We start from the raw sequence: 276761 nt of genomic DNA on the forward strand, positions 1-276761 counted from the left end.
TAAAAAGACCTTTGACGTTTACAAAAAATGGCATGACGTACCCTCAATTCATTGAGGTTTCGAAATTGGCACCGAGACCACTTTACGTAACCTACTACATTTGAGTGGACTGGACTTGGCCTTCACTCTCTCGCCTGCAGCCCGACAGTATGAGAGCACCTGACTCTCAGCAGCGTAATGTACTTTTGCTCATTCTTCCTGGGAAAAAAAGGCCACTAAGTCCACAAAGAATGCTATTGATTTTTAAGCCGAGCCTTCCCTTGTGCCTTTGAACTGCTCAGAAACATGACTCCTCCCCTTTTTTTCTTATCAAGGTGGGAGTACGAGCACACGCTGGGAATGGGCGGGCCGGGAGGCTTCTTACAGTCATACACAGAGCAAAGAATGTGTAGCAAGTCATCCATGCACGAGGGGTCTTAAGACGATCTCCATAACATCGCTTCTCCACCCCAGAGGAGCGAGTAATTGCGGGAGATTGCTTTCAATCACTACAAACTTCGTGACAACCTTTGCAGCACCTAAGGCAACTCAAAAGAAATAAAGAAAGTACGCTTTCTGTTGAATACATGGCACAGTCATATTTTATTCTGTATATTTATTTATTTACACACATTCAATGGGGAGACACTGTGATGACGGACACTTCAGTAGACCGGCGTCTGAGCAACAACAATATTTTTTTAAAACAATTATTCATTTCCAGAGAGAGAGAGGAAAAAAAAAAGGGCAGCTACTGTTCATCCACTTCTATTTACAGACTAAAGTCGTCATTACAATATAAATAAAAACGCAACAATCACGGGATGGCTCTTCTTCTAAGCTCTTAATGCTTCACAGCTGGTTGCACACACGCACACACACATACTCACACACAGATGAGTGCGTCTAACCTGCAGGAATGTGAGCATTAAAAAAAAAAAAAAAAAAAAATTCCACCTGGACCCGCCTTCCCACTAACCCTGCAGGAGGTCAGTGCCCGGTGAGGTAGTCCTGGGTGGAGTCCGAGGCGAATGAGTCGGCGTCCTCGTTGTCCGAGTCGTCGCTGCTGTCGTCGGCGGCCGGCTCGCCCGAAAGGGCGATTCGGGCGTAGTCGTCCGTGTCGATGGACTTGCAGAAATGGATGGCGTACTTGAGCTTCTCCTGCAGCACCTGCTTGCACGAGTAGCGCGGCAACTTGAGCAGGAAGAAGCACGTGTACGACTCGGGGAGGAAGTGGTCGGGAGGGTTGTACTTGTCTAGCACCTGAAATGTATATTTATTTAAAAAAAAAAAAAAAAAAAAAGTGATGTGGTATTTCAACCTGCAAGTGAGCCTTGAAGACTTACACGTTTTTCCAAGATACATGTCGTCGCTGGGCAGATTATATTACCATTATTACTTACCATTGTCAGATCCATGTTATTTCTGTGACTACTGAGTTTTTTTTTTTTCTTATTTTACAACTTGTTTAAATAGTGTATCTTTTATCATTTTAAGTGTGTTGTTAGGGTTATCTTAAATGTGCTTAAAATTGTTCTTTTTTTATACAGTGTCCTTGTACCACAAATGATCATGTCTTCCTACCTGGACGACAAAGTCGCGTCCGCGGAAGTCCGCGATGGTGCGCGGCAGCCGCGTGCGCCCCCAGACGAAGCGCAGGAAGAGGGAGCGCTCCGTGTTGGAGAAGGACTCCATCACCTCCCAGAACCACTGCACCAGCGGGGCCGTGGGCTCCACGCCTTTGTAGGTGGCCACGGACTTGAGCAGGTGCAGCGGGATGTCGGGGCTCCCACACACCTGCACGCAGATAATGTATTCGTATTTATAGTGCGGTAAAGGCATTGTTCACCTTTGAGGAACTACTAGAAAAATCACACCTAAAATGGCTGCTTCAAATCAAAATGGCAGACTGTGTGTTTCTGAGTATGGCTTCTTGAAACTCTTTGTAGGTCTCCTCATGATAAACATGTCTACCAAATTTCATGTTGCCAAGTAAAACTGTCTTTGGGAGCAGATTTTTTTTTTTTTTTATGGGGGCTGGGGAGTGCTTAACTCAAGTCAAAGTGACTATCAAGCTAAAATGGCTGACTTCCTGTCTTTCCAAGTACGGCTTCTTGAGACTTTTTTTTGTGGGTCTACTCATGCTAGTCATTTCTACCAAATTTCATGTTAAGTGAAACCAGCTTTGGGGGCTGAAGTTTCAAAGATTTGTCATATTGCGGCTTGAACTTGATTTCCGTGCCAATCAGACCCCAAATTGACTCTTTAAAAAAATTAAATAAATAAATTTTAAAAAAAGCATCCGTCACCATGGTTTCCAGTTCGTATCCGGTGAAAAGTGACAGCACAGGAACGGGAACGACGCGGGCCATGCCCTCCCGCACAGCTGACACCTGCTCATCAAACTCGTGCAGCCTGTCCGGAAACAACAGCAGCAGCACAAAGTGAATATGAAGACAGTGGACGTTTCGTTTGATGACAAGGGAGGCTGTTCCACTGCATTCCTGTAGGTGGCGCTACTGCGCATTACGAGTTCTTGTACTGGCCTGTAATTGATGGCGAGTCGCACATATTCCGCGCGGTTGTCCAGCGTGATGTGCGAGTACTTGGAGCTGAGCTGGATGTCCTGCCCACTGGCATTGGGCACGGTGAAGGGCAGAGTCATGGCCTCAAACTCCTCAGATGTCGCCTCATTGTCGCGGATGTACATCAGGCCAGGAATGAAGTCCTTGTCCACCTGGAGACAGGACAGTCGACAGTCAGGTAATGTGTGCGCAAATCGGGAAAACCGGTCTTTGTTCCGGGTCTGCCACAGCAACGTGTTCTGCAGAGTGGGAATTTGTCATATTCTCAACTAAATAGACATTTTTTTTTCTGTGAAGCACATCGAGTTGGGAATGAAATGTGCTCTATAAATAAAATTGCCTCGCTTTTTCATGTGCGGTGGAATAATTCCCTGCGCTCCTGCCAGTTTGATAGCTCGTGCTAAAAAGTTGGTCGTAATCCCGGCTTTTTTTCCCCCCCCATTTCCTGGTTCTCCCTCATCAAATTAATTCATTCAGAAAGCACAATCATCTGTTGCTGCTACCTCCAAAACACGTTATGAGCGACTAGTCGATGCCACGCTCTAAAAATCATTGCAGTGTAGAATAGTTCCCTAGCTTGTACAACCTCGACAAGATGGACCAAAACAAACGAACACAGACACAGCAAGGCATGCAGCACTCACGTTGCTAGGTCTTTGTGCTTTTTCCAAGTATTGAATATTTCAGACCTAACCTTTGTGATATCTCAAGGGCAGAGCATGTGAACGAGAGTATGTGAGAGTGTCTGTGTGTGCGTGTGTACAAGACGACGGAAAAGAAAAAGAAGGAAGCTCATGATCGCAGCGTGAGGCCACTAGTGCATTACTACTACGTCGGCCCAAGACCGACTAGTACGCTCCCATTCCCGACGGGGATTACCAAGGTTTTAATGAGAGCAGGAATGTAGAGGAATGTGCTCCTATTATAGTAGAAAAAGCTCTCCATGAGGGACGTAATTACATCAGAACTGCTAATTGTGAGAGATGTTTCTGTGGCCTCGTAAATGCAACATAGCCTGATTCAACATTTTGGAGCAGTTTTATGAGTCTCCACTGATTGGCTGAGAGACATTTAGACCAACCCAATAAGTTGCCCTGTGATTTGATGTGCAAATATTTGATGCGTTTACTTTCATATAAGTTTTTTGTTATTATTTTTTCTAATGCAAGTCTTGCTTTTAAAAAAAAATGTTTTCTTGGAGAAGAGATCACTCCCTACCTGTATATAGTTCTATGGAGATAAGTTATTGATGGATAAGTATGTAAATGTGCGGCATAAGGTGATTAGCACAGACTTGTATTGCAGATTTGTATTGTTTCTAGTTTTTTTTTTTCCTTTTTCTTGTTTATTATTCTTTGTTAAAAAACGAAAAAGAAATACCTAATAAAAAGTTAATTAAAAAAAAAAAAAAAAAAAGGTATGCATTACGCATAATATTGCAGAAAATAACCGAAAGCAAGTTGATATCAGCATCGGGCCCAGAAGTGGTCTCACCTCACTGAGATCTGCGATGGTCAAGTTCATCCCGGCCAGCTGTTTCCACACCGGCTCGGCCAGATTGAGACTCAGCGGACTTCCGGAGCGGATGGCTATGCCCAGCAGAACCCCTGAAGATGCGCAAGGGGGAATGAGACCAATAGTGCCAGAATTTCGAGAAACCGTTTTCAAGAAAAACTGTCCAAATCGAGAGAGGAAAAAGTAATCGAGTCATAATTTCCAGATAAGACACATTTTCTAGAAAAAGGTCACATGAGCAGGGTGGTTACCAAGGAAGCGAAACATGCTCATGTGCAGCTGTGACTTGGCGGCGGGGTTAAGCAGGAAGCAGTCTCGGTTGGCCCCCGACTCGTCGCGTCCGTTGGGGGTGACGATGAGCAGCGGCGTCAGGGCATTCTGTAGCTCCTCGCACATCTCGGCGATGGACTCGCTGTAGCCGCCGCCGCAGTCATCCACGGACTCCCCTGCAGGACGAACAAACGAAATAACGCTCACGTAACAAATAATGATTACAGTATGTTCAATTTCCATTTTTTTTTGTTGTGTTTCTTTTTCTCTCTCTAAATGTAGGAACATGACAAGATTTCGCCAAAATGACTGATTGGAATGGCAACTTCAACCTGAAACTCGCTACAGCTCTCAAAGGAGTCTGCATGGGCACTCCCAGACCATTGTGAGAGTGAAGAGTCGAGTGTACTGTATCCCCGTCTTCTCACTTTGGAGTATGTCCAAGTCACTTGTTCTTTTAAATGTGAGGCATATTTTATTCAGCAACCCCAGAAGATAGCTCGTATAACATCATTGGTTTTATTTCTGGCTCGTTTGCCGGAAAGCTGCGTCACTAATGGCCATGTGCATCAGTATCACATTTCACAAAATAAAGGGAGAGAATGTTGTGCAAAAAGTGGTCACTGTAACACAATTTTGCAATAATCAATATATTTGTGGGGGCTACTCATTTTTGATGAACAAAATGGGCAGGAGTCCGCGAGTTGCTTCATGTTCTAATTAATTTACTCTTAATTTGAAAAGAAAAATGTGATGTTACCGTCAATCACGTCCGACATGAAACGCTAATGCCATCTAGTGAAATAATTTTCTCAACATAAATCTATAAATCAATGTTTTACAGTCCTTTTAAAGTGGAAAATCAACCCAGACATTTTTTTCAACAATTTATTCTATGTAGGCCCACTAGTTGAAACAAGGCATTCTGATTAATATTGCATTTGTGGAATGTGACTTAAGCATCAAAATCCAGCCGTGTTTAGCCATCTCAGCGACGGCCATTTTGTCACTTGTCGACTGAAAATGACATCACAGTTGCTCAGGGCTCAGATAACCACCAATCAACTCAGCTTCAGAAAACAGGTGAGCTGTGATTGGTCGTTACCTGAGAAACTGAACAACTGTGATGTCATTTTCAGTCGACAGAAGTGACAAAATGGCCGGAACCTGAGATGGCTAAAAACGGGTGCATTTTGCTGCTTAACGCATATTCCACAAACGCAATATTAATCCGAAGGCCGCGTTTAGACTAGTGGGTTTGCATAGAACAAATTCTTGAAAAAAAAAATGTTTGGGTTGACTTCCCCTTCAACTGTATCGTAACATATCTTTTTAACTTCAAACAATGAATCGCAATAAAATCACTGTATCAATGAACAAACAATACAACAATATTTGTATGAGGCAAAAATACTGTATGTGTCCATGTATGTTAATTGACAAGCGTATGAAAAACATGTGAACATTTTTTGTGGTGTAAATTTAGAACAGATAAAATGTTAACTACGGAAATCAATCAATTGCAACTAAAAAATATAATCAACTAACAGCTCTAATATGTTACACAACACAAAATGTATGCATTCATACTGTCTGGAATATGTGCAGCTGTAGAACAGGAAAAATGTATATCAAAGTACATATATGTTCCAAAAGCAGCCACATCATGTATGTTATTGTTCAAAGAAATATAAATTGAGTTTAAAAAAAAATCCTTAATTGATTTCATCTTTCTGACACCCACCTACAAATTTGACCTTCCACACCCGATGGGGGAGCAGCAACGAGTCGGGACTAAACGAGCTCATTTTGGCACACATCTGACCGAACACCGATTTCGTTCCGTCGGGACCCGCCAGGCCTCCTTTGCTTCGAGAGCGCTTGACCTGCAAACAAAGAGGACACTTGTCGGTGCTTTGGTGCTCAACAATACAAATTGTTAGTGTTACTCTTTCATCTTTCGAGTTAAATTCCCAGATGAACCGAAAATGTACAAGTGGTCGGCCACATTTTGGTGGTCGTTTTTTTTTTTTTATAACTGGAAATGTCACCTCAAAGCCTAATATCCGTGACTTTTGGAAGTGGTGTATGACAAGCACATTAAAAGACCTGGCAATACACGGTCGATTGATCGTGTGTGTGTGTGTTGTGGCCCAAATCGAGGCACTTTGTGTAACTCTCTGAACAGGAAGCCCTACAGATACTCTAGTGTGCAGATCACGCACACACTCTGATAGAAAAATCCCTTTATAAAAAGACATCACATGTAATCATCAGGAGCCTGTCTGGCCTCACAGTGAGGGGGCGTGCGCGTGCGGGCATGTGTGTGTGTGTGGGTGTAGGGCAGCCAGCTAAAGCAGATCAAGGTTACAGATAAGAGAGCTAAAATTCAATGAAAATAGTAATACATACACTGAGTGAACGTCACACGTTCAAAACTGAACGTTTACCAAAGAAAGTACAGTAAACGCTTGTTTATTGTGCGAGTGCCTGTGCGTGGGCTGTGGCTGACAACAGCTGCTGTGTCAGTGCATTCATTACCTTTGTGTGTTTTACCATTCATCCTCCACTATTTCACATTCTATTTGAGAAAAAAAGTGGGCTATTTTGTACAAAAAAATCTAGATTTGACGAAAAGAAATACGGTTTTTGAGAAAAAAATTGTGCAGTCTTGTATCAGAGCTACATTGCATATTTAAAAAAAATACATTGAAAAAAGTGCATATTTGAGAGAAAAAGTTCCAAATATATATAAAAAAGCAAAAAAAAACCCTACATATTTTCAAAGAGAAAAAACATTGTAGATTGAAGTCTCAATACTTTCAAGGAAAGAAAAAGTATAATAGCATAATTGCCAAAGTCATCTTTTACTTAATGTCACTATACCAATAAAAAATAGCAGTGTGCTTGCTTTTTTTTTTCTTGATGTCTGTGTAAATTCTAAGTCAGCCAGGTCATGCCAATTTACAAATGTTGAATCAAGGCAACTGGACTCTTCTTGTTTTTGGAATTTGCTGTGTTTTTCTGGTTTTCCAAAAATGTTTAGAAAGGACTTGGGCAAATATGGTATTAGTCTATTCAACAATCAAGTTGTACTGCTCAAAAAAAGGGAAACGAAAATTGCTACCTGTATTCTGTTGAGCTCCACCACAGGTCCGTGCTGTCTGTCCCGCACCATGGTGGCCTGGACCACCTTCCTGAAAGCCGCTTCCTGTTCAAAGAAAACACAATGTGTACCATGTGTACCACCGCCACCGCCGCCGCCTCCTCACCTTGCCCTGCGAGATGAGGATGCCGCGGAGGGTGTCGAATCCCAGCGAGGGTCCCTGGCCCGTCTGGCCCAAGCGCCCCTCCAGGTCAAACATGGGAATGCAGGGGCAGAAGAGCTCGGAGATGTGATGCAGCAGGAGCAGCCGGTTCCTCAGCGCCATGATGGGGATCTCCTGAAGGTGGTTGTACTCCATAGGGACCTGAAGTAAACAATAAAATAACCACAAGCTGTGAACAGCCTCGCCACCAGAGCAAAGGGCTCTCTTGCATACAAATTACCATTCAATGACGGCACAAAACTGCTGAACAGCAAACCAACATTAAGTACATGAGCTTTTCCCACAAATCAACTCGCTCAAAATTCACCTTTGTGAATCAATGACCTCTAGCTCCGAGTCGCCGTACCTGGGCGGGAAGCTTGCCGGCGTTTGTGGGCTTGCTAGTGGACCAGGCGAGCGTGTGGGCCGAGCCGCAGGCGACCCGATTGATCTTCTTGCCCTGCAGCGCCGCCACCAGTCGCGGCCTCTGGATGGCGTTGGTGGTGCCGTCGCCCAATTGGCCCTCGTCGTTGTCGCCCCACGTGAACACTTCTCCTGAGCCCAACACCACAGCACCGACGTCAGCAATGGACTTCCTCCAAAGCCAAATTAGGCCAAACATGTCTGTCTGACTCACTTGTGACAAACTTTTATTACAATCATTTTCAGGCAAGACACCCAAAGTATGGACAGGGGGTCATGCTCAAGAAAGATTCACTAAACAAAATTGCATCCATTTTTCTAGGTCGGAGTAGTGATTTGATTGGCGGTTGGCAGCTGAGCAGGGTGTGGCTCCACCTACCATCCTCCGTGCAGCACACACAGTGCAGTGATCCAGTCGCGATGGCGATGACCTTCTTCCCTTGGAGGCCTTGAACCTGCCGCGGCCGCCTTACGTGGTCGTCGGACCCGTGTCCCAGTCGATGGTAGTCTCCTTTGCCCCTAAAAGACACACCCACACACGTATGAGTCCGGTGATTTCCGATCACGATGACGGGGGCTGTGATGCGGACCATACCAGGTGTAGACGGCTCCCGACTTTGTGAGCGCCACGGAAAACTGTGAGCCGCACTCTACTTTGACCACGCCCACCCCAGTCAGTGAATCAATCTAAAGGGGAAAAAATGAGAAGATAGATTTTATTGACGAGGGGTTATCAATTTTTCTACGTGAAGTATTACATAAAAAAAAATTTTTTTTTTAAATCAGCTCTTACTTTCATAGGTATTTTGCAGCCATCGCTGCCTCCCCGGCCAAGTTTTCCGTAATCGCCGTCGCCCCAGGACCAGACCATGTCATCGTCGGTCAGGCACAAGGTCTGGGCGTCGCCACTTCCGCAGGCCACGTCGATCACCCTGTGCCCCTGCAGTGCGTCCACCTGCACAGAACATTACACTAAGCTCCGATGGCATCCAACAGTATAGCTAGACCACCATCTGCTGGGTCTAATGGGTCACTGCCCACCAACGGCCAAAATGTTTTATCATGCGCAACGTTATCCAGATCCGGAGCAAAATGTAAACGGAGCCACTGTTTTTGTTTGTGTTTTTTTGCTGAATTCTGCATAAAAGGACAGCCACTGGAGTGAATTTCCTCGACTACAGTAATTAAATGACTGCTATTTATTTCATTGATTTTAAATTTCAGGACAAATTTAGGGAAGTGTGTTTTTCTCCAGTGCGTTTTTCTACAGATCTTGATTATGCTTCATTATGATGAATAATTATCTAATGATTGATTAAAAAAAAAAAAAAAACCAAAAACTTTCCATTTTACTTTGCTATATTGTATTAGAATTATATCAACTGCTATGTTAGCAGCACAATTCATATGACAACATTACCAAATAAGCAATTAATTTCCTGATTTATACTTTGTAATTATCATTAAATGCTAGGTACCACAGCATATTTGAACACAATGAAACTAATACATTCACTAATTGGAAAATTACATTTTTGTATAATTACAACAATTATACTACATCACTTTTTCTTTAGTATTATTTGATTATCCTTTTATTTTTACTAATTTTATTATTTAGTTAATACTTTTGTGAACTGTCTAACCTTTTATTTTTTATGAATTATTTTAAAAAATTATAATAATTCAAACTACTATTATTATTATTACTGTTATTCTTATTATTATTATCATTATTAAATTGGCTATAGCATACTGTAATTGACATGAGCCCACAATCAATCGTACCAGCTTTGGCTTCAACTGGTCCTCGCTGTCCCCGTGGCCCAGGCGGCCGTAGCGGCCCTTCCCCCAAGTGAAGAGCTCCCCGCTGGCCGTGATGCAAGCGCTGTGCGCCCCTCCCGCAGCGATATCCACCACTTCCACTCCTCTCAGGGACTCGATTACACGAGGACGATCACAGGGGCTGGAAAAAAAAAAAAGGAGAACAATTGCCCCTGTTGTTGGCCGCGTTCATCGTAACTGATAGTGCGGTTCATCCTGCACTATGGTTGCAAAATTCCCCTAGACTAACTTTCCCATGGAAATTTACTTAAAAATTTCCACCGCTTTGTATCTCTATCCAGCATTTTGCCCACCTTCTGTTGCCGTGGCCTAGCTTGCCATCCTCCGCTTCTCCCCATGAGTAGACCTCTCCCTCCGAGGAGAGCGCCAGGCAGTGCTTTCCTCCAGAGTTGACCGCCACTTTTCTGATGAAGACGTGCTGGATGGACTCCAGCAGGGTCGGGGTGGACACCGACTCAGTGCCCCCGATGCCCAGCCGGCCTCCGGCGCCATACCCGGTGGCATACAGCTGCAAAATGTCCGTATTGACAACATCGGGCACTCAGTTGTAGCATATAGTATGTTGCAACAGCATGAATGACGACATCGGTACGATAACGTCGTACCTTCACTTGTGAATCTAGAATAAATTTAAAATGAAATTCCATGTTATCCAAAGTACGCAAGTACATAAATGACGTGCATCTGCTCTTAAGAGTCACGACTAAAACCAAATCACTGTTTTGTTGCTTCGGCTATCAGGATTCTGTGATATTACCAAGAAAGTCGTTTGGTAAATTAGGTTTTTAAGAATGTTAATTTATTTTGAGATTTTAGACTATTTACAATCATAAAATCCTAACAATGTGTTAACATTGTTAAAGACTTTTGGAAGACTGATTTAATTATAATGCCAATTCATGTAATTAACTCATTCACTACCAGACATTTTCAGACCCTGTTTCACCCTAACGTTTGAAAAAATTTCAAAAAAATAGAAAGAAATTCCTGGGATCGAATGGCTGGACTGTGAAAAGCCAAATAAATACGTCAATGGCAGTGAATGAGTTCATTTAAGTTAACTGCCTTTTAAGACTAAGGATCCGCAGGAATCGTCAGTGAGTTTGAAAGCATTGTGACGCACTTTTCAGCAGTATAATGAATTCCAGGAGAAGAGGGGGAAAAAAGATAATCACACAAGTGTCTTTTCAACATCAACACGTAGTAAAAACCCACCTTTCCATCAGCAGTGACGGCGAAGAGAGTCTGCTCCCCTCCAATGAGCTGCACAGGCCGCAGCGTGGCAAGGGCTTCGGTAGGCGTGGGCACCTTGACCTTGGCCCCCTCAATGCCACCGAGCTGCCCGCGGTGGTTGTGCCCCCAGCCGTAGATGGTACCGCTGCCGCCCGCCGACAGGGTCCAGTCGTCGGGCCGCCGGTTCATCCACTGCACCAGCTGCTCGTCGTGCTCGCGCTTAAACAGCTCGTGGCTCTCGTGGAGCACATTGACGCTCTCGTGGTCGGCCATGAGCTCGCGGATCTTCTTGGTCACCTGGAAGGACAAGCGTTTTATTAAAAACATTTTCATGAATATTATTGAGACCGCATTTTATAGTTATGGATGAAGCTGCTTTTGTACTATGGTTGCAAAATTCAAGTCATTTTTCAAGTTGGAAACTTTCCATGGGAATTAACACGAAACAAAACAGAAGAAAAAAAAAAAAAAAAAAAGATGGGTTACACTTGTCATTGTTGACACTCACCTCGTCCAGAAAAGGTCTAGGCAGGGCGGTCCTTTTATCGAGCGCAACGGCCACCCTGGAGGCCGTACAGTACCGGCGGAACCAGGCCCATTTGTGTGTCTCGGCACAACACGGCAACGTGTCCAGCTCCAGGTCGCAGGCGAGAGCCACCAACACCTGACGACGAATAATAAGAACGCATTTTATTTAAATGTTCAACAGGAATTCAATTGTAAAAAAAATGTAAAAACTAATTAACCATTATTTGCTGCAAAAATGTGCCTCAGAGTTTCAAAAATCTGAAAATATACATTGCACGCTCAGACCTTGAAGAAGGGGCTGTGGAGGAGCTGTTTTCCTCCCCGGACGACAGGGTCCTCGTACTCGTACTGCCTCTGCAGAGCCTCGGGAAGGCCCTTGACCAGGGCGGCCAGCGCACTGCCTGTAAAACTCTGAAAGACAAACAAGGCTCAAATGAACTCGGATTCTTTAAGACAAATTGGAGGAACACGGAATTTGGATCAGGGCTCATCCCATCTGCGCGTTGGCTCACCACGGCACGAGCCTCGCCGTCCGTGTCGCCCAACAGCCTGTTTATGTTGATGGATTGCCCAAACTCTGTGGTCAGAAGCTTTCGCAGTCTTTGCAGGGCCCACATTCTGTGTCCGGCAGCTGAGCAAACACAACACAACAACCCTAAAAGTCAGAAATGCATAGTGTGTAGGCCGCAAACATCACCATCTGCTGGACAACTTTGAGAGTTTCGCAAGTGGATGAAAACGCAGTGGCGTTACCCATTTAAGAAAAATACACAACATGGTGAGTGGTACCTTAGCTTACAAGTTTAATTCATGTCAGTCAATTTAACCCTAATCAATTTCCCCTATTCAGACGAATTTAAATTCCATGAATCTGTTTCCAGCCGCAAAACATACCAAATTTGTTTCGGTCTGTACTCTGCATTGGTAAGGCAAGGTATCACCATATACTCAAAGGGGGTTGAGTTCATACCCAATGCGCTGAGTTGAGCACAAGCTGCCAAGGAAGCGGCCAGGCGAGGCACGATGCTCCTGTTGGAGGCAAAGTTGAGCCTGAAGTCGAGGAGACATGTCACCAGGTCCATCGAGGGGCAGGACAAGATGCAGCGATCTGACAGCAAGTCTTTGGGGCCTGCAGACCAGACATCCACATTTAGTATATAATACTTTGTTACTGCACTTGCATAATTTTTTTTTTTTTTTTTTTTAATCTATACAGCGAACGCCCTGCTATCCGTGGGGGATAGCGAATAGCAAAAACATGAGAGGAATTTAATGCCTTTTACACACGTATCTGTACTTATACTTCAGTACAGACTGTGCAAATGTTTACCACCTCTGGTGTGTGTAGGTCAGACATGTCCAATGTCCGGCCCGGGGGCCAAATGCGGCCCGCAGCAGTCTCTGTCATAAAATCAATAACATCTGGCATATTGACAAGTGTATAAAATACACTCTAAATGCAATTCCACATTTACACACAAGAGGGAAGCAGCACTCTGTCCAACTCCATAACCTTGTATGTCCTTTCCGGACAGTGGCACAATAAATAAAAAAAGGAAAGTTGACTGAGCGCCAATAATTTAAGGAAGGGTGGAAATTGGTCTGTTTTCTCACTGAAATATGCAACAACTGTGTCTGCCTCATTTGCACAGAGACTGTTACTTAATTCCCTGTTTTCAAATGTAAAAGTTCAGTGAACATTTATTTTTAACAATATGCCAAATTAACCTTGGCTGATATATATATATATATATATATATATATATATATATATATATATATATATATATATATATATATATATATATATATATATATATATATATATGTCATGTTTCAAATGGGCCAAAAGAAAAGGATCATTAAGTTTCTTGAAATTTAAATAAAGTAAAAAACGAAAGGCGGACTGGTTTGAGAAAATGTATTTGGATTTAATGGTGTTCCATGTAAAAAAAAAAAAAAAAAAAAAAAAAAGAATATCAGGCTAAATGATCGACCCCCCACATTTTCACCTCACCAAATCTGGCGCCCTTTGCAAAAGGTTTGGACACCCCTGGTGTAGGTGAAAGATTTGGCCTACCTGCAGCAGGCATGATAGGGTACACGGTGAAGCGCCAGCCCCAGCCATTGACTGAGCCATCGCTGGTGAATTTCCACTTGAGCTCATCACCCGGGATCCTTAATTCGCTGGACCAGTCCGACCACTCGCGACCTACAATACACAAACGCACACAGTTTTAATGAGCCCAGTGCAGACAACCGTGGAAACTGAATGTTATGTTTTAGGAAGACAAATGACAATGTGTAAAAATAAATTATTTTACAACGTCATTTGTAATTTGATAAAAAAGCCCATGTTTCAAGAAAATTGTCTTCTTACCTGATCTGACTGATACAATCCTGTTGGCTCCATCCATGACGGTCAGAGGATCGTGTCGCCTTTCCGTCGAACACTGCCGGTCAAACTCTATCCGCAAACCTTCTGCGCCTTGAGCACAAAACGAGTTCAGTGCTTGATCCAGCTCGTTGGCATCTCAAAAGTTTTTTTATTGAATTATTGATGAATTTTTACCAGGGATCTTGACGGTACCGCTGGTGGAGGTGTCGTCAGTGTAGGGGTGGCTGCTCTCCACGACGACGGGCTGCGAGGACAGGCGGCCGCTTTGAGAGTCGGTGGCCACGTCTTCCAGCTCGGTGACGCACAGCTCCAGCAGCATGTCAGCCACCTGCTCGCAAAAGACACGCATACAGCGGTAACTTGACTTATCCCTTTCATTTTTTTCCATGACAAATTAAACCAATTCATTGAAATGCCATTATTCCTTTCCTGGGGGTACGCCGTTCCCATGCCGGACAACACGGCCGACAGCACCTCCTTGCCTTTCTCCCCGGAGCGACAAGACACGGCCAGCTTCAGCAGGTCCACCATGACTCGGGTGTCGTCGGGTACGAGCAGGCTGGAGAATTCGTCCAGGTACTGAGGCTCGGGGCCCACCACTTTGCTTTGGCTTTCAGAGTCCTGCTGACAAAAAGTGTACAATTTTATTGAATGAGCAATACACCTCAAATGTACCATATTTACAGCACAGTCAATGTTATCTACATACTTCTTACATCACATTTAATGTTCTATATAATTCTACTGTACCATATTTAAAGATTTATTTGACTCTGATTTACCATACTAATATATTTATGTCAGAGCCATACATCTTTAGTGTATCATATTTATACATGTATTATTAATATTAATGTCCTACGTAATTTGAACGTACCCATGATCAATTTCTAAACACCTGTAATTATTTATAATTAATTGAAGATTCAGCTCTAACGTACCGTAATTACATCATCAATTTTAAGTTGTATACATCTCATGTACCATAAAGGTCTACGCAGATCTAACGGCCGATATTTGCAGCGCATTTAATGTTGTAAAGTCCTCTACCCGCACCATATTTTTTTAATCATATTTCATGTCTATACGTGCCTCTTTGGTCTTTGCCATGGTCTCAGCGATGATGCTGGCTGCTCCCGGGTCGTCTGTGACGGGGATGAAAGGACGCGATGATGCGCCCGAGGCGGAGGGAGTGACGGCAGACGATGGCGTCACGGCGTCTTCTGAAGAGGAAACCTACTCATACGCACACACAAAGTAAGACCAACAAACTTCAATCACTGTCGGTTTTTTTTTGTTTTTTCCTCTTCCCAAAATAACTCTTCAGCATGTCTTTTTTTTTTTTTTTAAAACAGGGACTTTGTGGGTGCTTCTTGCCTATAGATTAGCTTCACACAGGCACTGGTAAGTCGCGCTGTGCTACAATCATTTTGAACACAAATCTATCAATGGGGCCACACGGTGGCTTGCGTACCTCGCCCTTCTTGTCTTGCCAGGGATTGGGGCTGACCGGTGCCTCCGTCTCAGGCATGACGGGAGAGCCTTCGTCATCACTGACGCTGGACGAAGACGAGTCGAACGGTGGTAAGGGGGAGGTAGAAGGACGTTCGGCGGGCACGATCATGCTAGCTGGCATTAGCGCTCCCACCACTGCGTCCCTGGGGTAGCACAGAATTACCACAATCATTTAAAGTATGTAAAGGACAAAGACACTTCACATTTATGAATGCCATCACTTGGAGTGTTGGCATGATTCATCAATTACAGAGAGTTTGTTTTTGTGCGAGTCAAAACTAGATGCAGATAGTCGGGCGACACTACAAAAATCATTGCCACCAATTGAGTTGCCTTTGGTGGTGTCTTAAGATGTTCTTTGGGCGAACATACCTGGCATACATGATCTGGAGGGCTGAGAGCACATGAGACAGGGCTTGCTGCTTGGCCAGGTTGCCGTCCAGACTGAGCAGAATCTTGGCCAGCGACGGCCGATTGGGCTTCACGTTGCTCTGACCGCTCATCTTGTTGCTGGCCGCTGAAGAGTCGCTGTCTGACTGGACGCCTGCCGAGTGGCAAAAAAAAAAAAACATTACCAGCTGACAGCAAGCCGTCCAGTGCACCCTGGTGGTGAGTAACTAATCCTGCATTTGGAGGTGGGGAAAAGCATTTAGAGCATGAGCAGGATAAAGTATGGCCCAAACTTTAATCCAGCACGCCAAGAATTTACATCACCAAGTAATATTGTTGTAATTATTATTATTTTTTCCATTACTTTCGCTGTTTTGTCATAAAATTGGTTCACTAAAAGGTATTTAATTTACAAAAAAATAATACAAATAATCAAAGTTGTTGTAAAAAAAATTGTTAAAATCAGTAAAATGACAACAGTGCGTTTATCATTTTTTGATATAATTGCAATTTTTATCAAGTCTTGTAATGTTGCTTTTATTCATTTTTTCCTGAAATTGAATTGTTGAAAATACACATTCCTCAAAAAAGTTTAATTTAATTATAAATAACTCAAATAAATGAGAACATATTTATTCATTTAAAAAATTGAATGAGAATATAATATTATTTTTAAATTCATCAACAAATAACCTGGCCCATCCGTCCATCTTAAAGATCAAATGTGGCCCTTGAGAGCAAATGTTGACCCAATGCCGATTAACAATATGAAGGTTCACCTAAGTAAGAGGCCCCCAGCGAGTCTCTGGCGGTCTGGAAAAGGACCGGCTCGTGCACGGAGGGCGTGGTCACGTCCACCGTGGTCCAGGCCACGCTGTGCGAGGAGCCGCATGCCACCCTGGTGATCTTCTGACCCTCCAGACCCTGCACCAGCGTGGGCTTCCTGTTAACTGTAGTGGTGCCGTTGCCCTGCTGCCCGTGGTCGTTGTCGCCCCACGCGTACACCTGATGCGTCAGCACACAAGAATAGTGTGGCTAATATACGGCTCATTCCATGTCAAATCAACCTTCAATACAATTTTCTCTTCACCTCAGAGATATTCTTCAAATTTTCAGGCCAGATCACAACACCACTCAAACATTTTTCGTCCAAACCGGTTAATTAGAGATAAAAAAGCCGCCATGTGATCACAAACATACAATTGTTTTTTGCCTATTTTTACATGTATGCCTAATTTATTTTGTACAAGGTGAGGCTCTGTTTGTGTCCTCCTCATAATAACAATTTATAATAATAAATCATATAATATAATTTTTTTTACACAGGACTCGTTTGTATTCAGGATTTGTGTTTTTAAACGTGGCTGCTACCGTCCCGCTCAAATCGAACAGTGAGCCGCCTGGTCATCACAAACATGCAATTGTGTATAGTACACAAAACTTGCATGTTTTTACGAAGGGATGCTCTAGTTTTCTGACTTTGATAGTAGCCGCTGTCCTGCTTATATAACTCATTGCACCCTCTCATGGTCATAAAAATTGTGCTTGTACTAGGTGACTTCTGATTCACACAGCAGCAATTCTCGTGCGTGTACTAAACAATGGTGCTGGTTCATTATCACAAATTCCACATTCTGCATCAACATACAAACCTGTCCTGAATCGGTAACAGCCAAACAATGCAATGCTCCCACTGCGACATGGATAATCTTTTTGCCTCGCAACCCCTCTACCATCTGTGGCTTCCGCACGTGGACATCAGTGCCGTGTCCCAGTCGGAAGTAGTCCCCTTTACCCCTGTGCGTGTGGACAGGAGTACAACCGGTTCAAACCCAGGACAAATGATGGGTTATGCATCAATGTTACGGGTCCGCATTACCAGGTCCACACAACGCCTGATTTGGTGAGAGCCAAGGAGAACTGAGCGCCGCATTCAATCTGGCAGACGCCTTGCCCGTTCAATCTTTCAATGTTCTGGGGAATGTTGCATCCTTCGCTCCCACCGCGGCCCAGCTTCCCAAAGTCCCCGTCACCCCATGAGAACACCAATCCTGAAAGGAAATACAGCGTTTGGCCATCTGGATATCTATTTTAAGTAACGTGTTTTTCAAGTTTTAATGGTGCTACTCTCCTTAACAAAATGAATACATACTTAGGTCAACTGAAAAACAAAAAAAAAAGGATACAGTAAAGTATCTGTCTCTTAATCAAAGATGCTCCAATGCATGCTATACTATAATATACTAAAACACCTTGGGGACAGCTCCTGTGACTAGCACAATGAATATGTTTAAATCTACCAATCTCAAACAGAAAGGGGCTAATCTGCTTTTCATTGTCTCTTTAACAGTGACAGATAAGTTATTCTTTACTTGAGGAATACCTTCATCAGTGAGCGCTAACGTTTGAGCGTCCCTGCTTCCACATGCCACCTGGATCACACGGTGTCCCAGAAGCACTTTCACCTGGACGCCACAGTATAAAACCAAATTACTAATATAATTATGTGAATTCATGTGTGACTAAAGTGGAAACACCAAATTAAGCATACAAGTTTAGGCCTCAGCTGTGTCGTGTTGTCGCCGTGTCCCAGGCGGCCATATTCCCCCAGCCCCCAGCTGTAAAGCTCCCCAGAGGAGGTGATGGCGGCGCTATGGGAGCTGCCGCAGGCGATGTCTCGGATGCGCTTGGTCTTCAGAGCCTCGATCAGCCGAGGCTTGTCGCAGTTCCTGAAATCAAACCAATATGCTAAACGCCAAAATGTTCACCCAGGACTGCGTATGACACCAAATACAAGGCCTGCCACCGGTACTTGTAAAGCAGTAGTTTAAAGAGAAACATACATTCTGCTGAAGTGGCCCAGCTTCCCGTCATCTCCCTCTCCCCAGGAGAACACCTTGCCGTCCACGGTGAGCGCCATGGCGTGGCGTCCGCCCGAATGCACGGCCACCTTCTTCACCACATAGTTGCTGAGGGCGCTGATCTGCCGCGGGATAGGGATGGTGCCGCTCGACAGGCCCAGGCCCAACCTGCCATTGGTGGCCTCACCGCATGCGTAGATCTTGCCCTCCACCGTGACTGCACCAAGTGACACACTTGAGTTACATTAGCTCCAAATGGCAATAAATGTACACATTATTTAACCTACCCGCAAAGAGACTTTTGGAACCACCGGCAACTTGAACCACGTTGAGTGCAGAGAGGGTTTCGGAGAAGGAGGGCACCTTGATCTGTGAAGAGAGAAACAACATTCACTCGGATGAAGATGATATATGAGCAGCTACAAAAAATATATACCGGTAGATATTTTGTTCTCTATCTGGGCAGCCTGGTACCAAATGGCCCACGGGCCGGTAGCGGGACGCGGACATATAGTTGGGGACCGGTGCCTTGGATGTTATTTAATAATTATTATTTTATAGAGCGCACCTTGGATCCCTTGAGTCCACCCAGCTGGTCCTTGTCATTCAGTCCCCAGACAAACACTTTAGTCCTGATGGTAGCGGACGACTCCAACCCAGAAGACTTCTTGCGAGCAAGACTAAAGAAAAAAAAAAGGTCAATTTTTTTAATGCAAAATATAAGGTAACGACCAAAATACAAGTTGGCCTTGGTCACACCTTCCAGTAGCAGTTTTCTCATCTTCCTCTTCCTCATTGTCTGAAGCCAGAAAAGGGACCGTGGCCAAGTCCTCATCTTCTGCTCGGATGCGTCCCACCATGGCAAGTCCGTGAATCTTGCAGTCTATTCCGGAGCTACGGCATTGTTTGATGGCAACTTCGATGTATCTGTGATACTGATGGAAGGGCAAGTGTTGTTTAACTGTTTAAGTACTTGAATAGAAAAAGTACAGTCAACCACTAATACATGGCAATTCGTGTTTTTTTTAATTTTTTTATTTTTTAAACGCAATAACCGGCAGTTCACTCTAAACGACTTTCACGCAACCAACCTCAGTGCAGTCACTCAGTAGCAGGACAGTCGTGTCTGTGGGGTTGATGTTAATGGACTTCAACTCAGTTAAGTTGTTAAGTGAGCTGCCACCTGCAAATAAGACAGGTCTTTTTATAGAATGTCACATTTCATTGCAGGAATACAAGATATATATATATATGTACATTTACACATTTTCCAAACTTAAATGGTCATTTTTACCCGATACCACCACCAGGGAAGGCATGTAGCTGCTGTCCGCTGGGTCCACAACCATCTTTAGCCGATGCACAAGGACGTCTGGGAAGAGCTCCAAACGAATCCAATGCTGCAAGACAAAGTGGCAAGGTTCCAAAACTGTACTAAAGCACATTTTTCCACCATCTTTCTGCATATGGCGGACAGGGTCCGTGACGTAGTCAACTGCCGATTGGAGGAATCTATTAGGGTTGCCCAAACCCCTTGAGGGGCAAGGATATTAAAAGAACAGTAAGGTTATGCAGTCTTGCCTTCCCCTGCGAGCCAGACGACTGCCAGCACTGGTCACCGGCTTCGATGAGGCGGGAAGCCTGGTTGACGGAGGACGAGACGTTGAGGCTCTTGACGGCACGCGACCAGTCGTCAATTAGCATGCCACGCTGGCCGCTGTGGTGCTTCTTCAGCTGCTTCCCCGAGCGTCCGCTGAAGGCCGGTGACTGGCCTGATTTAAATCAGAGGGAGGAAAGTGTATGTGTAAACAAATTCATCTAAAATGAAGGGAGTACGATATAACAAATTAAGTGAAGGCCATAATCAATTTGACATCCTTCAGAAAAAGGAATTGTTGGTTAGGCTTATGATTTTAAATAAAGAAAAAAACAACACTGTGATAACATCAAATATACTAAGAGAATGTAAAGGTATAAACTGGTTTCATCAAGGTTATTACAGCAGCTCCTTGTGAGTGTTCTCATTTTGTATTTGGGTGTTGGACTGCATCAGTAACTGTGGCTCTCCTTGCCCACGTGTGAAGGCATGACAGTACCCTACTTTACTCATTTTTTTCACTTTACCCAAGCAACGGCGCATCTAAAGGTTTCTCATAACCAAAGTTTTAGCTTTCAACACAAAGAAAAATAAAAAAAACTTTTCATTAAAAATTTGTTCAAAAAAACTTTTCAAAAAAAAGTTTGGGCATTCGCATGAAGTTATTTGTATTTGTGAGTTTGACTAACCAGGCTCATTGATTCTGCCAAAGGAATGTCGGATGTTATGCTTGCGTGTTTTGAAGCAGTTTTCACAGAAGTCAAAGTCATCGCAGATTCTGCATTTGAACCGGGCGCCGTTGATTGGGAACATCTGGCAGCCGTCGCACCTGCGAGGAGAAAAGAGAGCGGCCATTTTAGGTGTGAAATTCACATGTTCTCCCTTGAAAGGATCTACACTGACGATTTAGAAGGCGTAGCAAAAAAACAGTCACAAGTAGCGTCACCCATTAGTCCAGGATACCAGCCTCTTATTGGGGCTCATTTGATCTAAGCTTGTGCAGTTCTTAAGCATGAAAAAAGTTCACACAATGGTCTTTAAAGAATGTCTATTCCCCATTTTAAATGTTTTTAAAGTGTGTGCGAGGGAGGGTTTAAATGGTTGCTCAGGATCACCAGTTTCAACATATTGGATATATATATAATATATATGTGGGTCTCAATATATAGCACATGGCTTTAATTCACATGCTGTTGTATCCCAACCTGACGCCAGGGTGCACGCTGGGCACCAGTTCCATCTCGGACAGCAAGCCAGTCCAGTGCGACTGCTGAGGGAAGTCCACAATCACGTCCTTCCCGTTGGCACTGAAAGCTGAATCAGAGCCACAAATGTGTTCCATTAGGGACAATCTTTGTTGTTACAAATCATCATTGGTCAAAATCTAAACGCACACATGCCTTTGACAACGCCAACGCTCCTGTGGGTGACGGAGCCCCATTTGTACTTTGGCGTGGTGATTGAAGGCTTAACCCTCACTTTGTCGCCAATCTTTATATGTGAGGGAGAACTGTGAGGCGGGAACCCTGGAGGAAAAAGTAAACAGAGATGATTCAACCAAATCATCTAAATTGAGTCAGTGAAACCCAATCCAACGGAATCATCCCAGTCTCTAGTGTTCATTAATATTTATCTTACAGTGTTGTTATATGTAAAGCTATAGTTATTTAATATAAAATGTATTTTTTATTCATATTTTTGGGTGTCAGGAACAAATTAATTTACTTAATTTCCTAACTGAAATATTGCTTTGGATTTCTTCATTGTGTCTAATTCGGTTACAGTCAGACTTTCTGAAACAGAATCACAAAAAACAAGGCTCTAACTTCACAAATCACAAATTCATTGGAATCATCTGTTTCCAGTGAGTCCAAAAACTTAATTGAGTAAACCAATGCAACCAAATCATCCATGTTTCTTATGTTCCTGGTGAGTCAGAAAACTGAATTCAGTGAACAGCCATAAGAAGACGTCTCTAAGTGAGCCGTGTTTTTCAGTAAGTCGGCCAACACGCAGCTCACCAAGCAGCTCGATGTGGATGTAGCGGACCCAGTAGGTTCCGCCTTTTTGCTGCCAGTCACACTGCACGTTTAAATCGTGAAGGCCGTCGCGATCCAGCTTGATTACTTTGCCCACGTCGCCATCGTACACTTCCTCGTACGTTCGGCAGCACTTGACCATCATGCCCACCTGAAGGGAAACGTTCACATTATCCACTGCTGTTGATATCGCATTTGGAAACCGTCCTCTTGCCTGAATATTCTCTCGGACGTAAACGGCATAGTCATCGTTGCACTGGAAATCCGAGCGCTTCTTAAACATCTGGCTTTCCGTCACCACTACACCCGGAGGCTGAAAGGGAACACAGTACCAGGTAAGACACGTACTAGTCCATTTTTTTTTCATTTTAAGGACTCGTCTTATGCTGAGTTACTCATTAAAGTGATTCGGTTCACTTGAATTTATGAAAGTGCTGTTGGCCATTAAATCGAGTCAGCCAAATGACAAACAAATCATCCAAGTCTGCAGTGTTACCGGTGAGTCTGAGAACTCTGGTAAGTAAACCGATACAATAGAATTATCTGAGTCTGCAGTGTTTTCAATTCGGCGTCAAACTTGAATTAGTGAACCAATCAACTGAATCGTTCCAGTAGAAAATTATTGTATTGGGAGTGAAGAGGCTGAAGTGATGGCGTACCACGGGAAACATGGGCTCGGCCTCCTCCAGCTCCTCCAACACTTCCTCGTCCGAATCTTCGTCCGACACGGTGTCGGCGTCTGACACCTCCGAGGTGTGAATGTCAGGATGGTCCAGCAGCCAGCCCACCAGAGCCTCGACACCTGAGGAGAGGAGATTAAACTGATGAACAAAGACTCTGCTGCATGCCACTCACAAACATGTGCTGTTGGCAGGTAATGTAAGACCAAGAGAAAAGAATCATCCAAATCTGAAGCATTTCCACAAAGTCCACTAACTCGAACCAATCAAAACAAATTTAGTGCCACCGTCCTATCGCGTACACACACACACTTGGACATGCATACATACTGTATTGCTGTGTCAGTTTGCCCAATAGTCGGCTACCCAATTCATTGGAGTCATTTTTGTTTCTGGATGAGTCAGCCAAATTGGATCAGTATACTGAAACAACCGAATCATGGGCCAGTCCTACCTGGGACACCCGAGGCGCTGCCCGTCGTTCCCGACAGCGACTTCAATGCAAACTCGATGTTCTTCCGCGGGAAGCCCATCTCCATCAGCTGCAGGACGATGGGGAGAGGCGGGACCGGCGAGGTTTTGTGCTTCTTCTGCTTGGGCGGCCGGACATGCTGCTGCACGGTGACGGGCGTGGTGGCCTCGCTGGAGCTGCTCTCCTCAAACAGCGGAGAGGACGGGTGGGCCGACTCCACGGCCAGGTACTGACACACGGCCAGGGCTGCGGCCTACGAAGCAACACAATGGTCAACACCGGCGGTGGGAAATAACCAAGTACTTTTTTATTTATCTATTTTTTTACTGTACTTATGGAGATGTTTCAGGTATCTTTTGTTTACTTGAGTGTTTATTTCCTTCAGCTGTGGTCAAGGCCAGCGTTGCTGAAATGTACTTGACCCTCAGTTCTTCCAACTCACCTCCATCTCCCGCCGGTCAAAAATAGCTTTGATGGGCGCAGGTTGAGTTGCGGCGGATAGGAGCTGCTGCAGGAGGATCATCGGAGGAAGAGGACCCTCAGGAGAAAGTTCTCCAACGTCGGGCGACGACACAACCGCATCCTCTGATGAACAAGAATTTCATTCAGGGATGCTTTGAGGTCCTATTATAAATGCCTTATTTTCCTTTTGTGTCTGTGTGTGTTTTATTTCCTGTTTTACTTACCTACTTTTAATGTTTGACAAAAATAATTCACATTTTTTATTTTATTAATTGCAATAATAATCCATTTTAAACAATAGCCATGTAATTGTACTACAAATGTAATTATACTTTTACAATTCATATTAGATTTTCTTCAATTTCATTTTACAACTTCTCAAACTAAGCATTCATCATCATCCTATTCACAATAATAATAATTATAATAATGATAACTACTCTACAAAGTGCCTTTCAAGGAACCCATCAACATAAATGCATCAGCAAGATAAAAGCATTTATTTGTAATAAGCCCCTTGTGCATTCTGCAACTGCGTAAACTGCACCTAGAATATATTTGAGCAAAGCTATTATTTCTGAATTATCACCAAAACGTAAAATGCAAATTTTCACTTTGACCGCCGGCAATGTTACTTTACCAGAGTCTCTCTTACCGCCGGGATTGGGTCCTATGTCCACCACGGCTGGCTGAGAGAGGATCTGCCGCAGTTTGTCCTGATGCGAGAGCAGTGCCCGTGCGGCCTTGAGGATGTACAGCCTCAGCTGCTGCCAGCGCAGCAAGTGGATATCCACCTGGTCAGCTGAATCACACACACCATTAACTCAGCATGTCAAGTGCTACAAACCTTTTCATAAGGCTTGTAAACAAGAGACGTTGGGGTACTTTCCGGTGGCAGAAAGCAACTGACTGAAATTATGACTTATGGCTGCACCGCAAAATGCACACCAATCAGTTTAGTTGTTTTCGTCATGGCCTGTCAAATTTTTTAAAATATAATTTAAGTCGCACCTGTAAGGCCTCGACTGAGGCACTTCTTCATGCGCTGTTTCTCCAGTTTGCTTCCAGCCAGGCTCACCAGCTGAGCCCAGACTGCCAGCATGGGCTCTGAGAAGGGCAGGTTTTGCACGCTGAAGGATACCGCAGGACACTAGAAGACATTCAAATAAAAACAGAATGGAAAAACTTCAGTCCAAAAAGGACCATGTCCTATTGTGTAGCAGTGACAGCCTAGTTAAAAAGGACGTTAATGTTGCTGTCTTAAGTCTTCCCTACCGGTTTAAGGTGACTGAGGAGGCACACTCGGCTGTTGCGCATTTCATGAAATTGTGCAGTGATGCGTCCTTTCGGCGTGATGCGCGTGACTGTGCCTTCGCCGTATTCCTCGTGGACCACCTGGCCGCCGAGGCGCAGGCGGCCATCAATTCCTCCAATCACGGCCAGTACTGCCATCAGACTGCCAACCCTGGGACCTTCGGCGTCGGGGAAATACTCCTCCAGAAAACTCTAGAATGAGGAGGCAGAAATGAATAGTTTCCCATCCTTTAATGGGCCAAGGCACATATGTAATCGCAAAATGAGTCACAGTGACTCATACTATAGGTTTTGGAAGAGTAAAAAAAAGAGAATAAGGTCATTTTCTAGTATGTATCCAATGCTACTCATTCCATCCGTTGTAAAAGAGTCAAATGTTATGCCTGCAATTCATATTTGTTATTGTAAGCCTTACGGGACCCTCAAAAAAGTTATTTGATTCATTATGTATTTTTTAACAATCAGCTGATTAATCGGTTACCACAACTGTTTTCTATCAAATATTGAAATCTGTGTCGGCCTCAAAAATAAAAGGTCTTCAGTAAAGCCCCTATAATTTCTTTGCATTCTCTTGTACAATGTTTATTTAATAATTGAAACAATATTTTCTGTATAATTGAAACATTTTTGGGGGGGTGTTTTTGGAACAGATTATTTGCAGTTTAATTCATTTCCACAGAGAAAATCGATTTATTATCCAATGGTCCACCAAGCCCTGCCGCAAATAGCATAAATGATAAACACCTACATAATTACCTGCCCACAGAAAAGCAATATTCTTTGTATTCGACAGGGCTTTGGCCGAACACAAAAACTTAGAATAGGTGAATTTGTGAAATGAATACTACAATAAAAATGATCATACCGCTTCTGATTGGCAGTTGGTCATGACATCTCCGATGGAACTCAGCTGAGCGTTGATGTACTCGTTGATGAGACTGTTCCACTGGGTGAGGGAGTGTAGGGTACGCAGGACGCCTACAATCTCCTCAGCCAGCGTGCTGCTGTGAGTGGCTGTCAAAGAGGCTTGAGGACGGGACTTCCTGCGTCGCAGGGAACCCTCTGCCAGGAAGATGGAACAATTTTAAAAAACGGAGCCCTCGCCTGTGCCCTGGCAGTTATGTCAACTTTGAAAACTGCACACCTCTAAGTAGGGGCAGGTCCGAGGAGCAGGTGCTCAGTAAGCTTCCCAAGAAGCCAAACAGCTTCTCCACCAGGAACCTCATGTCTGCCGAGCGCTCCAGCTTGTCCCATGAGGGAAGCACAGCTTGCAGCAGACGCAGTGCAAGGATCTGTAAACACAGACAAGTAAAGACATAAATTATGATTACGAAATAGTCGACCCTATTCGCAGGGGATAGGAACCGGGCCGGCCCGTGATGAGCTAAAATCAAAATGTAATTAACAACAATTGATTTGGGGGTGAGAGGTTTATAAAAGTTAAAAAAAATAAAAAATTGCAAAAAACTGGAGAAAAATAAAATGCGTGAAAGATCCAGAGGGGCAAATGAATTGCGAAAATTGCTAGGGCCATTTATTTGTAAGGGAGAAAACTATATCCCATCTCTGCCACTCACCTGTCTCTGCAAGGTGACGGCGCTGAAGGACTGGTTGCCCTCCACGATGCGGATGAGCAGGCCGATCCATGCTGAGGTGCTCAGCGTGCTGCACATTTGGGGCATAAGTGCGATGCTGCGAATAAAGCCCAGCGTGCACCAGCTCTTGTGCTGCTCCCGGGACACCAGCCTGTGGGTGTGGCAACCTGGTGACGAGCAACGAGAGGCGGTGATAACACCCAACATCGTTTGGTTTGTCAAAAATATTACTCAGCAATGTTTAGCTACCCGTCTTGTCGTTAGCTGCACTTTCCACCAGCATCCTGAGGAGCCCGCAAAGGGTGCGCGTGGCATCCATTTGCAACACGTTGGCGTAGATCCCAGAGGACAGCGCTAAGGTCTTAAGCAGGTTGACGGTGCTCGTTAGCATCATGGCTGTCGGGTGGCTGCTCTTTTCCACTGGCTCGCCTTCTAGAACAATGACAACAAAGTTCTAAATGTGGCCAGTATCACATTAGCTCACTTGATGGAAATTAAATGAATTGGAAAAAATGAAGTCGGAAACACGGACACTCTTGTTTATCACAGAGATTCACTCCAGGTGCAGCACCAGGTGGGTATTAGTGATAGGGCTCTAGAATGGTTTAGATCCTATTTGGCAGGCAGGACCTTTTGTGTTAGCCTTGGTTCGTCTGAGTCCCACTCTCCCCTACTCTTGTATGGTGTTCCACAGAGTTCAATCTTGGGGCCCATGCTGCTTTCATTGTATATGCTTCCCCTGGGTTCAATCTTAAGAAAGCATGATATTTCCTTAGTTCGGCTAAGCAAAAAGAACACTTTCTCCTTCAGGCCACTTTCGTCTTGTCTGGAGAAAAGCAAAGCCTGCATCGCACTAAATTCTGAGCTCTTTCTGTTGCCGCCCCTCCCTTTGGAATGACCTTCAGTTAAATGTTAAGCAAACCCCCTCGCTGTTCATCTTTATAAACATTTTTATTATTTGGCTTTTTAAAATGAGACTTGGCATTGTTTTAGTGTTTTATTGTGTTTGTTGTTTTTATGTGGTCAATTTGTTCTAACATGTAGGTTTTTATATGTATGATTTTTACTTTATTTACAGCACTTAATATGTTGCTGTGATTAGTTTTAAAGCACTAGTTTTATTAGAATGCTGAAGACCAAATATGTGTTGGGTGAGCATGCAATGTCTGTAAAATGAGCGCAGTCATGCGTGTACTGACCCGCGTCATCTTCCGTGTCAGAGTCCTCTGTGGCCGGCTGGGCAGCAGGTGGGGGCTCGGCCAGTTTGAGGTCGTACTTGCCCTCCTTTCCCATCCGATAGGAGTTGGTGCTGCTCGTGTCCCACTGGACTCTGATCCAGCCGTCCTCACCCAGCTCGCCAATGACCCGGCCCAGACCTGGAGCTGGACCGTCCTGGTTGGTCGCAGAAAGTCACACATTAGAAACACATGCAGCGTACAACATTATTGATGACATGATAAATGAACTGAATTAATCACAATTAATGAACTAGTAAGCTAAAATCTCATACCTGATCTCCCCATTTCCAGTCCACCCCCCTCATAACCCGGGTCCCTATTTTCATCATGGCCGCCAGCTCTGGCCCGGAGGCGGGAATGGGCACAGGGGCAGCCTCCTTCCTGGACTCTTCCAGCACGGTGGCCGAGCCACCGTGCGCCGACAAACTCAAGTCCTCATCACTGCTATCGGTGCTGGGTCCTGGTGGACAGATTGTGTTCATCAAAAATTAGGCAGAGATTTTATTCTTAAATGTCTTTTATTATTGTAAGCTACTTTAACATTATGCACAGTTTGAACATGAACACTGTGCCTAAATATAGGAAAACGAATCAAATTGTACTTAATCTTTCAATGAAAATGTATGGCACAAAAGTTCTAAATAAAAAAAAAATTAAAAAAGGAGATACTTTTTGTATCTAAATAAATTTTTAAAAACAAAGTTCTTAAAAGATTAAATACGCATTGAACTTCAAAAAGTTAAATCCACTTGAACTTAGGCAGTGACTGTTTCGCATACAACAAGTTTCGCGTCCGGGTAACACCACAGAATTAGCCTTAGCTTACATGCATACAGCACATGGATGGATGTCACAAATACGGTCTATTCACCTATGAGCCTGAGGATGCTCTGCGTGAGGGCCAATATGCCCGAGTTGAGCAGGAGACTCAGGCTGTTGGCGCCGTGCTTGAGAGACAACATGTGTATCATGGCCAGAAGGAATCGGGCCTGCGGGATGGTGCCTAGGCTTGGTCCTGCCGGGTTCTCGTTAGTGATGGTTTGCAAGGGAACCGGCTGCACCCCTGGTTTTCAGAAAAATACAAGGTACAATTCAGCACGCCGTTTTTAGCGTTTCTATTCTAAAGAGTCACAGGATAACTGATTTGTGTCAAACTTTGGAGGACAGGTCATTTCAAACTATTGACGTTTTACCTTTCAAAAAAGAACAAGCTATTGCTGTGGTAGTATGACGTGCTTACCAAGTTCTTTAAAGCGGGCGCTTGCTTCCAGCAGGATGTTGCGAACGTTGTGAATGGCCCAGGAGTATAACTTGCCAAAAGTCACCTCCAGGAGCATGCGGTTGAATGGAGGGATCAGGTCCACATCCTTCAGGCAATCGGAAAGAGGCTCTCTGAAGAGCCAAAATACCGTTAGAACTTTTTATAATATATCGAAACAGTATGTGATGTCAAGGTGAACAGGTCGCACGCGCACACATAAGTAAGCAAAGAAAAAGCCAAACATGTCTTTTGTAGGCAAGTTACCCAATGTTGGTTCCTTCTGGTATGACCCTCTGCCAACCACACAGCATGGCATACTGTACCGACGGCAGCAGAAAGCTCTTGGAGGCCAACTTCAACATGGTGTCGATGCCCTCCAACCTCACCTCCGCTCTCTCCAGCTATCAACAAAAAATCCATTTAGCTTGGTTTTCATTTGCACTCGGCGACTAAGGTGACATTTTTGATCAGTCACCTGTTTGAGGAGACATTTCCTCATTTTCTCCACATCCAGGGGCTCCTCCTTCAGCGCAAACTCTACGATTTTAGCCATCAGGCTGGATTGGGGGGAGGCGCCGCCGTGCACGCTGTGCTTCAGCCAGCGGTACTTGTGAACACTGTCGACTGTGCTCAGAATGGGCTCCCATTTGTCCTGCTGTGGTGGAAAAATACCATTGTGTCATACTTTAGGAACATGATGAATAATAAATTAAATGTACCTTAGCAGTCTTGCTTGTGGGTGACTTCCTATCAGCCGCTGTTGGGCTGATGTTGACATTTACTTCTTCTTCTATGGTCCCTTCATTCTCCAGTTTTGGCTCTTCTACATCACTTGACTTTTTTGGCACTGGAAGAGAAAAATACAGTTAAAAGCTTTTCAATTATGAACACATAACTGACTGAATTCATATCTTATCCATGCTCCTTATGAGTGTGTTCATTTTGTATGTCTGGTTCGCCATTTGTCCTGTTCAATAAACGGCTGAAAGTGCACCAGTGAGTGTGGCTTTACCAAGTGATGGATTGTAACTCGACAAACTTGGAAAAAATATAATAAAGTAAGGGAAGGTACAAATGAGTTTCATCGCCACACCTACCTCGTTTCTTCCGCCGGTCTCTGATGAGCTTCTGAGCGATCCTGCGCCAACGCGGCTGAGAACTGAGCAGCTTCAGCTTAGACACGATGGACAAGTCGTTGCTCACGGCCGGACGCAACTCGTTGAACAGGAAGCGTAGGCGCTCGATGACCGGGGCGCATACTTCCTTGTAGGAACGGCCCTGCTCCTGATGGGTCTGAAAAGACACGGCGGCTGGCGCTTCAGGAAATGGTACACACGTCTCTGTACTAGCTGCTCAGTAACATATGGCCAAAGGAACAGAGTTATGTACAGTACAAGTATCTCCAATGGGAATTCATGTTTAAAACTATCGAAAATATATGTATTTTTTCCAATCCACAAACTTTTTCATTTTTTACCGGACAGAAAATGACCTGAAAAATTGCTAAAAAGAAAAACGGAAAGTAATTTAAAGTAAAAACAAAGAATACAATATGGATTTTTTTCCAAATATGTAATTTTTTTTATAAAGAAAATCCATGCAAATGCAAATAACAACTGAGGGATGGACTCTAGGTTTTTATTTTCATTTATTCATACATTTTTTTTAAACAAAAACCAAGGAATTTTTGGGGGGGACTCAGGAAAATGTCTCCAAAAATACCACCCAGAACTTCACATCCAGGAAATGTCTTTAAAAAAAAAATCTGGAAAATATATATTTTAAATACTAAAAAAAAAAAAAAAGACATGTTTAAAAAGACAATAAGATTCTTTTTAAACTCAGATTTTTCTTTAATTAAATCAATTATGATTTTTTTTTTTCAACTGAACAGGGAAAAAATGTTTTAGAGAAAAAGCTATGGAAAACTACTTTTACAACAAGGATTTTTTTGTTTATTTAAAATTTTCCAGATGGGGAAGTTGTTTAAAAATACAATAAGATTGCGTTTGACCTCAGATGATCACATTTCGAGTATCAACTTGAAAAAAAAATGTTTTCAATGAACACTCTTCCATCATCCCTACCTTGATTAAAGAACACTTTGCCTGGTAGACCATGCGGCACACATCAATAACAGATTTAGGGAGGGACCTCTGCTTCCCTTGGTCCACCTCCAAGGCACATTGGCTGACAAGCGAGAGAGCAACGTGACCTGAAGAAAACAAAAATATCAGTCATTCTAAAATAGCGCACATAGAAAAGCAGCCTTTTGGAACAACTAGCAGATTGGTCTCGTGTTGCTTAGTTACCAAGGTCCTGATGTTTGAGCAGGCAGCAGAGCAACAGGCGGCCAACTTCCTCCACAGGATGTTCAGGTGGGAAGGTGATGGGTGTGATAAGATGGTACTGCTTACAGCAACGCTCAATTTGGCAAAGGAAGTCCTGCAAGGCAACAAAAAAAAAAAAAATAGTTGCAGAACCGCACACACTACGCAACAGTTCAGTCACCTGGCTTCACCTTCACAGTGTGGTCCTGAGTGTTATTGTCAGCGATGGCCTGCAGGAACGGCTGCGCGTGGTCGCTCAGGGTTATCCGGCGAGAGTACAGTTTGGCTTTATCCGGCGCGGTGGACCCCAGGGAGCTACAGTGGTCCTCATCCTTCTCCTCGTTGTAATTGTAGTGGATCTGGCTGGTCTGCAAGCCGCCGGAGAAGATGGAGGACTGCAGCCAGGCTGTGAAAAGTGTCAGGAGTACATGTTGAAATGCAAAGACGGGGGAAAAGTAGGGCTGAGTGATTTATTGATCAAATCTATTAATTGAGGTTAGGGTTAAGGGCCCACTTTTTTTCCTAGCGGCTTTAGTACAGGCAATATCTTGCAAGGCGATGAAAAAAAAAAAGTGAACCTACTGGCACATTCGATCTCCATGGGTGACAGCGGGGTGCTCTTGGCCAGGTAGGATGCGTGGAGACCCAGCAACAGGCCCAGATTTCTCTCAGTGTCGATGAGAGGGGATGACAGACTGCTGAGGTCCGGAGTGGTGACCATCTCCTGGTTCGGCTGTAAATAGAAAGCCACACCAAGTCATTTTAATCGAACTTAGTCGCAGATTTTTGCTATTCGCGGCAGAGCTTGGTCCCTATCGCGAATAGCAGAGGTTCACTGTAAATAGAAAAATTAGAAATGATTTATAAGTACAATTCCTTAAAAGTATGATGGCATATTAGATAGCCTGGTCTCTTTTAGATAGTCTAGACAGGGATTTAGATATCTGGGTGTAATCTAAGATCGCACAGTTGTTTTCATCAAATTATGTCAAATTGTTTCAGGAAACTGCAGATGAGGATTGTTAATTTTGAAAGACGATGGAGACCAGTCTTGGACGTTGTTAGATGAGATATAGATTTGTTTTTTGTTTTTTTTGTTAGCTTTTTGGGTTTTTTTTCTTCCTTGTTTTGTATGCACATAATGCCAATGGTGTGTGAAGGCCCAATCTCAGGACAATTATTATGATTTTTGTTGTCAGTTAGTTTCGATGATAAAAGTTAAAAAAAAAAAAAAAGTATGATGGCATAGTACATAAACAGTACCTCCATATACTGGCCAACACAGAACGCCTGCATGGACTCCTTGGTGTCCTCAAACTGCAGGGCAGCTTCCAGAGCCACAACCGGGTCTTCTCCCGCAAACTGGGCTGCAAAAAGGGAAACATTTTAGTACACCCACTTCAGGTATGAAAAAACGGTTTAAAATCAACTACCAAGGACGCTGTTTCCCGTGAGCGACTGGCACTGAGCCTGAAAGTCCTTTATGTCGTAGACGCGTCCGTTAATGACCGTCCAGAAGCCGCCATCTTTGTTGTGGTTCTCCAGGTCGGCTTTGCGGATGAGGGACACCTCTTCGTTGTTCTTGGAGCTCTGTCCCGTGAAGAACGACCCTGGCCCGCCACAAACAAAGTTAGCGAGTAGTGATTCCCGTCTGTACTCTAGAAAACATTTTCAAAAACTACAGATCTGAACTGCACCTAATGTACAAGGAGCTTGACATACCCATAATTCCAGGCCACGCCAAATCCTCGTTGTCGTCCTTCTCGTGTCCGGGGGCCAGGTGGTTGAACCGGTCGAGATGCTCCAAGAGTCCGGCCAGGAGAGGGATGGAGCCCGTCTCCTGCATTAGGCCCGCATCGATGGTGAGGAGGAGGACGATGGACACCACCAACTCGGGCAGGAGCACACCTACACCGCGACCACAGATGGCACAATTCACACTTTGTGTAAATCAAACAATGACAGCGTAGCTTCTTACCCGTCAGATCTCCTTCAATGACGTGAGAGACTTCGGCAAAATGGCGGTGTCCAGTGGAGGCGATGCTGGTGGCTACGGGGAGGATGTCGCCGATGTGGGTGCAGAGCAAGGCGATGTACTTTTTGAGCAGCGAGCCGACGCCCAAGAGCTCACGATCTGAGGGAAGTTGTAATTCAAGTTAAATACTCTGGAAGTGGTTCTCAAATTTGAGACCACCCACATCATGACCAACATAAACGTGTGGACGTTTACGTTCTTCAACTGGAATCCGGCCAGTTACTACCACCGACGCATATATTGATCAGATATGTTTTTCAACGCGTAGACATGAAAAAGCATCTCACTTGCTTGTCTGTAAAATTCAGGTGCGTACGTATGTCAAGAGTTAGTTAGCACAAGCTCATTCCACTATGTGTAACTGCTCACCCCTCCCCTCTCTGCTTAGCCGCTACATCATCAAAATTAACATCAAAATTGAATGTTTGGCTTTTTCTTTGACTTTCAAGGTTCCTTTAATATGCCACAAAAAAAAGAAGAAAATCATCACAGCAAAATTAGATAGGTCAGGCATCCATAAAAAGTAGTTGTAGAATCCTGCACAGTGCGCGACAATTTAGTCGTGTTTGGCCGTGTCGCTCAGTGTCCGCCATGCCGAACATAAAGCGCCACTCACTGTATCCGTTGACATTGACCTCATCGTTGACGCCGAGGTAGAGCTTGCTGACCAGCAGCCTCTGGAAGCGTAGCAGCAGGTCCAAAGACGCCGAGCGTTCCTTGCTATCGTGCTCGGCCTCCAAATAGTTGGAGATGCGCAAGTGGGCGATGTCCTTCAGCCTAGCGATGGTCTGCGACGCGATATTCCTGCAACATGATTCGACACGCTGACTACACGTGAGCTTTGGACACTCGACCACTAGACGGTTCATTTAAGATGAGAGTGATTTGAGTTACGAGTATGGTCGTCATGAATTTAACTCGTGAGAAGGTACCACTGAACGAGAATACAGGTTAAAATAAAAATACAGATACCTTAGCAGTTGCTGCACAAGCTGCACCAGAGGCAGTATTTGCTTGCCGGCCGACTCGTAGATGCCGGTGTTGATCAGGTCTTTGTCCAGCATGGCGCGACAACGCTGCATGGTGGAAGCGTTGGCCTCCTGTTCATCTATCTCCTTCTCCTTTTGGGCCTCCTTCTTGGCCTCGATGTCCTATCATTGAAGAGTGAGCCAGAAAAGGGGATTTTCTCATTCATCGTTTTTGGACTAAAGCAGCCATTTGTTACTTAGTAGCAGACACCAGTTTCACAAACGGACACGAAATTGGGTGGACATGTCTAACATAACCGGACGCACAAAGACTCAAGTCACTGGAAGCCTACAAAAGTTAGCCTCCCTGCAAAAGATTTTTCACCATTCAATCTAAAAACTGGTGGTGATGTCTATCATGACAGGATGCATGAAAAAGTGTGAAGAAGCCATGCCGAAATGTATCAGGAAGTTGGCCATTTTGGTTTCAATCAGCCATTTCCCCACACAGAAGTGTAAATTGGAAAAACTTTAGCCCTCTAAAGGCAAGACACCAAACTGCAACTTTTAAAGCCATTGATTATCATTAAATTCAAAGCATTTTAGCTCAAAGACAGGAAACAAAATTTCTAGTAAGTGTCTGCTTTGCTACTATTGTTGCTACTGTGCTTTTTCCAGAAAATACTTTCTTCAGGCTTCCGATTGGCTGAAAATGGCTTCAATGGTCATGGCTCGAGCTCTCACCTGTATCTCGGCAGCAATGGCCGCCTTCAGCGCAGATTCCAAGCCGCCGTCGGCCATCAAGCTGCTGACTAAAAGGTCGATCATAAAGCGGCGGCCGGGGGTCACGCTCCTCTCGTTTCCAGATGCTGTGGTACAAAAAACAGTCATTGTCAATTTATTGTTTTCAATGATACTAACAGTGTTTAACTTGTTTTGTTTTTTTAAATATATATACTTGACTGAGAATGAGCAAAAAATGAGATGTGAATGTATATCAACAACTTAACACGTAACCTTTTAAGACTGTTTTGTTGTTTTTACGTTTACCTGTTTTGTCAGGGAGAAAATAAACTAAACTGTTTGGGATATCGGGTATTTGTTTTGGTCATCATTTTCAGCGGTCATCAACCTTCATGATATTAATTTATGTGAAGAGACTGATCATGATTTCTCACAGTAATTAGGGAACAAATATCAATATGCAACTCTATTTCTAGAAATCTCTGCCAGTGTTTACATTTTCAAAATTTCACCTCAACAACATTCCTAGAAAATCACAATATCCCATCACTGGTGAGAAAATATTTTCAGAACAGGCCTGTGGGCTTCTCGTGTGGTCCTTCGGGGCTACCTGGTGCCCTGGTTTAAGTCAGCAGTGGTCCATAACTTTCCAGCCACCAGGAAGTACGGATATCTACCGTTTACAAAGATTATGAAAATATCACCAGAATGAAAATGCAGTTATGCTCTTACCAGTGTTGGGCAGCAACGAGGACAAGGCCCTCGCCCGCTCCTCGGCGGTGGGCAGCAGCACGGACCACCCGCTCTGCAGGACGGACTGAGCGGCGGCCTGCACCGTGTTGAGCACGCCGGCATTGCTAGCCAGCACAACCACAGTTTGCTTGAGGTTGTACAGCAGGGCGCTGCCGAGCCCCAAGCCCAGCTCCTCCGGGTCCACCTGGTTACTGATGGCAGCGTGAAGCTGGAGCGACAAATACCAGGAGCTTCAACTTTCAGTCAAGAGTCAATGAGCGTATTATTCCTTCTTTCCATTTTCAACTGGCAATCCAAAATTTCAAAAATGATCCCTAGTACACAGTGATTGATGCAGGGATTCGAGCGCTCCATCGGGGAAGCGTGTCGACTACCTGGAGCCTGAGCAGGTTGAGCGCGGCGACCACCATGCACTCCTTCTCCTGCGGGGGAGGCCAGTCCGAGCTGCCGTCCATGCCCTCGCTGACCTGTCGCAGAAGCAGGTCCAGCTGCTCGAAGGTCATGGGGCACACATCCACCACGAAGGGAACGCGGTGGCCAACGGACCACTCGGAGCACGAGGACCACACAAAACTCTGGAAAACAGCAAGAGAGTTTCACCTCTACTTCAGTTGAATTATGAGAATTGACTTTGTAAAGCATTTGCGGATACATCCATTTGCAGATTTTGGGGGGGGGACCTATCCCTCGTCACTTTTGAAGACGCCGCTCATTTACTGTATTTTCCCCCAATCTCCTGCTTATTTGCGTTTTGTTTTTTTACCCAATCTTTATTTATTTTACACTTGGTGTATTTTGACAATGAGAACCTTTATTAGGCCAGGTGGGAACTCTTAAAATGTGGGAAAAAAAAGTAATGTCGTCTTTTGAGTGCGTGTCACCTGTCCTGGGCCGCAGGAGATGCCCACGATGTGTTTGGACTTGAGACCCGGCAGAGCCTTTGGGTGCTTCTTGTTGTAAAAGAGGGTGTCAAAGTGCTGCAGCTTGTCGTTGCTCCCCCAGCTGTGCACCTCGCCGTCGTCAGTCAGGACGAGGCAATGCGACGAGCCCACGGCCACATCCATCACTTTCTTCCCTGAATACAAACACAGCAATCACATCAGAAGTGTTTTCTCATGTTAGATTTTATATTGATGAACCACATGGAATTCATTTTGATAAGTTTTCCTTTACTATCATGCGGACAGGCAGACCACGTGTTAGTTTCGAATTTAGATACTGTTTAAAACTGCGATTGAGGTTGAATGAAGCAAGGGCTAGGATTTTCAAGCAAGGGTTTCAAATTTAGGTTTGGGTTTTCAAAAGGGTTTCAAATTAAGGTTGTCAACAAGGGTCAGGGTAACAAATTATGGTTTCATGCCTGATATATGGGTACAAACCCTATTACGATTTCAAGTACGGGTTTAATGCCTGGGTTAAGATATCGAAGAAAGGCTAGGGCTTCAAATAATTGTTTCAAGAGAGAGTTTGGGGCTTTTAAATGAGGGTTTTAAGCCTGTGTTAGGGTTTGAAGTTAGGATTTTAAACCAGGGTTAGGGTTTCAAACAAAGGTTTGGGATTGAAACTAGGGTTTTGAGCCTGCGTTATGTTTTGAAAGAGAGTAAGGTTTCGGTGTAGGGTTTCAAGGCAGGTTTAGGATTTGAAATTAGGGTTTCAAGTTAGGATTTCATACCGTGTTTGGGCTTCACATGACAATTTCAAGCAAAAGTTAAGGGTTTGAAATTGCAGTTCAGAGTCTTGATTGGGGGTTTAAAAAAGGACAGGGGTTGAAAATATTGTTTCAAGACAGGTTCGGGGTTTCAAATTGGGGTTCATGGCCTGGGTTAGGGTTTTCAAACTAGGGTTAGGGATTCTATCCAGTGTCTCAAATTTGGGTTTGAAGCCTGGTTTACAGTTCAAGTTAGGGTTTCAAGTTTTGGTTTCAACTTTGGCTTTCAAGCCAGTGTTAGGGTTTGAAATGAGGATTTTGAGCAAGGGGTCTGAAATAAGTGTTTCACGTCTCTGTTAGGATTTCAAGGGTCAGGATTTTTAACGAGGACTTCAAGTAAATGTTCCTAATATGATCATTGATTTGTATAAAATGTGTGCAAAACATGGATTGAATTGTCTGACCACTTGGCCCCTGGAGTTTAGAGCAAGCGGCCCGGTGTCTCTCTTCACTCACCCTGCAGACTGTCCAGCACTTTGGGGTAGCGCACGTGCTCGTCCGTGCCGTGGCCCAGGCGCTGGTTGTCGCCCTTGCCCCACGTGTACACTTGTCCGTCCTTGGTGAGCGCCAGCGAGAACTGGCTGCCGCAGCACACCTTGACGATGTCCAGGTCCTGCAACTTCTCAACCAGCTTGGGCGTCTTGCAACCGTCGCTGCCTCCTCGGCCCAGCTTGCCGTAGTCGCCGTCGCCCCAGGACCACACTTGACCTGGACGCAGAAGTAAGAACATCATAGAATGACATTTGAAGCATGACGTTTTATCCAGAGGCATACTGGGACTGAAAAACCCAAAGAAAATTTGTGCAACAGTAAAAAAAAAAAGCACTCTATAACACTGTACTTTATGAAAACATACATTAACGTCATCATTAAATAAAATCATACATTTTTGCCACATTTATGATTAAATTGAATGGAGATTGTGCTGCCAATTCTGAGACGCACACCTTGGCCACATGGGGGCAGTATAATACAGAACTTCGGGTTTACAGTACATTGAGGCGGTCTCAGCTCAGTAAGCCACAGCAATTTTAGTCGTTCTTTGCAGAGGATAAGGAATATATGCCTGTGAGTATTATTATATTATCTGTCTACATGTGTTGCTCCACTGTATGTGCTCAAATATCTGTTGCTTGAAGGATTATAAAGCAATGTCGATGCTAGTTTTGTTAAGCAACACTTTCATTCAGCGCACGTATGCCACTTGCACACCGCGCACATCTTTGCTGGTTCGGCAGTTTGGCAGAGCACCAAACTCACAAAATGCCTTTTTTGGCTTGGAATCTTGTCTTACGTGCTTGTAATTGTGGCACAAATCTAACACCATACATCCCACAGTATGAATTTGCTTTTGGGGATCGTTTTCTTTTTTTAAATCAAAATATTTGTTTTATTGGTATTGATCGCATCTCTCACAATACATATTGATATTGATTCTAACTAATTCCTGCCCTCCTCACCGTTCTCCGTGACAGCGAGCGTTTGCGCGTCGCCGCTGCCACACGCCACGTCCGTCACCTTCATCCCCTTCAGCGCCGTCACCAGCATGGGCGTCATCTGGTCCTCGCTGGAGCCTGCAATCACACGACATCAAATTAACAAGTGAGGCGGAATCGTCTTTGTTTGCGAGCGTGATAGTAGGCGGCGCTTACCGTGGCCCAGGCGACCGTAGTTCCCACGTCCCCACGTGTAGAGCTCGCCATCTGCGGTGATGGCGGCGCTGTACGTACTCCCGCAGGCCACGTGCACCGCCTGCTTTCCCGCCTGCTTCCCGTTGAAGGCGGCGATCATGGTCGGCTCTTCCAGGTACCTGGTCGGATGCGGATGTGTTACACGCATTCGCAAGTTTTGGGAGTTTTTTAAATGTTTGGATTTTCATCTTTAAAGGGGAAGCCAACGCAAACATTTTTTTCAAGATAGCATTTGTGGAATAAGAGTTAATCCACTTGCTTTTAGCCATCTGTGGGTGCCAATTTAAAGTGGAAGTCAAGCCAAACATATTTTTTCAAGAATATTTACTATGCAGGCCCACTAATTGAAACAAGGCATTCTGATAAATATTGCGTTTGCGGCATAAGAGTTAATCCACCTGTTTTTAGCCATCTGTGGGGGCGGCCATTTTGTCACTTCTGTCGACTGAAAATGACATCACAGTTGGTCAGGGCTCAGGTAACGACTCCCTGTTTTCTGAAGCTGAGCCATGATTGGTCGTTATCTGAGCATCTGTGATCGACAGAAGTGACAAAATGGCCACCTCTCATTTCACAAACGCAAAATTGAACAGAATGCCGCATTTCAAATAGTGGGCCTGCATACTACATATGCTTGAAAAAATATGTCTTGACTTCCCCTTTAAATTGGCACTAACTGCATTTAAGCTAATAAATTTTGCATCTGATTGACTAATATGCTCTTTATGGGGCTTAAAACTTGCCTATCCCAAAAAATTAAATAAAAGCGAGTTAAAGTGGTTAAATTAAAAATGCTTAAAATGGTAGCGCATAATATTTTTAAAGATGGAAAAAACGTACGTGGTGTCACCGTGTCCGAGGCGACCGCCATCGCCGCAGCCCCAAGAAAAAACCTCCCCGCTGGAGGACAAGGCCAAGTAGTGTTGCCCTTCCGGGTGGGCCGCCAGCTTGGTGATCTTCCTTGAGCTCAATCCGTAGATGAGCATGGGTGCCTGTTGTGGGGAAAAAATAAATACATCAATCCTGCGGCTAAGCAGAATAATAGCGCCCCACGGACGCTTCCGTAGCGTGTGCCCTCTAACCAGGGTTGTGCTCTTGTAATTCTGGGCGTAAACGGCGCCACTGTTGGACAGGATGAGGAAGCCCTTTTCCGAGCACACCACTTGAGTGACGCCCATGTTGGCGAGGGCTTTGCACTGGATGGGCCCGTTCAAGTTGGCGTAAAGCTTCCAACCCAGGAGACCGCAGGCGATCACCTCCTGCATGTTCCCCTGAAAAGCATGACACATACAGTGGTACCTTGACCTCACAAGTTTCAAGTCAAGCAGGTAGTTAAAGGGGCGTGGCCTAGTGATTGACATCAAGAGCTGGAGTCGGGTTGGCCGATTAGTGTTCGTGTGAGCATCTGGGTGGGAGTAGTGGCCTAAAGCAGCTCCTTGCAAGTGTTGTCATTTTGTATTTGCGTGTGATTGTTCCGAAGACCTGAAAGTGCATTTGGGACTGTGGCTCTCCTTTCCCAAATGTGAGGGCATTACAGTGTCTTAGTTGATGAGCTTTTTTTTTTTTTTTCCTTCATTACAACATCAACAAGCAAAAAGTGAGTGAGTCACCTTGTGCGTGGTGGGTGAGTTGAGTTGCGGAGGGCTGCGGGGGGTGGCCAAGCGGTCCAGGTGGGCCAAAATGACCACGGCCGTCTGTCGCAGGTCAATGGCCAGGTCGTTGTCCTGGGGCAAGGTCAGGTAGCGCAAGAAACTCTCGTTTGGACTTAGCGGTGACGAGAGGATCTGGAAATGGTAAATCAATCATTTCAACAATGAGACTTCATCTTAATGAGCATCTTGTGGACAAAAAAAACGCCACAAGTTTGTGCTTATTCTTTGGCTTTTTGGCACCGCCACAAAGACTAACATTTAGATTATGGTTTCGCACAAGTGTTTGGATTAGGGTTCCAGGTTTAGGGTTCCAAATGTAGATTTCAATCCTGGGTTTGAGTTTCACATGTCAGGACTGCAAATAAGTGTTTTCTACCCAAGATTAGAATTTAAAATAAGGACTTTAAATTAGGCTTCCAAGTAGAGGCGCCTTGATTAAATCGACAACTAATCTATTCAAAAATTAATCGATAAATATTTTGATAAAAATTTGCCCTTTTAAAAATCAAATTAGTCTTTCAAGCCAAGGTTAGTTTTTGAAGTTAGAAGTTTAACAAAGCTAACAGTTAAACTCTGGGAGGGAAAATTTCCATTTCAATAATTTCCTATGGGAAAAAAATTGATTGTAGGTCAACGAGCGTCTCAAAACGCATTCTGTTCCACCTTAGCGCTTCCATTGTAATCCCAAGAAAAAAACACTGACCTCTGGCTCCTCATCCGGGATGGGCTCCTCCTTGCTGCTGTAAATGTTCTTGAAGCGCTGCAGAAGGGGCAGCAGGGGCGCGCTGGTGCCCTGTGTGGAGCGTTCGTTGTCCATCTCACGAGTGCCGCTCTCCCACAGCCGCAGCAGCAGCAGGATGGCGGACAGCAGTTGACTGCAAATAGAAAGTCAGCAGTGATTGAGGAGAAGCGTTCGCCAGTAGGCGAGGTCGACTGTATGGAGGTTTCGTCTCGGGACACGGACGGCTCTAAAATCTATGACGTCACATGTAACGCTTATTTGCATTTTAGAATCATACATGCTTTAAGAAAGAACATTGTGTAGAAAAGTGTAAGTATGAGGATTGGTGAAAAATCTGAAAATGGTCAGAATGGTATCACCGCTGCCTCAGTTTGAGCCAGGAAAAACCCTGGGAGGACAGAGCTACTCGGGGTACCTGAGTGTGCCCCTCTGCACAGCCAGCTCCAGCAGGATGGCCAGTGCCAGGTGTTGGTCCTGAAGTGGAATGTTGGCCTTGGTGCTGGCATTTCCGTGGATGTCGCTGATCCGCGGGAAGACGAGGAAAAAGGTGAGACCCCGCCCGTGCGGATGGGGCGTCGCCAAAGACGCGCGAGCAGCGGGCTCACCTGAGGAACTTGGTGGCCCTCTCCACCACCTCCAGCCACACCGTCGACACGGTGCCCTCGTCGAACAGCGTGGCCTCGGGCAGAGCTCGAAGAGCGTCCAGAGATTCCTGAAGGAGCTCACTGCACAGGTCTGCGTCGTCTCCTGCACCCGAGAACAAAGGCTGACGCTTTAGCTTTGTTAGGTTAGGAGGCACATGCTAAAACTGTCTGTATGACTTGACAGGTGAATATTAAAACGTTTGTTGCCGACAGCGGGCCACTCATGAAAACTTGTAGCAGAACCTCTCACACGGCGGACTCTCTTACCCGACCTCCAGGCCCGACGCAGGAAGGCGAAGGCGAACGAGAGCGCCGCCCTGGAGCCCACCATGGCCAAACCTTCCACACTTTTGCTGTCGGGACGCGGGCTGAGGGAAGAAACATCGCCGATGTTCAGCAGCGAGAAAACGACATTGCGACTGTGTAACGCTGGTGCGGCAGCACCTTTTGTTGTCAGCGGCGGGCCGCGGGGGGGTGACGGGCAACTTCCAGGCGACCGTGTCCTTCTCCACCATGCTGTAGCTTAGCGAGATGTGGTAGCGCTCCAGGATGACCAGACGCTGACAGAGCCGGCGAGCCGACAGCGTGCTCTTGGCCATCTGGACCGACAGCTTCTGCTGGTCGTCCACCAACACCATCAGGCAGTCCTTCAGCTCTTTCGCGTCTGGACACACACAATCCAATTATATATGACACAAAATACTCAAATATGATGGTGGTCGCTGGCAGCTAAAAAGCTTTCTTAACTATTGTAAACAATTCAATCCACTCACGATACTCCCAGCTGGTAAGTGGATGCGCATAGGAAATTAGCGAGCTAATGAGCTTGAAATAAATGTCATGCACGGACGCTATTTTTGGAGGGGGACAACGGCGGTGGCGGGGGGTTCGGACCGACGGAACGTAAGGACGGAAGTCCTTTAAAAGGCCGAGGACGGACGAGGTCGGAGGACGATCGTTTTTATGAATAAGGACGGAGGGACTAGGACGGAAGGGTACCCAGGTCACGGACCGGCAAAAAAGGTCAAGTGCCCAGCTTTGCAAATACGCATTTATTAACAAATATAGTGGTTGTTTTTATGTGTGTCCCCAACTTACAGGTTTCAACATTAACAGTGTTAACCCTCACCAAAAAAAGAAAATTGGCAGATTTTTCTCTCTGTTGTAAAGTTAAACAAATACTAAAGGACAAGTATTATAAAATAGTCAAAAGTTCTGCCGGTAATTCATATATTTATTGTTGAAAGCATTAAGGGACACGCAGATAAGTTATTGTATACATTTTTTTTTTTAAATTAATAGGCCGATTAATCGGTTACTTCTGCCAAATATCGTGATCGGGCTCGGCCTCAAATAATCCATTTTGGTCGGGCCCTACTTCAAACAAAGGGTAGGGTTTTATGTCTGAGTTCGGTTTTCAAATTAGAATTTCAAGACAGGTTTCGGGTTTGAAATCAGTAATGCACCCCAACCTATTATGATGTGAATGAATACTGTACAATTCATTGTTCTTTGTATATAAAACAGCACCAGTGGGTAGACTTCAAATGCATGCTTTACATACAAGAAATGTAGCCGCGGCACAGTTTTTGAGTCAATGCATGTTAAAGCAGCACGCCCTTGTTGTCCTCACCGGGTCACGGCAGCCAGCGCTGAGGGGGCGGACAAGACGGCTAAAATAGCCGCTGGGAAATCCACTTAAGCTTTTATGTAAGACGGACCGGCCAGAGGCTGCGAGAGCAACGCCGCCTCAGCTGTGCGCAGCCGGCGGGATGCAGAGCAAACACACACTCGCCGATACTCGGTCATCCACGTGGCCGCAACGTTGGAAGCAACGAACTTAAGTTGTGGCATGACTCAGCCTTAAAGCAAAGAACACATCATTCATTTGAAGCCTGTGCAATTCATTTGACTAGTTTGCTGCATAAATAGGCTGCGGAAAGAAATCAAATCTAGAAGTAAACAGGAAATGTGGGACATTTGATGCACAATCATTTAGAACAAAAATAACTTCAGCTAAGGGTATAATGTGCTATATATATATATATATATATATATATATATATATATATATATATATATATCTCTCTTAGTTTGAAAACTGCTGACGTGTGAGATTTGAGTGAGTGTGGGTGAGCAGGAAGTGTGCCATTTGAACCCTCCGTCCGGACGGCAGTGCGCTTATCCAAGCAGCAAGCCAGTTACTGATGATGTCATTTCCTCAATCAATAGTAAGAAGCAGTCCTACAGCCCAGTTATGCCCCCCACCAGCGCCCAAAGTGAAGCTTATCTCCCTGCAGCATAAAGACGTTCCCACCCAGTCGCATCAGTAAACACCACCAACAATATATCACCTCCCAGATTGACACTCAGCGGGGGTAAAAATTCCGGCCCGACCGATTAATCGGACGGCTGATTTAATCGGTCGGTATTAGCTCTTTCAAAACATGCCTCTTTTTTTGGCCACATTTTTTTTAACACATTACATCACAAGACAAACATAATAACATTCAAGCATAAAAACAAATTCGTCCGATTTTTGCAGATTTTCACCGTTCTAAAGTAAAATACTAAAAGACAGGTAATATAAAACTGTCAAAAGTTCTGCCTGTAAATCATGACTTTATTGCTGTAAGCGCTAAGGTACCACAAAAAAGGTTTATTATATAGTTATTTTATCCATTAATTAATCAACCGATTAATCGGTTATCGGAATTTGATCCTGCCAAATAACAAAATCGGAATCGTTACCATTTAAGAGCGACCACTTTGCATCCACACAAGCACAAATCAAGTGACATGGCCGAGCGTCTCACCTGGTTGCCGCCCCCAGGCCCAAGTTTCGATGATGGAATGGTGGACGGTAGCAGACGCCACAGCTGCCGCCTCCTCCTCGTCTTTCTTCTCCTTGTCATTGGCTTCATCCTTCTTCTGACCTGTGAAGCAGCCCGGGCAGTCTTCTGCAGGACCGTGAGGACACCGTCAGCGTTAGCTTTGTTAGCATACATTGGCTTTTACAAGGTAGCAACTGCAGCTGTAGTCATTTTAAGGATCGCCATTTTTGTGTGTTAGGGGTGTAATGGTACGCCAAATTAAAAAGGTCATGGTTGGGTTCTCATTCAGTCCAGTAAGGGGGCAAAAATGCTAAACTAATTCAGACCCAACTAGTCTGCCACCTAAATGGGCTACCGTGGGGATCAAAAGAGGAAAAGATCACGTGGTAGTGCGTGACGACCATTTTGACGGGTGAGTTAAGTTAATATATCAAAGCTTTTCCATCACATCAACAAATTCAGACCCAACTAGTCTTCCATCTACAAGCTACTGTACATGTCAAAATGGTACGAGAGCAAAAAATGGTGCAAAAAATTTTGGGAAAAGAGAGCAAAGTTATCACCACAAACTCCTTTGTTGTCTTAACGAAGTATGGTGCAAGACTATTTAAATGGGTGACAAAAGTTAGCATACCATAGCCTATGCGTCTGCATTGCATCAACAAATTCAAACCCAACTATTCTGCTGCTGCTTACTCCTATCAAATTTTTTGTATACTTCAATAGCTTCACTCTTTGCCAGTAATGTATGCAAAACAAGATGTCGTAATAAATGTAACCAATATACACAATGAAACTGGCTCGTTTAACATATTTGCAATGACATAAAAATGGATTTTATTCCCTGTATTTGACACTTTTGAATTATAAAACTTGCCCTGGGTCAAACTGACCCATGGCATTTTTGCTGTTCTTGAGGGGGGAAAAAAATCTGAACGTATCAAGATGGCGTCATACCTGGATGTGTCAATTCCTCGCCGTTGAATGTTATCTCCTCATCTTTTACCATTTCGTTCCACATCTCGCTCAGTCCTTCTGCCGAGAAGGCCCACTGCCAGAGGAAATAAGACATTGGAAAAAAAGAATGCAACAGTCTGTGCATATAATGCGTGTGAGTGCGCGTGGGTGTGTGTGTGTGTGTGTACTGGATATGCATATACATTTACATGGCGATCACTTTCACATGACCAAACATCCTGAGCTAAAGGTAAGCCAATGTGGCCAGCAGGCTTGACTGCCAACAAACAAGGTGAAAAAATGTTGGGCCTGGCTGAGAAATGTGAGTATTATAAGGTAAAAAAAAAAATAACAATAAAAATCAGTGAATGGGGATTTGTTCTTTTGGACACCCTTTGAAGAACTAGTATGAAAATAGACATCCAATTCGAATCAGTTTTTGTTACAGCCCCATTATCTAATCTACGTTTATAAATTCTTGTTAACTCCCATGCAAAGTTCCTAAAGTTTGACAAGTGCCAGATTTTTTCATCCCTTCGGGTCACCTTTGAGGATTATTTTGTCACATACCTGTAAATCTATCTTGAGCCATTTGTCATGAAATCTGCAATGAGCATCGAGGTTAAAAGACGGAGAAGGCATCTTTTCCCTCCTCCCTTGCTCCTCTCTCGGCTGCAAACGCAGCCAACCTGCAAATATCGGGGAGAAAAAAAAAAAGATGACTATGACTATGACTATGTAATACACATCAAAAGACAGTTGAGGTCATCCATGCAACATAACAGAGGCATGGACACAAACTGCATGCTGCCTATAGTGCACTGGTATCAAATGCAAGGTCCCAGGGACAGATCCAGCCTGGCCCATCAAGTTACGGCGTCCTCTAACGCCAATCATGTTTGTGTACTTCATGCGTCATGATAAAATCGGTACAAGAAGTGCAAATTGAGTCCCTGGGAACTAGAGGAGGCCAAGGCACTTATGTCATTTTTAAGTTAAATGCAGACATTAATAAAGAAAAGTCAAATCTTCCAAATGAATATGTTGTGTAATGGTTTGCTGGTAAGCTTTTATTTTGAAGGCCGGGAATAGTAGTAGAACCAAAAGTGTGTGAAAATAAATAAATAACTTGCTGTGAAGCGAACAACTCCTTGCCCCTGTTGAAGTCACATATTTACGGAATACTGGTCTAAATCAAGGTTTGTGGTTTATTTCAAATTTTGATTTATATGAGTTCAGGTCATTATTGCACCAAGCACTTGGCAGCCATGAAACTTAAAAATCACTCTCCTGAAAAAAATTGAGTTTGCCCATTCTGGTTCTCAGTGGCTAATTGTCTTCAATGTTAATAACTGATATACAGAGATGGCAAATCCAGGTCCAGAAAGTAAAACGCTGCCGGTTTGGCTAAAGCCAAACTGTGGCAGTTTTCTTACTTTCTAGACCTAGATTTGCCACTTGTGTTGAGATATTGCAAGCAAACTTCAAATTCCCGGTCTTCGAGGGCTGATTTCACATGTAGTTATCCATCATTTGTTTTGTGTCTATATAAAAATATGAGGCAATATCACAGCCCTCGGAGAAAAAAAAATAACTATATGACCCGTGACAAAAATGAGCTTGACACCCCCACTTACTGAATGCATACACTGTAAGGCAAATAAGACAGTATTAGGCCACTGATCTCTTTCTTCTCATCGCATGATTGCAACACTTTTGGAAATTCAATCATGAGATGTTTACAGGCTGGACCAGAAAAATAGGTTGCTGCTGCATCTAAATTTAGTTGTTTTTATTTTAATCTCGGCAAGAATGTCACACGGTCGCTGTATCGTGAAGCGAATAAGACGTTTAAAATAAACATAACCCAATATATAAAATAATTAGTCGAAGGAGGAATTACAAATGTTTATGTATGTGGTGCTGTGTGTGTGTATTTATCGTGGCATGACGATGGGAGGGTGAGGTACACAATCATCATCGTAGCTTTCAAATTCCAGCCGGGCTGCCACAGTTAACCCTCGACAATGCAGATGCATATAAAAAGCTATCATGTGAGTATTTGAGCTAATTTAAACAAGTAAAGTAGCGAGCCCTTTAGCTCGGAGGCTAATGCTAAATAGCCTACCGCAATGGGAATACGTTAGCCGCAGCTAGCCATGCTAATCCAGCTGTCGTCATCCTAGCACGGGTAGGAACACACCTCCGAAGGAGTGACACCCAAGCGAAACGTTTTTTTGTGGAAGCCAACAATTGAACGGCTTCGTAGTTCTCAAGGAAGACTGAAATTACCTGCGGTCTTCCACTGACGCCTTTGCCGTCCTCTCCTTAGCTCCTATGCTGCATTATTTGGACTTGATTGACAGGTCGCCGACAGGGGCACAAGGCATGGAGACGCATTACGTAGCGCGACAGGGCGCTCTATTGCGTTTGTTTGTGTTGACTTTCTGAGGCCGCCATAGTGTGGGGGTGGAGTGGATGACGGCCACTCTCGCTCGTTTCAAAGTGCCTCTCCGCCCGCTCGACGAAAAATGTTAATAAAACACGCGCTTCTTCTAAATTCAAGGCGGGACGTAAGGGCGGAGCTTGCGGAATGGTTCGGACATCGAGTCGATATACGTTGTCTCGAGGTTACGAACGGCGCTCCACCAAACATGTTTCACAAAGTGTATACTGTACTGCACATTCAAATAATGCCAGGTGGTACTTTACACGCTGTACTTGAATATACGTACGGATTGGCAAAAAATAACAAAAATAAAAATAAAAGAAGAAAAAAAAAGTCCTAATTCGATTCATTGACTAAACCATGATGTTTTGCTATTTGTACAAATTGTTTTGAGAATGCGCATACTGATTTGCACATTTCAACACGCCTTGTCGTTAAGTTTGTTTATTGAATGAAATGTCATTGAATGCGCATGCGCAACATTCCACATCCTGGTCCTGCATCCCGGCGGATAAAGACCATAGAGACCCGGAAAACATTCTCCTGAAGTTCGAGAGAAATAAACTTAGCATAGAAATGTTGTTAGACTCGGACCCGAGTGGTGTCTCGAAGCCAACAGTTGGCATAGCGATAGCGGTTATTTCCAGTTTCATCAACGGCTCGACATTTGTGCTCCAGAAAAAGGGAATATTACGCTCGCGAGAACGAGGTACAGGGGAAGATATTAGACCCCCCACCCCTAAGCTTAACTCAGCGACCAATTCATATTGATTCACGAGCCGAATTCGGACGTATATTCTTTTGTCCCTCAGGTGTTTCGTACTTGAAAGATGTCGTGTGGTGGAGCGGCACGCTATCGAGTGAGTTTGGCGACACCTGCTGTTCAAATGGGGAAAGAGCATTATACTATTCTGTTCAAATGGGGAAAGAGCATTATACTATTGTGTGCTGTACAGTGACAAAAGTACAGATTCACAAACCTAAAACGGCTCACTCACACATAAAAAACATTTTAAAAAAGAAGTTAATGTTAAGAAGTTTTTTTTTGTGACAGTTTCTTTTTCCTAGGCTGAGTTTTTGGTTTGTGATTTTTTAGGGTGTGTGCTTTTTAGGGGGCATGTTGATTTGTGAATGTTGTTTTTTTGCTGTGTTAATTTAGGGGGGTTTGAGTTTGATGTTTTTTGGGTGTTGAGGATTAGTTGGTTTGTGTGAGTTTCCTGCGATTCTGGGTTACTGTGAGTGTGATTTGTGTGTGTGACTTATTTCACAAGTGTGAGTTTTTGGGGAGTGCGAGATCTTGTGAGTGAGAGGTTTTGTGGTGATTTGTGATGTTTGGGTGTTTGTGAGTTTTAGTGTGAGGGGTTTTTGATGAATGTGAGTTTTGTGGGCGCGAATTGTTTTCCTGCGTGTGCTTACTAATCCATTTTCTGTGAAAGCAAAGGAACAACTATTATTAACTATATTTCCTGCATTTTTGTGAATAGTTGACATTGTTAATTAGCTTACTCAAAAAAAAACAGCGACAGTGCTGTGTGTTTGTCACGCTTTCATCGACACACAGCGTCGTCCTTGTCTGTGTCGTGCACGTTGATGTGAAAATGGGCATTTTTGCATGTCATCAAGTGGTCGTAGGTCAAATTGGGAATTTCCTGGCCTACAACGCAGCCCCCGCCATCATAGTCACACCACTGGGAGCATTTGGAGTTCTATTCGGGTACGTAAATGAATCTTTTCTCAAAATGAATTTTGTTCCGGGATAAAATTTAAACAATGACCAATTATACACATATTTATATCAAATTAAATGTAAAAAAATAATACATTTTCAACCATGGATACCAACATTTTCTCAAATTAGGGCACTTTTATGTCTTCCTTCTGCATTCCAGAGCCGTGCTGGCTTCTCGTATCCTGAAGGAGCATTTAAATATCGTGGGCAAGCTGGGCTGCGTGGCGACCTGCTGCGGCTCGGCAGTGCTGGTCCTGCACGCGCCAGCCTCGGAGAGCGTGACGTCAGCGCACCAGCTGGAGGCCAGGTTGGCAGATCCAGGTGCCTCTTCGCCGTTTCACCAACTTGCTCAATTCACTCGCTGGGCAAGCTCAGCATGCAATGATACCTTGACTTAGGAGTGCACCAACCTTCAAGTTTTTCGAGTTACGAGCCGTCGTTTAGTCGACATTTTTTCAGAAATCAATCAATGTATCAGGTACTCATGAAGGCTGCCAATACCAGCCACCGTTAACTTTATGTAATGCAATCTGACATCGAGGAAGTCCTCCATCATCAGTAGTTGGTGCTACACTGCGGTGGCTTGACTGACAACTGTGTGGTCTTCCCAGTGTTTGTGACCTACGTTCTCCTGGTGGCGCTGACGCTGGCGGCACTGATGCTACAGGCGGCCCCCGCCGACGTCCCGTCCAGCATGGGGGCATACGTGGCCATCTGCTCTCTACTGGGAAGCTTCACGGTGCCCTGCAGCAAGGGCCTGGGCCTGGCGGCGCGCGACGTCCTATCCGGCGGCCCCGCCCTCGCCCTGTTCCTGGGCCTGCTGACCACGCTGGGGGCCAGCGTCCTGCTGCAGTTGTTCTACATCAACAAGGCCCTGGAGGCATTCGGCTCCCACGTATTTGAGGCCGTGTACTATGCGGCCTTCACGGCGGCGGCACTGGTGTCGTCGGCGCTGCTTTTCAGGGAGTGGACGGTACTTACGGTGGCCGACTGGCTCGCCGCGCTCTGCGGCTTGGCCACGGTGTGCGTGGGTGTCGCCCTTCTGCAGATATCCCAGGAGGCCTCGCTCACATGGAAGCAAAACAAGAAGACACAGTGATATGGGCTCTTTGACATTTGTACACCACCCTGTGAAAAATTATTTGGAAACTTATTTATCTTTTTTGTCTAAATGCCAAAAGCTATCTTTAATGACTTTGTGTTGTGTTTACTTACTGAATAATAATGTATGTACCATGGGTTCATGATAATGTACATGCTAGATGCATGGTGGTGATGCTTGATGATCCTCTCTGCTTCAAGTGCCATCTTATGGCATCAATGTGCACTTATTAACCCGTTCGTTTATTTTTGTTATTTTGAGCCATGAATCCGCAAACATTACACTGACAAATCTACTCGAGCAATGGAAAAGTGTCAAAAGCAAGTGGAGCCAAATAGGGACCTTGAACTGTATAAGTTCATCTGTTTTGGATGACACAAAAACAAGCCACATTGTAGTACATGAAGCAGTCACTTCCTAAGTAACTAACTTTTAAGTTAAATGCTTTTGCGTTTCATCTTTAATAACTTTTGTTTTAAACATTTAGGTACATTTTTATTTAATTTTTATGTGCCATACATTTTAAATGAATCATTATTTAAGTATGTTTTCCCCTAAATGCAGTGCAGTGTTTATTTTCAAACTATGCATAATGTTACACCAATATATTAAATATACTTTTAGGAACTTCTCACCTCGTAACAAATAACGTAGCAATAGACACGTGATGAGAGGGAACAGGAAGTTTGTTTACATACTGTCACAAAGTGCCAAGCATTCTACTCACAATTGTTGTCTTTGCCACTGTTAATAACTTGTATGTTTTGATAAATCTAAAAATAAAATAAATTAACCTGTTGTATTTGTGAGCACATGACTGGCTGTCAAGTCTCTACTGGTTTCTTTGGCGGTGGTCAAAAATCCAAATCAAGCAAAATGTGACAAACCAAGTATAAATCTCATAAAACCTTGCCGAAAAAATTCCCCCTCCCAAATACAAAAATCGGATAAAAGTACAGCAAAAATTGACAAAGATGACAGGTGATGGTTGGTAGTTGAGTTGAGGAGCTTCATATACTGCTTTACCACCATGTTGTGGCATCTAACAGCAATTACAAACATGTCTCTACACTTACTCGAGGGGGAAATGAACCAAGCCCTACCCTTTATTGTGCTTTCACGGAAAGATATAATTTACTTATCTAACTTTATTACTTTTTGAAATGAATAAAAATATTTTTAAATGTAAAATAAAATGCTGGTTGGGTGGGCTTTACTGACGCTACACAGATTTCTGATGGCGCTATAGCACCCCCTATAGGCCATAGTTGAAATCCCCACCCCGTGTTAAGACCAGAAAAACAATAAAATTTTCTGTTCAAATAGTTTTACTCTCAGTCTCAAGAAAAAAAAATATACAACTAAAAAAGGAACAAAACACTATTATTTGCAGTTGTACTGTTTGAAGTCTCACTAAAGCAAAAAACAACAGGCACCTCTGGGTGAGTGACCAAGCAAGCGAAACAAGAACGAGTGACGGTCCCCTTGGGTGTTTGGTAGAACATAAACTGACCATTAAACAGCCATTAAAGATGAATCAGCTCTTTTCGTATCAACAGATACGTAAACCTGAAAGGAACATTCTTTTTCTTCCACTTATACGCACACGAACCCACGCATCTTCTCTCAGTGGTCCAACTGCTTTCCCTTCAAATGTGATTAAGGCTGGTAGGCATAACAAGAAGATCGAGCCAGGAATCAGGTTCAGACATATATTCCTGAAAAAGGAGACAAAAAGAAAAAAAACACTTAAAAACCTTCTGTATTTTCAATCTTCATAAATTTACATCACATTCTTGAAAGGTCCCCACATTGAACAGCAGAATCTGCTAAAACAATCTTTGTTTAGGGCAGTATTTTAAAGTCCCTGTAAATTGAAAATAAATGTCTTGTAAATGTCCGCTGATAGTGTAGTGGTACACACGCCTGAGTTGTGTGCGGGCAGCGTGGGATCGATTCCCGCTCAGTGACAGTGTCTATGTGTGCCCTGCGACTGGCTGGCGACCAGTTCGGGGTGTAGTCTGCCTTCGCCCATTGACGGCTGGGATAGGCTCCAGCAACTCCCCGCGACCCTATATAGGATAAGCGGTTTGGAAGATGACATGACATGACATGTCTTGTAAATCTGATACAACACAAGAGTGCTGTTAATCATGCCAAATGAAATTGATAAACAAGCGTGAAAAAACAATATAGTCTGTGGCTCCAAAATGCTTATTCTTCCCTACATGTTTCAGCCACAAAAACATGCATAAAGCCTCCCGTGGCACTGGGTCGTCCTGGAGATTTCCACGCCATGGTGAGAACTGCTAGCCACCAACTAGCTCGCAAGCTAACAGACTTCCAGGGCTCCGTAAGGCCGGCGGACAGGTGGCGGGCTGGTCCACAACGTCACCTCCTCACTTGGGAATATTAATAACGACACCAAGCTTTTCTTTGAATGGTGGCAATCGGGGAAGATGCGTTTTTGGGAGCGTAGGCACATCTAGCTAGCTAACTGCACACTGCAGTGGTAAAAATGGTAATAATATTGAAATAACTCACATTCGTGCCAGATAACCACTGATGCGAATGAAGGGACTTCACTTTTTATGTTGGTCAACTCGTGCCGGAGGCCCAAATGTATCACTGGCCCCCATTTTAGCTCTACATGATTGTTAATGCTTAACAGTTTAACACTTTACACAATCCTCAATTCAGTACTGCGTGGTTTGAAACAAGTTAGATGTTACAAAAAAAAAAAAAATCTCTGAATTTACTTTATGGGGTCTTTAATGTTTGTGAACCAAAATGATATAAAATACCTTTTTGGATCACATCTCCCTGCTCGGCTGGCGTTTGTGCCACAGAGTGGACCTCTGAGCTCCTGCTGTGTGAGGGACTCAACCCCTCCATGTGGCAGGCCAGGTCCAGGTGATGCTTTGCCAGCTTCAACTGTCCGTGCAATTTCTCCAGATTGTGAGATGAGCTGCCTTCATTGCCAAAACTTCCCATGCCAGAGTCACCTTTTGGCATGATCCTCAGCTGCCCTTTTGCTCCTTTTTCCACAACAGTATGATACGCTGGTGGCGTAGTGGAAATGGTATACAAGGAAGAGGGCGTACGGGATCCGAGCCTGGCTCGCCTGCAGGTGTCACGGATACTGACGATGCCCAAGTGCATGATTTCGAAGACGGTGAGGATCAGGGAGAGGACGGACACCACGTACATGACCAGCAGGAAGATGGTCTTTTCAGTGGGCCGAGACACAAAGCAGTTGACGGTGTGCGGGCACGGTGAGTGAGCGCACTCGTACAAGGGGATAACCTCAAAGCCAAAGAGGAAGAACTGGCCACAAAGGAAACCGACTTCGAAGGCTGAGCGCCACAGGATCTGGCATACGTAGACTTTCATCAGGCCGTCTCGCAGGATCCTCCGCCTGCCGTCATGCTTCTTCTCCTGCGAGCCTTGAAAAGGTGACAAATCTTCATTATACCTCAGAAAGAGCCTGATTTAAAGTTTGCAAAAACCGGCACAATTGCTGCTTCGTTCATTCGGCACATTCCGAGAGAAGTAGATACGAGTCAATTAAATTTAGCGGGCACAATGTGATGAATGTGACGATGAACCGCGATAACAATCTCACTACACCCACCGACAGGCCAATTTCAGCTGCTCACAGCACCACCCTCCTCACCGGCTCTCCCCGCAGGCGCCTATTAGCATCACCACCACCGGTCAGCTTCCCCATCCAAACTATCACCGGCAGACGCTTCGCTCGCACACACAAAAAACGAGGTCTTAATAATGGAAATCTTGTTTATTTCAACTATTCTTATCCGCGCCACCGTGAACGCTGCGGCACTTGGTGCTGGCCTCCCCGGTTTTAAATGCAATCTTACACAGGATGGGCAGATACATTCAATTCGCAAGCACTTGTGGCTTTTATGCAGTTGCTGCCTCCCTCAGCATTATCAGAGTGATTGATTTTCTTCAAGCATTTTCAAGAATTCCAAGTAACTACTGAGAACCCTCAAAAGAGGTCAGCCTTTAAATTTGCATAATTCATGTCTATGTTGCTCATATACTGTATTGCACTCCACTCCACATCTAAATAAGCTATACAATATGGAACTACTAGCTAATTTCTACCAATGATATATTCTACTTTATAAACACTTTTAAAAGCGCATCTTTTTTTACTAGAGACAGAGAGCCCGAATTTCAAGTCTTCTGTATGTGATCGATATTTTGAACATTGACAATTAAAAATCTTTAAATCCTCTAAAACCCACTGACAATGACAGCCTACTTTTTCCTGCCTTGTCTGGCTTCTCCTGTTCGACCTCCTCAGCGACCACGGGGTCGTCCACATCGTTGTCCTCAGCCTCCTCGCGGTCCCAAACTGCACCATGGCGGATGATGGGCATCTTCTTCTTCTTGTATAGTGGCCGGTAGTCCGAGTCTTCCATGCGCGCGATCTTGTGCATGGCGAATCCCAGGTACATAATACTGGGAGTGGTGACCATAATTATCTGCAGCAGACATTGCTTCACTTGAGTCGCATGTTTGATGCCAGCTAGTTATTACATGTGAGGCAACGCTCACCTGAAAGATCCAGAATCGGACATGTGAGAGCGGCGCAAAGGCGTTATAGCACACATTCTCGCAACCCGGCTGCAGTGTGTTGCAGACGAATTTGCTCTGCTCATCAGAGTAGATCGTCTCCCCGCCGACTACTGTCAGGACAATGCGGAAGATGATGAGCACCGTCAGCCAGATCTTCCCCATGAAGGTAGAGTGGTTTGAGATCTCGTCCAGCAGACACATCAAGAAACTCCAACTCATGGTGTTGAGAGAACACCATGAATCCACCTGGATTAGTTTGGTTAATTCGCATTTAATTCAGTCTTTTCTTGTCATCACCCATCCATCCATATTCTATAAGGTTCATCCTTAATAGGGTCACAGGAGAGCTGGTATCTATTGGAATCCATAGCCATGTTAGTCGCAAACTGACAGTCTCGATATGGCGGAGCACAGAAGCCGTTTTTGACACGGGTGAAGCGGGCACACGGGGGTTCAAAACATCCGCGCCGTGAAGCGAGCATTTGGCGAATGAGTCCAGGGAGAAAATGCAAATTCCAAACAGGAAAGGATACGATCCAACCTTACAACTGGGAGACGTATGTGCAAACCACTAGTCCACTCTGCGACCTTCTTGTCTTTACCACCTGGTAGAAAGATGACTTGATCGGGAAAGTGATCTGTTTATGTCTTCAGAATAGGGTTGATTATTTTTATGGTGAACCATGAATACAAAATACTTGACTGTCAAAGTACAATGGCCAACATACAGTAGCGTATGTGGTAAGTATTCATCAAACATGAGGCAAAGGCTTTACGCCCTGAAAGGTATGTTTAACATCATTGTAAGCCACTATAACATTATGCACAATTTTAACTTGAATCTGAAGATGTTTTACGATGGTTTGTGAATTGTGTTAAGTTTAAGCTCACAGTGGATATCAAAAGGCATGTCTATTAATGACCCACCAATTAGACTATAACACAACAATTATAATTTCATACCTACAGGTTACTTAATATACAAACCAATACATTGGCTACCAATTTTATATATTCAAAAACTCAATAAGTACTGGAAAATTGCGTCGAATTCCATTATGGCGTTTGCCGTGGAGTCCAGTGGTGTGCGACGTCTCAGAAAAGCTATCTATATGAATTGTACTTACTAAACCAAAATGTTGAAGTAAGTGCGTAGTATTTGAGTGTAAGGTTGACTAATTTCTTTGACAAAAAAAAATAACCATGACAACATTCAATTAACCATTTTCAATAACGTTTACTTGCTAACGCATTTCCACCGACACAAACTGCGGTATGTACAGTACAGTATAATGCGTCAGAATCGTAGAAACAGTGGTGCTAATTCGCTCAGCAGAGCAAAAATTATATTAAGACGTAATATAAATCATAAAATAGCATTTGCACTTACCCCTTGCCTCACGTGTAAACGGAGTAACCGTATAAGTTTAACTGCGATATATACCTCTGTAGCATTCGTGACGTCAGCAAATAGCGTTTCACGATTGGTCCATTCTTCAATGGCGGTCACAAGTATTTTTATTTTTTAAAAATGCGACCAGATCAAACATATACAAACACCGTATGTAACACGTGTAGACGTTACAGTATCGCGTAAATAGGAATGTATATTCTTTTCTGAAATTTAGAGTCAACTTAGTTTAAAGGTCACCTGAGCGTGCTAAATGCACGACCGCTAGCATAGCAACAAGCGCTACGCTCTCGCTGCGGTTTCGCTCGTAGCACGCCACAAAAAAGGAAAGTGGAACGTGTTGTTGCAGTCAGAGATGCTAATTTTTCTTCGGCAAAGTAGGAGTCTCCCCAACATCCTAATGTAAAATGATTAAACATTATAGGTTGAAGCTGAAATGCACTACAACTCATACAAGTGGACATACTGACCTTCTCTAAACTGTTCTGCATGTGCTTGTTTAACTGTTCAGTGTTTCATTTTTTTCTTTTCTTTTTTGGTTGTTGTCCTTTTTTGCACAACTTGCTGTTCTATAACAAGGAGCTGAACGACAAAATGAATATATTCTTCAACCTGAAAGAAAACATTACAATTTGAACATGTATTTATACCAATCCAGAACTCAATTGTATTCTTATATTTTAGCATCGTCCATAACATTAGCAACCTATTGTAGCAGTTCATAACTGTATTTTATTTACTATATGTTATCAATGCCATCCATTATCCAATCCGCTTATCCTCACAGGTCGCGGGTGTGCTGGAGCCTATCCCAGCAGTAGGCGGGGTACACCCTGAATTGGTTGCCAGCCAATCGCAGGCCACTATCAATTGCCTGGTCAAATAGAAAACATACTTGAATAAGAAAACAAAAATTACATAATATGGATTACAGTACAACACATTGCATAGGTTAACATCAGTCATGTGCTCTGTTTAAGCCATCCTGTCTTTTGGGATATTTTTCCACAGCCAGTCTGACAAAGTCTTCAGCGCTGTCCAAAGACACCAGGCGGTCCTGAACAAGCCGTGCAAAAGAGAGACATCCCGAGATAAGTCCCGATGCTTCATACATAATCAACCGCATGTAGCATGTAATTCCATTCACTGACCCTTTAGTTAGCTGCTCTTTTATTAAGTTAGTGATAGGGGTGGCGGGGATCTAGACTAGAAGCTTGTGTGTACATGCATGTGTACCATAATATAGAGGTATCTGGTCTGATGTCCAGTTCCTGCAGGAAACAATGAAGTGTGTTCCAACAACTGGGTCAAGAGTTCAGTAGCTCTGGTGAGACCCTCCTGGTCTCGATTGAAGTCACTTTGCTTGTTGACGTACAACAAGGCATCCACCTCAGACTGATAACCTGCAAGGAGAGAACCCACCCATCCAAAGTCACAGCATAGATCAGTAGTTCTAAAACATCTTACACCACATTTCTACATTTCAAGATTTGTAAAATGGAATTAACTTTATTTGATGTTATTGATATCATCTGTGTAGCGCCAACTACTGGCAAGGAGGACCTACTCGATATCAGAGTTGCCTTAAAGCGGAAGTCAACGCAAATGTTTTTTTTTTCAAGAATATGTTCTATGCAAGCCCACTAGTTGAAACAGGGCATTCTGATAAATATTGCGTTTGTGGAATAAGTATTAATCCACTCGTTTTTAGCCATCTCTGGGGGCGGCCATTTTGTCTTTAGTCAACTGAAAATGACGTCACAACCGCTCTTAATGACCAATCACGGCTCAGATTCAGAAATCAGGTCAGCCGTGATTGGTCGTTGTGAACAGTTGTATTGTCATTTTCAGTCGACAGAAGACAAAATGGCCGCTGCCCAGAGATGGCGAAAAGCAAGTGCATTTTGCTGCTTAATTTATATTCCACAAACGCAAAATTAATCAGAATGCCGTGTTTCAACAAGTGGGCCTACCGGGAACATATTCTTGAAAAAAACATGTTTGGGTTGACTTCCGCTTTAAGTATTGGTGGCTGGTATCGGTAGCCTTCATGATTACCCAATACATTGAAATAAAGACGGAATCGGACAGCTATTGTTACTCGCCTATGCCTAACTCTTAGCACAATCGAGGAGTCATTGCAGTCACACTCAGTTGAGGGTTAGGGTTAGCCTTTCAGAATAATCTCTCAAATTTGAGAGGCATGCACTAATCAGATCTGTGCTGAAGGAAGGGGGGGGGAGAAGCTCAAATTTGGCTCCATTGTCAGAATGCTTGTATCCTGCTTTCGAATAAAAACAGTGTCCCACCTAATTGCAGCAGGATTTTCTTCCATCGTGCTCTCACTTCTCGCCTGGCATAGCGTAGCGTATGGATGTCATAATTCAGCTGTTCCCATTCCTTGGGCAAACACATTAGGTGAGATTGGTTAAAAAGTCTGGAATAATGTTATAAATTAGGCATAAAACCAATAGATTAAAATAATGCCTTCAATTTTGTATCTTGTTTAACAGATTGTTGTAAAAAGGTTTATAATTACCTGTAGATGCCACTAGATAGCAGACAAACATCACTTTTCTATTAGATAAGGCTTAGGCCTATATAATAGAAGCTGCTCCATTCAATTCAACGTGGTTCCTCGGCAACAAGATCATGATGCTACAAGATTTATATTACTTTACAGCAAATTATGGAGAATAGGTTCATCCCAAAAAATGGTGCATAAGTGAATTCACAAATATGTGGGGGAACGCTGTATAGCTAAAATATGAAATAGAAGTGCATAAATTAATCAACAACTAATCAATAATAAAATTTATCGACAACTATTTTGATAAGAGATTGATTGTTTTTAGACAAATGTTCAACCTAAAAACAAGAAATAAGCAAGTTTACTGTTTTACTCTAATTTGAAGGTGTTTTTGACCAGGTTTTTGACAGACTGACAGATTTTTACACCAAACCAAAATCAGAAAGTCAAAATGTGTATTCTCTTCCAAACGATACAAAGCGTTTACCAGCTGCCGAGTCCTTTTCTATTTTCAGCCTTGTTTAGTGTCTAATTTAATGTATCAACCCCAGTGTTGGACTGTTGGTCCAATTATCCAAAAGGAACATTATTTAAGTGTTTAATTTGTTCCCATCATCCTTTTCTCTGGAATTTGAAAGTTGACTGATCATGCTCATTCAGCACAGTGTGTTTTTTGGAGCTATAATTTTTTTTTAATGGTCTATTATGAACTGTCTTTGTATATGCCCAATGTTGACCCATAAAACAAGGTTATTGTACTATTTCAAAACAAATGAAATCAAATAACAAAATTTAAGTTGAAAAAGCTTTTTGGAAAACGAATTAAATGCAAACAAAAATATTTTGACAAAAAGTGACAACTGAAATGACATGTTATATTTACAAAACTAATGAAAATGAATTATAATTATAATGAAAAGGTCCTTCGTAAGAGTTTAACGCCAATTTTAAATGTATTTATTTTAGCTCAGCTGGTTTTACTCCAGAATGTGTCTCATTAATGGCTTTGCTGTATATTGTAATGCATCGAATCGAAATTTAGAAGCAGTTTTATGTACTGCACTTGTTGTGCCTTTTTTTGAATCTCACACTCGACAAAAAAACTAAAACTAATACTAAAGCTGATAAAAACTGAACTAAAACAAAGCATTCCAAAAAAAAAAAATTACCACTGGCTCCTACATTATCATGTCTCATTTGGGTAAACTTCCATGAACACCTGTTACCAAACGAAAAGTTGGTGGGCTTTTTGGTGGAAAAGCTCCTCTTATTGAAAGCGACACAAGTGTCTCACCTCCGTGGCCTTGTCAACCTGATTCCTCATGCTGATGAAAGCCTGCAGCTCTCGGTCCGACTCCCTTCTGCCGGACGAGGCAGTGGATTCATTTGTCCTCGGGCTTCGCTGCGTGGCCGACGGAGGCCTGGTCTCGAGCTGCCGCCCAAAGGGAATCTCCCCCTCTGCGTCGCCATCACTGCTCTCGATGCACAGCTGCTCTGGTGCCTTGGAAGCTTTGGCAGTGTGCACGCTGCTCGGAGAAAACGGGTGAAAAGGAACGAGGCTGGATGAGTTTGAATTCATCGACTTCGCCTGCCAGGAGCTTACCGCAAAACCGCATTTTTCTCGTCTCTTTTGTACTTCATAAACAAGTGACAGCAGCACAGAGTCAAGATGGCACCCATTTCCGCCAACGTATTCTCACCAGTCCTCCTCACGTATACGTCTTGAACCGTTAGACTTCCTCCTACAGTCCTCAGTAACTCACAATGTTCCCAACTAAAATCTGTGTGTCGGAGGATGAATACGAGTAGTGTCCTAACTCAAGTCCAGCCCCCTTGCTTGTCCGTGTACTCCAGACCAGAATGAAAGTCATCTGTCAATTAGGGTTAATCCACGTGAGTGGAAACCAGCAGACAACAACGCAGTCAGGGTGGCACGGACAGAATTCCTGAGAAAATTTACTCAGTAATATATACTACAGGGAAGTCCTGTATATGTGTTTGGCATTCGCAAATTTGCATAGTCACTGATTTTTGTTCTCAGGTCAAAGTAAGTATTGTTGTGGTGGCATCTTGTTGGGTTTAATTCATTGGTGGTGTTTTTTTTAAATTCCTAATTTCTTTGTGCAATGTTCAATGACAATCAAGATTCTAATTGCGATCTTGTGCACAACCTTTGTTGCTTCGTTGCTTCTGTACCGATGCAGCTATTATGTATTGTGTAAATGTCAAATGTGTGTCATTATTAGACTTTTAAAAATTAAATCAGTACCCCCTCTTCATGAGTAAGTATTATTATTGTTGTTGTTACTAAATACACAAGACATTTGCATTTTAAACTTTGAATTCAATATGTATTAAATTTTAAGTTTTCTTGCTTATAGACTAGTCGACTAGTCGCAAATAAAATTTTAGACTAGTCGGCGGGCAAATTAGTCAAAGTTCCCATCCCTAGTTATTATTATTATGAGTACGTATCATTATTATTATTATGTTTGGAAATCAGCAAATATCCGGGCAGGCTTTTTCTCCTGCGTAAAGTGCCTGTTATCTGTTTTGTATTTCTTTTACAATCATAATAAAAATAAATTTTGTACAAGATTACCAGTACTTCTGTTGCTCCGCCAGTGTGAGGACTGATACGTCATTGTGAAGGGAAATAAATTACCATGGTGGTTGCAGTCTGGTTAATATGCTTTTTTTTTTTTTATTCCTTTTTAATACCCTTTGCACAGCAAGTCTAATGGGCATTGCTTGACAAATGTATTCATGGGCAATTTTATGAGAACAAACCACTTTGAAAACATGTAATTTTATTATGATGTAAAGCCAGTTCACACACAAAACACGACAGCCTAAAACATTCATTGCCTCCCGGCAGCTTAAGGACCGCCACGCACACTGCACGATGCTGAACCCAGAAAAACAGCGGCGGAGTGTGCAGTGGATGAAGCGGTGGGCCCAAGACATTTCCTTGACCGAATTCTGTACTTTTCTGGCGCACACATTACAAAAAACTTGTACATGCACATTCTGTTTGCATATACACTAAGAAATCAACGCAGGGTTAAAAGTGACGCCGTATGAGTGTTTTTTTTTTTTTTGTGTTGAAGCCAGTAGAGAGTGTAAAGTCAGCATGTGTCTCAGGTGTCAGCAGGAGGAAAAAAGAGATTCTCTCAGGACACAACGGCGGCTTTACCAGGTCTGACTGACACTTTGATGCGGCAGCAGAGAAAGTATATGAGCACGACTCTCAGGCTCTGATCTCTCAGCCCGTAGATGAGAGAACTCAGACATCTGGGCAGTAGAAAAAAGCACACATACAGAATGGTCTGAGTTTGCATGAAGAGTACCCGGCTCGACAAACTAGCGACAAATGCCATTATGGTGGAGAAGAACACTGAAAAGAGGCTGAGGCTGAGCTGCACCAGGTGCAGCATCAGCGTGTTCCGAGCTTTACGGACCGAGTCTTTGTCCGTGGCCGCCGATCTGGCTGACAACACTACGCCGACATAGGAGAAAACGATGGTCAAGCTTGCCAAGATGAACAAGAAATATGTGTAAACGTTGTAGTAAAACACGGCAACCGGCACGAGCAGGATGGAATTGTAGCTGCACAGCTGCGTCATTTGCAGACTCTTCAGCTGCTCGAATGGAAATATGAGAAGCCCGTGAATGAAAACATTTAGAAAACAAAAGAACCACACGGCGAGCACGGCCCACATCGTGTTTCTGACGGTAATGAAGGACGCGTGTCGGAGAGGGTGGCACACAGCCACATATCTCTCCAGCGACATGACCACCAGCATCAGAGGAGATATCCGACTGACGAGACTGGTGAACATGGTGAGCACGCCACACGCCGGGTACGTGAGGATGATACGGCAGGCCATCAGCAAGTACAGCACTTGGCTGATGGTCAGCTGCATCGTGTCTGCGAGCAGAAGGTTATAGAGCAGGATATAGCGCGATGTCTCCCGGAAAAAACATTTACTTCTCAAGGTGAACAACATGACCCCGTTGACAAAGAGGAACATCAAGCAGGAGGAGGTGGTCACGGTGGCGGCTGCCACTCGCTCCACGAGGTTCAGCTTTTCGGTCACGTTGGTCAGCCAAGAGGTTTGCATAAATGTGGAAGACACACACACACACAAAAAAAAAAAAGCACTCCCCCCACACACCCCCCAAAAAAAGGAAGACGCTATAAATGTTGAGTCACATCGCAGCAGACAGCAGGCTTTATATGTTTGCATGCTCCATGTTGACGCATCGGGTCTCCATGCAGCACCACCTCCCGCCAAGCCCCCACCCCTCATCAGTATCACGTGACAGCATAGCAAGTCAATAGACTGGCATTATCAATTCTTAACGCAGTAAATCACATTGACAAGAAAAACACCAAAACACTTGACTCGATGTCGGGGTTGGATTTGGGTTGGCCGGACAATCAAACGACTAGTGCTGTGGACTATCCAAGACCACTGTCCATTTTTAAAACCCGGTTGAAGACACATTTCTTTTCTCTGGCTCTTGATCAGACCTGAAATTTTCGTCTCTTTTCCGGTGTCAATTGTATATAGTGTTTTATGTCAATTTATTGGCTTTATTTATTTATATTTTTATTTATATTTTATATGTTATTTATATCTATATTCATTAATACATGTATCATAGCCCTTTATTGTTTTTGTTCTATTTATTGTATTGTTTGTAAAGTGCTTTGTTACAGCTCTAGCTGTTATGAAATGCGCTACATAAAGAAAATTGTATTGTATTGTGTTGTATCCAAGACCACAGGCCTCTTCGAAAAGTCAAATCTCCTAACCTTTATGTCACCTTTCCTTCACCTTTGTTGGGTTATGTCATAGGGTCAAGGAGAGACGAAAGGTTGCTTCCTTACCAACATAAGCGAGGACAGCACTGGTTTAAATGAATTCGACTCTACTTTTAACTAACTGATGACATCGTGTGCTGAAGAGTACCGCGGACGCAAGTCTCTAGCTTGCGGAATTTACTTGAAAAATATTGTGTTAGTTGAATGTGAGTTAAGTAGTAAGCTGTTTTCTGAAGCTGAGCCGTGATTGGTTGTTATCTGAGCCCTGAGTAACTGTGATGTCATTTTCAGTCGACAGAAGTGACAAAATGGACAAGATGGACAAAAACAGGTGGATTTTGCTGCTTCACATTCCACAAACATCATGTTAATCAGAATGATAATCAGAATTGTCAAGAACAGTTTTGGGTTAACTTTCTCTTTGATAATAAAATGAAAACGATACAGATAATAATAGTTGTTTTTGTGATGGATCACTGATTATGTTTTTCATTGATTTTAGTCTTGCCCATTCTCATGTTGGTGTTTATAATTTTATTTCTGTTTTTGTGGGACCACACCTTTCCTTCCTTTTGCTTTGAACGTATATTTCTTGGCCTCATTGACTATCCACCTGTGAGAAAAAGAAAAAGTCGTATTCCTCTTTTTTAAGTGAGTGGTTTTTTTTTAACAAATGTCTTGAATGTGAAACAAGAGCATCTTCGCGGAGTCTGTCAACTACATCGGTGTCCTGTTGCTTTAAAGTGGAAATCAACCCAAACATATTTGTGATTGGTCGTTACCTGAGCCCTGGGTAGTTGTGATGTCATTTTCAGTCGGCAGAAGTGACAAAATGGCCGCCCCCGGAGATGGCTAAAAAACTAATGGATTAACTCTTATTCCACAAACGCAATATTCATCAGAATGCCTTGTTTCAACTAGTGAGCTTGCATAGAACATATTCTTGAAAAAAATATGTTTGGGTTGACTTGGCCTGTAAATGATGCTGCCGTAAAGAATTGTGGGTCGAATGCCTTGGCTAAGTCCGCAACGCAGACTGGTTGGGCGAACTGCACCCTTCAGAACCCTGCAGGATGAAAACCACATTGCTCCCCCTGAATGTGATATTCATCTTCCCGACGGAACCTTCTTTTCAGCACGCTCGCAATGACCTTACCAGGAATTCTGAGGAGTGTGATCCCCCCGAAGTTGGAACACACCAGCTGCTTGTAACAAAACTACAATATGCATATGACACTGTTTTCAGTAGGCTGCCTGTCCTTTGCAGTCATTGCATGTAAAAGTTTATCTAAATTGTATTATATGCGCTGATATATATTTTATTACATGTGTCTCTGATGGAAAAGTAAACTTTTGACTGAACTGTGCCGATGACATCAGTGTTTGTTGTTGTTTGGACTTTTCTTAATTAACTGCTTGGCTTTGCCTTTTTCTGCCGTGGCCGACCACCTTGTTTTCAACACCTCTGGCCTATTCTGCACTAGACTCATTTCGGCGCATTAATTATTCAAAATGTTTTCACCAAATATTGACTTGATTAATGAGACCTGTGGGTGTTGCGTGTGCGTGTCTGCGGGGGACACCAGTCGAAAAGACCAAACAAGAAAACCTTTTCAACTAACTACACATGACGTCATGGCTGACTTTTCATATTTGTTGCTCGTGTGATGAAGCAAGAGCAAAGCTTAGGCCCTTGGCAAGTTCTGGTCCCGAGTCCTGTGCTGAAAACAAAACCATTCAAACAAACCACATAACTAAGACCCGGAATAGTCGACTGAAAATAACATCACAACTGCTCACAACGACCAATCACGGCTGACCTGTTTTCTGAATCTGAGCCGTGATTGGTCGTTGTGAGCAGTTGTGATGTCATTTTCAGTCGACAGAAGACAAAATGGCCGCCCCCGGAGATGGCTAAAAACGAGTGGATTAACACTTATTCCACAAACGCAATATTTATCAGAATGCCCTGTTTCAACTAGTAGGCTTGCATAGAACATATTAAGAAAAAGAAATGTTTGCGTTGATTTCCGCTTTAAAGGGACACTTGGACGGACGGGATGAACATTGGCACTCATATAATATCACTTCTAAAATCCCCCCCCCCCCCCAAAAAAGACTCTGTAGTGATTTAATGGATTTTTGGGATAAGATTCACACCAAATTGGCTTGCTATTTTTTCCGTCTCAGCTGTCTACTTCACAGCAAGGAGGCCAGTATTGTCATATTGCTTGGTTTGTCAGTTCTGTTGTCTGAAACGGCGACCAATCGCCACCAAAATTCAAATGCACATTACTACTCTTGTCCACTTCAAACTGTGAAAATATAAAAGCGTTCTGCAAAGTATTTTGGCTCCAACGTGAGTTCATATGTACAAAAACCTTGATCACCTCCACAAAACAAAAAATACTTTCCTGTCGTTTCTTCACTTGTTTTCGGACATTTAGCTATGCGAAAGTTTTGTTAAATCTCAGGAGGCAGCCAGGCAGCTGGCAGCCAGGCATGGCATCTCTAAAAGCATGGTGTTTGTGTATCTTGGTGACTTATAAAAGAAAACAGACATGCCATAAACTGCACGTAAGATGCTCATTTGCTCATTCTCTTTTTAGTCAGACAGGGAAAGGCTAATCATTTCGTGATGTTCTCAGAGGTTGAAGTGGGTCGACGTAGAGATGTCCACATACATTTTAGGTACGGTTGTCCCCGTTATTTTGACAATATTCGCAAAGTATTTACAATGACTTTGACTCGACAAATTGTGATCGGTACCTGGCGTGACTCCCACCAAGTCACGGAGCGAGGGGGGCGTGGCCATATTGCACATTTTTTGGGGGGCGGTTCTAAACATGTTATTTTTGTACTGATTTCTCCTAAACAAATTGACAAAATGTTGAATACAAGCTAATATAATTTTCCTGATTACAAAAATACATAAAGTGATCTTGTTATTGGAAAAAATGGACCGTCCCGCCTGGATGATCTCTTTAAGATAAATCGCTCCTTCAGTATGTTCCACTTTGTCCCGTGCTGCCTGCTTTCAACATGCATGGCCGTGTTTGTAGGACAATGTTCCTTGCGTCCCGTTTGCTCGCAACGAATGCGCGAGTGGGGTCAGGCGGCCCATTTGAGCCAGACGAATTGTGACAATTTATCCACTTGTTGTGCTCAGGGCTCACATAAACAACCGGTATTCTCAAATTCTTTCCTGCCCGTCGGGCCGCGGGCTGATGGCGTATCTCTATATCTGGAGGGAAATTGTAATCCTGTGAAATATTGCCCATTTTGAATACAGATCCTGTAATCTGATTACCACCCCGCCCCACACACAAACACACTTTTTTGTATTCTGATAATACGTTAACGCTAGTACATGTACTTGTATTCCGTTACTCCCCGAGCCTGCCCGTTGTCCCGTTTTTTGTTTTTGGGATGGGATCCGGTAGTCTAGAAACGCCCCCTTCTGGGTGAGTGTGTGACTCACGCGTGAACGTTGGAGCGTGGGGCCGCTGGCAGCTGCTCAACACGCGGCACAAGAAACCCAGTCCGCCCGTTCTCCCGGTGTGCCAGCCAGTCGCCGTCGCCTCGCCGGTTGTGATGGACGCTGTAAAGATGGAAGTGGAGGGTGTGATGTTTACAACGTCGCCGTGGATGTGATCTCTACTCGGCTGGCTGTTCTGGAGTGTCTTTAGAAAGGTACTTTATCACCGAATTAATCCAAATAAAAGTAACGTTTTTTTTTTTGTTTATTTTTACGGTGACCGACTTTTGCTAATGAGAGTTAGCTCCTCATGCTAGGGAAGCTAGCATCCCCAACGTGTGTGTAGAGTGAGGTTTACGCGCCGTTTTGTTTGCTTTAACTCAAAACCAATCATTTTTCTCACCTTTTACGTTATTGTTTTTCATGTTTGTGACAAATAAAGTGGAGTCCCACGCGAAAATAAGCCGAACGTGGCCGCTTTACGATGCGAGCGTGCGAGCTAGCTGGGAAGCTAACTGAGCTCACCTGTCGCGGTCACCTGAGTGCCTGACTTTGAACGAAACAAAGAGTAAGGAACAAAAATGGTTCTTCATTGACATAAGACTACGTGGAACGAGTCGTCAAAATACACCGAGCCGGTTAAACGAGATTCTGGAACTCGCCATGGAGTGCAGCTTTGAGGCGGTGAGGTCGTCTTCGGAACCAAATTGGTCTTTTTGTGGTGAAAACGGTGCGTTGATTATTTATAGTAAGAATAGAACGTATTCATATTTGTTTGGGGTTTTAACAGCTACTGCTTCATTGTAGTACCTGGCTTGCCTAGGTACAAATAGAGCAAAAGCAAATTACCTCCGATTTGTATAACAATTACTTTGTACCTGTGCTTAAGTAGATTTTTCAGGTACCTGTACTTGAGTATTTATTTATCTGATTACTTTTTACAGATATGTATTTTCTACTCCTGACTTTGTCAAAATAGGCTTGTTTCATTTTTGACATATGTAAAAAAAATAAATACATAAAAAAAAAAATCAGGGGTGGATAAGGTGGACAAAGCAGAGAGAGTAGTGACTGAAGGAATGTGATGCGGGGAGCATTAACGGTAATTGCGTTAAAAATTCTGAAAAGCACGATATCCCCTGTCCATGGCTTTAGTTATGAGACTTGATTTTTGGCAAATGGGTTATGTTATACCAGCAAAGCCACCAGTTTTCAGAGTTGATCAAATCTGCCAAATATTTAAAGAGAAAATGTGTAGAATTCAGTGCCGTATAGTTAGTGGTCAACGAGCAGTAGTGCAACGACCTAAGATGGAAACACATTGATTTTGAAGCACACAAACTACGGTCCCTCCGAGAGACCACACGTCGCAAGTCAACCAACCGTTTTCTCAGCAGAGGTGTGCAAAAGATGTCATCATAAACGACTTGTAGTATTCCCTCGAGTCATGAAGTAAGTGCATTTTATTTGTCACACATGCAGTAGTCATGATGCTTAGGAACTACATTTGCTAAGTTTGTCTCCTTCGAGTATCCGTAGCACAAAGATGGCAGCCTCCTGGAGGAGAGGCGCTCTATGTAATATAATTAGAGATTACTTCACCTACGATTATATAAAGATATTTACGTTGATGCCGTAGAGCGGTTTTGTTTTTTGTTTTTTTTGCATATTGTTGAAACGAATAGTGGGTTTTTAAAATGATCATTGAAAATTCAAAACATTCTACGCATTGTCCCTTTAAACACATACATGAAACTGAGGTACGGTGTTTTTTTGTTGTTGTTTTTTTTAATTACCTTTTAGCATTTTTTTGTTTTGCTCATGCAGGACATGTCAATTCAATCCTAATTTTCCTGTCAGAATTTAGCCTGTAGCAAGGCTTTGTCTACAATCTACAGATTTCCCCCTCCTTTTCAGTATGAACACTAAGTTAATAAATGCAGTGGTGGAAAGTAAAGTAGATGTGGTGGCCCGCAAGAGAAACATTCACCAACTACCTGCCACAGTGGTCTAAACACGGCATTCTGATAAATATTGCATTTGTGGAATATGAATTAAGCAGCAAAAATCCACCTGTTTTTATCCATCTCGGGATGGCCACTGTGCCACTTGCTGTCGACTGAAAATGACATCACAACTACCCAGGCCTCAGGTAACAACCAATCACATCTTAGCTGCGTCGCATGACCAAACTCGGAAAACAGGAACCATTGGCTTTTGGTGTTAAAAAAAAAAAAAAAAAAATCTGTTTACTCTGAAGAAACACAAATGTAACGTGTGTGGTTTTTTTTGTGTTGTTGCTAATGGCAAGGTTAGCATTTTTTTTTGTGGGCATGTGAGTTCAGTCAACACAGGTGTGGAAGATTGTCAGTTTTGCTTTTTTACTCTTTTTTTTTTTTTTTTTTTTTTTTTTTTATGGCTGATCTTGAATCCAGTTAGAAGAGACTCTTAACTACTTTGTTTGTGTTGTTGTTGTTTTTTCTCCTAAGGCGTGTGGCTCAACTTGAGCTACGCCTCTGGCCAGCAGAGATTTCTTCACTGCCTGGTAGTCAATGTGACACAGGAGAATAACAACAGCAGCAGCAATAGCAGCACATCCGGCTTCGGAATGGCTCAGGACCGCGGCAAGTACGACTTCTACATCGGCCTGGCTCTGGCTGTCAGCTCCAGCATCTTCATCGGAGGCAGCTTCATCCTCAAGAAGAAGGGCCTGCTGCGTTTGGCCAGGAAGGGATCCATGCGAGCCGGTAATAATCTTTCGGCTACATGTACAGTATAGACAAATGGCCAGAGCAAGAAAAATACATGCGTTGAAATTGTCATATCGCGCTGCAAGCATAATTCTTGCCACAGCTACTGTATGACAACGACAAAATCAACAGAGCGCACTGCTCAGAGCGGCGTGGATTTCAGATGTGCGCAAGCAGCCATTTTCAAACATGGGAAGGCTTGTGCCAGCCAGGCTGCCTGCAAACTTGGCTCAGTTATGTTTGACCCAAGCTGCACAGTTTAAAGCAAATACTACTGCAATGTAAAACGTCTGACTTTGAAGACAGTAATGAAAAATTGCCTTAAAGCGGAGGTCAACGCAAGCATATGTTTTTTAAGAATGTGTTCTATGCAGGCCCACTAGTTGAAACGCAGCATTCTGATTAATATTGTGTTTGTGGAATATGAAGGTAAGCAACAAAATGCACCCGTTTTTAGCCACCTCGGGGGGCGGCCATTTTGTCACTTCTGTCGACTGACAATGACATCACAGTTGCTCAGGGCTCGGATAAACGGCCAATCATAGCTCAGCTTCTGAATGCAGGTGAGCCGTGATTGGTCGTTATCTGAGCCCTGAGCAGTTGTGATGTCATTTTCAGTCAACAGAAGTGACAAAATGGCCGCCCCCCGAGGTGGCTAAAAACGGGTGCATTTTGCTGCTTAACTCATATTTCATATTAATCTTCTTGCCTTGTTTCAACAAGTGTGCTTGCATAGAACATATTCTTGAAAACAATATGATTAGGTTGACTTCCGCTTTGAGAAAATCTTTCTCTCGTTACTCTGGCATTCAGCAAATAAAAATAATTTTGTTAATCCTAATTAACCTGAAACAGGAAAGGTCGAGTCTGGTCTCATGTCAAACAAAGAGAGGGGGGAAAAAAGGCTCGACTTTTTATGCAGTGTAAGTAAACTTCTGTTTTCAGCTTTCTATAGATAGATACCGACAGATAGATAACCATCTCCTTATCTATATCTGTCAGCGCAAACTCAAACACAATAAGCTTTTGTTATCATTTTGGTTCAGGTCAGTAGTAGTCACTCACTTTTCTGCCTTTGTTTTCAAACATAACTTTAGCTGGCACGTCCTGTCAGCTCATGATTGTGCAACTTGAAAGCGGCAAACTAATGGAAAAACCAGTGGAGGCACATTGTAGACCGGCCTCCTGCATTGCGGGACGTAGCCACCGGCGACATTGCAACGAAACTGCTGCTCAGTTTTGCACTGAAAGCAATCAGCGCTATCTCAAACAAGTATTTTAAACACTGACGTCATTCAATTTGCAATTTCAGGATGAAACTAAAATGCACCATAAAGCGTTTATTTTTGACATCTCTACATTTGTCTAACCGTTAAACGTTTAAGTACTTTTTTTTGGACTCTTTACCCTTTTGTAACAAGTAGCTTGATAGCAATTTTCATAACAGGGTTTTGATGCACAAATTGAACAATACATTTCCAAGGATGTCCGCTTTTATGCCTTTCTGTGTACTGATGACACTCGAATCTCAATGGCCGCATAATGTTGACTGGCAAAGGTGGAGCAAGACCCCGATGCTGTTGATTTTTCACCGGGGGAATTTTGAATTCCGGAATGTGGCCGTGATGTCACGCTCTCTTTTCAGTAGTCTTTCCTCTCGTTCACTTTTCAGGTCAGGGCGGCCATGCTTATCTCAAGGAGTGGCTTTGGTGGGCCGGTTTACTTTCAAGTAAGTGATTTTGCACCAACAACGGTGCAACCCTGCTTGACTTCCAAGTTGTTCACATTTGGTGTCCTAGTCGCGATGATGTTGAGTGAATTCATCGCACTGTTCATCATCATAAAACCTGCATCCTATTAAGCTCATAGCTTGGGCATGAATCACTTGAGCATTGTTTTTAAGTACCAATTAAAACAGTGTATTTTTAATCGATCACAAATCGCATGATTAAACATCGTTTTTAATTAAAACTATGTATCTTAAGTAATAAAAAATGCAAGTGTTGGTTTCGAAAAAAAATATTTAAAAAATGTTTTTTTTTTTTTTTTTAATAATTATTATTATTAATGAGTGTTGTTTTGTCATTTTCAGTGGGCGCGGGCGAAGCCGCCAACTTTGCAGCATACGCCTTCGCTCCCGCCACTCTGGTCACGCCTCTGGGTGCCCTCAGCGTGCTGGTCAGGTACACACAGAAACGTTCAGCGTTATTCTTACTTTGACTTAAAGGTCAAATGTTAATTTAAAAAAAAAAAAAAAAAACAACAACTTTTTTTGTCCCCCTCAGCGCGGTGCTGTCGTCGTACTTCCTGAGCGAACGCTTGAACCTTCACGGTAAGCTGGGCTGCCTGCTCAGTGTGCTGGGCTCCACCACCATGGTCATACACGCCCCCAAAGAGGAGGAGATCAGCAGCCTGGAGAACATGGCGCGGAAGCTGGTCGACCCAGGTAAACGCGTTTCCCGTACCGGCTAAAGAACAGTGCCGACGTACATAAACGCAGAAATGAACGAAGATGATTCTATTAAGGAAATATGAGGGAACTCTTGGGGCTCTATCATGGTCACTTTTGAACGACTGAAGCTGCATTTTTTTTTTTTTTTAAAAATAAATTCCTTATTACTTACTGGATTGAATTGTAGAGTTTGGGTAAAATGGCTTACATTCTAGACTCGACACTTGAGCATTTCTAGATTAACATAACATTCATCAATTTTGGGAGGATTTCATTTCATACAGTAATCCGTCTTTTATCGCGGTTAATGGGGACCAGAACCTCCCCGCGATAGGTGGAAAAACAGCGAAGTAGCGGTTACTTGTTAGTTTAATTTTATATTTACTTAAAATTTTTATTTTAGGGGATTTACGCCGTTGCGAACCGCCCGACATGGTTCCCAATAAAAATAAAAGTTAAATTTACCGAAATAAAAGTTTAAAAACAGTTCTAAAGGATTACATGAGAATGTTTTGTACTGAACTTAACTATTTAACAAATGTACTTTACTGGATTAAAAAAAAAAAAGGGTACTATTATGCAGTTTAAACATTGAATTCAATAATTAACATACCACTGCGCTGCACTGTGTACTTGCTGTAGTGCATTTTTTTCCTTTTTCCTCCAACTTCTTCCGATCCTTTGCTCTCCGCGTGTCTCGTTGAAGGCTTCTTCATCTTCGCCACGGCGGTGGTGACGACGGTGCTGGTGTTGATCTTGGCAGTGGCGCCGCGCCACGGCCAGACCAACATCCTGGTGTACATCAGCATCTGCTCACTCATCGGCTCGCTGTCGGTGTCGTGCGTCAAGGGCCTGGGCATCGCCATCAAGGAGGCGCTGGGCGGCGTCAACGTGGCGCACGCCCCCCTGGCCTGGCTCCTCCTGCTGGGCCTGGTGGCCTGCGTGGGGACGCAGATCAACTTCCTCAACAAGGCACTGGACATCTTCAACACATCTTTGGTGACGCCCATCTACTACGTGTTTTTCACCACCTCGGTACTCACCTGCTCGGCCGCGCTCTTCAAGGAGTGGCAGCACATGGGCGCGGCCGACGTCATCGGCACGCTGGCCGGCTTCCTCACCATCGTGGTGGGCATCTTCCTGCTGCACGCCTTCAAGGACGTCAGCGTCAGCTTGGCCACGCTCGCCGCCGCCGTGCGCAAGGACCGGAAGCCCGCCAACGGCGCCTACCCCGACTCCAACGGCACGTACCAGCTCCTCCGCAGTGACGTCGACGAGGAGCGCGAGACGCCGTTCGACGCCGTCTCCAGGCGCAACGGGAGCCTGGCGTCGTAGAGACAATCAGGTCCAATGGATTGAACTTGTTTTCCTTTGTCTTACTTTACTTCTCACTTTTCCATGCAGTTGTAGCACTGGGGGGAGGGGGGGGGGGGGTAGTCCGTGTTGGGAATCACTGTCCATGATGGCACAGCTGGCAAACATTTTTTTATCATGGGCCACATATGTATGGAGGAATTTATGAAGTGAAAATCATGAACTTATAATACGTATACTGTATACAATTGCTCCTCCATTTATACAGTGCAGGAAAATATTATTTTTAACAAAATAAAAAAATTCCCGGGTGCCGAACCACAAGTAGGCGGAGTCAGTGGTGCCTTGACACATGAGTTGTTTTTGTTCCGGTCCAATGCTCGTATTTCAAATCACTCTTACTCCAAATCAGCTTTCCCGATTGCATTAATCAATTGTAGTGTCCCAATAACCGGCGAAAAAGAATATTTTTATGTTAAGAAAAGTAGCACTTTACAGTATTGTACTTTATAAAAACAGAATAATATAGTTGAATAAATGTAAAATTTTTGTAATTCTCTAATTTTTGTCTTACTAGAAACATGCTGCAAATTTGTGTTTTTTGGCAGGGTAGGCTGAATAGACTCATGGCATTTTCGTTCATTTCAATGGGGAAAGATGACTTGAGTTTTGAGCGCGTTCAAGGCACCACTGTATTGCAATCCTGAGCATTTACCTGCAGAAAATGAAAAATGGTTAAAACACTATCCAAATCCCTTTTTTTTGGGGGGGGGGGGGGGGGGGGGGGGGTGAATCCTTACTAAGCGAGTGATTACTGACTTTAACCTTCCTATTGCATTCCTGGGTCAACTTGACCTGTGCTATGTATAACCCTCCTGTTATGTTTGTTTTGCTTTACCAAAAATGATCATGGGTCAAATTGGCCTGCTAGATGTTAAGCCAGCAAAAACAATCAATAATAATTGGGGCCTATCTTTTAAATTAGGGGGAAAAAATCAATTGCATTTCCATTCATTTCATTGGGGAAAGCTGATTTGGACAAATTATGAGATCCAAGTGCAGCCATGGAACTACGGTAATTACACTCATACCCACTGACTGTACTTATTTTTTCCCCTCCAAATGTTATACTCATTTCCAATCAATTTTACCTGTGTCATGACCTGCATTATTCATGTGGCGGGTCATATTGACCCATGAACACCTTTAGTGTACCAATCACATGATCGCCAAGTTGAAAGTATGTGAAATGAAGTGTTTTCATCAGTGAAATGAGCAGAAATTGTATACTTTAACATTAAAATGGGTCAATTTGACCCCTGGCATAGACAGGAGGGTTAAACCCCATTTTCATGCACTGGAAATATCATTTATATTTGACATGAGGTTTCACTGTCAATACAAATTGTTCTGATACTTTAAAGAAACTGTTTTTAATTTCTTTAAAAAATGCAGTTGAAACAACAGATTTGTTACATATTTATTGAAATAAAAGAATGATTAAAAGTCAAGGCACAGTCGATAGAAATGCGTTGGCATGCAAAATATGAAAAACAAAAAACAAAAAAAACCTTCACCTCACTTCTAATGTTCCATCATCACCACCAACACCACCTCAAAATCTTTTAAATATTAATCTCTTAGAAAGTCTATCTAGAAGTATAAAACAAATCTATTTTCCCGATAAGGCACGTGTGAATACAAAAAGTTTATTGTGGGAATAAAACTCAGTGGTCTTTGCTAGCCAAGTCCAAAAAAAAGGGAATATTTGTAGTATTTTTGTACTCAGCTGCTGGCCAGCGATTGGTGAATGGGCGGCTGGAAGCAGCGCACGTGCTCCACCGGCATGTTCTCGCCGTCGCCCGACTTGAGGTACTTGTTCAGGATGGCGAAGATTTCATTGTTGAGCACTTGGAACTTGCGGATGCGGTCCACCATTTTCTTCAGCGGCTGGGAAAACAAAAACAGACATAAAATGAATGTCTGAGGATGAGTGCAAGTGCAGCATGGCCAAAGGCAAGGTGCTAGCATGGGAAAACGGAACTTCCCAGGACATTAAAAAAGTGATAGAACAACTTGAATAAAATATTGCATACATAAAAAAAAATTCAGTTACATTTTGCATTACATTTTTACAACCCTCTGACAAAGTCGAAACAAATGGTGATTAGACAACGATGACAAAAGATTACATTTAAAAAAATAGTTTTTGAAGTAAATTTTTTTTGATCATGAGTGTTTTCTTAAACATTTTGTATTTGAAATGATGCATTTTGAAGCAAAACGGTTTGCTTTGAATATTTAAAAGCACTTACACAAAATGTATACATTTTTAAATAAAGCATAAAATGTGTTGAACGTATTGAAAACAGCATTCATTCAAAAAAAGTATTCCATTTCAATTTCATTCAAAACTTTTTTTTTTTGAGTATATTTCACATTTTAATAAGAGTATTTATTTGGTTGACTCCCTTCTTAATTTTGCACTCAATGTTTGTCAGATTACCTGAGGAAAATAACTCCTACCAAAAAAAAAATTCCTATTAACTTCACTGAAGACTAAATTGTTCTGAGGTGTGAGTGTGCAGGCAACCAGTCCAGGGTGCATCCCGCCTCACGGTGACGGTATGGTACTCACTACGCTCTTGATGAGCTCGTCCTTGCCGTCGTGCTTCTGCACCTTGAGCAGGTGGTAGCTGAAGTCCAGGATGTCGAAGCGTCTCTGTTGGCCCAGTAGGCTGATTATCATGCAGCCTGCCCAGTGGAGGCCGTCGCCGAAGCACTGCCTGAAAACCGGACCGCACCGGAACCACATGACGGTCAGAGGTGGCAAACATGCACAAAAAAATTGAAGCGGCAAGACCTGGCAGGGTGGTGTATGACGTTAGGCCATCTGTGGCGTTTCACATTGTATGTTGGCATTAAGCTAGCAGACTTCTGTAAATATGGCATTCGGCTAAACATTTTGATGTTTACGGTAAATATACAATGTTACATTTTCATCAATGCTAACTTCGGTTAGCCCGTCTATAGTGTTTCACATGAATTGTTAGCATTAAGCTAGCAAATGTTGGTAAATGTGGTTTTGTAACTGTACAATGTTTAATTTTCTTAAAAGTACATTTATTTATTTTTTTAAGCTAATGATTACCTTAACCCATCTGTAGCATTTCGCATACAAGCATTAAGCTAGCTGACTTCTATTACTGTTATCTGGTTTGGAGAAAAATTTGGGTGTTAAATTAGTATGAGTTGTTGCGTCGTGTGGTAAAGTCACAATTAATAGAAGGTTTATAATTACTGTCACATCAATGCTAATTTCTGTTAGCCCGTCTACTGCGTTTTGCATTATAAATACGTTTGCATTAAGCTAGCAGTCTTTTATGAATGTTTAGGATGAACATTTTGGTGTTTAAATCATGTTTAATTCTACAGTCGAAAAATGCCTGACGCTTACTCGACGGTGAACTCGTGCGCGCCCACGGGGATGCAGTAGACAAACTGCATGGCGCTCCACAGACGGTGGAACTCCACGCACTCGTCCACGTGCATGACGCCGTTGCTGGGCAGCGGGCCGCGCCAGATGGGGTCGTCCAGGAAGCCGCGCACGCGCGCCAGGATCACTTCAAACATGGACAGGCCGCAGCACAGCCGCTCCTTGGTCAGCAGGTCGCCCTCGCGAGCGATAGCGATTTGCTATGCGGAGGGAAAATGACAAATTCAGTGCTTCTTAACTTTACACATTTACTCAAAAATACTTGGACATTTAATTTATTCCACACAAGTTAAATGTCTTGAAATAACTGTTTAAACCTTTATTCACAATTTTTTTTTTTTGCAATTCCCGTTTAGGGCTGAAAGTGTATCACAGACTGTGGTTACCTATTAAGAGCCATCTGTCAATTTTGCAAATTCCTGGCTTCATTCCCATGTAAAGTTTGGAACGTTGCACGCCGACTCACGGCACACATTAGGGGGCTGGCGTTCTAACGGCGTACCTGCGGCGTGCCGAGACGCTCGATGAGAGGAACCATGTGCAGCGCCGTGTATTTGGCCTCCAGGCGCTTCATCTTGGCGTCCAGGCGCTCGCCCTCTGTCAACACACACGCACCAATCACTTCATTAGGTACACTCGCACACGCACATTTTATTTATTACAAACATAGTAATAATAATGTATACTCTTGAGCTGTTCATTTATTTGCTTGCATTTTTTCCATTAATTTAATCCATATTTACTTAATTTGGTTTTTTTTCATATCAATTTAACAATATTACTGTGCTATAGTAATATATACATGTATTTAATAATTGCTAATCTTTCATATATTCATTCAAGTGCCTCATATTTACATTTTTAATATATAAAAAGTATCTGTAATATTGCAGCAGTGCTTTTATTTATTTTAATAATTGTTCTTATTTTTATCCTCGCATTTAACAATATGCTTCTTACTATATTGAAGTTGATGACAATTCAAGTTAATTAGTGCGCTTGCTGTTTACCTTTGATGTGGACTCTGGGCAGAATGTTCTGGAAAGGCGCTGCATGCAGCAGATCACAAACCTCCTCCTGCGACTACACAACAGCACGACACAAATCAACAACACGGGTTAACGCTCTGGGCTCGATCCGGCCATCCGTGTTCATCTCGATTCCCTTTTTTTATACGCTCTAACTAGCCATTATTTTTCCTTATTAAACACAGTAACGTGCATGTGAGGTGCAGTTATTATTTTTGTCCACTTGGAGTCACCATTCTCGCGTTTTACTGTCATATCTGTGACTTTTGAGTGTGGACAGCTTTAAAAAGCAGGGCTTGACCTGGTGAGTGACTTGGGTGTCAGCAAATGAGAGCCCAGAATTGGCTGGCTGTTCTGTATGTTGAGTGAGTCTGTGTGAACTGTGACTATCTCATGTATGAATGTGTGCTTTATGTCTTTGTTTTCTTACAGTTTGTTCAGTAAAACGACTGAAATTGTCATCGAGTTCGTCGAACGTTGCATCTCTACTATTAAACCCATATCCAGAATAATGGTTTCAGGAGGAGTGGGTTTGGTCGTACCAGACTCTGCTCGCTGAGTAGGCAGAAGAGGAGGGCATTGCCCACCTCCCGCAGGTTCTGGAAGCAAACCGTCTTGAGTTCGGCATACTCCACAATGTCCTTCAGCTGGTGGTGGAAGAACTCCAAGATTCCTGAAAAAAAAAAGATATGAGTCACCAGGTAACTAATAGAATATTGCTTTTTTTTGATGGCAAGCAGGCAAATGAGAGCGCACACAAACCTGGCGAGCCGTACTCATGGCGAGGAAGCCGGCAGATCTTGGGCATCACCTCCATCAGGGTCTTCACGTACTGCATGATGGTGCCCTGGAGCTTCAGTCCAAAAGGCCAGCCAGCAGACACGTCATGAAATACCCCCGCGCCATCCCGATGTCACAATTGCCAGACTCTGAGTCGGACTCACCAGGCTCTTGACCACCTTGAGCAGCTCCTCCATCACCACGGCGATGCCCTGGTAGCCCAGCAGCCGGCACATGACCTTGATGTGTGGCGGGCCCACAAAGTTGCGGTAGCAGCTGAAGATGCTGCTGTACGTCAAGTTCAGCGTCTGCCGCCGCGTTGAGGGAGGAAATGGTCAGGGAGGGGCGGTACCAGGAAGTTGAAAAGCAGAGTGAACCCCGGCCAACCACAATTAGATAAAAATCCTAAATAATTGACCCCGCCTAAAATGTAATTGCTTATACAAGCCACAAGATGGCGGCAAAGCACTTAAAATTGACAGGATCATAAAGCATGAGCACCATGCATCTAGCATGTACACAATCACAAACCCATGTTACCTCAATGACTGTATTCAGTATTTGAATAATAATAATAATATTAGCGAGCATACTAGTCTAAATAAGTTTCAACAAGGAGTTGAAGGGAAAAATTTACAAGGAAGTAAATTTCGATGCCTTTGTTTTGACAAAAGTACTTCTTTGCCACCATATTGTGGCAAACATGGGCAAATTACCAAGCATTTTGGGGGCGTCAATGACTCGCACCTTTTGGCCATTTGCGGCAAGGCTCTGTCCCTATCACTGAATGTGAAAAACGGGGTTCAAAATACAATTTAACTGGGGGACAAATCATGGATATGGCAGCAGAACTTCAGTTTATTTTTTTTTTATTCATTATTTTGGTATTCAAATTTCAGTACAAAATAAATTAAGCCTTCTATGGACGTCAACATCCTTTTAAGAATGATCCTCTTTAAAATCCTTCAAATATCCCATGAAAATCAGCTTGGTTGTTTGCTTTTTAGGACCAGATGGTTGCTTTTCCCTCTATCTCATAATGTCTGTAAATTGTTCTCTTTTCAGTCATTGACGACAGGATATTCATCCTCGGCCCACCCCCCACTGCCTCTCTCCTTCCTCCCAGTCCGTTCGCGATTGCGCACACACGGCGGCTCAAACACGGACGCGCAGACCTGCACTGCATGTCGACAGCGTCATCCCAGATGTGACGGGATGAGACGCGGGAACATCGTAGAGCCCGGAGAGGTAAGTCCCCTGGTGTTTTGCTCTCATTTATTTCGCAAATCACTAAATGTGCATTGAATATTCCATATGGAAGTGCTCGTTTTGTTGCTATGGATTTACAGCTGACAGATAGTTTTGACTTTGGGCGAGAGTAGCAAAAGGCAACATTTTTGATGACATACCAACTGGAATTTAAATGAATGAGTTTTTTTATTGTTTTTTTTTTTGTGGGGGGGGGGAGGGGAGGGGCAGAATTTAATGCCGGTTTTCACATCCAGAACCGTGATTTTTAAAGTACTAGTGGTACACGTGCTCCCGTGATTTTTAAAGTACTAGTGGTACACGTGCTCCCTCTAGTGGTATGCAATATAATCACTTCCTAAGTACAATTCATTTGACTTTTCACATTAAATACAACGGAACTGTACTTGAAAGCATAATGTTAGTGGTTTATAATAAATATACGTTTTAGAAATACAACCCTAGTCTAATTCCTGACAATGATTATGATAATGGTACTTTGCAGTATTTGTTTGAGGTGGTATTTTTGGTGTACTAGGCTTGAGAACCGCTGATCTGGAGAAATCATTGGGATATTCTACAATGAGTCAAATGGTTGGCAGTGACTCAATGACCTCTTGGCAAACCAATGGTCACGATTATGTAATATAATCCCACCAGTGACCAGGATTTATTCCAGACAATCCCCTGCACAGAATGCTTATTATCTTGGCATTGTTACACCCTGTTCCTTAATCCCAATGCGGGGATTGCATGGTGCGACTGACAAGAGTAATTAATCGCAAAAATGATGCATGGTGGCTTACTCTTGTGGCACTCTATATATGATTTCGCTTCGTCCCTCTAAAATCTTGGAGCAAGGGAGAGCTGCATACACAAATACAAATAGTTTGTCATTTCCGGGTTTCCTTCCACATTCCAACAACACGCATGGTAGGTTGACTGGATGCTCAAAATTGCCCGTTGGTGTGATTGTGAGTGTGAATGTTTGTGTGTCTCTGTGTGCCCTGCGATTGGCTGGCAACCGGTTCAGGGGTTACCCCGCGTACTGCCTGAAGACAGCTGGGATAGGCTCCAGCTCGCCCGTGACCCCCGTGAGGATAAATGGTGGATAATGGATGGATGGAAGATGATTTTATATACGAGCATTTCGAGTTCCAAGCGTGGTCATGCAACATATTAAACTTGTATCTCAAGGTAACAGTATTATACGAGAGCCCAAGTGCTACTTGGTGTAAAACGTTAGAGGACGACTGTCCTCCTCTCTTTTCCAGGTCTGTTTTACACCGTGAGTGCCACACACCGGAATTACAAAAAGGAATCACTCTTCCCTCATGGCGATCGCCGTCTACAACGTCTCGGCGACCTCCGCCAAAGTGAGCTGGCCCCCGTCGGCCGGCTGCCTGGACACCTTCTACAGCGTCATGTACAGCCCCAACTGGAACAGCCTGCTCACGGCCTTCAAGCGCAAGAGCTTCATGCACGAGGAACGCATCCCCGTCAGCCACACCGCCGCCCACCTGGCCAACCTGCTCCCGCACACCACCTACTTATTATGCGTCACGTGCCAGGCGGCCAACCCGGTGCGGGACCAGTGCCAGGTGTTCGGGACCCTGAGCGAAGGCGGCGAGGGGCAGGAGCGCGCCGGCTGGGGGCTGGCCACGGGCGCCTGGCTGACCTGCTGCCTTCTGCTGCTGGTCATCGCCGGCGTCCTGCTATGGGGGTGCCTGCACGGCGTCCGCACGGGTCGAGCGAGCGGCGGCGGCGGGAGAGAAGGACGCTCGGTGGTGACCGACGCGGTCCGCTCATCATCTGGGCGGCTCTACACGCCCAGGGGCAGCTGCGACAACGGCGCCCAACGCGGCCTCCATGAGCTCAGGACGCTGGCTCGGTTGTCTGGGAGCGAGCCAGTTTGAGGCAATTGGATTGAGGTCATCAGCATATTGTCCGGCCCAGATGGAATTATGCTGTTCTGTATTATGGATTATTATTGGATCTTATGTGTCAGGAAATACAACACACCCACTTCAAACTGACTGCTTAAATCGTTCTTTTAATCTGTATAAGAGAATCACTTAATCCTAGCAAGGTAAAGTGGGGCAGCTGTGGATGAGTGTCGAGGTTGGATTCCTGTGTCTGGCATGTGCTAATGTGCTAATATTTATTAGTGTGTGGAAATGTCAAAATGTTAATGACTAAATGATGACATGTTTTGGAAAGTGCTAGTGTGCATATTTGTTTGATGTGTGATGTCATGTCAGTTTGCGCAAGTGTGTTATTCAGGATAGTATGCTTGCGAATATTATTAGTGAGACTCACGTGAAAGTGGTTTATGTTCAGTTAATAGTCGTTTATGTACCTCATGATGATGTTGATGCTTTTATGTGCTTTTTTGCGATCTCGTGGCATCGATCGATGCAATTTCAACTCCTTTCCCCCGCGAAGAGAGGGCATCCACTCCATCAAGGGATCCCCTACGATGGAGTTCTATTCATAAAATGGTAACGTAACCAAAATTTGAATGCAAGTTCGAACACTAACCTGTAGCCTATTTTTCAGGGTTGTTTTTTTTTCCTCGCCCGATTGACAGATTTTCAGTTTTTTGGTTTGGGGGGCCAAATATTTGTCCATTTTTGAAGGTATAAATTTGCCTTTTTTTGTAGATTTTGGTCAGATTTTTGTGTTTTTGTTTTGGCAATTTATACCAAATTTGTGTCTGATTTTTGCCCTATTTTTTTTTCTAAATTTTTTCCTTAATTTTTCAGTTTCAGTTCCACTATATAAAACATTCCCACTTAAAATAAACTGCTTAATATTTTTTTTTGTGTTGCTGGCCACAGGGTGAGATGGATCCTTGGTTGACAACGAATCTCTGCTTCCTATGCCGGCGGCGTAACTCAAATACATGTACACAAATGTACATATACTGGCGTTAACTACAGGTGCCACTGACCTTGGATCCGTACAGATACTGGGGTTGAGCGTTGGGCGGCTTGTCCCTCTGGAACTCCTGAGAGAAAGGCAGGACGGTGCGCACGAACCTGAGCATAACATGTCAGAGTTGAGTCGAGATGGGCATCGGATGGCAGCGGGCCGTTCCGGCGCGGCTGCTACCTGTTGGTGGAGCCATTGTAGCAGTAGTTGGGAAGGAAGTCGTAGTTGAGCTCCCAGAAGACGTGAAGGGTGATGCGGCCGTACGGCGCCGACACGTTGTGATTGGCCTCGCGGAACATGGCGTCAAAGCTATCCAGCGTCAAGAACTTGCAGAGGAGCTTGTGCGTCAGGCGGTTGATCTCTATGAGTCCTTCCAGTTCCTTCAGGACACAAGATTAGGATCACGGTCTGATAAATTGATTTGTTGCAGCATGCGGTAGTTTTTTAAAAAATTTATGGTAAAGTTCTTTGTTAGTTCAACGTTGAACTTTTTTGCCACAAATATACAGAAAGAAAAAAAATTAATGAAGTGAGATCGCCCACGTTGGTGATGTGAGCATCGTCATCCTGTCAAATGTAATCTCTTGGAGTGTGTATGTCCCTACCATGATTGAAGTGAGGTCCTCGCTCTCAAAGCGGTTGATGGCCAGCTCCAAGGACTTGTACAATGCGGCCGAGACCCTCTGGGTGATGAGCCTGTTCAGGTCGATGGAGCGGCCGAGAAGCTGCGGTACGCCGACATGTTTGTTAGATGGAAAGAGCGCTGTACTTTCAGCAGATAGAAAAGTGAGTGACTGCAGGTAGCCTGAACTGAAAACGATGACAAAAACATATTTTGCTCGGGATTGTGCCGCCAGATATATACTGTACATATTCTTCACTGATTCATTCAGCAAATTCAGGTGTTGCAGCTTAAAAAAGTTCAATTAAATACATACAAAAAAAAAAAATTTTAATCACCATTCAAGTCATTTCCCCTGTATTGTCAATGGCCCTGCTTTGTTCAAATGACATAGAAGAGTTTCTTTACTCGTGTTGTCATCGGAGCTATTAACGCTTCGAATTATGTGTGATGTAATGGTGAAAATGTCTATCAAGTGCAAGAGTGTAAACAGAAAGGTACCTGTACGTGGCGCTGCTTCAGCAGGGTCTCGTAGCGATTGGAGGCCGGCCACGGAATGTTGGCGCCCTGGTTCTTACAGTCAGCCCGCAAACGTTTGTCCAGCAGGAGACTACAAGGAATCAAGTGTTTTTAATAACGGTTATCAATGGACCACAGTCAGAGAGAAGAGGAAGGGGGGAAAAACAGTCAGAACACTGCTATGAAATTTTGGCATCAAGAATGACTGTTTTCAATTTGGAAAAAAAAGACACACACACAATACAATAAAAACGAATGTAAAAGAAATATACAGTACTGGCATTATAGAGTAAAATTATTGTACAAACTGTAGTTTTTGTTAACTGGATGAGTGGCTTTAAGGAGCACGGCCAATAGTGAGTAACCTATTGATACCCATCCAGAAAGGTTTCTCATTGCTTATTGATGCCAGAAAACGGCAACAAAGCATTTTTTTTTCCACTTAAGACAAGAACTGGCTAGACTAAATGAAGCTCTGGCTCTCTATTTAGGCTCCAAGATGCAACAAGATGGCAAAAGCAATATTTTTGTACTCAAAATGGCATGTTACAGTAAATAAAGTGCGATTAAAAAAAAGAAAAAAGGAAAAGAGAAGAGAAAATAATCCCCTAAATAGGTGAATTTGTGAATGCCGAACTACAAATACGAGATATATTAATCTACAAAACCAACATTTGTTTTCAAGGCCAGTGTTCTGGCTCCGTAGAATAAACATCTCTTAGCTACCTTCCAGCGAGGATCTTGTAGTAAGCAAATATCTGATCAGCCAGCTTGTAGACGAATTGATCGAAGCACAAGTTCACCTGAAAGAAGGCAAAATGAAGAGCACAATAAATAAATAAGAGATCATTCCTGTTTTTCTTTCAGTTCACCACAAATAGACACAATCGGAAACAGATTACCTCGGCCTCTATTTCATCATAGAGGAACTGCTTCTTGAACTTGGTCAGGGCGTAGTGGGCGCTGTCGTTGTACAAATCCAGAGGATACAGCACGTATCTGAAACAGAATGTCGTCAGTATCTCGTCATGCGTTTCAAACGTGTTCCCTCAATGAAAGAGTCATTTAACAAATCTTTAAAACTGTCCAACAGAGGGAGCTTTGCTCACTCCATCATGGAAGATTCCTTGGTCTCCAGAATATGATCTGTGAGGATCCAGGGCATGGACATCTCAATGGGGAACTGGATCCTGCGGCCCATGGTGAGCTCCAGGAAGAACTCCCTGAACCACAGTTGCGAGAGGTCGCAACAGTGCTGCAAGGTTTCTACAGCAAAGCGGACAGAGAGAGACCATGTCATTTGCTGGAATCACATCATAGAACTTTACAGAATTTGTGACGTCACTGTGAGAACGTCAATGGCGGTGGCGTTTGGAGGCTCACCACTGAAGTTTAGCAGGTGGGTGTAGAAGAAGGACTCGCGGTGAAACCTCTCAATGTCCAGGATGGTGGGGGACTCCAGACCACTGCGCAAGGTCTTCTTGGAGCCGCTTTTGTCGGCGATGAGGGACTCCAGCATGGTCCTCACCATGTACAGCTTCAAGGGGGGGAAAGTTGATGTTGAACACATTAGTTTGGACCATGATCAAAATCATTTGTGGGATGTGATATTGGTGCCTGGACCTTCGGTGAATAAAACCAATCGTTTATTTCTTTTATCATCGTCTTTATACGATACACAGGGGGAGGACGATGTGTCACCTGAGTGCTGGAGGGTCCCACAGCTCGTCGAGGGACCTTGATGTCGAATCCGCCCTTGGGGTCCTTTTCCCCGCGGAGGGCCGGGTCATTGTGTGGCTCACGGCCCGTCTCCCAGTCGCACACCGTCTTCCGGATGGCCTGCAGGACGCTGAGGAGGAGTAGAAAGAATGTCAGGAAAATCCTACAAGAACATCTGAAGTTTATTTGGGGTTACTGTGGCACTTGAAATGGTGGCAGGTGTGTGCTGACTCCCATTTAACATGGGTTTGAATGTGGTTAGTGCATTGTAAACACCGCCGCATCCCAAGTTACAAGAAGGTGTATACACTTGCACAACCACATTTCTATTTATGCTTATTTCCCCTCTTGAAACGATTTTTAAAAATGTCTAAAAATGCTAAAGGCCAACAATTTGAGCACATAAGAGATTGTACTTCATAGTAGTCTGTATGTTACTCCAACAGTGACAAAAAAAGCTATTGGTTTTTTTTCCCATAGTAAAAATTGTATCCATACTTTTGCACCACTCGACATTTGAACTGACCAATTTTTAGAGAAAACAATGGCTCAAGTAAATGCAACAAATATGACCTAATAACTAACGCCTTTACTCATGTAAATGCTTCTTTTTATGATGGCGCACCTGCAAAGTGGGATTGGATGGCGCCCTGTTGGCTGCGAAGCCATCTGCATGTCGACTCTAACATTCCCCTCGACACTCCCCATTCCACCTCCACATGTGCTAGTCTGTGTGTTGTGTATTCATGCATGCTTGTTGATTTTCTTTCTCAAAATCCATATTGTTTGTGCTCTTATTACAGGAGCTCAGTCTGGGGTTGTCCCCCCCCCCCCCCCCCCCCCCTTCCCTCATATTTTTCATTTCATCTGCGCAAACAAACTTCCGTTCCGTATCCCCCTGTTGGTCGTTGGGGTGTTTCCCCGGCGCACCTCTGGATGACGTTCTTCTTCTTCTTGATGGCTTGGCGGAGCGGGTCACGAAGCGTCACCTGCGAGAAGTCCTGCAGGGCTGAGTAGATGGTGTGGCGGATGGCGTGGTTGAACACGCTCTCCATGCGGCCCATCAGCACTTGCAGCCCCTTTATCATGGCGATCACCTGCAACCGTCCGATACGAACATTTCATGTTTGTCCACAGTGGGCATTAGAGTACTTCCAGGTGGAAGAAAAGTCAGTACTATGACTGTCCCCAAGTGAAAATTATGACAAAAATTTGTGTTTGGGGTTGAGCCGCCAGTTATGCTGTAAAAAAGTTAAATCGAGTGGATGTTGTAAGCTGCTTAGTAGAAGGCAGTTTGTTCACTAGTGGTGCCACTGGGAGTCGCTAAACCTTCTGCCACCTGGAAGTACACGTGACGGCATTGTGAAAAGGTCTATCATCACAGTGAAAATGCCAGACTGCGGTTGGCCCACCTCCACCAGGGCAAACTTCTCCTCGCTGGTGTAGTTGTATCGGGTGGCGCGTTCATATTCCTCGGCGTTATCAGGGCACTCCTTGTTGGAGTACTTGTCCGTGGGATGAACCAGTTTCCAGGAGTACTGAGGAGAAATAGTTTTGTCAAGAGATTATTACAGTGAAGGCCTGATATATACTGTTCATCGTTCATACCTCCGCTATCGTGCAGATTATATAAAATAATCTTTTATGGGGTGTTATGGTATACTAGCAAGTTCAAATGTGGAGAACTATGCCAGTGAGAGTCTTCTTTTCATTTCCAAAAAGTGATGTTACGCGATTTCCAAAAATGTCAAAAGCATTTAAAGCATGTGTGAAAATACATTTGAAAAAATATGTATCTTTTAATATGGTCTCTATCGCGGGGGATATGTTCCTGATCCACTCAGGATAAAAATGCCGGTTCACATGTACATGGTTGTACATGCGCCAATATGCCAATGACCACTTTCTTCGTTTTTTTTTTTTTTTAAGACTCACCACTTCCATGACGTGAGCACTCCACTGCGACAGGAGCTGCATGCCCTGCAAAGCCAAGTCGAAAAGCTTCCTGTATTCCATATCCGTCTTCTGGGCCTCCTGACGCCCTGAGCCAGTCACCACCTAGGGATCATTACAGTTCATTTTCATCAACTTCTGCACGTATGGTAACCACAGCGCCAACTTAAGGCATCTGATTAAAAAAAAAAATTAACTTTGAAAAAGCCTATAAAAAAAAAACAATAGTGACTCATTTCTGTATACTCCTCATAGCTCCTCTCGCAAGTACATGTTTAAGTCCGCATGACCAATCTAACGAATCAGGTTGAGCCGTTCCCGCCTACAAATAAACCTCTACAGAATTCCGTAACCCACCTCGCTGTTGCTGTAGCGGGCGAGCTCGGAGATGAAGCGCATGTGATCCTCACGAATCTGAATCATCTGCTCACAGATGTTGTACTGAGGGCTGCTGGATATGGACGTGCACGTCCACCTGGAGGACCAGTCAGGTCAGTTAGGGAACGACAACAGAACGGGAGACATAACAGGATACAAAGACATGCATGAGGTCAATGGGGGTCAGTGATAAGACAGCTTGAAAATCATTCAATTGCTACAATTCTAAGTGGCTACATGTGCGCGCTCTCCTCTCACCTGGATTTATTCTCCTCAAAGTGAGCGCTGGTCTTGATGTACCTGGACAACTCGATCTGCATGTCGCCGAAAAGAGGAACCACCTGTAGTTGCTGTGAACGAAACGAGACACGTACTTATTCTAATTTCTTACAATATAGTTCCATTCTCTTTATTAAAAACAAGAAAGTGTTTTTTGACAGAACTAGAACGACTGAATGGCATTTCAAATATTCGTTGGAAAAACTCATGTTGGGGCCCTCGGAAATCAAGGTACCACAGTACACGTTTATGCTCCTCCATTCACACCTTAAAAAACTTATCAATCTTGGTCAGGTTAATCCTCTTCTTGGCATCTAGCTTGTAGATGTTGCTGCTGTTTCCATCCATGAGGTACAAGCCAAAGCCCATGACCTGGTTGAAAGGAAGGGCAAAGGGGGGGGGGGGGGGGGGGGGGGGGCGTTCAGTTCCGCCAACAAACAATACATTGGAGCAAACCGTTTCCTGCTGAGCTGGCCAGGATGACTCACTTTGAGCAGCATGTGCTTCTCGCCGGGGGTCAGGTACATCTTGTTGTCGTAATACTCCACGCACAGGTTGACGATGTCGGCCAGCAGCTCCTCGTAGCCGTTGATCACCTCCAGCTGCTGCTGCAAAGACTGCGTGTGTGGCGAGAAAGAGACTTTAAAAGATTGATTCACCCGAGATATGATTGCAAAGGGGTGAAAAAATATCTGTGAACTAAACTGGAAACTCTCCAAGGGAATTTATGGGAACGAATTATAATTATTTTGTCCACTTGGGTGGCCATTCTAACGGCATCTTTAAAAGGCAGAGCCTGTCCTAGTGAGTAACGTGCATGTCAACAAATGACAATGCCGTTGGAAGTTGTTGTGTTGTTAAAAACTGGTAACCTGGAGCACTTGTTAGCCAAGGTATAGCTGCACTTGCATAAAATCTAGTTGTTTTTGCCAGGATTATGCTACTATATAAACTATATTTTAAGTTCCATATTAAAGCTGCAATGCGTAGCTTCTGTCACCCCCTCGGCTGTAATTCTGCTTTACATTCATTAAAAAGATGGATTCTTCAGAAGAGGTATGATAATTTAATATTCAAATATTTAAATACAGAACTGCAAAATAATATTTTTTGTTAGCTTTTTTTCTAAAGAAGACAAGGGTCCGCGCTCCGTCTATTGCTAGGTAAAATGAAACATTTCTGGTCCATCATTTCCGTTGCGCCAGGACGGAAATGTCACCGGTTAAATACTGAATAGTACAACAAGAATAATGTGTCATCTCCTCTATTAGTGGCTTGGGTTAAAATGTTGTTTTTTTCTTTAACAAAAAAGTTAAGACAGCTTCAAGAGGCAGTTTTAAATTTTGTAAAATCCTCGTTTGTTCCCGTAAATTCACATGAAATGTTTATAGATTTGAATATTGCAGTTTTTTTTAAAATGACTGCTCATCACTATAGATGTAATTTGTTGTTCTGGAGGCAAACCTGAGTGATCTTGTTGTGGTTTGCCAGGAACATGGACAGGTTCTGGGACTCCTGAATGGACGAGGGCTCAGACATTTTTCGGAGAAACTGAGCCGCACTGTAGGACAAAAAGGGGAAAAAGATTTAGTTTCAAATTGAAATCTCACAGTATTTAATCAGATATTTTCATTCTTCATGCAGTGTGAAGAGTGAAGGGGATTGTTGCCAAATGCTGCCACCTTGTGTTTATTTCCCAGTTAGTCAAACTCTGATTACACACAAAATTCAGAAACATCTCTATGATGTAATGTATGTCTTCAAAACAATACAATTCCATAGAATTGACAATAAAAAGTTAAAAAGTAAAGTTAATGTTTTATTGCACTAGTGAGTGAAGAACAAATATGAAAAGAATGCACAGGTATAAACATTTCTTTTTAACTTAGGTCACAAAATGTAATTTTTGTATTTCATTTTGGATTTGTTTTCTTTTTTTTAATTACTTTATAACACAATGACTTATTTTGGTAAAGATGCATATTAAAAAAAATACTTTTAATACTGCGTAGTCACATTTTTGCAATATTTAATGTCTTGATTTTTTTTTAAATAGTTATACTTTTTAAAACTTTTGTTAATTTTCTTCATTTCAGGTTCAGATCTACCTTTTTTTAATACTCAGAGCCAACCAGAAAGAAAAAAAATTTGTTAATAAAATAATGTGTCAGTTTATCTTTTTTTTTTTTTTTTAAAGATTTTGTTGTTTTGTAAATATTGACAATTCTCCTAACTGTGGTAAAAATCCCAACTTGTTTTACTTATGAATTAAAATACTAATATTTTGTAATATCTACTCTGTTTTTATATTTTACTTAAGGTGAAGATCCAGATTGTTTTTGCTTTTTTTTGTTGCTTTTCTTAATATTAAAATATAACTTTTATTTATTCTGTTTGAACATGTTAAGGAGCAAATTCAGACCTAAAAAATATAGAGCTTTAAATAGTATTTATCAAAAATAAAATACTAAAATATTTTCAACAGTAATTCATCTGTTTCGAAATTTTCTTTTATTTAGGTGCAGGCCTTTATCATCTCCAGGAAGTCTGGATTGTTGTTTGTTCTTACCGCTTGTAAGCCGAGTGGTCGTTCTTGACGCTGCACTTCATGTTTTTGAGCTCGTCCAGCACGGCAAACATGTTAATGAATTTCCCCAGCGTCAGCAGGTAGGCCTCGGACACAAAGTCCTTGCGCCGTTCGGTGTGACACAGTCGCCGCACCTCCCCGCAGAAGCGGTCGATGGCGGTGCGCTAGTGAAATAGTAGTTGAAATGTTGATTCAAGTGCAGCAGAGCCTCATTTGAAAAACATTCGCTAGCCGCAGTTCACAATTCACTGTACATAAAAGTGTGTCATGTACCTGAAAGTACATGAAGTTCATCAGTTTGGTGACTTCAGGCTCCAGCACCTCCACCGTCTTCTCGTAGATCTCCACTCGGTTGGGCTGCTCGTTGCATTTCACCTAGAGCAGGAGAGCAACGAGTGAGGTGAAGGTGGCGCTTGGATTATGACTAGCGGTGGTTACCTGTGGAATTGCGCGTGAGCAGCTCCTCCAAGTGTACAGCATGACCGCATACTCCTGACCCTCCTCCAGCATCTCATTCTACGGCCACAAACAAACAAATAAATAACACAAACAACATGACACCTGTTGTCAATATGGAATACACTGATTGGACACTTTATCAGGTACATCATTTGTCTTCATTTCCTAGATTGATGTTGTGCGTCATAGAAAGAATACAAAAATAAAAAATAAAATTAAGACAAGCGACAAGGTGTTCTACTTCCCTAAAAAAGAAGACAAACAATCGATGTTGCAATTCCCTTAAAAAATAAAATAAATTGATGTTGCACTCTTAAAATTGAGAAATTAATGTTGCACTTTCCTAATAAAAAAAACGATTGATTTTTCACTTTCCTTAAAGGAAGACTACTGATTGATTATGCGTTTTCCTAAAAACCCTAACTATTGATTTCCCCAAAGAAGATAAATTACGGAGGCTGCACTTTCCTATAAAAAATAAAAAAAAGATTGATATTGTGCTTCCCTTAAAAGAAAGAAAAATATTGGTGCTGCGCTCCTCCAAAAATACAAACTGTCAAATGACTTTGTAAAAAAGATCTTACACATTTGTAAACATTCTATTGTATACAGCATATAGCGAACCATGAGTTTTGGCGTATCATTCCACCCTACTATGACTTATCTGGCGACTTTGTTGCTATTATTTTTTTTTTTTAATCCATTTGTTTTAATTTTATGACACACTATAAAAACTAAGTTGGCTCCTTTTTTTGATAAAGTTAAGACACAAACAATGTACCTAATAAAGTGTCCATTCTCTGTCCTCCAATAGCTTACACACATACAGTTCAAACAGCTTAAGGCATGCATGAGTCATTCACTCCAAGGAGGTGGCAGGGAGGAGGTGGGAGGAAGAAGAGAGCAAAGGGACCCATTGCTGCTTCCAAACAAACTTCTGTTTGATTCCAAAGCCCAGGAATTATCTCCGTTCTGTCTCCTAATTTGACACAAAGCCTTTCGAGCCCTGCCAAAGATGCCAGGTAGCATCCACTCGTCCTCAAAAAACATAAAGATAAGTCATATAGAAATAATAATACAATATTTAACCTATTTTGACTTTTCCAGAATTTTCTGAACTTTTGGAAATAAAATGTGTATCTTTTGTATTAGTCGGTTTTGACAGGCCTTTAATTTAGGTAAATCTCTACACGTAAAACAAACTTAAAAGAATGTTTGTCACTTAATGTGTTGCCTGTGCAATTTCCATTATTTTCCTATGGGGAGCGGACAATGGATTAAAATGGACGGTATGGTTTCAAAGCAGTGAGGTGGCGCACCATGCTGGAGTGGACGGTGGCCTGCTCGATGTATCGGGCGATGCCCGTGACGAAGGCGTTGCGGTCCTCAAAGTTGGTGTTGAAGTTGGGCTGAGAGAGGAAGGACAGAACAAGTCAATGAGACAATCAACACTATCAAGAGAACTCATATACATTTACAACCTAAAGTTTCAATACAAGCAAGTCCCCACTGAATTCCCAGGTGGCAAATGAACAGACCGCCACCGAGTGAAAATGAGGAGCAAAACAGCTAAGGAGCTTTGGGGGCGGACCTGGTACATGACCGAGGAAGGCAGGGGCTCGATGCATGGCTGCTGGTCAGGCAGCGGCAGCTCCTCCAAAAGGTCCACGTTGGAGAGAGCATCCTCTAAGGTGACAGTGGACGTCATTCTGTTGGAAAGAGTCACAAAAATGTACAACAACATTCATTGACTACTTTTGTCAAGCATGCACAGAAAAGTGGAAGAGTATGAAACAGAGTCATAGCAGTTTTGAATCTGTCATTATGGTTAGTTTTTTATTCCAAATTGACTTTTGTTTTGTTAGTTTTAATTCGTTCTCAGAGCAGATGTGATGTTTTTTGTTCATTTTTAGTTTTTCAAAAATGCTTGGTTTTAGTTTAGTTTTTCTTAATACGGGATATTTCTTGTGTGCAAGGTTATATTTTTAAGACACTATATGTAGGCACGTTGTATTTTTATTTGAATGATACGATAATCATTTATTGCAGATTATTTTGCATACCCCCAATCTATGGGTGACCCCAGTTTGGGAAGCACTGGTCTAGAGCAACAAACAAAATTGTGTAGAGTCATGGCTCATCACATTGATGCTGACTGCTTACTTTCCCCCTGATAGCGAACAATCAGCGAGTCAAACAAAGCACGTCAGGCCCAGAAGGTCACAGGAGGACATCAAAGTTGGCTACGGGTGGAAAGGTACATGGACTGGCTTTACCACAGAGTTTCATTCCATTTGTACCTGTATAAAATGTACATTATTGCATGTATTAAAGAAAGGATTTATAACAAGAAACAAAATCGACCTCTACTTATGCTAATATACACGGTGAGGACACTAATCTGTTTTCCTTGTTGTATGACGTCCCGATGCAATGGCGAGAGTAGGTGGGACGTTAATTTTAGTCGAGAGAAGAGGGCGATATTGCCCAACATGGCAACCCTCTGAGATGGAGGAAAATTGATGACCTAATCTGTTTGATTCTTATTCCAAGAATGAAGTACTAATCAAAATACTGTGTTTTGACTAGTGATGGCACATACAACCTATTCTCGAAAAAAGGGGGGTGGGTTTAGTTCCCCTTTACAGTTTTGCCAATCTTACTTGCAACAAGCGACCAGACAAGGAAGTGCAACTCAAAAGCACGGGATGGAAAGAAAACACTTCTGCTCAGATAGTTAAAAAAAAAAAAAAAAAATCAATGTTCTTAAGAAATTATTCATCTTGATCTCAACCATACAAAACCCCCCAAAAATCTGCCACAAGACAGTAACATGATTTAAAAAACAAAACAAAAACAATGAAACGGCGGTAACGTCAAAGTGTCTCCTCTGATAAAAGAGATCGAGCTCGAGAAGTTTTACTCCTGTCACTGCACGGTAAGAGGCTTATTACTTACAGCGGCCTAAAGCGGTTGACGCAGGCAACACCGAGCCCAGAAGCAAGCAACACCCCTCGGTTAATGCCTCCTCAACCATATAAACGTCTTTGTGACATCACAGGAAGCACACTGATGTGTTCAAACGCAATCAACACAACCTCTTGGTAACACTGATAGTAAACAGTCTTACATGAATACCTCGCTGACTGTGTCTGTATAAACCATGTCTTAAGTCACATAATTTTGAATGGACATTGAGGTTAAGTGTAAAAAAATATGGTAACCGCAGCATAATAAAGCTAATAAACCAAAAATAAAGCAAAACCACTCATCCTGAGCAGCAGGACACTGCAGGCTGGGTGTTACGTTTTACATTTAAAGGGCACTGCTAGAGCCAAAGATTCCATTTCCTGTTCTATGGTTATCGGCACTCTTCAACTTCTCCAAAATGACAGCAGTGCATTACGGAACTTCCTGACAGTTGATGTTGGAAGGATTCTCGCAGTTGAGGATGACCTCATTGAAGGCCCTCCTGCGATATTGTGGGCCAAATTGAATCAATTTAAATCTTATTCATCTGTATTTTGTATTAATGCTGAAAAAATGACAGAAAATGTTCAAAATTTTACTTTGTTTTTTGTTATTGAATTTGCAAAGACCTAAGTGCACACCACTTAATGTGCTGTCATTGTTTCAGTTTATATTTTCTTCTACTGCCTGCAGCAGGTCAAGTTCAACTATCTAGAAAAAAACTTTTGAAAATGTAAAATAAAAATGTGGAATCTGCTGTCCTTTTTTCCACTTTATTAAAACAAATAACAGTTTTTCTTAAACTTACAAAGACCTAAAACAGGTCTGCTATGCGCAGCTTCAGAGCAGCATGTTGCTCTTTTTTTTTAAATCATCACTAAATTAAAAAAAACCTTCATCATCAACTTTAATTACAGCTTCCGCATTTGACAGAACATATTTTAATATAACATTTTAATGTGAAAATTAATGTGAATTTTAATGTGAAATTCATCACAATAAACCGTGAAACGTATCACGTTATAACGTGATATAGAACATTTTTTCCTGATACGCAGCAATACGCTTCTGCAAAAAAATAACTATACATGCAGCTGGTCAAATTGACCCGAGTTTCAATTTAAAAATCTAGAAAACATATTGTAAACAATATATGAAAAGGGGGTATCCAAAACGTATTATGTGTTCTATGTGCTTATTTTCAATCCTATTTCTATTAACTGCATTTACTATTTTAACCTTAACGTTCTTTTAACCATTCACCCAAACGCAGCACAATGACAGTAAACGGGAGCTACAGTCCATTGAACGCATCATCAAACACAGCTACACTTTTACGCCACATTTTTTGCCTTGTTCACGGACAGGTGACCCAAAGAGTACCCTTGTGTGTATATTATGTACTTAAACAGAAATACAAGCCAACATATTGTTAATTTAAATGAAATTATCCGTTTTTCCTTTGAAGTGAGAAAGTTCCTGCCCCCAATATGTCGCTGCGGTGAGCCTGCCGCGGCCTCACTACTCGAGTCAAACACAAAAAAAGAAGTCATTTATATACATTTAACATGCTTCTGGAAGTAATATCACACGTAAATTGACATTTAAGCGAAGTTAAGTGATATATTTTGAGGGGGTAACTTTCAAGCGGGCGACACAAGAAAAGCCTACACCCAAAGTTTGCTAGCGTAACTTCGCCGTTCAATCTGTCCAAACTCACCCGCCGAGAGTTGTTGGTTAGCTACGGGAAAACGAGAGACGACTAAGCCGACAGGAACGCCATTCAGCCGGGCACGTCGTCGATTCCTCCCCCTCGTCTTTTCCAACGAGAATGGAAGTCCAAGTTGGAATATATGGGGAGTTTTCCCGCAGTATGGTAGGCAGCTCGAGGAGTCCTTCCAGACTCGGTGTTATTACCAGGGGCGGAGCACGGAGTTCCTGTCCAGGCTCAAACAAACTGGGAAATTCAACAGGAAGAGAAAAAGCGAGGCAGAGGAGAGGAGTGCCTCCCCCAACCAGTCAGGAAAGGTAAAGCCAAAGGAATGTACACTGGACTCCCGTAAACTCGCGGTTCGGCACCCGCGGATTGAACTATTCGCGATTTTTTCTCTCCAATATAATTTTAATTTTCGTGTGTTTTGATGAAAAAGTTTATTTTAGTTGTAAATAGTTGATTGGCATCTTTGCATAATTAGAAACGTGCTACATTAAATGAACTAATTTATTATTAGTAGTGGCACATATTTTTAACGCCCTCCCTTCTCACTTTGCCTACCTCCACCTTTTTTTTTTTCTTACACTAGCCTTGCGGGCTGTGTCAAATGCCATTTTTAATAAATGCCCCAGCCCGCTAAAAATGGATGTTGGCCTGCAAATGGCCCCAGGACAATAAGGCAAATTATTGTTAATATTATTGAGGCAAATTAAATTCAAGACTTTTGAATTCTTATTTGAACTTGCATTTAACGTAAGTCTGAATTTCCACCACGTGTAACTTGGTGGAATGCAAATGCCTTGGTCATTAGACTAAATGATGAATGATGAAATGCAATTCATTCAGTACAAATGCTGAAGAATGTATCATGCGTATCAGATCCGGTAAAATAGGCCATTAAAATGAGAACTTCACAATTACTTATGATTTATTGTGCTTCATACAACACCACATTATTAACAGTCACCTTGACAGCAGGTAAAAAGACATTTACAAACAGGTCTTGCTCCAATATGTACAGTCACATGACTTGTAGTGCTCATAAAACACATTGTTGGACTGCGGCCCGTCCCACGTCAGCACTGCTCAAAGCCCGCCATCAACGAGAGGGCCAGCGACTCCACTGTAAACAACCAGATTAAAACACACACACACACAAACACACACTCATTTCAACTGTGCATTAAACATTAAAATTTCATGAAAATTGGACTTACAATGAGGAAAGGAGCCACGACACACAGCCTTGTTGAGGATGGTCACCAAGAACATGTGACAGTTTTTGAAATCGGACTCCATTTTCGCAATGGACTCAATCCTATGGAAAAAAAAATTATATATATATATATGTGTGTAAATATGTGTGTGTGTGTGTTAAGGGTTTCAGAAGTTGCATCTTTCTACACAGGCTCTTACTTCCAAGCTCCAAATCCGGCTTGCCATCGGTCAGAGAAGATGAGGACAAGGTTGAGCACCTTCATGATGGCTTCCTTGACAAAACTGACCTGATGTAGGATGGAGGAATGAAGGAATGAAGGAAGGAGAAAATGGCTGATGTCACTGTTGTGTTCATATCGATACACATTTCAGTCATGGAACAAACTACAAACCAGTGAAGTGCTTATCTTTTGTATAAACCAACACATTTAATGACATTTTAAATATATCATTAATAAAACTGCTAGCAGTACATTGTCAAATAAAAGATACATTCTCAACTAAATATTGTTTGCAATAAAATATCCAAAGTATAATTGTATAAAACAACCTACATCGTTTCTTTTAAAGAAAGTGCAACATTAATAGTTTGTTATTATTTTTAGGATTGTGCAACATCAATAAATAAAGCTTTCTGAATACAGAGTTGATCATCTTTTGAGGAAAGGGCAGTGCGACGTCAATAGTTTGTTTTCTTTTTAGGAAAGCAAAACAGTTGTTTGCCTCCTTTGGAGTGAAGTTCAACATCATTCTGTCTTCTTAGAAAATTAAACATGAACGGTTTGTCTTCTTTTGAGGAAATTAACAGTGCAGACAAAGTTCATTATTATGCGATCATTTTTGTTTCAAACGAGTCAATCAAGTTTGAGGGACTGCCAAGAAGATAAAGCAAGCCATGTTGTCTGCTAGCCAGAAGCCTAGCTGCACTGTATTTGTTTGCGGTGTAGACCGTTGTATGGTTACAACACGAGGCAGTTACACTTTGCGTACCTTAATACTATCTCTACCGTACCAAAAATATAAATGTGAATACATAAACCATTACACATTACCTTCTCCCTCAATAAGCAACGGTCATGGATAGTCGCCAAGTATCTGTAATGGATCTTGATCAGCTGGTCCAGGTCCTTTGCTTCCTGCACTTGGTGCTGGAACTCCAGTCCGGTGCTGTGCAGAATCTGACGGAGAGAAAACAAATTTCAAGAACCGCGATAGAGTACCTTAACTGCTCCAATTACGGCAAATCGAAAGGTAGTTCGTAACTGTGGCTTGTAACTGGCAAAAGTGGTAAGTTGGGCATTTGTAAGTCGAGGTACCCGTTAACGAAGGCGTGTGATTGAACTGTCTCACCCTGGTCATGATGTAGTTGTGAAGGCTGTTGACGAAGTGCATGAGTTTGACGCGCAGCAAACACATGCGGTGAATCTGCTGCTTGACCGGTCGCTCTTTCTGCTTGGCATCGTCGGCCAGCGCCCCCTCCGGTTTCTTTGTGAAATCTGCAAACTCTGATAATAAAATACAATGTACCACTTACTGAGATTATGCACCAGTTGAGCATGATGGCGACAACGCCTACCGCTGAATCGAAGCGTGTCCAAGCTGTACTTGGCCCATTTGATCTGAAGCAGCAGAAGAAACACTTGATTGTAAATCTTTTGGCACTCGGAGCTGATAACGATGTCAACAGGCCACGGAACCTGCGGAGGAGGAAAAAGGACAATATTCAAATACTTTGTGTTGTTATCTTTTAATGATGATCTTAATTTGGAACAATACCAAATAGAACACCTACTGCATAGAGATAGCCACCTCTCACATATGCCTGAATTTTGTTTTTAGGATTAATGCGGTATTTGGCGTGAAAGAAACAAAAATGTAAAAAAATAATAAAAAATTGCAATTCCAGTGACAGAAAAAAAATCCTGGGGTTGTACTGCAAAATATAATGGGTTTAAACGTAAAAAAAGTTATTAAAAAATATAATCAAAAGATATATACACATTTTATTGTATTGTTGTATTTCTCTAAGTAAAAAAGTTAAAAAAATATTTTCATAAACTAATTTTATTAGGAAAAAAGTGACATTTCACTTTTTGTCCTTTTGATGTTTCACTTAATTGAAAAAATAAGAACAATACAAATATATAACTTTATCTAAAATAAAATGATACATTTTTACACTTTTGTTTAGTGCTAAACAAATGAAATGATACAGAATATAGTATAGTATATGTATGTTTATATTTGTTTAATCCTGTTAACTAACAAACAAACTGTGAATAAAAAAATCTCCATGGCTAATAACACCGGTCAACAGCAAATTTTAATCAGAGATGGCTTTATGTGTCCCCAAATGCATTTTTGACGCTCAGTTTAAAAATATCTTTACTTTTTTTCTAGCACATCAGGTTTTGGAGATTTTTTTAATTTTAAGTTTGACCTATAAAAGTATGCACAATATGGATTTTACCATCAATTGTAATATATAGATATAACATTTCAGAAAAAAATAATCATAAATGCTACTGAAATGCTATATTATATTATCATTATAATAATGAAAACCTGATGTGAAACAAGGGCAGGTTTGGAATCAGCGCAAAATAATTCAATAAAATTTAACTTGCATCTCTGATTTAAAAATGTAGTCAAAATGTGTTGACAAGTGTAATAAAAACCTACCTTGTAACTGAGGGTCAGCACTTCGAGATTATTGACAGGGTGTTTCTTCCGGCCCGGATCAATTGTTTCCAGGAAGATTGACAATCTTACAAAGAAAGAAAGCTGGAGATTAATAACAGAATACATTCAAACCTTGGCATGTGCACGCAGTACCTGCTACTGTCCTCCGGGCGGCGCTGTCCGACAGCTTCTTGTAGTTGGCCGTTGAGGAAGGACGGCTGCTGCCAGCTCTCCTTCTCGCGCACCTTGTCAAAGATGGCCGTGTAGAAGTCATACATGGTGTCGCCGGCCTCAAGCAGGAAGTAGTTCCTCATGGCCTGAAGGTACTCAAGCAGCCTGAAGAACAAGAAGGTGTTAAGAAGGAGGAGAAGAATGAACAGACGTGCCACGCCACAGCTCTCACTGAAACTCAGTGCTTGCCAGATGGCGGCTGCCTCTGTCGCCACCCAAGCAGAGTACATCATCCAAGTTAAAAAGCTCTTTGGAGATTCCAATGTGCGGCGTTGCTGGCTGACTTACTTGTAGTCTTTTTTCAGAGTCTTCATGAGGTTGCCGCAGCACTCGACGTAGCGCTGCTGGATGTGCGGGTAGAGGCAGGAGCGCAGCGTGAGCTCAAACGTCTGGCATGTGACGGACTGTGACGAGCGGTCCACGGTGAAGTCGTCCCGGGAGAAGCACTCGTGGAAGTCGCTCTGCTCCAAGTACAGCCTGACACAAAAACACACCGTGTGTTTAAACTTACAAAAGTTCGGTCCTCATCCAGTGTCCTAACACAGCGAACCCCCGTGTTGTATATTTTAGTTAGATACAGTTTATGTACAGTCATTTTATAGTAATTCATGTTAATTATTTGAAGTTAAAATACATTAAGACTTACTGAAAGAGTGAGTCTCTCTAATTTTCAGAAACATGCTTATTTCCTGGTCATTAATCGATGAACATAATTTCTCGCCACATGGTAATTATTTATGGAACAACAAAGATATTGTATACAGGTGTAAGTCCTTAATTCATCCCAATTGGTTTTCACATTGCAATCTTTTAGTTGGTCAGTTGATTAATATCACCCCCCCCCAAAAAAAAAAGACAGAGAGAGAGACAGAGAGAGAGAGAGACAGAGGTCATAAGCAGGGGAATGCCTGAATACATTGTAAAAATCTAAAAAAAAAAAAAAAAAAAAAAACCTGGCAAAGTTGATGGCCAACAGTGGGTCATGAAGATCTTCAATCTGAAGATGCTGCTCAATGACCGACTGCATCCGGATGAGACTCTTCCTGGTGGCCTGTTGCTCGGTCACGGCGCCAGAGGGAGACGCGTCCCGGCTGCGGAGACGCGACTGCACCGACTCCAAGAACAACGTGTATAAACTCTTGCGCTCTGCATCTGCGTTTCACATCATATTTTTATCAGTGACAATGAACGATTAAAACAAAACAAAACTTTTTCGTCATCTGGAGTTCTAGAGTTCGGGGCAAGTTTTGTTTCCTAACTTCCCAGAGCGCACTACGGTGTGTCAAAGGGTGGATTCAAAATCAAAATGGCCAAATTCCTGTTCACTTTAGAGTCTCTAACAAAAACACTGACTCACCTCTCGAGGACTGCTGAGCATCTTCTTCGCGGTGCAGGTTCTTAAGGAGCTGCATGGACTTTCCAGCCATGATGATCTGTTTGAGGACAGGCTTGAGGAAGGACACCATTGTTAGCTGCCGGTTTCCTCCTCCGCCTTCCCCTCCGGAACTGCCGCTGGCCGCGTCGCTCATCTCGCTCTCAACCGTCTCGGAGATGCTGTACAGCGTGTAGGTGGCGTGCCAAAAGTCTCTGTGATTCACTGCCACATCTTTGTTCCTCTGGATGATGAACTCTTTGGCGGGATCGAACAGGTGTCCGTGGACGATCCATTCGTCCACTATCTCCAAATATGGTCGTACGGTCTCGGTCCATAGTGAAAACAGTAAAGCCACCTAATGGAGAAAGGAGGTAAACCTTACTAAACCTCGTACCAAAATCTGTATTTTGTGTATTTGTGTGTCCCAGAGATGCACTAAAAAAAAAAAAAAAAAAAAAACTCACTGTTTGCTCGGAAGCTTCCCCGACACTGTCGTACTCGATGATGGCCTTGTAGAGTGTGTTGAGCAGGTGAGAGGCCCGCACCACATTGGGGGTCTCGGGGGGCACCTCGGCGATGCCGGTGCAAAAGACCTTGTGCAGCACTTTGATCTGCGCGAGGTGCGGGCTGAGACGCTCCAGCACGGCGGACAACGTCACCGTCTCATCTGGAGGAGGAGCGCCTTATATTATATCAAATTTCAATTCGATTAATTGTTCAGCCCGAGTTCACGGTACTTGCCTTTGCACACAAGCCCTCTCTCGATGGCGACCAGCTCCTCCTTGAAGCTGGTGAAGTACTTGTTGAGGGCCCACACAAAGGCCTGGTAGGTCCTAAATGGAGGCTCGGAGCCCCTCTTGGCGCCGGCCGGACCGGGCTCAGGACTGTGGCCCGTCACCTCGTCGATCAACTTCTGCAACCGGAACACCGCCTGGCCGTACGCCGCCACGTGCTCCAGCACGGACCGTAGGCAATTCTGTGGCAAATTGGTATCTTGACTTATGGGTTTAATTCATTGTGTGACCAAACTAATAAAGCAAAAAGTCGGGTCAATCGTATTTCAAGGCAACACTGTATTATAGTTAAAACTGTTTTTTTTTTTCACTTACACTGGTGAGATGAGTGACCACCACGTTATTCCTGACCGATACTTTCCCGTCGTGGTGCTGGAATATGAAGTGTTTCTTAACCCCAGATAGAAGCCTGGGACACCCAAAAATGTATAAGAATTAACGCTGCATTTAAGGAATATTGTTGTGCACTGTGCAGTGTAATTTACTTTTGAAGGCACTGTAGTAAAACAAATAGACAGTGGTAAATGTGCATTTGTTAACCTACGACCGTGTCCAAAGTAAAAAATGTGATCATGCAGCTCACCACAGTGTTTCACGGATGACTTGGGTCTCGGTAACAAAAGCTTTTTCTTCGGGCAGATACAGCGGATCGGTGTTGTACAAGTGCTGGTCCCTGCAGAGGAAAACAGGTCAGAAGCACATCACAAATGTACGACTTATATTTATGGCTTAACTAGGGCTGACCGATTTTGAAATATAATTGTGATTTTTTTTTCCCCTCAATATTGCATTACAGGGTGACACCCCCCCCCCCAAAAAAAAAACAGGCCCCAACTTTCAATAGACATGATTTCTTAATTATTATTTTTTTTACCAAATCAAATGCAACTTGAGGTATAACTAGTTTATTGTGTTTAGAACATCAGCATCATAGAACATCATTAAAACATTATTCATTAGCCTTTTCTTCTTCAGAAATCCATTTCAAATTTCCAAATTCAAATCTTCTTCCGGGGCACAAAAAAAGTGATGAATCTGTATTAAAATAAACAATATCAGATTCATCTTGCATAAATATTTCAAACTATGTAAAAAGTGTTGCTTGCAGTATAGTCGTAAAAAAAAAAAAAAAAAATCAGATTGACTGAAATTACGCTTTTTTTTTTTTCATTCCAAAAAGCAGCCTTTGCGATTTGAAAGTTACTTTCTACTACAGTACTTTTCAAAGTCGATTTCAGTTTGATTAATTGTTCGGCCCTAGTATCGTGGCACCAAATGAGTACGCCATAGGATCAGTGTCTTGGCATGTGCCTCACCAGACATTCAGCAAGTTGGAGTGTAAATGGAGGCTGTGGGCGAATCGGGGGGCGTGCGGCACCCAGTAGGGAGTCACCACATGTTGCTCCAGCCAGGCTCGGGCATCGGGTTCACCCACTGCCACAAATCAGACAAAAACTCTATTTTCTCCCCACACATTACAAATCATCATCAAGGCTTTTTATCTACAGTGGTACCCTGACTTCCGAGTACCCTGTATGAATTGAGCTACAAGTTTGCCCATGGAACGAATTAAGCTCTTATGTCAAGATACGACTGTACTGTGATTGTTTCCGACCTGTCCATGGGACCGAAACAGTCTTGCCGGCGTGGTCTTTATCTTCCTGGGGGGTTTTGTCCAACTGGATCCCGGAGTCCTCCCTACTGATTGGCTGACAGCTGTCCTCGCCCTCGCTCTCCTCTTCGGACCACTCCTGATCGTCCCGCAGGAAACAACAGCACATGAATGTAAAAGTATTCCAGCAATTATGCCATTGATTAATCAGATGGAAAATTGATTTTGATTTAATAAATGCAATGACATGCACATGTGAGGTGCAGCTATTATTTTTGTCCACTTAGGGTCAACATCCTCACTGGTACCCAAAGGCCAAAGAAAAAGCAAAACAGCTAGTGTAATACTCACAGGAGTATCAGGGTATGGCCCATTGTCTATGTCCTCACCCTCCAGTAGGTATTTCGCCCAGTCGAAGTTATCCTCTGGTTCTGTGGTGGGATAACATTTTATTTTACTGCAAAGAAGCACCAAACCAGTGCCTAACTCACCGGCCTCCTTCACCCGGGGTCTCTCCGTAAAGTTTGTGTTGGAGGGGGAGCCCGATAAGAGCAGGAGCAGCGACAGTATGCTGTAGTGTACGTCAGTCTGTAAAAACACGTGCAATCGTTAACGCACAGAAGCAATTCTAGAAGATTGTGGCAAAGGGGTATGTACCTTTGTGCCATTGGTGTTAGCTAGGGGCGAGTTGAGGAACTCATCAGTCAGCCTCATCCAGCTTTCGGCCTTACTCACTTCCGAGTGGACCATGAGCTTTTCGTAGATTCTGTGTCGAGAAACAAACACATTCACATTCATTTTTTTGCCTCAAAACTAAGAACTCAAATCCGAATAAAGCATTACGTCACATGTCAAATACCAGCAAGTATGATGGAATATGACACACAAATACAATTTGGAGTTAAATGTACATTTTCTGTGAAAATCGATCACAAAATCAAAAGCAAACTTGGGCAAAAGGACTTTATAAATCAAAGGACCGTAAATACAATGTCTTCTTATATCCGCCTCAATAGCCAAACGTAACTTGAAATTCAAACCAAAACAGAGACTTACCCACTGATGCTACGCTGCACTTTGTGGCTGTCCACGTCCAGGAAACGATGGAACCTGAGAGGGATAAAATACATAGAGGTGCATAGCATCACAAATAACTTTGTATCTATTAGCTGTACTGTGTGAATATGGCATATTTCAAAACAAGGTTACAAAGTGTTTCACTTTACAAACAGTCAACTTAAAGAATAGAACTAAAAGAGATAGCCGCAAGATTAAAAAAATAAACAAATTAAAATTAAGAGGACTTGGAAATCAAGGTTGGACATTGGAGCCAATGCTGCTAGCTATAGTGTCACAATCATATTGACGTTTACAGATTAAATGACAAACCCTTTTTCTTTTTGCATTTCATTTAAGACATGTTGGCATCAAGCAATAATTTGGCAGTGGTCTACTTTTTTCCTCATCACAGCTAAGGTAAACCGGAGGGCTTCCAGAATTGATGCTTGGGGATCTCACAAACAAGAGCAACACAGAAGGCATAACCAAGCGTGAGGAATCGGGTTCTTTTATCAGGACAGGTTAACCATTTCTTACTTGAAATTGGACCAAGCGAATTTGAGAGCCAGCTGGAAGTTGTTCTCCTCCTCGTCCTCCAGTCCGCTCACACACCTGACCAGCTCCTTCGTCTCCCTCTCGGTCTCCCTCTCGAAAGTGCTCCAGTGAGTCATAGCTTAGCTCGGCGTCACATATGGCAAGCTGGTTAGCTAGCCTGGATCGAATAAGGCACTAATACAAGCGGTAGTATGTTTTGGATAACGCCATTTGTGACAGCTGGCGGAGCACCTCTGGTTGACTTAGCAACATCTTCATAGGCGCGCTAGCGTAGAAAAGGGATGTACGCATGCGCAACCCCCCCCCAAAATACAAATAAAATGATAAATAAATAAAATAAGAATAAAAAATGATCTGCTGTATTTTTACAACATAAAGTGTATTGTTGATTTGAATTGGATAATAATCAAATATGAAGTGACAAAAGTCAAAATGTAATAATAAAAACAACAAAAAATATGCATCGGTGCGTTTTTTTCAAATTTTCCCACGATGCATCGCGTGGTGACGACACATAACCAGAAGTGCATCATTTTGCCCGATTTATTGCTAGAACGCTTCCCATTTCTCTTTCAATAAACAACCAGAGTTCTTACGAATTAATTCCAAATTCGTATTTGGTCGTCTGTCGTTTAAATTTGTGTTGAATGTGGTTTTCCACTGCTTGAGCGGTTTGGCCCGAGTTGGGATACGTAAGCCTTTTCACCATTTTGAATGTGGCGGTACTAGATAAAGCCTCGGCTGGTCAAAGACGTGTAGATTTAGCCGCCATCTTTAACCAGGAATCCCCGACAATTTCTTCCATTTACTTGTATTGAGATAACGGTGTTTGGCTCCAATAAATTAATAATAATAATTTACTGATTTTGACACGGATAGTTTGGTAGAAATATCAGACATGCAGTCATGATACCAGACACGTAGGTAGTTTTGTAATCAGGCCGTTCATAACATACTCATAACTTAATCTGAGTAATGTGCATTTGCATATACAGTAGTTCACACAAAGGCAACGCCATTTAGCAACTATTAGCACCAAATAGAAAAGAAAAGAAAAAAAGAAATATTTATTTTTTATTCATATCTATTCTTGAAATGTCTTTGTATCAGATCTACCCTATCTTTATTTAGCAAATTTTAGCAACAATCAGGGACGACGTCATTTAGCAACTTTTAGCACTAAATAGACCCCGCCTCACTAGGCAACCAACTAGACCCGCCTCTCGTCACATCCCCCTGAATTTGAGCGTGCCACACAGGTCGCCTCGTTCGCGCACGCACAACTTGAGCAGAGCTCCAAAGCGCTGCGCGTGCAAGCCAGCGCGATGAAGAGGAGGCTCCAGAAGAAATACTTGATTCTGATCCTCGCCTATACGGGTTTGCTCCTGCTCATCCCCTATGTGTTCGACTTCGGGGAGCGCTCGGTGCAGCGCACCAAGCACGGGCTCCTGCAGCAGCAGCAGACGCGGTGCTCGGACCTGAAGAACGCCGTGGCGCTGCTGTGGGAGCACGGCTACAAAGTGGACGGCGCAAACGGTACAGAACCGCCCGGGCCCGGCGCGCCTCGCACGCACATCTACCTACACGCCACCTGGAGGACCGGCTCATCGTTCCTTGGCGAGCTGTTCAACCAACACCCGGACGTGTTCTACCTGTACGAGCCCATGTGGCACATCTGGCAGGCCCTGTACCCGGGCGACGCGGGCAGCCTGCAGGGCGCCGTGCGTGACATGCTGAGCGCGCTGTTCCGCTGCGACTTCTCCGTGCTCAAGCTGTACGCCGGCTCACAGAACCTCACCACCGCCTTCATCTTCGGCTGGAAGATGAACAAGGTGGTGTGCTCCGAGCCGCTGTGCGACGCCCACCAGCGCCATCGCGTCGGTCTGGTGCAGGAGGACCGCTGCGCCAAGTGCCCCAAGCGGGACATCCGCGAGCTGGAGCGGGAGTGCAAGAAGTACCCGGTGGTGGTCATCAAGGGCGTGCGCGTGCTGGACCTCAGCACCCTGGTGCCCCTCATGAAGGACCCGGCCATCAATTTGCACATCGTGCAGCTCTTCCGCGACCCGCGAGCCGTGCACAATTCTCGCCTCAAGTCCAAGCAGGCCCTGGTGAAGGAGAGCATCCAGGTGACCTTTAGTTGTTTTTCGGGGGCTCTTTACGGTGAGCAATAAAAGAAGAAGAAAAAAAGTTGGGTGGACTCAAAATTTCAAGGCAATAAACTTCCACAAAATATTAAGTTGGCCAAATCAACAAAATATTTTAAGTTTTGCTGTTGTAAAAAATTGGATTTTCTCAACAAAAAATACGATATTACAGAATTGCTGTCCCTTGCATCGGCCCCCCAACTGAAAGACATAAGTAAAAACAACTGGCTCGTTTTTGAGCAAAAAAAAAACCAACTTGCTCCCTTTGTTGTGCTAACACAAACGTCATTCCATTCATTTAAATGACTGTTTTAGCCCCCAAAAATAGAAGTTGTGTTTACAGTGTACTTAAAGAGGAAGTCAATCCAAACATATTTAGGAAGGCTCACTAGTTGAAACAAGGCATTCTTATTAATATTGCGTTTATGGAATATGAGTTAAGCAGCAAAATCCACCCGTTTTCCAAAATTCAGCCATCTCAATTTTGTCACTTCTGTCGACTAAAAATGACATCGCAGTTGCTCAGGGCCCAGCTAACGACCAATCATGGTTCAGCTTCAGAAAACAGGTGAACTGTGATTGGTCGTTACCTGAGCTCTGAGCAACTGATGTCGTTTTCAGTCGACAGAAGTGACAAAATGGACGCCCCCATTAATTGCTAAAAACGGGTGGATTAACTCTTATCCCACAAACGCAATATTTATCAGAATGCCTTGTTTCATCTAGTGGGCCTGAATAGAACATATTCTTGAAAAATAGGTTTGGGTTGACTTCCCCATTGAAAGGGGAGTTTGCAATTAAAAAGAAAATCTGTTTTTGTCACTATGTTAAATTAGTCAGTCAATATGTTAAATTAGTCAAATTAGTAAATTAGTTAGGATTTCTCATTCTTTTCCTGCATTTTTCATTTAATTGAATGTTTATCAGCTTTTTCAAAATAATTTGGGGGGTTTAAATGTTTAGTTTTCCAATGCATTTCAGTGGGCATCAATTACTGTATATGCAGATTGTCAGTGGGTCAACTGTATTGTTATTATTTGTATTTTTTTCATCTCTCTGTACCAAATGGATATCGGTCCGCGGACCAGTTTTGGGGACCACTGTCGCCGACAATCAAAGAATTGTTTCACACATTAAGCTGCTGTGATATTAGCCATTGGTCAAACGTGTGAAAATGTTTGTCGCTCCTCCAGGTGCTGCGCAGCAAAAAGCACAGCGACAAGTACAAGCGTCTACTGGTGCCCAACAACCGCATGAACCGCGCCGAGAGCTACGTGTCCAGTGCCATGGAGCTCATCTGCGACAACTGGCTGGGCGACATGATGCTGGTGACCAACGCGCCGCCCTGGGTGCGCCGCAGCTACCACCGGGTCCGCTACGAGGATCTGGTGCTGCACCCGGCCGAGGAGCTGCAGAAGCTCTACCGATTCTCCAACCTGTCCACGTCGCCAGCGTTGGAGAGCTTCGCCCTCAACATGACCCACGGTCGCGGTTACTCGTCAGACCGGCCCTTCCTCATCTCGTCGCGGGACGCCAAGGAAGCCATCTATGCGTGGAGGGAGAGGCTCAGTGTGGAGCAGATCAACCAGGTGGAGGCCTACTGCAGCGAGGTCATGAGGCAGCTCGGGTACCCCAAGCACGGCGCGGAAAAAAACACATGAGGAGGGCGCACGGGTGAGAGGAATGCTCTGTATTAATTATCCATCCATCCAGTTTTTACAAACCCATAAATTCTTCATTAAAACGCTCATAAATATCCAATATACATTTTCGGGGGGAAACGGTGATTTTAAAAAATCCCGTAAAAAACTGGCAAAATCCAAAATATAAAAAAAAAAAAAAGAAAGAAAAAAAATCGGTGAATATGCGAATCAATGGGGGTGCCAAACTGCGAATATGCATAGGTTGACTGTAGCTTGAAGTTGTAATATCCCCAATCACCACTAGATGGCAGAAATGTCTCAGTTGCGCTTACAGTGAGTCTTATATTGCCCTATACTACAATGTGAGTAGACCTTTTTTTTTTTTTTTTCAGATTTGGAATGATATGCAGGACAAACATAGTATCTCAGTAATATTACAATATTGATTGACTGAGTTGACCTAGGTGAAAAAATGTCCAAAATGACTTCTTGCACTTAATGTTGCTTTCTTGTTCAGCAGTTTTGTGCCGTCCTTGAATGGTAATTTCTATGCAAGAGAGCCCTTTGCACTGGGAAAAAAAAATACAGTATGTGGTTATTTTGTTGTTTGATTCATAGAATCAACCTGTTTTTTATCATATCAGGGGGTGGCCATTTTGTGTTCACTGACACATGCTGGCGAATGAAAATGACATCACAATGACACCAAACGGTTCAGCTTGCGAACGTCACTGTGATGTCATTTTCAGTCGACAGGGAGTGACTGTACAATGCAAAATGGCCGCCCCCTGAGATGGATAAAAATGACTGGGTTTTCTGCTTAATTCATATTCCACAAATGCAGTATTAATCAGAACACTGTGTTTAGACTAGTGTAAAGAACATTTTGAACTTTACTTCCACTTTAAACAGCTACTTTAGAACGAGCGTTTCGAGTAGACTGGACGCTATATTCTGTCCGTTGAATCCAGGATTCACTGGTTCCTGATCTGTTAAATCGAGGTTCCATTGTATTTCATACGTTGCATCAGACGTTGTCATTGATTATACAATTTTGGGCATACCGTCTAACTATGCGAAAGTGCATACTATACCCCGCCTTGGCTGGGCTCCGCGTGAAAGGCAGAGGCAAGTTAAAATTACTGTACAGGAATCAAATCCATCCGAGCGCTTTTCTCTGGTGGCTATTTTGCTCTGCCCTCCTGGAAATAAAGACTTCATTGTCGCGTGGCTAGCATGGGCGGCCGGGGTCGGCGCCGCGGCCGGCCGAGGGTGTCGCCCAGGCCCTTGCGCTCGCACCCTGGAGAAGGGGCTTATTGTCCGCGGCTGGCCGTGACAGGCTATAGACCTCCCTGGGTTACCAGCATGTCATCAGAGGCTTTGGACAGGCAGAGCCTTGAAGAAAGCAGGCCTGCATGCATTCCATTATTATTCCAGAGAAGTTGTTGTTTTATGTACAGTTCTTGGCAAGCGAAGGGTGGGCTTTTTTTTGTTAATTTTCTGGAGGTGGAAGATTTTAGCCCTGAAACCCAGGATTTGCTGCGGTGGGTTGTCCACTATGCATGTGCTTGCGAGTGCACGACAAATGAATGACACTTCGTCAGCCTGTCTCTGATTGGTTGTTTTTCCTCTGGCGCAGAATTTTCGAGAAAATCTAAGTAGAGGTATACCAACTTGGGCGAAATAGGGCATATCTTTTTTCTTTGTTTGGGTAGTTCATTTCACTCAGGTACTACTGTGAGGTTATACTGACATTTTTAGCAAATATAACAAAAAATGTTTTTTGTATTGTTTTAATTGCACCCCCCCCTCCTTAAAAACTTCTTGAAAATTGTATTTGTTTAAGCATGGATGGATGGTCTCTAGAACAAACTATATTTCCATGTCCATTATTTGTTATGGAGAATTTGTTCATGTTATGTTCAAAGACAACTTTGTTCTCGCATATAATTCTCAAAGGGGACAATTTAGCTTTGTCTAAATAAAAAAAAAAGTGCAACTAATCCATGTGATCAGAAACGATATTGGACGATCACACGCAGGGATGACTGGAATCGGCATCATAAATCCCTTATCAAAACATTGCTAATATGTATATATATATATATATATATATATATATATATATATTGGATGTATTATTGTATATTCTCTTGTCCCTCCCTCAGTTGGTGCTAAATAAATGCAATTGAGTTTACACTTGACATGTTAAATTGTCAAACAATGTATTAAGCATTGTGTTTAAAGGGCCATCTGAGGAAACACTTATTTTCACATTGTCTGTCAAGAAAAAAAAATCTTGCTTACAAACAATAAATGCTCTAAAAAAAAGTATTACAAGTAGAAGGGAGAGTAAATTTTTAGTGAAGGGGAAACAAATCTATTCTCATTAATTATTAGAAATTTTATTTTAAGACTATATTGCCTATAGCTCTATGTTTATACTTGAAGCTTGGCTTCTTGTGTTTTTTTTTGTTTGTTTTTTTTTTTAAATCCTCACAGCTTTCATCCATCTCTCTTCCAGGGGCCTGCAAGTCGAGTAGAGGGCAAAATGATGAATAACAGCTGGAACGTGGCCGACTGGGAGCGGCTAGCGTCACTCTGGCTGCTTTTTCTTGCAGCCGAGCATACCGAGGCCCTGAACAGGAGTAGGAAGAAGCAAAAAAAAAGTGGGACACCGAAGCTGGACTGCTTCAAAGACTGGGGAGCCTGTTACCACTTTTACCTGTTGAGCAGCGGCCACGAGGCTGCTTGACACGTCACTGCCCATTTTTAGTCACACTAATCCCCAGTTCACCCTGACTTAAATTCCCATAAAAAGTTGGGTGGATCCAGGGTGGCACTAGCAGGTCGGAACCTCACCTTGGCGTGACTGGGCTAAGTGGATCTGCTAACCACGCTAACTGGAAAGTTCAAGGAGACTGTGTGTGCTTTGAGAGGCCTGCGTGAGGAAGTCTTGCCCCTCCCCCGCCTCCTCCTCATTCCAACCCCTCTTAGCCCCGGAGGAATCTGGACAGCTGCAGCAGCACCACACTGACAAAACACTCACATGAGTGGGACTTTTTTTTTTCCACCCCACTCCTTCCAACTTTTGTTTTTATCGTACTGATTAGGGTTGCAAAAAGTTAGAAATTTTCCATGGGAATCGATGCGAATAAAAGGGAATAGACCAAGAATTTACAATATTGAAGATTGGGTCTTTGTGATTCGATGCTAACCGGCAGCCACCCTCTTGTTGCTTGTAGTTTTTGAGCATTTTGACTGATTTGTGAGTATTACCCCTCTAAGTATGTTGCAATCGCCTCACCAATACCCGAGGAGATGCTATATTTATGTACAAACAAACTGGATTTTCAACTGAGCAACGGATACACTGAAAATAATGGAGAAATGAATTTATTGCGGTGACCTCGCATGTGGGCAAGGCGAGTTATCAATTTTACATGGGTGTCTGCTTGCGGCAAAAAAAAAAATGTTGAATAAGATTTCCAATCAATTACCCACAAATGGGAAAGTTTCCAATTTGGTATATTTCCCAAATTATCCTGCTTAACTTCCCAAAGAAATTTTCCAGAAACTTGATGGAATTTTACAATGAATTTTCCACCCCTTTGCAACCTTAAAGCGTAAATCAACCCAAACATATTTTTTTCAAGAATGTGTTCCCAGCAGGCCCACTAGTTCAAACACAGCATTCTGATTTTTGTTTTGGAATGTGAGTTAAGCAGCAAAATAAACCCGTTTTTAGCTATCTTAGGGTGCGGCCATTTTGTCATTTCTGTTGACTAAAAATGACATCACAACTGCTCAGGGCTCAGGTAATGACCAATCACTGCTGACCTGTTTTCTGAAGCTGAACCATGATTGGTCGTGACCTAAGCCCTGGGTAGTTGTGATGTCATTTTCAGTCGACAGAAATGACAAAATGGCCGCCCCCGGGGATGGCTAAAAATGTGTGGATTAATTCTTATTCCACAAACGCAATATTTATCATGCCTTGTTTCAACTAGTGGGCTTGCATAGAACATATTCTTGAAAAAAATATGTTTGGGTTGACTTCCTTTATTCCTGATTATTTATCTCAATCTTTTTTGTGTAAGCATTGTCAAAGTGTAATAACCTGCATTCAGACGATGGATGTTTTGATGATCAACTTCAGAAGTTGGATTTTTTTCTGTCAGACTTTTTAAGCGACATGAATAACTTTTAAACTATTTAAAGTGACCTCAATAAAGAGTTAGTGAAAACGAAGACAACTGCTTCATGATTGCTTTTGCTCTTCTTAATTTACAATGGCAATAGTAATGTCATTATGCTGCATTTTTGGGCATATACGGAATATATAATATATATACTACTATATAGTGATTTTATATAATGGACCTGGTTATTTTAAAAAAGAAGAGAATGTGTGAATGATTCAAATGCAGTAACTACTTTCGGAATCAGTCACTCATTCCCTACTCACTTATTCAGTGGTGTCTTGAGGTACACGTGACCCAACTTAAGAGTTTTTCCAGATACATATTTTTTGCTTTGGCTTGCGAGCAAACATTTCCTGTCAAGCTAAACATAAAACAAAGTTTTAGACATGTTGTGAATTTAAATTAACCACATAGGTTTACATCCTGTGAAAATCTGCTTGCTTAATGCTAACAAACCATGCCTAATGCCACAGATGAGCTAATGAATAGCCTCAGTGTTGTGTTGTGATAAGCCTTTAAGCAAAGGATATTTGAACACAAACAGCGGAGCAACACATGTTGACAGATAATGACGTGCACATGGTCTTCATCCTCTGTGAAGAACGGCTTATATTACTGCGGCCAAGGTGCACACACAAGAAGGAGCAGCACAATATCGAATTCAAGTAAAAGAAAATGTGGCAAAAACTTGTTTTACATTCTATTATGTCATTACTGTAAGTAAAATATTAAGTATAAAGCACAATATTATACAATGTGATTTTTCATCTTAAAAAATGCATTTAAAACCTTTTTTTGGGGGGGGTGCTGGAATTCCATTCAATTCAGTTGGAAAAGATGATTTGAGATATGCATGTTTTGAGTTACGAGCATGGTCACCGAAACTTCACAAGGAAACACTATACAGAGATTTTTTGAGCTCAAAACTAGGAAGTGAATGAGTAATCGGCAAGCCAATTTAATCGGCCGATAGTAGCTGTTGTAAAATCGGCTGATTTGTGTGGATTTAAAATAATAGACATTTTTGCATGTCCGCTGATAGTGTAGTGGTACACACGCCTGAGTTGTGTGCGGGCAGCGTGGGATCGATTCCCGCTCAGTGACAGTGTCTATGTGTGCCCTGCGACTGGCTGGCGACCAGTTCGGGGTGTAGTCTGCCTTCGCCCATTGACGGCTGGGATAGGCTCCAGCAACTCCCCGCGACCCTATATAGGATAAGCGGTTTGGAAGATGACATGACATGACATGACATTTTTGCACATTAACACATTACACCTAAAGACAAAAAAAAAAAAAAACGTAAACAAATCAGACAATTTTGCCAATTTCCAAACGTGAGTTTATTCCCTTGCAAATGCTCCCTTGTCCCGAAAAGACCGTTCCAGTGAAACATCAACTACACAGTGGTCACACTTGGCCGCCGGTCGGGACAATTATTTGCACGCTGTGCATGCGGAGTAAGCGTGACTGCCTCGCTTGGCGGCAGCCCCCCCGCCACAAACTGCATTGTGTTACGTAACAGGAAACCTCTCGTGCATCTTCATCACTTTGAGGCCTTTTTTTCCTCCCCGTTTGCTACAAAATGTCATGATAGTGCAAAACCACATTTCCTCTTGGGGTGATCAAACTGGTTATATTTAGAGTGTATTATTGAGGATTATTTAGAAAGAAAAAAAATCTATATTTATTGTACGATAAACCTTTCTTAAGTTCAGTCATTTTCTTGGTCAATTTTGAAAATGCAACAAAGAAACCATATTAGCCGTCTTACATTTTGGGGCTTTAGACAGCATTTATTGTCATGCCCTGAGAATATGATTTCATGCAGAAATTTTTGATTCATTACACTGCATTTTCGGGGGGGAAAAACATAAATGACAAATAACCGCACCCTTAAGCTTTTTTGGGCTTGATGTGCGTCCTCAGCCAAGGCTCAAAAAGATGAGACGGACACAGCTGCAATTGTTAACAGTCATGAGAAGCAACAAAGTGGGCCATTGTGGCCCATTTACATTATGACGCTACTTTTCTTGACCCCACTTTTTTTTCTTTTTTTTTTTGTCCAATGAGATTTCAGGTTCTCTGTGTTGCCATGCCAATGTAATCTGCACAGGGTCTTCAGAATCAGTCGTGATGGCCCATGTAACTGTATTAGCAATAGGGCTTTTTTTTTTTATTAGCATGGTGATTCTCATGATTAAAAAGTGTGGCCTCCTGTACTTTGATGTTCAATACATTTAATCTTTAAGGTTAACTTTTTGTCTTTAAATATTTATTAAAGGACAGTTTTTATTTAAGATTTACTGAATTTGCAATACGCTATAATTGAATCAATAAGCTTTTAAGGTTTTTTTTTCTTCAAGTTTTCCTTTTTTAAGCACAGTGTTAATCTTAAAACTGTGCATCATGTTATATTGACTTACAATAATATGAAATATTCTTTTTAGGAATGAAACCTCTGTCCCAGTTTTGATAAACACTCTGGCCTACTAGTACACTTGTATTTTAATTTTGGTCATGACGGTGGAACTTGCAGGGCAAAATGTTTTTTTTTAAGGTGGTACTTGATGGAAAAAAAAAAATGAAGAACCACAGCTTTAACCAATCATATAGTTCTGATTGGTTGGTCAGAGCAAAACTTAGTTACAGCAATCTTCAACTAGCAAAACATGTCGATGATGATCTGCACAAGTGAATAGACTACATATATATGCGCGCGCACACACACGTAATGAGTAAACAGTGGAACCACTAAAGTCGAACACCCCTCCAGTGTAACACGTTGTTCAAGTTTGTTTCGCTTTTTCTTTGGCTTTTTTTCCTCTTGATGCCAAAACAGAAAGTCGAGAAAGTCGACGGCACAGAACCATAAATGGCATTTGAACTGGAAATATTATTTGCTACACTAACACGTATTCATTCCATCAATACCAATAAAAGGCCTTCAGGTAGCAGCATTGCTCCTCTCCATTGTTTTTATGCTAAAAAGGAGTTGTTTTACAGTATTTTGGTTTTATTACACCATGGTCAACTTCTTTTTTTACATTTGAATGAGTTAAGAATGTATGGACTATTTCAATTGCCATTGAAAATAAGTAAAATTGTCCCGGACTGGTTTGAATTTGACCTTAAAGGTTCCACGTTATACAGTGTTATGTCATATTTGGCCACATTGGACACAAAAGTATCCAAGAATTTGCAAAAAAAAGATGATGTTAGGCACACAAGCTCCTTGGCAAAAGTAATGAATGCTAAAATAAGTAATCGTCAAAGTTAATAATTGACACAAACATATGTCATATTTGGCCCTGTTGGATGGGAAAAAAAGTTTTCCAGTAAAGTTGAAAACAAGCAAGAATTATAAAGGCTACCCAGCGTTGATGATTTAAAGAGTAGCTCCTTGGCGGAGGTAATAAATGCTAAACTCAATAATTATTAAAGTGGCAAATTTATGGACAACATTTCAAGTCATATTTGGCTGTTGACAAAAGAAAAAAAGAGAGCAACCCGCCACCAATGATGAAAATACAAACTCATTGATGGAGGTAATGAATGCTAAGAGTAATATTTTGAATTTGCAAAATTACGGACGGAAGTCATCTTTGGCCACCTTGGACAAAAAAAGTACAGAATCCAAGAATTGAAAACAAACCCCAAGACTAACTCAACGTTGATGATGAAAAAACTCCTTGGAGGAGGTAGTTGATGCTGACAATAGTCATTTGAAGTTACTTAATTATGGACCTATTTTATGTCAAGTCATAATTGGTCCTGTTTGATGAAAATATCCAGGAAGTTGAAAAATATAACTGACTCATTGGCATATTTAATAAATAAGAATCAAGAATCGCTGATGTTGCTAAATTACGGACCGATGCCAAAGCATATTTGGGCTCATTGGACAAAAAAGGTACCAAGTTTGACGATGACAACACAAGCTCCTTGTGGGAGGCAGTAATCGTGAATAGTAATAATCGTTCATCTACTGAATTTTTGGCTTCAGTTATGTCACATTTGGCCACGTTGGACAAACAATGTATCCAGGAAGTTGCAAACAAAACAAACAACAAACAATGAATGGACTAACCCATTACTGTTGGGTTAGTCTTTTGCTTGATAAAAAGGCAAGCTCCTTGGTGGTGGTAATAAATGTTAAAAATGATCATCGTTCGCCGCTAAACCATGGACCGACGTCTAGTTACATTCCAGGGAAACCCAACACTGATGATGGAAACACAAGTGCCTTGACGGAGATAATAAATGTTAATAATGTTTCAAGTTAGGCCATATTTGGCCTGATTGGACAAAAATAAAAGATATCCGGGAAGTTGCGAGCAAATCGAGCGCGTCTCAGATGTGATCCTCGATGGGGAAAACCAAGCGGGTGCCTCGGCTCAGCAGCTCCTGCTCTCGGGAGTCCAGCTCGCGCTCTAGAGCTTCTTCGGACGTGCTGCCGCCGCGTTTTCCGTTGGAGTTCCACCCTGTCGTGCTGGCGCAGCTGTCACCTGACAGCCCGTTGGTGGCGATGGCTGCGTCGCCGAACGTGAAGGACAGGTCGCCGTCATCGTGGTCCGGGTCTCTCAGCTGCTCCTGGTTCTGGAAAAGCAGATCCGGGGTGGAACGTGAACGTCGGATGGAATTTAACGGCAAACACCAACACCAATAGGTTGATTTAAGGAAAGTGCAAAAGCAATAGTTTGTCTTCTTTTTAGTAATGTGTGACACCAGTAGCTTGTCTTCTTTTTAGGATGGTTTGATACCAAGAGTTTATCTTCTTTTTAGGAATGTCTTTTTAGGAATGTGTAACACCAATAGTTTGTCTTCTACTTGAAAAAAATGCAACAACAATAGTTAGTCTTCTTTTTTCGAAAGTATGAAACCTATAGTTCATCTTCTTTTTAGGAAAGTGTGACACCAATAGTCTGTCTTAGTTTTAGGAAAGTGTGACACCAATAGTCTGTCTTTTAGTTTTAGGAAAGTGCGACGCCATTAGTTTGTCTCCTTTTAGGAAAGTGCAAGACCAATAGTTTGTCTTCTTTTTAGTAATGTGTGACACCAACAGCTTTTCTTCTTTTTGTGAAAGTGCGACACCGATAGATTGTCTTCTTTTTCGGAAAGGGCGACATTTATCGTTGGTCTTTTTCGAAAAGTGCAACAATCATTTTTCCTCTTTTGAGGAAATTGCAACACCAACAATTTGCCTTCTTTTTAGGGCAGTGAATAAAATAATGCATGTATTATACTGAGTCCTCCATTAACCAGGAAGTATCCTGCTTACTAACAAACAGCCGGACAAACACACAGTCAATTCTTAACAAGTGGGCCTTGGGGCCTTGGAGGAGGTCTTTGCCCTACTGAGCGACACTCTGGTTCAGTGTCATGTAAAGGTGCAACTGAAGGCCACATGCTGATGATGCTCATTCACGCATTTCCTGCCTGTGTTGCGGCATGAGGTTTCACACTCTCATTGATGGCTGACGATCAATAGCAGGCCGCGGGGCACAGCGGGACGTTGGAAAACAGGCGGGGACGGGACATTTATGTCGGCAACACACCGGGAGGGTATATATATATATATATATATATATATATATATATATGTATATATATATATATATATATATATATATATATATATATATTATATATATACAGCACTGTGAAAAACACAGGAGCACTATCCGAAGCACAGCGTCTTAGAGCACTGATCATCATTGAGGTTGCGCAGAGATGCAGAAAAAAGGCCTTTTGTGTCCACGTAATGCAAATAAAAAGGCTTCTTGACCATCCATTTTCTCCTTTGTACGCATTTGCTGGCAGGAGGCGGGAACACCCGGACAACGATCCGATTCTCCCGAGTGAAAAAGCTTCAGTATTCCCAAGGGAAGACTTCCTGAGGCTAAAAAGAAATGGCATTTAGCCTCAAATGTGCTTTTGTTGTACACCGCTACATTGTGACGTATTAAGATTTATTTATATATTAGCATTTATCTAGCTGTCCGCTGATAGTGTAGTGGTACACACGCCTGAGTTGTGTGCGGGCAGCGTGGGATCGATTCCCGCTCAGTGACAGTGTCTATGTGTGCCCTGCGACTGGCTGGCGACCAGTTCGGGGTGTCGTCTGCCTTCGCCCATTGACGGCTGGGATAGGCTCCAGCAACTCCCCGCGACCCTGTATAGGATAAGCGGTTTGGAAGATGACATGACATGACATTTATCTAGCTATCGTGTAAAACAGTTTGTTGGCACTGCAAAGTCGTGGTGTTGTTTCATGATGATAAGAAATAAGTTCATGATTCGTTTATTCAAATTCCAGTCATGTGATGTAAGCATGGTAATTCAGCCGTGATGCTATAAAGCTAAAAGAACAAAGCCGGTTACTATTACAGTAAATGTGGCCAGAAAACAATGTCAAAACTTAGATTTTTTGCAATATGGATACATGGGGAAGTGCCTCATCAAAGTTACGACATACGCTCGGGTGAAAAAATAGTGACTTTTTACTTAAATTCTAGTCATTAAATTGTGATGATTTGTCTAGCATCATCCTTCCATATTTGTGATTCAGCCGAGGCGACACTAGTCTTGCATCGGTGTCATCCGGTGGTATTTCGGTGTCAAGGAACTGTTGAAGTGAGTTGAGGAGTTTCATTTAGACAAAAGTAGTCCTTTGCTGCCACTTTGTGACATCTATAGATAATTACAGTACAGCAAACCTGTTAAGAGGACCATCAATTAATTGCAAATAAAAGTTGTAAAATAAATGAATAAATGAATAAAATTATATGTGGATGTCCAATTGTCCTACCGCGCTGCCTGTCCTTTCTCTGTAGTGTGGGGCAACACAGCCCTCTGCCCCAAGTTTACAAATGCATGTATATAACAAATGCCAGTTTGTTGACTGCATTTGGGCACACTTGATTGTGCCCCACAAATTCTGCCTGGAAACAATTGACCCCAAGATGTTATATGGAGATTATTTGTTGTCTCACATTGTAATGAATTAATTGACATTTTAATGATTCACTTAATTACCTTTGTAATGATGTAAATGTATTATTGTTTTATTTAATTTTGGCACAAACAGGCCTCCGTAAAGTAGGTTTGCTTGGAATAGTTGTTGACTGACCTCATAGGCGTGTGGGCTGGTCAGGCAGCTGGCCAAGGGTCCGCAGTAGCCGGGCAGCGTGGAAGCGAGCGGGGGTCCGCTGTGCGTCAGGATGGGCTTCAAGTAGCTGAACGGCTGTTAAGGTAAAAGACTCAACCCGTCAAATTCACGAGTTTTTGAAGTCGTTTTTGAAGTTTCTGTTCCTGCCGACTTCCTTGTCCTTTTTCTGCTACGTGGTGGGCACCAGAGTCCTCTGCCCCCATGTTGCTATGGAAACGTTACAACAGCCTCATTCTGCACTTCTTCACTCATCTTTTGGAATAATATTTTTTATTTGGAGTAGCAGTAGTGATGCACTACCGCCTGTTGGTCAATTTCTTCAGCATGCTGGTGGCGGTGATGCACTTAAATTATTTGCCAGAGCCATTTTCCTAAAAATTGAGCATCTGTTACAACCTAATTTGCATAATATATAGAGTCCCTGTCACTTTGTCTTGTTTTCTTATTCATGATCATTCTAACTACATTAATTTAATCTTAACTTGAATCCATAAATATATCAATACACTTCCTATTATTCCCATACAAAAAAAAAAGGATACTTGTGATCGAAGTTGTACCACATCCTGAAGAGCCAGGCGCTCTCCTGTTTGGTTTTGCTCTGCCGTTCACCCTGGGGGACATCCTGCACAGTTCAAAGGCAAAGAAACACGTATTGCATTGCGAGTAATCCAAACCCAACAATAAACACGCAAAATTGCATTGTGGGATTTGATGTTTGATGCCCAAATTATCATCTGACTCGCAAAACAATGAAAGGTGTCGTCCTGTCTCTTTAAGCAGCTGGCCTCCATTTCTTGATTTGACACGCTGAACTAGTTTCAAGTCTTCTTCCTCTCTCCAATTTCAGAAGCAGAACTAAAAGTGTCAGCGTACATAGGAGACAAACGTGAGGTCTCGCCTTAAGTCCCGCCTTCCCGCATGACGTGATGGGACCGTGAATGGACATTGGACGCTCTCACGTGTCAATCGTTGAGTCAAACAATGAATTTTTATTTTCATTTCCATCCATCAATTTGTCTAATTTAAGACATGTACATTAAAAAACATTTAAATTAAAGGAATCCTGCATTTTCACTTCGCATATCTGTTTTTACATTGAATGTAATCAGGTTGAATGTCATACTGTACCTCTTAGTCATTTGAAAAAATAAAATAAACACATGTAATAATAATAATTTTATAGCAGTATTTCCCTCACCCCTTGTAGGACCTGGAAGGTGTCTGCACAAGGCTGCGAGTCTTGATCTGGGTCCACTCCCACCCTGCAACACGGAAAGACACAAATAATCATCTCACAATGTCTCATTCTGGATATGTATGTTGCTTGCCCTGAATGAGGTGTCATTAGAAAAAAAAAAAGAAGCCACAACATCCTGTTTCATCAACACGGACCTTGTTGTGGCTGACAAACTCAAAACAAGATATTGCAGAGTTTGCAAGCAACACTGGAAGGTTTAGATAACTCAATTTTCTTGTGTATGCCCCCCCCCCAAAAAAAAAATTGTTGAAATAATTTTTAAATACAGTAGCTTTAATCCTCAAAAGTGGATTTAATATATTGCATACTGTATATAATATTATATTGGATGTTATAGAAATAGAAGAAAATGACAAAGCATATTTGACATATTGATCATGTAATGGAGGCTAAAGGGGTGGAAATGAAAATGTTTACATTTCACGTAATTCATTACTAATGGTTGGGTTCAAAATAAACAAACAAAAAAAGCCTGGTTACCATACTAGCAAAAAGTACTGTATATAAATAAATAAAAAACATACCCATATGTCAAACACTCACAGGTATAAATACAGTAATTCCCCCTCTGGTGTCTCTTACAGCACGGGGGGATTAAAATCGTCACAAGCAGGATTTTCAAGAGGGGCACTCTTAATTCACATAAGCTGGGGAGCAGTCGACTATAATCTCCTCTTTGGACACGAGTCGACGCAGACAAGTGTGGCCTTCTATGAACTTCTGAAAACAATAACCAGTGGGAAAGTTTCTACACAATACACAATAATGATCACTTCAGGATGAAGGGGCTTTTTCCTCGAATTTTCCTCGACAGCCACTCGAAAGAAAGAAAAAAAAAGACATCCATAAATCCTCCCATTAGAAACAATCACTCTCTATCTCCCGACATCAGTTTTACCGAACTACATAAAAATGTTATTATGTCTGTCAAGACAGGACACAAAGTCTCAAAGCCCCATGCCTGAAATTCAAAAGGAAGTCTGCCATTTTGGTTTGGAAAAGCCATTTTAGACAAATGACCATAAAATGGCCGCCTCAAACCAAAATGGGCTGCCTTGCTTTGTTTTTTCAGGGATGGCTTTTTGAGACTATTTTGTACTGTAGGTCTACTCATGTCAACTACCTAATTTCGTGTTGCTACTTGAAACTAGCGTTGGGAGCTGAATTTGAAAAAAAAAAAAACCTTGGGGTGGGGGGCATTTTGTCATGATCCGACCTTGTGGCGTCTAGCTTTTACAGTTTTTTGCCGCCTCAAATCAAAATGACTGTTTATTTTCAGGCGTGACTTCTTGAGACTTTTATCTGGGCCTACTCATGATGGACATGCCGAGCAAATTCCACGTAGCCAACTGCCTTTGGGGGCTGAATTTTCCTAAAACAAACGCAGGATCTCAGAGTGATGAAGGGTCACGGAAGGTACAAAAAAAAAAAAGCCTGTCATGAGATGAAGACAACTGCAGGGCCCTGAGGGGAAGATAAGACGTGCGTACATACACTAACGATACACAAACACACATGCACGCTTATGTAAGAGGGTGCTCCACTGACTTCCGCTCGTCCGCTAATCGTGAAAACACCCCCGGGCCCCCTCAGTCTCAGCATAGCCATCCGCGATTGCTCATCACGTCCTATTTTGTCTGCGGCCCAAAATGGCGGAATCCGTGTTGAAACGACGCCTTCCGCTTTCACATCATCGACACACGCACAGGAACTAAGATGGGGCCCACCGTGAAAATGGCGTCACAATGATAATCGCCCATTTGGAGAGGTTGTTAAGTGAACAGTTTATTATTGTGGTGAAGAACAGACTCGTATGATACAGGGAACTTTACTGTGCTTAATATTTTGTTTTTTGCCAAACTATAATCACATCAATACATTAGGTGAATGTGCAATTATGAAATAATGTGCTAAAGAAAAATTACTACTATTAATAATAACATTAATAACAACGACAAGGTTATTATACTAAAGCAAATATTACAAATCTAATTTTAGAATAAAAATATAGTCTACTTTGCAACGATCAACAATTTTGTGAAAAAAAAAGTATTTAGTGACAAAGCGACTACTTACTGTACATTACAATAGTTTGATCAAAAAAAAGTTACGAAGCAATTACTAAATTTGTTATTCAATTCAAATAATTATTTTAAGGGTTAAAAAATATATATCAGCTAATTTTTCTACGTAACGATTAATGTAAGACTAATAATTGCATTTAAACAAATGATCACATTTTAAAGCGGAAGTCAACCCAAACATATTTTTTTCAAGAATATGTTCCCAACAGGCCCGCTAGTTGAAACACGGCATTCGGATTAATTTTGCGTTTGTGGAATATAAGTTAAGCAGCAAAATGCACTCATTTTTAGCCATCTCTGGGAGCGGCCATTTTGTCTTCTGTCAACTGGAAAGCACATCACAACTGCTCTCAACGACCAATCACGGCTGATTTGTTTTCTGAATCTGAGCCGTGATTGGTCATTGTGATCAGTTGTGATGTGATGGCTAAAATCGAGTGCCTTTTGCTGCTTAACTTATATTCCACAAACGCAAAATTAATCAGAATGCCGTGTTTCAACTAGTGGGCCTGCTGGGAACATATTCTTGAAAAAAATATGTTTGGGTTGACTTCCACTTTAAGCAGTTAGTATATTAACTTTTTTGTATCGAATTTACAATAAAAAATACATCTTGTAATTATTTTAATTAGTATTAGTCCAACATTTAAACATTTTCATAAAATAAAAATAATAAGGACGAAGATGATTACAGTGTATATTCCTCTGACTGGATGGGCAGAGAAAAACTGTCCGACTAACAGAACACATCTGTAGCACTTTTCACAAATGAATTAACTTTATAATCAGCTCTGGTGAGTATGGAATATTTAAAAAAAAAAAAAAAAAAAAAACATTTCCGGTCATGTTATCAAATGAATATGATTGCGAATTGCAGCAGATGGCGTACGCGGCACAGTTGCATGCAGTTCCATTGCGTGTTTATATAGTATTGATGATTTCTATCATGGCCACGCAGCAGCGGCGGTATTAAGAGGTGGATTAAGTTGAGTAAGTCCCCACTACCAAATGCACATCCCGCCACTGCAATCCAGCCAGCCCTAAAACCACCTTACCACCACATAGACTTGGTAACCGAGACCACACAAGCAGAAGACACCATAGACACCTTCGCTTCCCCAGACCAAAAAAGCCATCACCACTGTGAGGTTGCCATCTTTTCATTTCCCACCACCACTTCCTGTACTTTCTTGTGACGGTACGCCACCTGATGTACGCCCACTTGCCGTGTCTACGTCGCTCCCATGTTTGACCACCGGATCTGTGGAAGAACTTGGGTCAAATACAATGCAGTCACACAGCCTTGTGGGTCTTTCATTTTATGAATGGGCTGCGATCAATATGTTTTTTTTTTTTTTAAATGTGATGTACTGATGGTGTTATTGAAGCTAGACAACACTTTGTGAACATACTTTAATATTTTCTTTCGGTGACAAACTCAAAATAGTGACTGTGTATCCAGCTTGAAAATGCGAAATCTCTCTGCTTCCTCCATTATTATTTTTCGCGTGGTTGAAACGTGACATGGCGCATACGTGACGTCACGCCCCCAGATGGGAATGCAAACTGTGAAGTCCCAGAATGCTTCATGTCGAGCTGTAAACACCGTAGTTCCCTTTTCTCATGCGTTCTAGACTGTACAGTTGTTTTGTTGGAATGTTTTGGAGGTATCTAGGGCATAAACCCAATTAGCAATTGACACTAGTCGGAACACGATATTCTGATTTAGTCACTCAGTGCCGAAGGACGTGTTTTCACGTCTTCAATGTTTTTTTTTCATGGGGAATTTTAGGAAAAATAAATAAATAGTGAGTTGTTGGCGAAGGGCGGATGACGGAAGGGTACCCCGGGCCACACTGCAGATGGATAATGAATAACGGACACTCAATTTTTAGTAAAGTGCCCAGCTCTGCCAGTCTGCATGCCATTTGGTACTGGGCCACACAGGGACAGAATGTATTTATTCATTTATTTATTATTTTTTAAAAATGTACCTTCCAAATATGTATTTTCATACATATGAATTGATTGAAAATGTTTCAGATACTGAAAAATGTGTTCCACAGTCAGCTTGCTAGGTGAAGGTCCATCATGCGCTCTTTAAATTTTACCAGGATTAAAAAATGTCCACCCTTTCACTGTCCAATCTTGTCACATATTGGCGTAACATGACATAAAAAGCAATACATGACCGCCTTCCTTGGTGGAGGCCATGAGCATCATCACAACAACGATACCGGGCAGTGGAGGAGCACTTAGAGCAGCATGTCCCCGTTGCCGTGGCAACACGTTCAAGAGGGGGAGATTTTGGCAGAGCTACACGGCAACACAATGGTTCCTCCTCGCACCCATGGCGCATTACTCATATTAAACACAGCCTCTTTTTTTGCACACGCACACACATGCGCATAATCCGCTTTAGGAACGCTCCCTCGTGTACGCGCGTGTATGTGTGTGTGTGTAGAGCAACACTTATAATAAGAGGCTAGAAGCAAGCATTAGTCATCTAACTCAGTGATTCACAAAGTGTGCATGCAGGCTCCCTCTAGCAGTACTTGAAAGAATCACTACCTAAGTACAGCTCAATTGTATTTAACTTTTTAGTGCAATACATAAACAATTTTTGAATTCGTTTTTTTTTATTTTCCTATATTTACACAGAGTGTTCATGATTAAACTGTGCATAATTATATAGTGGCTTATAAGAATGATCAAATATACTTTTAGGAATAAAACCTAAGCCTCGTTTATGATGAACACTTAGGCCTAATGCGCTTCTGCATTTTAATGTTGGTCATTGTAGTGGTACTTGGGAGTATTTTTATTAGGTAGTACTTGGTGCAAAAAGTTTAGGAAACACTGGTTTTACAGTTTGGTGGGTGGAGCAGAATGAGGCGCACAAATTAAATATGCAGGAATTCCGAGGGAAGTAGCAGAAGCATACAGATGGAAATTGGGGACTCTGGCCCCATCATCTGGACAACCAATCAGAGAAAGAGTAGCAAGAACAAGTCTCGCCTCATTGATCAAATCTAATATAAATATTTAACTTCATGGAAAAGAACACAAATGCATCAAATGCTGGAGAAGAGGTTGTGAGATTTCATATGTTTACTGAGATTTCATATTGGAAAGAATACAGAGAAAGGTCAAAAATAAGAATAAAGAGCATGCCTAAGTCACAATGTTATCAAATGAATTTTGTTTAGGCTTGTGTGTAAAGTTTGACATTTTGACAAAAGTATAACTATTTTTCATGGCAAAAAACCCATTCTCTGAAGGTCGCAACTTTTGTTGATGAATAAACAAAATGATTCCTGAAAATAAATTATTCTTCAGGTTTCTTTAATTTTTGGTTTTCTTGATTTTTTTTCTTGACAAAGATATATATAGGACTGGTTGGAAAAGAAGATTCGGGTTCAGAAATTTTTCAGGGGGATGAATTTTCACGAACAAAAATGTATTTTTCAAGAAAATGTAGTATTTTATTCAGGGGAAATGCAATATTTTCAAAAGAGAAGTACTCATTCTCACTCAATTTTTTCTTGAAAATTGCTTTTTCCTCTTGAAAAATACTACTCTTTTCTTTAAAAATACATCTTTATAACACTAAAACATTTTCCTTGAATGATGTACTACTTATTCTTGAATTGTTTTTTTGAAAATAATTTCCATTTCACTCCATTTAATACCACAAAAATCTTTCAGGAAAAAGAAGCATTTTGTTTAAGGATTTTTTTCAAAATATGAAATAGTATTCATAAAAAATAAAAAATAAGCACCTGAAAAAAATAGTATTGCTTTCTAAAGGAAAGCTTGTATTTTTCTGAAAAAATCTTGAAAAAGTACTACTAGAAGAAGAAAAGAGAAGAAAAGATTTGATTATAAATTATTTCAATATAAATATGTTTTCTTCAGTCATATATCTTTTGTCAAAATTCTGAAAAAGGAGGTCATGGCTTTCAAGAATTGATTTTTTTTAAGATTGCTTTTTTTTTTCAAGAGAGAATTAGAGTTTGGATTTTTTCATTGAAAAAAACAATTTTTGAGGGTAAAGTCGTGAGGTTGCGACAGTTTTCTTGAAAAAAAACCCCTATTTTTTTGGTTGGAATATCGAAAATGTATTTTTTGTGACAACATTTTCAGAAAAAAAATCAGTCATAAGGTTACAAGTTTTTTCGTACCAGCAAAGTGTGACTTTTTTTTTTTTTACGGTGTGGCATGTTTATTATTTCTGATAGATACATACTTTATACACGAACGTGAATGAGAACATTGTAGGAGAAGATGCGTATAGCGGCATGTTACCTGATGTGCAGCCAAGACAACATGGGCGTGGTCCCGCCTCCGAAAACCCACACGGTGAAGAAGACGATGAGGAGCGTGGTGGTGAAGATCATCTGCCGGGCGTAGGTGGCCGTGTCACGGATGGCCAAGGCAAACGCCATCGCACCGCGCAATCCTGCAAATCAGAGTCACACCATCAAGAAATATATGAAAGACAACTTGTAATATTAACCATCGCATGACCAGATTTCTTGCTGGCCTTGAACATCTAGGTCAATTGACAACAAAAACAAAATTTTTGGGCCATCATATCAAAGTAAGAGAACAAAATGACACATTATTTACCAATCCACGAAACCCTCATTAAGACCTTTAATTTGAGGTGTGACTTTTTGTGAAAGATTTATGACCCTGTTACTAGTCAAAATCAACATGGATCTTAGTGGGGGGAGGGTGTTGTTAAAATGTCATAATATGAATAGCAAAATAATGACAAATCCATCCCTCATTAAGACATTTCATGTATGACTGTGTTACGAGTCAACCTTTACTTGGTGTTGCAAGTTTTGGGGTTATTACTTTATAATATGACCAAAAATGTTCAGATCTGGAAATGCCTCATTAAGACCTTTAGTTTGACATTTCACTTGATGTGGTTTGTTTAAAAAAAATATGTGGCTCTTACTAGTGAAATTTGACCTGGGGCTCAATGTTTTTTGGCTATGTCTTAATTTGAGGGTATTATGATCAAATAATGTAAAATCTGAAGAGGCCCAAATAAGACGTTCAATTTGACGTGTGGCTCAACTTGGTTGTTTGGAAAAAATAAATAAAAATACGACCATTACTAGTTAATATCGACAAGTAGCTGAGTTTTAGTTTTTGTTTGTTTGTTTTGTTAATTGTGACAAAATAATGTCAGATCATTAAAAGCCTAATAAAGACCTTTAATTGGACACCGACTCGATGTTTGTGGCATATTGATTTTCCAGGTGTTTTGGTGCACATCAAGAAGAAGAAGAGGCAAAGGCGTACCAGCGAACATCATCATGTGCTGGAAGTTTCCTTTAATCCTGTGTCTGCGGCCCAGGTTGAGCAGGAAGGAGAGCGGGTAGATGTTGAAGGCTCGTCCCAGGAAGATGGCAATCTGGCAGGTGATTGGTTAAGACATTTTCATGCCCCAAAAAATGAAGCATTTTTGGCAGCAGCTGTTGAGGATACAAAAGCACCCGTGATGAAGATGGGGCTGAAGATGTGGTTCTGGAAGGTGAACAAAGCCAAGCCCATGTAGGAGAAGATGAAGTTCTCAGCCAGGAAGTGAAGCACCTCGAAGAGCTGAGGAAGAACGTGGAATACAAATTAGGTACACCTAGACTTCTGTTGAGGTCAAATACAATGGTTAATCTTTACTAAGATTTCTGGTTGACATGCTGAGAGGTATTAATGTCGGAAACAATTGCGGATTCATATCGTTAGCTTAATAGCAAAGTTGCGGAGTTCATTTTTAACTTACCATCACAATATGAATACATTTTGTGTTTTTCTTGACTGAATTTTATAAAAAATACTCAACGTCCACTTTTCAGCTTCAAAAATTCAACATTCAAGTACAACTTTGGCTTCAAAAATCACTTCAAGGTCACCAAAAGAAGGCAGACCAAAGCAATCGATGAAGCAGTCAGCCAAACAGAGGAGCTTAACATGACCTGCCAGCGTTGGATGCTGCTGGCGCCTCGACTGCTGAGGCCTCGCTGGCCTAGTGACATGCAAGTGATGTTTTGCAGCTAAAAGTTGAATTTGAAGCTGAAGCGTGCATTGATATAATCCAAATTCAGAATCTGATGGCACAGATATACTTCCATCCATCCATTATTGACACCGCTTATCCTTCCATTAAAAAAAAAGCAATCGAGACAAAAGATGCAATTGATGGAGTGAATGGCGCATAACGATTTACAACAGTTCACTGCATTATGGGATGAGGGCATCTACGCCAAATCATCTGGGGGTATTGACGTCACGTTTTCAATACGTTGACATCTCACGTGTACTTACACCAATGATAGAAATAGAGATGCTCATGTTTCCAAGCTATTAAGGTTGCTTGTACACCCCATACTGTCGACAAGTTGTTATCCGGCTTTAATTAGTCATCAGTAACTTTTTTTAAAGTAACTGTGGCAATACTGCATGTTTACCTAATGGTGTGACCTCTGGGATACTATTGTATTAAATTTCTATGGTACTTTCCTCTGTGGAAAAATATGAACATGTTGTATATGTAATCTGTGGACTATGACTTAACAGGCTGAACAGCCGCAGTGTCAGGAGGGATGTCCTGTCAGACGATTGGTGGCGATTAAGGTCACAGCAGGCAGATCGTTGCGCCATCTGGCATGGGGATACTGTCCACTGCTGTGTGTGTGGGTATGTAGGTGTGTGGGTGTGTGTGGGTGGGGGTGCGCGTGTGTGTGTGTGTGTGTGTAGATATGGGTCGCCCACCCAAAAAAAACATGCAATGGAGGGTGGTGCTTACCTGCTTTGTACGCTTGGTGGACTCCACAGAGAGGTTGTTGTAGGTGTAGTGAGCCTGTGTGATGCCGCAGAAAAGCACAGACACCACACCTGCAGGAAGACGGGTTATTTGGTGACTATGCCGTCACGTGTGGGTATATTGACTAAATAATTGCACATACAGGAAGCCCTCACGGAGACCTTTGATTAGAGGTATGACTCCATGTTTTTTTTGGCAACATAATTTATAATTATAATAATATATAATTTATATTATAATATAAATTATAATATAAATTATATTAGAATATAATTTTTAATGGTGAAATTGGCCTGGCGTTTATGGCTTCTGTTTTTTTGCAATTACTGAACATCAGCATATCAAGGCATAATGAAAAAATAATTGCTGATCTAGGAAGGTCTCGACCTGACGTTGAGTGTCTTTTAAATAAGATTTCAATAAGATTTAAAAGACAAGGCAACTTGACAACAGTTCAAATCTGTTAAGCTAACATCAATATCTATGTTTGGAGCAAATTGATTTATGGCCCCACTTCTAGTCAAAATTGACCTTGGATTGCATGGTTTTTTTTTGTTACCACTTCAGAATATGGATGCATAATGACAAAATAATATCACATTTTTAAATCCGGAATCCGTTAATTTGAGGTATGACTCTATGCGGTTTGTGGCTAGTTGATTTATGAGCCTCTTATTAATTATGATGAATTTCTTCACCCGTAAATCCGCAGGCCTCGGCCAGCAGGAATGTGCTCCAGGACATGAGGAAGAAGAGGCCCGTCTCCAGCAGGGGGAAGCAGTGCAGCTTGGTCAACTTGGTCACGTACGAAGAAGGATTGCAGTTAAGGAGCGTTTCCACAAACGTTTAGCAATCGCTAATGATAACAAATCAAAAACGACATCTTGTCTGGGGTGGCAAACATAACTAGCGGATTTTCGCTCGGTCCCTATCCCGCGCAAATAACTTTACCTGAAAAATATACTTACTTAAGTACGTACGGCGACAACGTTTTTATATTTAGCTACAGTGGATAAAAAAAGGATCTGTTAATTTCATTCGACCATAATAAAATCCAAACACATGTGGGGAAATGTGTTATGATCTAAATGAAAGAAAGGTCGAATGTTAGTTCCAAATAGCATTCAGTATTAGTGCAAAACCTTCAGCAGCATAAAAATGTAAAATATCTATAAAAGCTTATTAGAACAGCCGATCTTGGCTATAACTTGGTATCCACTAGGATTTCATCAGACCATAAAATGTTTTCTCACAAGCATTTTGGACATTTCAAGTGTGTTTTTGCAAAACTTTTAAACCGGCGTTGACTTTTATGTTAGTAATTTTAGGACAAAGTCTGCTACAAAAAATGCCTAGGAAAACGTACTAGAACATCTGAACTTTATTTGGGGTTAATCATAGGCATTTCAAATGGTGGCAGGTGTGTGCTGACTGAAAAAAAGCTTTGAAATTATTCAACTTGGTCTCATTTTTTTAATCACAAAAACCTGCCATTTGAACAGGGGTGTTCGTTTTTGTTGTTACTGACTTGAAGTATTCAAGAAAAGGATATGAGGGCAGTGACCACCCCCGTGGCGGCACCCATTAGGAAGGAGCCACTGAAAATTCCCAGGAAAACACCCACAGACTTGAAGAAGGCCGAGGCGTCGAACATGTGCGTGTTGGCGCCTCGGGGCTGGTAGGCCATGATGGAGCTGACATTTGGGGGGGAAAAAGAAGAGGAAAAAGGGGGAAAAAGACAACGGTATGGTCATAGGTTTGGTTTATTTTTATTAATATTTATTGATTTTTTTCACTAAATCATACTCATGTTGCATGGGTTCAACACAAGGAGTGTTATGCGCATTTGCCAGTAGAGGGAGACAGAGTACTTCACATCACTCAAAATTCAAATTGGTTTAAAAAGAAAATACTACTGTACTGTACTTTTTATGTTCTTAAAAATATTAATTATTATTATAATTAATAATAATAAATATTATTATATATTATATATTTTTTTACTATTATTATTATTATTTGGCTTGTATTTTAATTTTGCAATTTTTGTTTTTGAAGCTTTTTGGGGGGGTAGATATTTTTTTTTTTACATTGGATATATGCTATAGATATATGTTATAGAGACAGATTACTCCCTGTAGGTTATGTACTATTTAAATTGTTGCTGTGTTTCAGATTTGATCACATTAGATACATTCTATATGAAAATATGTTTGGGTTGACTTCCGCTTTAAAGTTCTTTATATTATATTATGTTTGTTATTTGCATTAATTGTTAAGCATGATCGTTTTTATGTTAAAGTATTTAAATTAGTTTTAATGCTTCAGTATTTGTGGGGATTTAGTGGAAAATGTAACAAGGCTAATTTGGCAAAGTAAGGAGTACAATGTCCAGATGTTTGTTTCCAAATGCAGGAGCTACCTATTTTTACAGTAGAGGATGTAGTTGGTGTAAAAATGTTGAGAAAGAAGCAACTCACGAGGACAGCACGATGGCCACGGCGTCGTTCATGACGCTCTCCCCGAACAGGAGAGCGTACAGGTCGCCATCCGCGTGCAGCTCGTTGAAGATGGCCAACACCGTCACTAAACACATTGGGCAAATAAAATCTATGTTACACGTACATAAGGGACCACCTCCAAATGGTCAGCTTCTATGATTTTGCTATGTATAAGAACATGAGTAAAATGAACATGTGTTGTATTCTTCGTGCGGCGTGAATTTTTAATAAGCTCAAACTGAACACTGAAGTTGGGCGTGGTCTCGTGCCTGGGTCGGTGGCGGAGATGATGGCACCAAAGAAAAGACAGTCAGTGTAGTAGAACTTGTCACTCAGCTGGCCAACCACTTGCATCAGTTTGACCACGCCGTACATCAGATTCCTGCAATGACAATATATATATATATATATATATATATATATATATACATAAATAATAAAAAAATATTACATTATTTCATTTTAAATGAAATTTTAAAATTTATAGTCAAAAAAGTGAAGTGAACATTTTTTCAATCAAATGCCCCTCCGTAATGAATACAGTGCCATCCTCCTGATCATAGAATTGTTTTATTTTTATTTTTTAATGGCAGTTGCAGTATAATGAAAGTGAAACAAAATGAAATTAAATGAATGAGAAGTGTAAAAACTGTTCTTTTCTTCACAGTTCAGCTTCAACACTTGCTCATATACTGTCCTTAAAAAAATTCCCTAGTGGACGCTCACCCAATCACAAAACACGATACAGCCGTGCCCAGGAATGCGTAGGTGAGAATGGAGCCCAGATTCCTGAAGAAGTGTTTCTGGCGGGGGGTGAAAAGCAGAATAAGAAAAGTGCTTAGTCAGGGAAAATATTCTCCTATTTATGTGCAGGATATGTGTGCCGGATGTGTAACCAGAATGTCAGCAAAAACTGGGGGGGAGAGAGAGTGTGCGTGTGTGTGTGTGTGTGTGGGTGTGTGTGTGTTTGTGTTTGGGGGGTTAGTGACACATGATGGACCAAACTGACAAGTTTTAAATCAAACACTGGCACATCTTTATGTGAGCTTTACCCCAGTTAAAACCACTTATGTAACGGTTTTAAAGGGCAAGTGATTGCATTGATACCTTAACTTACTAGTACTCCAACTTCTGAGTTTTTACCAGTCGTGACCAGTCGCATAGTCCTTTTCTTTTTTGCTTTGTGTTGCAAATCAAAATTGGAGATAGCTTCGGCTACCACGCCATTCGAGTGAAGTGAAGAAAAAATGGAGCCGAAGTTTATTGTAGGGGAATTCGGAATTTGGCAATGGGAGCACACCAGAAGCAGCAGCACAATGCCAGTGAATTGAAACAAAAATTCTTTACATGCCATTGAATTGTCATTGCCGTATGTTTTTCTAAAGAAGTAGTACAATATTAAACTGGACAAACCACCAAGCTCACACTGGCTCCTGATGTCACTCACAAGGCCACGTCCTTTAAAGGCACACATCCAACACACAGATCCTACAGTACGGACACTAATTCATTACACTTTATAAAACTAGTTTATTTCTTTACATTATATTTTACTGTGTTTGATTATCTTTGTATGTAGTACAGTTGTGTTTTATTTCGTTAAAAGCACACTACTGTACAATTCTGATGGTCAACCAAATGCATAAGGACTACAAATATGGCCGCCGGTGTAATTAGAAAGTGTTTAACGCGACCCCACAGTTCGGTGCCTTTTAAAATGTTGCCTTATTACAAATCTCTTGTAAGGTAAGGCCACACTACCCCAAACACCGGCAAGCGTCCAAGACAGACGTGTGTGTGCGTGCGTATGTAAGAATGAAAACAACAAAAAGACATCTGCTCCAGAACAAGAACACTTGACTAACACTCGAAGGTTTACACAGCCAGCGAAGGCTTCACTTGGCTGACCTTCTGTCCAGTGGAACCACCTGGAGCCTCACATTACCATTTTAAAATTCTACACTGAGATTTTAATTACAGTAGAAGAGTGAACCCCTGTTTATCTCGTGGGATACATTCCAGACCCACATGGAATAGGTGAAAATCTGCCCCATACAGAAACCATATACAGTAAAATACTAATATAGTTTTACCCCTCTGCATGCTTTATACACATTTAAACTTAACCAGGAATTATCTATAATTATTATTAATAACCAGGAATTCCAAATTTCAGGAATTTTCAAAGGTGCAAACTACATATGCAAATGAATGTGAATTAATGTGAATGAACATGAATAAACTAGGAATTTTCAAAATTTTACTTTGGCTCTTGATAGGGAATTTGAATATTGTCATGGGAAATATATTTTTCCAAAATCCTGACTAAAACAACCAGCATCTTGACTTATAAGGTCCCCAAGTTTTTTTTTCTTTTTTTTTTTTTTTTTTTTTTTTAACGAGCCGTCGCTTGTTCCAATTCTTGCTTTGAATTGCAAGCCAAAATTGTCACGCTATGTAATGGACAATACAATGTCAATATGCAACGCCACCTTGGACAACTGCAATATAACGCCATGAGGTAACGACACGGCACAAGGCTGCAACACAAGCCACCAATGTAACACTCGCCATATAACCTTGTCGCATTATAACCGTCGCGATGGAACCATCAATGTATACCTGTCACGATGTAACTGTCACAATGTCACTGTCGCCATGTTAACATCACCACTATGTAACCATCTATATATTACTGCCACGATGTAACCGTCAAAATGTATCCGTCAAAATGTATCCGTCAAAATGTATCCGTGACGATGTAAACGCCACAATGTAAACGCCACAATGTAAACGCCACAATGCGACTGTCACGATGTATCCGCCACGATGTAACTGTCACCACCACTGTGTGATGTCACGATTTAACAGCAACATTATGAACCAAACTAGGGTCAAATGAACAGTATACTAAATATCATTATGTGCTGCTTTTTGGCACCCTGCCATTGGGATACCAAGCGATTTAATGAGCAGAGCTAAACTGGTGTGCAGGGTGTTGATTGGTTGACAGGGAATGGTCGCTTCCAGAATGGGAAGAATACCTTGGTGGCTATGTGTTCCATCTCACCTTCTTCAGGCTGTAGCCGGCATGGAAAATGATGGGAGGCAGCAGGATGTTGAAGAAGACTTCCGGGTCAAATGTAACCTACGAGAAAGAGAGAGAACACCAGGGATCGGTGGAGGAGGAGGAGGAGGACATTTTGTTTTATTTGTTGTTGTTGTTGTGACATCACCTTGCGCAGCATGTCGTTCTGCTCCACGTTGTGAATGTCGCGGGAGTCGATCTCGCCTTTGAGGGTGTACTCGAAGAACTTGCCGCTGACGTTGAGCAGTAAGCTGCTGCTCGCCGGCCCTTTGGCCAGTGCGCAGCTGGGCGGGCTCTTGTTGTGGTAGCTGGTGGCGGGGATACCGTAACGCAGAATGACGCCCACCAGGAGGCCTGGGGGGGGGGGGGGGGGGGAGCGCCAGTTGATCAACAATGAGGACCACAAGTGATGGGACGGAGCCATCGATGGAAATCTGTATCTCATGATCCAAAGCATACCACATCATATGTCAAATATCCATCGATGGATGAAAAGGAATAGCTTATGATCCAAAGCATACCACATCATCCATCCATCCAGTTATGGAAAGCAACATCTTGGCATCCGACACATACCACATCAAATGTACAACATTTAAGGGAAAATCTCATGATACAAAGCACACCGCCTCATACAGTATGCCCAAATCGACCTTTCAATGGAAACAGCTCATGATCCAAAGCATACCACATCATGTGTCCAACATCTAGGATCGATGGAAAGGAATGTCTCTGTCCAACACATACCACATCATATACCCAACATCCAGCAATCTATCTATGTAGGGAAAGGAACATCTTATGATCCAAGTCCTACCACATCTTACAGTGTGTCCAAAATCTTCCTGTGCAGTAATTTAGAGAATAGAATATGTTACAAGTCTTTGTGTAAACGCACCACGCGCATACATAAAGAGTGCAAACTAATGTTTCTGTTTGCAACCACGGGAAAGTGAGAGTCTTTTGTGTTTCCCAAAAGCACCCAAAAAACAACGAATGAAGTCATCTGTTTTTCATAAGGTTAATGAGTGTTGGCTTTGTGCACTTGGAACAGAAAAGCCACCCACCCACCCTGCAAATACCTTTAATTATTAAGGGTCGGGAACACCAAAGGGCTCTTATCAATTGATGAATTCATTGATTAAGCGGTCTGTCCCAATATCTTTGTCCATGTAGTAGCGTGTCTATAGCCTCACTCAACCGGACAAGATGATTTTCATCTGGTCATTTTTGGAGTTAGCCAACTGACTTGAGGGCAACAATAGTGTCAATCATATATGACTGCAATTTACACCATCTGAAAATTTAAGAATCTTCAACAAAATTAAAATACTGTACTGTAGTGTGACCAACATCTATTGAAAGGAACACCTCATGATCCAATGCATGCCAGATATGTCCAATATGTATAAAAAGGAACACCTCATGATCCAAAGCATGCCACATCATATGTCCAATATCTATGGAAAAGAACACCTCATGATCCAATGCATACCACATCATATGTCCAACATCTATAGAAAGGAAGACCACCTGATCCAATGCATGCCATATATGTCCAATATGTATGGAAAGGAACACCTCATAATCCAACGCATACCACATCAGCTCAACATCTATTGAAAGGAACACCTCTTGATCCAACGCATGTCACATCATATGTGCACCATATGGAAAACAACACCTCATGATCCAACACATACAAAGTCCAACATCTCGGAAGAGAACAAACATCTCAGAGCAAAACAAAAGTTGACTATTTAATGTAACGAGTGGAAAGTATAGCGATACCAATTATGTAGGGAGTAAAAGAAAAAAGTCATCAGAAAAACGAATTGTAAAGTAGGATACTGGAAATCTACCTACAGTGTTTATACTTCGTTACTCCCTACCACTAGCGTAGCTCAGTATTCTGGATACTTTCACGAACACTGCACGCCTCACCGTAAATCATCGCCAGGCCGGTTTCGTGCAGAAAGCGTACGCGCCGATGCTTGAAGAGCCATATGGTGAGGATGGTAAGGGTGAGCAGCAGGATGAAGGTCAGCAGATTGACGCTGTCCTGCCGGTGGCTCTCCTCGGCTTCCTTCTCCGTGGCGAGGTCCTCCAGCGCGGCGGCGGCGGCGGCGGCGGCGACGTCCTTTTCATGCCCGGATGCCGCCATCACCGTCGTCATCTTCATCATCATCATCATCATCACCATCATCATCACCACCGTCATTATCATCACCGTCATCGTCGTCGTCGTCGTCGTCGTCTTCTCGGGGATTGCGACCGCGGCGCCAGGAGGATGTTGAACACTCACGACGCCCCACTAGGCCATGTCAATGCGGGAGAGCACGCACCGAGAGTCCGCTTGCATGGCACGCCGGTCAGCCCCGCCGCTTAAAGGCACAGTCGACGCGCGACTGCGTGTGCGTGCGTGTGCGCGTGCGTGTGCGCGTGCGCTTGTATGCGAATGTGAGATTTTTTTTTGGGGGGGGGGGGGCACGTTTACCAGTTCTGTTTGTAGACGCCCCTAAACATCACCCCCAAGCAACTGAGTCATGACTTTTTTTTAAGGGATGTGGGGGGTGGGGGGGTTTGATTTTGCAATCCAGTCCTATTCAAAGCAGGAAACTCACTTGATGGACTTTGTCTCCTGTAAGAGTAGAGAAAGAAATACCTTGTTGTGAATTGTCGCAGCTATAGACAGACGAACAGACAGACAGACAGACAGATAGACAGATAGATAGATAGATAGATAGATAGATAGATAGATAGATAGATAGATAGATAGATAGATAGATAGATAGATAGATAGATAGATAGATAGATAGATAGATAGATAGATAGATACAGGGGGCGCCATGGCTCACTGGTAGAGTGGTCTCCCAACCCAGATCCCCAGCCCTTGTGACCATGTCAAAGTGTCCTTGAGCAAAATACCGAACGCCCTCCTCCTGATGCTGTGTCATCAGTAGCTGAATGAGAAGTCGTGTGAAGCGCATTGTGCCTTGTAGGGAGATGTAAGACATAAAATGTGGTATGCTTTGGATTACGAGATGGTCCGATAACAGAACTCTGTATATTAGTTACCCACGAATTTATACACTGTATTTAAACTGTTACTACTACTGTAGTACTACTGTATATGGTGTATTAACAATAAATATTATCATCTTCATAAAGGCATACGAACATTGTTGTGGTAAAGGTGAGTCAACATGAGCGAGAGAGATGCACTCACAGCGTAACACTGTTAAGTATGCTCATATAATTAAAATGGAATGCGAGGCTAAAGGTGTTATTGTAACTATTTGGTTTTTATGGAGGTTGCGACACTGTCACTGCTCGATTTACAGGAAGCCATGAAGTCTTACATACCTCACTACAATCCTATCCAACCACAGTGCAGGAAAAAAAGCTCAACCCACAGTAGCTTCATCTGGCTTCTATTTTGACTAACTTTCACTGATCTTCAACAACAGAAGCTTGTTTGACCTTGATTTGAGGAAATGATGGGACAAATTGTTTTTTTTTTGTTTTTTTGCAAGGCATGCTGGCTGAGTAATGAAATACAGAGGAGAAATGGCTTGTTCAGTGCCTGTATTATTCACACCCTTATTTGCCTAGAGAAAATTAAATAGCACCTCGGGGGTTGCGGTTGTTTGGTTCATCAGGATGAAAAAGAGGTTGCAAAGAAAACAGAGCCTGTTTAGAAAACATCCTTGACACTCAGGCGTGGATTAACTATTATTAGAGTGAGCAAGTAGCTTAAGTTGCAAAGTAATCTGCTTGGGGTGTTGGTTTGGATGATTTTGCATTCTTGCAGGATTTTTGCAATTTTTGCCTATAAATTATTCATCATTTGATCATCCAAATTCTGTATATTTACACGTTGTAAGTTTTTTTTTTAGTACAACAGCTGCTTCTTATTGGGAGGAAACACCCAGGGAGGCGTGACCAACGTGTGCACTAAGGTGCATTCGATGTCAGTGGTAAATGTGAATGTTATATAATTCAACCCTGGCTAACATTGACCACTTAAAAGAATATAATAATCGTTTGAATCAATATGATAGTATTAAACGGCGTGCGACGCATGACTAGGCTATCATACAGAAAAATATCATACAGAAAAATAACGTTTTTTAGGATGGTAGAAATATTAAAAGGTTGAATGCTATGAACGTTTGGAATTCCTATACAAAAATGCAGTCTTAAATGTATTTATCTTATTGTTAATGAACTTAAATTTTAGTTTAAACTTCGAAAAGGTGTATTTTAAAACCACATCGTTATTTTTACTGTCTTTTCTAGTTGTCCATGAATGAATCATATGCGACACACCCATCTTCCATCAAATTGAGAGCTAGGATTGGCTGCTGAATCACCCTCCTCTGCGCTGATTGGTTGCGAAACCCAGAAGGGGAAACGGGAAGGGGGTAAAATCGTGTCAACTAAATCGCACACAATCTTGTGCCACACGTAACTTACCTATAAAGCTTGTCAAACACAAAACAAAAGGGACACAAAATGGGGTGCTTTTTCTCGAAAAAATCAAAGCGAAAGTCGTCGGAAAAGGAAGAGCGGACGCCAACGACGACGACGGTGGAAACTACGACGACCAGCAACGCGGTTCCCCTTGGCAACAACACGGACGAGGCAGCACCCAAGCAGTACAGCTGGGACAAGAGAGAAAAGGTTCGCTGCGTTTTCTCATGTTCTACTTTTGCAATACATACCATCAAACCTACTGTTAAAAAGTTTACTCACGTCACGTGTAGTAATAATGCCGACGTGAAGTGTCGCTGTGGTGACGTTGACGTGTAAGCGTGACCCTCAGCAAATGGCGAATGACTCGATTGGCTCGTGTTAGCATTACAATTGCACACATTTTAGTTGCATTTGTCTGCCGTAGTCTGCATGTGCATTCGAGTGAGCTCTATTCATTCCCACCAGGCTTTGACTTTTACAGTCCAGCCATCGGCCTCCCTCTGCCTCTCGCTCAGTCCCTGTAACTTGTTATAAACCCATTACGGGATTACAAAATGCACTTTATTCAACCGCATTTAACCCGAACGACAGTTCAACTTCCGGGTTGTCCTTAAATGGCATAACATTCAATTTCTTGCATATTCATTTTATTATTCGTTATCCAAACGAAGACTCTTGTATGTTTGCTCAGCCAACTACAGGTGGTGATTTATTTCCAGTTTCATGGTTTGAAAATCTGTTAAAATACACAGTAGCAGTATTGCTAACATAATTCTGAAAGATATTCTGTCGAGAAATAATATTTGCACCAGTCATGGTTATTAAGGCAGTCTTTTCATACACAAGGCAACTCAACGTGCCTCACACAAGCAAAGACACAGCACCTAAAAGCATTTGCAAACACAACAACTAACGACATTCAAAGCAAAGCAGAAAAACTGAAGTACTTTACCAGTATTTTTAAAAGAATGTACATTGACAACCTTTTCTCTTGTAACATTATGACAGAAATAGGCAGATTTTTACAGAAAATATATTCCAGGGTAACCTTGATTTAGTTTAGTTTTGCAAAGTATATGTGCCATCATGGTGTGTTTTTTTTCTTCTTTTTTCTTTTTTCTGTGTGCTTTGACTTACGAGCAAAAATTCAAACGTACAAGAGCTAGTTGGTGGCAGGGAATTCAATTTGGCAGATAGTGAACGATTCTCCATCAATTCTTCTTGGTTCATTTTCCTCTATTTTAACATAGATCTAATCTATAAGACCAAAGGTTTTATGTATAATAAATATGATATTGTTTTGTTTTTTTATTTAAAATGAATGTATTGCTTATGTTTGTCAAAGCGGAAGTCAACCCAAACATATTTTTTTCAAGAATATGTTCCCAGCAGGCCTACAAGTTGAAACACGGCATTCTGATAAATATTGCGTTTATCTTCCGCTTTAAATAATACATTGTAAGAGGCCCTTGAAAAGACAATCGCATATTCAATTGCCATCGTAATATTGAGCTAATGTTGAATTAATATTACATACATTATTTTCTAAATCGCTTAGTCCTAGTATTTGTCTTTACGCAGGTGGACCCCAAAGACTACATGCTGACAGGCCTCAAAGACGTGACGGCGGGTCGCCTCCCCGGGAAGCTGAACGGTCAACAGTTTGTCATCCAGGACTGCCACAACTGCGACATCTACATGTTCGACCATGCCGCGACTGTCACCATCGACGACTGCGTCAATTGTCGCATCGTCCTGGGCCCCGTCAAGGGCAGCATCTTCTTCCGGGACTGCAAGGACATCCGCTGCGTGGTGGCGTGCCAGCAGTTCCGCACGCGGGACTGTAAAAAGTTGGAGGTGCTGTTGGATCTTCTAGTTCACTGGTTAATGCTTTGCTTTAAATATAGGAAAATGAAGACAACTTAACAGAGGTTAAGTAATGATTCCGTTTTGGTTTTAATTCAACTAAATAAGGGTTTGAAAAATGTTTCTGAAGATTAAATTCTAATGGATTGAATTTAAACGTTAAATACAACTGAACCGTACTTTGCCAGTGATTCTTTTGTGTACCATTAGAGGGAGCCCACATAGCACACCTTAAAAATTACGTTTATAGTTCATTAATACAGTAATTTCTACAGTAATAAATGAAGATTTTTTTAAAGTTAAAAACCCCCTCGGGCAGTCATGGTCCTGGTGAGGCACTGACGTGCAATTTGAGCTTTTGAGAAAAGACGACGAGCTTTCTGCCTACACTGACGTTGTACAGTCTATAAAAAGTTTACACACCCCTGTTCAGATGCCAGGTTTTTGTGATGAAATAATGAGACCAAGGTAAATTATTTCAAAACCTTCTCCCTCAACAATGTAACCTGTACAACTCGATTGATTTTTTTTTTTTAGAGAGGGGAAGTAAAAATAGACATCTGACATAATATGGTATCTTGCAAAATATGGTTATTTTTTTTATAGAAACTATCAACTCGTCATCACAGGTGTTCCTGTGCTGCGCCACGCAGCCCATCATCGAGTCATCCACAGGCGTGAAGTTTGGCTGCTTCCAGTACTACTACCCCGAGCTGGCCTTCCACTTCAAGGACGCCGGCCTGAGCATCTTCAACAACAACTGGAGCAACGTCCACGACTTCACGCCCGTGGCCGGCGAGACCAATTGGAGCCTGCTGCCCGAGGGCGCCGCCGTGCTGGAGTCGGTGCCGGCCCCCGCCGCCGACTCGGAATTCAAGGCGGTCCGCATCTCCGCGGACGCGGCACGCAGCATCGTGCCTCTGACCAAAGGAGGCCGGCGCAAGGATAGCGACGAATCCTGCCTGTTCGTGTTCTTTGCCGGAGAATACACTACCGCCAATGCACGCAAAATGATCGACGAGGTGAGGAGAGGTGGAACTTTGACTTTCCAAATGTGTTTTCTTCCCCAGTAAAATGCTACGATGCATTTATTATTAAATAAAAAACATAATTGATCTAGTGAGGATAAGCAGTAAATAGAATAAATAAATGAATTAGATATTTGGTACCATTTATTAAAACTTTAAAACAAAATCAACAAGATAGAGATTTTTAAAAAAAAAGTTTACTCAATTAGGTTTCGTACACAATGCAAGGCTATGATTCGGTCATTAATATATAGAAAATTTAAATATTGTAACAAATTCAATAAATATTTTTTTTAAGTTGCTTGAAGTGTAAGAAAAAAAATCAACAATGAGCAATTTGAGACAATAGAAAAAAATTTGTTTTACTCTTGTTTCATTAAAAATTCATGGTATTTTAGGACTGTGATTAGTACAAAATTATTTCAACAAAAAACTTTGATTCAATAATTAAAGTATAAAATATTAAGTTCAATGAGTAATTAGAGGTTATGTAAAAAAATAATAATTGACTCAGGTTTTGTTACAAAATATGGTCCCTAACCTAATAAAGGGCTGTAATAAATTAATCAATATAAAAGAAAGACATATTTTTCATAAAATCAATTAAAATGTTTTTTAAAAATGAATAACATTTTTGAGACAGAGTTAAAATAAGAAATCTTCATTACCTATTGTCTTACCAAGTAAAGAGCTGTGTTTCAGTCAGAATATTTTTAAATAAAATTATAGTTTTCAAAAATGAGAAATATGGGTCATGTAAAACATTGTTTCTTGTACAGTAAAGAGATACTGCATCATTGATTATAAAAAATTGTCATCAGATTAACGTGCAAAAAAATAATTCAATGACGATTGTAAAAATAAAAATGTACTTTTACTGTTTAAAAAAAAAAAAAAAACATTTTATGTATTGATTTATTTTTTTCCCAAATATGGTTTTGTTACCTAGTAGAGGGTTATGCTGCACTCATAAACAAAAAATGAAGTAAATAATAGTAATACATTTTTATAACATTTATTAAAATGGGAAAAAAATCAATTGAGAATTTGAGATAATATAAAAAATATATTTTGGCTCTGGTTTTTGGTTGTAAATCTCCTTATACTGTACACATGTTTTCACTCAAGCATTCCATTCATGATTGCGTGACTCATCGCAAAGGCTGGATGAGCAGCGAGCTCAAAAAGCGTCATCCGTATGCCTGTTAGTTTGTTGGTTCCTTCCTTTCTTCCATCCTTCCTCCCACGCCAGATGTTTCTGTGATGCTCATCCTAACTTTGCCCATTGCCCTTCCACTCAGGCGACCGCCAAAGGCTTCGTGCTGATCCAGACAAAAGAGGTGTCGATGCGGCCCGAAGACGTCAAGCGTGTGTTCCAGAACGACGCCGAGGATCTCGTGGAGTGGACCAGCAAAGGTTGCTTACTGGTTTCTCAATGTCTTGACTGCCACATCGTTTTATTTGGCCCACAAAAGCAAATCAAGTACATCTACATCAAAGGGTGGGCAAACGTTTGTGCAAAAGGACCGCATATCATTTTTTAACCAGCGGTCAAGAGTTCAAATGTGTATTGTATACTGTAGTGTGCCATCTTTTTCCATCTCTGCACTTTTGTGACTTTTTAAAAAAAATTTATTGCAAAGGTCCTGTCATTGCCCTGGAGCTTAATGGTGACGGTGTCGTGGAAGCCTGCAAGACCATAGCCAGCGAGGTGTTTGGTGGCTCAAAGGTCAGCGCCGCTCTCTTCCCCATTTACTCATCACTAGGATAACAAAGGGGCGAAACATTTACAGTACATTTCTCGAACGTTTCCAATTTCCATTTCCAAATTCGAAACTTTCTAACCGCATTTACTTGGAATTGAGGGTATTATATCAAATTTAATAGCTGCTGGTTTGCTGCAATTAAAAATTTGCATCGCCGGTGAACAGTTTAAGTCGTAAAAATTAGCATCGCCGGTGAACAGTTCAAGTCGCAGACTTAACAGCCAATCAAAAATGTACATGAGCTTTTCACACACAAATGTTTTTTCCCAGTTCTATGCAAAATGCCAGCTAGGTTAATGAATGTCATAGTAAAAACAGTTTGTTCAAATATTATTACATTTCTTTTAAAAGGGGTGTTGGTAATAAAAAATGCTTACACCTCAACATTTTCAAAGTGAAGACAATTTGAAGTTTTGGTATTTTAACAAGAATCCTGAAGTCAATGCATAGAATTTGCTTTCAGTCACATAAAATTATGTAGTGGACCGGATCTGGCCCCCCGGGCCTTGAATTTGACACCTGTGCTTTAAGCAATGAATATTTGAACATGCTAAGGTAACACATGTAGGCAGGTACTTAAAAACACTCATATTTTATAATATACGAGTACTTTATCCTGTGACTAATGACTAATATTACTGCAGTTTATAGGGGAATAATTTGTGGGCATCTCTATATATATCCATATGTCTGGATGTATTATACTGCCCCCAAGTGGCCAAGATGTGCATACCAGAAGGACCAGCACAATGTCCATTGGACTGAAGCAAAACATGTAGAATTCTTTCCATTATATATAAATATGACATTACTATATGTCTTTATGAAGTGCAATATTATAGAGTGCTATTTTCCTTTTATGATTAAAAAAAAATCACACACATTCTTTCTTTTTTTTTTTGTATGTTTTGTTTTTTGTGAGGCTAGAACGAATAAATGGAATTTCAATTCATTTCCCACCCCCCGCAGGTTTTCGTTTCAGACAACAAGAACACATCTTCTCGTGATGTGGACAACTTCTTCAACTTCGCCGACATGCAGATGGGCTTGTGAGGAGTCAAGTCCATACATATTTGGGCACAGCTTTGTTTTTGTTTTGTTTTTTTGTTGTTGTTTTTGTTTTTGTTGTTGTTTTTTGCACTGCTACAATCAGTGTGGGTCACACACCATCCAGACCTGCTGTTGCGGCTTTAATAAAACCACGGGTGTAAACGCAAGAGGCGTTAACCACGAGCTTTAGTGTTTATGACCTGACTAAGGTAGCTTTGAATGTACAGCGCGGCCGCCCTGTCGTGTTATTTACGCAACCAATGCAAATTGAGATTCACGCTAGTGCTGTCCACATTTTTACCACTTGCTGTTTGTTAGCTGTTGGTGTTAGAGGTGGCAGAGGCACTCACATTCCGTACTTATGTAGAAGGGCACATACTTGTGTGTGGGAAAAAAAAAAACAACTGGTGAAAGTAGAAAGCGCAGACTGTGAAATGCACTTAAATTTGTTGCGATCTTTGGTTTGTGCCCTTCAGGGGTCACCACAGTCGATCACTTGCATGGTTTTTCTTCTTTTTTTTTTTTTTTTTTTTTTTTTTGATATACCCATTTTTCTATCCAGGCTTGGCACCAGCCGGAGATGGGTGTTGAGGCACTGGCTGATAATTGAACTGCATCACTATACCAGTGCTGAAATGTAGTTACTTAAGTCAAAATGAATTGTTACCGCCGCTTGTCGGGTTTCCCCACACACATGCACGTTTTTGATCGTAAATATCGAACACGTTTATTATTGAAGATTGTCGGCCCAGATCTGTTTCAGACCCTATTATTGGGACATATTCACATATACACTTTAAACCAAAGGACAATGTTGTAGTACAATCTTAAAAGACATAAGATAGTCTGACGTTTGACGTCCTCGTTCGAGAGGGGACAAAATCGGCACAAAAACAGCCTAAGCAGTGCAATTGGCGGAATTGAACTTGCATGCAAACATACCTTTGTGGCTGATCAGCTCCTTCTGCACTGAAGCATTATGGCAATCTTTTTTTTTTCACCAAACCTAACAATTTCCACTTGCTATTGTCCAAATTATTCTTTGATTTAAAAAGTGACGATAGTCAAGTCGACGTTGATTAGTCGATGACGCAAATATTTTTTCATTTGTGAACTCATTGTGCAGGTTCGCCTCCGTATACAATATCGCTCACTTAGTTTCCCTCAGTTGCACTGGCCCCACCGACGTACTCGGTCATCCAATCACATTCAGATACGTTCATGGCCTTGCAGACAGTCGGAACCTGTCAAAGTCTAACACCAATTCACGTAACAAAACTGCTGGGTTGCTGTTTGACAGTCCGTGGATAGCAATTGACACCCAATATAATTGTACTGAGGGAAAAAAAACCCATGTTTTTAGTTGGGGGGAGGAAGTCAGCGAATAGGGGAATATGCGGGTGTTTAACCGCGAGTGCGTTACAGGAGGTAATGCTTTGCAGTAATGTATTGTAGCAGACCTGCAGTTGTGTTACTGTACATGGATAGTTGCGAGAGTTTTATAAAATCAGACTTTCTGTGAGACCGTGATGATGTCTTTGATTAGTGATTGGATGAGTAGTCTTGAAAAATCTACTTAAAGCGGAAGTCAATTTTGTAAATTTTGCGTTTGTGGAATATAAATTAAGCAGCAAAATACACTCGTTTTTAGCCATCTCCGGGAACGGCCATTTTCAACTGAAAATGACATCACAACTGCTCACAACGACCAATCATGGCTGACCTGTTTTCTGAATCCGAGCCGTGATTGGTCGTTGTGAGCAGTTGTGATGTCATTTTCAGTCGACAGAAGACAAAATGGCCGCCCCCAGAGATGGCTAAAAACAAGTAGATTAACACTTATTCCACAAACGCAATATTTATCAGAGTGCCCTGTTTCAACTAGTGGGCTTGCATAGAACATATTCTTAAAAAAATGTTTGCGTTGACTTCTTCTAAGTATAGTAACTAAGTAGTTGTACTTGGTTCCTTGGCACCACTGATCAACATGTGCTCGTGTGTGTGTATATGTAATTTGTATTTATTTTGTTATGCTCGCTTCTGTCAAAATGTGAACGTATAGCTCGAGTGTTGGTTCTCTTCACTGCCTGAAACATCGAGAGCACAAGAATGCCTCATATGTATGTATAAATCTTTATAAAGGTTATCACGTGTGTGTACTATACTTCAGTGTACGATGGAGCGCACTTCTTGTTTACTACAAAAAAATTATCACGAATGCTGTTTTTTTTTTTTTTTATGTAGGCCATCATGTGATCAGTCTTTTGTACAGTGTTTTATATGCTCTGTTGAATGTTTTTGTATAGAAAGTAATTGATGTTCGACGCTGTACGTTTTTTAGTAAAAGTTTACTATTCCGACATTGTTCTTTTTTGTTTCTCTTTAGTGTAGAATGAGCCGTAGGAGTTGGTAACAACAATTCTGACTTCCTCTTGTGCACAAATCATCCATGACTCACACTTGGCAGCTTTCACTTCCGCCCCAAATCATTTCATATGCCATTAATTAAGTCTGTCCATCCTGCATCTCACAATCTTCCAGGAGGGTGGAAGGGCCTGCAATCTTTGACAAAATATTCAGAGGCTTGAGTAAATACAAATGTGACCTAAAATAATGTTTAAAAACAAAATTATTTAAAAGGGAAGTCAAGTCAAAAATGTTCTTTACAATATGTTATATGTGCCCACTGACATCACATCATAGTTGCTCAGATAACTGAGCAACTGTGATTTTCAGTCGACAGCAAGTGGCAAAATGATCACCCATTGAGATTAATAAATACGGGTGGCTTTTACGCCTTAATTCATTTATCACTAATGCATTACTGATCAATGCCGTGTTCAGACTAGTGGGGTGCACAGAACATATAAATATTTTAATGACTTTCCCTTCACTATTATGCAAATTAAAGAAAATGTATCTCATTTAAAAGTTCAATAAGGTATATTGAAAATGACAGTATAAGAACTAGTATAGCTGAAAGGTCTGTTTTGTTGTGCGCGACCAAAATATTGTTGACCCCTTTATAGTCTTTATGTTTGAAACTAAATCATTTTAATTACTCTTATTTTTGTATTTAACCGTTTTTCATTATCTTAAGTCAGTTTGATCATGAATTTTGGCTAATAGCAGCGTACATCATAAAAAAAAAAAAAAGTTGTCCCTAATAAATTTGTGTCTACCCGTCCCTACGCCAAACGCCGGTGTACAAATCGAACGCCCTCACGAGAGCTTAAGGTGAAACCGGCGGTGTTTAGGACCTGGCGGGAGACGCGGTACAATAGCGCTGTTGTGCTGTGTTGGTGGGTCGACTGACTGCAAGCCCGGGAGGAGAATCCCGCAAAAACCCTTCAGTTTGACCCATTACCACGTACGAATACTTCTCGTTTTGTGGCTATACGCTGCGTGTTTGACGCTGGGCGGCCAACGGAAGAGATAAAGCGGACCAAGCAGCGCTTAGATTTGAAGGTAAAATGGTGGAAGCGTGAACAATATGCCCGTGTGTTTCCTGGCTCGGAGTGGCAGGATGTGCCCCCGTGGATGCTTTCTCTTACAACCAGGCCGATCTTTTGTTAACGAGGCGTTTTTTTTATATTATTGAATCCCCTTGAACGCTTGCCTCGTCGTTTGGTTAGACTGGGCGGTTAAATGGACGTTTAGTTGTTCACCCCCCACCCTGTCCCTCGTTTTAAAGGCTCCACTGTTAAGGAAGTGACATGTTGGTGCACTGGTAGTGGCGCCTATGTTTGATTTGGTCCTCCTCGTCTCCCGCTTCCGACGCGTCGACTGGAGTTGGCGCCAAAGCGCTTTTAAATGCTTTTTACGCGTTTTTTTCGAGCACCTCCTCTGGGCGTAAAAGTAATCCCACCGCTGTAATTAAATCTAACGCGACACAAGTGGAGCAATGTAAACAAAGTGTCTGTTGCAATTTGCTCATTGTTTGAGAGCTTTTTAACAGCGGGTTCCCATTAATGTGACGCCACATCCGGCAACCCCTCCCCCTCCGCCTCCGCCTGGTCAGTGGTTAGCTGGTTTGCCTGATTGTTGTCTCCCCCTTTCACGTACTAGTTCAACTTTCAGAACTAATAAGCAGAGGTGGCAAAAATGTTCGTGCTCTGTATGGTAGAAATTCGTATTGTGTAAAAAAATAACTCGAAGTAGTGATTTAAGTCATTAACCTAGGCGAGGCAGCGTTATTTATATAGTGCATTTTATACGCAAAGTAACTCAATGTGCTTCACATAGTTACAAAACATTTAAAGGCAAAAGACAAAACAGAAGAATTTAAGAAATTTAAAAGTAAAGAAATACGTAGTTTACTCAAATAAAAAATCCCGAAGCAAAAGTTTAAAAAAAAGTGACTCTGTATGCTCTTAACTCGTACACTGCCAGCCAGTTTAAAAGCAGAGTTCCACCTATTTACACCTGTTTTGGAGCATTTGACTGATCTTTCAAGACCCACAAAATATTGTGTCCTGTGACAATATGTTTTACTGGCCCGTGGGTCACCCCGAAATCCAGAAAAATCCTAAACTATTTGCGTTATTGCCTTAACCAGACAGCATTTTTTTATTTTTTTCAAAAATAACTAGGACTGTATAAATAAAAATATAAAGATAGTTGGTGAAAATGCTGTTGACAAATGTCAAACTGGGTCTTGTATCCTTCCATTTTTCTGTTTGCGGCCTTCTGATGAAAACATTTGGACACCCATCCTTTAGATTGTCACATACACGTTGTCATGGCTTAAAATGTCGGTTTTGTTGTGGAAACCCCTCATGTCAAGAGCAGATGTTGTCAAGTGTTGTGCCGCTAGTTCTCAATTTCCATTTAAAAATAGCTTGAGGAACAATTTAGGCCGATTGCGTGGAGTTTACATGTTCTCATCGCCAGTTATTCCGGTTTCCCCCCCACATTCCAGAAACATGCATGTATTTGTAATATGAATTTGAATGGCCGGTAAACGGCGTTGCAATGTCGCCGATGTAACAGCCTATCAAAAATGCCACATCGTATCACAAGAGCTTTCAACAACAAAAACACGGTCAGGGTGTTAGCGATTAGCGACCAATGGATTTTATAGTGTGTATATAGGGTTTTACAATAATACTTGGTTGTTTACATGTGCCCTGTGATTCTGCCATCCATTTCACGGTGTAGTCTTCCTCTCATCGAAGGTCAGCTAGGATAGGATCCAGCTCACCCGTGACCCATGTGAGGATGAGTTCTGTAGAAAATGGATGGATGTTTGTGTATGTAACATGAACTTAAATGACCACGTCCACCCCCTCATGGGGAATGCCAGGCATGTTTAAACAACACTTTCGGTCCACTGACACGCTAATGCGTCATGGGAAGAGTGATGATAGCCGGAGGACCCAAAATGAAAGTTTCACAGGAAAGGTACAAAACTGACCGATGCAATTGATTAAAAATCAATTTCCAACTCAAAACGAATTTGACCAAAAGCATGACTGGTAATGATTCGCATGAAAAGGACCAGAGAAGTTTGCGAGACCACCTGATTTGTTGTGCTAACATCATATGGCCTTTCTCTTATTGTCAGGGATGAAATTAATCACTTGAGTGTCCATCAGAGGAAGCCACTAGCATGCTTTTCAACTGGAGCTTTATGGTGAGTAGCAGAAGCCAGAGTTGGTGACTTAAATTGCACATTTTTTCACTTGCTTAAAGTAAACTTGTGACGGTCTTTTTGACTTTGACTTGGGATTCATGCGGCTTGACTTGTCTTAGGTCTGGTTCACACGCTAGGATTTTTTTAAATCTTCAAATCTCAACTACTCAAAACTACTATCATACAATACTTTGTTATTCTTGATCACCTTGTTTTTGTCAAAGACCTCATAAACATCATCTGATTTTTTTTTTTGTAATGCGGACCTGAATTGACTGCTTGATTTTTGCCACAGTACCTTGGGAACTCTGAAAAACAGGTTAAGACATGAGACTTGTGACTCGCAAATGCCGTATGTAACTTACTAACCTCTGGTAGTAGCGGTAGCAAGCTCCTCGCGTGCGAACAATCATCATTTTGTCATCTTGTTTGCAGGATGTGACAGGATGAAGCGTCTCAGGACCTCCAGCAGCAGCGACACTTCTGACAATGAGAGTGAGTCCCCGCACAACACTACGTGATGCCAAAATGGCTTCATTTAGGTGCATATGAAGCAAACATGCCGTGTTTGCATCCAGGTCCCTCAACTTCCTTCTGCTCCAACAAGTATGGCAGCAAACCGGGCACCCCCGCCGCCGACCCAAAGAAACCGGCTGAAGTAAGTCCCCCCCCTGCGCCCCCTCGCACCCTCCGCGGTAGCCAACACTTGAACCCACCCGGTATCTTGATTTTGGGCGTGTCTCACAGGTGTTCCGAAAAGACCTGATCAGCGCCATGAAACTGCCTGACTCGCACCACATCCCGCCGGAAGAGTACTACCTGCTGGCCGACACCTGGAAGCAGGAATGGGAGAAGGGGGTTCAGGTTCTGGCGAGCCCGGACACCATCCCGCAGGCGTCTGTCAGGTACAGGACGGCGTCACAAAAAGAAAAATACAGTTGGTAGTAGGTACCTAGGCCTGTCACGCTAACACATTTTAAGGATGATATATTTTCCAAGAAACGATCACATGAAGTGATTTAAAAAAAAAAAAAAATTATGCCACTGTTATAGTGATATTGGAGCAAAAGTAATCCTTTTTAATCTTATAATATCTTAGATAAAACACTCAGTTGCACTTCAATAAATATTAACATAACACAAACAGCCACGTATCGGTAGTGGCAGGGTAAAATGAGATGTCTTTTATCTCCTTCAGAATGTCCTCTTTCACCTGGTTGTACGAGGCTGGAATGGCTGTTTGCTCACACGCAAAGGCATTTGAGTACCCCAGTTGCTCCATTTTCTTCCCCCCCCCCTCCCCCCACTTTGCTCGAGCTGAAGCTCACTTGTTACTCAAATTTTGTCTCACAACATTATCAACCGAGTCATTATCTGCCATCACAAATGCGGTCATTTTTATGTTCAGGATCATTGCGGAGAAGTCCAAAGAAATTCTTTATGGCCACCAGAAGAAGTACATTCAGTGCTCCGGGCAGGAGTCTATGGAGCCGGGCTACGTCAACATCAAGGAGCTGTCGGAGGCCATGTGCCGCTACGACCTGGACGACGTCGACCTCTACTGGCTGCACGCGCTTAACACCAGGCTCCTCTGCATGGGTGAGTCACCCTCTGCATATTCGCCGTTCGGCATTTGCAATGTTCCTGTCTGTGTTTTGTGTGCATTTGTGTGCATTTGTGTGTGTGTTGGGGGAGTGATGCTTGGTTAAAATGCCTTCTTTTTTTTCCTTGAACCCATAGTAATATTGTTATCTAGATATTTGGCATGAATATGGAGATGTGAAATTTGGGCATACCGCCCAGCCCTATACTCTGCCATTTGTCATTTTGGCCTGCACTTTACAGCCTGCGTGTGCGTGTGTGTCGTCCAGGTGAGGACCCAGTGGATGAACTGACGATGGAACGCACCATGGAGGCACTGGAGGGCCAGTGCCACGACAACATGAGGCATGCCATCGAGACGGTGGAGGGCCTGGGCATCGAGTACGACGAGGACGTGGTGTGCGACGTGTGCCGCTCGCCCGACAGCGAGGAAGGCAACGACATGGTTTTCTGCGACAAGTGCAACATCTGCGTGCACCAGGTAGGTGACAAAAGGCAGACTCATGTTGCCTGCGTTTGGAATCATTCACTTTTTGTATTTGATACTAATGAGATGAGCCGGATTTCTATCTACTGGACTCTATAGTTCAATAAAAGCTCATATGTAATATTTCTAAAAGTCGAGATGTGGTATTTACAGGACACTTTGGGGAAATTTACCAAAATTTGTCACCCCGTTTGCAATCCTACTCACTACACGTTCAAACAGTAGCAAAAAAAATGATAATCTCACTACATATGGTGCACAGTATAGTGGGTAGAGAGGGATTCCGAACACAGCAAGGGTAACGAATCGGCTCACGTGTAAAGATGGCGTACTTCCTTTGCCCGACCCCAGGCCTGTTACGGAATCGTCAAAGTGCCCGTCGGGAATTGGCTGTGCCGCACGTGTGTGCTGGGCATCGATCCGCAGTGTCTCCTGTGTCCCAAAAAGGGCGGGGCCATGAAGGCGACGCGCGCCGGCACCAAGTGGGCGCACGTCAGCTGCGCTCTGTGGATCCCCGAGGTAAATTAAAAAAAAAAAAAAAAGTAAAATCTCCCGCCTGATTACCAGCTCATGATCACACTGTACCTTCACTGCACGTAGGTCAGCATCGCATGCCCAGAAAGGATGGAGCCCATCACTAAAGTGTCTCACATCCCACCCAGCCGCTGGTCGCTTATCTGTAGCGTGTGCAAGATCAAGACGGGTGCGTGCATTCAGGTGAGGCCACAATTAGGGCTGCACAAAACAATCGCATTTTAATGGTAATCATGATTTTGGCATCCACGATTACATAAACCCGATCGTCTGCGATTACATTTTTTTCCTGTTTGATGACACTGGAGATTGTGTGTGTTGGACCTGACTGCAGCGTTGATATGGTGGATCACACTATTCTGTTGGCTCTTTTGCAGTACCAGTTGGGCATTAGTGGTAGCGCTCTAGAGTGGTTGAGAGCCTATTTAGCAGGCAGGACTTTTTGCCTTAGCCATGGTTGCTCCGAGTCCCACTCTGCCCCACTGTCGTATGGTGTTCCACCGGGCTCAATTTTGGGGCCCCTGCTCTTTTCACTGTATTTGATTCCTCGGGGTTCCATCTTAAGAAACAAATGGTATTTAACTTTCAGATGCCATACCAGTGAGATCGATCTCCTGTTAAGCAAAAAGGATGCTTTCTCCTTCTGGCCACTTTTGTTCTGCATGAAGCAATTCAAAGCCTGGATGGCACCAAACTTCTTAAACTTCGACAAAATGAAAACGGAAGTTATGGTGTTTGGTCCCAGTGGCCCTTGTACCCTTACCTTGGCCCTAACTCCTGGTGCCTTATCGAAAGCCAACAGTCTCAAATTTCTGTTTTAAGATTCTTTTTTGTTTTCAAATCTTCCCGGTGCCTCTGCTCAGCGGAGCAGACGCTGCTGGAGGTACAGAGGACCAAGCGGAGCCTCAGAAGGGATCGAGCTTTTTCCATTGGCCGGCCCTCCCTTTCGGAATGGCACATTTTTTTTGACTCGACGTTGTTTTATTGTGTTTACTGTTTGACTGTTATTAATTTGTTTGAACTGAATAATGTAAATCCAAACGAGCATAAAATGCTGCCTACTCACCCGCTTCCTATGCACTGCCTTTCCCCGCAGTGCTCGGTGAAGAACTGCACCACGCCCTTCCACGTGACGTGCGCCTTTGAGCACAGCCTGGAGATGAAGACCATCCTGGACGAGGGCGACGAGGTCAAGTTCAAGTCGTACTGCCTCAAGCACAGCAAGCCCAAACTGGCAGGCGAGGCGGGCCTGAGCCCGGCGCGCGCCAAGCCCCCAGCGCCGCCCTCCGACTCGGCCAAGGTGGGCCTGCGAGCGCAGCGGCTGCAAGAGCTGGAGGAGGAATTCTACGCGCTGGTGCAACCAGAGGAGGTGTCGCGGGCCGTGGGGCTCTCGCCGCGCCTGGTGGACTTTGTCTACCAGTACTGGAAGCTGAAGAGGAAGAGCAACTTCAACAAGGCTCTACTGGCCCCCAAGGAAGACGAGGAGAACCTGGTGCTGCAGCCGCACCAGGACAGCATCCACACGCGCATGCGCATGTTCATGCACCTGCGACAGGACCTGGAAAGGGTCAGTGCAATTGATGAATGATTTTAGCCGCCTTCCCTACCGCCGTAATTTGATTGTGTGTAAATTATTGCTTCAAAAGGAGAGTTGATTCAAAAAAAATCGGCGAGCTGGAAATTCAGACATAACGTCACCCTCTTAAAATAATAGCATAAGTCATATTTTGACTGAGTTTTTTTTGTTGTCTGAAATATCTCCTCAGTATGCTGGCCACCTCTGCTAAAATTGGCTTCATCCATAGTTAAACAACTAATTCAGTTTTGCCCCATTTGATCAGACTTAAACCCTCTCTATTTTAAAGATTGGTGTTCAAATGATATTTCATTTTATTTTACGTTTTGCAAATGAAATGAGTTTGCGAATTGTTATTAAAGTTTGATTTAATTTTTTAAAAATATATGCTAGGGTTGAACGATTATGGAAGATAATGTAATTGCGATTATTTTTTTTCCCCCAAAAAATAATTACAATTGCAATATGAGTTGCGCCTTTTTTTTTCAAGGTACTTTCTAATGTGTTTTTCAACAAGGAATCTTTATTGCAACAAACAACATCAAATCTGTTATGCATTATAGAATACGCAGGTAAAGGCAAATGAAGCATTAATTCATATGAAAGACAGTTTTTCTACCACAGTGAGAGGTATATAGTTACAAAATATTTTGATGTGCAGTTTGGTAAGTCCATAATGCTGCCACGCAGGTGTGGTGTAAAGTATACTATACTGTAAAGACACAAACTCGAGTGCAGATTACAAGAATCATGTAAACAAATCAGTAGTTTTGCCACTTCCTACATAACACTTTGTTTCATGAAACATGATGTAAACGTGGACTACCCTTCTCAAATCACTCACTCGACTTCACATATAGACGGATAAATAAATAAAACATGCATGTATAAAATTAAAGCTTACCCGATCTCCGTTTAGTAACATCATACGCGCCACCCTGGAGGAAAAGATGATGCCTACTTATCAATACAATACACCAGGCGTTTTCTTTTCATAAATTCTTATTATATGAATTTTTAAATGTTCTCAAGTGGTATGTTGAGTCTGTGCTTATTCTGTCATTGGTTGGCGCAGGTGAGGAACTTGTGCTACATGGTGAGTCGGCGAGAGAAGCTCAAGCTGCTGCAGAGCAAAGCCCAGGAGCAAATGTTCAACCTGCACGTCACCCTCATGAGCCAGGAGATCTCTGCTGGTGAGCCGCCCTTTGCTCAGTCCCTTTCACGCCGGGCCGCCGCTTATTGCTACAGGAACAGAAGGCACTACTATACACAAAATTGCCGCATCTGTAGATAAAATATCCTTAATTGACCCCCAGAGGGGAAATTCAGGTGTTACAGCAGTTTTAAGAATACAAAAAATTATAATACTCATTTAATTAAAAAAAATAAAATCTTCAGTGACGTTGAATCACTCTTGCAGCGCCTCCTTTGCGTCTTTGCAACAAACTTTCACAGTCCTTTAGTTGGCTGCTTGAGGCAAAAAATGAGTGTTTCAACATCAACCCCCATTCTGGATTTCCCATACAAAATCTTCCTGGCACTGATACTCCATCTGAAAGCAGAAAATTGCCAGGTCGACTTTATTCCCCATTCCGGAATTCCCTAATGCACAGGTGTCAGTACCACCTCAGTTACCTTATATGGTGAACAATTTTTCCATCGCACTCTTGTAACCCCTTGTATGTGGTCATATCCCGCTTGTTACGGTAGAAAGAAATGAACATTTTGACCTCCTTTGCTCATGTCTGTTTTGTATGTCCAAAGGCCTTGCTGCATCCTTCCCGGTGGAGAGTGTTCTGTTCCGCCCTCCTCCGAGGATCACGCTGAAGCTGAAAATGCCCAAAGCCTCCAGCCTGGGAAACTGCCATACTGCGTCCAAATCGGCCAATGGGCCTCTGTGCCCGGACAACAGCGGGAACGTGTCCGAACGCGGCAGCGAGGGGCTCGGCCAGGGCAAGCCTCAGCTGCACGGGCACACCCGGCGGGAGGAGCGTGCCAACGGCCGGGTGGCGGGGAAACCCATGGCGGGGAAACCCATGGCGGGGAAACCCATGGCGGGGAAACCCATGGCGGGGAAGCCCATGGCGGGGAAGCCCATGGCGGGGAAGCCCATGGCGGGGAAGCCGCTGGCCCTGCAATCTGCATTGCACGGCCACTCATCCAACGGCAAAGCGGAGCAAGAGCGCGCCTCCAAAAATGGCCTCTTGGAGAAACTGGTTGCGCAGAAAGACAGCTCGTGTCAAACGCCCGGCGAGCCCAACGCGCCCAAGCAACCGTTGGACAAAGGCGCGTTTGGTAAGTCGGCCATGGAACACTTCGGCAGGTCCTTCAAGGAGGCCACCATGAACTTGGTACGAACTACCGAGGACATGCGGGCCTCGGACAAGCTCGCCCGCAAAGAGAAACTGTGGCCCAAGCCTGTGTCGGCCAACAATGCGCGCTTGTACCATGACAGCGACGGCTACTGTCCCGACCTGGAGCTCAGCGACTCTGAGCCCGAGGCCAAGGGGAGGCACCGGCGCCAGGGTGGGCCGTCCCCGCCGGACGCCGCCCGAAGAGAGGGCGGTAGCAGCCAGAAGGGCGGCGGGCGCGGGAGACAGTCGCTGGGCGTACGAAGGTGACGGCAGATTGTCCCGCTCCGACTCATCATGTGAGAATAAGAGATTAGCGTGCTAACCGGTTAGCACGTTTGTACGTAGCACAACTTTTTACTGAACAGCTACACTTCGTTCCTCATCGCACAGCTGGATGTACAGCGTTGTGACAAATGGACCAAACATGCCAATACAAAATAAGAACACCACCAGGACTCCAGCCGCTGATGTCAGTCACAAAGGCACACATCAACACATAAATAGTGTTCCCCCGCTAGGATGACAACCTGAGCAAATAAATCTCATCCTCTCACTTCAATACTGTTTCTTGGCACCAAAGCAATATTTTTTATATTAAGGCTTTGGCCATAACGCAAAAACGGCAAGTACGGGAATATTTCAGTCAATCGCAGGATAGGTTCCAGGAAAAAAAAAACAAAGAAAATTGGTGGGAGGAACACTTTTAATAACAGTGGCCTCAAATGAACAAATGTTTTATTTCAGTATTTTTTTTTTAAAACATTTACTTTAAAAAAAAAAAAAAACTAAAAAAAAAGTTGTCTTTAACAAAAAAATTAACTAGAAATGTTGCCAAGTTGTTTAAGGGGGAAGACAACCAAAAAATGTAAGTTGCAATAATATGTTCTCTACGGTCCCACTGGTCGGCACGGCATTCTGATTAATAACGCGTTTGTGGAATATTAATTAAGCAGCAAAATCCGCCTGTTTTTAATCCTCCGAGGGGTTTGCCATTTTGCCTTGCTGTCAACGGAAAATTACAATCCAGTTGCTCAGGTCTCAGGTAATGACCAATCGCAGCTCACCTGTTTTCGGAATTTGGTCATGTGACAATCGCAAGATGAACCGTAATTGATTGTTACCCAACCGTTTCGCTAAAGTGATGTCTTTTCAGTTGACAGCAAAATGGACGCCCCTGAGATGAATAAAAACGGGTGGATTTTGCTGCTTAATTAATATTTCACAAACGCAATATGAATTACAATACCGTGTTTAGACTAGTGGGACCGCATAGAACATATAATAGCAAAGACATTTTTTTAGTTGACTTCCCATTTAAGGTGCGTCATCAATGGGGAACACTAAATTCTTGTACGTTTACGATGCCGCTGTCGTCATATATTCACTGCCTTCACTCTTTTCTTGTTCTATCCCTGATTTCATAATAAAGAAGCAAATCAAGACGTTTTTTGTTTTATTCAAAATACCTCCCACATGAATGATTTATGTAATTTTTACATTTCTAAAAATTGTTTTTCAATTGTCAGAATGTATCATTAGGCGGAATTTGAAATGTTTGGAATGTATTTAAATGTAAATATAAATTACTTTATCTTTGAAACATTTATTTTGCGATTTATTGTGTAAAGCGAATGTAGATTATTGTAGATTATGATTGGCACCGGAGAAATATGATTGAGATTGTGCGGATGTAACGACAGGGGGCAGCATTTGTCACGCTCATCTTCGGTGAGGACCGAATGAAACGTCTGCTGACTTGTCGAAAGAAGGATGTGATGCGTGGTGAAGTACGTGTGAAGAAGACAACGATTTCGAGTTGAAATCGTTTCGTCGTCATTGTTTTACAAGTGATGCATCATCGTTTATTAACGGGAGGAAACGACATAAATTCTGCCTCAAGAGCAGTGTTTAGTTCTGCAGGAGTCTGTTTTACAGATGATCACAGACTTAAATAGCTGACAATAATGGAATACAAAGTCTATCAGCGTGCAAATTTTTGAATAAGTGAATATAATTGGCATAGCGTTTGATTTTTAAGCATGCAACTTCCTTGCTCACGTGGCGTTACCAGCGGACGTCGCCAGTCCTACCACATCCAATATGGCTGAAGCAATGACGTATTGACTCGTTTGACCAACCCACTCAATGATGTCTGTGCATCTCTGTGGCGCGAGTTGAACTGAGCTCGACTCGCCATTTCGCTGGTAAACGCCGGATTTTTCTTTTGTATTTTGATTGTCCGATTTCTTGAATGGTTCTTTAATTATTGTACATTGTTGTTCTTGGTTAGCTTGAATTTTACTGTATTAATAATCATTTAAATGTCATCGCCATTTAGGTCTGTGCGAGACTGACTGTATACTGGAGCTTGTCACAGTTGTGGGTAAAGTTTGATTGTGCTCAGGGTCCAAGTTATTTTTTTTAAACGGGAACGGGACAATTGAAGTCAATTTTTAAAAAGTTTAGTTTATTTTAACCATGAAGTAATTCATTGTCATGCTTTTTTTGTTGTTTAATTATAATCAAACAATTAATTAAATCAATAAAAATGAGCAGTACTGTGAATAACTGTAAGCCCTCTTCGATTCTTACGCTTTTGAATGACAGTTGTAATGTGTCAATGTATTTTGTCCTGATCTTGGAACTGATGTTGAATTCATTTGTTCTTCGTTTTCAGTGTTATGGAACTGCACGCAGTGGCCTGTGGCGTCAACTTGCAAAAAAAAAAAAGTGAATTGGACGCCAGTCTAAAAATGTTTCTCCTTTTCATTAAACTGAAGGGCAACTACGGATTGAACATGAATTGGAAAGGCACACACCTCTCTATATAAGGTCACACGGGTGACATTCCACTGACAGCAAGCATGAAGTCAAAGGAATTATCTGTAGAACTCCGAGACAGGATTGTCTCGAGTCACAGCTCTGGGGAAGGTTACAGAAAAATCTCTGCTGCTTCGAAGGTCCCAATGAGCACGGTGACCTCCATCATCCGTAAATGGAAGACGTTCGGAACCACCAGGACTCTCCCGAGATCTGGCCGGCCATCCAAACTGAGGAATCGGGAGAGAAAGGAAGAGACAGAGAAGCCGGCGGTCACTCTTTCAGAGCTCCGGAGTTCCTCTGTGGATGGAGAACCAGAAACCAGTAGGACAAGCATCTCTACAGTAATCCACCAATCGGGTCTGTGTGCAGCCAGACAGAAGCCACTTCTTTGCAAAAGGCACACGGCAGCTCGCCTGGAGTTTGCCCAAAGGCACCTGAAGGACTCTCAGACTATGAGAGACAACATTCTGTGGTCTGATGAGACAAAGATTGAACTCGTTGGCGCGAAAAAAAGCGTTGTGACAATAAAGCACAACGGCAGTGCTGGCATCATGCTATGGGGATGTTTTTCAGCGGCAGGACCTGAGAGACTAGTCCGGATTGAGGAGAAGTGGAACGCGGCAGTGTACAGAACCATCCTGGATGAAAACCTGCCCCAGAGTGCTTTTGAACTTGGACTGGGGCGTCAGTTTGTCTTTCAGCAGGACGACAACCCCAAGCACATTGCCAAGATATCACAGGAATGGCTTCGGGACAACCCTGTAAATCTTCTTGAGTGGCCCAGCAAGAGCCCAGACTCAAACCGCATTGAACATCTCTGGAGGGATGTGAAAACGGCCGTGCAGGAACGCTGTCCGGCTAACCTGATGGAGCTCGAGTGTTTTTGCAAAGAGGAATGGGTAAAACTGCCCAAAGATAGGTGTGCTAAGCTTGTGGCGTCATATTCAAAAAGACTTGAGGCTGTCATTGTTGCCAAAGGTGCGTCAACATGTTGAGAACAGGTTTGGAATACTTGCATCATGTGCACGCCCTTTTATAACTGGGATGTGGCTGAGTTCAGAAAGATGAAGTCAAGTTCCGATGTTCTGGTAGGATTTTCCTTACATTTTTTAATGCTTTCTACCAGAAGCCTGTAGGTTTTGTGCTGACACCGACTGCCATTTAGAACTGTTCATAATTCCCTCCGTCTTGTCTAATGCTTCACTTTAGGTATAGCGTTCTCTTTTAGGTATGTTTGTGCCAAAAAAAGCTCAACATTGGTTTAATCAAACCAAAGCAAAATCCCCCAAATATAAGTGGGAAAATGTTTTTCTTCTCAAATAGGACTGGAGTCTTGGAAAAGGTAGTGGGAATTATAAACAGTTTAAAAAAGCAGTCATCACGTCCCAGGTTAATAGAACTTTCTTTTATACTGGGCTAAAAACTACACTTCTTGAAAACATTAAAGCAAATATAATAATTCTATTATGTTTTATAGGTTTTAGGTGGAAAAACAGTTTTGAAATCAAATGATTTCTCTTGGCGTTTGTTTTTTTTAATCCTACAAACAAGACATCTGAACAGGGGTGTGTAGACTTTATATCGTCGCTGTCATGTGAAAAACACTTATCTCCATTTTTTTTTCATTTTCTTATTTTTACATGAATCATGTTTCCGCGTTACAGACATCGCATTAAAGTGAAGATTAAAAAGGTTTCCAAAATTGGAGATAAGTGTTTTTCACAGGACAGCGACGATATCCACTTTAGTGCTTTGCTTTCAAAAACAAGGACATTTGTTGGTGACCCCAAACGTTTGAACGGTAGTTTATGTACTTATAACAACTAATTTATTCCACTTCAAAATAGGCATAAAGAAAATGTGGAAGAAGCGAAGGGCTGCGAATACTTTCCAGATGCTTCTAATGCGTCGCGATTTTCCTGGGGAATATGAATTGTGTCCCCGCTGGGATTGAAGAACCGGTCTAGTGCCGCATCTCTACTCAGATTCAGGCAAGTCAAAATCCATATTCAGATGATATTCCGTTGCTCGTGTTCGTATATTCACTCTGATATGATATAAAAATATTGTTTTATACCCTCCTTTGTAATAAAGATTTTTAGATGTTAATATCACATGAAGATCTACTGTTTTGTTTAAGTATTCTCTTTATTTATAGCTGTAACATTATAATAAAGTAGAAAATGAAGTTGTAAAGTTAAAAAAAAAAGTTTCAATACAGTTTAGGCATACCATTCCAAAAATATATCTTTATTTTCATCAGACGATTTTTTTTTAAGGAATATACAATACTGAGGGGAAAAAGATTTTTAAACAAGAGTTAAAATGTTAATGGAAAAAAAGTTTTGTTTTCTTCTTGAAAAATAAATCCCCACAGAAATTACACTATAGATGAGAAAACAGCTGTTAAGCTGCAAGAATAGTTGTTTTTTTTTTTAGAAAATTTATACAAGAAAAAAAATTAACGAGTAGGAATATCACAAGAATAAGGTCATGTTTATTTTTCAAGAAAAAAATCATATTTAAAAAAAAATCCTGTTTTTCAAAAGTTCTATACAGTATTTGAAAAAAAGTCAATATACGGAGAGAAAAATACATTTAAAAAAAGGAATCTTTAGAGAGTATAGTCAAAAGTTTGAAGAAAACGTAATCTCTCAAGAATGTGTTTTTTGTTTTTTTGAAGAAATGTTTTTTTTTTTTCCCATGAACAATATAGTATTTATGGAGTAGTTGAGGAAAAAACATTACAAAAATAAAGTTGTCTTTTTCAGGATAAAATGTTGTTCCAGAAAAAAAAAAATTCTATTAAAAAGTTATGTTACAAGATGAAAGTCATGTTTTAATTACAAGGAAAAAGTCCCATTATTTTTTTTTTTAAAAAATGGCCATATTTGCAAGAAAAAAATTACAATGGTAACATGACAATAAGCACTTTGACGTGCTTTCTGACTTTTGGGTTTGTGTCATATATTCCCATTTGAAGTTGTAAGTTTGGCATTGCAATAAGATTCAGTGAGAACTACATAACCAAACTGTTGTTGACTTGTCATCACGGATCAAATATTTGTTTCAAAACCTGTTTAGTGACTCCTGCCTAAAGGACGGTCCGTACCTACTGGTTGTCCAAACACTCTCAACAAGTCACATGGAGTCATCACCTCACTTTTGTATGTCGTCATAATGGACGAATGTCGTGGTCGAGACAAAAGTGGCTTTTGCAGGCAATGTGAAAGGGACTTTTGATAGGCTACTACCTCGAAAGTTTCACAATTAAGTGTGTGTACAATCACAAAAAGTAGACGGGTAGAGCGAATAAAACGAGATTTAATAAGGTGCATGATATAACGTGGATAACATAAAATGAAAACGGGAGGAAAAAACGACAACAAAAAGGTGCGTCTTGAGCGAAATTTAAAGTTTGATCTAAAAGCATGTCAGGCATTTAAAATCAAAATAAACAAACAAAAAGTCGCTTACTAAAACTACTAAAAGAACTTCCAGCACAAGAACAAGATTTTGTATTTGTGTGCAGCATAACACCTAAATGCTGAAGCACCATATTTGCTGTGAACTCATCGGCTCCACTAATTGAACAGTTTTCAGACGTCCGAGCCCTTCTGAAAGTAGCCATTATGTTGCAATTCTGTGTTTGTGCTGCACAAATCCCCCCCGTGTGTGTTTAGTAAGGGAGGGGGGGGGTATTTTTTTATTTCATTGCGCATTCGGTTAAAAATGTTGCCATTGCAGTGTGGTCACTTGCACAGCAGTGTTGTTAGTTTTAATTGTGTTTTGTTCCAAAGAATGGCTGATCATAAAATACAACTTACTAACTTATTGTCTATATGATATTTAAATATTTATTTCTTTACATTTTATAATCAATATAATCAGATTAATTGAATACATCAAACTGGACTTTTGCTCATTCCATCCACAGTAAACCAGTACAAACAAGTACATTATTCAAAAAAATAACACAAATATTTCATTAATGTAACTTCAACTTGTCACAAAAACACACAGCACCAAAAAGACTCTACAGAAAGGGCAGTGCTGCCAAAGATTCAGAATATAACCGACAACTCACATCAATATCTTTGTTTAATGTAACCTTTTTCCAATGGGCTTTAGTTGGATCGGTTGTATCAATCTTAAATATCGCTTATGCAATCGGATTCGCAATGAAATAAAAGCCAGAATCCTCCACAAAGCCAGACCAAAAGGAAACCACGTAAAAGAGCCCGTTCTGTTCTTAACACATTGGAAGACTATTCTTTACCTTTAAAGTAGCATGTTGGAGATCAATAACAATAAAGACGATTTTCGGGAGCGAGATCGACTCATCATAAAGACACCTTTAGCACGATCGCTAACGTTTTTGTGCCGTTGCAGATCAGGCTGAACCAGGCGGGACGATTCAGTAGCAACCAGGGTGGATGTGGCATTAGTGAATTGAATTCTGACAAGCACAAGTGCAGCTTCCGTGCACCGGGCTCCGAGCAACCAACAATCATGGGAGCCAATCTCTGCGGAACCACGGAGGTAATAGTTCCGATTTACTCGTTTTTAATCGGATTTTAGTGTCACACCTGCACCTACAAATGTTCAAGCGCTAATGTATGTCATGGCTTGTTAGTGCTGACTTGTATTTATGATGCTTTGTCTACCTCTACAGGCGCTTTAGCGTAATTAAATCTGCCAATATGAAGACAAGTTACAAATATTGGGGACAGAGTCAATTTGTCATGGCTTGTTAGTGCTGATTTGTATTTATGATGCTGTACAGGCGCTTTAGCGTAATTGACTGTCCCCAATATTTCTAACCTGTCTTCTTATTGGCAGATTTAATTACGCCAAAGCGCCTGTAGAGGGAGACAAAGCATCATAAATACAAGTCAGCACTAACAAGCCATGACAATGTTTGAAAAATGGCTAATTCATTCATTAAAATAGTGTGAACGACATCAAAGTGAGCGAATATGCTCAGCCCCCGCGCGCATGTCACAAACACAAATCCATTTTAAAGTAGCGCTTTTTGTTTAAATTAATATTTTTTTCCCCTTAAATGGGCTATCACTTATCTAGCGCTTTTCTACCTTGGGTACTCAAGGTTAAATGTTTACTCGATTGCCATGCGTAATAAAGGCATTCCTCAACGAGCTCAGACTGAGACGCATGGAAAATAAGTTACAAATATTTAGTATTAAACCCAACCGCACAGCTGTACAGACATTTCATGACATGTCGTTGTCGCTTTATTAACACCTTCGGCCTCGTCTATTAAACGCGCATACGCATAGAAAGTGCGTGAAATGTACGCGTGAACATTCCCACGCAATTTGGATTTGTTCGTAAGGACGTGCGTACATTTACGTGCGGCTCACGCCAAACCTTTTTTGGTAGGACAGTGAAACTCAAAGTCCGGATAGAACGGCAAACGTCACCAACAAAACGAAATTAAATTTCCCAATCATCGTTGGAGCCGTAGAATAACTGCACTACATTTGAAAGAAAGCACAATCCCACAACAAATTCAGCTACGTGAACAGGAAATGATTTCATTCAACCAATGCACAAATATAATCATCGATCCAAGTGGGCTGGATGAATTAACGACACACCTGTGTAAGAATATGAATGGATAGTCAAAACATGCCAACAAAGTGGTAATATATCTTTAAATTCAGGTTCATAACTGCTATTTTCTCATAACTATGATTAAGATCTTTAAAGTACTTCTAAAATCATACTTTCGAAAATCGTGTTCTTGCACTGTACTCTCATAGTAATTTTATTAAACTTTCCTTTCTTTACAGCACTTTGCTTTTAAATCCCTCCAAATATTTTTTCAAATGTTGTAGCCAACTTTTAATTACAGTATGTGAGGCACATTGAGTTACATTGTGTATGCAATACTCTAAATCAGTGATTATATTTCCTTTATGACAACCCCTACAGGTACTGGTATAAATCAAAACCACAGATGTCAAACTCCGATCCTCGGTCCACTCTCCGGCATGTTTGAGATGTTTCCCTCGAACAGAGTTTGACACATGTGGTCCAAATGATGTGAGAAATTTCCATTTCTTACTGAGACCTCTATAACACCCCTCTATTGGGATCACCCCCCCCCCCCCCCAAAAAAAAATAGTGTTATGCACGGGATTTTACACCCTGTCAACAATGGTGTTGACCTTGGAGAGCGAGAAATTTACAACCTGTAAATTGTTTTCCAGACTATTAAAGACAGTATACTATACTCTAATGTACTCCTCATTCCCTTGCCATCCCGAATTATTCGCGTTACTCGATTAATCGTTCCCCTGCTCCCCAAACATGTCCAACCACCCTCATCACATGTTTTATGCACGGCTATAACATTTCATGTTTTCACAGCCGGGAAGCCCGAGAGGCTCGAAGCGTGTGCCCGATATACCCATGGACAGCTGGATGAGTCGTATGCCGGCAACCCTGCAGAACACCCCGCTCTACCACTTGGCCATTCCGGGTAAGCCGCCCGCCCGCAAACACTTTGTCAGCCTTCACGGGGGAGTGCCACTGTTACCTGTTTTTCCTTGTTCGTGCAGGCAGCCACAACGCCATCACGTACTGTCTGGATAAAAACAGCAAATCTCCCGTCGACGTGACCCAACCTGACATGCTGCTGAAGGCGGACAAATACACCAGAGGCCTCATTCGACCATTAATGTACAAGTGGTCCGTAACGCAGGTATGATCATTAGCATGAGATGGAAGGATGATGAATTTTTTTTGTAGTTTCCCCAAAAAGTTAATGTAATAAAAAAAATTCAGAAAATAAAGTCCCATGTTAAAAGAATAAAGTACTCTATTTCATGAAATATAAATATTAAGGGAAAAAGTAATTATGCTAGATGAGTAAAATATTTTAAACAAGTCAATGTTTTGAGAATGTATGTTGTATGTTTTCTAGAAAGAAAGTAACATAAACAACAAATTGCGGCAATACTTTTGGGGGGCACTGTATGTGGCACGCTGTTCTATGTATGGGCTGCAGGATCTCACGGTGACAGAGCAGCTGAACAGCGGCATCCGCTACTTGGATCTGCGAATCGCGCACAGGCCCGGCGACCGCTCCAGCAACCTCTACTTCTACCACGGCTTCTACACCAAGCTCACCGTGGAGGTAGGCCACTCCCGGGCAGGCGCATGGCACCACAGCTGACCCATTTTCATTTTCTGCTCATCAAGTGGTTTCATTTGGCACTTGTGCTTGGCTGTCTGCGACGTTTCATAAAAGCGTTTCGGCTGTACTTGTGTTGACCCGACAGACGATTCTGCGCCAGATCCGCATATGGCTGGACTCTCACCCCAAAGAGGTGGTCATCCTGTCCTTCAGCCACTTCCTTGACCTCAACAACAAGCTCCACATGCAGCTGGTCAACACCATTCAAAACATCTTTTCATCCAAACTCTGTCCCAGAATGGTACTCCCTTTACATCTTTTCATTGTTTTAGGTTAGCCTTTGTAGTAGAGGTGCAACGATGACTCTAAAGAGTTTTTCAAGAAAAAAAAAATTATTTTGAGAAAAAAAATCCCATTTATTTAAGAAAAAAAGTCATTTATTTTGAGAAAGAAAAATCCCATTCAAGAAAAAAAAAGTCATTTGAACAGTTTTTGACAGGTCTGGGAGTCAAAAGCTACCCTGTCTTAGTTGGTTTGCGTTTCAGGACGTGCCAACCCTTCGGAAGCTGTGGCAGTCAGGCCACCAGGTGATCGTGTCGTACGAGGACGACAGCATAGTTGGCCGCCATAACCGCCTTTGGCAACACATTCCTTACTGGTGGGCCAACAAGCTAAAGGCAAAGGAACTGATTCAGGCCTTGGAGGATCAGGAGAAAAGTGGCAGACCACGTAAGCACCACAAAACTGATTAAATTGATTAAAATAGCAAAAAATGTACATTACAGTTACCCACCTCCATCATGGGGTCAGGTTCGCAGTTCCGTTTTTTACAGGTTTTTGGGGTAAACATTTTGGCCTAAAACGAGGCTTATATGGAGTGTCATTCCACTGTTGTCCACTGGATGGCGGCACACATTTAATTTGAGACGATGTCAATGTAAAAGAATGCAAGAGGAAGTACTAAGGGGAAGGGGTGCTGGAAGCAGCACCAATATTGACTACTAGTAGTTTATCAGCGGATTTTTAAGATTTGTAGAGTGGGGGGGGCGGGTTGGGGGTGGGGGTGGGTGTTGAAAAAAGCAAAAAAAATAGAAAATGTAAAACTTTTTTTATCTTTTGAAAATTAATCAAGGGGCTGCTAGTTGCGCATACCTGCGCATAAAAAAGTAACATTTTTTAAAATTAGTGTCAAAAATAATTTTAGAGACACATACAGCCCTCTCTAATTGAAATTTGCGGTTTCTCGGCCGGCTGGCCCTGGATTCTAAAACAAGTTTAAAAATGTTTTAATAATTTGTTTCAGGAGGTTTTTTTGTCGCCGGCATCAACTTGACAGTGGACATGCCGTACATCAGCAAGAATCTGACCCAGTCTCTGAAGGACCTGGTAAAGTCCACCAACTCAACGCTGCTTCAGTGGGTCCGCAAGCAGACACCCGGCAGCCACTCGCACGCGCTCAACATCGTGGCAGGCGACTTTGTCAACGAGGGACACTTTCCGCAAATCGTCGTGTCGCTTAACAGCAAACTACTGCGTTAAGAGCAATCATTTGTTTTCAGTCTTGGCTTTCATACTGTCATGTTTGCTTTTATTTTGTAGTAATTCTTTGCTCTCGTTTCAGAAGATGTACTTCCTGACCTAGTGTCTCCTCATTATGGTGATTGTCGCCACCTGTGTCCCCTCCCATCCCTTGTTTGCCAAGTTGTCATCTTGTAATTTGTGACATGAGAATTGTTGAATCCGGTTGTATTGTACTATTTTCTAAATACATGTATTGTTCGAGTATGAACTAAAACATGAGCACACTTGTTAACCTAGCATCATGTTTCAAGAGTTTAGTGACAAAATCAACAAGTAAAGTAAAAGGACCAGACAACTGTTTGACACAACGGCCGTGCTGTAATACCGAACTAAATATATTAAAAACCAACCCCAAGCCTCCAGTATTAAATGAATTGATGAATACGAAGGACATTTTCGCTCTAATTGTATTTAGTTTGTTAGGTTGTAAATGTAAAATGGAGTTTTAACTTTTTTTAAAAAGCCTTTTTTATTTCATCAATTTTTTTTTTCAATTTTAGATTATTTCATTGGTTTTCGTTAACTAAAATAACTTTGCTGTCAACTGAAAGGGAGTGTTTTTGTCCCAAATTGCAGCCTTTGTCGATTTGAATTTGAAAAATGGTTCCACCCCTGTCTGGTATGCTTGACTTTCTTTCATGTTACCAAGAGTCCTTGCTTTCAGTTTCTTGTGCTTCCTGAGTTTTTGCTTAAATTTGTATTTATCTCGCTACCTTTGTCCCTCGTTTACCAGCTTTGCTAAGATTCGAACTTGTTCCTTTTTTTTTTCTAGCTTCTCTGTGTTTTGTTCTTACCCTTGACAAAGACTGATGAGATTCCTGCATTGCAGTGATTTTTTTGTTAGTAAGATGCCTATTGAACACTCATTAAATCAGTCATTTTTGCAACCTGAAAATTGCACATTTGGGTCCTTTTGCATCCATGTCTTACTATGCCCTTATCTGCGGAGTTAAAAATAAAATATGGTTTGCAATTTTTTTTTTAAGTCAGCAGTTATACTAAATGGCTGCCCAAAACGCTGGATGCCTTAAATTATTCATGAACTGAACCTTTGATGCAAGACTTGCCTGATTCTTACCGGAGCTTTGCAATGGTTTGACTTTTCAGTATGTGCCCAGAACGAGTTTCTTCCTAGGACCTCGGTCCAATTCTATGTGACATCGTTTTGAGAGAACGCATGTCATTTAAAAGCTGTGTGACATAGATGACGTGTCATTTAAAATAGGATCGCCCCTAATCTCGCCCTCCCCTTTTTTTTTTTTTATTTTGCAAAGGTCAAACCACAAATACGCAGGGTTCACTGTATTCTAATTACGATTTCTATTCAGAAAGGTTTCAATGTCACGGAGGAATAATTTCTTGTAATTGGTTGACATGCCATATGTTTCCTCATCTACAGTATCTCACAGAAGTGAGTACACCCCTTACACTTTGGGAAATATTTGGTTTTATCTTCTAATGGCACACAGACAAAAAATGGTACTTTATTATAATGTTAAGTAGACAGCCTAGACCGCCTTTAATATCTTGAATCGCTGGCAACAAAAGCAAGTACACCCCGAAATGAAAATTGCTATTCGATATGTACCCTCTCCAGTGTCATTTGACTCGTTAGTATCAGAAAATCTCTGCCGTGAATAGGAAATAAATGTAATGTAAATTTAAGTTCAATATGGCATCTAATGGCAAAGACTATTATATCTATATGTGAAGCTGTATTTGTTTCTCAAATCTCCTAAAATGACCCAGGGGTCGTAAACTGCCCACCGCTTGCCTTAGCATAAGCATGTTAGCGCAGAAGCACAATGTTAGTAAGGTACAGATTTTTAAATGCAGCTGCTTATGTCAATTGACATTAAAGTAGTCAGTGATGCACTATAATTACATAGAAATGATATGTAACGCTACTGAGAGTAAGTACTTGAAACAATGGTATTTTTTATATATTTTTTTAATCTACAGTGGTAACCTTTATATTTTATATTATAAAGTCTCTGTAAAATGAAAATAATTTCTAAATTTGGCCAACAACAAATAGCGTTAACAAGCCAATCCCTTCACCTTCTTTGAAGTAAACTTTTTTAATGAAAGACTTTTCAAGTTTTCTTTTTGTCAAAATCATGCCCAAGTATAATCATGGGGGATTTTAATCTTCATAATCCTGAAAAATACTGGCTAAGGAATTTGTAAACCTTACTGACTTCTTTTAGTGAAGTGTGTGACTAGCCAGTTTCGACCTTGTTCTTGTGGTCTACCGGTGTCAAATTTGGAAGTCTTGAACAATGTGATATCTGAACATATGGCTGTGGTCGTTCATGTCATTTTATCCTGTTCTCTCAAGCCTTTGAAGAGCTTTGTGTTCCCTCATCAGAGAATAACTCCGCTCTTGGTGACTTGGCGCTCATGCTGCTCTACTGTACTGAATTTGGTGACTCCATTGAAAGCCGAAGTCAGACTTGAGCCCTGGATTAATGAGAGGTGCAAGAAAGACTATCTGCAGGTCTTTTATCAAATCCTAAAAGACTGCTGGCGTTTCTACTAGAGCAGAGTTAGAGGCTAAAGAAAACATGTGTCAACCCTTATTCAGGCTAATCGTCACAATCCACGTGTACTATTTTAAATATTGAGTGCACACTGATCAAGCTATTTGCACGAGTCTTCCCCTGATATGTGCAATAGATTCCTGCACATTTTCATTTGATAAGGTTGCTACAGCTAGGCCTCTGATTTCAAACCCCACATTTGATCCCTGTGTTCATTGTTTAGCCGTGTCAAAATCCTTTGAAACTGTTTCCTTGGGGTTTTTAGAGGATGTGGTTCACCAAATTAATCAAAGGTGCTCCCCTTATCACTCTGTTCCTCCTGCCTAGTATTGGTCAATCGGTATTGGCTATTATCAACTGCAGTCTATCTTCTGCTGAAGTCATCCAACATTTTGAACATGCTGTGGTGCAACCCATGCTCCAAGGTTGGTCTTGAGAAATTTTGAATTTTAGATCCATTTCCAAAAGATTTTTTATTTTAAAAAAAATTCCCGTCCATCCATCCATCCATCCATATTTTTCCCGGTAAAGTTAGCTATCACGCTCGCAAGTGCGACAAGACATATCCATCTTGTCGCTTCTTGTTCATCTCTGTTGTATCAAGTTCGCATGCGTAGCCCGACCAGGAAGTAAAGCTGACAGCCGCATCAAACGCGGGTCTGTGTGTCAAAGACGCACCCGGAACGAGAGAGTTGATGCTGAGTGAGTTGGACGTTGCTGCGATGCAAAAAACTTGTTTTTTTTTACTATCACTGACAAGCCGGCTGACTTATTTCGCGTTATTTATCCCAGGAAGTACCAAACGTCCACCACTACCTGTTTACCCTTTGACCCCGATCTCTTAAAGGCAAAGGATGAAATAATCGAAGGCGATCGATTCATCTAAAGTGAAATGTGGGAGAAGCTGTCCACACAGACGCGTTCCGTGATCAGCGACTTTGAGGAGATCCCCGACATGGATCATTGGTGCGAGGACTGGATGTCGAATTTGCCTGAGGAGCTGTTGGACGTGCCGCTGACCCACTTGGCCATACCCGGTACTGTCTCTTTAATTCCAAATCTCCCTGTTTCATCAATCACAACAAATAGGACATCCAGTCATCTATTATTTTGAAATAACGTCATTATAACTAAACGTATATATGATGTAATACAACAATCTGCCTTTAACCCAATGGTGAACTGTTTATAATCTTTTGACTCATGCAGTAAAATAAGATCACCCAAAATATTAGGAACAACTCTCATGCTGTAGAAACAACAGAGAGAGGAAGCGAGCGAGTGTGTGTGTGTGTGTGTGGGGGGGGGGGGGGGGGGGGGGCGCGCGCGCGCGCGTGTGTGTGTGAGAGAGATAGTTTGAGTGAACGTGTGATTGAGTGTCAAAATTCCTTCAGTACGTCATCGCAAGAACAGCAAACCAGTTATAGCTGTTCAGCGTGTGCGTGTCTTCCAGGGAGTCATGACACAATGAGCTACTGCCTGGACATCTCCTCCCCCTTGGTGAGGTCTGAGTCGGATCTCTTCAGGGTGCTTGATGGACTTTGCTGTTGCCTCACCCGGCCCACCGTCTTCAAATGGGCCACCACGCAGGTACCACCTCTGGAAATCATAAATGTAGATATGAACACAAGCCTGAACAGTTTCTTGTATCTGACATCTCGATTATATCATAAACTATATATTATCATTCCGCTTTAAAGTAAAGCAAATTATAATACATCATTAAATCATATTCATTTGCATTTTAAATATATGACTATATTTTGTTTACTTACAGTATATATTTGAAATTGATATTAATATATGTTACTTAAATAGCTACAGTTATTGGATAAGATAAATCATTTTTTTTAACACAATAAAATTGAATACAGCGTACACAAACTAGAATATGTAATTAGATATTTATGTATTGTACAGAAATACTTTATACAGAATAACAATGTAATGGATATTTTTCATAATAATAAAGCGTTTGAAAGGTGCTTTATCATTCACTTATTAAATGATTATTATTTAAGAATTTCCAGTATGTATCGCACAATTATGTTATATTGTTATTATGATTATCATATCATATCGTCGCTGTCCTGTGAAAAACACATCTCCAATTTTGGAAACTTTTTTATTTTTCACTATTATTTAAAATTAAATAAAATAAATTAAATTTCAAAAGATATATTTTATGTAAAAATAAGAAAATGAAAAAAAAATGGAGGTAAGTGTTTTTCACATGACAGCGACGATATCCGTTTTTTAAATGCCGGACTTGTCTGTGCAATCAGGACCGCTGCATCGAAGATCAGCTATCGATGGGCATTCGATATTTCGACCTGCGCGTGGCGCACAAACCCGACGACCCATCATCAGATTTGTACTTCACACACATCCTATACACGCATGTCACCGTTTTGGTGAGTGACGACGCTCGCTGGCCCAATCGTGACGTCGGCACTGACCAATGAGCTCAAATGCACTCTTGCTCTCGACCAATCAGGACACTCTGTGGTCCGTGGCCACCTGGCTGGAGGGTCACCCCAAGGAGGTCGTCATCTTGGCCTGCAGACACTTCGAGGGGCTCAGTGACGCGCTACATCACTTCTTTATATGCAACCTCAAGAAGATCTTTGGCACCAAACTCTGTCTGCGCCAGGTCAGCCCTTTGCGTACATGATGTGGTATGCTTTGGATTATTAGGATTTCTTTCCGTAGAAAAGATAAAAGATGCTTTGGATCACGAGGCGTTCCTTTCCATAGTTAGATGTGGCGCAATATGATGTGGTACGCTTTGGATCATAAGATGGTTCACATGATGTGGTATGCTTTGGATCACGAGACGCACACTATGATAGATACAGTAGTTGTGTTGCTTGGTATTGCTTGGATGATGAGACGCTCCTTTTCATAGTAAGATGATGCAGTGAATTATGATGCATATTTTTTTTCAATGGATAAAATACGCAGTACATTAAATGTTGGGCATATGGTATGCTTAGGATCAAGATATGCTCCTTTCCATAGATGTTGGACGTATACTTCGGAGTGGGAGCCGTTCCCTCCTACAGCTAGATATATGTTGGGCATATGATGTGGTATGCATTGGATTATGAGCTGTTCTTTTCATGGATTAAAAATGGCTACATATTAGACATACAATGTGGTATGCTTTGGACCATAAAATGCTCCTTTGCATAGAGGTTTTTGCATGTGCGATGCGGTATACTTTGGATCATGAGACGTTCGTTGCTTTAACTGTATAGTCATGCGTGTCTCTCTTTCCCCCCCCCCTGTACAGGAAGCGGACTGGTCCCTGCGCCGTCTATGGGCGTCGGGTCGTCAGGTTATGCTCTCCTACGACGCCGACGTAGCTTCCCGGCACGCCGAGCTACTCCCCAGCATTCCCTACTGGTGGGCCAACCAGCGCACGGCCTGCGCTGCCATCAAATTCCTGGAGTGGAACAAGCAGCTCGGAAGGCCAGGTGAGTCCACGTCACACTGTCGCACAAGAGCACACTAACTATAGACCTCCTCACCATGATATTTCGTCACACAATCAAATCAACACAATCACATCAAATTTTTACAATCAAGTATTCTACCGATTATCCCGTTGATGAATATAGTAATCGGATAACCATTTCATTTGCATTATTAACGCTTTGAATGCCGTCGCTGGCGATTGCCGGACACTACGTTGTTTTATGGGAATGGGCGGAGAAAGGTCTTGGCCAACTCTGGTTTGATGATGAAGGTGGGAAAGTTTAAATAAATAAACGCTAAGTATGGTCAGGATAGGGCAGTATTGGGTCTCTTTTGGATGAGATCAACATGTATCAAAACAATGTGAACATGGCAGACCTAGAAATTCAACCATTACAAGCAGCTTGTGACAATGTGTTTGTCATGCTAAATCTACTACAAAGAATGTCACAAAAGAGAAAAAAGAGGAAAGAGATTAGATTTAGAAGTAGAAGCGATGATGCAATGTACATGCACGCACACACACTACAAAATACTACTACTAAATGGCGTGCAAATAGTTTGTAAAGTCTGTCAAATTGTGAGACTGATGATATTTTTAAATTATTTTGCCACCAAAAGTACGTTTTCATTGTTGCTGTTGGTATTTTATGTCAGAAAAGGATTACTCGGATGTTTGAGGCGTCAAAAATTATTCGCACCATAAAATATATCTTTTCACTAAAAAGCTTGTTGTCTGTTTTTTGGGGGGTCCAAAATAGGGGATTTGGGTGAAACCAACCCATAGTCCATTGCTGATTACTCAAAAAATAAAATAGAGAAGATAGGTGAGAAAAAAAAATTGTGGTGAAAGTAGAGAGTCAAATATTTCATTTCGTAGTTTCTGTTTATATAAAGCACTATATTCTGCGAGCCTTGAAAGATCAGTCAGAATGCACCTATTAACACACTAACGTGGATCAAGCTCTACTGTAGTTTCTTTGTCCCTGCAGAGGGTTTCTTCGTGACGGGCTTAAACCTGACAGCGTACAGGAAGTACATCATCACTAACCCCAAGCAGTCTCTGCGCACGCTGACCTGGGCCCAGTGGCAGAGCCTGAGCGAGTGGGTGAAGCAGCAGACCCCCGGCTCGGACCCCCACAGCCTCAACATCATCGCCGGGGACTTCGTGGGTCCGCTGCCCCTCGGCCCCCTCGTCGTGGGACTCAACAGGAAACTGCTGACGGACCAAAAGTGGCACGCGGAAAACGGATGCGAGCAGAGTGCTCGTGGACGCTTGCACCAGCCAACAAAGTCTGTTCGTTGAACATTTTTTTCTTATTATTGTGCACTAAATTATACTGAGAGCTGCTAATGTGATAGTTCGCTTTCCGTGGTGGTCACAATATTAGGAGCAACTCGGCATGATTTGATCCTTCCGTCCATTTATTGTATGAACAGTCACGTAAACAACATGACTAATTGAATTCGACAGGCTAAGGAGTGAAAAATACTGAGCATTGCTTTTATTTTTCATATTTTGGGTTCCTTGGTCGCAATATTAGGAACAGCTCTCAGTAGGATGTTTTTATTACACATTTTATTTGTTAAATGTAAAATATAATTATGTAATTAAAAGAAGCTACTGTAAAAGCCAGAAACACTCGACTCGTTCTAAAATTCACTTATTTCCAGGCTTGTAATAGTTTTTTTTCATTATAGTTCGCTTTTATTTTTTTGATTTGTTTTTTAAATTCTATTAGTCTTAATTAGTTTTCAAAGCAAGTTTGTTAGTTTTTATTAGTTATATTTGCTTTTTTTTTTTTTGTATTTGTTTTAAAAAAAATATATGCAGTACTTGGGTGCAGGATTCAAATGCTAACAAAGTTAATACGTATTGTGTAATAAAGTAAACTAAACTACAAGCTACGAATGTACAGCAATACCAAAATAAATACATTTAACCCCAATAGCTTATGTATATCAATGATAAAAACAAAAACAAAAACAAAGGAAATTTTCGCTATAGTTAGTTTCATAAACATAAGATGTCATTTTAGTTTTTGTTTTATAAAAACATTTTGTTTTTATTTTATTTCATTAACGAACTTTTTTTTCCCCAATTTTAGTTAGTTTTGTCATAATATCCGTGCTAATTACCTGGATGTCTTATTTTTACACATATTGTAGTTAACTGTAAAATATATATGATGCACACTAATACTATGTGTATATACAAAACAAAATGGTAAAATTAAGTGTCATTCAAAATATTTTCTATTAATAAATGTAAAAAAGTATTAAAAACTTGAATCAACAATAGTGCCTTTAGAATTAACTAATTCCTAGGATGTGTCTTAATTGTATTGCACATTTTACTTGACTGTAAAATGCGAGAACATTTTAACGCTGAAATACTGAAATAAACTAAAAGCAACCACGTTGTTTACAAATAATGGCAACATTTTTATTTCATTTTTTTACATACAGTCATGCATTTGCACATGCGTGAAATCTAACAACGTCACTCGTCGCTAGCCAAACATTTTCCTGTAGCGTCCATATGCGGCGTTGCCGATGACCACCTTGACGACGGCCGAGCCCTCGTCGGCATCCACGTTCACGTCCTGCACGGCGGCCTCCCTGTACAGCCAGCTAACAACCACAAAAGTTAACGACGCGGCGTCCGCATGCGGCGTCTGGGCCAAATACGGCGATCTCACCTGAGCTGGGGTGTGCTGAGGTCCACCTTCAGGCTGACCAAATGTTTGCCCGTGGCGGCCACCACGCGTCGTTCCACTGCCACCTTCAGCGCCTCCAGGCCACGCCCATCCAGGGCCGAGATGGCCAGCGCGTCGGCTTCCGTCGCTTCGTAACTAAAAACGTGGCGGAGTGTTTCGTGACGTTTTATTGATGTATTCCATTATTTAAACTGTTTTTGCTTTTTTAAATCGGCAAAACAAAATGAGTTGATTTTTTGCGTTTTTTTTTTTTTTTTCTCTCTGTTGGACAGTTAAAAGGACAAAGTATTGTAAAACAGTTGAATGTTACTACAGTATATGCTTCTAATTCATTGCTTTGTTGTATGTGTTAAGGGATCAAAAAATATATATTTTTAATTAATCAGATAGTTACGGAAGCGTATTGCATTCACATGAAAAAAAAAAATCCTGTTTTTGGGAGTATTTTTTTTGCCTTTTTATTTTTTATTTTATTTTTATTTTTTATATATATATATATATATATTTTTTTTTTTTTCAGTTTTTTGGAATATTTCTTTTTGTATAACAAAAAAATATACTGAAAAGCAGAAAAAAATATATTCTGGAAGACAGAAAAAAATATTCAGAAAAACAAAAATAATTATTCAGAAAAACTTAAAAAACTACTCGGGGAAAAAAAGAAAATAAAATATTTCAAAAAACAGGAAAAAATTTTTTTCAGAAAAACAGCATGCCAGTTTCTGTTTTTCGGAATATTTATTTTTTTTGACCTGAACTCCAAGTGACGTGTTGCAGACTCGCTAATGGCGGACTCCTTCCCGCAAACCTCAACCTGCCTTCAACTTTATACCTAAGCCGGTTCAATTAAGGTAAGGCATGTTCTGTAATTTGTAACACAAAGTATTAGTTTTGTTTTATGCTTTTTTTAACTGTATACGTTCCTCATTACGGAACCGTATTGCATTCACATGACAAAATAAACATCCTGTTTTTGGAGGGTTTTTTTTTTGGCTTTTTTTTTTCTTCCTTTTTTTCAGTTTTTTGGAATAATTTTTTTTCTATAACAAAAAATATACTGAAAAACATAAACATAATTATTCTGAAAAACAGAAAAAAATTATTCCAAAAAACAGAAAAATTAAAAAAAATTAAAAAACAGGCACCCCCAAAAAATTACTCAGAAAAACAGGATTTTTTTTTTCATGTGAATGCAATACGCTTCCGTAGATAGTTTCTCAGTTATTGGAATTTTATTCTGCCAAATAAAAAACTGGTATAGAAGATCCCTAGTCATGATTGTTGACTTTTGCCGGGCTTGATAAACAAAAAAGCCGAAGAAAAAGTTACTTGTCAATGAGGTCAATCTTGTTGTGGACTTCAATCATGGAGCTCATGAGTGCATCGGGCACTCGGAGGTTCCTCAAGACTTTCAACACGTTGGCCTTCTGGTTGATGTTCTCCGGATGGCTCACGTCCCGCACATGAATCAACACGTCCTGACGCATGCGCACAAATTTGAAATTCAAATTTTGACTAACTCATTAAAGTATAACTTCATGAATATAATTCTTATAATTTTGGAAGTTCCTATTTAAAAGAAAAAAAAAAATCCTTAACATTTTAACATGTTTTCAACAACAATGTTCATGTACAAAACATAAAAATATTTTTTTAAATCACTGAAACCCTAACCCTAGTTTGAAACACAAATCCTGTGCGAGGTGCGTACCGAGTGCTTGATGTCCTCCAGCGTGGCGGCGAACGAGTCGATGAGCTGGTGCGGCAACTGCGACAGGAAACCGATGGTATCCGCGTAGAGGGCGGTGACGCGGCTGGGCAGCTGGCCCGCGTGCACCGTCACATCCAGCGTGGCGAAAAGCCGATCCTGGGGACACAGCCCCGCGTCGCCCGTCAGCGCTTTGATCAGCGTCGTTTTGCCTGCGCAGGCAAAGACGAAAATTTGTTTGGTGAAGGACAGGGCTGGTGCAACAAAAACAAAACAAAACAAAAAGAGCAAAGGGAGATTACTTGCTCAGGTATGTCAGGTCTAACTTTTATTTCAGTCTTATCACACATTTTTATTTGATCTATTTTTGTTCCAATGTATTTTTGTTATTTTTGCTTTATTCGGTTTGAGTTTTGATCCATTTAATTTGGTCTGATCCCACTATTTCATTCTTTTTGTTCCGTTTTATTTTCATCTTATTCCATTGAATTGTAATATTTTTTTTAAAGGGTTTTAAAGTAGGGTTTCAAACTAGGGTTAGGGTTTCAAAGTAGAGTTAGGGTTTAGGAATAGGTTTTCACCTAGGGTTAGGATTTCAATGTAGGTTTTCAAACTAGGGTTAGGGTTTAGATGTTGGGTTCAAAACTCGGGTCCTGGTTTCATTCAACAAGGCTTTTATAATGGTCATGAATTATTTGTGGATTTCCATGATTTGCAGGCTGGCCCGCCGACTTGTCTCACCGCAGTTTGTGTATCCCAGTACGGAGACGAGCGGGAACTCCTTGTGCTTTCGGCGGGTTCGAAGCAGTCGCCGCTTCCTGCTCAGTTTTTGCAGCGCCGCGCAGATCTTCATCTCGCGCTCTCTCAGCAGCCTCTGCTGGACCTCCAGCTGTGTCTCACCTGCATGGACGGCCAAGATCAAAAAGGGCGGGCTGAGTCGGAGGTGGGAAGAAGTCACATGCAGTATGTGCCTGTCATAAGTAAGTATCAAGTTGTAACCTTCCATTCTCCAGCAGGTCGCAAATGACTGTGGCAAAAATCAAGCAAGTCATAATCTTGCTCAGTCACAACATTATTATGCGCTTACTGAGCATACCACAAAAAGTATATTCACACCTACTAAAGTGGGGCGTAAATTGGACGCTATTTTGAAATAGCGTCTTTCAGTCCTAAAATCGGCGACTCGAGTCATGTGACTCAAGCATGGCGGTCAATATCGGGGTGCTCTCGGTTTACGATGTCGGTTACCCGAGCCGCCGATGTATCGGGCGCCTCCGCCCTGCTGATCCATGTTGAGGAATTCATTCTTCAGACGCGACCTGCCAGGAAAAAAATATTATTTTTATTACATTATTACTCTACAGTTTACATTTGTTGTTTACTTTATTTGAATAACTTTACAAAGTATTGATCACTTGGTTTTTTGGGGTAGTACCGTAGCAGAGGGATTTCAGCCAGTGAGATCTGCAGCTTGGCCTCTTTGGTTTTGGCGTTACAGCGGAAAATGTGCAGCACCAGTGAATACCGGTCCAACACCTTCACCCCCCACGCGTCCTCTAGCTCCCTCTGGAGGACAACAGTATTATTTGTTTACCTTTACAACACAAGGAAAAATCAGCAAAAATCTTCAGATTTTTTTTTTTTTTTGGACGATTTTTGGGCAAAGCGGGATGTTTGAATGTCATTATCTTTGCCTTATGTTCTCATGTGTTAATGTCTAAAAAAAAACAGCAACAACAAATTGCTGTGGCCACTTTTTTGCCGATTTTAAAAGAGCTAATAACGGAAATATTTTTCTTCTATTATGAAAACAAATATATTAACTAATTATTAAATTAAATGAATAAAACAAATTGTTTTAATAATGCATTTTTATCGTTAAAAAAAAAAAAAAAACAGTTAGTCCTTATCTTTGGACCAGTTAAAAGCTCTGATATGTAAAATTGTCTCCCCTAGAAGGGTCCCACAAAAAAGTTTGCGAAACCCCTCCAGTGCAATGAGAGATGCCACACAACGGATGACATCACCTCTGATGACGGCGACAGACGCTCCACGTTGACCAAAACGGCAGTGATGCCCGCTGTCCGTCTGATCCTCTCTGTACGGTAAAAGAGGAACACGTGATGACCGCCTAAATTTGCAGGAAACTTTCTGGAAACTTACCAGAAAATGTCCCCCTAAATACAGTAATGATGCTGAACGTGATGACGAAGTACCCGTGAGCATCTGGAAGTTTCCTTTGCCAAAGATCTTCCTCTTCTCCGGGGTCTTGGTGGACAGGATGAGACGGTCCACCACCGTCCACTTGTCCAGCGTATGGACCAGCGCCACCGCCTCCGCCATCATCAGTTCAGCTGCAAGGGAAAGTCATGTGACCGCCACGAGATGCAATGAGGGAAATCGGCACTTTTTATTTTGAACACATTACAACATAAGACAAAGATTTCAGCATTCCCGCTCCTTGAAAAAACATCAGCACTTTTTAGCCTAACTAAATGAAGCACCACCGCTTATTTCAACATAGTACCTTTGCACTGAGATGCCAAATGATGGCGCAAAAGCAATATTCTTACATCCGACGTTGCTTTGGTCTAACTACAAAATCCACGAGTACGGTAGGCGAATTTGTGAATGCTGTGAGGTTGACTTTCAATTTACCGGTGGTCAGGTGTTGCTTCCTGCTTCCCCACTTGACATCAGGGTGGACCACAAAGATCCGGTGTGGGCCCCCTGCCAGGGTCGTGGCGGGCTGCAGCTCCCGGAACAGCTCGTCCGCCTCCTGCTCCTCCATCAAGTCCTCATCCTCATCCTCATCCTCTTCATCTTCATCTTCCTGCTGTGTGGAACCTGACAAGTACACATATTTGTAACTGTACTTAAATAGATTTTTAAGGTGGCTGTGCTTTATTTTTCAGATTACTTTTTAACCTATACTCCCAACATATAAAAACAGATATTTGTACTTTGTACTAAGTTGTCAAAACTGGTATATGATTGAGTGAAAAAGTTCCTTTTTACTTTTGCCCTTAAAACATTTCAGCACACTTTTTTACTTTTCCCTAAAGTATCAGTCTTTTTTAACACCTGTACTGTATCTGTAAAAAAAAAAAAAGATCCCCCCGTCAATATTTGCATAAAATAAAATTGTAAATTAATGTTATGAGAATCGGGCTGTATTTTTTAAAAAAAAGAAGAAAAATGACTTTTTTGGGGTAATGAAGAAATTGTTTAAATACTTTTTTAAAAAACTTTTGGACTGAAGTACATTTCAGAGTCTGTAATGTATCAACTTTTACATCAGTAAAAGAATTGAATAACTTTTACTACTGTACTTGTAGCAGTACTTTTAAACAGAAATGTGTACTTATACTTAAGTATACTTTGAGTACTTTTGCCACCAGACACACACTCGCACAAATGGTATTTGTACGTTAGAGTCGGAGTTGAATTGAATGGGCACGGTACTTCCACTTGTAGCAGTCCTTTCTCACACAAGTATCTGTACTTCTACTCAAGTGTAGGGTGAGAACTTTTATAGCCATTTTTTGTTGTTTACACAAATACTACTAAGTGTTGAGTACTTTAGCCACCTCTGTCTTCGGTGAAGTCGTCCGAGCGCCTCATGGTCCAGCGAGAGAGGCCAAACGCCCGGCTGCACTGCGGCGTGGGGGCGTCTCCGTGACGTGGATGGCAGCTCGTCCACGCGGGGGCCACTGACGCGACTGGCCGGCTGTTGCGTGTGCAGGCTCGGTGCAGCATAGACGACCACGCGTGGATCCTCCTCACGACTGCCATGTTATTCAATGACTTTCAATGACGTCATGTAAACTAACATCGTAATAAAAAAACATTTCGTCATATCACATACTGCATACCACAAAACTGTACTGAATAATGAATTGCGTTTAAAAGAAGGCTCAAGCCGATCCATTGCGTTAACGTTAAAGTAAACATACGTTTTACCCTGAAGTATTTCTTGCAGGAAGCAGTTCCCATCGACTAAATGCTCCGAAATGTCCATGGTTACTGAGTACAGAATAAATAGTATAATCCTGCTAAAGTTATCTAATTTCAATTCCTTCCGATTCCAAAATTTATCAAGTACTGTAATTCGTAATCTGGTGGTATTTTATTCTTTTTTCCGCAGCGATTTTGCCTGTAAAATTAGGCTGTGGAAAAGCATTCCTCACTTTCGCTTCGCAGTTCCCATGTTGCATTTTACGTCACTTCCTACATTGATTTCTTTTTTTAAATAAAAAAAAAAATCATCATCACATACACACAAAAGAATTCATATCCATCAGGAATTATTTGTTTAAAATAAAAAATAATTATCAAATGTTTTTGTCGTTTCTCTGGCGGCATCTCGTGTTTCGAGACTGCCCCCTAAAGGATAATAGCGTCATTACACTTTAAAACTCTGTTTCATTAAGTGTTATTATGGGCTATCTTTCCACTCAGAAGTAGCTAGATTAGTATTTATTTTTCGGCATTTGAAATAACTAATTAATACATGTAATATTTAACACACGTCCTGATATTAAATTACAAATTTTAGCTCTGAAATGGTCAAATATGTGAGTCAAAAGTGATTCATATGATTACAATCCCCTCCACCGGGCCGACTCCATGGCGTTTTGTGGGCGTGTGGTTAAAAGGATAAAGAAACCAAACAGGTTGGACCGAGCAACACCTCAATGGCTCCTCCTCGTTAAGGTGACACAAATTAAGCAGTCTCAAAAGCAGGTCCTTCAAGGGTCATCTTCATTTCGCGTATTTCCACTTTTAAAGCGTCGTGCCGCGACCGTAAAGAGGAGCGACAGAAGCTTTTGAGTCGCGACAAGACGCAACATGACGCTGACATTCCTTCCGTGTGAAAAAGTGATACAGGATTAGATGACTAAAGCGTCAAGCGTGTATTCATAAAAGGCGGAAAAACTGTTCATTTGGGCTGGGGGCGAAAGGGGCGATGCGCCGGCCACTGTGGAATACAGGACTGCTGCTCAGCTTCTTTTTCACCTTCTGCAACACTTGGGGTAAGAAAGAATGAAGTAGTCCACTTTTATTGACGTCACTGATGAAACGCCACCATTAGGGGAGAGTGGGGTAAATTGCGCAAAGGGGCAAGTTGAGCCACCCCAAGTTCCAAAGAAACCACCAAAAACGAACAAAAAAGAGCACGTGACTAAATGTTTAGGGGGAAATCTCTATTTTGTGTAACCTGTGAAGGTAAGAGCCGATGGCAGAAGTCATTAATCATTTATGTAACGAAATAAATAAATAAAAGTTGTTCACCATTGAAAGTAAATGTACTCGAGAATATTGCTCATGATGATTGGGAAAATATCAAAGTACATACTTTTAAATTGGTTTCATACAAAAGTTAGGATATCTTTGAGCTGGATAATTTTGTGATAAAGCTAGCAAAGAAGTGGGCATGGGTTGAGACAGTGGAGCCCAGATTTCAAAGCAAACATGGTGAAGCAGCACTTTGCTGTTATACTGCATGCAAATGCAGTAAACTACCCACAGAAGTGAAGTCAGCCCCAAGTGTAAATGCTTTTAATTCCAGGTATGTGAATCTATGGTCTTTTCCCAGCATTTTTAAAATGATGTTTTCCAAAATCGTGTTCTTTTAGTAATTTTATTAAGTACTTTTTATTTCTTTACTTTGCTTTCAAATGTCTTTTACTCATTTATTTGTAAATGCTTTTAAGTGTTGTATTTTTAATTATGTGATGCAGATTGAGTTACTATGTGTATGAAATGGTATATAAATAAATGAGCCTTTCCTTGTCTAATTAAATAAAACAATCGCAGTCTACTATCAGTATGACCACAAATCCTCCCCATAACACTTTCACTTTCATTTGTACTCGTAATTAGTTATACTCAAACAACCAGCAGCTAATTGTATCGCACAATAAATGCAAAATAGTCTCCTAGCACAATAGAATTACAAGGAATCCACAGTCAAAATCCACCAAGGCTGTCATTAAAATAATAAGCTAAATGGCTTGATTAATGATTTTAGCCATTTTACTTTAAGGCCCTAAATTGAATGTGTGATCGAAAATAAGATTTCTGCTGAAATTATAAGAGGGCCTGCTAACAGTTTCAAGTCTCAAAGCCGCATTTTGAAGGATTTAAATTGGATTTGCCTTGCCTTGTAGAATGGTTATTCTGGCCTCAACAAAAATGAAAAGTGTTATTACACCAATCCAATTTTGAATGACTGTTGCTAAAATGTTTATAGTTGTTCCGCTAACATCATCAGAGCACAGAAACAGATAGTTATCGATCAGGTGATCAGTATTTGTTCCTCCACCATGTTGGCAGTTGAGTGGCGGGACGTTTTCCTATTCAAACAATCAAAAAAGCAGTGTAACTAAACAAAATGTGGGTCTCCAATGTGGTGGTAATGCTAACAAGTTAATAGTTGTTTTGCTAACATTTATCAAATGGGTAAAAACCCATTTCAAAAAGAGATTAGCTCCAATACCAACAGTTTTTATGCCAACATATCCTGTTGTAAGACACCTAGCAACCTAGCATAGAACGTGCTGAGCCAGAGCGATAAATAGTTTCCATTGTGCCCTGTAGCCAGGTACTTTTTTGAAATGAAGTAGCTCAAATGTTAACAGTTGCTATGCTAACATAGACACTGGGACTAGACAAAATAAGAGACGGAACACCAAGCATAATTCACTTTTCAACTAGGAAGCTGATTTAAAGAAAAAAATCAAATGTGATGAAAATTCACAGTTAACATGATCTTTGAGCAACTGGCTAATTGACTTTTCTGGTGCCTTTACAAACAATATGAAAATTCTATAATGCCCTCCCCAGACGAGGAGTGCGTGCTGGGCATCGTGGGCCGGCCGCTGCGGCTTTCCTGCTTTTACCCGCATGCCCTCGCCTTGGCTAATGTCTCTGTGGAGTGGAGGAGGAACGAGGACAAGTTGGTGCGAGACGAAGACGATGACGACGCCGACGCCCTTCGCACCGGCAACTTCACCCTGAGGCTGCGCGCTGTGGACCCCCAGGAGGACAACGCGTCCTATAGTGTCATCGTGACTTCTCAGGGAAACCGCAGCCTGAAGGCCTGCACGCTGTGCGTCAGGGTCGCTGGTAAGTTCGACACGCTTGATGTGTATCAATGCAATTTCAACCAGTTGTTATTTTATGTGTAAAACATCATTTTGGGGCGGTGGGGGCGGGGTCTTGTTTCCATTTGATTTACATAATGCAGAAATTAGAAAAACAGAATAGTAGAAAATAGAAGTAGGAGGTCAACATCAAACCTTTGCAAACATTTTTTACAGTGTTATTACCTTTGCGTGTGTGTGTATCAGCTCCGTTCAGCCCGCCCGAGCTGCAGTGGGAGCCGGCGGTGGAGGATACCTACAGCGTCTTCCAGTGCGACTCGGGCGGCGGCTTCCCCGAGCCGGTTGTCGACTGGCTGATTGACGGCGGGGCCCAGGAGATCCCGGAGGGCTCGGTACAGACCCAGGTGGAGCTGCAGCCAGACTCTCACCTCTACTATGTCACCAGCTACCTGAGCGTCAACGTGACAGACACCAACGTGTCCTGTGTCATTCACAACACGGCCAGCAACCAGACCCTCACCACCACCACACGTATGTCGAATGTCACTGCAGGGGGTAAGGGTCTAGTTTTCCTACGAGCAGCTGACAACACCAATGTCTGACAGCTTTTTCCTAATATACTTTGCCACATCCAACATGGCGACCACGTTTCCGTAAGATCCCTGCGCAGGCATGGTCGATGTACAGTATATTTGACATCACCGCATGTGCTACGGTTGTTTCTTCCTGTCTTTTTGTCTCTGCTTAAGACGCGGTGTGGCATGGCCCCGTGGTGACCCGGGCCACTGACGCCCTGTGGGTGTTCAGCACGGCCCTGTGCGTGGTGGTGGGGGCCATGGTGGCTGTAGGATTAGCCTATCAGATCCACCTGGACCGGGTGAGCAAGAGGAGGAAGATACAACACCTGAGTAGAAGGAACAGAGGTAAAGATACACGGACACCACGGAGTACCGAGACATTTATGGACACAAAAATTGTCTGGTTTAATAACAACTTCTGGATACTTTATTAGAAATCAATTCTAATTGGATATTGCACTTCCATCAACAGCTTAAGTACTGTCATTATCCTTAGTTTATCTAGTAAATACCAAGACTTGATTTAGAACACTATTGCCTTTTTCCTCTTATCATTTCTGCTCTTCACTTTAAAATGACAAAAATGGAGTTAGCCCACTTATGTTCTTGGTGGCGCACTTGTTGGGGTGCTTATTATTAGGGCCCGACCGATTGATTGGCCGGCCGATTTAATCGGAGGACATTAGCCCTTTTCAAATCTCAGGTTTTTGCCCATTTCCCCCCAAATTAACACATTACAACATAAGACAGAGTACAATGTAAGACAAAGATTATGGCAAGTATTTTTAGTTTAAGTAAGACGATCTTTGCCAATTTTTCTCTCTGTTGTAGAGTTAAATTTAAAGACAGCAAACTACTGTAAAAGAGTCAAATATTCTACCTTTAATTCATATCTTTGTTGTTGCAAGCATTAATCTATTAAAAAAATATACTTTACTTTAGTCATTGTGAAGTTTTAAAATTAATCGGCCAATTAATCGGTTACCTTAATTTTTCTCTGCCATATATCAGAATCAAACTAAAAAAAAAATCCATATCGGTCGGGCCCCAGTTATAATCTTAAGTAGCCCCATTGTTCCATCACAATCAAACAGATTTTAGAAGGCCTTGGTCACACTTGCAACACATTTTCAGAACTAGCCAGATCATAAAAGATTGACTTTGTTGGTTAATTACACACTTGCAGCACAATTAATTGATTTGGATACAAACTATTACAACTATGCAAAGTCACATTTTCGCATTTTCCACCGTTATCCAAATGTGCAAATAACAGCACCGCTGTCTGCAGGTTACTACAGGAGACGTCAACAAACGGAGGAAACAGAGGTGGTCACTTTGCAGTCATCGGAGTCCAACGTCTAACCGATGTGGCCACTCACTTTTACTACCTATGCCAAAGACAAACTTCTGTTTGTTCCTTCTGCACCCCATGACCAAAATTGAACAGGAAGTTGGCTATTTTAGTTTGAAGCAGACATTTCCCACTTGGTAGCACTTGGGTGGAAAGTTTGAAAAAAAAAAACAAAAAAAAAAAACATGTCCTTCATCTTAGCTCCTCCTATACACACCCAATTTTTTGTGGACATGTCTGTCATGACAAGATGCACAAAAAGCGCTCAAGGACCCACGGACAAAATTGAAAGGAAAGTAGGCCATTTTGGGTGAATTCCAGGGCTTTTAAATTTATAAAGCTGTGTTGCCTAAGCCATATGAAGTTGGTGTAAAATAGTTTTCAGAGGATTCACCATGAAAAAGGAGATGCGAGGGTTCGTTCATTTCTATTTGAAGCTTTAATGTTCAACTTGGAATTCTTGTAGTTTTAGCTCCTTTTTAGTTGTTAAGATGCTAGTTTGTTTTTTTTTTCCAATAAATGTATTTTTCACAATGTGTTCATGATCATTCTTAATTAATCTCAAAAAGACAGACGTCCATGTCATCGTCCATCCAACAGACCGATCAATAAAATAAAGCCTGTTAAAACTGGTAAGAGTTTATTCCTCAAAAAAAAAAAAAAAAAAAAATCAACCAAGTGACAGCTTGTAGCTTGAAAAATTCACAAGCTGGGACACTTGCCCTGTTTTTATGTCATGATGAATGATCAGATTGATTGCTTCGAGTGATCAGAAGGGCCGCGATTAATAACAAATGACGAGTGAAAAATGGTTGCCATGCCGTCGTCTTGGTGTCTCTGGCGGTCGATCATCTCTCCTACCCCTGCGCGGAGGTAACGGCGTAGACGTCGTGGCGGCGCTGGGCCGTGATGGGGATCTGCTGCCTCACGTCAGCCAGGTACTGCAGGTCTGAAATCAGCGCGTGGGCGCCACTCGTTTTAGCACAAACCGTCGGTGGTGGGTCCATAATGGCCACTTGATCCACCTCCAAGTCACCACTATCGTGTGTTGATTATTGAAACCATCAATAATATGCAATAGGGAAATAATAACAAGAGTTCAACTGCTCCATGCTGATCATCTGGACCAGTTTACACTCAATATCTAAGAATGTGTCAATAACGTAACATTGACATAAAACACGTCATATTCAACCGAGATGCTGACCATATAATGAATTAACGTATGCAGATGACTACAGATGTGTTTGGGCTCTCACCGACCAATTAGAAGATTTGTTTTAATGTGATTGGTTAAAGAAACCACCTCGTTGCTATGACAGTTGAGGTTGGGCGGATTAGATTGCTACGGCAACACATCGAGACTGAAATCTGATTGGAGGAAAAAAACAAAAAAAAAACATGCTGGAAGCAGCGCTGTCAAGTGAAACAGGATGAAATGAAGATAATAGACTATTGGGGGGAATTTATACTATTTCATGGAACAAATATTAGAATTTCGCACTCACCAATATCGGCGTAGATTACAGCCTCCTCTACTCCGGCTTTTGAGATGACTTCCCCCCTTGAAATGAGAGAATTGCCTTGGTGAAGCAGCGCGTGGCTCACCTTTTAAGCACTTCAAGTCTTGCTAAGTCTCACCAGGGGTTCACCACAGTGCTGTGCCCCCACGCCACGTAGGAGGCGCTCTCGTCCCTGGCGGGCGAAGCTGTGGCCACGTACACCTGGTTGTCCACAGCCCTGCAGTGCAGGAAAACTACAAGTGACTTTTTTGGGTGTGGGGGAAATTTTCTTTCCCTAACCATGAGTGTTACGGAACGAATTGAGCTTACGAATCACGGTGCCGCTGTACATTAAAAACCTCACCTGCCCCTCTGCAGGAGCTCCCAGTGGGCCGGACCCGTGGTCATGTTGAAGGCTCCTGGGTAGAGCAGCAGCTGACACCCTGACCAGCAAAGATGAAGAACCAGTCAAAAATGTCCCGCAAAATAAGAGAGCCACGCCTCAACATCCGTTTGCTGAACCTTGACATAATCTTTCTTGGAAAATGTTTAGATAATTTTAGAAATGAACGTTTCCATCAATGATAGCAATACGTCCAGGCCGTGAAGTAGCAAAGCAGGCCCAAAACAAGACTTCCATTCCACCCCACTTACAGTTGGGGAAAGGTTTTGATGGTGGTGTGCTGTACTGTGTCATTTTTTTTCCTCTACACAAATTCTGTAATTTTTTTTATTTGTTTCTTTTACGACATTAAGTTTTCAACTAACATCAGGTCTCGTCGTAGTATAAAATCCCTTCGTTTTCATTTTACAGGCTTCTAATTCTAGCGTGTTTCCAAAATTGTAAAACAACCTTAAAAATGAGTGCCACCTTTTTTTGCGTATTGCGAAGAGTAAAAATTCTTTCTGCAGTCAGTGGAGGAAAAGTCCACTTTAGATTCAAATGTAACTCTTCTCTGATGTCAGCAATGGGTTCTTAAAATTAAAAATCATCATATTTGCTCCATTGGCATGCCAGTAAGTAAACTAAGATTACATGAAATGATTCCCTCTAAAAATTGCTCAACAGTGTTATCTGGTAGAAAACACAAATAACTAAAAAGTGTTGAGTCTACAATGAAAGCCAGTTTACTCAAACTGTATGATTTAATTAAAAAAGAACAAAAAAAAAAGAAAATGACTTTTCATGGGTTTCAATTTGCCAAAAGTGGCCACGATAGAGCCAAAAGTACAATTTGCTGTGAACCGTAGCCGAAGGTGGAAACGACAAAAATCCCAACCGTTGGCAAAGTTCGTTACATTTGCAGTCACCTTAAAGCCTGAAACCTTACTTGCGTCTTTCAGGAAACATCAACGACAATGTTGACACTCGCGACACACTCACCCTTCCTGCTGTAGAGCTGCGCCAGCTCGGCGAACCTCAGGTCATAACAAATCCCCACGCCCACTTTGCAGAAGGCTGCGAGTAAATATTACATTTGAATATTGGGAAAACAAAAGAAAAATAAATAAGCGCAAGAACAAATAAGTCAATAAATCAACAGAGCTCACGCGTTTCAAACATGGACAAGGTGTTGCCTGGGCTCAGGGTTTCCGACTCCTGGAAGCGGATCTTGCCTGGAATGTCGATGTCAAACAGGTGGATCTTGGAGGGGAAAGACAACACTGTGTGTGTGTCTGGAGTGAGTGAGTGTGTGTGTGTGTTTGCGTGTGTCAAACATGTCACTTCTGTACCTTCCTGTGTTTGATGAGGAGCTGTCCATCAGGTCCAAACACAAGACAGCTGTTGTACAATTTGCCTGCATCCTCCTCGGGGATGGATCCTGCACAAAAGGAGGGAGTTAACACAATCATAGAATTAGACATATAATTTAACTGACGAGTTCAATTCACTCCATGATAACGTGTTCTAACTCAATTTGCCTAAAAATATGCTAAAACAATCAAGGAATAAAGGAATCAATAATGGTGTTGTAGGTTGTAACTGGTATGAAAGGTTTGACAACAGCTGCTCTAAGTAATAAATTGGAATAGATTATGTTTAGCTAGCACTGAGCAGGTTCTCACCTCCCACCAGGTAGACCTTGTTGTCCTTGGCTGCCTGGGACAAAAGCTGCGTGGACTCTCCTGGGATCCTCTCAGCATAGGTGGGAAAGAAGCCGGTCCCGTAAGGCGAATTGAAGCATTCCTGCAAATTTTATTTTACTTTATTGTAATGTGTTATAGTAAAAGCTATTCAATGACAGGTGGCAAGCTACATACTGACGATGTCATGAAAAATTAAACAATATGAAATCGTATTAATTTATTCATTCAACAGTCTATTTATTGAATTGATTTTATTCTCTTAATTTTCGTTGCGTTTCTCTGCAGCTCTGCACATCTGCAGTGACTTGCATGTGTTAAAAAAATGTAATAATAATCCGATTCTAGTGTGATTTTGATTTCATTTATTTAGATTGTTTTTCCACGCTGTTAGTTAATTATTATTGATTATAAACTGTCAGTTAGGTGCCGCTACATCGCATTTTTCATGTATTCGGTCAGTGTTATTAATATTTAAACAGGTCGTTTCTCAGTGGTTACTAGTGCGCATGCGCTACATATTGAGCTACGAGGACGACTAGCGCTTCAGTCCAGCCCTCACCGGCAGAAGCACCACTTTGCTTTCTTGTGTCGCCGCCTCGTCGATTAGCCTCCGTGCCCGGCTCAGGTTGTCCGCCTTGACGCTGCCCACTTGCAGCTGGATGACGGCAAGCCGGAACTCTGCAAGGAGCGACAACAAGACGCCATTATATTTGTTTGTGTGTGTTTTGGAGTGAACTATGTCACTGAGACCATAATAAAACGTTGTTAAATTCCAAACACGCAGCGACGTATCCTTCGGCTACATATTTTGATGCACAGTAAGACTGTCAGTCTATTAAAAACACACACTTACTGGACATTGCCTTCGTTATCGTAGACATGAATGCAACGACTACTTTCTTGTGACTTGTGTGTGTGTGTGTATATATATGCTAAGTAGCTGAAGGCTAGCGTTCAAAACTACTCTTCAAAGTAAATATATACAACTTAATTTGATATCTTTGAATACGATTGTTGAAAATATAAATAGCCTGAAAAGCTTGTGGGTACTTATAACAACATTGTATAATTGTTATTCATCACACTTAACCAACTTACTTTTGTATGCAAATAGACAAGACTTTACTTTGACATTTAAACGGAGGTGACATTTCCAGGGGGCGGAAGTGTGGCAGCCAATGGCGTTTGGGTGCGAGAATGTTGATTTCCTCATTGGCTTTCAGTTAAATGACGCGATTTTTGTCCATAAAAACAAAGCGATTATACAGCAGTGATATCACTTCCTTTTATTAAAATGGGAAATGTTTAGAAAATAATAGTAGTACAGTAAGGTGCAAATTACACTTTTTTTTTTTTTGCTTTGCGAAAGTGGTGCCATCCTTTTGTCAGCGATGTTAACCAGAGGTACACAGACTAACCCCAATAGTTTCATCCCTGTTCAAATACTGCAAGTATCACATTTACAGCATGATGCATTGAGCGTAAGACAAGAGGAAGATTGGAGTGAACAAAGGCAATCATTGTAAGTCTTGTCTTCAAGTTTATGTTGACCATATTGTACAATATGTATAATCAGTAATGTTTCCTTTTAAGCAAGCAAAACAAATACTGGTGTGATGAATGATGATCACTAAACCTCATCTAATCTAACAACCAAAGGTTGATGCTCAGTTGCTACATCACACAAGAGGAGATGAATTTAAAGCCTTGCTGCATACTCTTAACTCTGGAGATGCTTCACATAACAGCAGCATATCATATGTACATATTTATAAGGAACCTCACAGGGGTTTCTACTTAAGGCTGCCTGCTGGAAAAAAAATCAAAGAAACTCGTCGACGGTAACATCGCCGGCACTAGTTCTGTACATTCTGCACTTCTCCACCTAAAATCAACTAACTCTTGTGGAAATAAGACAGCGGAAACACTGTTAAACATTTAACAGAGAATGTCACGTAATCATTAAACAACTGCTTGGATAGTAACGCTACCTTAAGGCCAGAGGAAAGCTTCCAAAGTGGAATAGCACTGCTTTAGAATTAACAAATAATACAGTATATCCAATATATATATAATTTATAAGTTAGTGTAAAGAGGGCAGCATGATACGCTCCTGGCTCCCGCAGTTGTGCAGTGGAGCGGCGTGACATCCGAGGACCTACACCGCACCACGTCGGGGCCCGAGGTGATTGGAACAGTTTTAGTCAGGGGCAAGCGGCCACGATACGCCGCCGTTGTCGTCCGCGTCGCCATCGTCTTCCCTTTTACGAGGTCTCCAGCGCGTCGAGCACTTTCATAATCTGCTGTTTAATCACCTTGGTGGCATCTCCGGCGTTGGGAATTAGATATCTGAGACGAGGGAAACACAAGGAACTGTCATGAGAGTCGGCAGAGAGCAGACCCCAACCAAGACTGGATTGTTAAAGTTTGCGGCTTGTGTGCAGGCGGAGCGACGCAACCAACGCGACTGAAGCGGGCCATCGCGAAAAAATTACAGTTGGCGACTCGCGCCAACAAACCAAGCGATTGAGCACCATACATTAATAACTGATGCTACAAAAAACCGTGACCCTGCATCGGGTTTTGCGGCTCCACTTACAGTATACTGCACTGCATGATTTTTTTTTATTGAACCATAAAAACATGGCGCATATTTTCTAGGAAGAAGATTGCCACAAAGAGAGCAAACGGGCAAGAATAAAGCTAGAACGTGGATATTTTGAGAGGCTCTTGGCAATGATCGAGCACCCCATACATTTCGGTGAGAAACTAAATTGGCTGGTATTAACTCTTTAATAATCAGCACAAAAAAAAAAAAAAAAAAAAACCTGCCGAAATGTTTTAATGACAAATTTCGGACTCGGCATCAGCCTCCAAAAAATCCATATGGATCGGGCCCTACTCTTCCCGCTTTGTTTTCAAGCCACATGTACATAATGAAAGAATGAATGAATGAATGAATGAATAAATAAATACACACACACATATACTGTACTAGTACGGCTTAGTGTATGTGTCATACTAGTATTTACTACATTTCTTCATCAAAATGACTGCTGTAAACTAAGGTGACTAAAACAATAATTCTTTCTTTTTTAAAAAAAAAGTCACCGTTCCACCGCAGAGATCTCCACTCCAGCGGTCGAGTTGTTGCTGCCAAACTTGAAAGTGATGAGCTCCGGGTGCTTCTTTTTGGACGTGATCTTCACCACGGAGCTGAGCGCTTGCCTGGACTGGATGTAAGCAAAGCCCTTCCTGGCGGCGATCTCGCGCAAGCAGTACATGTGCGTCGCTGTGACCAGCAAGTGGCTACAATCCACCACAACAGACAAAAGACTCACATAAGGAAAACCAGCACTATATTGAATAAAAACATCATGAAAAAAAAAAAAAAAAGGAAAGTACTAAACGTCTTTCCTTGGCTCACCTGGGGAACATGTGGCCGGTCTCCTTCACCTCATTGCACGGGATGTGATGCTTCACGTCAGGCTTGTTGATCCACGTCTGAACGTTGACAATCTCCTTCCGGTCGTCGTCCGACATGGACGAACTGTCGATCTCATCTAACGTTTGCAAAAGGGACCCATCAATAAAAAGGCTCCTCACAACTGATGACGAAAGAAGACGACCGCCACGCATCCACCTGTGTCGTATTCCTCTTCGTCGCCGATACTGAAAACGGGCTTCACCCCGCGGTAAGGTTTGCCCACGCGGTCGCTGCTGCTCACGTGCCTGGAGAGAGAAAACGATTTAGCGGGAAGAATGCCGAGACAGTAACACTCCTGTGGAAAAAAGGCCCACTTCATCCATTCTACACAAATGGCGATGGCAGATGAAGACCTCCAAGCTGCAGAAAAAAGGAAAAGCTTGACATGAAGAGTTAAGAATGGAGGAGGCTCATCCGAATCAAATTTACCAATAGTTCTATTTTCTTGACAACACAAGCTGTTCAATTGGTGTGCATTTCGAACATCTCCTAGGGTCAAACATTTGCATTGACATATCATTTTAGAATAGAACGTTGTCATTCGAGCAAAAAAATAATAATCACGACAGACAACGGGGACTGACAAAGCTGCCAATTGTCAATTAATCACCTGAGCTACGGGAAGGTGAGCGACATTAGCGCAGATTCTCAGATCACATCGAGAATAATACATACAATATGAAGATAGTTAATTAATTGAATGAGTTATTTAATGAAGTTACTTTGCCTCAAAATTCTATTCAGGAAATTTAGTCCAGTCGTCAATCTTAGTGAACTCATTCACTGCCTTGGTTGTCGAAATTCAGCAGCTGGAATCCAACCGTTTACCGCCACTGACGTATATGTTCGTCAAGTGTGTTTTTCAAAGGGCAGGGTGAAATTCGTAAACCGCTGCAAATGAGTGACAGATCCCTGTAGATGGCGGCGTTGCATCGCTTTAGTTTTGAGATCAGCACAGTTTTTGAATAGCAGATCAAGATTAGGCACCGAATCTCGGCCTGTCACGTTGATTATGAGGGAGAGAAATGCCAACACGTTGGAAGTCGGACAAGTGTAGGCACCTCATATTCAAAAAGAGCATGCATACTAGATGGTTTAAACTGTGTCGCGGTATGTTGTGGAATGTGCGTCGCCATCGATGTTCAACTCGAGCCATATGGTGAGTGACATTTCATAGTTGTTTATCTGCAAGTTATTTTGCCATCCAAAGCCATTTCACTGACTTTTTTGTTTGTTTGTTTTATAGTTTAAGGTGCAGTGAAAACAACCAAAGTTCTACTGCTAGAGAAGTCTAAAACCAACTTTTATTTCCTGGTGAAAGAAGAAATTCTGGTCTTTCTTTTGGTAGATTTGATCAATTTTGTCTCCAATTTCTAGTTTGGGAGACCTGGAGGAGGGAAAGAAGAGTGGAATGGAAAGACAGACTATTACTGCCCCCCAAAAAAGTGAAGCGGTCTTTTATCTTCTATGTGACATTCCCAGAAAAAGGTGATGAAAGCTGAAGTGAGAATGAATCAATGCCTAAAAAAAAAAAAAAAAAATGCATGTTGTTAGTGAAAGCATGACGACTAAATAGAGAGCCATGAATGCTAATACAGAGTAGCATGCGTTAATGTGACACAGGTGCCAATTCTTCAGAGCATGTCACAGCCAGTTGCTGGCATGCTGGTGACAAAAGAGCTTAGTGCTCGTAGCGAGCGCTTACCTATCAGGAATCACCTTCTCTGGCCAGGGCAGATTGAAAGATATTCTAGCGTGAAATAAGGTACAAGGTACGGTGAATATAAATTGTTTTGGGGGGACAGGAGTGAGCAACACTGACAAAAGGTCAAGGTCACGTCTATACAGATAATTCTAAAGTCGATAGTTTCCAAGCTCCCTGGTGGAAAAGATCTGTGGCCAACAAGAAAGGGATTAATGCTTAAAAATATTACATTAGATGAAAAAAAATACACAAATTAAGATAAAAAAAAAAAAAAGATACAAAACAAAAATGACAAAAAAATATTACATAAGGATTAAAAGAATATTAAACAAAATGTTAGATGAAAGCAAACACAACAAACCTAATAGAAAATATTAGAACAAATATAAAAATAAGATAAACAGAAAATAAATTTGGGCAGCAAAAGCAGCTGAAAAATAGACAAATATTAGTAAAAAAAAAAAAAAGGGATTTCTTACCTGTCCACAGGGGTGGACGTGTTCTCAATAAAGCTGATCATCTTCTCTTTTACATTCACTGACTTGGACTTGAGGGCAAAAGTCATTTTGTTGACCAATGACTTGACACCTTTGCCGTCACTAAGAGACTCCCCCTGAATGGGCACGCAAGAGAACAAGAGACGTGTTCACTTCCAAATACAGTTTTAGGCCAACGATCCCCACCCTGGAAAAAAAATTGCAGCGCAGCGTACGTCTGCTGAGCTGAGGCTGCTGTGAGATCCTGACGTGCTGACAATCCAGTGGATGTACGACGAGTCCAAGCCCTCCACGTTCATGTCCACCAGGTGCTGCTGTAGAGCTGAAATCATTTTCCAGAACAGTGAAATACTGCTGTCATTTTTGTCCACCATTACATTATGTGGCGACTTGTCCATGTGGACCACTCACCCATGAAGCCCCCCTTGGCGATGCTGACGTACTCCTTGTTTTTCTAAAACACAAAGAACTTAGTCAGTATACAACGAGTGTGTACATTAACCTGCCTTTTTCCGAGTCGCTCACCTGCAGGAAGTGGGCCAGCACCATGTTCATGTACATGTCCTCCTCCTCTCTGCCGCTGCCCATGAAGCACAGGTGCTCTCCGCTGGCAACCGAGCCCGACTCCAGGGATTGCTTCTGAGCCTCCAGGAGGGACTTGACCGACAGGGCGAACTCAGACGGGTTCTGGAGCATCTGTGCCGGATCGCATTCATTGACTAATTGAGAATTGTGTGTAAACAAGCGGGCGGGTCGCTCGTGGGTGTCAGAATGTAAGTATTACTGACAAACCAGTATGGTTACCAGTAGCACCAACTCACCAGGTCTGAGTCCAGATGGAAGGCTGTGGACAGATGACCGGCATTGTACTGCTCAGCCGGCCGGCAGTCCACCACAAAGAAGCGAACCCCATCCTGAGGAGAGAAGACGGTGGAGGGGGGCGACGTTAGCCTTTATTCTCTTGCATTTAAAAAACGGTCGGGAACTCAGCGACCTGCTGATGCTGGTTGGCCTGCAGGATTTCCGGGACGGACACGGGGAGGCAAAGCGCCTGACTCAGGTCGATGTCCTCCTCCTTCAGAGCCACGAGGCTGCTACCGAACAGGTTTTGGTTCATCTGGAAAGCGAGAAAACGGCGTCAGCGGTCAACGTCAGAGCGAGATGCGGTAGATGATCGCCAAGGAGAGGAAGTCCAACCTTCCTGAGAGACAGAGGGGTCTTGCTCTGGTAGTACTGGGCCAGGGAAAATAAATCCTCAATGTCCTCAGCCTCAAGTAGAGAAGGAGATTCTTCCAGCATTTCTGTGAGACACAAAGTCATTATTTAATTTTTTTTTTTTTTTTTAATAATATGATGGCTTACATGCAGCTGAGTCGAGCTACAGCCGACCAAATAAAAAAAATACCTAAAATGAAATTGACGAAATCCCTCCAGGGACTGAGGACCTCCATTGAAGTGAGGGGAGATGCTTCATTTAGACAAGCCATAGCCTTGTCTAATGAAAAAGTGCTTTGCCGCCATCTTGTGGCATGGATAGTCAATTTGATTTTTTTGCCAACTGATTTTGAGCCAATTTGATTTTTTGCGGGGGTAGGAGTCAATCATTTACCATTTTGCGTAATGTTAACCCAAAACAGAAGTGAACAACTCAAGTATGAAGACGGAGGATCATACTTACTGATGATGTCATCTTTGCTGTCTCCTTCTCTGTCAAGGATGGTCTCTCTACAGGTTGAATCAACAAAACCAAAATAAGTAAAAAGTCCAATTTACTCCCGCGGGAAAAACTTACTTGGCATTGACGAGGATGATGAGCATGAGAAAAAAAATGAGGAACGGGTCCGCCTGCTGGAGGTAGCAGTCCCACAGAGCCTGGGTGACGTCAGGCGGGCAGTGGCTAGAGAACAGGCTGCCCATCTGTGGAGGAAGGCAAGAGGCGTTCGGGGATTTTGATGCCACAGTTAAATTCCCGAAAGAATCAGGCAGGCATTCGTGGAATTCCAACAAACCCAGTTGATGGCATATGAGTCAGGCGTGATCTTTTTGGTATCCAAGAAGGAGCAGAGTTCAGGCTCATGGTATTGCAGGAGCAGTCTGTATAGGTGGAATGGGCGGCCCTTGGGCACACACTCCCTGAAAAAAAAGAAAAGAATGCTCACAATTTTAAAAAAAATAAATAAATAAAATAAAAATAAAAAAATCATATAGGAGTTGTTGTCAGAATCAATTAATCATTCTAGGGCTGAACCTTTTTTAAATATAATCTAATTACGATATTTATCCGCTCAGTGTTATGATTTTAAATGTGATTATTATTTAACACATTTTGATTGCATCATTATTTCAGGACAGCTGTTTCGTATTAGAAAACGTTTGAGAACCATTGTTTGAGTGGAATGCAAAGTGAAAAATATGACAATATCTTGCATTCCGTACAATAATATTAGTTATGAATAATACCTATGCCTCTTATTTGTGAACACTTAGGCCTACTACGTAACTGTATTTTAATGTGGTCATTATGGCGGTACTTTTGAGTGCTTAATATTTTTGGAGTGGTATTCTAGGGCAGGGTTGGTCAACTGAGTGGCCCCTTGATTATTTTTTGAAAAAATTATATATTATATTCTGGGATTTTCTATTAACAAACCCAACCTATTTAAAAAATGTGGCGAAAAATTCAATACTCACGAGAAATGGGGAAATAAATCCAGGAAAAATAAAAATATCATCACCCTCCTAAAATAATGTCTTTTTTTCAGAAACCACAAAAAATTGAACCAAATACTGATTATATCTATTAATAATTTCATTTCAGGGGTAGAAACGATTGATCTGTATAACTAAAGGCATAAACGATTTTAGCAGGTGTGGCGAGCAACCTGAGATGTTCAAAATATGACTTGCGCCATTATTTTAAGAGGGTGGCGATGAAAAATTATTGGAGGGGGAAAAAAAAAAGAAAAACCTCTGCAAATATGTTAATCTGCGGGTGCAGAACTGCAAATATGCAGGGGTCAACAGTAGTTTTTAGTAGTACTATCATCAAACACCACCAGATGGCAGATGTCTCATTTGTGCCTACTATTAGTCTTATATTGCCCTTTACTAAAAGGTTAGTAAGCCTTACATTTTTTTTGTGAATTTGGGATGACATGCAGGACAAACATAGCACCTCAATATTAAAATTGAAGTAAGTTCATTTTTGCATTTCTTGTTCAGCAGTTTTGTGCCGCACTTGAATGGCAATTTCTATGCACTGAAAAAAAAAAATTACAGTACGTGGTATTTTTGTTGTTTGCTTCAAACCCACTGTTGTCGGGTTAGGATAGTGGATCTATTTTGCATGCATTGAAAAGTGAATTATCAAAAACGAACTATACTACGAGCACGTATGCACATATTTTGTCCATATTTTAAAATCCAGCAGGTTAGGAAGTGCGTAGCCCGATGCGCCCCCCCCCCCCCCAATAGCACTGATGAAAAATTGTGGCCCGTTCCAGCATTAAAGTTGCTCATCCATGATTTTGTATCTAGGGAGTAGAGTAGTTGGACAGCACACCCACCGGGGTATGTGCTTGTTCATAATGGCGTAGAAGCAGTTGTAGAGGTCGCTGCGGGCTAGCCGAAGCACCAGCAACGGCTTGAGAAGGTGCGGCCAGCTCACGTCCGAAGTGAAGCTGATGTTGCGCGACTTGCAGTAGAAGGTGACCACCGCCTCCACGTCGGACACCATGTCGCTCCGCTCCTCCTCGGAAACTTGCAGCTGCTCTGAATGTGGGGACCCGCCAAAAAAAGTTACAAATGCTCTCGGCCTCGCATTGGGAATATCATGTGACCAAACGCAGATATTGGGTCAGCGGATTTGATGGCATGATGATTTGAACACCAAATGGGGTGATTGTATTCAAACCAGTGATGTGCATTTCCTCACCAATCAGCTGCTGACTGCGACTGTGAATGAGCGTCTGTTCTGGTAAATCAAGGACACCATCCCATGGTGCGAGAGAGTCTCCTTTACCTGATACGTTGAGCGCAATCTGGCGACACACAACAACAAGCCGTTGATGTTCAACTTGTGGCATTTAAACCTTTATTTTCAGTCAATTGTACCTTCCACATCTTTCCTCTCTGTTGAGCTGAAGTCTCCTGAACGTGGACAACGCCTTTGTCCATCTCCATGTCGGAACCACCCGAGTCCAGAGCTTCAGCTAGATCCTGGTCCCTGAGGGTATTAAAAATACCATTCATTCTTATCTATAAAACATTTTTGCTCTTGTTTTCGAGTCAGCGTTTTGAGTCATTTCAGCTACTCCGACCGCCGGCTGTCACTTGGCCCATATACGCTCTCCGACTCCCCAACGGCTGTAATATGTCCCCCCTACATTATGCCAATGCCCGAATGTTGACATTATGTCATTAATTGGAGAAAAAGAATCAGGCAGCAGTGGACTTTTTTTTTTTTTTTTCACAAATGGTGATGGGAGCTTGGAGTATTAAAGTGCCAATCACAAATAATTAGTCATTATAATGGTGCCTTGTGTTAATAGTAGGGGTGTGCATCCCTCCACAAAGACGATTCGATACGGTTTTCAATACGTGGGCTGTGAAACGATTCAAGCACGGTTCGATTTGAAAGTGGAACGATTTGATTCGGGTCGACTCATTGGGATTACTATTCGATACGGCTCAAATCGAGAGGCTATGATACAGTTACCCTTTTGTTGTCATTTTACATGCAAGTAGCCTACTGTAAATGTGCCATTTGCTCGTGTGTGGCGCTACACGTCAACATCAACACTGAATTTCTTTTCTATTATTAAACCAGCTCCAAACCCAAGTACAGTCGTGTTCTGTGTTCTGATGAAATTACTGTTATTGGATTTTTAACTGTAATTATGGGCAGATTTAGCTAACAAGTTAAAAACTGCCAAACAAATCCTGCGAGTGACTACAGTGGCGACCCCTGATCGGACAAGCCGTGAGAATTTCAATTATCAATTAGATTCTAAATTATTGCGTGTGTTAGGATTGCAACAGGTGGCAAAAAAATCATATGAAACGATGCTTCCCATTATAACATGACATTCCATTCATTCCGAGGGGATGATGCTGATCTCTTGTCTTTTCTGACTCCATACGACTCGGTCAAGCATAGAAACGAGGTATTGTGTCAGATATCCCGTTTATTTTAGCAGGTCAAGCTGGCAAACAAAACAAGCTATTGTTGAAACTTGCGTTCCGATTTGGTTATGCTTGAGGGGAACAAATCGTAGCTGGTCTCGTTAGTCTTCTTAGCGAGCTAGCCTGCTATCCAGATCAGCTGACCAAGCAACAGAGATGTCCCCAAAGAGGCATTTTCTTCAAAAGCTCCACAAAATACACGAATTAGTCGTCGTGGGGTTGACTCGGAACATGCTGGTTAAGGGAAAAATGTTAATTAGCTGGCCGAAACCAGGAATACATGTATGAGTACAGAACAGGAAACAAATGTGACAAAAGCAATCGACGCAGTGGATAAACTACACAAACTCATCGTCGATTGAGTACGGATGACCCGCAGTGGATAATTTGAGTCTGACAGGAGGAGATTGGGAGGTGTCGCTTCAAGTAAAAGACAAAAAGCAGAGTGTCTCACCAACTGCCCTGGAGCGCTTCCTCCACCGCATCCGCCATTATTGTGTTGTCGAGACACGTCAAGTGCCAACAAGTATCGCGAGAGTTTGTCGCTGGCTCATGGGTGGGACTAACAAGATGATTTGGGCTTTGTTTTGTTTTGTTTTTTAATTTTCTGTTTTATGGAATATGTTTTTTCCTGTACTGTATTTCAGAATACTTTTTCCGTTTTGGGGCTTTTTTTCTGAGATGAAAAATACATTCCCAAAAACTGAAATAAAATCTAAAAAAACTGAATAAAAAAATATTCTGAAATAAGTAGTTAACCTTTATGGTTTTATGCATTTGTTTTTCCTATGTATGCAAAGCAAGCTGTAGCTATTTAATAACGTATTTTCGTAGAGTATGATATATTTCATGTGGCTGCATTTAGGATTGCACAGTACCAAAGTGATTTGAGTGCCAAAGTTATACAATAAACTTTTTAACTGATTATTATGCAAATGTCTATTAATATTCAATCTTTAATATTGAAACAACACACAAGTCTTGTGGACAAGTGGATCTACACTGCAATACATAAAAATGTTTTATCCTATCAAGCACATACTCCTTAAAAAATGGTGCAGAGAAAGCATGCCAACAGTCTATCCAGGAATCATCACTTTATTAGGATTCAAATTGTATTTCACTTTGGTCACCATACATATCACTGAAGAATGTCAGAATTTGTCATTCAAAATCAAAGTGGCCGTCTCAAAATGTTTACATCAATTCCTATAAGAAATGTGTACCTGTCTGTAAAATGAGAAACAATGATAAAGAAAAAAAAAGGCTCAGGCAATGAGTTTAAAGGGACCACACACACGCAGGTGAAAATGAAATAAAACAAATTTTCTTGTCAAAAAAAGTAAAATTAATTGTACAACTGAGATTGTGTTAGCTATGCAAGTGCGATAAAAAGGAGGCGTTTGGGTCAGTCTGATAGCCAAGATTCTCCTAGTGTTGAAACAAACACCGCAGCGTCGCATTTACATTATAAAGTGAACATGCTGCACAAAAACGTAGAAAAAGAAGAAAAAAAAAAAAAACAGCCAATGCAACATTTAACAATAAACATACAACCAAAACAAAAAGACGACTCTGCTTCCGAATCAACCACAACATACAGGCCCTTAATCCATGAATTAACCCCATCATTACAAACACAGACATTACACATTTGGCTATAAAGTTTTAATCTCCAATTTGGAACATAAATGGAACAAAACACTTTGACAGTTGAACTAGCTCTCACAGTATTGACTGTCGACTCAGATGACCAGTCACAAGTCCCCTTTTCTTTATCATAGTAATTGTCATTTGGACAAGGGTATAAGACCATTCCTGTGTGTGACACATTGTAGGAAAAAAAACCTAAGCATTCCAGACCCTTTTTCAAATACAACAAACACGATGCTGTACACATTTCCAGGAGGGCTCTTCATTGTTATATATATTTTTTTTATACATCATAATCCAGCACTTCCCCCCCCCCCCATTGCTCAAACAAATCAATGCAAAGTTGAACACAGTTACGGTTGGAACATGAGCACACAGGAGTTACAGCGTTGGGGGCTTGAGGCCGTACTTCCTGGCGACCTCCGTCTGGGCGTACGCGGCGTCGCACAGCGAGTACAAGTGCGCCATCTCCATCTCCGACTTGGCCAGGTTGATGGCTTTGTTGAACATCTCTATCGCTTTGTCCAGATTGCCCCTGAAAGGAAGTTACCCTCTGGTTATTTTACATCAAGAAATGGTTGGATTAACACCCCCCCCCAAAAAAAAATTCCTACAGTCAGATGGGTCCCCTCACCTTTGAACTTCGATTGTTCCCATTGTTTCGTAGGCAAAGTCACATTTGTTGTCAATCTCGATGGCTTTGCTGATGAGGTCCAGACCCAAGTCCAGGTCTTGCTTCCACTGGAGCTGTAATAATCTGTACAAAATAGGGATCAAGATTTATAGCACACTTTGCACCCTTTTTAGAGCCTCGCTGAAATCCGATCAGTCAGCAGACATAAAAAGTCCTAGTTCCTCTGTTTTGAGATTGCATTGTGCATTGAAAGAAATTACTTTAGATGAATGCGCAAATGTTCAAGAGTATTTCTTAGTTTTGTGGGAGAAGAGAGTCTTCACAAAATAGATGTCTTGGAGCATTCTTGAGAGTTGGCATTCTTTTGTTATTTTGAAATTAAAGCAATTAACCTCACATGAGTCATCTTTTTGAGAGACATTCATTGAAAGTACAGTGTTAGAGAAAAAAGATGAAATCTTGGAAGGCATTTAGGCTGCTTTCGCAATCACTCTGGCTTGGGTCAAGTGATGTGGAAGAGTTATTTTAGTGCTGTCAAGCGATTAGAATTTTTAAACTAATTAATCGCAAAATTTTACAGAATTGATCGCGATTAATCGTATTTTTCAACTACTATTTTTTACGAAGCTTGGAACCAATATTTATTTGCGTAAAATCTTGGAATTAATGTGTTCTAATAGCTTTCTTTGATCATTGAATACGATTCATTTCCTGTAAAATAAAACAGTTGAAAGATACACCAATGACGAACAACTAATATGGTATTTGAATTTGGCTTTGCAAAATGTGCTAATTATTTTGGATTTCTCCAATGACCTATCGAGCAACGTTTTAAAGTAAAACTACGTAAAAGTCCATCTTTGCAACAGCGACTCCCCTTTAAGTTTGGCTGCACAGTGGGCAGAGGCCAGCTGCTACAGGAAGTAAATGGAACTGAGTTAACTGAATCTCCATAGTTAATGCCTTAACTTTGACAGCCCTAGTTTATTTACTACACCATCAGCACTATTGCCACCCGGAACGACATGATGGTGAAAAGCTCTATTGGATCTCATGATGTGCAGGTGCACCCGATGTAAGCATAAACAGTAAATCCTCAGTTGTCAGTCTTACCCTTTGTGGACGTATGTAGTGGCGTTGTCTGGTTCCAGTTCGATACACTTGTCGTACATCTCGTCTGCTTTTCCAAACTGTTGCTGATCGGTCAAAGCCTAAGAAAGTTGACGCGAAAACGTTCACGTTTTCATATGACGCAGAGAATAAATCTGAGTTCATACCTGAGCGTAGAGTGCATAGCCCTCAGCACACTTTGGGAACCTTCTAATAACGTCCTCAAAGCCATCCATGGCTATCTGGACTTGTGATGGGTTGTTGCCGGTGTACGCTTGTCTGTACTGGAGGACACGGGAGTAGCTTTTCATACAAAGACATTAGCTCAAACGCGTGACTAATGGTCATTCAAACTCACCAGAGCAAAGCATTTCTGCGCCTGGGCGAGAGCAGAGTCGGGCCTGAGCAGGATGCACTCGTCAAAGTCCCCCACGGCTTCGTCCACCTGGTCCAGCAGGATCTTCAGCTGAGCAAAATAGCCACAAATAATACTCACTCCTGGAAAAGCTTTCATTCGACTACAGCGGTGTGCTGAATCGCCTTACAAGTAAAGAAAATATGATAAGCGTTTGAGCATTTATTTGATACACTCGATACCCGCTTTAAGATTGAACAAGTAGGCCAACAGCAGCACCAAAAGTGGAAAACAACGTTCCCAACTACGCACAGTTGCTCGACAAGCGTGCCCTTGTCCTTCTACGAGTGGGCTGGATTGTCGTATTTATGAGGACAAAGAGCATACGAGTACATGAACCTTAAGCTGGATATCGAGGATATGGAATAGATGCTGAAAGGGCTTCCCATAGCGTCGCTCCAACTGAACCCGTACCTGCCCCCTGTGGTGGTACACGTCGGGGTTGCGCGTGTCGATGTCCGCCGCCGTGTTGAAGTCTTGCGTGGAGAGCATGGGCTGCTGCTGCTGCATGTACATGCTCCCGCGCTTGATGAGAGCGTTGGCTCGCAGCTGCGGACAACAACAAAACAGATGGAGATGAGCCCCAATACGAGGAAGCATTTTCAAGAAAACGTAACTTGTTGCTGGAACACAGGGGGTGCTATAGTCCAAAACTTGGGGGTTCCCCAAAACTTTACTACAAAAAAATAAATATACATATATAGACACATATATATATATATATATATATATATATACACACACACACACACATATAAGAAAGTCAGATTGTTTGTGTTGCACACTCATTCAGCAGCTCCAGAGCTAACAGCAGACGTACCTTGACATTGGCCTCCTGCATGTTGATGACGCGGTCCAAGTCGGGCTGAGCGGCGGTGGCGTTGCCGATCAGCAGGTAGAAGGTGGCGCGCAGCAGCAGCGCCTCGGCCGTGTAGCGGCCCTCCGAGTCCACCTCCTTGGTGCACTCGCTGATTATCTTGTCGTAGTTCTCCTCCTCCATGAAATGCTTGGCCTTTAGGTAGCCCGAGCTGAGGAGGTGGAACAGACCCATTATTGTGTGGTATACAAATAAAGAGTATTAAGCTGAATTTCAGCAATTTTAGGGGGAGAGACAATTAGCAAGCTCGTTGAATCTGTTGCTTGTTGCCATTAGCTCAAGAAAGAACAACTCATCTTCCCTCGTACCTCGCCGTGACCTCGGAGGCCTCGCCCTCATTGTCCTTGTCCTCATCCTTTTTCTCGCCTTTTTGCAGCGGCTGCGAGATGATGTCATCGGTGAAGGAACCGAAGTAAGACTTGATGAACTGGGGAGACGGCATCATCGGCTCACGGTTCTAGAACAGAAAGAAAATGGTTACTTTCCCTTTATACAAGTTCATTTTGCTAAGCAGATGCTTATGTCCGACCACTAGGTGTCAGGATTTCTCTCTGTTCACATAGCAGAATTCTAACCCAAATTTTTGATACAATGATTGACCCGTCTTTATAGTTGCATACATCACCTGCACCATTAAAATGTTTTATGATGCCAACAGTTTGGCCATGAAACGAATTCATTTACATGTTACAATGTTCCATGTTTTGAAAAGAGAACAATTTCGAAGTGATTGGCAAACAAAGAATTTCAATGAAATGTGTGAAAGTACGTACCTTGTATTTGTCTTTGGCCTTCTCCTTCCCCAGCTGCTTAAGCACCTTGTCTGCCAGCAACATGCTCTGCTGGTTCTGGAAGGCCTCCAGGATACACACAGCGGTGACATCTGATGGTAGTAAGGCCACACAACAACCATGAACGTCACGCAATCCTCCATCTTACATACGGTGAACCCGTGTCACTCTCACAAAACTTTTTCCCCCACCGTTTTACCTCTCTCACACCCTTTAAAAATGTTTTAAAGAAATGTAAATGTGTTTAGAGTATTATTTTTCAAGAAATGGGCGAGAACCCGTGAAAAAAGAGGGACTGAAAGGAAGACCTGCTAGCACAGTTCTCCAAATAAGAGGCAAAGTGTGCTTGCTTTGAGCGGTTTTGTCACTCTCGCTTGAATTTTACTGGAGAACTGACAAATAAAAACACTGCAGATTTAAACATTGCATATTTAAACTCAGAAATGTTCAACCAAAACATACACCGTAGTTACTCTAACTATTCTGCTAGCTTAATAGCTCAACACACGCGGAGCAGCAACACGTTATTAACGCTTACTGCATCGACTGACTTTTTCCTGTGTTGAATTTGAAATGCCCTACGGTATCTGAATGCTCCTCCTGTTACGACGAACGCGAGAGACGTCATCGTTTGATGTCATTCTCCTGTTCTGATGCCAACGGCTTTAACCAGCGAACACGACACTGACGAAAACGTAGCCGGTCCTCCTCACCTTCCAGGCATTCCTTCTTGTTGTCCAGCTTCTCCAGAGCTTTGGCCCTCCTGAAAAGAGCCTTGACATAGCGCGGGTTGAGCTTCACTGCCTGTGAGCAGTCCTGCACCACCTCGGTCCATTTCATCTGTGGGAAAAGCAAGCCATTTGTCGTGAAACGTGCCTCAAAAATTCTTTGGTACTTTTATGTCTTTTTTTTTTTTATTTTTTTTTTTTATTTATTTATTTTTTTTTTTAATGGTGTCACCTAGGCATTTGCGGGGATTAGATGACCATTTTCCATTGAACACAATCTATTTTCTAAATTATATGATGCCGAGCAGCCAGGGCACGTGGTGTTTCGTTGTCAAAAAAGTTCAATTTCTTGTTCTATGGTTATCGTCACATTTGTCCTGGTATACTGTGATGGCGCAAGGCATGGGCCGATTACTGGTAAAACAGTTTACCGTGGTTTTAAAAAGTCAAGGTTTTTAATAACCGCTGATAATGTCACTGGTAATGAGCTCTGTTCTTTTTTTGAGGAGACTTCTCAGCAGCGCACAATATGATTGGCTGCTGAATAAACGAGCCGACACTTTGAAGTTAATTGCCTCCAATTAACTTTTTTCCTCCTTTCTCGGAAAGCAGAAAGGGGAGGGCTGAGCAGTTATGCACGGAGGTGGAGAAGGGCGGCAGAGGGTGAACATTTTTGACTGGCAAAGTGGCGTGAATGTATTTGCAAATACGGGGTATGCGCGTGTGCAAATCAATACCCCGTGGCTTCATGGGAAATGATGCCAAGTTTAAACATTTTGCCTACCTTTTAGCAATACGTTCAAACTTATTTGCAAACTCATGGGATGAAAAAAACGGTGCCAGCGTTTGCTAGTTAGCCCCAAGGACAACATGTATAGCCCATGTGTCTGTTCTAAAAATAGCTCACCGGTGACACTGTGACTTTCTAAGAAGAATTTAAACTAAAATTGTTGCTATTTTTGGGATTATTTAAATGATCAGAATCTAATATTGGCCCATGCCTAGTCTCCACATGCATCAGAGACAGACTAAAGCGCCCTTTGAGAGTTTAGTTGTGTGTGTGGCGCCAACCTGCTGCTCATAGGCCGCCGCTCTGTTTTGGTAGAACGTTGACAGGTCGCTTTTTTGCTCGGTGGGGCAGAGCGAGATGGCCTCGGTATAACATTGGATGGCATTGTCGTACTTGGCTGCCTTGAAGTATTTGTTGCCTTTGTTCTTTGCTGCTTGTGCCCGATCCAAAGGACTCTAAAGGGGAGATAAACACAGGAGCAGGTGGCATTTCAGTTTGACTTTAACAGCCACAATGCACTGAACCACTGAAATATTCGCGGTTCGGCATTCCCAAATTCGTTTTTTTTTTTTCTCCAAAACCTATCATCTCTTATTTGCTGAAAATCTTATCTGGCCCTTCTCTGTTTTAAGAGCTTTCCCTCAATCTTGTAGCATCTATGCACAGTTACAAACCACATTTCAGGGTAGCGGCAATTAGTCGCAGACGTTTGCTACTTAAGGCAGGGCTTGGTTCTTATCCCCTTGAAAATAGCAGGGGCTCACTGTCTGGACAGAAAACAATGACAAACAGGAATTAACTCATACTGAGAAATCGTTAATGTATTAACTCAAAAGCTGGCACAGACACACTGGTATGTCAAGTAAAATACTGCATTTGGATAAGGCTACCTACTTGAAATGGATTTACATAGCATAAACACCAACAATAAGATTTGAGGAGCAACAATTAATCAATAAATTGACAACCAATCGATTATCAACTGAAATTGACAACTAATTTAGAAATTGATTCATCATATAAAGCCATTCTTTTTTTTAAAAAAAATCTCTGAATCCTCTGAATATTGGTCTGTAAACAGTAAATCTTTCATTTCTGTAGCTCTCCATGAAAGCAGACAAATAATCTTTGTGTTTAATCACAATAAGTCATTTGCAAACTTCTGCTTTTACTTTGGAAAATAATGATCACAATTTTGATTACTTTTTGACATGTTTCGGACCAAACCAGGAACTGACTATATTGAAAACGAATTTATGGAAAAATAGTCTGTTGCATCTGTTACGAAAATATTGGTTACTTTCAGCCAAAGTAAGAACAACCTGCAAATGACATAGTGAAACCTGAAGCAGGATCAGAAGTGTATATCAAACTAGTAGTCCTTCATGTTAATCAGTAACCAAGATGTAGCTCTCACTTTAAAAAAAAATAATAATCTGGGGAAAAAGATTTTGCAATAATCTTTCATGCACAGTAACATTTCATCCAATTAATCAATGGAATACTCGATTTAAAAATCAATTCTGAAAATATTTGATAGTGGCAGCCTTTATAAAGATGTACAGTATTGGCACCAATAGTGATAGTTATTCGTATGCGCGTATATCAATTACTAATAGCACTAGTCACACGCATCTGACAAAAGGAGCAGTTTGCATCACTAGTAACATGCAGTTGTCCTAGAATGTCACAAGTAACTCTACTTCTGTTGAGAGGACAGGTTAGACCCTAGGTTAGTTAGCTCCTAGCATTAGCACATTAGCGCATTCCCATTGATTTAATAGAGTAGATAAGACCGAGTGCGCGTGGCCTCCCAAGCCGGAGAGTAGCTGTCACTGGCAGCCTGGTGCCCTTGGGTCCCGCGTCACCTCCGCGGCAATGACGCACCCGCGGCCGGAGATGCCGCCAAGAAGGCCCGCGGCGATGCCAAATGAAAACGCCGTCAGGTTAATTCGCCGAGCGGTACCATGTTGTCCAGTCCCTGGTTGGCTCGCGAGGCGCTGTCTTGGCCCTGCTCCGGACTGGCGCTGCCTTCTGGTGTTATCCGCTCGCCGCTGCCTTTCCCCGGCCGTCCCTTTGCCCTGCTGCGGTTCCACAGGTACACGGCTCCCACCCCGAGCACGATGGGAGCGCCGACCAGCAGAGCCAGCTGCCAACGAGGGAGGCCAGTGCCGGACTGCGGCTCGACTGGCTTGGAGGCAGCCATGATGAGCAACCCAAGTTCGGCTCGCGAGCTAGCTTGTTAGCAAGCAGCTCTGCGCAAGTCGTCGTCTTCTTCGCGTGCTTCGCACAACGTGAGGAATCATGGGATGGGAGCTGATGGGAGCTGTAGTTTTTGGTATTGTCATTTATATGCCAAGCGTACTTCCTTGCAATTCAGGCCAATCGCAGTGCTTCTTTTTTGTTTGGTTAGCTCAGATAGTGTGAAGATGTTTTTTTTAGATAAAAACGTACAGAGATATAAATGGCTATAATTGGTATATACGTTATCCCTTTGGTTAAAATCTAAAAGTGTTTTGCAAGACATTTTGACCTTTAAACAAAGTTTGGCATTTCATCAGCGCCAAACTTGAAACCCTGATTTGAAACTACCGGCTTGAAACTCCAATTTCTAATTTTAACTCTGATTTTTAACTCATTCAGTGCCAAAACGTGTTTCTATATCACAGTCCAACCAGTCAACCCTAGGAACCTTTTTTCCATTTGTTTTAAACGTTAGGGTAAAAGAGGGTCTGAAAATGTCTAGCACTTAATTTAAAAACCCTATAAATAAATACAGGTTCAAAACCCTATATTGAAACACAAATCATACTTTGTGCCCCCAAATAAAAAGACACTGCAGCTGAATAAAAACGGGGCCTTTTTAACAAGATGACAAACTTAAGAGTCTGGTTAAATGATAGGTATTCCTCAATGTTACTTGAGGCACTGTTGTATTTCATTTAATTATTTGCACTTCACTTTTGCCATATGGTTGTTTTTCCTTCTTGCAAGAATATTACATCATATTTAATCATATCCAAATCTTGTAAATATATCTGTACAGTATCTCAATAATTTTAGCTCTATTTTAGCTAAATACAATATTGAAGCCTGTCGCGGTTCACTGTAGCTGACTTTGACGACTGGCCAGCATCGGTCACAGGGCGAGGACAAATGGCCGTGGGCAAAAAAACATTGAGTGGCATACAGACATAGCAGGGCTCAGCTCCCAAATGGAACAGAATGTAGTTGGCAAAGACTAACACACACACAAACATAATGCGAACCTATAAACGAAAAAAAATCAGATGCTCTTTGGGTTAAAGTAGTCAGCCAATTGAATATTAGGGGTGGGCAAAGAATCACATGCAAACCTTTTACGTCATTGAATCAGGGCCTGTTGGACATATACATTATTAGCATTACATTATTAGCAGTACAGTAAAGTAGCAAAAAATGAAGAGTTTCACAAGTGCTTCTGATGTGGGTTTTTTTGTCAAGACTGTTTTTGTGGGAACCAACCACTACTGGAGTTTTTTTTTAAAGAATTCTTTAGGTTTAAAAAAAATGCATTTCGTGATGGGCATCAATTACATGCGGATTTTTGCTATTTGCTGGCCAGCCGGGTTCCTACACCGCATGAATATTCCCACTGTATTCCCATTATTTCACACAACTTCCTGTTAATTTCCATTAATATATGTTCATTTCCATTGAACGTTTAATTTGTTGCTTTTTAAATTAAGTGAATGAAATGGAAATTTCATGGACTTTTGCAACACATGAGTACACATACACACACAGAAGTGTTATGAGCTGATGTTTTGTTGTCCTACATACCAGAACCACGGAGCACTCCATAATTATTGACATGTTTGATGCACTCATGGAAAGTATGGGCACAGTTTGGAGGTGCCCTGGGGGGACTTGCTGACTGGAATGGAATGAAAAGGCGTCCAAAAACAAAACACTCCCATTCTCAGTCTCTCCACAGTGAAAACTCTCCTCCAGCCACGGTAAATAGATTAAAAGGGATTGCGCCGGGTTATTTCAGGATGTCCCGGGAATAGTCAGTCAGGCGCACAGTCACGCAGTCAAGTCAGTCACTCAGGCGTTCAGTCAGTCAGGATTTCAGTGCCACAGCATCGCACTGTTGTGAGCTGTCATGTCGTTGAGGCTCCTGCCCGCCATCATCATGGACGACGAGGACGATGACGGCAACTTTACCAAGTGGATGAGCAGCTACTGGGGACACGGACCTGAAGGATGTGGTGGAGGTGGAGGTGGTGGAGGACACTCGCGTGAAAGGAAGCGAAGTTTTCGGAGACCCGCCAAGACACGAGCTGATAGACGAGCATCGCTTCCCACTGTTGTAAGAATGAAATATTGGTTTATGCATCCATGCGCACCATGCCCAAGGTGTAGGGTAATCTTGGCTTCAAACCCTGCTGTGGACCCCTAACCCTGCCTTAAAACCTTATTTTGAAAATTTAACCCTAGTTTGAAACCCCAACCCAGGTGTGAAAGCCTAATTTGATAACCTAACCCTTGTTTCAGATATTTGAAACCTAAGTTTGAAACCCAGCTTTGAACCCCTTACCCTGACTTGAATCCTATTCTGAAATCTTAACCCAGGACTAAAACAGTAGTTTGAAACACTAACATAGGTTTGAAACCCTGCTTTGACCCCTTCATCTTGTTTGGAACCCCAAATAACTTTAAGTTGTAAGACCATTTTAGCAACATTGACTCTAATTAAGATGTTAGGATCAGATTATTGCTGTTGTGTAAATGTTCAGTGCTTCCATTCTTAGGAAGGATTTAGCCACAACAAGCTTCTCACATTTAAAGCTATAAGGACAAATATTACACAAGAGTCTGCTAAATCCACATGCATGTGGCAGACATAGTTAACAGGATCATTGATGGACTGGCTAATGAATTGATTTTTCTGTCACTGGGATTACTGGAGTGTTCTTTTGACACTGAAATTGACAGCATGCTGTAAACTACCAGCTAGGCATTCCCTCAAACTAAACTCTCAGTGTTGAGGGAATGGCTAGCTGTCAGTAAAACACATCCATCATCTATGAGCAGTAGCCTACAGCAACACTTGTTTTGCATTGTCAATTTCTCCCACTGACATTTGATTTGTAATCTACATGGCACCATACAGCTGGGCAAACACCGGCTGGCATTAGCATTTCTTAAAGTAGCGCTGATGTTAGCAAGCAGGCTAGCTATTGTGTTTTGCTAAATTACTTAAAGGCAACACAACCAAACCAGTCTGTCTGTCCCTGTCGTCATTCCTATACCATCAAGCAGTTTTGCGAGCTTCTCTGTACGACTACCTGTGGATTAATGTAGTTTCTTCTTTTTTTTTTCAAGAAAAAGAAATTGGGGGGTATATCTGGTAGCACAACCCTAAGCATCTCATCATTTTGTCTTTGAGTATTTTAACAAAACATAAGGGCTAGCCTGCTAGCTAAAGTCACCGCTACACTTTGTATCCTTTTCAGTGTCAAAAGAGCAATATCTGTGCCATTAATCGGGGAAATTGAAAGGTCATCAATTAGCAAATTCCTCAATGTTCATGCTGTATGTATGAATTGCCACCACGTCTATTTTTGAATCAGCTAAAAAACAGAAGAGAGTTTCTGCTGATGAGGTATGTACAAAGGTTTGAAAATAGGAGTCTGAAGTGTTTACAGTGCAGTGAGCGCATGTCCAACTGAGAAAGGTTCATTTGCCGGGAGTCTCTCAATCAAATTAACTATATGTCTGTATTTTTTAATCAATTTATTAATTATTAATTTTTTTAATTTTTTTTTTTTTACGTACACTTCACACAATCAAACTACGGTTGTAGAGAAGAAGGCTACAATAATCATTCAAGCAATTTATCTTGTTTTCTCAACTTCTGCGCCTTGGTCAAATGACATAAAAGGTTTTGTTAACCTGGGCTTAAATTGACCAGTTGGCGCATTGACTTAACCACTGCACAATGATTATATCTTAAAGTGGACTAATTGCTAATTGCGTGTTTTGACATTAATGACATTATCAGGAAATCATCAGGTCAAGTCTATCAAAAAAAAAAAAAAAGCATAAGTGCTACCCCATTTGAAAATGAACCGCACAACCAAAGTCGGCAGGGAACAACTGAAAAAAATACCACTGTCCTCATCGATTGACCCTTTCATGCACGAATTATGATTTGATGATATGATTTACATTATAAAGATTTTTTTAAGATGAATTAATACAGGTGAAAGCAACTTTTAATCAATGTTGACTCAGCTATCATCACCTGAAATGAAATGGTTTATAAATGGATTCTCCTTCTTCACAGTCCCAACTTGACGCCATGAAGCTCAACCGGTTGCACGCGGCCACCATAGCGCCCGCGTCGAGCCACGCCAAGAGCCGAGAGGAGAAGGGGGAGGTCAGACCTCACCAGAGGGCTCGGCGGACATCCTCAGACGACAACGGACGTGCCAAGTCGGCCGTCTCGGAGATCCGTATCGGCACCATCCCAGAGCTGACTGAAACCTTCCAAAAGAGACTTTGTCTTCAAGATAAATGCAACCTGTCTCTGGTGAGCTGCACTTCAGATTTTGAAAGACGTCTTAACCCAGACTTGAGAACTTCATCCTTGTTTGAAAGCCGACTTGGAAATTATAACACTGTCTTGAGACCCCAATCAACTCAAATTTCAAACCCTAATTTGAAACCTTACTTTGAACCTCTAACTTTGGTTTGAAACCCTAATTTGAAACCCGAAAGCTGGTTTGAAACCTTGATGAAATTAAAGTCAGTATTAGGTATTCAAATGATGGTTTTAAGCCATAGTTAGGGTTTCAAAATAGGGTTTAGGGTTTCAATGTAAGGTTTCAAGATAGGGTACCGTCTCAAATCCAGGTTATGATGTCCAACAAAGGTTAGGTTTTCAAATTAGAGTCGCAGGACTGGGTTAAGGTTTCAAACTAGGGTTAGAGTTATACATTAGGGTTTCAAACCAGGATTCATTTTTCAAACCAATGTAAGGGTTTAAAATTAGAGCTTCAGACCAGTGATACATTTTCAAAGTAACATTTCAAACCAAGTTAGGGTTTCAAAGTAGGATTTCAAGTCAAGGTTAGGGCTTCAAATTTGTGTTTCAAGACAAAGTTAGGGTTTTAAAGTTGAACGCTCAAGACAGGGTTAGGGGGTTTAAAAAGGTTTCCAAGTAGTGGTAGGGTTTCAAAGTATTATTAGAAGTCGGAGTTGGGGTTTTCAAAGTTGTGTTTTGTTTTTCAGAAGGACGATACCAAGTTGTGTCTTCTGTGTCATGACAACATGTACAAAAGTAGCAGTGGGCTTCAAGAGCTGCCGTGTGCACACACCTTCCACAAGGAGGTAAAGCTTGCAAATACTACTCACAAAGGCATTCCAAGTCGAAACCCTAACCATTGTTTGAAACAGTAATCCATCCATCATTTGATACCTTACTTGTTGTAAACTTTAACTATGCCTGTAAACCCTAACACTTATTTTAAACCCTAATCAAATGCAATGTATAAATATGATTATTTTTAACCCTTGTTTTAAACTCTGGCTTGAAACCCTACTTTGAAACTCTAACCCTGAGTTAAAACCCTAACCTGCTGTTTGAAACCTTAACCCTGATGTGAGACCCTATCCCTGTCTTGATACATCAATTTCAAACCCTACCATATATTCCTTCTAAAATGGATGTTGCAAAAGGAGGTCTTCATCCATGCCAAAGCTCTTGCCGTGCCTTTCCTCCAAGCATATGAGTGCTGCATAGCATGCATGATGTCACCCGTTATGAAAACAATTCCACTCACTAGTCTGCTTCGGGACGGAAGGCCGCTCGCAGCTCTTGCAGTGGCAGCGAGACAGCGGCGGGCTGCCTGGCCAGGAGACTCCTGAGCGACAGGAGAAGGTCAGCGGATGAGGTCGGCGCCGTCACCGTGGAAAAACAACAACAGCAGCAGCAGCAGCAGTACACGTTCCGACGGCAGCTTTCCCTACGCAGGCACCGCTAAACGTTCGCCTGAACTCGACAGTGTATCTTTTTCAGTGGCGGGCCTATCACGTCGAAATTATAGAAAGTATCCAAAATGCAATAGAGCAGCACACAACTGTGCCCAGTACATCAACTGCCTGGAGTAGTTTACAATCAATATTTAAAGCGGAAGTCAACAAAAACATATTTTTGACCTGCTTTCTGAAGCTGAGCCGTGATTGGTCATTACCTGAGCCCTGAGCAGTTGTGATGTCATTTTCAGTCGACAGAAGTGACAAAATGGCCGCCCCCAGAGATGGCTAAAAACGAGTGGATTAACTCTTATTCCACAAACGCAATATTAATCAGAATGTGGTGTTCCAACTAGTGGCCTGCATAGAACAATTCTTGAAAAAAATATGATTGGGTTGACTTCCCCTTTTTAACAAATAATGTGACAAAACAGACAAAATGTAAGTAAAATAGTAAAAGTACATAATTCTCACCAGTGATGCTGATTATTAAATGGACTGATTGTACAGATTGCTACAGGTGTGTTTAGCTAGTCAGAAAAATGCTAATGTCAGCCTGGCCCAGTAAGAGTGAATTTGAAATGTGATTGGTTAAAAAAAAATGCTATTGCTAACACAGTCTACACACATACTAGCAGCACAGCCAAGAGAAACACTTTGAAATGAAGAGTATAGACTGTTTGGAATACACTGGTACAACTTCATGTCACAAATATTGGAATTGAATCCATGACTGCCTGCCACTCTGTATATTTGTACAGTTCATTTTCGCTTTGATGAAATCTTTTGCTTGTAAATTGTCTGTGCAAATGTATGCTCCCATTTGGTTTGCCCCCTTAATCAATGTTTGAGTGCTGTGAAAATGAAGAACAAAAAAGTCAGTATAAAAAAACAGTATGTAGTGACGCCTCAAAAATTGTCACATCATCTTAGATTTGAGCCCAGAAACTTTTGCTGCAGGCAGGGCATGCAGGCTAACCACATGCTCCACTGTGCTGACAACTATGTTACTTTCACGATTAATAACGATGAATGAATGTTTTCGCAATGTGTTTCAGTGCATGGAGCAGTGGCTGTGGAAGAAACAAACATGTCCCACGTGTCGTGTCATGGTGTCCATGCCCAAGCCCCTCTACTGGTCCTGGTCCGGCCTCAAAGTCCCGTAACGGTCTCCCCGTTTTGTAACGCCTGCATGCTCACTTGCTCCACGACTCTACCGTCCCTCTGCATGGACTCCTCCCTGCCTTCATAAAGATATTACAGTGAACCCTCACATTTTGGCGAATTAATTATTTCTTCTTTTTGGAGGGGGTAGATCTATGTTCTGCTATTTGTTGAAAAACCCACCTATTTTCTCTTTGTTTGTTCATACTAAAGCTAAACAGATTAAAACAGACTTCAAGATAAAGTCTTGTGGTTGTTTTGATCACTCAAAGCATAATTTTCTTTTTCTTTTTACGTTGGCAATTAACAGCTTCAAACCGCTTTTTTGAAGGATTGTTCATCACCTGCCAAACTGCTGCTTGTCTTGAAGAGTGTTGAGTTCACTGCCACTATACAGTGCTCATATGTACATTTTTTGCCCACTGATTAAAGCAAAAAATCGCCCAAATGCCGTATCTCAAGGCAACAATGTATGTTCAACTCCTGGGAGGAGCTTAATTTAGTCAAGCCATAGCCTCGTCTAATAGAAAAAACTGCTTGGCTGGCATGTTGTGGCAGCTGTGGACAAGTACAACCTTTTTGGCTGGGTATTACTTACTTGCAGATTTGTTTATATTGGCGACAAGGCTTGGTCTGTTTCATTTTAAAGTTCATTTCTTGAATAAAAAGGAACAATTCGGATATACTTCATGTACTGGTAAGGGTATGAAGTGATGAAGTGGAATGTGTATTTGGCATGTACCAGGGCTGTGTTCAGAATCACTCCCTATATGTTGTGAATTTGCCAATTGGCATTAAGTGTAGTAGACTTTTGAGTGAATATATGGTTCACTATATAAAAATTCCAAGTGCTGAATATTTTGGGGTAGTGAATGATTCCCAACACATTGCAGGAGGGACAACTATCAGTATATTATATTATTATTTCAAAATAATGGTTTCTGTGTATTCTTGTTATATATGTAATTGATTGATTGATTTTTTAAAAATAAATTCGATTTGATTCCTAATGATCGCCTTATTAGTCTTAGCAATATTTCCCCCATTCATTCCTGAACAGGTGTCACCTTCAGGAACTCCTCGTTTTTGTGTGAACTATCCCGCCCCATACGTGGACTAAATAACCCTACGCGCCAACTACTTGCTTATTAGTCAAATTTATGCCTCATTTGGGAGTGAAACGGCTGAGGGGAGGTACCGAGGTGGATGAAGGTCTCTCCCGGCTGTTGTGTACGTGCTGCAGGCCTCGTCTCTGTTCGGTTCGACAACGAGGCAGTACAGAAAATTGCGGGTTCTCTATTTTTTCCGTGGAGCAGGCGGAGTGAAAATGCACACGTGGAAACCCGAGATTTACGTGCATTTCGGCCAATGGGAGCTCGTAAAGGTGACGTCAGCTGACCTCTGCCAACCAATGACAACGCTTGAGAAGAAAACGGGGAAAAAAGATGTTGTGAAACGGTCGGGAGGAGACGAGGATTTTGAGAAAGTCGGTGTTTACTTCGATGAGGAAGTTTAGTCAAATGATGGAAAATTCAAGGTGTTTTAATATTTTATTTTAACTAACTTTTTCTTTTTGAAATATCCAGAAACAAAGCTGCTTTGGGTAAGATACCCCCAACCCCCTCCTCTTCGTTTTCCACTATTTAGTTTGGAGCTCTTTTTGCTTGTAAATAAATTATTTAAATAAGATGTATCCTATAAAATGTTTTTCCCCAACTTCTGGTTAGCATTTTTAGTGATAAATATCTTGTTTTTTTTACAAAATTGTTACAAAAAATGACGACATACCTTACATTCTTACATACTTAAATAACTTTATGTAATGGAGAAAATTCTAGATGAAATTGCAATTTATTCTATTTTTTTCATATTTTTTTTCTACTCATCGCCTTTGAATTAAAAAGTTTTAACTATTGATTAAGATACATTCACTTGCTGCACTCATTTAACAATAAGAACTACAACAAACTGACAGTATGAGTGAAAAATAAATATAGTTATGTGGTATCTTCATATAAAGAGGTGCAAAGCCATTATTTCAGAAAATGTGTTAATCCATTTTCTATAAAACGTATGCCTATTCACAATATAGAGACCATTTAAAACCTTTTTTTAAGTTGTACATCTCTTAGACACACAAATTTAAAACTTATTGATACTCACTGAAACGTCTTAAAAATTTTTTAACACACTGTAAATGCATTTGAACATATATTTGAATATATATATATATATATATATATATATATATATATATATATATATATATATATATATATATATATATATATATATATATATATATATAAAATGCTATATATATATATATATATAGTAGTGTCTGTGCACGTGCATGTGCCTTTAAGAGGTGGGTTCTGGTTGTTGGTGTGCAAATTCAGTGAGACTGCATATGACTGTCTGGGTGAAAATCAGCCAATGTTTTTTGGGGGGGTTTGACTCAGTCTTTGTCTTATTTTATAATGTGTTAAAAAAAAATCTACAAAAAAATCGGCCGATTTTAAAAGAACTAATATCATCCCCTTTGGGCCCCGTCGGGCCCTAATTGGAGCATTTCATTTGGCAATCTAATCTTAATTAAATTGTTTTAGTGGTTTAATACACTATTTGGCGAAGGTAATAGTTCCAATTCCAATTTCACAATTAACCAAGAATCCCCAACACTATTATTTATTCATTTTTACCCCCCTCCCCCACCTCTGTTGGATTACAGCGGTTGCCATGGCCATGGTGTTGTTATGCTCATCCTGGAGTGGTCTCGCCCAGGAATAAACATTCACCATGTTTGAGTGCCCTCTCTTTCAAAAAGCGACCGAGCGTTTGATCGTCATCCTCTAAAAATGATGCGTACTGCAGTGTTTAAGAAATCAAATCAAGCAGGTTGTAAGGAAATGAATCTCAAATGCCAGGCTTAAAGCTCCAAATGAGGCTGATGACATCTGTGGCACTGCCTGTGCACACTCTTTCACCCAATTGCATACTCATTCATTATATGTCGTTACTGTGTTTTTTTTTACAGCCATCCCTTTAGCTATTTTGCAGCATTTCCACCTTATCCACTTGGGACGTCACAATATCCAAATGTCACGATACAGTACTATGACAATATGCACCTCACGATACGATAATTATCACAATATTGTGGGGAGGTTGGCGATATCTGAAAAGCTCACGATATTGTAAGAAAAAAAAAAAGCTAAAAAGAGCTAAAAGAAATATATATATATAACATCACAATGCTTTGTTTTTGTACTTAATAACAGCATTCACAAAGAAATAGGCTTGGCGATTAACGTGGGTCTTAAACATAGGTGGCATCAAATAAAACTGCACTAATAATCACCTGAGGTTGCTGGAAATCCACAAATGGAAAACGACTTGGGCATTTGAACAAATTTGCTGGCATTAATATCGTGACATGACAACGACGATATATTGTGGCAATTTTAATATCGCAATATCAGGATATTGCCGATATGGTGACATCCCTATTCTACACGAATGGCTTCTCAATAAGTTCTTTCTGTCATTTTCCCCTGTCACCCACCTATGCTTTTTCTGACCAATTTTCACCTAATGTGGGTGAGTCCGGGACGAATCCCCCGGGGTTCACTGTACATAATGGATGTCTACTGATTTTGAATGTTCAATCCAGGGGGTAGCATCATGGGGAGCTTTAAAGGCCATGCGCTTCCCGGGAGCTTCTTCTTACTGGGTGGACTCTGGTGGACGGCCAAGTATTCACTGTGGCACGCCACCCGCCGAAACAAGAACATTGGTTCTACTCGGCTGAGCAGCAGAGCGGCGCAACGCCGCCTGGAGATCATAGAAAGCTCGCTGGTGCTTTTCTTCTCGTTAGTGGGTGAGCACAAGCTGGTTACATCCTGCCCCATCCGGTCTGTGATTGATCATTGTTATTTTTTATTGATTTATTTATTTTTGTCGTCCAGGGATGCTAGCGGAGCAGTTCTTGGCTGACGGGCCGAGACTCAGGCTGTATGACTTTGCAGAGAACCAATGGAAAGACCTGATGAACTGGCAACACGCCACCATGTATCTCTTCTTCGGCCTGGCAGGATGCGTGTCCCTGATAGTACACACCACCGAGGCCGTGCCCCTCGCCCTCGACAGGATGATGATGGCAATCGCCTTCTTTAATGAAGGTTACACATTCAAAATCTTTGTCATATGCGCAATAAAAACACAAAAAGTAGCACTAAGCAATGACATTCTTATTTTGCTAGTTTGCCTAAACTTAGACAAAGAATATAAGAGATATAAAAAGGGCAATTTTAAAGAGGTCAATCCCCCAAAATCATTTGCAATGTTCTATGTGCCTTTACTAGTCTAAACATGGCATTCTGATTAATATTGTGTTTGTGGAATATGAGTCAAGCAGCAAAATCCACCCGTTTTTGAGTCATTTCAGGGGTTGGCCATTTTGCCACTTTTGTTCAACTGAAAATGACATCACAGTTGCTCAGGGCTCAGGTAACCACCAATCACGGCTCACCTATATTCTGAAGTTGAGCCATGATTGGTTGTTACCGGAGTACTGAGAAACTGTGATGTCATTTTCAGGAGCCAGCAAGTGACAAAATGGCCGCCCAATCAGATGGACAAAAACAAAACAGGCGGATTTTACTGCTTAACTCATGCTGCATAGAACATATTCTTGTAAAGAACATTTTTGGGTTGACTTCCCGTTTAAATAATGAAAGATAAGTAATGAAGGAAAGGATGGGGTCTATGAAATGTACCGGGGCTTAAGAACAAAAAAAAAGGGGACAATGTATATGTTAGCAAAAAATAACATTAATTAGCGCAAAATCTGCTTCTAGAAATTGGCTTAAATTAACTTTCTTTGTTTACAAGAAACGGCAAGTCTCACCAGGCCCAGATTACATTGAAAACTGCAAATGTTTTCAGTCGTTTGAAAGTGGAGTTCTTGTAGGCTGAAATGTGGACATTTTTAGGCAGACACAGATGACAGCGCACAACATAGCTGTTCTTTTTTATTGTCTGTAATGTGCACATAGATCACAAGTGAGACCATGGGTCATGTAAATCAGTGTTTTTCAAACTGTGTGCCGCCGCGCACTGGTCAGGTGTGCCCTGGGAAATTATCTCATTTGTGTGCCTGTGCGGTCTAGCGCCTGGCAGTGCCTGTTAAAAATGCTTATATAAACAATATAATATTTATATTGTTAAAATAAGCTTTTTTTTCACGATTTCAGCTCGTGGTGTGCCGCAGGATTTTTTTTCAATGAAATAAATGTGCCTTGACTCCAAAAAGTTTGAAAAACACTGATGTAAATGACTCACTTTGAAAACTTTGCTTCAGTGTGGGTCTGCATAGACTTTGCGTGCGGTCAGGTGACTTCCCAGGCTTCCCTTGATCGGTCTTATATATATTGGATTGGCAGAACAGAGTCATGTGACAGATGTCTCTCTGACAAACCAAAATAAATAGATCACGCAAGCAACAATATATAAACTGGCCGATCCTTGCGCGGCACGGAAATGAGCAGGAACTCAGGAAAACTACTCCAGAGACCACGTTAAGGAAACCCCAAAAATGAGCTGTTGTTCTTGTAGGGTTCCTCTTTCTCTACCACCTCCACGGCCGGACCATGCTGGACGTGCACTTGCACATGCTGCTGCTCTACGCTGTCTTCGGAGCAGCCGTGGTGGTTTTCCTGGAGCTTTTCCAAAGAGGCAACATCCTACTGGAGCTGTTGCGCTGCGCCCTGACGCTACTGCAGGGTAGCTGGTTCTGGCAGGTGAGGATTTACACACTGTACTTAAAGCGGGAGTCAACCCAAGCATATTTTTTTCAAGAATATGTTCCCAGCAGGGCCACTAGTTGAAACAGGGCATTCTGATTGATTTTGCGTTTGTGGAATATAAATTAAGCAGCAAAATTCACTCATTTTTAGCCATCTCTGGGGGCGGCCATTTTGTCTTCTGTCAACTGATAACGACATCACAACTGCTCGCAACGACCAATCGCGGCTGACCTGTTTTCTGAATCTGGCGCGTGATTGGTCGTTGTGAGCAGTTGTGATGTCATTTTCAGTCGACAGAAGACAAAAGATGGCTAAAAACGAGTGGATTAAAACTTATTCCACAAACGCAATATTTATCAGAATGCCCTGTTTCAACTAGTGGGCTTGCGTGGAACATATTGTTGAAAAAAATATGTTTGCGTTGACGTCCGCTTTAAAGACCGCTTGAATTGTGTCATCATCAACAAGCCTATTTTGACAAACTAAGGAGTAGAATGGGCAGATATCGTTTTTCAAATCTAGGGAGTAAAAGTAAAAAGTCGTCAGAAAAATGAATACACAAGTTGTTTTTGTTTTGGAAAAGTTAGAAATTATAAATAAAACGTGTAAAAAAAAAAAAAAAAAAAAGAAAAGAAAAGAAAAATGAATACAAAAGTAGTGAACAAAAACCTACCAAAAAAAAAAAAATCTACCTAAGTACAGTGACAAAGTATTTGTACTTTGTGTTGGTCTCAGCAGAGATGCATGTTTGCTGTGCCGCTAAGCAACCACCCAACTTTTCTGTCTTGTGTTTACACCTCAGATTGGCTACGTGCTGTACCCTCCCAGTGGTGCCCAGTGGGACCCCAAGGACCACCACAATGTGATGTTCATCACCATGTGCTACTCGTGGCACCTTGCCTTCGCCATGCTCGGCGTAGGCGCGCTACACTGCCTGGTCAGCTGGTGAGGATAACACCTGGCACCACTATATGTGCGGATGGCAATGTACAGACGGGTGTTCGAATTTGGGCCCGACCAATATGGATTTTATGAGGCCGATATTTTCCCGGATAAAATACTGATGACTTATTAATTGGCCGTTTAATTAAAAACATCTTTAATGAATAACAAAGCGTATTTTTTGGTCCCTTAATACTTACAACAATAAGGACATGAATTAAAGGCGGAATGATTGACTGTTTAGTAATACTTGGTCTTATAGTATTTGTTTAATGTATGGAATGGACAGACAGATGTTTGCATTACATGTGCACGGGAATGGATATAGAAATATTATGTATACCGGTAAAAGGTAAAGGTCTGGCAATAAATGTGAGCCCAACCCCTAAGTGGAAATTAGGCCCAATTAGCCATTTTCTCTCCCTGGTGTCACGTGACCCATTAGTGTTACAAGCTCTCAGGTGTGAATGGGGAGAAGGTGTATTAAATGCGGTGTCATTCATGCATTTTTGTATTGATTTATTCCAGTTCAAATTATGCTAACATTCTGATCCTGGCAACAAAAGTGAGTGCACCCCTATGTGAAAATGTCCAAACTGGGCCCAATTAGCCATTTTCTCTCCCTGGTGTCATGCGACTGGTTAGTTTCACAAAGTCTCAGGTTTGAACGGGGAGCAGGTGCATTGAATTTGGTGTCATTTCGAAAAATTATACCTAAAATTGTTTATTTCGGGTCAAATGACGGTAACGCAACGCCCCTTCTTCCAACATTTGGCATGTTTTTTGTCATCTATTCCTAGCGCCGTTCGCTCGCGACTAAAGAAGACTCCCCCGGTGGAAATGGGCCTGCTGAAGAGGAGCGACAAAGACCATGAGTCTGAGGATGAGGCGGTGTGACGCCGACCCCCGCCACTGTGGTGCTACTTGTTTAAAATCAGGGATTGGACGTTCGAGGTGCGAGGAGAATCGTCACTGCCGTTGTGTATTATTCCACCTGTTCTAACTGCCTTTAGTCCCTTGTACTCTCAGGGCCCATTACTACAGCATCTACAGTAGCTAGCTATATTGCTTGTGCTATACTTAGAACATTAGCCGGGTGGTGCCCTCTTTTCCCGAATTGTTTTTATTTTATAGTGTTATTTCGTGTCATGACACTTGAACGTTTTCATGTCGTATTTGGTCCGGAACAAACAACATGCTTTTATTTATGTTTCCACAAATGTGTTAAGAAATGATGACAATATGTATTTAATGGTGACATGCACTTTACCGCAGTCTCTTAATGTTTGTTTGCTTGTTGTACAACAATAATTAAACTAACTACATTGTCTAAATGTGCTTGACTTTTTTTTCCCTAAAATTAAAACAAAACAAATACACAGCCGCACAAAGAGACATCTTTGGAAGAACATTCTTGATCATGTCGTGAGGAAGACCTTACTTGACGAGTTCACAAGACTGTACACTCTGCGTTCCTCAAATTGAGAAATAGCCTGTTTATTCAGTAGTTTTGCTCTCTTTTAGTTTCTGTTTTTTTTTTTTACACACGACCCAACACTTTGTAATTTCAGCAATGCGTACTCTACTAATAAAATGCCATTCCGTGACAGTGTTGCCCTTGCAAACACACACTGTTTCCCCCCTATTATGTGTTCGGTTGTTGTTTTTCTTTATCTGAGTTTTATTTCATTTTCATTTTGATGTTTTGCATTGGCTTGCGAGCAAAAAAAAAAGAGATACAAGCAATGTATGATGGCAGTGAACAACGGTTTGGCGATAGTCATCAATTCTTCAAAAAGAGGCTTGAAGCTGTTTATTACAGCTCCCTGCTTTGCTGTTGACATTTGTATGAACCATTTTGGAGATTGGTGCCATTTTTCTGCGGAGCGTTGGCTTGAGCACCTGCCCCGCCCAAAAAATATCTGCGCACGTGCGTGCCCGCTCACAATTCAGTTGAAAACGCTGAGTCGTGCTTCTGTGCGGTTGCCGTGACAACGAATAGGCACGGTTTCTTGTCAAGAGCGACACTTCCGCTCTGACTTCCTCTGTCTTAGGTGAGCGGGTGGTGACGTCATCCGGCCGCTCAGGTAGGTCAGGTTGAGCTTCACGGGGAAATACTCCAACTCCCAACTATTATCCGTATTTCAAAAAGAAAATCCAAGAAGTAAACTCTACTCTTGGTTATGGATAAACTCAAATCGGTTTTGAGCGGCGAGGAATCGCGCAGAGATGACAGAACGATTTTAGAGGTAAGCAAACGCTGATTACTTTGTGGTGCCTGTTGATTTCATTGTTAATTGACTCGATTTTGTGTGCAGTCTGTGAACGAGGCGTCCACGCTGGGCTGGGGGACACGCGTGAAAGGGTTCATCGCGTGTTTTGTGATCGGGGGAGCGTGCGCCATTCTTGTAAGACTCACACGGAAACTGGGAACAATTTGTTGGCGTGGACAAACCAGAGTGCAGGCTTGTTGTCGTTTTACTGGTTCGTCTCGCACTCAGGAATGTTGCTGATGTTCTGACTCCAATGCAGCATTGTTACATTGGTCATTTGAATTGGGATGGTTAAAAAACGAAGTGCATTTTTATTTACTTTTAATTGAAATACATTTCAAATCAAATCATCATTTAATTTATATAATAGTGCAACTTTAATATTGCTATTTTATTGATTTATTGGGTTACTGTTTTACATTTTGTCAATATTAACATATTTAATTGACATTTAAATTCGTGATGTACAAACAAATTATGCATCTGCTGTTAATTTAAATAGATTTGAAATGGTTTTGAAAATGTAATATGATTATATTTGTTATTCAATTTCAGAAACCCCTATTGATCCCCATAGGGCAATGACTCTAAACATTTTACATATATAGATATTTATTTTATTTATAAATACGTTTTTATGTATTATTGTTAATTTGTATTTAAAATGTCTTGACAATAAAAGCCTTATGCAAAATTCTAAATCCATCCATAAGTGAAGTTAAATTGTATTACATAGAATATAAACAATTTTGTGTAATTTAGAATATTTAAAATTTATATTGACTGTTATGTATTGATTAAATGTATTGTACATTTTCCATCCATCCATTATCCATACCGCTTATCCTCACAAGGGTCGCGGGGAGTGCTGGAGCCTATCCTAGCAGTCTTCGGGCAGTAGGCGGGGGACACCCCGAATTGGTTGCCAGCCAATCGCAGGGCACACAGAGACAAACAAACATCTGCACTCACAATCACACCTAGAGGCAATTTAGACAGTCCAATCAACTTGCCATGCATGTTTTTGGAATGTGGGAGGAAACCGGAGTACCCAGAGAAAACCCACGCAGGTACGGGGAGAACATGCAAACTCCACACATGGAGGCCGGAGCCCAGATCGAACCCACGACCTCTGAACTGTGAGGCGGACGTGCTAACCAGTCCATTTTATGGATTGTTATTGTTAATTTTAAGGTAGTTATAATAAAGCAAAGAAACCAGAGAACCATGATGAAATTAAAAATTGTGAATTATCAAACAAATGTAAATGTTTTATACGATATATATATTTTATTTGTTTAACTAAATGTATTTTTTTTTATCGTCATTAAAAGAAAGTGGTTTTTTTTCATATAAAGAAACATTTTATTTTATAGATTAATTTAGAATAGATTGTCCACACTAGTGAAATTATACCATATATAAATGTACGCAAAAATGCAAAAAAAATTCAAATTAAAAAGAAATTATCATTCTTTCTGCTATTTTCAAATTAACGTTGCAATTGTGTGTGTTTGCAGGGTGTGTGTTTACTTTTCCTCCCCAGGATCGGCCTCATCCTCTTCATCGTCTTTTACACTTTTGGCAATATTTGTGCCCTGGGAAGGTTAGTGCGTGTGCCAGCATGTGAACATTTTGTAGTCATTTATAAACAATATGAATATAAAGAAAACATTTTACACACCCCTGTTCAAATGCCGGATTGTAGTTACTGTATATAAGAAATGAGATCAATATGAATAATTTAAAAACTTTTCGAGAACGTGGACCATAATCTGTTCAACTGAATTGAGTTTTGAAAAAAAACTCTTTCAGAGAGAGGAAGTAAAAATAGAGAATTGAAGTAATGTGGTTGCACAAGTGTTGACACCCTTTTATAACTGGAGGTGTCTGTGTTCAGAATTAAACAATCACATTCAAACTCATTAAATGGGACTCCGCACACACCTGCGACCATTTAAAGAGCCTCTGAATAAACCCAAATAGAGTGCAGATGTTCTAGTAGGCTTTTCCAGACATTCATTTTGCTTTCTAGCGGAAGCCTGAAGGCTTTGTGCTAATACTGACTGCTATTCAGAACTGTTCATAATTCCCTCCACTTTGAGGCCTCAGTTCCAGCATGAGCATTGATGAGAGCATGATGAGGAATGTTGTATGAAAAGGGTGTGCACACTTATGCAACCACACTATCTCAGTTGTTTATTTTTACTCCCGTGCCATTTTTTTTTTCAATTGTGTTGTACAGGTCACATTAATGGTGGAAAATTTCTGAAATGAATTAACTCAATCTCTTTTTCTTTTTATTTATTTTTAAATATTACTAAAACTTGAAGAGGGGTGTGTGGATTTGTTTCTATCTCCACTGAATGCTGTATACCCATGATTGTTTGTGCCGCGCAGCACCATGTTCCTGATGGGCCCCGTAAAGCAGCTGAAGAGGATGTGTGACAAGACCAGAGCGCTGGCCACCACCATTATGATTGTGAGCACATTCACAAAAAACAAGGACACAACTCCTTCTAGTCAGTGGTGTTATGTAATGTACACCAATATACAAACAATCACAACAATAACAGATTAAAGTAGAGTTTGAGGGTCTGAAATTTCACCACTAACATACCACTGACATTTTGTTAGTGGGTCCAGGGGTGTAAAACGTATGTCCAGACCATGGAAATGCAATTTTTCAATAAAATTAACGATTGTTGCTAATTTTGTCCATGTGCAGTGACGTCCACTAAAATGACCATTTACCACTTACTGTAAATGACATTCTCAAATTGGATGTTTTTCATTGTTTGATGCACTTGTGAAAGGTAAAAGATGCCAAGTTCTGGGAGCAAAGTAAGCCTCCTTCACATAAAATGCTGTGCCACCTTATGAAAATGTTTGTACATTTAAAATGACTTCTAGATCATAAGTTACAGTATTTTGTAAAAGGTACATGCAGTATAGATCCAGTGAGTGAGTTGTATTTGTAAATTAAAACACTGACTCACTCATAATATTGTTGAAATTGCATTAATCTTTGATATGAAATTTCAGATTCCTCAAATGATTTGCAACAAGATCGATGTTTGCACTAAAAATTTGAACAATTTGGAATTGTCATTATTTCTCGTCAGACCTCAAATGTAATTGAGGTCAAAAAAAGGTTAAATGTGGTCCCTGACTTAAAATGAGTTTGACTCCTCTCGTACAGTGCTTATCCAAATGTGATTTTCATACTATTATTCCAGACTTGCCTAGTGTTGACGCTGTGCGCCGCTTTCTGGGTGAGTGACTTAATGAGTTATGTTACTTAGACAAACCTTTCATTCAAGTTCACTTGCCATAAATTGTATCTGTTTTGTTCCATGCAGTGGAAAAACTTTGGTTTGGCATTGTTGTTTGTCATCCTGCAAGTGTTGTCATTCAGCTGGTGAGTTTATCATATTTTTTTTCCAATATCACCTTGTATTTACAGACATTTTTAAACTCAAAATCCGGATTTGTTTACAGGTACAGCCTTTCTTACATCCCATTTGTCAGGTTTGTCATTTTAACATTGCCACTTTCAGTATCTCATAATAGAGAGTACCCAGTATCACGTTAAAACGGGAAATGCATCATGTTATAACGTGATATTGAACTTTGGTTTTGTCTCGTGTAGCAGTAATGCACTCCTGTAGATTTGGTCTAACCTGTTAAAAATTACTTTGCAGGGATGCCATCCTGAGGTTGGTGGCCATGTGCATGAAATGAGGCCTTTCCTAGCAGCATCAAGGTGGTTGTTTTTTGAAAGGGGCATGTCTCTTTTTTCCCTGTTTTTTTTTTTTTTAAACAAATGAGAGTGGGGTACATGTCCATAATGTATATTTTATTCTTCTTCACCTTGTCGAATGTTCTTACACAACTATGCCTTTTAGTGATGTAAGATGCTGGATTTGGATGTGTATATATAGTCCATTTTAAATTAAAAATTGTTAATTTAAATGTTTCTGTTACTGCTACTGTAAAGTTTCACAACTTGTTGTATCCAAATAAATATGCCGTTTGCAACAATGCCGTCAGTTTTTTTTTTTTGCCGTTTGTGAAATGTTTTTTTCTTACTGTATATAAAAATTATTTTCTTTAATATAGGTTTGTAAACATATTTCCATTGGATTGAATGATATTGTGCAATTTGGTTGTAAAATAAAGAGTTAAAAAAAAACTTGTTGATCACGGGCAAACATCCGTGTTTCTTGTTTTTTAAAAAGGAGACGCAGTTTTGCTCTTCAACACCGGCTCAATGACATTCTGTGTCACGTGACGGAGACGGAAGTGTTTGCAGACTCATCTGTATTTTCTTTATTTTGCATCCCCTGATTTGGAAACATGACTAAATTGTTGCTTGGGATGTTAAAATAACAAATTAGGGCGGCTCTGGCTCAGAGCAGCTCTCATCGTTGTGGTTTACAGATCCCCTTGGAAACTTTTCGAGTGTCGCGGGAAGTTTTTAATGACTTCCTGCATCACGTGACGAAGGCGGAAGTGTTTGACAGACTTGTTGGGGCATGGCGCTCAGCTGTCATTTCTCTACAGAACAGTAGTTTCTGTATTCGTTTCGTCTCAATGGTGTGGAAACATGACGGAATTCCTTCTTAAGATTAAAAACAGCGTGCCCGCCAAAAAGAAGACGACTCTGACTCAGAGCGACTTGCAGCGTTGGGGTTTAAAGGGTAACTTTTAGAGTATAACACTTAGCAGGAATTTTCTATTAGTTCATCCATTCGTGAGGAAGCCAACATGGACTTTGTATCATTGGAGTGTTTTGGCCATCAAACAGGGATCCAGCTGAGGGCCTACCAGCTGCATGGCGTCCAGTGGCTGACACAGTGTCTGAAGAACCAGCAGGGTTGCATCCTGGGAGATGAGATGGGCTTGGGGAAAACTTGTCAGGTTTGAGACAATGAACAAGTTACTCCACAATGTTGTGTGCGTGAGTGTCCTTGTTTGGAATAAACTGCATATGAGTAGTTGAGTTTAAATTGCATTCAAGTACACTCTGACATGCATAGATACTGTTTTGTATGACCATGTTTGGATTAAAATTTGATGATAGTTTACACCGACATACAGTCGCCCCACAGAATTGTGTGCCTCCGTATTTATTTTAAATCACCTTACGGTAGACGCTGACGTGGTCACTCCACAATGTTGTGTGTGTCCATGTTATGTTTTTGACCCTTCAGACCATCAGCCTGTTGGTGTACATGTCAGGCGCTCTTGATGTCAAAGGTCCATTTTTGGTCCTTAGCCCACTCTCCGTCATGGAAAATTGGAGGAGTGAGTTGGAACGGTAAAGCTCTTCAAGTCCAGTATTATAAAATAATCATGCCTGCCTGTAAAAGACTCAACTTGTGTTTTTTTTTTTCCCAAGCTTCGCGCCGTCTTTGACTGTGCTGTGCTACAAGGGAGACAAAGACAGACGGGTTGAGATTCAAGGGGATGCGCGAGACTTCCACGTTCTGCTCACCACATATGAGGTGTGTGAGCATGGACGAACGTGTGCGTTGAGTCTTCAGTTTTTAAAAATCACCTGCTTTTCAGCTCTGCCTCAAAGATGCTTCCTTCCTGAGACGGTGAGTGTCTTCTCAAAAAATTCAATTATTGGATTTAAAGTATAGTCATTTGTCCAGTCCATTGATTTTTATTTGTTCAAAAGTGTACATTTTTATTATGTTGTTCAATGATTGTTTAGAATCAGGATTATTGATGATCTTAGAGCAGTGGAAGCAGAATGGAGCTTTTCACATTTAATTACAAAACCTTTATGGGCAAGTGTCATCAAATCTTCTATCTATTGTATCTCATCATATAGAGAAAATTTACGTAAAAATTGACAAGAATACAATCGAATTTTCATAATATATACTTTTGAAATGTATAATGGGAAAATAACATTCCGTTATTTTCCCCCATATTTTTTTTTACACAGATTTATTTTGATGGTGGAAAAAAAATCAGTGTTATAAATTCAAATTGGAACTCAGAAATTCAAATTTTAAGTCAGAATTCCACTTTCAAATGCAGAAATTGGATCTTAGACATACAAGTTGAAGTGGGGAAAAAAATCTGTGTTATGAATTCAAATTGAAGCTCAGACATGCACATTTTAAGTTACAATTCCACTTTCAATGCAGAAATTGGATCTTAGACATTCAAGTTGAACCTCACATGGCACATATGTGCTTCCACAGCCATGCCAAAGCTGAGCAAAGTTGATGAACACCGTAATTGACATTTTGCCCACTAGGTGACGCCCCCGCTCTTTTTTTTTCTTTCATCTGCTTGGAACAATAATTATTCATTCCCTCACCCAATGAGCTTTGGAATAATGGAATTGCTTTTCATAACATTTCGCTGTTTGCCTCCTCCCTTGTAGGTTTAAGTGGAAGGTTCTGGTCATAGACGAGGCTCACCGGCTCAAGAACCAGAACTCTCTGCTGCGCAAGACTCTGATGGAGGTACTGGATGGCATTAATTCATCTAAATTTTTAAAAATATTTTAACCCTTTCATGCATTAATTATGATTTGATGTAATTATTTGAAATATAAATATATATATTTTTAGATGACTAAATATAGGCGAAAGCAACTTTTAAATAGCTGTCCACTGTAGTGACCACTGTGCATGAAAGGGTTAATGACTTCCTGTCTAGTTCTCAGTGAGCTTCCGGGTTCTGCTGACCGGCACGCCCATCCAGAACAACCTGCAGGAGCTCTACTCCTTGCTCAGTTTTATCCAGCCCGCCATCTTTTCGGAGGACGTCGTCGACGGCTTCTCCCGCTCTTACGCCAATGTGCAGAGTCGCCCTGCACTTGGTATGATTTAACACAACATTTTGTGTCCAAACATTTTTTCCGCAAGTTCCGTTACAGTTCAAATTGTGTTGAAGCATGTCGTTCATTGTTTTCAACTTTCCATCACTGTTTAAGTACACATTGTAACAGTATCACCCATGAATAATAATTTAAAAAAAAAATGTTGAACTGTGCTACATACAAGAGTGGATGTCTCATATTGTGTATCGGCCCCCAGCTGCCGAGCTCCAGAGCGTACTGGAGCCCTTCCTGCTCCGCCGGGTAAAGTCAGAGGTGGCGGTGGACCTGCCCAAAAAGATGGAAGTGGTGGTCTACCACGGCATGTCGGCGCTGCAGAAGAAATACTACAAAGCCCTCCTGATGAAGGATGTCGGTAAGAGTCGTTTTCAGCCCATTTCATGTAGGGATCCCGCACAAGGACAGCAAACAGAGCAATTTCACTGATCTGATGTATAAATATTTTTGATAGTCAACTATGATGAGTCTTGGATTTTATCACTTTTTTTTAAAAATTATTTTGTCAGGTAGTAAAATAAATATTGATTGTGAGCTGCTCCAGATGATGCGCATGGCACATTTGTGGGATCAATAAAGGCATTCTTATCTTATCTTATCTTATCTTATCTTGTGTGCTGCTATTTTGTGTAGTTTCTGTAATTGCAACATGATCATAGTGGTATTGAAACCCCCCCCCAAAGCAAAGCCTGTCACTGGACGTATGAAACGCATGTCGGATAGTGACGCTTTCACAACCTACTCACGCATTTAATAACAATGTGCTTTCAGAGGCTTTTGTCAGCGAACAAAGCAACAAGACCAGTCTGCTGAATATCCTGATTCAGTTGAGAAAGTGCGTGAACCACCCGTATCTGTTTGACGGTAAGGAACTTCAGCTCAACTGCAACATCCAAGGTCCCGGTTGGGGAGTCATTGTTTTTTTTGTTTTTTTTCCCCCCCCGCTCGCCTAGGAGTGGAGCCAGAGCCGTTTGAGATGGGGGACCATCTGGTCAAAGCTAGCGGCAAGCTCTGCCTCCTTGACAGCATGCTGGATTTCCTGCAGCAAGGGTGTGTGACTTTGTTGCCGCCGAGTGAAGCGTAGTGGATCGCCCGGCTTTTGCTGTTGCGTCACGTGCACAAAATGCGAAATTAAATAAGGGAAAATTGCATTAACTATATAAACAAAACCAAAAAAACAATTACACATTCAGTGAAATTCATGAAAATTCTATTAACTGACTAAAAACGCCATTAAATTAACAAAAATGTCATTGAATAAATAAAATCCATTAAATAAACCAAACTGCAATTAAAAATCAAAAGTGATAGATGAATAGTTAATTTGATTTTTAAAAAATGCCCTTCAGTAAATAGAAATAAGCGTGAATAATGACCAAAGTATATATAAGTAAATATATTACAAACTATATAAAGAAAAAGATTGATGCTGTAAAATGTGAAAAGGTCATTAAAGAAGTAACAATGTGTACAAACCAAAAATATTTTATATTAAAATAAAAAATAAAAATATATTAAAAAGAAAATAAAAACAATTCATTTAATAAAGAATAAAAAGTATGTGAAATGAATAAAGATACCATGAAATAAATGTAAATTCAAATGTTTGAAATTGTTGTAGATTCAATGAAACAAAAATGCAATTTAAATAAAATAAGTCAATCAATAAAAAATCAAATAGATCCTAAATAGTATATTAAATAAATAAGAATGTTAATAAATACATGCCTACATTTTCATGAAATATTTTATGTATGAAGTAATTTAATCGGTTCAATTTGAGCCACTTAAACATTTTTTATTCAATTAATTGATTTTTTATTTTATTTTTTTTTATTCTGCTGTCTTGCAGCGGCCACCGTGTTCTGCTTTTCTCCCAGATGACCAGGATGTTGGACATTCTTCAGGACTACGTGGAGTACAGAGGTCAGCGCTCGAACCACCGGGTGTGCCTAATGTTGCGACTGCCCAAGACGGACTTCTCTGCTGCGCAGGTTTTAGCTACGAGCGTCTGGACGGCTCGGTCCGCGGCGAAGAACGGAACCTGGCGGTGAAAAATTTCAGCAGCAAGGACGTTTTCGTCTTCCTGCTCAGCACCAAAGCAGGTGAACTCGCACGCTCGTCATATATCTTGCATCTTCAGCTAAAACGTGTGCGCTTGTGTGCCGTGCGTGAGAGAGAGAAAGGAAAGCAAGAGCCTGATGACAGCAGATAAGAGCTGTGGCAGGATGATGCTCACCGATGAAAACAAGGCCATCGCTGTGTGTGAACGCAGCCACTTCCTGTCACTTGCTTGATAGTTTTCGGCCTTCAAGTCCATCCGCTATATTGGAGACTTGAAAGAGAAAGTCAATCAAAAGGCTGATTTAGTTGAGCATAGTCTTATATGCTAAGATAGCTCTTGTGTCTACCCAGTGGCGGACTGTGTGTTTGGTTGCCAAGCCTTCGGTGGGCATTTACACAACTTAATACCACCATTATCACATTACATTTATATAAAGTCCCACATATGACACAAAAGACAATAATACGTCATACTTACCAGAGGTGCTGATTTTCAAATAGACACAAACGTAACACAGACTATTAGTAGTCCAGGATGCCAATATTTAATATTTGGAGACGATATTCACCATATCATGGAGGGCGAAATGAAACAGTCCCATTGCTGATGTAATAACACCAGCACTACTGATTAAAGGCGCTGGGCGGATTAGATTAGTATGGCAACGCAGATGTCGAGGTCTGATTGGTTGAAAGATCCAATATCCACATACCCGTATTAGAAGCAGTACCGAAAAGAGAAACAAAGAAAATAGACTGTTGGGCATAAGTAAATACAGTTTCATGGAACAAATACTGTATTTGAATTGAGGTTGTAAATGTAGATCAGTGCGTCTGATAGTGTTAACCGCCTACCACTGATAATCAGGTGAATTCTGCTTATGTGTCATATGTCTTTCAATCTTCGACTAGTGTTGTGTGTATAGCTGTGGAAAAAAAGACAAGAGAGCACTGCAGAATGATCAGTTTCTCAGATTTTTCTATTTATGTGAATATGTTCAAGTCAAATGAACCTTTTTGTTTTATTCTGTAAACGACTCCCAATTTCCGGTGTTTTTTCAAGTACTACTATAGTGTAGTTATTTGTAGAAAATGAAAAATGGTCAAAACAACAAAAAAGGTCTACGTTTTTTTTTGCTCTCTTAGCTATATGAGCTATATGAGTTTGTGACAATTAAAAAAATATATACAGTATGTATTTTATATTTTTTGTTTTATATATTTTTCTGATTTTTGTTTTGTTTTGTTTTGTAAAAATATCTTTGATATTGATATTGAAAGAGTTTTAAAAATATATCAAAAAAATGTTTTTTCAAATATACATCATTTATCAATTATTATTATTTAAAAAAAGATCTACATTGCGTGTGTATGCAGGAGGCGTTGGCATGAACCTCACAGCCGCCGACACCGTGATTTTCATGGACAGCGACTTCAACCCACAAAACGACCTGCAGGCAGCCGCGCGCTGCCACCGGATTGGCCAGCACAGGTGCCCACCACAATCACGTCATCTTCGTGATGATGTCATCATTTACCAGTAGTGGGAAATGTAAAAAAAAAAAAAAATCTCCAAAGCTGAAACTGTGAAAAACTGTTTAACGTGCTATACCTCCGTCATTTAGTATGACATAGTTCTCCCTCTGCTCATTTTTTAGCACTTCACTTCAAACACGTACCAATATATTTACAAACTAATCTCTGAATCCACTGCAATAAAGTAGTTGAATCAGAACTTCTACAATTTTTTTCCTACCCAGTAATTTATCTTGACTGGGTGTATTATCTTCATTTTTTTTCATTTTGAAATCTTGTTTGCAGGCCGGTGAAAGTCATCCGCCTGCTCGCCAGAGACACGGTGGAGGAGATCATGTACTCGCGCGCCATCTCCAAGCTGGAGCTCACCAAAACGGTGATCGAAGAGGGGCGCTTCTCTCTTCTGGAGCGCGCGCAATCTGCGGCGGCGGGACTGCATGTGAGCACGACACTTGCACCCCAAATAAACGACAACACGCCCACCGCTCTTCTTCCGCCATCCTTCAATTACAGGCACCTCACGTCCTGTTTGTGCTGGGGGTTTTTTTTCTCCCAATCTGAGCCGTGATTGCTCGTCGTGAGTAGTTGTGATGTCATTTTCAGTCGTCAGAAGACAAAATGGCCGCCCCCAGAGATGCCTAAAAACAAGTGGATTATCACTTATTCCACAAACGCAATATTTATCAGAATGCCTTGTTATTGCCTTGTTAACATATTCTTGAAAAAAACCCCCAAATGTTTGTGTTGACTTCCGCTTTAAAGAGCGGTCTTATTTTTTTGATCTTGTCTTAAATTTGCCTCGCTTTTAGCTCAGCGAGATCTTGAAGTTTGGTGTGGACAAGCTGCTGTCCTCCGACGAGAGCTCGGTCCAGGATGTGAAACTGGAGAAGATCCTCGGCACCTCACGTGACGGTCGTTGGACGGTGGACCAAGAGGAGATCGGCGAAGAACCTTCCTCCTTGCAAGAGGAGGAAGACAGTGACTCGGAGTTTGACAGACAGAGTATGTTTTCGCTGTGGAAGTTCTCATCCTCAGAGTCACCCCCACCCACTATATTCCGATTCATGTTACATCACCGATTTTTAAGCTCGGCAAATAGGCGAGTTAACAAATGCAGAACCGCGGTTTGGTGTGTAAAGTAGCGCCTAGGATAAACAAGCTTTTTCTGTACACACAAAATGGCAACAAATTGTACTCGCAGACCACATGTACTGCTTCGAGGGCAAAGACTACAGCAAGGACCCCAGCTCGGAGGACCGGAGGAGCTTCGAGCGCCTGCTGGAGGAACAACTCGCTGAGCTGCAGAAAGCCGGCGGGGAAGGCCGAAGTCTACGAAACAAAACCGATGTAGGAGTTTCTCATGACTACTTATACACGCTGAAGACAATACAGTAATATTGAGACACAACTTGGTTAATGAACTAGTTTTAGGTTGGACTAGACCACTTAGTGCCACCCTGAATCCTAATTATGTTGCTGTGTGAATTTATCTGGTTTTGAAAAAAAAAATATATATCCAGGTGACGCCGGCAGCGGGGCTCAACTTCCCCACCAGGAAGCGGCGCCCTCTCACGGGGGCGGAGCTGGAGCTGCGGCGACGGAAGCGCGAGGAGGCGGCGGCCAAGCGGGCCAAATACGAGGCGGATGCCAAGAAGAAGCAGGAGGAGCACAAGTACAAGAAAAAGTAAAAGACCCGCCAGATCGTGCAGTGTTTGCTTGCCTTTGTTGAGCCAAGGTATATCATTTTACCACCGACCACAAATGTCACGAAAAGTGGCCGCACAAACTAAATGTAGCTTCTGCCATCTTTGGGATTGTTCTGCCTGTCACTATACGTTGACGGCATAGATAGTTGAACAAAGATGGGTTACTTGTAGTACCGTGACAACGTAGAATATTCAAACCGCATCATTTCGTCCAGCACAAGTTCACTAGCTTAATACTAACATATCATGCAAAATACCATAGACAGGCTAATGGAAATTAGCATGGATGTTATAGTAATTATCAGAGCTGGGCATTTCACCCAAAAAATTGTGGTCCGTTTACCGCCTTCTGCCTACGGCCGGGGTACCCTTCTGCTGTTCATTTATCCGCCATTTTGTCCGGACCAAATAGCAATCGCCTATAGGCCTGAACCGACTTGCATTTCAAACGGGCTTCCGTTAACGTTTCTGACTACCAACTTTGACCGTCTAAAAAAAATAAAATAAAATAATAATATTGTTGTGCGCAGGATGGCGTGGTGGGCGTCCAGCGGCTACAGATCCTGCTGCCTGAAGTCTGTGGACAGCGAGGAAGACGAAGAAGGCGAAGAGGAGGAGGACGGCAGCAGCGTGAGCTCGGCCGACTCGGATAGCGGCGCCATCCACTACGTCCTGGGAGACGTGACGCATCCTCGCGCCGCCCGTGGGGACGCCATCATCGTCCACTGTGTCGGTGTGTACCGCCCTTTGCTCCTCTTCACCAACATGACGTGACGGTATTATCACCTCATGAAATGATCACACGGGAGATACAGCCGATGCCGCTTAGTAGGCTGATCACCCATATTTGGTATTCAATCGCAGTAAAAATGAAAAGATTGGCGGCAAAATTTGGAATGATACAAAACCCAGCACTTTATTTAAATGCTTTGAAGCATATCGCTGGCGTCAGCTGAAACCTTGTACCTCCGAAATCATCCCTTTTCAGGAGACCCCAAAGTGGAAGAAAAATTGCAATTTTGCAATTGGTTTTAGTGGGCCACACCTCAACATATCCCACAATGCATCTTGAAAAGTAGCTAGCAACCCATTGTCATTACAATGATGTTGTAGTTCCAGACAGCAATGACACGATGCTTCAAAACGCACAACTTTTTGGGCCTGCGTACCACTGGACACTTCCGTCGTACCAGGAGTGCCCGCTCACTCAGACGGGTTTTCGACGATTCATCAAAAGTAGAGCGTAACACAACTGATTAGTCATTTGTCAGGCATGATGCTCTTTTTACCTCAAATGAAACATAGAAGGAGATATGTTGTCTTGAAAATACATTTGTAATCCAAATTTCCTTCCTTACTCCACCTGTGTTGCTGTTAGATGACTCGGGCTGGTGGGGCAAAGGAGGCTTGTTCACCGCGCTGGAGGTGCGGTCGGATGAACCCCGGCGGCAGTACGAGCTGGCAGGAGAGATGAAAGGTAAGAGGAAAAAAAAAATTGGGATGAAGTCGGAGGAAGAATCAGAAGCATAACAAAACAAGAAGCTGACTAAAAGTCTCAAGTTGGCTTCCTTTGTGTGCCCTTGTTTATGGAAGCCCATTCCCGCCAGTAAAAAAAAATAAATAAAAAAAATTCGCCAGCAAAAAAAAAATGTTTTTGTTTTGTTTTTGTCCCGCTGGTAAAAAAAAAAAAAAAAATCTTTCACGTGCAAGCCCCATCCACTGGCAATCTCTGTTTGTTAAAATGATGTGAGTTGTGGTTTTATAGGTCTTTATTCGATATAGCCCATTACGTTGAAGCAAAGGGTTGCACGCACTAGGTGGGAATACCTCCAGTCTCTTCAGATGCCGTCTATATCAAACATTATTAGCGGACACAGTACAATTAAGAAAAAATTTTTATTTTTTTTTACTGGCGGATTTTTATTTCTTTTTTTTACTGGCGGGAATGGGCTTCCATACTCATTGGACTACTGTAAGAGCGCTTCGTTTTTTTTTCTCCACAGACTTGGATCTCGGAAGCGTGCTGTTTTTCCCCATCGATGACAAACAGTCCCGACTGGACGGGAACGATCACGTAGGTTCCGAGCATTTGCTCGCGCGTGCACGAGGCGCCGTGTGTGACTTCCTCCCCTGATTTCCATTGTGATACGGCCAGCTTGCTCGCAGCGGCCGTCACATGTTTGCATTGAATGAGTGTCGAACATCCTCCGCTCCCTCCTCAGCTGGCCCTCATCGTCGCACAGCAGCGAGACAAAGCCAACAAGTTGTCGGGCATCTTCCTGACGGCGTTCGACCAAGGCCTGAGGAAGATTCATGCCGCCGCCAAACGGAATAAAGGTGGAAATGCATCGCCATAAATCCAAATGCACTCAGTCAGACACTTCATTAGGTACACCTGCATTGTGATGAGATCAGAGGCAAAGTCATACATGAGTTATGATTTTACATGAGTTATGTTCTATTCCTTTCAAGTTAGTCGTACTTTTTCAAAAGAATAGTTTTCTTTTTACGAGACAGTGTTTTATTTGTACAAGAAAAACTTTTTTTTTTGTTACAAGTACAGTAGTCTTAGTCATGTTTTTCTATTTAACCAATAAATAAGAAATAGTCATATTTTTTCAAGTTAAAGGAAAATTCTAATATTATGAGAACAGTTAATAACACTCTTTTTTGCCTGGAATAAAGTAAAAAAAAAAAAAAAAAATCCAAGGAAAAATTAACTGAGATTACAGCCTTATGTTTTCGAAGATAGTCGTATTTTTATGAGACTAAAGTCATAGTCTTATGAAAATAGTAAAAAAAAGAAATTCTAAGAAATCGCCCCAATGTTTCTTCACTATTAAGTTGTATTTTTAAGAGAAGAAATTTGTGTTTTCAAGATTGAAAGGTCATTTTTTAGTATTCGTGGTAATTTACGACAATATAATACAATAACTTATTGTTATAAGGGTTTTTTTACTAGATAAAAATTCACTTTTTTTTTTGAGAAAAAAAGTCCAAATATTAAGTGTACGTTTTTATTTTTTCGAGATTTAGATTAAAACGTCATATTAATAGTCTTTTTTTTTTTTAATAAAAAGTCACATTTGATTAAGAAAAAAGTCGTAATATTAGTCTTTACTAGTCTTTTTTTTTTTTTTTTTTAAGAAAAGGTTTTTAATAGTACAAAAATCCCACTTTATTTTACTCGAGAATAGTCAAATTTGAATAAACTGTCAAATATAAATCAAAGTCCTATTTCTTCAGCTCACGTTTTACAAGACTTCCATAAATAACGTGTTGGCCCGGCACAGCGTTTTGTCGTCGTCGTCGTCGTTGCAATTTTTTTTCTTCGCGGTTAGACTTGACTGACGGGATATGCTGGGACATTCCCCCCCCCGCCACCCCCCGCACTGTCACCGCCGCGCTGCCTCTGTGACTACACTGGAATGCGTGCTCGAAGATCACACGGCTGGCGGACACTTCAAAAGGAGGGAGGACTAAAGCTGATGGGAGCGCTTGATTTTTTTTCCTCTTTGTCTCCATCATCAAGCGAGCGTGCACCTGCCTCGCATCGGCCACTCCACCAAGGGCTTCAACTGGTACGGCACGGAGCGTCTGATCAGGAAACATCTGGCTTCCAGAGGCATCCCCACGTTCATGTATCCTTTTTTGACAACCTCATTGTTTTTATTTATTTATTTACTTTTTTGGCCTTGTATTTTCAAGTTTTATTTCTTGACTTGCATTCTTTGTTTTGTTTGTTTTTTTTCATTTTATCTGATAATTATAACTTGTTTGTATTATATTTGTATTTTTTTGCCTAATACTTTTATTCACTATTCTTTTATTAACAAGGGAAATATTTATTTTCCTTTTTGCTTATATTTTTGGGCCTTTCATGCTTATTGTGATATTTTTATATTTATTACTGCGACTTCCATATTTTTGTTTTGCTTTTATTTATTTATTTTTCTAATTATTTAATGAGCTGGTAATTTTAACTTGTTTTCTCTTTGTATTTTGTTGTATTTATTTTTGCTGCATTTTTTTTCCCTCCCTTGTATTTATTTCTATTTTCTTTTTATATTCTATTAGTATTATTGATCATTTTTATTTTTCATTTTTAAAGTTTTGCTGCTTTTATTTCAATTTCAAACATTTTTCATTTTTGGTGACTTATTTCCTTTTTTTAGAATTTGTGCACGCATTATGTTCAATTGTTAAATTATATATTTTGCAAAAACTCTGATGCTAAAAAAAAAACTGGAAAAAAATTAAATTGGGCCACTTTTGAGTCAAGGTCTCAGTGTACTTGCATGAAATCTGGTTGTTTTCGTCCAAATTATGCAAAAATGTATTTTCCCCAACTTAAGTTCCGTCTTAAAAGACAACCTTCAATTTAATAAATTCCTGCTTTATTGGACAAAATCTCCCATTAACGCCATGTTTGAGCTCCTCTTTCCCTTTACCTGGCTGACAGATACTATCACAGCCGCAGCGGCAACAACACGGCCGCCGCCACCACCTCTTCGGCTTTCTCCCCGGAAGCGCAGGCGCACAGCTCGCCCTTCGGCGCCGCAGACACACAGGAGGCAGGCCCGTCCCCCCCCCGGACAGCCCAGACCTCCTCCGAGCTACCGAGTTTCATGAGGGGCATCCGTGTGTTCTTCTATAACCTGACGGCAACGGACAGGAAGAGGCTGGCCCGCTACCTCATCACATATCCTCGATCACCGTCACTTTGTGCAATAGAAATAAATTTAATCACTAGAAATGATACAGGAAATGATGTTTATATTATATTATTAATTATTTTATAATTAGAAAATATACAAAAGTCACGATCCACTTTATTTTTTCTATTTTGGTTCAAGTATCATTTGGACTGATGCCCCGCCCACAAATAGCCCAAATTTGTGTATAATTAAGGCCCATTGAAATACATTGGGTTAAAAAAAAAAAAAATCAACCCTAAATCCTCCCTGCAAAAATGCGGATTATGGGGCTGGAAAATGGGGGGGAAAAAAAAAAAAAAAAAAGGATCTTGCTGTACCAAACAAATCGCGCGAGTGAGTCAATGATGAGAAAATCCGAAAGTCACAACAACTACAACTAATACATAGGAGATCATTCACGCCATGTGTCATATAATTTATGTGAGAGCTCCTCTGAAAATTATTTGTGATCACGTCAAGGGACTCATGCGAGATCACATGGTTCACGATGTGCTATAATTAGTGTCACCAGTTATTTGATGCCAACATTATCATTTTATGACAGACACCACCTTACACAAATTGAAAGAACAAATCACTAGAATGAATCAGCAGTCAAAAAGTTGCATTGCAAGTGTGAGATCATTTATTTGCTGCAAGTGCATTTGTGAGTGTGGCTCTCCTTTGTTTTTCCGCTTGTGTTGAAAAAAAGTAACTCGTTCTAATTAGGGGTCGAACTGATTAGTTGGCTTTTACTTGACTGCTTTGACTTTTAACACTTGAAGTCGACTAACTGCTAATCGCATGTTTTAGACTCGAACGCTCTGTGGAGCAGCGAAACGTGCTGCCAAAAAGTCCTCAGACATCTACGTACATCCAAGAACACCAAAATAAAATGGTGGTGGATAAGAACAGCTGTTTGCGGTCTCTCGGCTTTGTGGTCTAATTTTTCCATGTAAACCGCCTTTCCCTATCTTGCATTTTAACATGACCTCTATCACTAAAAAAAAACAAAGCCTTGTTTACGTTTGAAATGACTAGTCCACTAGCTCCAAACGTGACCTTCACATCCCACAATGCAACACGATTCCAAAAACGTTTCTAACGGCGATTGTAATAGCCGAGGCTAAGAAGGAAAACTGCTAGTCACATCTACCACAAGCTTATTTTTGTATTCTTATATCCTCGCGGACGTATGAAGACTGTGCCGCCTTGTTGGCCAGATATTTTGCTGCCACGCAAAGTGTTAAAGTCCGGCAATGGCAGCAGAAGGGACAGTCGTAAATCCTCTGTAAATTAGCCTATTGGAAGACCGGAGGCCCAAAAACACGTGTTTAGCGGTTAGTTGACTTCAAGCTTTAAATGTTGATGCGGAGTAGTAGTAACGTCGACCGATCGATTAGTTGACTAATTGGTTCCACCCCTTTTAGCACGTATTCTTCTATTGAATACTACTGAACACAGCTGGGCATTTTTACTACAAATTGGGCGTCCGTTATACGTCATCCGTCTGCAGCGTCCGTCATTCCATCATTCGCCTTTTTTCCCGGGGGGAAAAAGATATAAAAGTATGAGTAAAAAAAGTACGAGTAAAAGTATATACTATGATCCGGTCCGCCTCTAATTTTAAACGGGCATCCGTCGGCGATTCCGACTAAACTTTAACTTTGCCAACTGTACACACAAAATAGAATGCTAACTTAGCACACAACTGGTAGGTGTGACACACAAAATGGCGGCACTGGGCACGCACGCGGGGAGATTATAGCTTTCTATGGTAATACGTGAAATATTGCTGGCTCCGTAGCTTAATTCACTGCATCACTCTCAATATCGTAACTCATCACTCTCCAACTGCTCTCTCTTTCCCGCTCATTCTACTACAAGCTTTAGGGTGTGTGACTTCCCTCCTTGTTTTACTGTTTACGGGTCTACGCATCAAGGTTCCTTAGCTGCATTGCACTTATGACGGCGACGAAGAGGAGGTGATGAGCGGCGAAGTCACGCACATTGTGGCCGAGGTGGAGCACGAGGTCCACTCTCAGGTTAGCCACTGGAATTTTGCCCTGTCTGACAACATCCGCATGGATGATAATGTGATTATTTAGGGCGTTCTTGTTGTGTGTGAAAGCAGGAGCTGCGGGAGCTGACGCGGCGCTACGATCGGGCCGTGCCGGTGCGCAAGGCCTGGCTGGAGGCCTGCTTCTCCAAACAGAGACAAGTCCACAGCGCACTCTTCACACACATGCTCACATAACAACCGTTTGTGTCATAGCTCAGGGTGAGAGCAATAAATAAAGTTATCAACAAATGTCAGTATAGACCTTTTCAAATCGTTTGTAGATGAACGGCTACATCCAGCTAGCAGGAAGTGATTGATTACTGCTAACATCACGTTACACACAATGACAAAAATGTGAAATAGTTGTACTGAAAATATCTCAAGAGTCGTCCACTACAAATTATTTACAATTATACACAATTAATGCTTTATGGCTTACATTTTTTCAGTATCATACTAATCCCCTGAATTGTTTTATTAGTGATGAAAAGGATCATAAGCCTACTAGTATTACAAGTTTGTAAAGTATGTTTCTGTACTTTTAGTGTGGCTTTTGACGCAACTACCGCCACATGCTAATAAAGAGATTAGAATGTTTCATTGGCAACAAACTTACTCAATTGATTTTAAACCTATTTGTTGGACTGCTGACACATTTAACTATTGATAATAAAGAATCGGTGTGTAGAAGTCCCACAGGGATCCGCGCTCGAACCAGTTCTGTTCAGTCTTTACGTTTGCCTAACAGCTGGATTGGCACCCAGGAGAGGACTGAAGGTCTTTATCTAGTCTCTTTACATCGGAAAGTGTCCTTGGGTTCTATCACCACATCCTGTGTGAATGAGGCTGAAACTGTTCATCTTCATTGACATCTGCTCCTGCAAACACACTTAAAAGTACAGTTGGGATAAGGAGTAATGCAAACTTTTAACTTGCGTTTAGGTATACGCAATTTTTTTGGCATTATTTAAGGTCCATTGTTGAAATTGTGTTTCTTAAATATGCAGTCGAATCAATGTGCAATTGCTTAATAATAAATGAAAATAATAAATAAATAAAACGAGACCACCGGCCCCACGTTTAGGTACACGTGTTGTGTAAAGTTGAGTATATACCTGACACTGCGTGAGAAGTAGGCGGCAGGCGTGACTTGGCGGAGAGCCACAGACAGAAAGACAGTGAGCGAGTGCACCTCACTTCAGATAACGAGACAAGACTGAACCGACCAAACGTCTCTAATGTGAACCGAAGACTTTGGACCACACAGCGGACCATTCCCCAGAACGTAGCCGCAGAGCGAGCTCGTTTTCCGGCGAGAGAGTTTGGGCGTCGTCGGTCAGGATTCTCACAACCACCACAGGCTGGATCGACGGTAAGAGAAATGTTTCCTTTTTTGTAGCTTGTGCAACATGTGTAACGTCACGGGGGTTAAAAAAAAAAAAAAAAAAAGTACACTTGTATGTTATTGTTGTAACACAGACTTAAAGTTCTGGAACATTTTAGTAAGCTCTTGAACAAAGGAAAAATATAACAAAGAGCAGAAAAGATTGAGGTCACATAACCGCAAATGTCATTTTAAATCTCACTTTGCTTGTCATATGTTATTTGATGGAACAAATTGGCAACATGGGCTCGGAGGGAAAGTCGAAAACTCGAGATGGCAAAAGGAATGAATGACTCTGCCGACATAAATAAAATTTAATGATTTTTAAACGACTGAATGTTAATTTTGTAATCGACGTCATCGCACGTGGGCCAACTCAACTGTCAACTACTTCAAAAGCACGCAGAAAGTCCCTGAGTGTGCGTGTGTTCTTGTTTTTCTATTTTTGTGACACAAGCCTTGCATATACCATCTTTATGAGTCTTCTTACTGATTTACTGATAAAAGTAACATAAAACAAAGAAAAGTGCAGGTTGAATATTAAAACAACCACATAATTTTTTCTTAAAAACCACTAGCTTAATGTTAACACTTAATGGGAAACTCCAGAGATGGGCTAACAACTAGCAGCGGTGTTGTTTTTTTTCTTGGGTTTTTTTTTTTGTCTCCATGCGTCAAACAATAATTAAGAAGTCGCAAGACGTGAAAGTTGTCACATGTTATTGTCAGAATACTGTTATTGCTGAAGCCACGAGGAGTATCGTTCTTAATCAATTACATTCCTTGTGTTTTGCTAGATATCTCTTGTGTGTCATTTGCTAGTTATTTACGTTACAGCTGAAGTCAAATTTACAAGCTAACATTTTATGCAGCAGCGTTCCCTTCTGTGGACTGAAATTAACATCAAAGTGGTCAGAGGCTTGCACTGTAAACGTCGCAGTCAACAGTGGGGGGCAGCGCTACGCAAAGTGTCACCCTTCTTAGATGTCTTTAAAATGATGGATTAATCTATGTAATTGTCGAGCTGGGCATTCATCTATGCTTTAGTCCGTCTATGAGTTCCCGTCTATATTTCAGACCCGCCCGGTGAGTCGGAGTCAGCCAAACGGCGTCGAGAACGGACTTTACCGGTACCACATCACACGCAGGTGCCCCACTCCTTAAAAAATAAAACAGCGTTGTATACCGTTCGGTCCCACACATGTGCCCCATTTTGTTTTATTTCACCAATCACCACGCTGTGCGTGTGTCTGTTGATTTTGTCTGTTGTTATTTTTCATTTATTTGGCGGCCTGTCTGCTTGTGCGGCGCCTCTGTGTGACGTGAAAATATGTTCTCGACGCCGATTGGCTGTCGCCGACGAGGGACAAACAGGGACCATGTGGGTCGACCGGAAGTACCGCCCAGAAGTTCTAGACGGATAGACAATGCCCAGCTCCGATAATATAGATGATATTTATGTGCGGAATTTAAGAAATATTTCAATTTTTCCACAAAAAGGGTAAAAATGTAAAGTAGAAGATTCGACCCGGCCCGTGTACTGTAGGTGGGCGGGAAACTTTTGAGGGGACCTGATAACATTCATCATCTCCTATGAGAATGTGACATTTGATAGTAAACTACAAAAAGATATTTTGCTTTTGTCGCGTGCAGTACAACACACATGGATGCAAGGAGGCTCAATCATGCTGCCAACTTGCAAATCTCCAAATAGGTGAGTGACACCCTTACTTGCTTTTAAGGGGAAAATACTTGTTAACCAAAGTACAACCAAATCTTTGTCAGAAATTATCTTGTTGGTAAGATGCTGTCAGCCGTGACTGATTTTGTGACATTATAGAGTCGCTCAAGTTAATGGAGACTCTTCCAACACGGAGAAGAACGGATTCGACGGAACTTAACGGGATGCTACTGTTAACAATGTGCAACTAAATCCTAAATTTAACGCGACAGTTACTTACGACACACGACGATAAACAAACGACGGGAAACATACACACTTAAGTAATATAATTAACGACCTTATGACGGAAAGGTTCAGTGATGTTACACAAACGGTGATTTTATTCACAAGAACAGTTCATTTAAAGGGCAGTTGCCCATCCTTGGTCGAGATTACTACTACTTATACAACTATTTATTTCTTGAAACTGCATTCCGTACAAGAGAGCACTCGCTTGTTGGTACCCTTACATGTAAACAAAATGTACAGAATTCATCCCGTTGCCAGTTTGGAATATTTACTGTATGCTTTCTAACAATGAACAGTACTTAATTGTACCTAGGGGTTCAACTCAATAGACTACATAACCAAAAGTTGTACCTTGGAGAACAAAAATGGACCCCACGCAGTACCTTTTTTTCTGACAGTCCAAATAAGGGTTTAATTGTAAAAGTGTTCCTGCCCAGTTGGTTCGTGAACAACAGCAACACGCCGCAAGAGGACGATGAGACCATGAGCGCCGAACAGCGAGAAGCAACCGTCGGCGCCGAACTGGACTCGGCCGCCCTTTACGACCGCGTGGGCTCCGGCTTCTCCTCTAGGCTCCGCACGCAAAGTTTGGAGCAGGACAGGGAACGCGAGACGGACACCAATTCCTGCCTCAGCTACCGTTCCTTCCCGCTGACTCCGTTTCCGAGCCTGGCGGACGACAGCTGGCCGCAGCAGCCCGGTTTCTCCGGCGACTGGTCGGGATATCCCAGCAGCGGACCTTCGTCCGGGTCGGACGCCAAAGAACTCTGCAGCTGCTGCAGCCAGACCTTCCGGTCCGGACACAAGTTGAGCCTGGAGCAGCCGTGCTCGCTGCGCTCCGAGCCGCCCAGCCGGCACCTCACGCTGCCGCCGTATATGTGCTCGCCGCCGGGTGCCGCCTGCTGGGCCCAGTGTCCCGCCGACGCTCCGGCCGGGGGGCCCATCAAGCTGCCCTGGCATCAGAACCGAGCGGCTTACGCCCCGCAGCACTGTGAGTCTCGGCTTGTTGTTCGCTGCGCTGATTTTCCTGTGCTGTTCTCAGCTTTGGTTGTGTTGTCAACACGCAGGTGACTGCAGACCTCCCTGGGGCCGAATCACTCCAATGTGAGTTCTTCTTTTGCTTTGGAATTCTTCACATGGAATTCTTATTCATGTCACAAAAGCGGGAAAGTTTGACAGAAAATAAGCGTCTTTTTCCGATTGGTCAATCCTGGATCGGCTGAATTTGAATTGTGTCATAAACGCTGCCATACAAAACTTACTTCCTTAATGGTGTCATGAGTACTCTATTGACAAATCGTTTACGTCACGTGTTTTTACTTGTATCCCGTCCAAACTTTAATTTGCGTTTCCTTTTGTTTAGTTTAACACTCCTTGAGGCTCAATTGAGGTTCATTTGATGATTATGGAAGTCAGGATTTTTAAAACTTGATTTTTCAAAAACACATTAGTTCAAACTTTTATATCAAAGGCAAAGGACAGCACAATATAACTAGTACAAAAAGACAAATAGAACAAAGACCACAACTACAACTGCTACTTAAGGAGCAGCAACGCGTACAAACGCAGCATACAACAAATGGCAATTAAATGTTGTATATTTTAACACCAAAATGTCCAACCAAATCATAATAATTTCAATTTTTGAAAGCCTGCCAGGTTAATGCTAATATAAAATGCAAAACACTGCAGACTGGCTAATGCCGCATTTTTAATACAGTATTAGCATCAATGTTATAAACAACTGCTACTTTAAAACACACAGAGCAACAACACATACAAACAGCCGGCAATACTCACAGTGATATCTTCTCTCTGCTTTGTGGGAATAATGACTATTACGAAGCTTAGTAGGGGATCTTCTCTGCCTTTTCTTCTTCTCTTGTTATGCAGTATCTCTTCCAGTAGACCTCAGTGCCGCCCAGCATATTGTGGCACAATTTAAGGAGGTTTATTTCTAGATGACCATTTCATAAGATTCATCACCAAGACATCTGATCATATGTTTCATTCTTTTTTTTTTTTTGCCCTCCACCACTGGCCACAGCGTTCCGCCCGCCGAGAAGCCGCCGACGCACAGCTTGCCGCTGTCCCTGGAGCAGAGTAAGTGGCCTGCGGCTCCGAAGAGAAGCGCGATGGGCCATCTTTAACGTTGTTGCTGCATGTGCAGGGAGGGTGTTCGTCACGTACGAGGCAGACAACGACGCGCACGTCAACGAGATCATCAAATTCGTGGCCCTGCTGCGACACAACGGCTTCGACACACACGTACGAGATTTTAAAAAGCTTCCCGTTAATCACCTTTTTTTTGTGACGCAGTGGTTCTCAACTTTTGTCACCCTGGGATGCGCATTTTCCTATTTTCTGTCACGCTGTGGAGCTGTTTTGAAGGATGGAAACTTAGACAAGGTGGAGGGAATTATGAACAGTTCTAAATAGTGGTCAGTGTTAGCAAAAAATCTTCAGGCCTCTGCTAAGACGCAGCAAAAAAAACAAAAAAACAAACAAAAAAAAAAACTACTAGAAAAATTCACGACCCACTTTTATGTGCATCAGTGGTTCTCAAACTTTTATACATCAAACACACCTTAAAAATATGTATGAAATGTATAAAAAAGCTTGAACATTAACACTGCATTAAAATATAGCAAAATACAAAACAAAAAAATATTTTTTTATTCACTACTTTTTTACATACATTTTTAGTGAACACATTAAAAATGACATATTTTAAAACAAAAGTGATTAAATGCAAATGTAAAGTTAACTACAACTGAACTATACTTAGCAAGTACTACATTTAAAAAAATAAATAAATCAGAAGCAAAGAAAAAGCAAAAAAAATCAGAAGCTACTGTTGCATTATGCCGATTTTGAACATTTAACTCAATGTCTAAGATTTCACATTCTACTACCGGGAGAATGCATACCATAATTTGAAAATCACAGATGTGAGTAAGAACAATAAAACATGTTCAAAATGTGTGGGGACCTGCAGCAAAGAGTGAAAAAATGCCATTAATTTTTTTTACATCATTTCACCATATGCAGGGATTGAAAAAAAATATCGCTCCTTTTTGACTGAGGACTAGAAAGTACAGATATCTAGTTTTAAAATGAAGAGTTAAAACGGCATCAGAAGACTCTATTTACATGAAGTACACTTCCCAGCCTTGAGAGTGACTGTTCTATCAAACGCGCTGCTTTCAGATCGACATATTCGAGCAGCAGTTCCGTAGCATCAGCAAGATCGACTTCATGGAGCGCTACCTCAGCGAGGTAAAAAGTCGCCACCTCCTCTGGGGGTTTAGGTCAGGAGCCCTAACCGACCGGTGTCATCTGTCCCCTCAGAAGGAGTACCTGATCATCATCATCATCAGCCCCAAGTACCACGAGACGGTCACCGCCTCCCACGTCAGCCCTGACAACGACGAGAGGATGTGCAATACCGTCTACATCCACAAACAGGTCCAGAAAACCGTAAACCAATGGAAACATTCCACTGGTTAGCTTCTTGTTGACGGCGTGGCTTCTTTTCGTTCAGCTTCAGAATGAGTTCATCCAGAACGGAAGCAAGAATTTCCGCTTTATTCCCATTTTGTTCCCTGGGGCGAAAAAGGTAAGACGGAACAAATGTACTGTACTGGATTAATAGGATGTTCGAGCCCTTTTTTAACAACGGCCTGACCAATTCATCGTCCGGCTAATTTAATTGGCTGATATTAGATCTTTTAAAATCGGCACACAGACTGTTGACGTAAATTCCAAATAAAATGGGTCCCACGACTGAGCCTTGGGGCACCCCTTTGATAACATCCACAACAGAAGAAGTGGATCTCACTGAACCAATGAGAAGCAGATTCTGAAATGCCAATACTACATAAGGTGTTAATCTGTTCAATAAGAAGAGCAACACCATATTTTCCAATGTCCAGAGCCTCAAAAAAATCAACAGTTCTACCTGTCATAGTGTAGAAAGAAGTTAACTCCTCCATGTGCTTGTTTGTGTTACTTGCAGCGTCACGTTCCCAACTGGCTGCTGAACACGCACGTGTACGGTTGGCCGCGCGACCGTGACGACATCCTGCGACGGCTGATGAGGGTTGAGAAGTACAACCCGCCGCCCATCGGAGAACTGCCCACCATCGTTTCCATCCCCATATAGAACTTTTGTCGATAATGCTTCGAAACACTCGGCGCCAGGGTTCCTTCTGGGTGGCAGAAAGTGTGAAAAAATTTTTTTTTTAAATCCTGATGCTAAAATCATCATTCACGACAGTTGTCTGTTTTGTAAATGGCTCTGCTTTGGTCAAATGACACACAGGAGTTTGTTTACAAATGGTGGCTTCAAAGTTTTTGCCACCCTGAAGTACACGTGACGTCATGGTGAAAAGATCCGTAGAACATTCCGGTTGGTTTGAGGAGGACGTCCCAGCGTGTCGGTGAGGTTCTCTAAGAACATTCCTTGAATTTATAGCAGCAGCGCTGTGAAGATGAAAAGACATTTTTTGATGCGATGGGATGATGGGTGACTCCAAGGGCAATGGGCTCTTAAGTTTTTTTTTTTTTACATTGTTTTTGTGTGTGAGATTTTCCCAACTGTTGAATGGAATCTCACTTTACAATAAACATTTTGGGCTCTATTTTTTTTTTCTTTTTTTAATAAAAACAAATGGTATAGGAAAGACAACAATCTGAAATGTATTTTAAAAAAATCCTAAATGTTTATTAAAAGTATTAAAAGAAAAACAGTCACCCGAATTAAATAAAAAGGAATATTTCAAAGAAAAATTATATAAAACTTGCATTAAACACCAAAATGGGTTTGGCTTGTCAGCAAGGGGAAATGCAGTCGACGCTGAGCCCCTCCCGGATGGCGATCTTTAAGGGAGCGTCTAGACACCCCGTGGAAGAAACTCATTTCGGCCGCTTGTATCCTGGATCTTGTTCTTTCGGTCGCGATCCACAGCTCATGTGCCTAGAAATTCTGTCCATGAAGGAATTGGAACAGAATTGATGTATCTATATTTTCTTAATGGCTGTAAAAGTGAGTGGGGAGCGAAGGGACAGTTTCAGAAAAGGGGGGTGACCCCCAGCACCCTTCCCAACGACACCCCTGTGTTTCGCCAGTAATTTCAATAAGCGCTTCTCTCGAAAAACCGCGAGTGGAGTGGACGGGCGGAGCTTGCGGTTTTTTGACTCACCCTCCTGCACTCCTTCCACCCAAATGGGGTCATCCGCCATGCAGCTGTTCACACGGCATGTCAAAAGTGGTTTAATAGTTTTATTTTCACAAAAGAGGTAACACTGCAGATGCTCATAAAGACATCATTACAAAAAAAAAAAAAAAATCTGAATACAGTGTTTCATCTGTATATTGAAAAGTACATGAAATAATATTAATTTTAATAACAAAAAAAAAATGACATCTGTAATAAAAGTGGATTACAAAGTGACATTGGATGTAAATACATTGCGTTTAGGATAAGTACAAACACTGAAGTGCTATTTGTTCCAAAGCTACAAAATACACTTAAAAAGCAGGAAGCAAGTTTTATTTGATTTTTTTTTTTTTTTTTTTGCTTTTCAAATTTCCTTCAAGGAAAAAGTACTATAAAATAAGTTACAGTACAGTGAGTAGCTTTTGTGTTTTTTTGTTTTTAAACTTTTTGTTCCCGTCTGGCAAGCAGAAGACACCCGTGCAGGAATAAGAAGAGTTTCTTCATGACACACAAACGCTTCATGACTTCTTTTGTGTGTATGTGTGTGTGTGTGTGCGAGTGCGTGTGTAGAAAGTAGCACGAATACTTCATGTCATGTAACGCGGGGGTGCGCACGTCACACGTCGTCTGCTGGCAAAGGAGGTACGTGTATGTTGAACCTTGGTCTGGTGAAAAAAGCCATCTTCTCTCTGCGGACAAATTCAACTTGAGTCACAAATATTGCCGGGAGACGACAAAGAAATGCTGCTACAGTACGGAAGCGGAAAAAAAAACAGTACGTTTCATTTTCAAACGTCATCTTTTTCACTTTTTAACGCGTTAAATTTCACATTTTACGGGACAGCTTTCAAGTTTAATGTGACCAATGTTTTAACGTGTTAAATTTTCACATTTCAACGTGATAACTAAGTGTCGCGTTTAACATGATGTTTCACATTTTAATGTGGGAAAGTTTCACGTTTAACACGATCATTTTTACGTTTAAATATAATTTTGGCGTCTAACGTGATCAAGTGTTGAATGTGATGTGTCACATTTCACGCGTTAAGTTTCACATTTTAACATGATCCATTTGACGTTTTGCGTGGCAAGTTTCACATTAACGTGATCTTTTTCACGTAAAACGTGATAAGTTCAACATTTTAACGTGAGAAATTTCACACTTTAACATGATAAATTCAAGGTTTACGTGATCACTTTCAGATAACGTTCTAAGTATAATAATTTAATGTTATGAATTTCACAATTTAATGCGATAAAGTTCATATTTTACGTGATAAGTTTGATATTTAACGTGATCATTTTCAAGTTTTAACGCAGCGTCGCATTTAACGTGACACGTTTCATAATTTAAAGTGATAAGTTTATCAATTTAACGTTTCACATAAGTTTCATATCCAACGTGATCATTTTCACATTTTTAACGAAATGACTTTCACATTTTACAGTGATTCGTTTTTACGTGAGAAGTCTCACGTTTTAACGTGATTGCTGTCACTTGTGGGCCATGGAAGCTTTGGCGCAAAAAGTTTCCATTTTTGTAGATTTTGTCATCGAATTTCAGGGAGAAAGAATGACACTGCGGGGCTGATGACGTAACACGCAAAGCCAAAAATGCGTTGGCTTGACCCACCTAAACGTGTGAACAGGAAGCGGCTCCTTGTGGCTCTGCCCCCTCATGTGCAGAAGCTCTTTGGACGCCTTCCTCAGCCTCCTCCCGACCTCCTCCTCCTGACGCTGCTCCTGCTCGCTCTGACCCGCCTGCAATGACGGCGGACGCGCTCACCGCCAAGTCACGGCAAACGACGACCGAAGTGCCTCGGCGGTACGTTTCCAGCCAACGCCTCACCTGTCTGTGGGCCTCTCTGAGCAGGCAGCGGAAGCGCTCGTCCCTCAGGGCCCAGTTGGGCAGCTCTCCGGACTGGCCGGCGGGCTGTCGGGGCGGCGGCTCCTCCAGGCGCAGCTTGAGCTCCCTGAGGGTGCTCAGCTCCTCGCTCAGCTGCCGCTGGCGCGTCCTGCAGGCCTGGAGGTCCAGCTCCAGGTCCAGGGAGGTGCGCGTGGGCTGCTCGGCCAGCGAGGAACGGTACGACTGCTGCTTGTAGCGCAGCGTCCGCCGCTCCAGCGTGTTCCGGACAAACGGCGATTTCTTTGGTAGGGTGGAGCTGTCGCTGTCGCTGCGGTACAGCTGCAATGAAAACAACGCGTGTCAAAAATGTCAAAAGGCGAGACGAACGACTTTTTGCGTTTAAGTGCTAGTGCGCACATTTTTGCACACGTGATGTTGTTTGTTGACATGTTGCGGTTAGTGTACCAGCAATTGATCAGCCTCATGTCAAAGTGGGTTGTTTGGTTTGAGTAATTTAACGACTGGATGCAGTCGTTTACGTAACATGTAACATGCATGATTTTGAAGCTTTATGAGCCTCTCTTGTCAAGCGGAAGTCAACCCAAACACAACATAACTTTTTCAAGAATATGTTCCCAGCAGGCCCATGAGTTGAAACACGGCATTCTGATTAATTATGCGTTTGTGGAATAAGCGTTTTTAGCCATCTCTGGGGGCGGCCATTTTGTCCTCTGTCGATTGAAAATGATATCACAACAGCTCACAACGGCCAATCGCGGCTGTCCTGTTTTCTGAATCTGAGCCGTGATTGGACGGTGTGAGCGGTTGTGACGTCATTTTCAGTTGACAGAAGACAAAATGGCCGCCCCCCAGAGATGGCTAAAAACGAGTGGATTAACACTTATTCCACAAACGCAATATTTATCAGAATGCCAATTCAACTAGTGGGCTTGCATAGAACATATTCTTGAAAAAAAATGTTGACTTTTTTTTCTCTTTCAAGAGCTTTGCCGCCATCTTATGTGGGCGGGCCACTCACCCTGCAGACGTATTGACTGCGAGCTCCGGGAGAGAAGGTCTGAGATCGCACGATGGTGCTGCCGCGCATGAAGGGCGCCGCATGGCCCCAGCGTGCCCCGCCCCTCTCTTTGCCCCGCACTCGCACCGCCTCTGCAAAGTGTCCCTCCGTCATGGTGGCCTTCTCCACCTGCCGGGATGCCCCAAACGCATCACGTTGCGGACTTTTGCGGGCCAAGATTTTAAAAAAATGTTGTTTTTTTTTAATGTGTTGCCGGCTTACCTTCAGTGCAGCCGCCTTTGCCAGCGTCCGTTCGCACGGCGTGCTGTTGTTGCAGCCGCTGTCCACCGACTCAGCCTGCAGCCTCAGTAGCGGGTCTGAGTCCGGGTCGGCGTCAGTGCGAGACAACGGGCCGCATGAGTTCTCCTGGGATGGTGAGAAACCCGTTTAAGTCTCATGAAACTTTAGTTCAGTGAGCACTGAAAGCAGGGCTGGGCAAATGTGTGTCGTATGTCATTTTGGATTTTTAAAAAAAAAAATCAAGTCATTCTCATTACTATTTTTGATTTAATTATCAATTACAAAATAATTTAATATGATAGTTAAAATGTTAAAAGTGATATATATGTAAACTTTTGGAGTCATATTTTTAAAAATGTTATTATTCACAATAAAATAGAAATTACAATTTGAAATTAGCTCAAGTATAATTAACCAATTATTAAATACATAAAATTTAAATGTCATTTCGCGAATTATTTAAAAAAAAATATATATATATATTTACTATTAAGTAAATTATTTCATGAGCTAATGAATTAAAAAAGAATACATATACACTCGCATTAATTTTGCACTTTTATTATTCAAACTATAATAACTTGGTTACTGCATTTAATGAAGCAAACAAAACTGTTACATGTATATACAATATATATATTTTTTAAATTTACTTTAACATACTTCACAAGCGTGTTTTCTTTTTTTCTTAGCCTATTTCTTGTCACATCCCCACAAAAGGGTGTCTGTGACACTAATGATGAAACAGGAAATGTTCTGGCTGCTCAGTACAAGATGAGCAAAATACATCCGCGAGTATTTTCCTGGATGTTATTACTAATGCTGGCTATTATGAAGTCGTATTTACCGGTGCTCTCGGTCGGTGCTCGTCCTCGGGCCCGTCGTGATGTCGCCGCTGGCCTTGAGCCCTCAGCTCGGGTCTCTGAGGCTCCGCCCCCCCGCCAAACATTTGGACCTTCAGCCAGTGGTAGACCATCTCTGCACTCCCTTCGCACTCAGCCAGGCCCACTTGTGCTTTGCCCTACACCATGTACAATAATACAAAATGAACTTTTTTTATTTATATTTTTTCCTTTCCCCCCCACCCTCTGACCTACCAGGAGCTCCTCTTGAGCCTGCGGCCCGAGCGAGCACAGGGACAGCTGCAGGGCGCACCCGGCCAGGGCGTTGGCGGGCACGGGAACGCGGAAGCCTTCGTTGAAGCTCACGTGCGTCTGCGGCTCCAGAGCCGTGCAGCAGTAGAAGGCGCAGGCCCGGCCCGTGTCCAGCGGAATCAGGTGCACCTTCACGAAGCTGCCAACACAACAACGTCAGGATGGGTAGTGAAGACTAACGAAATAATTCAAACTAAAATTGAAAAAATATTTTCACTGACAAAAAAAAAAAAAAAAAAAAAAGTTTATAAAACTAACTTTAATTATAGCAAAAATGTCCTTCGTTTTTTTTTCTTTGACAATTAAGATAATAGATGAGCTTTCGGCGGTTCATTTTAAATGTATTCATTTGGGTATTGTAGTGCAGCTGTCATTTGTTTGTTGCACAAAACGTAATTTTTTTTTTTTGTAACACAAACTCGACAAACACCCCATATATTAAAAAAGCAATAATAAAAAATATAAAAAGTGAGCATTTTAAAAAAAATAAAAGCTCATAAAAACTAATAAACTTGTTCTCAAAACTAAAACTAACTGAATTTGAAAAACAAAAGACACACACACACTTCACTTGTCTGAGCTGAGGCACAAACGGACTTGAGAAAGTCAAAGTGACTGGACTCACACTTTGTATCCGTCCCTCATGATGGTCCTGCTCAGATTCTTGAGCTGGAGCAGATGAAGACGCAGGGACTGGGAGGTGGACTCCCACCTAAGCAATGAGGTGAAGGTGAAAAATGAAAATAACAACTACAATTGCAATACAACTCTTATATTTGAGTTTGTGGCGTTTTGACGCCATCTGGTGGCATCTTGGTGTCACAGAAGTATGTTGAAGTGAGTTGAGTCTCATTCGGATAAAAGTAAGGCTTTACAATTACAAAAAAAATCACCAACAATTTTGTGTGGGTTACAATTACTCGCAGAGGTTCATTATGTGCGGCTTGTCCCCCTGGCGGCAGTATAGTACCGATATATTTGAAGGAGACGTCACAACTTCTCAGTAAGCCACAGTTTGGCCGTCGTCACAAAAGTCGTTCTTTTCAGAGGATAAAGAATATATGCTTTATTATTATTATTATTGTCTACATGTTTTGCTCCATCATATGTGTTTGAATATCCATTGCTTAAAGATGCCATTTGCTACGGCTGAAATTTCATCTGTGACTCTCCTTGCTCACATGCGAGGGCATTATACTATCTTGAATCACTCCATTTTTTTTCTACTGCAAAAGGAAACTCACAGCAGTCCCAGCTGGATCTGTGTTGGCTCGCTGGCTGACGTCGGCTCCTTCAGGTAGGACATCTCCTCAGACTCCTCCGCCCTTGGTGGAAAGCACATTCGAAGTCAAAATTTTGTACTGAAGTAGATTTTTTTTTTTATATATATATATGCGTACTTTACATGAGTACTGAATTTTACTGACAACCTGACTTTTACTCCTAACATTTGATAACATACCTGTGATTTCTTCTCCGTACTTAAGCCAAAATAGAGATGTTACTTTTTTCTCCACTTTTTTACTCCATGGAAGACAAAAAGTCTTAAAAAATAAAAAACTGTAAATACGGAGAATAAAAGAGAAACTTATGAATGTGTGTGTTTGTGTGTGTGTGAAAATGGACGGGGGTGTCAAACTCATTTGTGTTGCCGGCCACATTGTGGTTAGTTTGACATCCATTTCAGTGGACAGCAGAGGGCAGTATAGAACAAAATGGCAGCGCCCTGACACTGATGAAAACGGATGGATTAATCTACTTCATTCTTACTCCACAAATGCAATATTAATTTGAATGCCGTATTTAGACTAGCGGGGGATACAGAACATATTGCTATAATCTTTTTTTTTTTTTTTGCCTCGAGTCACCCTATTGCTCATCTTTGGCCCTCACTCACCTCCTGCCCCAGGCCTCGAAGACGCCGCTGTCGGTGGCCAGGGCGTCCTCGGAGATGCCAGCTGAGACTCTCCTAGTCCTGCGGCTGCTTCTGCTGCCACTGTTTCCGCGCAGAGTCACTCCTGCATATGACAGTTGATGTGTGTGTGTGAATGCACAGACCCGTGTCGACCTGTGTATGCGAGTGGATGAGTGTTGACATAACGCGTGTACACGAATAGATCAACAATGTTCACGTTTACGTGCGACTAACGTGGAACGTTTTTCCTTGCGTGTGTGATTGCGGAGAGTCACGTTTTGCGCTTTGTGAATGATGGTTTTTAATTGTGTGCGAATGGACGGATGGCTAACATTAGTTTTGTACAGTATGTGAATGGACATGTCGATGTTTTTTGTGAATGTTTGCATTAAGTGTGCATGTAAATGGGGTGACTAATAAAAATAATTAAGGATGGGCAAACACCAGGTGTCGGTTTTGGCCAGTCCTCAAGAGTGAAAACTCATCTCAAACAATATGAATGAATAATACAGTATTTAACAAAAAAAATTGTAGTAGTAGTGGTACAGAAAAAAAATACGCAGAAGTTTAAAGCCTTTTTTGGCTGCTGTATAAAATACTGCAAATCGCTGAAGGGGAAATAAATTGATTACAACCAGAAAATTGTGTTTTTTGGACAAAAATATTTTATTTTATTTTAAGCCCATTTATTTATTAGCCTCACTCAATCGCAGGGTCCAGAATCACTATTTCACAGATTATTTTTTTTTGTACAGTTAAAATAACTATTTTGGTCTAACGCTCGTTTATGTTGGGTGGAATTCCACGGTCCACCGCTAGATGACAGTTATTTAGAGACGGTGTGAATTTGAAAGAAGACAACCACGACAGAAGTATTCCAACACAGCCTAATTTCTGTTGAAAATGACTGAATGTCATCCTCTGCGATCCTGCTTTTTACACCTACTGAAAGCTATGGCTGTGGTTTCATTTTATTCATTTTCAAATGGTGTACGTCTTTGGCCATGATTATTGATGTATATTGTGAGAAGATAAGTCTGTTAGTTTGGAAAAAAAATTGTTTAGTGTAAACAAAGGCATCGGTAATCATCGGTACAATAGTTTTGTGTTATCCGTTATTCTTGGGCTCCCCAAAATATGTATTTGAATCTGTTTATTATATTATATTAAAAGTATGTTTAAAGACTTACATTTTTTTGGTAAAATTATGTAAATTCTATTTAAAAAAAACATGCTTGGAGAATATTTAACTCATTCACTGCCATTGACAAATTGACTTGTCTTTTCACAGTCCAGCCATTCTATCCCAGTAATTCATTTGTATTTTTTTTTCATTTTTTTCAAAACGTTAGGGTAAAAAAGGGTCTGAAAATGAGTTAAATAGTTGACTTCTACATCACAAATTTCGCTTATTGCGGGGGTGTTCTTTTGATGACTGGATGGATGATTTGATAGTCTTACCAGTTGAGTTGAAGGCCCCCTGACAGCCTCCGTCTCTGTGGTTCTTTGCGTCCGCAGGGTGCGCGGCGGCAAGGGCGATCGCGTCCTGCTGCGACTGGGCGCGCAGACCCTCCAGCAGCCCGCGTCCCGCCTGCTCCATGTACTCCTCCGTCATCTGCGCCAGGGGGCAGTCCTGGGACGTGGAGTGGTAGGGCGTGTCCATGGGCGAACTGGGCGGCGAGAGCGAGGAGAGCGAAGAGCGTGACGACAGCGAGGCCAGCGACTGCGGCGTGTCGTGGGCACGCTTGGCCTTGCTGGGAGCGGCCGGCTCGGGCGTGTACGCGTCCCTGGACGCCGCCTCCGGGGGAAGCACGAAGCGCAGGTAGGGGTCCGCCGGCTCGTCGTGGCGCTCGTACTGCGGCACGCCGTAGATGTCGCTGAAGCTGATGGAGCTGAGGGAGCCGCGGCTGGACGCCAGCGAGCCGCGGCTGGACGCCAGAGAGCCGCGGCTGCTGCTGGACGACACCGTCAGGGAGCTGGCAGAGAGGCTGTACGCGGAAAGCAGAAGTTAGACACGGGGTGAAGGGAAGTGGTGAGGCTATAAACCTTTTGACCGTGACGTCACGTACTTCAGGGTGGCAAATGAGACAACAAGCTGAATGGCTTGAATGCAGCCATCTGCTCTCCCGCCATCATTTGAATGTGGTGTGTGTCAGTCGAAAAGAAGAAGTTACGTAAACGAAATTGTTGCTTGGAAGCAGTATTGTTTTTTTTGGCAGCCATTTTCATTTGAATCTTTTGGATGATATCCCTTTTAGTCTTGGTCACATTTGACTCATCTCTACATGTAAGCTTTAATCAATGAAAACTCAAAATTTCCATCTAGTTTTAGTCACTTATTTTTTATAATTAATAATAATTTACATTAAAGCAGCACTGGGCAGGAAATCGACCTTAATAAAATTCCTTCACAACTCTTTTGATGAAACATTGACTATCGAGTAGTTGAATGGGACTTTTGTCATGCCCGGGGGGGTTTGTATCGTTTTTACTGGCACTAAACAACTTTGAGGAGGATGGAAGCAACCCTGGCAAACAAAAAAATTTTTTTTTAAATGCCCTGAATTTCTTTACCGCATCCTCACGTCCTCCTTTCGCTATAAGGAACTCGAACGTCTACAACTGGTGTTATGGCAGAAGCCCCAAAAACCAACAAAAAAAAACAAAAGTATTGTTTAAACAAAATTAGACCTCATCGCTATTCATCTTTCACACAGCCACTGGAAATAGAAATGCAATTCAGTCCAACTTGCAAGCCGGCGAGAGCTCAGGATTTCACGACACTACCCGCTGGCGCGCATGGGAAATGTGGTTGACTTTTGTCAAAACGCTACCGCTTTTGTCCACACGGCGCCGCCATAATCAACAAAAACTGACATATGACACAGTGTTGCTTCAACTTCTTTTTCTCAGATGGATGGATGATTTCAAACTGCGGTGGTAGAGAGGAAGGCTAAAACCATCATTCCATCCATTTAGCCTGGAAAGCCCTGTCTTCTGCCTCCTCCGGCAAGTATGTGTGACGTCCTGCTCTTTTGAGAGCAATTATTCAAGATTATTGATATCCATCTTGTACGCTCTCTGTTCTCACTAGTAGGATAATTCAGCACGCTAGTAGAATGACTGTCTTACTAGTAACATTTTTCCACTATTAGTGCCCCTTTCGGCCCCTCCAAGTCCACCCCTAAAATTGATACTTTGATATGGATTAAATGCGTAAAGCTCTTTTCATGGTGACGAACCTCTTGAGCTGAGAGTGAAGGTAGGTGGTGATGCGCGTGGCCTCCTCCAGCTGTCTCAGCAACACGTTCCTCTTCTCCTGCTGCAGGAGTCTGGACACAAACATTAAGTAGTGATATGTCAGTATGCAGGCATGTGGAGTAGTACAATGAGTAACACTAGTACTCGGTGATGCATCATCACAATCCCGTGTTCTTATACCAAATAGTAGAAATAGTAGTAATAGTCTTAGCAGTTGTAGTGAAGTAGTAGTAGTAGTAGTCAAAAAAGAAGCCAAAATAAGTAATAGAAGAGGAGAGGAGAGTCGTGTCGAGTGGAATAGAGTCGAGTACAGAGTTGGATGATGCCGACCGCTGATTGGCTCCCTGGCTCTGTGAGCTATGCGCCCTCTGCACTTCTTCCTCCAATCGGCAGCGTTCCTCCTCCAGTTGCCGGAGCGTGGCAGGACCGGGATTGGGGTTGGGATTAGGACCAGGACTCTGATCGGGATCGGGATGGGGAGCCACATCGGGAGCATGAGTCTTCTTGTGCTGCTTGCTGATCATGATGATGTCGTGCAGCAGAGCTTCCTTTTCGCGCAACAGCTGCATGAAATCTCGGTCCCGGTCAGCCTCAGCTCGACCTGACCAGCTCTCGCTGTCCAGCTGGGCCAGCTGGTGCTGGATACTCTGCACCCTGGTGGACACAAAGGGGTACCGCAGTCATAAAATTGCCAACTAAATGAAAACCAGAATAAATGATGCAGAAGATAACATAACATGAAATATAACTCACTAAACATAAATGAAAACAAAATGCAGAAATAAATCCATAAAATAAAAACATGGACTACAATGCAATACAATACAATGCCAGTGGTGAAAATAAAACCCTGTTGCAAACACACTTACTTCTTCTTGGCCTCCTCGTACTGCCAGTTGACTTTGACTTTGTCCACCATGTGGGAGGAGTCCTGCAGACAAGATGGCCGTCAGTCAACGACTCGCAGGTGCGACTCACGTGAGGACGAGTGGACATGCGCGACCTCTCCCATCATCATGTCCGTCTGGCAGCCGGCGTCGCAGTACTGCTGTTGATGCTGCTCGCCCGCCAGCGTGGCCCCGCCCCCTCCGATGCTGTTGACCGCCTCGCCGGCTGCGTCGCCAGCACACAAGCTGCTCTGGAAGTTCACAGTCAGCTTGGCCAGGCTCTGCAACGTGAAAAATATTGCTATCAATAGAGTGAACCCGGCATATTCCTGGATTTGCCTATTCCCCGATTTTTAGGGGGAACCTATCTTCTGTTATCTGCTGAAAAACTCACCAATTCAAATCTTGAAGGGTTGGGCAACACCGCACTTGCTAAAGCTATTGATGAGCCTCATGTGAAGGTCATTTGCATAGAAAAACGAAGCTACTGCTTCGTCATTTAATGTGACGTGTTCATGGTGTTGATGCTTTATGATCCTGTCCATTTTAAATCTTAAGGTGCCACCTTGTGGTATCTACACGTAATTACAAAGCCAATTTCGAGGGGTGTGGGGCATCGATTAATGTCCGATTTTTGCTAATCGCGGCAGAAAAAAAAAACTCTATATGAGGTCAGAATATTACAAGAATCAAGAAAACATTTTTAAAAAAAACATTTTTCAGAAAATAAAATAATGCCATTTTTATAAAATTATAACACTACCGCTTAAGTTCTCGAACATTTAAGAACACTTTATGGGTAAATATGTGCAAATAACAGACCCGCGTGGTAACCAGTCGTCTTGGTATGTGAAAAAAAATTGAAATCGAGCAAATTTGGACATAGGAGGCTTCCACCCGACAGCAACATTATGAAGAAAAGGAAGATAATTTTATAAGAATGAGTCACAATTTTACTAACAAAAATAGTTTTACAAGATTAAAGTTAAAATATTACAAGAACTAAGTAATTTTACAAGAATAAGTTCAAAATACTACAAAAAAAAATGTATGTAGAGGCTGGCCTGCGTAAATGTAGGAAACTGAAAAACTGTTGCACTTAAACTAAATAAAATTGGAATGAAGCAAATGCTCAAAACAAAAGTTCTTAAAGATTAAATGTATTCAAGTTTAAAGTTAAATACAACTGAACTGTAAGATAAATAAATTGGACACGCAGATGACTTTGTGATGCGTCAATGAAGTAACATCATCCTTAATCGAGTTGCAAATAAACAATTGCGTTTTCATCAGTGAATCACAGGCTTCGTCATGTGTTGTGTTCTTTCCCCCCCCCCCCCCCCCGTTGTCTGGCGGGATGAGCGGGACGCTGACTCACACGTCCGGAAAGACGTTGAGCAGTGAATAAATCCCACCTGGATGAGGTCCTGCCTCTCCTTCTCGCCAGCGCTGATGGCCTTCTTGATGCTGCGCAGCTCGTTGAAAATGGCCTGAGCCTCGTCAAGCTTGTAGTTGGTCTGACTGCACGACATCTTACGGTCGATCCTGAACAAGGACAAAAACGGTCAGGGTCACTGCAAAAAAGGGTCCGGTCACGCTGATCAAGAGTAGAATCACATGCACTACCAGAAATTAGATGGACCCGAAAAAGACATTTCTGTACAGTGAAAATTAAAAACAATCATACTATAGTCAAGAATATTACAAAAATAATAAAAGGTAGGTGAATTTTCTTCCAAAATCAAAAGGAAGAACATGAACAACACCTAAATATCAGAAAACAATTGTCATTTATTAGAATAAAGTTATTTAGTTAGTTAAAGTTATAATATCAAAAAAAGAACAGGGAGAGAAAAAAATGTTCTTTAGGAGAAGAACATTGTTGAAAAAAGTAATACTATAAGAATAAAGTTACAAGAAAAAAAGAACACGGTCCAACATTTATGTTTTATAATAAAACAGCTTTCGGGGAGGAAAAAACAAAAATTTAATAGGCAAAAAGCTTGGTCATTTCGAGTCAAATATACCCTTTTCCATTAAAATATTACTAAATAATAAGGTCGCAATTTTATGATAAAACTGTCCTAATTTTTCAGGTGTGAAAGTCGTAATTATTTCAAGCATGGAGTCACAATATTAAGGACAAAAGTTGGACTGTAATCTAGCGGGAATACAAGAAAAATAATTTGATCATTTTTATGACAAAATGGTGGTAATGCTTCCCCATTTAAACGCGACACGAGTTTTGCGGCGCTAACGTGAACCTCCTATTGTTCAAGCTGTTTTTCAAGTTCTCCTTTCAAAGGTTTCCTCACTGTGTATCCAGTGTCTACTCTGTCTCACACACACACACGCACGCACGCACGCACGCACGCACGCACGCACGCACGCACGCACGCACACACACACACGCACTGTGCTTCAAAGTGGCTTTTCATCACTGAACTACAAAAAAACAAAACGGAACCAATCGGCCGCTGGGGCCCTGAGGTGAATCGGCTTATGTTCTATAGCGTGGTTGCAAAGGAGGATGGGGAGTTTGGGGTGGGGGTGAGGCGGGGGGGGCCCTCCTCCATCCCTGTCGCCGGGCCTGGCACGTGGCCGCCGCGCTCACCGCAGCCCGCTTCCTTCACGGCCCTTCAACAGCAGGTAGTGTTCAGCAAGCCACCAGGCAACAAGACCTGCTTTGTTCAGAACCCAAACTGCCCCCCCCCCCCCCCACACACACACACTAGCAAGGCCGTGGAGTTTATACGCTTACACGAAGGAGGGGGTAAAGGCCCATACTGAAAAGGGGGAAAAAGTGAAAACAAACTTCTAGAGTTAAGTTATACATTCCGAGAATGAAGTCATGATCCAAAAATGTCACATTAGGTGTCATTATGACCAAGGTAAATTTTACTTTAAAAAAGAAGTTCATGTTACGAATAAGAATACGAATAAAATACAAACAATTTGAAAAATTCAGTTGTAATTTCAAGAAAATTGTTATTTAGATTAAGAGAAAAAAAAACCGAATTCTTAAATGCAGTTTTAGAAGAATAAAATAAAAATTATACAAAAATGAAGTTTAAATCTACAAGAATAAAATGGTAATATTAAGATTTGAAAAAGAAATTCTTTTACCCAATTTTACAATAAAGGCTAAATTTTACTAGAAAATACATGCTTTCTTTAACACAAGAATAAAACAAATCTTACAAATTTCAATTTGCAAAAATAAAATTACAAATTGTAATTTCCCAAAACAATTGTAACTGAATAAAGTAATTTTATAAGAATAAAAACAAATATTTGATGAATTAAGTTCTAATTTGATGAGAATAAAATGTAATATTAAATTTAACACTAAGAGTACGAGAGAAAAAAATAAAAGCATAATTTTACTATTGAAAAAAAAACAACATTTTACAATAAGAAAAAATAATTTATGAGAAAAAGCACTATTATTAAAAAAATCTTAAGACTGAAGGCAAAAAATATTTTCATTGAAAAAAACAACAACAACGTAATTTTACAAGAATCTTATAAAACGTTCCAAATTGATCTTACAATTTTTTGATAATAAACGGACGCCATATGGGGAGGGGGGAGTATGGGGGGTTGCACAATGTACGTTATTTCCATTTGTCTTCCAAAAGTGCCAAGATAATTCTCTGGTGTGCTGAAGCAGATAAAAGGCACAATTGTGTTGGCTAGTGAGTGAAACGTGTGCATTTGATCTGATGGGACGCAGTGTGGACAGCGTATTGCCCAAAACAGCCTGAGGTGGCCCCCACTCTCCTCAAACACAATGCACTACATGTACACACACACACACTCACAGCAAATGTGTGTGTGAGTGTGTGTGCGTGCGTGCGTGTGTGTGTGGGTGTGTGTGTGTGTTTGTTGCATCTCCATGTTGTGCGCAATCTTTGCAGGTTATTCTGGGAACGTGTGCAGTTGTGTACATCTGGCAGATAAGCGAGTCAGGAAGTGCTGAGGAATTTGCTCGCAGATATCTCGCTGCACTGTTTTTCAAACTGGGCGGCCCCCCACCCACCTCCCACCCTCAACTTCCTCTTCTTGGCTCCCTGCACTCTACTGGTGCATCCTCTTCCTGAGGTGGAGACCCCCCCCCCCCCACCCCCTTTTCCAGGGACCCTCCGTTTGCAGTTCCTAAAAGTACTTTACCCCCACTACCCTGTAGGAGGCGGAGCTTCACTTTCTCCCACAAATGTTCCCAAGACAAAAAGACTCTATTTGAACCCGCATATGCAGTATGAATCCCACAGTGCACTTTGAGAAGTAGTCAAATCAAATATATCCCAAGATGCATTGCACTGATACAGAAAAAAAAATCTGTTTACACGGAATTGTTTGATTGTCGTTTCATAAAACACACTTAAAACAATGTAATGTCTTAATACCGTTAGCCTCATAGCATAATTGCTCAAGTCATTTTTAACGTATTGTTACCAAATCATGAAAAAACAAACTTGCTAAAAAATGTGTCTTTGAAGTAAGCAGAATCTCTGCAGAGAGAAAACATACCTAGACTATATTGGTGTGATCACGCAAATGTCAACCGTTTGTTGTCTTAATAACGGCGATGCTACAATTCAATTAAAAAAAAAAATACATACCATTCTCCGAAAACGTTCCATTTTGACTAAGGCAACCCTTGCATTAGGCTCACTACATGGAAGGTTCACCATCTGATGTCAGTCCGGTATGTTGACAGCAGTGATGTAATTAACAGCAACTACTACCTTAGTTTTTTGCGTTAGGCGCTAGCTTGACTCATTGCTAGGCTCCTATGTTACAGCTAAAACATCAGTGATGAGTCAGATAGCTGCTAACACAACAAGCTAATGTAATAGTATACATCTTCTTGTCAAGCAGCATAAATATATGTTGAATTAATAAAAAAACAACACAAATATTTGTTTTTGTTTTTTAACGGCTAGCTGGCTAGACCTAACCAGTCAGTGACGAGATAGCGGCTAAGGAAAGAAGATAAAGTAGTAGTCTAAAACTTCTTTTCAAATAGCACAAACGTATATTTTAAATGAAAAAAAAAAAACTGCACGAACATATCAATTTTAAAGGCTAGCCTTCGCTCTTAGGCTGGACCCTGGGGCTATTCTAAGATCAGAAGTTTAGGGGTTCGACAGTTTCGGCGCCAGAGCACGTCCGATATTTTTGTTGATAAAATGCTTACGTTTCTACGTACTGTATGGTTGTAAAACTTCTCTAGTTTGTACAAAAAAAAAAAAAACGATTATCTAAAAAAATTTGGGAGTGCTTGGATTTACTTTAAGGGTGCTTCAGCCCCCCCCAAAAATGTGCTGTCCACACCTATTGTTAAACCGAACCAGCCAGTGACTTACGTGCTTTAAAATGGAGCTAGCACTGAAGACAATGAGTCAGAAATCGAGTGAGAGTGAGTGAAGGGGAAAGGGTGGTGGGGAAGAAGGGTGTTGACGAGGAAGGGTGGCGGTCACACTCACTCCTGCAGCGTCTCCACGCCCATTTCCTTGTACTGCAGCTCCTGCCTCACCTGGGCCAGCTCGTGCTTCAGTCGGGAAAGCTGCAAAGACCACAAGACAAGGACGAGGGCGGTCACACATTAGGCTTCCTCTCGCCTCTCGGCAGTGCAGAGTCATCACTATCCCACCCACTGGCAGCACAACACTTTTCAATGAAATAAAAGACCATTGTTTTGCTAATAGGTCCTTATAAAAATAGCAGTAAATATAAATGTTAAAAAAAAAAAAAGATAAAGCGTCATTAAATTATACTATGGGAAATAACAATAGCAAAAACAATAAACAAATCATTAGAATTTTTTTCATAAGCCTAAATTTCCTACAAAAAAAACAAAAGATAAAGTGTCATTAAATTATAAATTATACTATGGGAAATAATAATAGCAAAAATAAATAAATGATTATAATGACAAAATCATTAGAATTCTTTTCATAACCCTACATTTCCAAATACATAATAAAATATCATCAAATATGAGGAAAAAAAAAAAGAAAATTCCATTACAGAAATAGATATCCGATAAATGATAGAAATTCTAAATTAATGAAGATAAATGCAATTAAACAAATATCACTGTATGAATAAAAATCCCCCCTCAAAAAATAATAAACAAGGACATTTAACAATTTAAAAGATCATATGTACATGAGTTGTATAGAACATTACATATGGTGTAAATATGCTACATTAGAATTGTATGGAACATTAAATATAGAGTAAATAAATATGCTACATTAGATTTGTATAGAACCTTCAACATGGTGTCAATATTCTACATGACAGTTGTATGCAACATTAAAAACGGTGAAAATATGCTAACATTAAAGTTGTACCGAACCCTAAATATGGTGTATATATCCTACATTAGAACCCAAAATATGAGCTGACTTGCCTCTCTCTGACCCTTTGATGGTGAGCTCATCCTCATCCTCAAGAGGCCCAGGGCCCCGAGCCACAGTATCCTGTCGGGGCAACACCCCGGCCGCCCAGCTATCCCCGCCACCCCCTCTCTGCCTTAACGGCAGCCCATTGTTCTCCCATGATAATGACTCACCCGCTCTCGCCTACAAGCCACTTCCACTTTGATTTGGTCAGGGTCATATTTCGCGCCTGAGGACGAGCCAGAGAGCGCTGTGGACACACAAATGAGAGAGAGAGAGAGAGAGATTGAGAGAGAGAGGGATACAGAGTGAGAGAGAGAGCAGAGGGAGAGTGAGTGGCGACTTGCTGGGGGGTGCGGAATCTGAGGTGAAGATGTAACAGAAATACACAAAAAAAAAAGTAGGGCGGAGGATCCGGTGTTGCGGATGTGCTCTGATAGTCAACTTGGTGTGAAAAGAACAGTAAAAAGACAGCAATTTTCATGGTCATTGTTCCGTACAAATGCCACCGACTTGGAATTGGGGCACAGAGTACATTTGACGATTTTCCAGCTTCAGAGGTAGTATCAGAAACCCCTTTCCTACTGCCTGTGAATTCAATTATCACAATTCAATAGGAAAGTCACTGCCACTGAATGAGAGGGACAAATTTGACCTAGCAATTTTCCGGTTTCAAGGTAGTATCAGACCATTTCACACTGCATTTTCCCAGATATTTTCATATCATGTTTCTGTGTAAAAGGCACCGACGCGGAATGTGAAGAAAAAGTCCACCGAGCGATTTTCCGGCATTGGATGTAGTAGTATCAGAAGTCTTTTATACTGCCTATAAAAGCCGTCAATTTTCCTTTTTCGGGTTGCTTTTCTGTGTAAACAGCACTGATATGGAATTGGGAGGATAACATTGTCCACACAATTTTCCCGCTTCTGAGGGAGTATCAGAAGCCACCTTTCACACGGCCTGTAAAAGCTAGAATTTCCC

At 41.7% G+C, this 276761-nt stretch overlaps 26 protein-coding genes and 2 long non-coding RNA genes across 46 annotated transcripts in view; 14 read left to right on the plus strand and 14 right to left on the minus strand.

Annotated features, from left to right (window-relative positions):
• Window positions 1-563: 563 nt before the first annotated feature.
• herc2 (HECT and RLD domain containing E3 ubiquitin protein ligase 2) lies at window positions 564-49023 on the minus strand. 3 transcript variants are annotated; one of them, XM_086046747.1, is made up of 91 exons: window positions 48859-49023; window positions 47137-47255; window positions 46567-46660; window positions 45592-45735; window positions 43220-43439; window positions 43043-43143; window positions 42737-42878; window positions 42547-42651; window positions 42093-42264; window positions 41348-41521; window positions 40820-41008; window positions 40578-40729; window positions 39699-39856; window positions 39507-39620; window positions 38503-38754; window positions 37220-37413; window positions 36713-36913; window positions 36318-36546; window positions 35586-35710; window positions 34846-35024; window positions 34490-34677; window positions 33817-33972; window positions 33561-33746; window positions 33272-33448; window positions 33102-33205; window positions 32421-32571; window positions 32030-32244; window positions 31821-31953; window positions 31596-31723; window positions 30606-30801; window positions 30228-30355; window positions 29984-30160; window positions 29773-29909; window positions 29488-29639; window positions 29119-29310; window positions 28520-28707; window positions 28209-28401; window positions 27259-27441; window positions 26992-27176; window positions 26559-26706; window positions 26280-26476; window positions 25376-25606; window positions 25112-25250; window positions 24756-24902; window positions 24081-24223; window positions 23621-23891; window positions 23146-23288; window positions 22701-22799; window positions 22469-22637; window positions 21848-21973; window positions 21653-21761; window positions 21137-21276; window positions 20432-20622; window positions 20145-20250; window positions 19942-20033; window positions 19610-19785; window positions 19419-19530; window positions 19138-19219; window positions 18833-19067; window positions 18541-18718; window positions 18373-18454; window positions 17869-18040; window positions 17642-17786; window positions 16769-16994; window positions 15972-16143; window positions 15559-15742; window positions 15177-15320; window positions 14513-14705; window positions 14259-14411; window positions 14067-14174; window positions 13767-13898; window positions 12657-12815; window positions 12199-12317; window positions 11972-12097; window positions 11667-11822; window positions 11141-11455; window positions 10219-10433; window positions 9869-10046; window positions 8874-9035; window positions 8676-8767; window positions 8460-8599; window positions 8025-8212; window positions 7622-7819; window positions 7477-7560; window positions 6094-6235; window positions 4331-4525; window positions 4059-4171; window positions 2526-2716; window positions 2289-2394; window positions 1564-1776; window positions 564-1242 (listed from the first exon to the last, which is right to left on the minus strand). In XM_086046747.1, the coding sequence occupies exons 2-91, from the start codon at window positions 47206-47208 to the stop codon at window positions 970-972; spliced, it is 14496 nt and encodes a 4831-aa protein (XP_085902873.1). In that variant the 5' UTR covers window positions 47209-47255; window positions 48859-49023; the 3' UTR covers window positions 564-969. The 3 variants fall into 3 exon arrangements, with proteins under 3 accessions (XP_085902873.1, XP_085902875.1, XP_085902872.1); XM_086046749.1 differs by having other exon boundaries at window positions 27259-27438; window positions 29984-30163; XM_086046746.1 differs by having other exon boundaries at window positions 29984-30163.
• A 472-nt stretch (window positions 49024-49495) lies between these two features.
• Window positions 49496-52644, plus strand: nipa1 (NIPA magnesium transporter 1). The gene is made up of 5 exons (XM_086047713.1): window positions 49496-49724; window positions 49828-49875; window positions 50639-50729; window positions 50905-51065; window positions 51356-52644. The coding sequence occupies exons 1-5, from the start codon at window positions 49592-49594 to the stop codon at window positions 51841-51843; spliced, it is 921 nt and encodes a 306-aa protein (XP_085903839.1). The 5' UTR covers window positions 49496-49591; the 3' UTR covers window positions 51844-52644.
• On the minus strand, window positions 52453-57914 carry LOC147138675 (gap junction gamma-1 protein-like). Of its 2 annotated transcripts, XM_086047709.1 has the most exons (6): window positions 57845-57906; window positions 56988-57059; window positions 56434-56700; window positions 56138-56360; window positions 54651-55292; window positions 52456-53564 (listed from the first exon to the last, which is right to left on the minus strand). In XM_086047709.1, exons 3-6 carry the CDS (start codon window positions 56671-56673, stop codon window positions 53551-53553), a joined length of 1119 nt encoding a protein of 372 aa, XP_085903835.1. In that variant the 5' UTR covers window positions 56674-56700; window positions 56988-57059; window positions 57845-57906; the 3' UTR covers window positions 52456-53550. The 2 variants fall into 2 exon arrangements, with proteins under 2 accessions (XP_085903836.1, XP_085903835.1); XM_086047710.1 differs by lacking the exon at window positions 56988-57059 and having other exon boundaries at window positions 52453-53564; window positions 57845-57914.
• An 867-nt stretch (window positions 57915-58781) lies between these two features.
• On the minus strand, window positions 58782-69374 carry LOC147138676 (melanoregulin). 2 transcript variants are annotated; one of them, XM_086047714.1, is made up of 6 exons: window positions 69230-69374; window positions 68708-68827; window positions 61690-61921; window positions 60175-60265; window positions 59102-59268; window positions 58782-58922 (listed from the first exon to the last, which is right to left on the minus strand). In XM_086047714.1, the coding sequence occupies exons 1-6, from the start codon at window positions 69301-69303 to the stop codon at window positions 58824-58826; spliced, it is 783 nt and encodes a 260-aa protein (XP_085903840.1). In that variant the 5' UTR covers window positions 69304-69374; the 3' UTR covers window positions 58782-58823. The 2 variants fall into 2 exon arrangements, with proteins under 2 accessions (XP_085903840.1, XP_085903841.1); XM_086047715.1 differs by lacking the exons at window positions 68708-68827; window positions 69230-69374 and adding an exon at window positions 61999-62360.
• LOC147138677 (odorant receptor 131-2-like) lies at window positions 62869-65976 on the minus strand. The gene has a single exon (XM_086047708.1). It carries the CDS (start codon window positions 64706-64708, stop codon window positions 63569-63571), a length of 1140 nt encoding a protein of 379 aa, XP_085903834.1. The 5' UTR covers window positions 64709-65976; the 3' UTR covers window positions 62869-63568.
• nipa2 (NIPA magnesium transporter 2) lies at window positions 68650-75544 on the plus strand. 2 transcript variants are annotated; one of them, XM_086047711.1, is made up of 6 exons: window positions 68650-68919; window positions 71194-71451; window positions 73127-73183; window positions 73547-73637; window positions 73740-73900; window positions 74613-75544. In XM_086047711.1, exons 2-6 carry the CDS (start codon window positions 71313-71315, stop codon window positions 75239-75241), a joined length of 1077 nt encoding a protein of 358 aa, XP_085903837.1. In that variant the 5' UTR covers window positions 68650-68919; window positions 71194-71312; the 3' UTR covers window positions 75242-75544. The 2 variants fall into 2 exon arrangements, with proteins under 2 accessions (XP_085903837.1, XP_085903838.1); XM_086047712.1 differs by lacking the exon at window positions 68650-68919 and adding an exon at window positions 68976-69434.
• A 1142-nt stretch (window positions 75545-76686) lies between these two features.
• On the minus strand, window positions 76687-98207 carry cyfip1 (cytoplasmic FMR1 interacting protein 1). Of its 2 annotated transcripts, none has more exons than XM_086047703.1 (31): window positions 97913-98207; window positions 94814-94931; window positions 94542-94631; window positions 93202-93279; window positions 93037-93138; window positions 92746-92927; window positions 91641-91737; window positions 90665-90793; window positions 90444-90548; window positions 90156-90247; window positions 89877-89994; window positions 89502-89624; window positions 88979-89104; window positions 88497-88663; window positions 87549-87696; window positions 87231-87384; window positions 86957-87113; window positions 86750-86846; window positions 86574-86650; window positions 85830-85938; window positions 85312-85431; window positions 84887-85086; window positions 84726-84813; window positions 80689-80832; window positions 80507-80597; window positions 80287-80417; window positions 79727-79799; window positions 79219-79313; window positions 78678-78916; window positions 77859-78006; window positions 76687-77170 (listed from the first exon to the last, which is right to left on the minus strand). In XM_086047703.1, exons 2-31 carry the CDS (start codon window positions 94928-94930, stop codon window positions 77006-77008), a joined length of 3762 nt encoding a protein of 1253 aa, XP_085903829.1. In that variant the 5' UTR covers window position 94931; window positions 97913-98207; the 3' UTR covers window positions 76687-77005. The 2 variants fall into 2 exon arrangements, with proteins under 2 accessions (XP_085903829.1, XP_085903830.1); XM_086047704.1 differs by lacking the exon at window positions 97913-98207 and adding an exon at window positions 96181-96247.
• fndc9 (fibronectin type III domain containing 9) lies at window positions 81517-86123 on the plus strand. 2 transcript variants are annotated; one of them, XR_015089032.1, is made up of 3 exons: window positions 81517-81772; window positions 83047-84273; window positions 84613-86123. XR_015089032.1 is itself a non-coding variant. In XM_086047717.1 (2 exons), the coding sequence occupies exon 2, from the start codon at window positions 83107-83109 to the stop codon at window positions 83686-83688; it is 582 nt and encodes a 193-aa protein (XP_085903843.1). In that variant the 5' UTR covers window positions 81517-81772; window positions 83047-83106; the 3' UTR covers window positions 83689-86123. The 2 variants fall into 2 exon arrangements, 1 of the variants encoding a protein (XP_085903843.1); XM_086047717.1 differs by having other exon boundaries at window positions 83047-86123.
• Window positions 98208-98816: 609 nt separating the features above from the next.
• On the minus strand, window positions 98817-107722 carry tubgcp5 (tubulin gamma complex component 5). 2 transcript variants are annotated; one of them, XM_086047706.1, is made up of 22 exons: window positions 107415-107722; window positions 106875-106928; window positions 106476-106584; window positions 106310-106406; window positions 106170-106249; window positions 105822-105957; window positions 105523-105640; window positions 104790-104879; window positions 104522-104615; window positions 104154-104388; window positions 103877-104079; window positions 103395-103767; window positions 102991-103189; window positions 102326-102514; window positions 101960-102142; window positions 101807-101891; window positions 100701-100821; window positions 100475-100620; window positions 100177-100302; window positions 99323-99411; window positions 99124-99224; window positions 98817-99029 (listed from the first exon to the last, which is right to left on the minus strand). In XM_086047706.1, the coding sequence occupies exons 1-22, from the start codon at window positions 107546-107548 to the stop codon at window positions 98983-98985; spliced, it is 3009 nt and encodes a 1002-aa protein (XP_085903832.1). In that variant the 5' UTR covers window positions 107549-107722; the 3' UTR covers window positions 98817-98982. The 2 variants fall into 2 exon arrangements, with proteins under 2 accessions (XP_085903832.1, XP_085903831.1); XM_086047705.1 differs by having other exon boundaries at window positions 100475-100629.
• Window positions 107723-108583: 861 nt separating this feature from the next.
• On the plus strand, window positions 108584-114289 carry chst7 (carbohydrate (N-acetylglucosamine 6-O) sulfotransferase 7). The gene is made up of 3 exons (XM_086048392.1): window positions 108584-109558; window positions 110770-111250; window positions 113744-114289. Exons 1-2 carry the CDS (start codon window positions 108758-108760, stop codon window positions 111235-111237), a joined length of 1269 nt encoding a protein of 422 aa, XP_085904518.1. The 5' UTR covers window positions 108584-108757; the 3' UTR covers window positions 111238-111250; window positions 113744-114289.
• A 4564-nt stretch (window positions 114290-118853) lies between these two features.
• On the minus strand, window positions 118854-140932 carry slc9a7 (solute carrier family 9 member 7). Its single transcript, XM_086046902.1, has 16 exons — window positions 140312-140932; window positions 138516-138721; window positions 138350-138427; window positions 136006-136082; window positions 135549-135661; window positions 135259-135364; window positions 134331-134472; window positions 133477-133582; window positions 132761-132849; window positions 131446-131559; window positions 131260-131371; window positions 130246-130399; window positions 123794-123857; window positions 123135-123217; window positions 122554-122659; window positions 118854-120020 (listed from the first exon to the last, which is right to left on the minus strand). The coding sequence occupies exons 1-16, from the start codon at window positions 140601-140603 to the stop codon at window positions 119775-119777; spliced, it is 2088 nt and encodes a 695-aa protein (XP_085903028.1). The 5' UTR covers window positions 140604-140932; the 3' UTR covers window positions 118854-119774.
• Window positions 140933-142656: 1724 nt separating this feature from the next.
• On the plus strand, window positions 142657-150916 carry rp2 (RP2 activator of ARL3 GTPase). Its single transcript, XM_086046903.1, has 6 exons — window positions 142657-143053; window positions 144428-144703; window positions 145342-145734; window positions 147042-147156; window positions 147384-147469; window positions 148476-150916. Exons 1-6 carry the CDS (start codon window positions 142886-142888, stop codon window positions 148557-148559), a joined length of 1122 nt encoding a protein of 373 aa, XP_085903029.1. The 5' UTR covers window positions 142657-142885; the 3' UTR covers window positions 148560-150916.
• Window positions 150917-151829: 913 nt separating this feature from the next.
• jade3 (jade family PHD finger 3) lies at window positions 151830-162184 on the plus strand. Of its 2 annotated transcripts, none has more exons than XM_086047149.1 (12): window positions 151830-152024; window positions 154123-154191; window positions 154627-154686; window positions 154770-154849; window positions 154939-155096; window positions 155600-155790; window positions 156063-156274; window positions 156632-156799; window positions 156881-156997; window positions 157911-158381; window positions 159466-159583; window positions 160155-162184. In XM_086047149.1, the coding sequence occupies exons 3-12, from the start codon at window positions 154638-154640 to the stop codon at window positions 161009-161011; spliced, it is 2421 nt and encodes an 806-aa protein (XP_085903275.1). In that variant the 5' UTR covers window positions 151830-152024; window positions 154123-154191; window positions 154627-154637; the 3' UTR covers window positions 161012-162184. The 2 variants fall into 2 exon arrangements, with proteins under 2 accessions (XP_085903275.1, XP_085903276.1); XM_086047150.1 differs by lacking the exon at window positions 151830-152024 and adding an exon at window positions 152049-152572.
• Window positions 162185-167970: 5786 nt separating this feature from the next.
• plcxd1.1 (phosphatidylinositol-specific phospholipase C, X domain containing 1, tandem duplicate 1) lies at window positions 167971-173208 on the plus strand. Its single transcript, XM_086047151.1, has 7 exons — window positions 167971-168109; window positions 169964-170075; window positions 170155-170297; window positions 170604-170732; window positions 170878-171033; window positions 171278-171461; window positions 172036-173208. The coding sequence occupies exons 1-7, from the start codon at window positions 168080-168082 to the stop codon at window positions 172269-172271; spliced, it is 990 nt and encodes a 329-aa protein (XP_085903277.1). The 5' UTR covers window positions 167971-168079; the 3' UTR covers window positions 172272-173208.
• Window positions 173209-175463: 2255 nt separating this feature from the next.
• plcxd1.2 (phospholipase C, X domain containing 1, tandem duplicate 2) lies at window positions 175464-180285 on the plus strand. 2 transcript variants are annotated; one of them, XM_086047049.1, is made up of 7 exons: window positions 175464-175558; window positions 175704-175893; window positions 176310-176446; window positions 177142-177270; window positions 177354-177509; window positions 178152-178335; window positions 179329-180285. In XM_086047049.1, exons 2-7 carry the CDS (start codon window positions 175749-175751, stop codon window positions 179640-179642), a joined length of 1065 nt encoding a protein of 354 aa, XP_085903175.1. In that variant the 5' UTR covers window positions 175464-175558; window positions 175704-175748; the 3' UTR covers window positions 179643-180285. The 2 variants fall into 2 exon arrangements, with proteins under 2 accessions (XP_085903175.1, XP_085903173.1); XM_086047047.1 differs by having other exon boundaries at window positions 175486-175893.
• A 472-nt stretch (window positions 180286-180757) lies between these two features.
• On the minus strand, window positions 180758-187795 carry gtpbp6 (GTP binding protein 6). Of its 2 annotated transcripts, none has more exons than XM_086047046.1 (12): window positions 186728-187795; window positions 186355-186592; window positions 185423-185611; window positions 184981-185118; window positions 184792-184862; window positions 184200-184330; window positions 184013-184083; window positions 183506-183664; window positions 182768-182976; window positions 182386-182534; window positions 181039-181191; window positions 180758-180970 (listed from the first exon to the last, which is right to left on the minus strand). In XM_086047046.1, exons 2-12 carry the CDS (start codon window positions 186557-186559, stop codon window positions 180850-180852), a joined length of 1596 nt encoding a protein of 531 aa, XP_085903172.1. In that variant the 5' UTR covers window positions 186560-186592; window positions 186728-187795; the 3' UTR covers window positions 180758-180849. The 2 variants fall into 2 exon arrangements, with proteins under 2 accessions (XP_085903172.1, XP_085903171.1); XM_086047045.1 differs by having other exon boundaries at window positions 186721-187795.
• On the plus strand, window positions 187423-192343 carry LOC147138689 (ICOS ligand-like). 3 transcript variants are annotated; one of them, XM_086047050.1, is made up of 5 exons: window positions 187423-187800; window positions 189614-189895; window positions 190120-190428; window positions 190623-190796; window positions 191743-192343. In XM_086047050.1, the coding sequence occupies exons 1-5, from the start codon at window positions 187734-187736 to the stop codon at window positions 191814-191816; spliced, it is 906 nt and encodes a 301-aa protein (XP_085903176.1). In that variant the 5' UTR covers window positions 187423-187733; the 3' UTR covers window positions 191817-192343. The 3 variants fall into 3 exon arrangements, with proteins under 3 accessions (XP_085903176.1, XP_085903177.1, XP_085903178.1); XM_086047051.1 differs by having other exon boundaries at window positions 190120-190404; XM_086047052.1 differs by lacking the exon at window positions 187423-187800 and adding an exon at window positions 187857-187993.
• On the minus strand, window positions 192226-196372 carry nit2 (nitrilase family, member 2). Its single transcript, XM_086047053.1, has 10 exons — window positions 196249-196372; window positions 195955-196073; window positions 195375-195495; window positions 195042-195130; window positions 194859-194952; window positions 194692-194766; window positions 193672-193750; window positions 193447-193545; window positions 193314-193369; window positions 192226-192754 (listed from the first exon to the last, which is right to left on the minus strand). Exons 1-10 carry the CDS (start codon window positions 196274-196276, stop codon window positions 192663-192665), a joined length of 852 nt encoding a protein of 283 aa, XP_085903179.1. The 5' UTR covers window positions 196277-196372; the 3' UTR covers window positions 192226-192662.
• Window positions 196373-196666: 294 nt separating this feature from the next.
• Window positions 196667-206812, minus strand: tbc1d23 (TBC1 domain family, member 23). Of its 2 annotated transcripts, XM_086048183.1 has the most exons (19): window positions 206723-206812; window positions 205198-205309; window positions 205019-205124; window positions 204651-204855; window positions 203094-203217; window positions 202877-203001; window positions 202763-202809; window positions 202282-202385; window positions 202079-202201; window positions 201906-201998; window positions 201610-201780; window positions 201496-201538; window positions 201300-201406; window positions 201067-201200; window positions 200588-200632; window positions 199039-199127; window positions 198823-198958; window positions 198507-198704; window positions 196667-197744 (listed from the first exon to the last, which is right to left on the minus strand). In XM_086048183.1, exons 1-19 carry the CDS (start codon window positions 206758-206760, stop codon window positions 197660-197662), a joined length of 2085 nt encoding a protein of 694 aa, XP_085904309.1. In that variant the 5' UTR covers window positions 206761-206812; the 3' UTR covers window positions 196667-197659. The 2 variants fall into 2 exon arrangements, with proteins under 2 accessions (XP_085904309.1, XP_085904310.1); XM_086048184.1 differs by lacking the exon at window positions 200588-200632.
• A 538-nt stretch (window positions 206813-207350) lies between these two features.
• On the minus strand, window positions 207351-215582 carry tomm70 (translocase of outer mitochondrial membrane 70). Its single transcript, XM_086047431.1, has 12 exons — window positions 215233-215582; window positions 213548-213721; window positions 212462-212588; window positions 211731-211840; window positions 211266-211414; window positions 210901-211108; window positions 210495-210629; window positions 210024-210131; window positions 209833-209949; window positions 209669-209766; window positions 208556-208678; window positions 207351-208456 (listed from the first exon to the last, which is right to left on the minus strand). Exons 1-12 carry the CDS (start codon window positions 215470-215472, stop codon window positions 208303-208305), a joined length of 1743 nt encoding a protein of 580 aa, XP_085903557.1. The 5' UTR covers window positions 215473-215582; the 3' UTR covers window positions 207351-208302.
• A 1442-nt stretch (window positions 215583-217024) lies between these two features.
• lnp1 (leukemia NUP98 fusion partner 1) lies at window positions 217025-222699 on the plus strand. Of its 3 annotated transcripts, XM_086047433.1 has the most exons (5): window positions 217025-217620; window positions 219601-219846; window positions 220548-220646; window positions 221120-221301; window positions 222350-222452. In XM_086047433.1, exons 1-4 carry the CDS (start codon window positions 217414-217416, stop codon window positions 221297-221299), a joined length of 732 nt encoding a protein of 243 aa, XP_085903559.1. In that variant the 5' UTR covers window positions 217025-217413; the 3' UTR covers window positions 221300-221301; window positions 222350-222452. The 3 variants fall into 3 exon arrangements, with proteins under 3 accessions (XP_085903559.1, XP_085903558.1, XP_085903560.1); XM_086047432.1 differs by having other exon boundaries at window positions 217026-217620; window positions 221120-222699; XM_086047434.1 differs by lacking the exon at window positions 221120-221301 and having other exon boundaries at window positions 217032-217620; window positions 222350-222699.
• Window positions 222700-223645: 946 nt separating this feature from the next.
• On the plus strand, window positions 223646-230538 carry tmem45a (transmembrane protein 45a). The gene is made up of 6 exons (XM_086047302.1): window positions 223646-224058; window positions 226129-226335; window positions 226424-226636; window positions 228072-228256; window positions 229065-229207; window positions 230005-230538. The coding sequence occupies exons 2-6, from the start codon at window positions 226140-226142 to the stop codon at window positions 230099-230101; spliced, it is 834 nt and encodes a 277-aa protein (XP_085903428.1). The 5' UTR covers window positions 223646-224058; window positions 226129-226139; the 3' UTR covers window positions 230102-230538.
• Window positions 230539-231180: 642 nt separating this feature from the next.
• sft2d2a (SFT2 domain containing 2a) lies at window positions 231181-235521 on the plus strand. The gene is made up of 8 exons (XM_086047269.1): window positions 231181-231453; window positions 231523-231612; window positions 232998-233083; window positions 233878-233959; window positions 234717-234752; window positions 234840-234898; window positions 234979-235008; window positions 235182-235521. Exons 1-8 carry the CDS (start codon window positions 231388-231390, stop codon window positions 235219-235221), a joined length of 489 nt encoding a protein of 162 aa, XP_085903395.1. The 5' UTR covers window positions 231181-231387; the 3' UTR covers window positions 235222-235521.
• Window positions 235522-235784: 263 nt separating this feature from the next.
• chd1l (chromodomain helicase DNA binding protein 1-like) lies at window positions 235785-251005 on the plus strand. The gene is made up of 25 exons (XM_086047886.1): window positions 235785-236180; window positions 236288-236400; window positions 236694-236800; window positions 236882-236987; window positions 237052-237083; window positions 237887-237968; window positions 238165-238327; window positions 238545-238700; window positions 239114-239206; window positions 239296-239392; window positions 240195-240268; window positions 240337-240447; window positions 241784-241898; window positions 242228-242381; window positions 242752-242944; window positions 243144-243289; window positions 243463-243626; window positions 244179-244381; window positions 245027-245125; window positions 245652-245722; window positions 245871-245985; window positions 247181-247289; window positions 248111-248347; window positions 250306-250390; window positions 250480-251005. The coding sequence occupies exons 1-25, from the start codon at window positions 236087-236089 to the stop codon at window positions 250600-250602; spliced, it is 3042 nt and encodes a 1013-aa protein (XP_085904012.1). The 5' UTR covers window positions 235785-236086; the 3' UTR covers window positions 250603-251005.
• On the minus strand, window positions 240115-241013 carry LOC147138697 (uncharacterized). The gene is made up of 2 exons (XR_015089055.1): window positions 240885-241013; window positions 240115-240677 (listed from the first exon to the last, which is right to left on the minus strand). It is a non-coding gene; the product is annotated as an uncharacterized LOC147138697 (long non-coding RNA).
• LOC147138698 (uncharacterized) lies at window positions 250903-251842 on the minus strand. Its single transcript, XR_015089054.1, has 2 exons — window positions 251523-251842; window positions 250903-251296 (listed from the first exon to the last, which is right to left on the minus strand). It is a non-coding gene; the product is annotated as an uncharacterized LOC147138698 (long non-coding RNA).
• traf3ip2l (TRAF3 interacting protein 2-like) lies at window positions 251143-258406 on the plus strand. 3 transcript variants are annotated; one of them, XM_086047889.1, is made up of 10 exons: window positions 251143-251779; window positions 253445-253505; window positions 254201-254754; window positions 254831-254867; window positions 255811-255866; window positions 255934-256031; window positions 256974-257042; window positions 257115-257231; window positions 257308-257382; window positions 257782-258406. In XM_086047889.1, exons 2-10 carry the CDS (start codon window positions 253459-253461, stop codon window positions 257926-257928), a joined length of 1200 nt encoding a protein of 399 aa, XP_085904015.1. In that variant the 5' UTR covers window positions 251143-251779; window positions 253445-253458; the 3' UTR covers window positions 257929-258406. The 3 variants fall into 3 exon arrangements, with proteins under 3 accessions (XP_085904015.1, XP_085904016.1, XP_085904014.1); XM_086047890.1 differs by having other exon boundaries at window positions 254188-254754; window positions 256974-257231; XM_086047888.1 differs by having other exon boundaries at window positions 256974-257231.
• A 627-nt stretch (window positions 258407-259033) lies between these two features.
• wwc3 (WWC family member 3) overlaps window positions 259034-276761 on the minus strand; it is a 37130-nt gene continuing 19402 nt past the window's right edge. Inside the window, exons 6-23 of the mRNA XM_086047885.1 lie at window positions 275953-276029; window positions 274859-274938; window positions 270782-270911; window positions 269483-269647; window positions 269349-269410; window positions 268810-269133; window positions 268461-268550; window positions 266680-267206; window positions 265201-265321; window positions 264548-264628; window positions 263929-264015; window positions 263247-263442; window positions 262997-263170; window positions 262132-262275; window positions 261871-262038; window positions 260835-261170; window positions 260619-260746; window positions 259034-259674 (exon numbers count right to left, since the gene is read on the minus strand). Coding sequence (XP_085904011.1) covers window positions 259602-259674; window positions 260619-260746; window positions 260835-261170; window positions 261871-262038; window positions 262132-262275; window positions 262997-263170; window positions 263247-263442; window positions 263929-264015; window positions 264548-264628; window positions 265201-265321; window positions 266680-267206; window positions 268461-268550; window positions 268810-269133; window positions 269349-269410; window positions 269483-269647; window positions 270782-270911; window positions 274859-274938; window positions 275953-276029 — 2963 coding nt within the window. The 3' untranslated portion in view covers window positions 259034-259601. The remainder of the gene's footprint in view (window positions 259675-260618; window positions 260747-260834; window positions 261171-261870; window positions 262039-262131; window positions 262276-262996; window positions 263171-263246; window positions 263443-263928; window positions 264016-264547; window positions 264629-265200; window positions 265322-266679; window positions 267207-268460; window positions 268551-268809; window positions 269134-269348; window positions 269411-269482; window positions 269648-270781; window positions 270912-274858; window positions 274939-275952; window positions 276030-276761) is intronic.

The sequence above is a fragment of the Filicampus tigris genome, chromosome 12 (genome assembly GCF_054856515.1).
Source record: "Filicampus tigris isolate MCC_2025a chromosome 12, RoL_Ftig_1.0, whole genome shotgun sequence".
Classification (NCBI taxonomy): domain Eukaryota; kingdom Metazoa; phylum Chordata; class Actinopteri; order Syngnathiformes; family Syngnathidae; genus Filicampus; species Filicampus tigris.

Coding starts and splice junctions, on each gene's coding strand:
- LOC147138675 (XM_086047710.1), bottom strand. CDS start 56,673: ATGAGTTGGAGTTTCTTGATGTGTCTGCTGGACGAGATCTCAAACCAC. Junction 56,361..56,433: donor TCCGATTCTGGATCTTTCAG/GTGAGCGTTGCC, acceptor TGTCTGCTGCAG/ATAATTATGGTCACCACTCC. Junction 55,293..56,137: donor GCCAGACAAGGCAGGAAAAA/GTAGGCTGTCAT, acceptor CACCTTTTCAAG/GCTCGCAGGAGAAGAAGCAT.
- chst7 (XM_086048392.1), top strand. CDS start 108,758: ATGAAGAGGAGGCTCCAGAAGAAATACTTGATTCTGATCCTCGCCTAT. Junction 109,559..110,769: donor TGGTGAAGGAGAGCATCCAG/GTGACCTTTAGT, acceptor TCGCTCCTCCAG/GTGCTGCGCAGCAAAAAGCA.
- nipa2 (XM_086047712.1), top strand. CDS start 69,368: ATGGAGTGCAGCTTTGAGGCGGTGAGGTCGTCTTCGGAACCAAATTGG. Junction 73,184..73,546: donor GTGGGCCGGTTTACTTTCAA/GTAAGTGATTTT, acceptor TGTCATTTTCAG/TGGGCGCGGGCGAAGCCGCC. Junction 73,638..73,739: donor GCCCTCAGCGTGCTGGTCAG/GTACACACAGAA, acceptor TGTCCCCCTCAG/CGCGGTGCTGTCGTCGTACT.
- plcxd1.1 (XM_086047151.1), top strand. CDS start 168,080: ATGGGAGCCAATCTCTGCGGAACCACGGAG. Junction 170,298..170,603: donor ACAAGTGGTCCGTAACGCAG/GTATGATCATTA, acceptor TATGGGCTGCAG/GATCTCACGGTGACAGAGCA. Junction 171,034..171,277: donor CCAAACTCTGTCCCAGAATG/GTACTCCCTTTA, acceptor TTTGCGTTTCAG/GACGTGCCAACCCTTCGGAA.
- nipa1 (XM_086047713.1), top strand. CDS start 49,592: ATGTTGTTAGACTCGGACCCGAGTGGTGTCTCGAAGCCAACAGTTGGC. Junction 49,725..49,827: donor ATTACGCTCGCGAGAACGAG/GTACAGGGGAAG, acceptor TTTGTCCCTCAG/GTGTTTCGTACTTGAAAGAT. Junction 51,066..51,355: donor GGCCAGGTTGGCAGATCCAG/GTGCCTCTTCGC, acceptor TGGTCTTCCCAG/TGTTTGTGACCTACGTTCTC.
- tomm70 (XM_086047431.1), bottom strand. CDS start 215,472: ATGGCTGCCTCCAAGCCAGTCGAGCCGCAGTCCGGCACTGGCCTCCCT. Junction 213,722..215,232: donor ACCAGGGACTGGACAACATG/GTACCGCTCGGC, acceptor TCTCCCCTTTAG/AGTCCTTTGGATCGGGCACA. Junction 208,679..209,668: donor ACTACATACGTCCACAAAGG/GTAAGACTGACA, acceptor TATTTTGTACAG/ATTATTACAGCTCCAGTGGA.
- LOC147138676 (XM_086047714.1), bottom strand. CDS start 69,303: ATGTCAATGAAGAACCATTTTTGTTCCTTACTCTTTGTTTCGTTCAAA. Junction 68,828..69,229: donor CACTCAGGTGACCGCGACAG/GTGAGCTCAGTT, acceptor CCATCTTTACAG/CGTCCATCACAACCGGCGAG. Junction 59,269..60,174: donor GAAAATCCTGCTGCAATTAG/GTGGGACACTGT, acceptor CTCTCCTTGCAG/GTTATCAGTCTGAGGTGGAT.
- sft2d2a (XM_086047269.1), top strand. CDS start 231,388: ATGGATAAACTCAAATCGGTTTTGAGCGGCGAGGAATCGCGCAGAGAT. Junction 233,960..234,716: donor TGGCCACCACCATTATGATT/GTGAGCACATTC, acceptor CTATTATTCCAG/ACTTGCCTAGTGTTGACGCT. Junction 235,009..235,181: donor TCTTACATCCCATTTGTCAG/GTTTGTCATTTT, acceptor ATTACTTTGCAG/GGATGCCATCCTGAGGTTGG.
- cyfip1 (XM_086047703.1), bottom strand. CDS start 94,930: ATGACGTCCACTGTCACCTTAGAGGATGCTCTCTCCAACGTGGACCTT. Junction 90,248..90,443: donor AGATTGATAAGTTTTTTAAG/GTGTGAATGGAG, acceptor TTTCGTTCACAG/CAACTACAGGTGGTTCCTCT. Junction 78,007..78,677: donor GCGCACGAGTTCACCGTCGA/GTAAGCGTCAGG, acceptor TCCGGTTTTCAG/GCAGTGCTTCGGCGACGGCC.
- plcxd1.2 (XM_086047049.1), top strand. CDS start 175,749: ATGTGGGAGAAGCTGTCCACACAGACGCGTTCCGTGATCAGCGACTTT. Junction 177,271..177,353: donor ACACGCATGTCACCGTTTTG/GTGAGTGACGAC, acceptor TCGACCAATCAG/GACACTCTGTGGTCCGTGGC. Junction 178,336..179,328: donor CAAGCAGCTCGGAAGGCCAG/GTGAGTCCACGT, acceptor TTGTCCCTGCAG/AGGGTTTCTTCGTGACGGGC.
- gtpbp6 (XM_086047046.1), bottom strand. CDS start 186,559: ATGGCAGTCGTGAGGAGGATCCACGCGTGGTCGTCTATGCTGCACCGA. Junction 185,119..185,422: donor GAAGCAACACCTGACCACCG/GTAAATTGAAAG, acceptor TTTCCCTTGCAG/CTGAACTGATGATGGCGGAG. Junction 180,971..181,038: donor CTCAGCACACCCCAGCTCAG/GTGAGATCGCCG, acceptor TGTGGTTGTTAG/CTGGCTGTACAGGGAGGCCG.
- tmem45a (XM_086047302.1), top strand. CDS start 226,140: ATGGGGAGCTTTAAAGGCCATGCGCTTCCCGGGAGCTTCTTCTTACTG. Junction 226,637..228,071: donor AATCGCCTTCTTTAATGAAG/GTTACACATTCA, acceptor TTGTTCTTGTAG/GGTTCCTCTTTCTCTACCAC. Junction 229,208..230,004: donor CTACACTGCCTGGTCAGCTG/GTGAGGATAACA, acceptor ATCTATTCCTAG/CGCCGTTCGCTCGCGACTAA.
- herc2 (XM_086046746.1), bottom strand. CDS start 47,208: ATGCCTTCTCCGTCTTTTAACCTCGATGCTCATTGCAGATTTCATGAC. Junction 36,914..37,219: donor TCTCCTGCGGCCCAGGACAG/GTGACACGCACT, acceptor GCTGTTTTCCAG/AGTTTTGTGTGGTCCTCGTG. Junction 20,623..21,136: donor TGGCAGAATCAATGAGCCTG/GTTAGTCAAACT, acceptor GATTTAAATCAG/GCCAGTCACCGGCCTTCAGC.
- fndc9 (XM_086047717.1), top strand. CDS start 83,107: ATGGCGATCGCCGTCTACAACGTCTCGGCGACCTCCGCCAAAGTGAGC.
- rp2 (XM_086046903.1), top strand. CDS start 142,886: ATGGGGTGCTTTTTCTCGAAAAAATCAAAGCGAAAGTCGTCGGAAAAG. Junction 144,704..145,341: donor GGGACTGTAAAAAGTTGGAG/GTGCTGTTGGAT, acceptor TCGTCATCACAG/GTGTTCCTGTGCTGCGCCAC. Junction 147,157..147,383: donor CGTGGAGTGGACCAGCAAAG/GTTGCTTACTGG, acceptor TTTATTGCAAAG/GTCCTGTCATTGCCCTGGAG.
- tbc1d23 (XM_086048183.1), bottom strand. CDS start 206,760: ATGGCGGATGCGGTGGAGGAAGCGCTCCAGGGCAGTTG. Junction 204,856..205,018: donor TCGCAGTCAGCAGCTGATTG/GTGAGGAAATGC, acceptor CCCCACATTCAG/AGCAGCTGCAAGTTTCCGAG. Junction 203,218..204,650: donor ATGAACAAGCACATACCCCG/GTGGGTGTGCTG, acceptor CTTTTTTTTCAG/GGAGTGTGTGCCCAAGGGCC.
- chd1l (XM_086047886.1), top strand. CDS start 236,087: ATGACGGAATTCCTTCTTAAGATTAAAAACAGCGTGCCCGCCAAAAAG. Junction 236,401..236,693: donor GCTTGGGGAAAACTTGTCAG/GTTTGAGACAAT, acceptor TTGACCCTTCAG/ACCATCAGCCTGTTGGTGTA. Junction 237,084..237,886: donor GATGCTTCCTTCCTGAGACG/GTGAGTGTCTTC, acceptor CCTCCCTTGTAG/GTTTAAGTGGAAGGTTCTGG.
- LOC147138689 (XM_086047050.1), top strand. CDS start 187,734: ATGCGCCGGCCACTGTGGAATACAGGACTGCTGCTCAGCTTCTTTTTC. Junction 187,801..189,613: donor CACCTTCTGCAACACTTGGG/GTAAGAAAGAAT, acceptor TGCCCTCCCCAG/ACGAGGAGTGCGTGCTGGGC. Junction 190,429..190,622: donor GTCGAATGTCACTGCAGGGG/GTAAGGGTCTAG, acceptor TCTCTGCTTAAG/ACGCGGTGTGGCATGGCCCC.
- traf3ip2l (XM_086047888.1), top strand. CDS start 253,459: ATGCAAGGAGGCTCAATCATGCTGCCAACTTGCAAATCTCCAAATAG. Junction 254,755..254,830: donor GGCTTACGCCCCGCAGCACT/GTGAGTCTCGGC, acceptor GTCAACACGCAG/GTGACTGCAGACCTCCCTGG. Junction 256,032..256,973: donor ACAACGGCTTCGACACACAC/GTACGAGATTTT, acceptor CGCTGCTTTCAG/ATCGACATATTCGAGCAGCA.
- LOC147138677 (XM_086047708.1), bottom strand. CDS start 64,708: ATGAGGGGTGGGGGCTTGGCGGGAGGTGGTGCTGCATGGAGACCCGAT.
- slc9a7 (XM_086046902.1), bottom strand. CDS start 140,603: ATGACGGTGATGATAATGACGGTGGTGATGATGATGGTGATGATGATG. Junction 135,365..135,548: donor CATCTCCGCCACCGACCCAG/GCACGAGACCAC, acceptor CAATGTGTTTAG/TGACGGTGTTGGCCATCTTC. Junction 130,400..131,259: donor GCACATGATGATGTTCGCTG/GTACGCCTTTGC, acceptor TCTGATTTGCAG/GATTGCGCGGTGCGATGGCG.
- tubgcp5 (XM_086047705.1), bottom strand. CDS start 107,548: ATGACTCACTGGAGCACTTTCGAGAGGGAGACCGAGAGGGAGACGAAG. Junction 104,080..104,153: donor GAGAGGGCTTGTGTGCAAAG/GCAAGTACCGTG, acceptor CTCCTCCTCCAG/ATGAGACGGTGACGTTGTCC. Junction 99,412..100,176: donor GTTGCTTATTGAGGGAGAAG/GTAATGTGTAAT, acceptor ATCCTACATCAG/GTCAGTTTTGTCAAGGAAGC.
- jade3 (XM_086047149.1), top strand. CDS start 154,638: ATGAAGCGTCTCAGGACCTCCAGCAGCAGCGACACTTCTGACAATGAG. Junction 155,097..155,599: donor ATCCCGCAGGCGTCTGTCAG/GTACAGGACGGC, acceptor TTTTATGTTCAG/GATCATTGCGGAGAAGTCCA. Junction 156,800..156,880: donor GCGCTCTGTGGATCCCCGAG/GTAAATTAAAAA, acceptor CACTGCACGTAG/GTCAGCATCGCATGCCCAGA.
- lnp1 (XM_086047433.1), top strand. CDS start 217,414: ATGTCGTTGAGGCTCCTGCCCGCCATCATCATGGACGACGAGGACGAT. Junction 219,847..220,547: donor ATAAATGCAACCTGTCTCTG/GTGAGCTGCACT, acceptor TTTGTTTTTCAG/AAGGACGATACCAAGTTGTG. Junction 220,647..221,119: donor CACACACCTTCCACAAGGAG/GTAAAGCTTGCA, acceptor TCGGGACGGAAG/GCCGCTCGCAGCTCTTGCAG.
- nit2 (XM_086047053.1), bottom strand. CDS start 196,276: ATGTCTACGATAACGAAGGCAATGTCCA. Junction 195,496..195,954: donor GCAAAGTGGTGCTTCTGCCG/GTGAGGGCTGGA, acceptor TAAAATTTGCAG/GAATGCTTCAATTCGCCTTA. Junction 194,953..195,041: donor TCCTCATCAAACACAGGAAG/GTACAGAAGTGA, acceptor TTCCCCTCCAAG/ATCCACCTGTTTGACATCGA.